This window comes from Mustela lutreola, chromosome 1 (genome assembly GCF_030435805.1).
Source record: "Mustela lutreola isolate mMusLut2 chromosome 1, mMusLut2.pri, whole genome shotgun sequence".
In the NCBI taxonomy this organism is placed as follows: Eukaryota; Metazoa; Chordata; class Mammalia; order Carnivora; family Mustelidae; genus Mustela; species Mustela lutreola.
In genome coordinates, this window is record NC_081290.1 from 187,911,601 (window position 1) to 188,199,958 (window position 288,358).

A 288,358-nucleotide genomic window follows, 5' to 3' on the forward strand; every position below is an offset into this window, starting at 1 on the left:
AGATGCCTCCCTTGCTCCCCAGAGCCCCGGCTCCGCCTCCTGCTGAAGTTCCCATCGGACTCCGGCGTTGGCTTCCTTCAGCATCCGTGTCCCAGGCCCGACCTCTGAGAATAGGTAAGTTAACCTAGTCCATCGAGTCTAAGACATCAATTCTAAAATGTGCCATCCCATTATGTATCGCGAAGAAAGAAAAGCACGCTGCCAGATACACTAGGGTACGCCGTCCACGGTGAGAGCCATTCTGACTTCAGAGCCGTTCCCGTATGAGCAAATGTAGAACTGATGAAATACAAGACTTCATCCACTGGCCCCAGCTCTGATTCCTGGCCATGCACTTGATGTTCCTCACTTGCTTCTCTGGGGCTGCCAGACCTCAGGCCTCTGGTCTCCTCTTACTCTGCAGTGCCTGACTCTGCTCACAAAAGGATAACAGTCCTGTTCCCAATCCATCAGTCATCTCCCATGCTAAAGAGCTGGTCCACGGAGAGCCATGGAAGCAGAGGCAACAGGAGAGACCTTCGCCCGAGCCCCCATTATAGCACCCTTCGCCCTACCAAGGTGAGCAAATAGGCCTCACCCCATTGTGGCACGAAGGGGCTAAATGCCGAGTGCTGGGCCGCATGCGGGGGGCACAAGGTCGACTAAGACCTGCTCCCCGGCCTCAAGCATCTTGTCTCAGGCTAGACAACCACCAACTGTAACATGTGTAAAATGACTCTACAAAGGGCATATGTGATCTAAGTGGGAGGGTGTTCCTAACTAAGTTGGAGGTTGGGTTGAAAGTCACAGGAGGCTTCATGGAGGAAGAGACAAGGAGCCAGGTCTAGAAGAATGCAAAGGAAATTAATAAGCCAAGAACAGGGGAAAGGTATTCCAGGCAGAAGGAAAAGTGAACCAAGAACCTGAATATAAAAGGTCAAAGCATATTTAGGAGCTGCTGTGGTCCCAGGTAGGCTGTTGTGAAGGTAGGTGTGGGGATGGGGAAGCAGAGGTGGCAAGGGATAAAATGGAACCTGGCTGTGACAATCCTAAATTTAAATGGAAAGCTAAAGAGTTTAGCTCTTTAGCAATGGACCATTGCTAGCTAAAGACTTAGCAACAGGGAGTCATGGAAGGTGTCGGAGCAGGAGTGTGGCATGCCTTCTGTGCGTGCTTGCAGCATACTTGTTGGCTGAGGACTTCTGCTGAGTGAGCAGAGCTCAGTGATCTTCTGACCCCTGGTCCTTGCCCACTATCATGTTGTTTTGTAGGCTCTGCCCCTGCCACTGCCTCTGGCAGGGCTGAAATTCCAAGAATGGCATAAACGGCCAACTCAGAGGGCTTGGTTTGGAGGAAATCCTTAGAAGCATTTACTGAGATCATTAGCCCTGACCCGGGTTGTAGTAGCAGAATCTACTCCCTGCGGCTCATGGGGTTGAAACAGAGAAAAATCTCGTCGGGACCATTTGGGAAGAGCCAGGGTCTCCTGAGCTGAGAGAGGGTTTGCGGAGAGAAAATCAACCATAAGCTCCTGGTCACCAAATGTCACATCAATCAGTCCTCTAAGGGGCAAAGGCATTGGCTTGAAGGGCTGAGGTATGTGCGGAGAGCTGATTCTATCCATAATCTTAAATGATGATTCTTGGGCATCATGAGAAAAGCCAGTGATCCCTTCGAAGAGTGAAATTTGCTGAAAGGACAGCCAGAAGTGCTGTAATGAGTACAACCATTAATTTTATCAGACGCTGCAGGAATAGTCGCCATGGTGATTCCGGCTTTCCCTCCAGGGTTGGGCTGCTCCAAGTGACCAAAGAAGGGACCCCAATCTAAGGTGTCCTGTGATTTAGAGATAATGTCAGTGAGATGGGATTTCAGAGTCTTTTCTTTAGGGTGCTGGTAACAACTTTGCCTCCTTCCATGTGTGCTTACGCCATGCTCCCTCTGGGCTGTCATTTTCAGCCAGCAAGTGAGGGCTAGGAAAATACATGCCCCGGAGGTTGTTATGAATAAGGTTTGGAATTAATATACCCATCGCTTCCGTTCATACTGCGTGTTCAGAATTCAGTCACATGACCCATGTTCATGCAAGGGGTGATGGGAATGTGGTCCCTGTCTGCAAAGGGACTAGCCCTGGACAGCTCTACACTGTGCAAGGTAAATATGAATGTTTGGTGGGCTGCGAGCCATCCGTTTCCCCTGTTTGCTTTTGCCTGATGCAAATGAGGGAAAGAGCACTGGACTAGAGTCCAAGAGTAAATGTATGATCGACAACAACTCCCTTTTCCTCCTGGAGCATCAGTGTTTTCATCCCTAACGTGGAGGGTTGGACTTTAAAGCTTCCGGGGGCTTGAACACTGAAGTTGAGGCTGTCCTATGAGAAAGGCTCAGTTAGCCAAGCCAATGGAAAGTTCCACCCAGTGAGCCACCCTCCTGGGCGTGGAGTCACACTGCTTTGGAAAAATTGTACCAGGTCACAGTCTCACTCTCAGCCTGACATCACACAAATGGGACCCCAGAGAGGCTGGAAATTGAATGGTCCCCACAGGAGAGGAAACATTAAAGGTTACATGATTTGAGCCTGCACGGGGGTCCAAGCGACATTTCCTTGAGTGGAAAGACGCAGGCTCCTGGTCGAGTGACCGAGGAAGCAGACGGCACCAGAAGCTGGGCTGCCCCCAGGGACCACGAGGACTGAGCAGAAGGGCTCATGCTGCCCGAGTCACAAAGGTGAGCACGCTGCCCGCAGGTGGGAAATGCCAGAGCACTCCATAAGTACACGCATGTGACCACAAACACATACAGCATTTACACGGACAGACACCAAGGTCAGGTGCAGACCAGAAATGCCCAAATATGGATGTGCACATAAAGGGATACACACAGCTGGTATACACCTGCCCAGGCAAACAAGAGGAGACTTTTACACACGTAGCTACCCACGAGTGAGTATACACACTCAGACACACGCAGACATGCAGAACCCGGGGTAGATTCATAATTAGGTGTGTGTAAATGCATACAGAAGCTCATTGGCACGCATAAGCATTCACGTGCATATCCCCATAGCTTCCCGCAGATGGAAACACACCCAGGGACACTAACGCCACTGCCCATAGGTGCCTAGCACCACGGGTACATACACAGACACACACAGAGTCCACACACAGAAAGAGCTCACCGTTCAGCTTCTAACCACACAGCCACACACACATAGGAGGCTAGGAGTTTGTCTCTGACCCTGGTCAGGTATGTTGACTCTGAGCAAGTCACTGCCTCTCTTCAGGCTTTAGAAACCTCATCGGTTTCTAAAGGTTAGATTGGGGGGGGGGGGGTGCATGGGGAGATCTCTAGATGTCAGTTCCAAACGGGCTCCAGACTCTTCTAATTCTATCAGAAGGCATGGCCCCTGTCCACGGGGTGCCTCCAGCCTACTGAGAAGTAGGTAAGCACAGCCCAGCGATGCCAGAGAGGCACGGAGAGCTCCCAGGGTGTGCGTCACTAGGGAGCGCATCTGTACAGAGTTAGGGTTTGAGGAGATCAAGTTAAACGGTGGCACCAGAGCTTCCTTTAGAGGTGACTTGGCTTCCTCTATTGACAACTCAGAAGTGAAGCCGGAGGCATCCAGCCCTTCCAGGGGCCCTGCTCACGCAGCCTGCAGAGGGCGGGCTTTAAGGGGCCTCAGGAAGGAGAGGGTGTGGTGACAGGGCTTTTTCCCAGGACGTGGGACAACTGGGAATAGGCAAACCTGTCCAAAAGTCCTCTGGAAGGCTGGAAGGCTGAAAGCCGGCACCAGGACACCCAGACCTGCAGTGAGCTGGAAGAAACGACCATAGGGACAGGCCGGATGCCAGCCACTCAGCAGCGCTCAGCCCACAGCAGCCCTCTGGCTTAAGTAGCTCCATAAAGTGGCCTCTGAGCAGACCCGTATACTCTGTCTTCTACTGTCAAATGACTCAGGACAACGCTGGCCAGCATCCAGGAGGTGCATGCCCACGTGGAAAGACCTGAGTGTGTGTGTGTCCCCATGTGAGTGTATGTGTTCGTTGGGCGTCTGTGCACGTGTCCAATGATGAAAACGTCACATGAGGAACCATTCACAAGTATGTCCTCAGCCGACTGATCCTGCTTCTGTAATGCAGAACTGAATATGTACATCGTCTGTGTGTAAAAGTATTTGTGTGTTTTCACCCATTCACCCCATTCACTGGTACCCCCGAGGTATCCATCCTCGAGGGAAAACCATTTCTTGTGTTCCCGCTCTGACTCATACACTGGGAAGTTCTGTCCGCCAGGGAAGAGTGGGGAAAAAACTCTGTTCTGTTCCTCACCTGCCTCCCTTCCCTGACCCATTTGTCTCCTTACTTAATGGAAGACAGGGAGAAGGCAGGGGCACGGAGCCTGCATGGCCCAGGCTGGTCAGAACATCCTCATCTGGCCTCCTTGGAGCCTCTGCTCAGAAGAGCAGGCTGGCCTGCAGGTCTCTGGGCTCATGGCTGGGGACTCAGCAGCCTCCATGCAGGAGAGAAGGGGAAGAAGCCCTGGTGGGCCTCGTTTCTTCAAACCAACTCTGCTGGCAATAAAGCTAGTATTTCATTATATGTTGCTAATACGTGGCTGATTACGCACACCCACCCCCAGTTTCAGAAATGTGGAAATACGTGTCTTTAAAAACAGATGAAATACAGGAAAATTTTGGTCACTGTCTACCTTTTGTGTGTGTTCCACCTGACTCAGAAACTGGTGGGAAGAGGGGTGCAATTAATTATCACCACCAAATCTCTATATGTTTGCCCGTCTCTGCACACGTGGGTATCCGTGTACACACAACCACGATAGCTGGACTGGGGAGCCTGCCCATCTGGGGCTCCCCGCTGCGTCTGCTGCTCACTGAGGACCTGCACTTACCCGTGTGAATCACCGAGGATAGAACACCTGCACGGAGAGGTATTTTGGGGTGGAGATGAGTGATTTCGGGGGTTCCTGCATTTGTTGGAATCGTCCTGATTCCCAGGACCACCAGCTATACACCAGGAGGCACATGAGGACCACAGCCTGTCTTTCTCGTTTCTTCACTCTCCTTGCTCTGGCTTCTCCCTCTCCAGGAGGAGGTCACCCAGAGGCACCCCGCGCTTGCGGAGACAGGCCCCGCCTCGCCTGTCTGGGAACAACAGGCTCAAAGCAATCTAGCAATTAGTAATAATCGTGTCTCTCTGACAAGCCATTATTTCAGCAGGACAAAGAAGGAGCTCAGGGGGTTACAAGGGCCAGGAATAAGAAGGGTGGGGGGACTGCTCCCTCACTCCTCCGGATCGGGCAGGGGTTTGGGGCTCCTTACAGGAGAGAAGACTCCATGCTGTAAGGGCATCTGGTCTCCTCCTCAACACCCCCCACATCTACCTCCTCTGCTGTACCCTATCTCTCCCTAGCCCCTGAGAGCCAGGCAGCTTTCATTTCTAGCCTTACTACTGGAATGGAACGGATCAGGCACAAAGGAACTCAGAGCAGCCCATGGCGCAGGGCAGGGATACAGGAATGGCTGACAGGAAGACATAGGTTGGCCAGTCCCCTGCCCTTGGTCTCAGCAAGACACACGTTTTACAGAACTGAGCAGGTGTGGAGCTGCCTTAGAGAGCGAGCTCCTGCAGGACATGCCTTGGCGTCCAGCCCAGCCCTGGATCTCACCGAGGTTTCCTGAAGATTCCTAATCCCTCCGGGATTCATGGAGGTGGCTTGAGCACAAGGCATGTTGACAAAGGGACGCAAAGGTCCAGAAGATAGGGTACCTTCTCTGGAGGAGCTCAAAGCAAGCAGGAAGGACAGGAAATCTCCACAAATGACTCCAATACAGAGCACCATGGAAAAGCGTCATGGAGAGAGAAGCCAACAAGTGTCATGGAGGATGAGAAGCCACTTGCCTAGGAAAATCCAGAAATGCTTCGGGGAGAGAGAACGTGCAAGCTGAATCATTCAGAATGGAGGAATACAGGAATCCGAAAGGAGAAGAGGGGTACTAAGGTGTTTGGGGACATTATGCAATTGAAGGAAGAGAAGGAGAGGGTAGGAGATTTCAATGACATCAATAAAAACTCCCTGTCCACTTCCAGCATCTTCTCCTTGGCCCAGACACAGCCACTCTGCTCATTACTGACGAAGCCCATGCCTCTTTACCTCTCCAGCCTCCAGTCTTCCCGGAATCACTAAAACACAGAGGTGATCCGATCTGCCCTCCACAACAGACAGCCATTACGATATGGAAGGAGACAGGTCTTTGGTCCTGGCCCAAATGCAGGGCAGGTTAAGAATCGATGAGAAGATAGTAAAAGGAAAGGAAAAAATTAATACTTTGCATCTGGATAATACAGCTTTTCAGAGTACTGTTATACACATTATGTCATGTTGGCAAAAAAGGCAGCATCGACCGCATTGCAAAGACAATACCCAGACTCGGGGAGGGCGGGGGTGGGGGGAACTGGTCAGCCAAGATTCCACAGCCAGCCCAGGCTCTATCTGCGGCCACGCCACGACGCCTGGAAGGGCATGTGGGCACCCACTTTGAGCCCACTCCAGAGGAAGCCGGTGAAAGCTCCGAGGATTCATCACTCTCTATGGTGTACCAGTTACACAGAAAAATGGGAGGGGGGCAGATGTCCGGCAAAGCCCATGGCCAGACTTCCCTGTCAGCAGTCCCTTCAGGAACTGCCAAGCATGTGACCCTGGCACAGTGTCAAGCCGTGTGCCCACCCGGGACACAGCAACCCTACAGATGCTCCTCAAAAACTGGCAGGTGAGCCCAGGGGCCCCCAGAGTGAATCTGAGGCTCCCATGGTCTGGCCCAACCCCATCTTCTCCCGCCCATTCCTGACAATGTCTTTCCTTCTGCAGCACCAGACTGCCCACCATTCATCCACCAAATTCACCTGCACTCCCTGCCTCTGAACAGGGCACTTGGCCCAGCCCACCAGTGGTGGGTGACTAGTGCTTGTCTCCTTCTCCCCCCAGTGGGCTATGATAATCACAGGGCAGCCCACCTTTATCTCTCTATCCCCCCACTACTTGACACACTCACATGCACACACACACACACACACACAGTAGGCACTCAGTTCATATTTATTGCATGTTATGTCATTAGAAGTTTACAGCAACTCTCATCAGTGCTGTTGCTGAGCCCTACCCAGTGGGCTAGGAGGGTCCAGGGGGAAAGCTGGCTGCTGGGACGTGTTCCTGAGCCGCACACAGTCCTAGCTATCTGGGTACAGTGGAGCATGGTTGGAGACATGTGCCGCAGCCTGCTGGGCATGGAGAGTGGGGCAGGAATGACCCACCTGGGAAACCCCCATTAGCACCTCCTCTCTGAATCAGGCCTGCCCAGGGAAAGAAAGACCCAAAGGACCATTCAGATCCCCCAGAAATGTCAACACTCCCTGAAAGAGGTCTTGACTGGCCCCGAAATCTCCAGGCTGCCTGTACTTGTGATAAGCACAATAAATAAAACAATGAGGCCCATTTGAAGGCACTTGTGAGATAGTAAGGCTTTGAGAACTTGACTTTGATGAGTTTGAAAGGCAGGGAAAAGAAAGAATGAGTTTCCTCCTGGGCCCAGGTTTGTTTACCCTGCTTCTCAGGAGCCCAAGCCTACCAGCTTGAAGGTTTCAAATGCCCCTGTGTGTTCCTTCCAGGCTACTCTAGGCCAGAAGGCACCTATTTTCCCTGGGCCAAATCCCATGTCAACACAGTAAAGGCACAGCCACACTGGCTCCCTGGAGGGTCTCTGCTGGGACAGTGAATGGAGGAAGGGAGAGTCCAGGGCTGAGTCCTCCCTTTTGGGGTAACTCTAGGCAAAGAGAGAATCACAATATAGAAGTGGCTGTGAGATCCATACCCTGGACTTCCTCAAGGCATCCCCTCTGTGGGGGCTAAGAACAGAGTCCTGGACCAGGGGTCTGGAGTCCAGAACTTGGACCCAGTTTTGGCCCTCACTTGTCTGGCACTAAGCTTCTTCCTCTTACGGGGAGGAAAATTTTTTTCTCTACCCTTCTAGGTTCTTTCGGCTGCTCTATTAATTAAATTGACATAAAACAGATTAACAGGAGAAAAACAAATTTAATTTCCTACATACAAGAGCCTCACATAGACAGGAGAGTTTCAAAGACAGTCAGGCAGTTGAGGCTTATACGCTATCTTAAGCGAAGCAGGAGAGGGTAAGGTGTGGGCTTCAAGGAGGAGGAAGACAGTTCATAGGAGGATGAAAAAAGCAAATGTTTGGTAAACAAGAGCTCTTCACTGGAGCAGAGACAACAGGACAGGACAGGACTTTGCACAAACAGGCCTACAGCACCCTAGCTCCCCACACCTGGCCCAGAGTCTTTGTAGTTGTCTCTGCTCACGGCCTCTTCCTGCAGCACAGCTTCCATCTAAATGCTTAGATGCAGTTACGGAGGAAGTGAAAAGCTCTTTCTGAGTCTTTTGGGCCTTGATTGTCTTCAGCTCAAAATAAGCCACCTGCCTAAGAGGCACATTTTGAAGAGGCTAGTTCCAAACCACTTCACTCTCATTGAGTCTTATCCTCAAAAAAAGTAATCTCTGAGGTGCCTCTGGACCCTGCCTTGATTGACCCCATCCTTCTCTAAGCAGGTTGCTCTGCTCTGGGTTCCTTCTTGCCCCCTGTTCTCTCCTTTCCACTCCAAGCCCAGGTCAGCTGGACCCCATCCTGCAAGCCTCCTGCTTCCTTTCACCTGTCAGCACATCCCCACCCAAGACTACCCATCCAGCCGGAAACCTCACTGTGGTACCCTTTGGGCATTTCCTGTCATTACAGGAACTTGGAACTTGCTGTTTGGGGGCCACAGTCTATATACCTATGTGTGCTGCCAGGTTAATGATAACAGAGACTTTGGGGGACACGGCTGGCTCAGCTGGCTGAGCGTCTGATTCGCGATTTTGTTGCAGGTCATGACTTCAGGGTTGTGAGGTTGAGCCCCACCTTGGGCTTCGTGCTCAGCAGAATCTCTGCTCGAGATTCTCTCCCTCCCTCTCCCTCTGCCCCTCCCCCTTCTAAAATAAATAAATCTTTAAAAAAATAATAACAGAGACTCGTATTTCTTTAGTCCTCACCCCATGTCAAGCATTTTACATGCCCTCCTACTTGACATGACCCCTTCTAGAGATGAGAGAAAACTGGAGCTTAAGAAGCTTAAGTAATCTGCCCTCCCGTTGCCTTCCCAAAGGGCCTTGGCACCTGCTTCATCCTCACAACAGGACTGCCAGGTCAGCAGCCCGATGTCCCCATTTTAGCAAAAAGGAAATGGAGCCTGAGACAGGTGAATGACTTGCTAAGATCACAGCCGATAAGAATCAGAACTGGGGCTTGGGTCGTGCTCCCCAGTTACCCTGCCTTCTGATGCCTTCTCCCAAGGCTTCCAGGCCCAGTGGCCTTCTGTCAAGCTCCCCTGGGGTCACACTCCTGGTGGAAAAACAAAAAAACAAAACAAAACGGCAAGGGCTGGGGGCGGCCTGTACCATAGGGGAGCCACCCTAATAAGGCAGCACACTGCCGCATCCCTTCCAGGACAGCTATGCTCCCTCTCCCCACCTGCCGCCCACCACCTTTGCCACAGCAAGACAGTCAGCCCACCCCACCCCCCTCTGGGCCATTCCACACAGTGCAGCTAGATACTAATTGGCTCTGAGAAGTGATTACTTCAAAGAAGTTCCCATTGGACCAAGATTTCTCAGAAAAAAACAAACAGCAAGCACTCAGTCTCCCCTCTGCCTGGAGAGCTGATGTGCCCCCCCGATGGCTCTTCCGCCTGCTTCTAGGCGGCGCTGCTGAGACTGACCGGACGTAGGAGCATCGGCCTCAGCTCAGCCTTGGCTTCCTCCTCTCCCACCCTGGCCCTCTGGGTTCCACTTTTCTCTGCTCTGACCCCACCCAGGAGCAGAGGCATTTGAGCTGAAAGGTACAGAGCAACATGAGCAGAAGGTCAGCCTCCCGCCACACACATGTCCCCCCCACGCCCTCCCTGCCTTCTAAAAATAAGGAGCCTCTGGCCTTGCCTGTCTGTAGTGGTGAACTCAGGCAGAGAGGGAATTCAAGGAGCCTAGCAAGTTTAAGTCAGAGGTCCGTGATTGCCAGCGCGGGCACCTGGCCCACAGTGAATTTTTACAACTACATGAAATAGTATCCGACAGTTAAAACTCAGAGCTCTCATTAAAACTCAGATGACGGGCTTCTTCTGATAAACTCAGGAGCTCTGGTAACAGGGGCGCACGTTCTTTCCTTTTGTTCATTCTTCCTTCGGTGGTGGGGCTGGTCCCCCTTCCCAGCGCCAGGAACAGCGAGGGGATCGGCGCAGTCCAAAGTCACGGCTCTTGAGAAGAATCTCTTTCCTCAGGGGGTCTGCTCTGGTCCCCCCCAGTCTCCACCCTTCCCTAGACCACTTCTCCAGTATGATCCCTGCCTGACCACCGAGCCAGGACCTCCTCCACCAGCCCCGCCGTCAGAAAGGGCAGAAAGCGGAAGCACGCGGGGCAGATGCTAACCACCCTCTAAACCGTGGTGGGTGTAAGTGGTCGTCGGAATGTTGGTACTTCATCCTTTGTTAATTGAAACACAAGCATGAAAGTGAGGAGAGTTCCTTGCGAGTGGAAATCCAGAAAGGTTAAAGTGGGAGAAGGGGAGAAAAACAAGCAAGGGCTGTGCTCGAGTGGCTGGGGGAGTATTGAGAGGGAGGGAAGAGCGAGAGCGAGCACTGTGACTCTGCCCCGCTGTGAGAGGTCCGGAGAGACAGAGATGGAGTGGAGGGGGGTTTAAAATTCTGCGGTACGTTAGGAATGAATGTCTCTTTGGCATTTTTCAAACAGCTTCATAAAAGATTAAAATTATTTTTCAATGCTTTTTGGACATCCATCTTCTGCTTCTTTTGAATGTGACGCCGAGGGGTGGGTGTGGGGAGAGAAGGTCAGTAAAATGCCGGCAGAGCCGAGATAGCGGGGTGCAGGGCTGCGCCTTTCTCCTGAGGGGAGCATCTCCCCTGCACCGGGAGTCCGGCAAAGGCCCCCAGGGAGAAACCCGCCAACCCAAGGGGCGGATGAGTCGATGCGGGGCCAGCACAAGGACAAGGTAGTGAGAGAAGAAAAGGTGAGAACATTCCAGACAGTGGGAATCCGCTCAGGAAGGCTTGAAGGACAGACCCCAAGCTGTGGGCGCTGTTCTGGGTGGTCAGGTCAGGACAGTCAGACCTTGTTGTAGAGATGTCAGGAGAGAGGAGCCTGATGGGGTGGCCAGGACCCTGCCAGGCCTTCTGAGCTACATGGCAGCTCGTGGACCACGTGCAGTGGGCAACCAGGAGCCACTGAAGCTGTAATCAGGACAGTCATGAAGCTGTAATCAGGACAGTCATGTGGTCACTTGGTGTTTTAACATATTTCTCTGGGGGCATCTGGGCAGCTCAGTAGGTTGAGCATCCGACTCCCGGTTTCAGCACAGGTTGTGATCTCAGGGACGCGAGATGGAGCCCTGCATCAGGCTCCGTGTTCAGCAGGGAATCTGCTTCAGAGTCTCTCTCCCTCTCCCTCTGCCCACCCCCTGCTCTCTCTCGCAAATAAATCCATCTTTAATAAAATAAAATATTTGTGTGTTCTGTGGGAAATGGGCTAGAGTGAGGTGAGACAGAAGTAGGCAGACTAGGAGGCTATGGGAATATAGCAGGCAAGAGACAGCTGTGGCTTGGGCTGGGCTGCTGGCAAGGGGAACAGGAAGCAGATCTTGATTCCAATGACGGGGAAGAGAGGGAGAACGGAGTGACCACGTAAATCAGCACCGTGTCCCCAGCACCTGGCATCCCTCCTGAAATTCGGTACAAATGTAATAGACAAAAGACCTAGCAATTAAGCAAATATTGACACATAAACATCAGCTTGCTTAAACCTCATCCTTCCATTGCTTCCAATGTATAAAAACAGTGGTCACCAATTTCTACTCTTCTCCACCAAATGTCCACTCTCGGCCAGGCAATAGCATTAGATTGTTCATATACACCAGCTCTGCACTAGCTCTAGGCATCGCAAAAGTCCTGCATTTAGGCGTTTTTATTTCTGTTTTGCAGGTCAGGAGAACTTCACCTGGGAAGTAGGAAACAAAGCTAAATTCCCACCCAGGTGTATTCCTTCTACACCACACAAACTCTCAGAGTGACCCCTTCTGTACTGAGTTGTCCCAATGCTGGGCTCCCCACCTTGAGTGTCTCCAATTTTGTATAGCAGATGAAAGGAAACAGCTACCGGCAAAACAAAAGGTTGGAAAACATGAGCCCAAAGTTCCTGAACCTTTCATCCTGATATATCCCATTAGTCATCTTCATCATCCCCAATAAACACTTAATGAGCATCAAAGGAGAAGTGGATACATTCTCTGTCTTAGAGGAACTTGTGGTCCAGTGGGGCGTAAAAGTGATTGCAAGGTGCCCTAGGGTTTTGCAGGAACGCAAGCAGATACTCAGAGCGCTGCCCATGCAGGGCACATCTAGGGAGACCAGAATGGGAGTCTGTGAGGGACAGCAGCAGAGGAGTACGGAAAGGATGGATAAGCCCCTGAATTAGGACCGTTGAAATGGGGTCCAGGAGAAGGCACAGAAGTTAAAGATGTTTCAGTGATAGGAGAGACAGGATGGCGATCACTTGGTTGTGAAAATCAATGGGCCCACCTGGAGGTCCTGGAGATCCTGGGCATTTCCAACAGAGCAGCTGCCCAGCGGACCCCGCCCCCAGCCCCGCCTCAGTGTGGCTGCCTAGACATGTCCTTGCTCTCAGGGCCAATGCCTCAGAGCAGGCCAGGGGGGATGAAGGAGGGACTAATCCCTGCCCCAGCTTCCTCTCGCACACAGCTCCTGCTCCTTTGGCTGTTCCCCTTACCTGTCGAAATTCACAAATCTGATCAACTCACTTGCCCTGAAACCAAATAACTCCGTCTTCGGCTAAATAGAGAAGAGGAGATTGAGGATTTGAAGAGACACTTATTTATCTCTTTACCAGACAGTCTAATGAATAATTTCATGTTTGCAAAAGCTCATTTTGAAATTTGAAGACAAGAGATATATTGCCAAGGCGGCTCTAATACTGCGACATTAATTTTGCACTGAAAGATTTACTCAAAAATTAGATTTTACAATTTTAATGCCTCCATTCTTTTCTTTAAATAAGCTGTGAAATGCAGTTAATTAGACTTAAACCCTGGAAGCTTAGACGTTTGAGCTTTGGTGTAAGCTACAAAAGAAAGCAAGCTTTTTCACTTGCAAATTAAATCTAAATTCATTACACGCCTAAACCTATACCACTTGCAGAAATCCTAGTGGGCTGAGGAAGGGTCTTCTTAAGGCTCCAGATGTCTCCCTACAGAATCCTGGCTGCAGGAAATGAAAGGAGAGACAGACGGGAGGTAGAAAAGACAGGGCATCTCACTAAGCTGTCTCTGGCAATGTTAGTGTATTCTTTGGAACATCAGCCTCGAGAATTGCTCCTTGGGGAAAAGAAGGTTCCGCGCTCAAAAAAAATTAGGGAGATGCCACATATCACGCTCCCTTCTTGGAAAGTCATACGGTTCAAAGAAGTAAAACAAACAAAGCAAACAAACAAAAACTGTTTCACTTTGTCTCATCCAGATTTTGCAAACATGTTGGACAGTGAAGCCATTTTTGTCAAAACACCTAATATTCAAGTCTATCCACTGCTGCACGGAACACAGACTGCTCTGCGCTCCAGCAGCTCCGTGAGGACCCCTTTCTCCTCCTTAGACATGGCCTCGGAGACCCAGCCCAAGCCTTCTGTTCTTGCCCACATTGATCTCTTCCGAGAGAGCCGGGAAACAATCACACACACAGCTGGCTAGGAAATTCAACACTGAATTCACAACAGGCGGAGCTTGGGGCCCATGGTAGATACAGTACAAGTACTCAGCCAAGTGATCGTGTCTGTCGGACACTGCTTAACACATCAGAGAAACAAACAATGGAAAGGTGTGAGGAAGCGCAGGGACCTCTTAGCCCAACCTTCCACCTAATGCCAGAATGCCTTCCTCCAAACCTGGGCTGGATTCATCCAACGCTTGAGCCTTTCTCAGGACAGGGGACTCAGCTGCTTCCCGGAGTCTCTCCCTTGTCCCTGGACAGAACTGACTTCCTTTGTGGATATAAAACCGCGTCCCGGTGAGAACCCTCCCTGGCCAACTTATCCAGGACCCTGCCAGGTGGGCTCCAAATGAGCTGGGCTAGAGGCTCTACTCCCAGTAACTCCCAGTCCTTCCCCGTCCCTAACTTCCACTTCTGAGTCAAAGACCCTCTTCCGAAGAACTGGCTTGTGCCTGATCCCGAGGCCACGACGTCCTCTGCCTTCTGGGGACCACTGAGAATCTCATGAATCGTGGGTCTTCTTCCCCGAATTGTCCGGTATGAGAAGTTTCACAGATGCCTTGAAGTCGGTCCACTGGCCCTATCTAGGACTCCCCAGTAGAGGTATCTGGGTCTGACAGCTGGAGTTGGCTGAGCCCAGCTAGTACCGAGAGACTGCAGGGAGTTTTCCAAATGTCCACTTCCGTCTTCTGTTCCTTACTATTCAGAGACTTTCTGTCCCCGCTTACTATTCTGTTGGGAACAGAGTTCAACTTTGGAGAGTAGCAATTAAAAATGGGAACAATCAGGGGCACCTGGGTGGCTCAGTGGGTTAAAGCCTCTGCCTTCGGCTCAGGTCATGATCTCAGGGTCCTGGGATCGAGCCCCACATCGGGCTCTCTGCTCAGTAGGGAGCCTGCTTCCTCCTTTCTCTCTACCTGTCTCTCTGCCTGCTTGTGATCTCTCTCTGTCAAATAAATAAATAAAATCGTTAAAAAAATAATAATAAATAAATAAAAATGGGAACAATCATAAACTCCACCTTATTTTTGCAGTTTACAGAATGGTGGCGTCACTTTATATACTTTGCCTTTCAGTAGAGCCCAGGGATAGAAGTTCTCTTTTGCTTTCAACTAAGGAAACAATAAGCTCAAAAAGACTGAGTTATACACCCAGGCACAGAGCCGAGAGGTGCCTTGGGTCCTAGGTCAGGATTCTTACCCCATGTCATGTTGCCTCCAAAGCATAAGCCCTAAACCCCACATTGTCACATGGGACTCCTAGGCCTCAGCATCACAGAGGGAAGAAGAGGCTATTTATTCTTTGCAGAACAGGTGAAAAGACGAACAGATTATTTTGTATATGACGAGATTAAAAAGAATGCTTTGGATTTTAAAATGCCGGGTTCGATACTGTTACTGAGCTTAGAGCTATGAATTCTGAGCAAGAGACTTGACCCTGGGGATTGGCAGCAGAGCTGGGGTCGCATGGTGTGGGGAGGAGGGCCTGCGATGACTCACACAGAGCACTCGGGCCCGGGTTCACACTCAGCAGGTACTAGACTCCAGTGGAATGTGGGCCAGGGAAGTCTTGATGGGAGAGTTAAGATTTCACCCAGGGTCGAGGAGCACTGGTAGATATGGGAGTGTGGAAGACGGAGCGAGGTCCATGGAACAGTGTTCAGGCAGGGCACTGGGACACGCACTGTGCGGGGCAGGGTAGTTACATACAAGCTCCAGTCCGGAGCCAACTGGATGCCGTGTGGCTCCAGGGAAGGGAGGCGGATGGGACTCTGGAACTTGGACTCCTCCCTGAGGCCAGCGAGAGTCACTGAAGGCTTTGGGCTAGACAGATAAAGGGGGCTGGTTAGTCAGCTGACTAAGACCAGCAGCAGAGAGAGGCCAAGGAGTGGGTTAAGTGACAGGTGGTGGCAGTGGCCCCAGTGACAGACATGAAAGAGTCTCTTTGGTCTCGTGCGAGTTTGTCAAAGTATCCTACCTTGTCCTCGGGGTCCAGGCCCACCTCCCGTGCTCACCTGGAGGGCCCAGGGAGATGACTGGGCCTCCGGGCAGGGGCCCCCTCCCAGGATCTGCATTCCGCTAGCCTGACTGGGAACACAGTTCTACTCTGTGTCTGGGACAGTTGTTAACCGGTGCCTTCCTGGGGACAGGGCCCCTGGCCCAGCGACCCAGCCAACCCTGCTCTAACTCATCATGTAGAGAAGAGTCACAGGTGTGTTCAGTCTGTCACCCACTGCAAGGGAGGTACTGTGCTGAGTGCTGGGGAGGGGGCACAAGCGGGCATGAGTTCACAGCCTTCGGGAAACTTGCAGTGCAGTACAGCAGGCAAGCCGTATGCAAGAAGGACAACGATACAAGGTCAAAATGAATCAAAGAGCTTTTTAGAACAGTTTTGGATAAACAGTTGTGATTGTTTCCCCAAAAAAAGATGACCTGCTAAGCCATCATAGATCTCCATGTATTTGGCTAACATGGCCATTCCCATCAGAGCTTTCTGCCCCCATCTGTGAAGGAACGGCTGCCATGGAAGCGGTCAGCGTCCCTTCCTGGCCTGGCTCGACGCCTGCCGCTTCCATCTCTCCGCGTGCTGCAGATTCCGGCTCTGGCTCTTCTTAAGTTCGAGGTCCTGGCTGCTACCCCACCTGGCCACTGAAGCGTATCTCCCCCTCTTGGGTCTGCAAATACACCCACGGGGGACTGGGGTGGGGAGAACCTTTCAAGGAACACAAAAGAAAAATACCAAGGACTATAAAAAGAAACATGTTTGCAGAGTGCTTGTTTCTGATTGCCAATTGAACATTTAGCAAAATATTGACTTGGTGGGTACAGCTGGGAAGCGCCCCCTCACCAGGCCCCAGCCTCTTCTTGCCATTTCCCCTTTTCTTGCCTGAATGGTTAAGAGATGTTCCCATTTCTCTCCAAGCAGATGAGGACTGGCCCTGCCCCTGGGTCTTATCTCTGAACTGGGGTCCCTCATGACCCACCCCACCCCCGCACTGGGCCAGAGCTGCTACTCTAACCCCCTGGTTGTGCTCCTCGTGGCCCATTTTGATTGGGATGCTGCCTCTGCCCTGCCCCAGCCTGGGTCTCCCTGTACTGAGCCAGCAGATCTTCTCTGGCTCCCACTCCAGACCCTCCTGTCTGAGCCTGAAATGGCCCTCTCACCCAGCCTCCCCCTTCACCCATTAGCAAGTAGCAGTTAACACCCATTCTGTTCCCAGGGAAGCCCGGCCTTGGCACCCTCGTTCATCCCTGTCTCCCACTCATCAGCCTGCAGGCGGTCTTCAGAGCGGACACCATCTTGCCGCCATATCATGCTGTCACCTTCTTCCATGGATCAGAAACAGACACCATGGCTTTGTTTGTCCTCTCCTTCTGTGCTCCACTCTCCAGGGTCCTCGGGCGGGCAGCCTTGAGCAGCAAGTGGACGACGGTAAGAACACTCTAAGCACAGTCCCTGCCTCAAGCCTTCTCCTCCCTGGTCCGTGTTCCAAGGTGCAGGTAGAGAAAGAGCTTTCCCCAGCACACATCTGTGCCGCTCCCAGCTCCAGCACCATACTGACTCCCACTGTCCTCGCCTAAGACCCACTTCCTTGGCACAGCGGACAGTGACCTGCACATTTCAGTCGTCACCTGCCTTCCCAGCCTCATCCCTGGCACCCAGCGTTTGGGGCTGGGGATTATATACGTGCCCTGCTCTTTGCCCATCCCTCTGCCCCCTGCCTAGCCCAGCCCTTACACCTGCAGAGTGCCTACTCAACCTCCAACCCAAACTCTACCTCCACTGGGGGCCCTCCTTGACTTCCCGGGACGTCCAGAGGCAGCCGCTTTCCTCTCTGCAGACCCCATGGTGCTGCAGTTGGACCTGCATTACAAGATGCTGCCACTTCCAGAACTCTGTGTATGGCCTGTCTCCCCAAGACATAAATTATGACCCAGAGCTCAGACTCTGAGTCTAACAGAGCAGAGATCAAATTCCAGCTCCAACATTTACTAGCTGGGTGGCCTTATGCAAGAGCAGACCTGAGTCTCGGTGTCTTCCTGTATAACATGGGGGCCGTGACCATCAGACCTGCCCTAGAAGGGTCCCTGTGAGGACTGAAGAAGTCAGAGCTAGAAGTCACGTTGTCTGGTATACAGTAAGGAGCCACTCAGTGTGGATTCAGTCTACTGTATACACTGAGTCTCTGAGTGCTTACTGCAGAGGAACAGCGGCTACAGGGCTGTAGCATTTACCAGCCATACTTGTTATGACCCACTTCATGCCCTAACAACTACCTGAAGGTGGTATTTTGGTTCCCCCCCATTTTCCAGATGAGGAAACAGAGGCAACGAGCCCAACTCACTTGCCTAAGTCTCCACAACGGGTCGGTGGCAGAATCAGACCCAGGAAGTCGGGCTCCAGAGCCTTCGCCCCTAAAGACGACACCTCACTGGCCCCTTAGATACTCACTAAACATTTATTTAAAGAAGAAAGAAAGAAGAGGGGGGAGAGGAAAGAAAGGGAGAGAGAGAGAGGAAGGAAGGAAGCATGGAAGGTTGGAGGGAGGGTGGGAGAGAACCACTCAATCCGCTCAGCTTTCTGTCCTTCGAGTCCAGCACGGACCCAGCACATACTGAGTTACCGTCAAAGGCTGGTGACTGATGAGGAGGCAAGCGGCAAGGGCACGGAACAAGGCCTCTACCTGAGCTCAGTTCTGCCCTTCTTCACGTGCCCGGAGGAGGCTCGGCGCAGGAATCGCTGTGGGAGGGGGCTTGCTCTCCACCATAAACCAGTACAGTAACTAGAGTAGACTTGCCCCCCCACCTAGAAAGGGGAGGAAGGCCCCTCATGGGCTCAGGCAGTCACAGCCTCTGGTCTACCCAGTACGACCCCCCCTGACGCCGGCCCCGCTGTCTGCAGAGAGAGAGGGAAAGAGCGAGCCCAGCCAGGGAGGGATAGAGAGAGCATTTGACTCATTAGGTGCATATTTGATTCTGACGTTTGAACCTGACGGAATCTGAGTAGGGCTAGAGTAATGAATTAATCCCAGAGAAGAAGACAGGTCCGCAGCTCCTCGGCTATTAGCAGCCCGCTGAGAAGGGGAGCCCTGCTGAGCTGACATGTGCCACAGAGTTTGCCCCCCACCCCCTGGCGCCTGTTGGAACCTCCAGGGTCTGGCCCAGCCAACCTCAGAAAGACCAGCACGTGACAGGTGTTCAACACGCGTTGGCCAATTAAGGAACTGACTGAAGAGCGCCATTCTCTCTAAGTTCACTGGGGCGAGGACCACGCGTCCTATGACTTTGTGCCCCAGTGAGCAATCCGCCTATCTCCCAGGGGTCGTCCCCTCTAGCCCCTGCCTCTGGGCAGCCTATTTTCCTTTTCCATAGTCACAGATCAGAGCATCTCTTATTGAAAATCACAAAGGAAAAGTGGTCATGAGTTCCCCCAGATTTATTTTCTTTCATTCATTCATTTATTCCTGATTCCCCTTTGGAGAGAGGCAACCGAAACCCAAACCAGGAACAGGGTCCAGTGGATACCAACCAGTCAGGCCTCCCTGGACTTCAAAGATGGAGCATCCGTGCACAGCTTTACCAGGCACCCGGACTCAGGCACCGGGATTCAACATTCAACTTGATCAGCTCAAAGCCTGGATGCAGAGCTCAGCTTCCTTCCCTCCCTTCCTCTGATCCACACATACACTCTCCCCAAATCCACCGCTCTCCCTCCCAACCTCCCTGGCTTCCCACACTCTTAGTGACACCAGACCGAGGTGGTCACAGGATGGAACTGGCACAAATCTTCTTCAGAAGAGAAAGGACAAAAGAGAGGAAGAGACAGGAAGAGAGACATCCCCGTACCCCCCTGGCTCTCTTCTCCCAGCCGGGCTGTCTCTAACCCCAGGCCACAGAATTCATCGCTCACTCTGATTCAGTGGGACAGTTATTTTATATTATTAAAATAAGAGATTATCATCACCACCGATCTCCATCTTCTTTCCAATCTCATCTGAAAAGCAGGCATTGCCTCCTGCTCCCGGACCCCTAATTCTTTCTGCCTCGGCTGTTAAATCATTTAACCTGGCAAAGTGTCGGGATATGCATTTTACATGAGAGACACGAGGCAGGATAAATCTCGGCTGACTGCAGAGGCTGAGAAGAAATATCTGAGTTGCGGCCAAGGGTCAAAGGAGCCCTGGATGGGGTGCAGAGCCAGGAGGGCGGGGTCTCCTCCCTCTCCCTGCCTGCTTAGGGACAAGAGAGCCAAAGCCTGATAAGCCTTTGCAGAGACCCAGTTGAAACCCAAAACATATCAGTGATGGGGTCCAGGGGATGCCATGCAGCCAGGCGTTCCCTGGACTGCTGAAATGGGGCATTGTCGTGCATGGCCTTAGCAGGCACTGGGACTCAGAGGAGACCCAGCTCTCAACAGAACTCAGCAACACGGGAGCTGTCTCAGAGTGCCTGGGCTATAAGGAGCCCCACGCACGACAGCCTCGATTTACAAATGAGGAAACCAGAACCCAGAGAGGGGTGGGGACTTAGCCAAGGCACAAAATACTAGCAAAACCCAGGACTTGCATCCAGGGTTTTGAGCTTAGTGATCCTGGCGCCTGGTCCAGTGCCTGGTTCTGACCCTGGCCATTTCTGTGCAGTCAACTCTTTGTGATATATAAATGACAACTCTAGTGATTCGGGAGCTGGGTGGGAACACGGGGAAGGTTCATTCGCTCATGAATTCACCTTAGCAATTTATATTAAGGGACTGCCAACTGGTAACCCTGGGTTGGGTGCAGGGGATGCAAATGGGGACCAGACACATCGGGGCCACCAAGGAGTGCCTCGTTAAATAACCCCAGTAGGGCTAGAAGCTAAAAACAATGCCAGGCCTGTGCTCTTGGTTGACAGGATAATTTTCCAAATGCTTCACCAGTTAAATGGAGATTTTTTGCAAACCACTGTGTGAGAGTCCCCTAAATGCTTCAGTGCCCCAGAGTTCAAGATTGCTCATTCCTTGCTTGACCTCGAAAGAGGAAGCAATGGTCCCCAGGGCACTTGGCGTGTGGACGGCAGGCCCAGGGCTCAAACCCGGGAGTCCCATTTCAGCTCTGACGTCAGGCTCCTAAAACAGGGTAGGGGAGCAAGGCTGCCAGAGCTGCTAGCAAAGACAAATACATGAGGCTGGGTGAAATTCGAATTTCAGATAAACAGTGAATAAAAAAATGTTGTAATATAAGTGTGTCCCAAATATTGCAGGAGACACATACTTAGACTAAAAAATCAAAACCATTTCATTGCCTGCAATTCAAGTTCAACTGGGCATCCTGTATTTTACCTGGCAATCCTGTGGGGACAAGAGGGAGAAGCACTTGGAAGTTGGGTACGGAGTGAGAGATGCCTGGACTCGGGAGCCCAACGTTCCAGGAGCCCATAGAGTGTCCCATCTGTCCCCAGGGAGGCTGGGCCCTTCTTCTAGGGCAGCCCCTCCCAGCCCCACAGCAACTTGAATGGCCTCTCGCAGCTGTGCTAACGAGAACACTCTTCCCCAAACAACAGATTAATTGATTTAAAACTTTTAATGCCAGATGCTTGGTGGAGGCATTTTAATAATCCTCGAGTCAGAATTAATCATGTCTCCTGATCTTTAAGGAGGGCAGTTATTAAATCCTGCAGAGGCAGGGGATGGGAATGAGGGGAGGCTGTTTTTCCTGGGTCCTTTTCCTGCTGTGCTCTAATGATGAGCCCTGGGGCTCCCAGTGGGGTACAGGTAGGAAGCAGAGGCAAGATGTGGTCTGGAACAGCCCCTGAGGGCTCTTGGTTTAGCTCAGCCCTGTAAGGTGAGGTGAGCCGTAAGCTCACCTTACAGCCAAAGGCCGAGGTGGGGTGCAACCATTGGTCCCCACCCCAGCCAGGACAGAGTTAACTACAGAACCAAAGACACTTTACTCAGCCCCAGGACATCCCTGGGTGTGAGACCCCCGTTGCTGAATTCCTTTCACTCACCCGGCCCCCAGCCCCTTTCTACTTCCGAGGAATATTAGAAGAATCCATTTCCTTGAATCGGGGCTAAAGACAAGGAAGACATGTCTCCCCTAGTGAAGCCAGGGGCCCCTCCACACCTCCCCGCTGCACACCGTCTTCCTGCCGCATCCACCTCTTCCCAGCGTGCCCTGCCCAGCCCCTTCTCCCTGCCTCTCACCTCTCACTCCACCCAGGGGCACTCTGTCCTCTCCCTTCCTTGATCCAGAAGTCTCCGAATCCCTCCCCGCGTGTCTCCAAACCTGCATCCTCCACCCTCTCTTTGACTCGTCCTGTCCCCCGTTCTCTGCCCCAATTTCCTCTCAGTCCAGCCTCCTACACGTGCATCGCACCGAACACGTCACCAACACACGTTCCAATCTTTACAACCTTCCTGTTGTTGGAGACATAGTTGATGATGATTATCCTTGGCTTACAGAGGGGCAAGCTGAGGTTTAGTTACGTTCGTGGCTTGTCCAAGGCCACACAACCGCCTGGTGCCAGCCTTGAGCCCCCTCCACTCAGATGGCTTCCTGGTCCCATGTGTGCTCTTGGTTTCAGAGTTCTTAAAGGAGTCGTAGTCAGTGGGAGCTGATTTTACATGAACGATCCCAAGTGCCTGCCCTATTCATGGTTCATAGAGGATCGGGTCCACACTATGCCCTCCTATACAGGGCCGTGTACCAGGGCACCTGGAAATACCCGTTAAGTAACAATGGAAAGCTCATGGCTGGGACAAACTTATTTGTGCCCCTGCCTCCCACTGATGGAGCTGGGCAATTCCACTCATCCTGAGAGGCATCCTATTGAGGACGGCGTCTCTCCCTCCTCGCCCTAGAAACCCTCACATACCCCTCAGCATTGTCATGGAGACAGAAAGCTCTGAGCAGGTAGGGGCTTGCCACTGGTCTCCACCACATAGAAGTCCAGCCCCAAAGCAAAGCAATCCTAGGTCGGCCTCAGGGATGCCACATTCTGCCCCTATTAATGCTGAACACCCTTGGGCTCCCCTGGTCCCCTGATGCCCCACTGTCAAAGCTAAATCGATACTCCCTTTTTTCTCTGCAAGAACATCTCAGTAATCCTAATTGGTCACTATGGCAACCCCAGCTGCAGCTCCTCGTGGCCTCGATGAAGAGACAGAAGGATGAGAGGGGGCGCGATGGAGGTTAAGCCTACTTATTGTATAATGCTCTGCCTTTGATATCACCTAGATCCACATGCTAAGTACCTGGAAAGAAACAAAATCCCGTGTAAATTAGAATGATACCATCCAATCCCTTGCTTATACCCTCGCTAGTAGCAGCCGATAAGGCCATTGTCTGCGGCCGCTGGGCCTGACCTCCCCTGCCTGGCAGCTGATGGGTTTTCAGGGGTGGGTCACATTCATCAGGGAGGATGGGCTGCGGCCGTGATTCCCACCAGCCACTGTCTGCGGCACCTCCCACCCCACCCCGGCCCGGCCCGGAGGGGGCCCAAGGGAAGAGGAGAAGCAGCAGAACTACAGCAACGAGCCCTGCCACGTGTTCCCTCCCTTGACAGAATCGTGGGGCTGCCATTCCATTTCCTTGGCAGATGGGTCACTCCCCACTTGGTTGGGGTTCCCTGATAGGCCCAGTCTTGCAGTGAGCTCAGTGGTGATGTCTCCCCATGTCTCTCTCTTTCTCTCTCATACACACACACACACATATCCACACGCACACACACTGCCTGCAAATGTATCCTGCCATCCACCTACCCTCAGAAAAAACCTCTACTCCTTTCGCTTGTCAAGGCTTCATACCCTCTTCCCTACATGGGCCAAGCCCTCACACTGTGAACTCCACGACCCCTCCGACGCTATGTGGGGGCTGGCTCTGCAGCTGCCACCCGCATTCACCAGTGGCCTCACGGTCCCCCGCCTCTGCCCCCATCTTGTATTCTCGGAGCCAGACTCCTTTCCCATCGCAGGAGAGAAGGGCTCAGGCTTTCTCTCCCAACTCATTGCCCTGCCTCTGCTTTACCCGCCCCATGTGAAACTTCCGTCCGGTTTTCCACTTGTTGCCACACAGGACCTCTGGTTTCATCTTCTACCATGGCTCAGGCCAGAGTCTGATCAGCCCCTTTATAAAGAGGATTCGGGACAGCCTCCTTTCTCACTCCTGCTGCCTCGGGTCTATTTGAGCAGAGCTTTTGATCCTGCCCTGTGGCCTTCAGAGAGACCCCTCTGCTGAGAACCCCTCCTTATTTCTTATGGCCCATGTGGGTCCTCTCTCCTTGGGAAAAGGAGGGACCGAGGACATTGGGTTTTTCTTAGTATTGAACAGCATGTGAGAAAGCCATGTCCATTTTGGCTCTTTTTGTCTGGCCCTTTCATAACTTCTCCTTTAGCACACCAGTGGTCAACCATCCATTTCTAACCTCTGGTCAACACCTAAGGCTTCCTCTGCCCCCTGTCTGTTCACTCTCGCCGCCATCTGCCTTATAATGATGCAGGAGCACTTTATCATGTAGCAGGTACTGTTAGGGATAGAGAAAACCAGAGAAGAGTTCCCATTTTCTAATCCAAAAAGGATTAGTGAGCACACATCTGTCCACGTCTAGTCTGTAGGAGATAAAACTTTCCTCTTGGTCGTGTCTGGGAACAGAGAGGCAGAACAGCTGCGGTGTGGTGGGAGGAAATTAAACTCGGCATCGGACAGATTTTGTTATAGACCCTGGGACAAATTACCCAACATCCCTGAGCCTCAGCCTCACAAAGATCATAATGCCTGGCTTGGAAGGATGAACGGGACCTAGGCTAGAAGAAGCCTTGTAAATGATGTAATGTGGCACAGATGTATAGAACGGTCATTGCCATAACAGTGACATGGGTCCTGAGTACTCTTGGCCTTAGGTGGGTGATCTTCCCATTTCTCCCCTCACAGGACCTGTTCTGGGAGAGGAGGCAGCCCAGGTCCCTATCAGACCGTGACCCTATGCATTCTTGCCTTCTCCCCCAAGTGGTCCAGTGTTGGTGACTTGTGGCAGGAGAATTTAGACATAGAGGCATTTCTGCCACTGCTTGCCCCAAGGGAATACATTGTAAGGGACACCCTCTTAACCCAAGATGTGGTAATTGTCTTTTCACCCCTGAGGTCCAAACCTATCTTCCTGGAAACATGTTCCCATATTCCTACTAGGTAATTTTTGATCAGGAATATAGGTATAGGCACACTTCAGATACATCTGTTGAGCCCCAACACCTCCTGTGACATAGATAAAACAAGCACTGTGCTCATCTTCATTACACCAAGGAGGAAACTGAGGCAAGAGAGGCAAAGTGAATTTTCTGAGGCCCTGGAGCTCGTGAGTTGCAGATCTGAGATTTTTAATCCCCCAACCCCCAAAACCCCTGCTCTCTTCCTCCGTGTTGCAGCTGCCTGCCTCCTGAAAGCTGCTCCCCGTGGCCCACTCATCTGCTTATTCTGGCAGGGTAAACACTTGAAGAAGGCCCTTTGCTCAGAGGGCATGTTAAGTGGAATATCAGGTCAGGGTTCATCTGCATTTTTGGCGACAGAAGGCTGCAGAGATAATAGGAGCCCCTCGGTGTTCGGTGGGGCTGGGTGGGAGCGAGCCGATGTCTGAAGGAGATTACAAGCGGTCATGGTTATTGCTTGTCATGCTCCCATCAGCAGACGCCTTTTTCAATTGACTAGTTGCTTGTATTTCCAGAATAGGGAATGCCAGATGTATTTACTGCACTGAAAGAGAGTGCTGAAGGCCCTTGGAAAGGTACCCAGCTGTCGGGAGGCAGTGGAAGCCAGGGTAGGTTAGCCCCTGGTGGCCTAGTAATCAGAATTCCTGGGGCGCCAAGGACAAACAGACAAAGCAGCCAGCATGGAACAAATGCATGGAGACTTGGAAGTGCTCGCTAAGTTGCTTGTTTGGAATTCAAAATCCACTTTCCTGTGTAAATAATGTTATGAGGACGAACATTTATTAAGCCCTGCTATGTGCTAGATGGGATCGAGGCATTCCACCTGCATTTTTTTTCTTTCATTACATCCTCACCTCATTAGAATCTTACAAGGTGGGAGTGGTAGACACTGGCTGGTGGTTCACCAAATCAGTAACCCTTTCCTCTTGGGCTCTTAGTTAGTCATCCCTCAGCTTTCCTCATATTAGCTGCAGCCGTGGGACAATGCAACGTAGATGGGTATCATGTACACCACCTCCTAGTCTGGCCCGTAAAAATGCCTCCTGTTCCATCTTCCGTGCTTCTCTCCACCTTCATGTCTGTCTGCCTGATGCACAGGATCCCACGGAATGCTCCCAGGCTCTAGGGAATTACATCCACTAAATGAAAGGATCTGGGGTTCCTAAATGACTACAGAGAGCCAAACCCCATTACTGACATGAGTGAGAAATAAAACCTCATTGTGTTAGGCCACTGAGATTTAGTGACTTCTGTTGAAGTCCTCTTCCCGAAGTCTTGAAGACTTCTGTTTGAAACTCATCGATGCTAACTAATTCAGTAAGTGTCAGTACCTAGCAATATCCCCCATTTATAAAGGAGGAAATGGAGCTTCAGAGAGATAACACGACATGCCCAAGATGACAAAGCAGGAACACCATGAATTTGAGAGTCAAGTTCAGGTGTGTCAGACTCTAAAACCAATAATTTTGCAAGTTGTCTATCACAGTTCATGACCAGGTTACTAGACAAACCACAAAAATTATTTTACCAACAAAAAGCCAATGTATTTTTCAACTACCATCAGCCATTACCTGTAGTAGTTTCTGCAGGACAATTAAGTTTGACAATTAAGTTTCAACACTTGACTCTGAAAACACATCCGATCACTACCACATCACCTCCAAGTTCTGGAACACACGTCCTGGCCTGAGTAAAAGAGATGCTTCTCCAATGGTTTCTCCCTATTAAGATAAAAGAGCTGTTGTCCCAGGGGAATGGGAGGTGGGACCAACATTCAAACTGCCCCCGTGTAGCCTGTGTTGCCCTTGCTAGGTCACATTGCTGGTAAGCTGGGACTTTGCTTGTGACCTAGGACAAGCAGGTCATTTCTGGCTCTTGGTACATGCCTGTATTGATCCTAGCAGCATGGATTCTGGAACCATATTTTCTAATCCTGAAATTTAGCTGCATGGTCCAACCAGCTGAGGTACATTTATGGTGACATGGGGAAGGAATATTTATAATTTTAAGTGACCTGGAAACCCTGAGAACTCTGATTGCTGCAGACAGAGAAAAACTCATGCTTCTTTTCTGAATGGGTCTTAGCCAGAGGAAACAAAACAACTCTTCAGTATATTCTGAGTGTGTGATGTATGTACACTGATATACCATCCATAGGAGGGAGGGAGGCAGAGGAGGCACTATGCCTGCCCTCCAAAGGACAATAAGCTGATTAGAGAGATGAAGCTGAAGCACAAGGGACAAAACCCTAGAAATTCTCCACTACCACAGCCAAGAAAAAACTCTCCACCAGTTCATTTTAATATGCAGGTGTTCGTATGTGGAACACAGACCTCACCGTCCCCTTCACCTCCTCTTTAAGCTCTCAAATAAATCCAGCTGCACATAATCAATGGTGTGGGACTTACTGAACATTTGGTAGGAAAGATGAAGATTTACTTCACACACCCCTTTGAAAATTCTTCTAACATTCTCTTAGTTCTCTCTCTTGACCCCAAACTGCTCTCTTCCTTGTCCCCACTTGGAACCCCTCCATTCTGACTACCTCTATACTTTATTGCTCCTTAATCCAACTCTCTCACTGCTGCTTTATTTCACAAAAGAACCTGACCCTTTCCCAGATCCTGTCATCAAACTTACATTTCAAGGTGTCTCCCCAACCCACCCAACACATATACACTATGAGGTCTTTAGCAAAAAAGTGTCCCCTGGTTACTAGACCCCATTCTAGGAGGAGGGGTGGGTATGTTACAAATAGCTCACTGAAAAACACTTCTGATATTCTGCTTGTGCGATTTCATCCCACAGAATCTTACCCAGGGCTCTGCCTGCCAATAAGTCTGCTGTCCGTGGTGCTGACCTGGGAAGCTCTACAGCTGGTCATCATCTTCCTGCTCACCATTCAGGCGGGGAATTGGATCACCTTGCTGTCTGCTCCAAACCTCACTCTATCACCTCTAAAATAGGGTTATTAACAGTAATTACCACATGAAAAGCATTTAGCATCAAACCCAGCACAAAGAGCTCAATAAACAGTAATATGTATTGTTATTATGCTATTATTCCACAGCCCCCAGGAACTGTCCCACATCTCCTAGTTATTCACTGCCACTTCCCAGACACATTCTTCCCTCTAAAGTCCATAGCTAAATGGTATTTGCACAAATGACACCCCTCTGGTCTCTCTTCCAACACTTTGCTTTAGAGTGAATACAGCTTTTCAAGGGTCTTTTGTTTTAACAAAACAGAAGTTAACAAAAAACTAACTGGTTTCACTGGTTGAAATATGAGTGGAGTTAAATCTAGAATACTTCAGCTATGGTTTAGTTCTCTTGTTGATTCATCTCTTGGATTCTCATTGGAGACTATGACTCACTCAATTTTATTTATTTATTTGTTTATTTATTTATTTACTTATTGGTTTTTGAAAGCCTATGGTCCCAAGATTCCCTGTGTTTGTCTCTCCCATAGTACATCTCATACTCTATTGAAACTGTCTCTTTACAAAGACTGTATTGTACACCTTTGTATCCTCAACAGCTTGCAGAATGCCAGGTGCATTGTTTGGGCCTGAATGAATAAGTACATTAATAAACAAATGAACAAATGGAATGTGGTGGGTTACTTTTTTTGCCCCAATCTTTGACCCCTCTCAGTATCTACATACCCTTTTCCATGTGTTTTGCAATTCTTCCCACTGAAGGAGTGAAGTATATTTTCCAGTCCTCCTTTGACTTTGGGTTTACATATGTGGGTTTCTTTGGGCATATAATGAGGCAGAAGTAATAGTGGAACAGTTCTAAGCCTAAGTCTTAGGAGGCTTTACACCTCTCACTTCATTATAAAAAGAATATGCCCGGGATAGCCTATGGTACCAGGAGGAGAATAAGAGCCACGTGCACCAGAGCTACCAAAGCTGCCACAAACTCCAGGAGCTGTCCCAGCTACCCAGAGATCTGAAGATCTGAAGTGAAACCATCCAGCCAAGGCTATTCTAGATGGGCCATATCTCAGCTGACCTACATAAGCATGACTGATAATAAGTGACCACTGTGTTAAGACACTAAGTCTGGGGTTGATTTGTTGCACAGCATTATTTGGGCAATAGCAAACCCGTATTTAGAAGAAAACATAGTATTTTTTTTTTTTAATCTGAAGATCATGGTTTATGAAGTTCAGCATCTCACTTTCTCTGAGTCTTAGCGCCTATAAAGTTTGGATAACAATTTCTGAACAACCTGGTTCATAACAATCGTGGTTAGTTTCAAATGATGTAAGGGTAGAGCAGCATGGCAGCGAATTAGCCAGCAGCACAGAGATAAAGGAGCGTTATTATTAGGAACTGGTATTCGTAAGTCTCTACAACATCTTGGTACATTGATAGTCTGCATCCTGGACCCTGTATACTTAACTAAAATGGGACACCAGACCGCTATGGAGGATCACTTGGGCTATATGGATGAAACTACTTCTCTTCCAAGAGGGAACTTGATACTGCCTCTTTTATGTTCAACCAAAAATTCAGCTGAATTCCTGGATTTTGGAAATAAAAAGCTTCCACTCCACCCTACCTAGTGCTTAAAGCACTTTATAACACCCTCATCCAGAGTCTTCCAGCCTCCACTTAAACCCTCAGTCAAAGGAACGTCAGTTGCAAAGCAGCCTATTTTAACTTCGGACAGTTCAGATTGTAAGAAAGCTCTTCCTTATCTTCCCTAAATCCCAGACTAGGTCAATGTCCCTATTTATAAGCTTTTCATAACACTCTATGCCTTCAGAGTATATACTACAGACTATAATTTCAAAGTTATTTGTGTCATAATTTGTTCAATGTCTGTCTCCCACACCTCACTATAAACTTCATAAAGGCAGAGACTGCATGTTTTTCATTCACTGTTATATCTTCAATACCCAGCATGATAACCGCAAATTAATAGGCATTCAATAAATATTCACTAGACAGATGAACAAGCTGTTTTTCATTTTATTTGGCAATCTTTTATGTAGGCCTCACTTAACAAAGATGAACTCACTTAGTAACAAATGAATGAGTGGATGAACAAACAGAGACTAGTATCTCTCTTCCTGAACTTCCTCCCTCCCAAATGGTATCAGTTCTATCTTTTGGGGGTCCAACAGAACAAGTCTCCTCCTTGTATCATTCCCTCACATTCCAGAGTAGTTGAAAGCTAAACCCTAGGAGGTTTCTAAGTAGAAGAGGTAAGGGACTGAGAGTGAAAAATTTATAACTCATATAACAAATATCTGTTGAGCATATAATACATGCCAAAAATATTCATGGTTTTAAATACAGCACCAAGAGGTACAGCACTAAGTAGAAAAGACCAAAAAGAAAAAAAAAAAATCCCTTCCCTCATAGAGTTTATGCTCTAATGGGAAGAGAGAGATAACAAACAGAAAAATAAAACATACAGCATACCAGATGGCAAAAAGTGCAACAGAAAAAAATAAAGCAGGGAAGAATAAAGAACACAAGAGAAGATGGCTATTGAATGAGGTGGTCAGGCAAGGCCTTTCGGAGAAGCTATTTGCACAAAGATCTGAAACTGGTAAAATACTTGCAGTAAGAAGGCTCCAGGCAGAGGGGAATGGCAAGGAGGGAAGGTCCTCTGTTGGGAGTATGCCTGGCCGTGCGTGAACAAGGTATAGAGGCCAGTATACCTAAATCAGAGTGAGCAAGGGAGACAACAGTAGGAGACAAAGGCAGAGGGGTCACAGGGAACCTTGCAGCCATTGTTAGGGTCTTGGTTCGCACTCTGGGTAAAATAAAAAAGCAGAGTGTTGAGATATGACCTGACCTTCCTGGCTGGTTAGGCTGCATCTAGATTACAGACCAGCAAGGGCAGAAGCAGATCAGTTAGAGAGATATGACGCTAATGTGGTCACATGATGACAGTTTGGACCAAGGTGGGGTTCATTCTTCTCTGTATCCCAGCACCTAGCACCTAGGGGACCTGAATAAATACTGGATGAGTGAACACTTGCATAGACGAGAAACAGAACATGCTCAGGCTTTAAAATCAAAACAACTGGATTTGGAGTGAGAATTCCACAGTTAACTCTCGCCTATGTCCCTGGAATTGGTTTTCCCCAAAATCCTATCTCCACTCTAAGGATGAGAATTAAAGCCATTAATGCACATGTATGAGTGGCTGGTTCAAGACACAAAAGACCACATCTTGTAAGATTCCATTTATCTGAAATGTCCATAACAGGCAAACCCATGGAGAAAGAAAATAGGTTGGTGGTTGCCAGGGACTAGGAGGAAGGGGATCCTGTACAGAAAAAGGACATTGGGTAAAACACTAAGGAAATCTGAGTAAAGTATGGCCTTTGGTTAATAACAATGTATCGGTATTGGTCCAGTAACTGTGACAAGTAACTAATGTAGAAGATTAATAAGAAGAGAAACTGGATGTGAGGTATAAGAGCACTCTCTGTACTACTTCACAAATTTGATAAAACTAAAGCTATCTAAAAGAAAAAGCATATTTTTAAAAAGTAGTGGCCATTCAGGCTTAGGCAATGGAAGAGTCTCACTGATTTATCAACCAGGAAGCACGGGATGCCCCCTCCCACCTGCAGATCTGGGCCTACCCTGGGGAGGTGGTCTGCCTTGGCTATTCTTCCATAATCCATTCTTAGAGCTGTTCCTTTCTATGTGTGCCCTGGGCAGTAAACCAATTGTTTAAAATAATAATAAGGTAAGAAAAGCTTGATACAAAAAATATTTCTCAATGACTTTAACTAACGTCCTCAGGGCTTCTGCGTGGGTAATCTGGACCCCTTCCGTGTACAGGCAAATGTGATTACAGCAGGGCCTGTATTGGCTGGTCTCTGAGCTCTCACCCCACCACCCCCACCCCAGGCTGTGGCCTGCCCTAACCACATTAGCAGCACTAGAACCATCCATCAGACTAACAGGGGCCTGGGATCGGGCCTGGGATCGGGCCTGGCCCTCTTGGGAGCCGTCAGGGGACATCTGGCTCCGACTTCTCACAGCCTCAAGATCAAGGATGGGGCTGAGGAACTGACCTGCCTGTCTTGTCCCTTTCTCCTGATGGCCTCAGTCCCCCCCACCCCACCACTGTATCCTCAGAACTGCTTGGTGGGGGCTGGGGAGGCTCCTTGCTTCCCACGGACAGACCAAACCTGGCTGGGGTGAGAGGCCATGCTTCGGGCCACCATCTGCCTCTCGCCCCAATTCAGCAGGTTCCCTCTCTTCTGCCCCCGCCTGTGAACTCTCCCAGCCTCCCCAGCCCAAGCCTGTCAAAAATAGAAGTCGCTGGCAGCAGGAGCAGGAGCATACGAGGGGCAGGGGGTCTTGTTTACCTAAGACCGTGCTAGTTGCTGCAAAGGTCAAGGCCCATCTGCCAGGCAGTGGGTGCCAGGAAACCAGCTGCCTTTATGGCACAGGCACCGAACATTACTGAGGGGCAGGTGGACAGACCAAGTAACTGCCCCCTGGGTGGCCACACACACACACACACACACACACACGGGTCCAGAATCGACTGAGTAGGCCATGAGTTACTCATTGGCTGGATAACTCACAGCAAACGTTGAATCCTGTGTTGGTGTCCCCTGTCATTTACCATGCCCCAAACCACCATCCTGTTCCCCAAGCAAGCACAGAGAACCCATCTTGACAGTAGAGGAAATTCAACATAATGAAGAAGCTTAATCAGCTATTGTGGGGCAGGGGGGGTTGGGGGATAAGCAACAATTCTATGACCGATTTTAAATTTGAACAGAAACAATTTGGAAGCACTTAGGCTGTGGGGATTAACTTCAGTCACTTGAGAGTTGCTTTCCAGAAACCAGCACTTCCCACCTTCCCACCTTGCAGCTCAGCCCCCTTCCCTCTGCTGTCCCTGTGGCAAGTCAGCTGAGATGGGTGATGTTGGGGAAGAGTGACACTTCGAGGCCTGGAGCATCCTGAGGGCAGACGAGGACCTCTCCCAGCCTCCGAGCCTCCATCTGAGAAATGGAGTCGACCCAGGCTTGACCCTAAGACCAAGAATCTCTGGCCCTGGGGAACTTAGAAATGAATTGTTAATGTGCATCCCCCATAGGGCCCCACTTCCCAGGACCTCATGGGTGGGCTCAGGGAAGCCAGGAAGCAGAGTGCTGTCCCAGCAGGAACCGTCCCCTTCTTCAGGGTGCTTTCCACCTACAGGTAGGCAGGGCTGAAAAGCACATGGTCCAGAAAAACAGGCCCCGTGTTGACAGCAAAGGCAGGAGCTCCCTGACAGGACAGGACACACAGATGCAGCTGGCTGCTCTGGGGAAATCCTTAAAGGTGGACCAGGAGTTCTCAGGGATGCACTCCTATATGGGAGTGCATTCTAGGAACCACAGAGCACCCATCCCCAAATGCCTAGAAACAACCACAATGGTGCACTCACACATGAGAGTGCATTCTAGGAACCACGGAGCACGGGAACCCAACAAGCCACTTTCCTCCTCTGCATCTGTCTCTAACCTGTAAGTTGTCAGACTAGTTCCCTCAGCTTCACCCTTCATTTGCACCAAAATCACTGGCAAAGCATTTTAAAAGTATGTTTGCCCAAGCAAGCCCAGAGATCTGGAGGTAATCGTGGTAAGAGAAACACTAGTAGTTTGTTTTGGTTTTTTTGTTTGTTTGTTTGTTTGTTTTTTAACTCACCAGGTCATTCTAAAGTCTAGCCAGGCCTGAAGAAACACTAGTGCCCTTTAGCTTGTGCTGAACCAACCAAAGAACTGAGTAAAATACAGATTCCTGGGCCTTGCCTCGATAATTTATTATGCAGTAGGTGGGGGGGGGCCTGAGATCTTGCATTTCTAACATGTTCCCAGGTGATGCTGATACTGCCCTTCTGAGGACTACACTTTGAAAACCACAGTCCTGAACCAACACCACTCAAAGCAGGGGCCCTTGAGAGAGAGGAAGGACATGACCTTGCTTGTTGGAAATGCACATCAGGGTGCCTAAGTACACACTTTAAGATAATATGCCTCCGTGTGATGATAAAAGGATGGGGATCATGTGGATGATGTGAATGGAGTTGCTGAGGGTACAGGAGTGAGCCTGAGTGGGAGAGGGGATGTGCTCGCCGCAGTCAACACTGCATTGGTGCTGGATACAAAGGGACGAGAGGAGGGAGTCAAGCCCAACCACTGTTGCCTCTCAGAGATCGCTTCTCCCTCTTTCTACACTATCATGAAAGACACCTCACGCTCCCACTCCCTATTTTCCTTAAGTGGTAGATTTGCATAAATCACAGCCTCAGCACCCCCTAACCTACCAAGTCCAAGTTCTATAAGTGGAAGAGAATGTGTGGTTTCAATGGCTGCCTGGAGGCCCCAGGGCAGCTCCGAGCTCACCAATGACCCTGGGTGGGTAGTCTAGACTGGCGCTGTCGCCATCAGCATGGATAGGCTGGGCGGTATGCTTCCTTGGCCTGGTTTCCAGCCACGACACCTCTCCAAACCCTGAGCTGCACAGATGCTACGAGACATTAAGAAGAAAGGAGGTAAAACAGGCTGGCTGGGAGGGCCCTGGCCTAGGAGGTGAGAGGCCTCCTGCTGCCTTGGGCTTCAAGTTCAATTTACTGTGACCTTGGCCCAGCCACCTACTCTCTCTAGGTCTTAATTCCTCCATCTGTGAAACAGAAAAAGAAATCCTTGCTGGTTCCCTGAGGTTGGGGTAGCAAGTTACCTCACATCCACGAGCTTAGAACCAGTGAATGTAGGCTACACGTCATTTGGACAGTCCTCAAGTCCCATCCTTAGCATCTTCCGTCTTGGGAACAAAGCTTAGCCACGTGACTGATTTTGACCTGATATAACATAAGCATCAAAGTGAGACTTGGGGCTTGTTCCAAACGTGATTCCATTACTTACCCCGCTACTCAGTTCCCATCCTGGGAACTGCCAGAAGAATGTGTTACACGTTACTTTAAATAACTTCATTGGTGGCAAATCTTCATCCTAGGAAGGTGGATTTGCTTGTTGGAAACAGCCCAAAGCTATCCAGAGCCAAGCACGGTGAACAGAGTGGGAGATTAAAGCTGGGAAATACCATTTAGTCTAAAACAAGGTGTAACTATAATTAAATCGATCCGGGGGTTGGTCAGGATGGCCTCTAACGTCCCAACCAGCTCCAACACACTATGATTTTCTGGTATAAATAGAAAATGGATTCTGAAGGCAAAGGAAAAACATTCCGCAGGTGTTCCGAACGAAGTAACTTCAAAGGAATCTGTGTAAAATCACTCTGTCCAAGATGACCACTTTGAAAGGTAGTTCTCCTTTAGATACACACCTTATTTCATAGATTCAGAGACACGCTTTTATTTTCACATTTTATCTCTGAAACCAGGACACAGATGACAATGGGAGGATTGTAGTTGAAATGGTAGCACATTTTCTTTGTCAGTGGTATATAATATAAGGGTGCATCTTTCTGTCAATGGTTTCTTAGATTCTGTGATATAGGTAAACCCAAACTGTTTTGATTTTACCTTTCAGGATAAGTTCCCTTAGAATTTCACTTCTTAAATTTTTTTTTTCCACTTCTAAGATTAGTCTTGATTCTCAAATTTGGCAACATACCCCTAGACCAATTAAATCAGAATCTTTGGGAATAGGATTCAGGCATCATTAGTTTTTAAAGCTCTCCTGGCAGAAGGCCTATGACACCTTAAGAGAACCACAGCTGTCTTGGAAACTTAGGAATTTTGGCTTGTGGGAAAGCCAACACCATGGCTGGTGGGTCAGAGAAATGGAAAAGTCTAAGGCATAAATCATAGTGATCACCTAGATTAAACCATGCCTGAAGTCTCCCATCACCTCTGGACTTCACAGATTTGTAAGCAATCATTTTTTCTATATTGTTTGAGCTGGTTCAACTTGAGTTTTTTGTCACTTGCACCACACATAAAATGAGACACTAGTGGTGGTGTGTTGTATGCGATTGACTGAGCCGAGGAAGCAAAGGGGTGGTCAGTGAAGGTGCCTCCCTCCTGGGCTGGGAGGTTGGTAATCCTTGCTCTTGGGTAGCGAAACCACTGATTAAACTATGACCTTTTTAAAAAAGACTCAAACCATATATTCCCAAAGATTTCTGTATCCCAGAATTTATTCACAGGAATTCAAGATGTCAGAGAGTGAAGACTACTACTAGTCCACCGGCAAATAGCTTTGGGAGAAGATAACAGGGTTGCTAAGAGCGGCCCTTTTTAGCTTGTGGTCTGCAACATACATTCCCCAGGGTCTGGCAATTAATAATTCTGCCTTACAGAGTCCAAAAAGCCACATTCTCTACTTCAAGCTCAATTTCCTGCAAGTGGAGGTAGGAAGTAAGAAATCCAGCAAAAGACAGATTAGGACCACAGGAGAAGACTATCCCCCAGGTGTCTCTCAAGTACACCTGTTATGTATTGTCTGTCTGAGAACAGGACTCATCACTCCCCTGGCTCAAACGAAGCTGTAGGCCAGAACACTTAGAGGGTCTTCCTCAACACAGTCTGAGGTTTCCAACTGACCCAAAGTATAGCTACAGAAGAGTAGAGCATTGAGGCCAGGGCTGGTTGCCTGGGGACAGAAATGGGCAGACCCTGTTCTAGCCTCAAAGGCAAATTCTCTAGGCTTGCCTAGTAGACCATGGCCTAAAGCAAATAGATGCATGGGCTACAGGGTCTCTTAGGATTAAGTTTAGTTACCTGTACAGAAGACTGCCTGCCTATACTGGCTTCACGAAAATATGTTTTTAGTTATTAAAGATGTATCCCAGGCACTGAGCAGATATTTGAGCAGATATTTGACATATGGTGACTACATGGGTGATTGAATCCAGCCCAAACACTACTGACGGCATGCAGAATTTTGAGTGCAAAATAAACCAAAGGGATAGTTGGTGAGAGTAGAGGCCCTCCATCTCAGTTGGGAAAGAGGAAACCAGCATGAGGTATTTGAGTCTTAACCGCTTAGGCCTGAGGTACCTCATGCTCGTCTCCTAGATGGAGCTCTGCTGGGCTAGGCGACAAACACAGTGGCTGGGCTTCACAGCATCTTCCCTGGAGATTTACAGGGAACACCAGAATAGAGTCCCATTCCCTGGGAACCTTTCATGTGTTGGGTGAGGGACAAGATGGATACATCCAAAAGTGTTCTCTGTGGGTGACAGACACAGGAACCAGGGAGATGATGCATCAAATTTAATGGAAATCCAAAGGACCCAGAGCAGCCAAATCAATTTTGAAAAGAGGAACAAAGTTGGAGGAGTCACACTTACAGTTTCAAAACTCACATGACTACTAATAAAGACAGTGTGGAACCCAGACATAAAGATAGGCATATAGGGGCGCCTGGGAGGCTCGGTTGGTTAAGTAACTGCCTTCAGCTCGGGTCCTGATCCCGGAGTCCCGGGATGGAGTCCCACATTAAGCTCCCGGCTCCGCAGGGAGTCTGTTTCTCCCTCTGACCCTCTCCCCTTTCGTGCTGTTTCTCTCTCTCTCTCAAATAAATAAGTAAATAAGATCCTAAAACAAAACAAAAAAATAGGCATATATATCTGTGGGATAGAACTGAGTCCAAAAATAAACCTCTATACTTACAGTCGATTGTTTTTGGCAATGGTCCCAAGACAATTCAATGGGGAAAAGAAGAGTCTCTTTGACAAATGGTGTTGGGACAAATGGATATCCGGGTGTAAACGAGTGAGTCTGTACCCTTAAATCACACCCTAACACAAAAATTAAGTCAAAATCAATCACAGATTAAAGGTAAGAAATGAAACTATAAAACTTCTGGAAGAAACCATAGAAGTAAATCTGTGTGACCTTGAGTTAAGCTGGGATTTCCTAAATAGGACACCAAAAGCATGAATAATAAGAGAAATAAACGAGACTTCACCAAAATTAAAAACCCTTTTTTTTCAAACACCAAGAAAATAAAAAGATAAGCCACAGGTTGGAAGAAAATATGCAAATACATTTACAAATCATGTATCTATCAAGGGGCCTGTGTCCCTACCTGGCAGGCAGAATTATGACCCCACTCCCACCCCAAAGACATCTTTGTCCTAATTGCTACAACCTGTGTATGTATTACCTTATACAGCAAAGGGAACTCTGCAGATGTGATTAAGGTTAAGGACCTTGAGATGGGGAGATTATCCTGAATTATGCAGATGACTTCAATCTAATCACAAGAATTCCTTAAAAGAAGTACTCTCTGAGAGTACTTCTAGGTTGCAGTCAGAAAAAGATGAGACAATGAAAAGGGGTCAAAGGCACAACCCATTTCTGGTTCTAAAGATAGAGGACAGATTTCTTCAATTCAAGAAATCCAGATAACCTCTAAAGGTGGAAAAAGTAAGGAAACAGATTCTCCCCTAGAGTCGGCCAACCCTTTGATTTTAGCTCAATGAAACCTGTGTCAAACTTCTGACCTACAGAAGAATAAAACGATACATTTGAGGTAATTTGTTATAGCAGCAGTGTAAAACTAATACACCGAATATACAAAGAATTATTCCCTCTCAGTAGTAAGACAAATAATGCAATATAAAAATGCACAAAAGATCAGCATTTCACCAAAGCAGACGGAGGAATGGTGGATAAGTATAAACATGTTCAACATCATTAGCAATTAGGGAATTGCAAATTAATACCACAATGACATACCACTTTATACCAACTAAGATGTCTATAATCAAAAAGACACACTGGAACAAGTTTCAGTGAGGATATGGAGAAACTAGAAAGTCCATGGGCAGCTGATACAAATGTATAATGATGGAAAATAGCCTGGCACTTTCTTAAAATGTTTTACACAGAGTATATAAATACATGACCAGGTCATTCCACTCCTACGTATCTACCCAGGAGAAATGAAAGCATATGTCTACACAAAGACTTGCATGTGAATATTTATAGCAGCATTATTCTTAACCGCCAGAACGTAGGAATAACTCAAGTGTTCATCCACTTGTGCGTGGGTAAACAAAATAAATGAGGATAATCATAAATCATAAGGAACAAAGTATGGGATACATGTTACAATATGGATAAAGCTCAAAAATACTCTGCTAAAGTCAAAGAAGCCAGTCACAAAGGATTGCACATGGTGGGATCCTACCTAAATGAAAGGTCCAGAATGACGCGAATCCCTAACAGCAGAAAGTAGATCCGTGCCGGCTCAGAGCCAGGAGCAGGGGAAGTGGGAGGAGGTTGGCTGCCAGGACAGGGCTACTTTTATGAGGTAACATAAATGTTCTAAAGTCAGATTGGAATGTAGCAGTGCCTCCCTGTAAATATACTAAAAATCATTGAATTGTACACTCAGAATGAGTGAATTTTATAGTATGTGAATTATACCCGATAAAGCTTAGGAGTTGGGGACGAAGGAGTAGAACTCTGTCAACCCCGACCGGCAGGGAGGCTGTGCTTTGAGAAGTCACATCCACGGAGGCCTGGCTGGGCTCCTCCTCAGATAGATTAAATACAGACTTGGATTTCATTTCAGTAGTCCATCACAAGATTAGCCAGGGCTCCCCAGAGTAAAGAATCTCTTCTGGAGAGCGCCTGCTGACGGAGGTAAGACTGGGAAGTGGATTTGGCAAGAAGGCAGGTAGGCTGTAGACCCCACAACTTCCAACCAGAAAACACGGCAAAAGCGAACGTATTTGAAGGATGACGGACACCTTATACAAAAATCCATGCCTACCCAGAAGACCCTCAGCTCCCATTTATCCCTGCCTGCAGCCTGTCCCATGAGTACAAGGAGGAGGACCCAGGGCTGGTGCCTGGCCTGGTTCTTCAAGGGTTAGGCCCTCAGACCAGTCACGGTCCCGGTGGAAAGAACAGCATCATGCAAACAGGCAGGGAACTCACGCGGGAACTGGCCTGTTTGAAAAGCAAGGACCGGGGCTGCCTGTCGTCTGAGTGCGTGGAGCTCATCCTGATCTATCCTCACACCTGAGAGAGAGAGAAGGGGCCTCCTAACAAGCGTCTTGATATATACACGTCTACAATCTGCTTATGAGATTATCAAGCAAGAAAGACGCCCCCAGGGAATGCATATGCTTTTCTCCTAGAGAAAACTGTGAGTAAACAGCCGGAATTTATCTGGAGGGAGATAATAGAAGCACTTTTTTAAAATGTGGAAAAAACAATATTTTTCCCCAGAGTATGCAAGCCCTTCCAGGTTTAGATCACGTTGCTTATTAATGGGCCTCCTGGCTAGATTCATTCTGGGTCCATGGGACAAGAAAGGAAGTGCCTCTGCCTGGTCAGTGGTTTTTAATACAAGCCAAGTGGAGGAGGGAGAGAAGAGGAACACCAGCCACCCCACACCGGCCTCCACGTTGCCCAGCGTCAAAGCTTCTCGAAGGCTGGCCCAAGGGTGTCCACTGCTAGAGGTCTCAAGGGCACCGGAGATTTCTGGAAGAAGGTGGCTTCCAAATCTGTCTGCTGGGATCTCTTATGCCATCGTCATGTTGGTGAAAGACACTGGCCTCTTTGCTTGCATAAATGTAAATACTAAATGCATTTACTGACCTATTTGAGAACTGTCTTTGCTGGCTGAAACTGATAGTCGAGGAATACGGACACCTCTGCAAACCAAGAAGCCCTGGGGCTGGAGGTGCAAGGGAAGGGGCAGGTGCCAGCATTGATCAAATACTTTCAAATGCCAAGCTCTTTCCTTTTGGTTTTTTTTTTTTTTTTCATTCTTATTTAAAAAATAAAAAAATAAAAACAAAATCCCCAAGGTAGGCATTTCCATTTACACATGGAGAAACTGAGACTTAGAAACTTGACATGGCATGTCTGACCTGGTCTGTAAGTGGGAGTGCGGGACTTGAACCCCAGGTCTGTCTGACTGCAAATCCGTAGCTGGTCCTGAAGGCTGGTCATGGATGCTAATAGACTAACATCTCCCTTGGGGCCAGGCCTAGGCTGTGGTGGACTCATTACCTGGAGCCTTGGGTAAAGCACAGGGCTGCCCCAGAAGCAAGAATACCTCCCATGTCACTAACACAGCAGTCACAGCAATCCTGGTACCTCTGATCCCTGTTTAGAAATCCCTTTGATCGCTTCCTCCCTTCTTCCAATATGGGAGTCCCCCACCTCAACGCACTCAAAGGGCCCCTTCCCCTGGAGAGGCACGGGAAGAATTACATTTTCTCTTAGCACCCAGTTCACCTATAAATATTATCTTTCCACGAAACAAAGCTTATCCATACTCTGTGTGATGTGCTTTACTGTTTTGCTATTTTAGTCTATTTTTGTTAATGCTGGTCACAGTCCATTAATTAATTTGATTGCACTCCCCTAAGGGGTCACGACCCACAATTTGGAAGACCCCATTCTGGATACTTTCTAATGACCACCCCAGCTGCGACGCTTGATGAATCTTTACCCAGCCTCCTCCGCCTCCAGAGGGGATCCTTCTGAGCTGGTAAGCTCCCGTCTGCCGCTGCTTCTCTAACCCCTCAAATGGTTCTCCCAGCAACCAGTTTCACTTGTGTGCATGTCTCTTTCGTGAACCGCTACGGGGAAATGACTCTCTCAAAGTCATACACTAGTAGCTGGAACAAGGACTTTAACCCAAACAACAAGACCACATGTCCAGAATCTTCCATGCCACCATCTGCCTCCAGAGACAGGGACCCTGCAGCCAGCAGCGCCCAGGCCTCCCAGGCAAAAGTCCTCCACCTCACCTGCCTCCAGGCTGTCGGCCTCCTCAGAAAAGCAGAGCTGTTCTTGTCCGTGTGCATCCAGCATTCCTCACTTCCGCGTGGCCTCTCGGCACATGCTCCCAAGCCTATCTCTGACATTTGTTTGGGGACACCTGGGTCATGCATGTGCTTGGGGATGGGGGGCAGCAGAGTCAGGCCATTTTGATCTGTCTTATCCCATAGGCCTGGTTCGGAATTCTTAGTCCCGTGGAAGCAGACATTCTACCTTGTGTGGGCTTTAAGTAGTCAGACTGAGTGTGCATCATTAAAGTTATGTCTCTCTTCTGGTCCTGTAAGTGGACCTCTGCCTCTTGCAGTCAAAGACCCCCCTCACCCCCCAGATATGTGATGGGGTAGTCATGAGTCTGATGGATGCATGAGCCAGGGATGCTAGACAGAGAAGAGAGGGTCTATGGTCTCCTGGCTATGACTACACAGGACCCACCATGGGCAGTGCCACTCAGAACTTCTATGGTGGACCAGGGGCTCTCGCCCCAGAGAGACATCTATACGCAAAGTTCTGTCTTGAGATTTCTAATGGATATTAACTATTGTGTATGAGCATAGGTAGAAAGAACAGATGGAGAATGATCGCTAGATGACAGCTGATGGGTGTTAAATAATAGATTGTAGCTGGTAGATGGTAGGTAACTACAGATCGCAGAGAATGAAAAGTAGCTGATAGATTGTAACACAGTGGATAAGAGATAGTAGCTGATAGTAGATCACAGATAACAAATGGAAGATACTGGATAATGGTTGAAGATTATAGAAGCTGATAGTGGATAATAGTGGATAGTTGATAAGAGTAGCTAATAATGGATAATAGGAGCTAGGTGATAATAGTAGCTAATGGTGGCTAATAGTAGGTAAGTGATAATAGTTGCTAATAGAGGGCAGTGCTAATAGCAGATAATAGTGGCTGACAGCTCACAGGTAGATCACAGCGGATAGCTCATAGGCAGTGGCCTGGCAGACTCTAAATGCCGACCATCCTCTGGTTCCATCTATTATTCTAAATGGCTTTAGAACTCACCGGGCACCCTTGCACACGCCTGTCCTGGAGTGTCTGTAAGCGGCCCCAGGGTGGGGGTGGCTGGAACAAGGGATACTCAGCCCAGTAGCCACAACTTCCAGTATAAGTTCCATCATTAACTAGCTTTGGGATCTTGCTGACCCCTACGATTCCTCATCTCTAAGGTGGGAGATGGGGCATACTCCCTGCTCTAGCCACTGCAGAAGGCCTGAGGATAAATGGTAGAGGTAAGCATGCTCAGTGCAATAAGGAAGTTAGATGGTTAGCAAAGCTGGCAAAGGCTCAGCCGCAGAAGGCTGACCGCTGATCCCCAGGTTGTGGACAAAAGGATAACTGTGTTTTCGGTCCTCACAGTCGGCAGGCTGTGTGCCCAGGGGAAGGGACAGCACTTAGCTGACAGGCGAGCCCGAGTGCCGGAACGCCCTCTGCTGGGCTGGCACGAATGCTCACATTCTGAGCTTTCTCCTCTAACACCGTCCAAAGGTTTCTGTTGCTTTGCTGATGGCTTCCTCCATTGTGCTTTGCTTGCTCTCCAAACAAGCCGAGCTCATTCCTGTTGGACTTTCACTCGATGCTTCCTCTTCTTAAAAGGTTCTTCCTTCATATCCACGCTCCGGAGCTGTGTGCATGGCCCTCTCTCAACCATCATCCCTCGGAGAAGCCTGCCCCACTTGGAGTCACTCATCATCACATCATCTTGTTTTATTTCCTTTGTGGTGCTTGATCCCCACCGCAAATTAAAACCCATCATCTTCTTCATTGACTCAAGTTGTGCCGTGTCCCAACCCTACTCTAACAGACCCTCCATGAAGTCAGGGCTCTTGCTGTCTCTCCGGTGAACGCTCCCCAGCACCCAGAACCGTTCCTGACATAGAAATGTATCACTCTTTGTTGAATAAGTCCATGAACCAAGAAAAGGCCCTCAAGACTGCAACAAGATGCCAGCTTTGAAGCCAGACAGCCTGGGATTCTGAGGCATCTGCACTCAAACTGGCAATGAGCTGCCGGACGAGGTACCTAACCTCTCCTATTATTTTTAGTTTAAGACCCACCTCCATCCTTCCTCATGACTCCTGTAAGATTCACCGACGGTTCCCTTGCTTACTTGCCTTTATGAAATCATATGCCCCCTTCCTTTTCTTTGAGACACTCTTCACTAGTGAGCATTCTCCCCATTGCAAATAGTCATCATAAAATCATCCCGTATTGCCCAGTGCACGCTGACTTCCACAATATTTTTCTCCTTGTAGAGTTAATACGAGGATTCAATGAACTAACATGTGTGAAAGTTGTATTGGGCGGCGCTTTCAATGTAATTTTTTCCCAGTGGGATCTGAATGATCTCCAGTGATTCTCTGCATTGAGGGAGGGTTATTGGTCTACTCACAGTTCCGAGAGAAATTAACCACAAAATGTGGTTACTCACATTAACTCACAGTAACTCAGGACTCCAACCCCCATTACCTCTGCTCCCACAAAACCAAGAACAAAGTGCATACCCTGTTATGTGTGTGTGTATGTATCTCTATGCATATATATATTTATACACACACACACACATACATACATACATATAAACACACATAGATACATGGACACATTTCCAAATATATATTTTTGAATGTACACCCATAATATGCATTAATATGCAAATATAATGCACAGCACATATTATGATATTAATGAATATTATATTTCTATTATAATATTAGAAACCATTTTGGTGTCAGCTGTGTATTACGGGAGAAGCACTATGTACTAGCTGTTATTATTCCCATTTTTCAGATCTTAGAGAAGGAAAGGGATTTATCTAGGGTCCCACAGCTAATTAGTGACAAAGCTGGGACCTGAACCCGGGTCGAGCTGATCCCAAAGTTCATGCAATTTTTCCTCTACACTTTTGTCTTGCTAAATATTATTCATTAATATGTATCTTAAGTGCCTGCTCTGGCCTTGTCATAAAGAGAATATAAAAGATGGTTTATACAAGTGTTGCCCTGCGAAAGCCCCCAATATGCTTTTGAGGCAAGACTGAGACCCTGGGAACCACAAGGAGAATACATAAGTCAGGCTTAGCAAGTCAAGGCTCCAAGGAGAGGTTCAGAAAAGAGCAAGATCAATGTGCTTAGGAGGCTAGAAGTTCACTGCTTTCTGTGTGTGCTCAATAAATAGACTAAATGAATAAATGATTTCAATTAATGTTTCAGGGGGACAGGGGGGGTTAAATTGGTCTTTAATTATGAACTCACCCCAGCATCTCTGGTCCTTCCATTGCCATATAGATGAGAGTGAGAGATGAGAGTCATTTGAAGTCCAGTGGACTTCTCCTCTGTGTATTTTCCACCTGCCACCACTCCTAGGGAGGCTGGATTTGCCTTTCTGGGGAAAAGATACTCAGCCAAGAACCCAACCCTTTCGCAGGTGGCACTGTTCCTTCCAGCTCTCCATGTGACTGTCTTCTAAGAGCCTCCCCCATTCTGCTAAGGATGTTTAAGTTATGGAAATTAAGGAGCAGGAATATTCCTCAATTCCCTGCATGGCACGATGGCCATTAACCAATTAATGGCTGGGCAGATGCCAGGCAGCAGGGTAATTATTAGATGGTAATTGCCATATCATTACAAGGTAAATATAGGGTCGGACTGTCATCCACCCCAAAGAGGGCAACTGGGAATTCATTTTATTCTTATTAAGCATAATTATTCCCCCGGTCTCTGGGAACCTGTGATTTCCAATATAATTATATTGTGTTTGCCAACTCCCATCCACGAGGGATGGGGCTCAAAAGCAGACAATGAGGGGCAGCTTGGGAGGTATGGGGCAGGAGCTTGGAACTCAGAGTGGTGTCAGGGTTTAGAAGCTAAATCAGCTGGGCATCTCTGAAGGCAAAGGGGCCAAGAGAAAGAAAAAAGAGAGAAGAGTTTCATCGATATTTAATAGAATTTTCTTCTTTGAATGTCCAAAAAACCACAAATTATACAGGTCTTCATTACCCCAGATCTCCCACAGACGGTATCATTCACTCATCCACCAAGTGCCTAGCACTGGAGATAGAAGGAAAATAGAACAGGGAACCTGCTCTTGTGGGCCAAGTGGTGGCAGGCAGCACACTTTACAGGGTTGGAAACTGAGATTCCCCAATTGGCTACATTTGCCCAGCTCCCTCCAAGGAATAGAATTAACAATCCAAAAAAGCAGAAGGTCATCTACAATGCCAAAAGGTACAGACCGAGAACTTTTGATGCTTGACAGGAGCTGTGCAGGTGTGACAATTGAGACATAAAGTTGACAAAGAACCATAAGTGCCGCTGGGTGAGATGATAGAGAGCCATGTTCCCAGCTATGGAAGACGGGAGGCTCTGACCTGGTGCCATCTGTGAGATCCGGAGACAGCACTTTTCATGCTAATGTGCAATCCTACCATATATCACCTTTAAAGAGAACTTGACTGTAATAAACATTTACACCAAAACTATTTCCTATAAATCAAGCAACAAATCCTTGGCCTATCTGAGACACATTTTGTGTCTGGGAGTCTTGCTATTAAAGCAAGTGTTGTAATTTGCTTCAGAAATGTTTTGCCAAAAGGTTAAAATATACATATTTGTAGCTCGTCAATCTCATGGGTTGGTGGGAAAGCCTGTTGGGTTTTTTTTCTTTAGAATTCAAGCCTTCTTTCGATTTCCTAACTGTAGTTGGCTGCCAGGTATGAGATCGACTCTAGGGCACTGGATTTAGAGAGGCGGGTTGCTGGCTGAGGCTGAAAAGAAGGCAGAGGGGTTAATGACCTCCAAGACTTTTGATTACCTACCAGTGATATTAAATAAAAGTAATTACAACAAAAAATATTACAATGGTAGGTACGTTAATAAACCTACTACAAGCTAGGCACAGAGGTAGCATGAGGGATAAAGGGAACAGGAGGGACAGGGGTCCTACCTTCATGGAATTCATAGTTGAGTGATTCCAAGAACCTTTACATGTAATCTTTGCCACCTGCTAGAATTATCCTCATTTTATTGATGACGTTATGGGAACTTCTCCACTTCCCACAGTTTGAAGTGGGCAAGAGAAGGCTGCTTACAGTGTTCTTTCTACCACCTCCAATCACTCTCAGCGTACAAGGAAGCACACAGGAGCCTCCCCCTTCCCCCCCAACATCTGCCATTTAGCTTTCCATGATTTGTCACCTGTGGTCAACCACACTCCGGAAGCAGATGAGCCTCCTTCAGACACATTTCATCAGAAGGGTACGGATACCGAACGCTGCATCATGATGCGTACGTCATTCCCCTCTCTTCACCTTATCACATAGGCATTTTATCACCCCATATCATCACAAGAGTAGGGAGGGTGAGTACACTACCATAAGAGGAGAGAGAGACCACATTCACAGTATATTGTTATCATTGTCCTACTTTATTATTAGTTATTATTAATCTCTTACTGTGCCTAATTTACATTAAACTTTATCATAGGTATATACATATAGGGAAAATCATAGCGTATATAGGGTCTGGTACTATTCAGGGAGTCCTAGAACATATCCCCCATGGTTAAGGGGGACCCCTGTACCTAGTTCTCACAACACTAAAAAAAAAAATCTTCCCCCTCAAGCCCCAGCTGGCCCTGCATGTATGATATGTTGTCTACAGTCTACTGGGCCTGCCAATAATTGCTCTTCAATTGTGTTTATTATCTTTGTGGCACAGAGTTACCGTAGCAGTAAAATTTATACTCAACGATACAGTACTCCTATGATTTTCAACTAAATGGAATTACTATTTTTGTTTGTTTTAAAGCCAGAGCAATAAAATAGGCTCCTAACAATACTCTTGCAGTTTTTTATGTCTTTAAAATTTACTGGAAGCGACAACTATAATAACAGAATGTCTGTAAACATACAAATGGCCTTCTCAGGGAAAGGGGGGCTTTGGTTTCCATCATGGTGGGCCCACAGAGTGACAGATGGAAGCGTGGGAAGAAAAGGTTTGAGAATCACTGTAGCCCTGGAGTCCAGGGATGTCTGAGTCATATGAATCCAATCCTAGATGTATGATGACCTAAAGAACAAAGAGCCATCCCTCTTCCCTGCCAAGAACATCCAAGAAGGTGACTGGTAAGCAGAAAGGAAGTTGAAACACAATTGGCTGTACCAGGAGTTCTGGCTACTCCTCACCGTGTTCCTCCTATGGGAAGGTGGATATGAACAATATGGGCCATGCCTCCCTAGCCTAAAGTGTGAAGGTCAACTGAAGGACAAAGGCAGACAAAAGAAGAAACAGAGTGAACAAGATGGTAGACCAAATCTGGAACCCTTTCTGAGATTAAGACCACTTGAAATATGAGGGGTTTCAGAAGATGTCCTCCTTCTCAATCTATGGCTTTAAAATTTGCCTGGTTTGCTCACCATTTCATTGGGTTAAGACATAACTTCAGAAGGGCCATGCGAAATCACAAGTGTGTTACCACTGGTATAACATATGCACCTTCTGGTAGGGGTCAGTTTCTCAATCTAGTGATCTCCAAGAGGAACGCTCTTCTGGAAGAAGACTCTAGAGAAAGAAAGTAGGAGGGGTTTGGAGAGCAACATAACCTAGAAAACATTTCAGAGCCTAGAGGAGGGCAGGCTTGGCTCAGCTACCAAAAGGAGGATGGAGAAAGCCTGGGCAAGAGGACGAGAAGAGAAAGGGGCATGGGTTCAAGAAGGTGGTGGAGGGAGGGAAAGGGAAAACTCCCTCACCCAAGACAGAGCTTCTAAATGCAAAAGTGAGAGAGAAAGTGGGGGCAGTAATACAGGAGTAAGGGGGCGACAGTGCACCTGGGCACTTGATGGGACCATCAAAAGCCAGACTCCAGAGAGATGCCCAAAGGAAAAAGAATGCTTTGAAGGGGTATTTTTTTCAAGAGCCTAGAAGGGCATGGGAACTGAGTGGCCCAAAGTTCAAGGCATGAGGAACAAGTTGGCCAGCCTATTAATGTGGTCATCTGAGCCACACTAGATTAAGTGACCACATTGAGATGATGGAACTCGCCAACCAGTACACATTCTACACCCAGGATTTCCTTATACAGGCCTGGCAGACCTAGCTCATTTCCTAGCAGGAAATGAGACAAAATATTCATGTGAGGTGGTAGAAGTCACCCAGAGGGATCTTTGGCCCAGTACAGACATGGGGGTCAGAGGAAGTAGCTCGGAGAGACTGGGGACTTGCTCTCTGGTCTCCCTGCCTGCCTTCTCTGGCAGGTACCCATCCCCGGTCCACTCTAGCTACCCAGAGCTTGCCCATATTATCTTCATCCCCACCCCCATCCTGGTCCTGAAATTAGCCAATCCTCTCTGTTTCACCAGCAACATCCAAGTCTGACTGCTCTTCCTCACCACCGGGTTTCAGATGGCAGGGAAGAGGCTGGGCCCGATGCCTATCTGAGGGCTCTCAGGAGCCAGAAGCATACGGCCATCTCCTCTGACCCCATCATCGGGGGACATCAAGTTTGATCAAGCTAAGCCTAACATTGGAAGAGTGAGAGGGCTAGCTTGGGAGCCATTGGATAGGCTGCTGCAGAGGGAAGAGGCAGACATAGCAGAAGGAGATTTAGTGCCTGCTCTGCTGCGGGCTTCTACAGAAAAGCAGGTGACGCTGAAGCAAGTTGGGGCTCTGGGGTCACATGCCTAAGTACACCCAGGCGTACACATTGGCATCTGCTCCTGAACTGATTCATGTGCATAACAGCCAGCTCTCTGCAGAGCCATGTGGAAGATAGTTCACGGCCCTCCCCCACCATTCGGCACATTTCCAGGGCTCTCTCCACATGTCCGAGTGCCCACGAGACTTGCCTACTTGCATTCTCTGCCTCTTCAAACCCTAACTCTTCTTTTATTTTTTTTTTTAAGATTTTTATTTATTTATTTATTTTTAATTTGACTGAGACCACAAGTAGGCAGAGAGACAGGCAGGGAGAGGAGGAAGCAGGCTCCTGTCTGAGCAGAGTGCCTTATGCGGGGCTCGATCCCAGGACCCTGGGATCATGACCTGGACTGAAAGCAGATACTTTAACCCACTGAGCCATCCAGGTGCCCCCACCTACCTCTTCTTTTAAAGCCTACTCCAAGTTCCCCACCCCTCATGACCTCCAGCCCAGCAGGAGCAGCCCTCTCCTGACCTTAAGAACTCATGGTGCCCATCTCCAGATGTGGCTTTTGTCATGGGCTCCCGTCTAGAAGGCCGGCTTACTTTTTAGGTCCTATGATCACAAAGGGAATGTAAGCTCCTTGACCCCATCATACACTGCTCCAGCATACCCTAGAGGCCCCCATAAGTACATGCTCAATAAAGAACTTCATGAATCTGTATCAATGAAAACAGTGATCTTTTACAGGTTCTCACAGAGAAGGAACTGATAACTGTTTGGGCTCTGGCTCTTTTTTGCTAGATGAGTTCAACGTACTTAGCTTTTCTGAGCCTCCATTTCCTTGTGGGTGCAATGAAAAAACTGACAAGCAAATAAATAAAACAAACCAGACTCTTAAATACAGAGAACCAACTGGTGATTGATGGAAGGGAGGAAAGTGGGGGGACAGATGAAATAGGTGAAGGGGATTAAGAGGTATAAACCTCCAGTTATAAAATAAATAAGTCACGGGGATGAAAAGTACAGTATAGGGGATAGTCAATAATGTTGTAATAGTTTTGAATGGTGACAGAGGGTAACTACACTCACCATGGTGAGCACTTCATAATGTATATAATTGACAAATCACAATGTTGTGCACCTGAAACTAATATAATATTATATGTCAACTATACTTCAATCAAAACTACAATAAATAAATAATTGAGCCCTACCTCATGCTTTGAGGTCAATGAAATTATATGTGTTCAGCCTTTAAAACCATAATGGACGTGTAATTGATCTTCAAACAGGGCTAGCCTGGTCCCACCCACCCCATAAATTTGTTTAGTGCTTTTAATTTAACAAGACTCTTTCCTTACAGAAGCCTTATGTGAGGTATAGTCTATTAGTGCACCTGTTTTACAGGTGAAGAAACTGAGGTCTGGGGAGTTGATGTAAGTCTAACCCAAGATGACACCACTAGTAAATACCAGACACCGCCTTCCAGTGGGGTCCAGCTGACTTCAAAGTCCAGGCTGCCCGGTGGGGATCCCGCAGCAAGGCAGTACCTAGAGATGGTGCCTGGTAGGATGCACTCGGGTTGGTGTGCAGTGAGAGAATGAAGAAAGAAAGGCAGACAGAGGTTCAGGGGATGTGGTGATACTCCAGCTGGGGGCTAGCAGCTTTCTTCCACTGAGCCCCCACCCATGGCAGTAAGAGTAGAGGGCCCACAGGACCCAGGTGTGACAGCATCCTGCATGGGTGGTTTTCCCTCACTCAGGATGCTAAGGAATTCAGGGTGCAGCCAGTCACCATGGCGATAGTGATGGAGAAGCATCAAGCAATGAGCTCTTTTGGGCCCAGCCCTTCTGCTAGAGAGACAGAAACAAGATTCTCCAGGCACGCCTTAGTTCCCCAGCTTTGAACCACCACTCCCTGCCCCAGAGATTAAGCCCTCCTTAGAGTGGAGCTATCACAAGGCTATCAGGAGGGGAGAAATGAATGAGGGAAATTCAGGGCAACCAAGAGAGTTCCCACTGCCCCCATGTCTTCCCCACCATTATAAATGCTTCTTGCAGATACTGACTGTAAAGTTTCAAGGAAGTGAGGGAGGGGGCAAGGCATGGGTTGGTGGACACCAGCTTGAGTCAAGCATTGTGCTACATCTTGGAAGTCTGTGGTCTCCTTTGGTGATTGGTATTGATATCTCTATTTGATGGTCAAGAAACTGAGTCTCAGAAGCTGAGCACACCCCAGTGCTTAGCTCAGCCCGACTTTGAGCCCAGACTCATTGGACTCAAAATCTGTCCTGGAAGGGGTAACCTGTCCACATTTTACCATCTAACCCTTTGGGGAATGGAGCTACGACTGCTGGTTGGGAGGAAAGCTAGGAAACAGGACATGTGTTGAAGCAGGGTCAGTTCACAGGTGGAAGGTAGGGCACTGCTTGGGGCAAAGCATCAGAGCCAAAGTTCAACCATGATCTAGCCTGGCCTTCTCCTGCCCTCTGGCGTCTAGTCCTCCCCCAAGGTCTCCTTCTCACACCCCTTCTCTTGGGAACATGACAGGATAAAGGAGGAAGGTGAGGCAGCTCTACACCCCAGCACCAACATGGAGAGGATGGCTGCATGGACGGGGGGAAGAAGGGGAAGCAAGCAGAGACCAACCCCCTACCCGCCTGCAGACTTATTGCTAAAAAATCAGGGAAATAATTCAGGGATGGAGAGGATTTATTAAATTGGGTAAGTCCTGGCTACAGCCTTCCTTTTAGCCTTCAAGTGGTGTGTGTACTTTTTTTCATTAAGGCTGCACAATAAAATAATTGCATAATTAGTGAGGAATTTGTTACCTTTCAGGGAAGAGTCTTTAACCCCCCTGAAGAACACCTCCCCTCCCCAAGCTCTGTCCCTGTGAGCGCTGAGCTCACAGAGTGGTGAGAAAGGTGGCTTCCTTTCCCTTGGACAACTCCTGGTGGTGAGAAATGAAGGTCACTCCCCACCCCCACCCTACCTCTGAACGTGCCTAACTACCTGGCTTGGGCCAGCAGGGTCTCCTGCGGGTAATTCTGCCCACCATCCTTCTAGACTCCCGCCATTGCCCCCACCAGTGTTTCCCAAATGTCTGCTTCTCTGGCTCCTCAGAATCTTGATAAAAATCTTGGTAGACTCCTGGGCTCCGTTCCTATATAATCTGGGGAGGAATGGAATTGCAGGCTCCTGTATTTAGCGTTACCTGGAGATTGTTATTTCTACTAAAGTTTGAGCACCACTGTCCGTTCCTAACCTTGTGCAGTGGGACGGAGTGTCGGGAAGAGGATTTGGTGCTGATGGAGGAGAGCCCAGGAAGGGCAGTGGGGTCCCCTCATTCTCTCCAGGACATGAACAGGTAGGGAGACCCTTATTCATAACAAGCCTGGCCGCTGTCCCTTCTCCCACCTGTATTTCCCGTCTGTATAATGGGGGATTGTGCCAGAGCATAGAGGGTCCCTTCCAGCTGACCGTCTTTGATTCAATGGCCTGTTAGCAACCACCAGCTTCTCGGCTGTCATCTTCTACTCTGATCTATTATCCCTCCCAGGTCCAGGCAGAAGTGACCCTATGATTTTGACAAGAGAAGAGACGACTCTGGACAGGTTAATCCTGGAGAGGACTCTCCTCTTCAGACTCCACAACTAACAGGTTCGGTCCTTAGTCAAAAGCAAACATCCCCGGGAGGAATAAGCAGCACCCGGCTTCTTCAGTTGACGCAGCTGGTTTCACAAGAGGAGGATGGAAAGAAACACTGAGTACTGCTTGGAGATGAAAGAGGCGAGAGGACAGAGAAACAGAGTGACGTCCGTGCTGTGGGGTCCGGAGTCCCGAGCACCAGTCCCAACTCTGCAGGTCGAAGCGCGTGAGGACAGCATTGAACATGGCCTGAGCCTGGGACCCTGGCAAACTGGAGAGCTGAAGACAACCCCCTTCTTTGGTGTTCCGGAAAAGAGCTTTTGACAAAAACCCCCCTTCCCCCATAAGACTTCGAAGAGACCTAGAGATGCCGGCCCCCTTGTTTCCCTGTGACAAGGCCAGACACAGACCCTCAGCATTTCCTTCCTTTGCCTCATAGATGATTAGCCGAACTGCTGGCCTCGAGCTCAACTATTCTCCCGTCTACTGTCCCATCACATCACCTTTTGCCCCACTGTCCCACACCTGTGTCTTCTAGCTTGTAGACTCCTGTCTGTGAAAGAAAACCCCTGCTGGCCCCATTCACTGGCCACTTGCAGTTCTTAGGGTCAGGCCATTCTCCCTCTCCCATGCAGTGCAGGGGTCCCCCGCTATCCAAGAGTAGAGCGTTCCCATGAATCCTTGTGTGCGCCGAAATGGTACAAACTGAAGAAGCAAATTAATATGAATTTATATGGAAAAATTTTTGAGCATTCCCCAGACCCAAAAAATAACCTCTCTTAGGCTTTTCGAATACCTTAGGACATATCTTGCTAAGAGATACACAAAATAAATCGAGATAATGCTCACAGACATTCAGAGCCCCACCCCCCACCCTCAGGGGGATGTGGAGATGCAGAGCACATCTCCCGAGAAGGAGCTGGGGAGGGAGGGACCCTTCTCCCCACTCGGGGTGCGGCTGCCTCCATAATGGCTCGCCGTCAAACCAACGCTGAATGATACTCCTGCTTTTTGCCTTTTTGTCATGCAAGCAAAAATCCTCTCTGGGTGCTTGTGGTTGGAGAAAACAGGTACTAAAGTGGGTCTTCCGTAAACGCGATGTGGCCCAAGTCAAACTTCCGGAAAGGAGGAGCACCTGTAGTCCCTTTCCCTGCCTGCAAAGAATCCTTCCCAATGCAATCTCTCCTTCCTCTGCAAGGAATTGTTTCTTATTCAACAATGACCACGGGCAAGTCATTTTACTAGACTTTCCACAACTGTCGAGTAAGAAAAATATACCATAAAGTTGTAAAATGCAAGACAGCATACAGAAAAGCACTTCATACGCGTAAGAGAACCCAGGTCTAAAGGGCCCCACCCTCAGGTCCCCGCAAAGAGTCAGGCCGGCGCCCACCCTGCTTTGCGCTCCTGCCCTGCTCGGTGGCACCCAAGCTACCGAGAGCCAGTTCAGCTATACGGTCTCAATCCAGAAAGCCACCGCTCCTTCCCCAGGCGCATCCATCCCTCATTCATCACTGTCACAGCCCACAGAGGGCTTTTATTTAACAACCAATTTATTTCCAATTTAACTAATCTGGGGATGGGCATCTCTCTCGCAGGCAAACCGGCGACGCCTGGGTTGTAAATAGACTCACGGACGAGTGTGCTAGATGATATAAACTCTCATCCCAGCGGCATCAGAAGAGGGGGGGAGGAGGAGGGCCAGGTCAAGAGATGGCACAGGGATGAAATATGCAAGCCCCCAAGGCAAACCACCCCTGCCACCCTCTTTCCCCGCCCCTGCACTCCGGGCTGCTTAGAATTATTTATTTATTTGCCTCACTGACTCCTGGCTCACCTTGAGCCCCGACAAAGGCTTCATAAACAAAGTCTGAGCTGCTACAGACTCAGTGGGAGCTCAGTGGGAGCACACGAGGTGTCCAGGAGGCAGCCATCAGCCTGACCCCAGGCCAGGCTCCCCTGACCCGCGCCCTGCTGCAGCCACGCTGCTCGCACTTGGGAGGGACCATGGCCCCGGATGAGAGGGATCTTGTTCCTGGAGAGGAATAGCTCATCAGTAGTCTACGTGGCCTTGGCTGCTCAGGGAATACATATTGATCGCTGGAGATACCCGAGAGCAGAAGGGCTTTGTTTACAAGGCTGACAGGGCTGGGGTGAGGACCAAGGCTTCCCCTGGCCTAGGTGGGCTGAGGTGGATTGGGAACAGACCCGGAGGCTGCCTTGGTGGGTCCCTTCCCCAGCCCTCCCCCTTGCCTTAGATTTCTCAGGCTCTGTCCAGATCCCCCATAATCTCATCCAGGGGAAGGGGGACCTAGACAGGGGAAGAGGCGTTGCCTGAGGAAATGAGGTTTTAGAGAGAGCGATCACATCCTGGCTGGGGGATTTGGGCTGAGTCACCGGACCTCCCGGCTCAGTGCCCTTCCCTGAAATGAAGACCTTGAACCAGATCAGATGATTTCTGAGATGTCTCCCCGCTCCGACCACTTACTGGTGGAGGCACGGAGAAGGCCACTGGGCTGCCGCGGGAGATTTATCCTTGCCCCGGCAGCACAGGGAGGCCTGCCAGCAGGACTTTAAATTACACCTCCCAAACTCTGCTGCACTCGGCACTTTCTCGGGTTACCTCGCAGGGCAGAGCAAGTTTATGTTAAACAAACAGCACTTGGTTATTAGGAGCAGTATTTATGGTGGTTGTGCGACTTAGGGAATGAGGATGGATTCCCTCCCAGGCCCCGGCTCCAGGGAGGACTGTCCCTGCTGAGCAGCTCTGTCCGTGCCCAGGACAGGAGGCACCCCACCCCAGATCGATCGCTCCCTGATTTCTTGTCTCTGCAACAGCCATGATTCCATGCCTAGATCATGCTCCCAGTGTCTGGGGGATACCAGCTCTCGGGCCTGCTGATTCCATTTAAAAGGATGATGTATGTGGCAACAATTTTTCACTGGATCTCCAACTCAATCCTAAACCAGTTAGAAGAGGGTGTGTTTATTGAGAGAGCCAGGGGCATCCCTTTCAGAGCGGACTTCGGGATGCTGGTTAAACGTTAAAGACATGGGTGGGACTCTGTCTCTCACGAGCAGGGAGAGTCCAGGGACGACAGGCCCCTCCTGGCAGAGCCGGCATTCTCTGAGGAGGAAGCAGAGGACAGAAAAAAGACAGACGCAGCAAAGCCCCTCCCCCTCCCCTTCCCCACATCCCAACGCTACGTGGCTGGATTCCTCTAGTGGCCAGAAATATTTAATCGAATACTTTTGTTTGGATCTTGCCTCCTTGGTAACCTGAAGATGTTACCATGGCAATCCCTGAGTAATACATCTCGATTATTTATGGTCTTGAAAATAGGGTGGGGAACCACTCCAGGCCCCACAGAAACAGCAGGAAGGTAGAGGCCCACTTCCTCCTCTCACTGTTCCCAGCGGGCCCCGGAAGAAAGGGAGAAAGAAGACGCCAGCTTGGTTGGCTGGGAAGAGCTCAAAGCCATTTGGCATAGAAAATCTCCCCTCCCCATGATGCCCCTCGGAGCTTTCCTGTTCCCCAGCGCTTCCATTCTGAGGTCTCCTTGGGGCTCCCAGATCCTGCCCCACTCCCCAGGGAACAGGCCAAGGATGGCTAGGGGCAGTCAAGAGTATCTAGGGACCTAGGCCCCCAGTTCTAGAGTGAGCTGGGCTGGAATCCCACTTAAGCCGGGATTACTACATCTGTGACCTCAGCCACATGACCTGGCCTTCCAAAGCTTCCATATCCTCCAGTGTCAAACGAGGATAAGAACGGGTCTTCTCTCAGAGCTATTATGAGGGCTAAGTGAAAGAATGCGTAGAAAGCTGTTGGTATGGGACTTGGGACGTAACAGGTATTCAACAAATCATAACCATTCTAAGGAAATTACATTATCAACCATCCTAGCATATCCTTGCTTACGGAGAGAAGTCAGGATTATCAAGATGGCAGAAAGGGACAGGAAGATAGACCGGGGGAGAGGTGAGGTGGGGGAGGGCAACTGTCTTCTCTTGCCCAGTCCTCTTAAGTCAGAGGAGCAGCAGGAACCCCAGCATTGAAATCAAACCTGGACCCCCTCAGTCCAATTCACTCGCACACCATCACCCTGCTCCTAACTGGCCAAATCCCCTTCCCAGCCCTAGTGAGCCCTGTACTGGGTCAAATAGTGCTCCCCCGACCCCAGATTCATGCCCACTTCTTGAGTACAGTTTTATTTGGAAATAGGGTCTTTGCAGATTACAATGTGGTCCTACTGGGCGCAATAGAGTAGACCCGCCTTAATCCAGTCACTTGTGTCCTTATCGTTAGAGAGAAATTTAGACACAGACATGCAAGGAAAATGCTACATGCCCAGAGGCAGAGGTTGGAGGGATGTGGCCACAAACCCAGGAACAGGGATTGCTGGCATCCTCCAGGAGCTAGGACACAGGCATTATACAGATCCTCCCTCAGAGCCTCCGGAAGGAGCCAACCCTCCTAAAACCTAGATTTCAGACTTCTGGCCTCCAGAACTATGAGTGAATAAATGTCTGTTGTTTTCAGCTACCCAGCTGGGGCTTATTTATTACAGCAGCCCTGGGAGACTCATAGAAGCCCTCAGACACTGGCTGACTTTGCAGCTAACAGGTGTCCCCTCAACCATCAAGAACAGCTCTGTCTCACCTCAGTTGACATGACTGGGTGTGCTGGAAAGAGAACAGAGCTGGGTCTCTCACTAGCTTGAGTGAATCGCTTACCCTCTCTGAGACACATCTGCAAGACAAGGACACTAATGCCTGTCCAGTCCGCTTCACGGGCTTCTTGAGAGATCTGGACTGGATCCAGTCCGTGAGCTATCTTATCACCTTTAAAGCAGGCCATTCAAGCAGCCGATAGTGTTTATGTTCACTGTGAAGACACAGAAGGAAAATTTTTCCCCCTTTCCCTCATGCCTACATGTCAGGGCGCCCTCCCCACCACAGTTAAGAACAGATAGAGGACATCTCCCATCAAAACTGGGCCCCTGGCTCATGGACTTTTGCCCCCACTATACCATTGGCATTCCTGAAATGGCCCTTTCCAATGGCCCCGGACAACCACCGCCCAGTACACAGACACGATGGTCAAGTATAACCTCAGGTGAGAACCACCACCAAGGTGACCCCTGGAACCCTGGCTCCCCGGGCTGCTTAGACGGCAACAAAGCAGGGGAGCCAGGCAACAGTTGACAAGTGTCTCTACAAGGCCCTTCTCCCCTGCCTTTCCTGATACTGACACCTGCCCAGAGCCAGAGGGGTTCTTCCTTCATTCTGGGCTGGTCCCAGGCCCTCCTGCTCTCAGCCGCAGGGTCCGTGACTCAACCTGGCTTCCCGGCCATCGGGGGCCATCCTTTCTGCCTCTGCTGGCCCGGCCCTTATTATGAGGAATTTTGAGTATGTAGCAGCGCCTGGCACATACTAGGTGTGAGATGTATTTTGAACGAATGAATGACACTTAGGGGCTCATGATACTAGAACCATGGATTCGTGGGATAAGAAACAGAACTCAGACTACCTACAGTCAGGATGGAGAGAGTGTCCCTTCTCGCTTACGTATGCTAATACTTCTGTATGCTGATAGTGATGTGAGACCGGAAAGGTGAACGTTTTAGACTAAGACTATGCTCTCTTAGAGAAGAAGGTGGTGGTGCTCATGTGTGTGTACATGAGTGTGTGATGTGCATACGTGTACATGTACGCACATGTGTGTGTGCACCGGGAAAGGACTGGAGGGGCATCACACTGTTCACTCTGCATCCCCTTCAGTGAAGGAAAGGTACCAGAATAGGTCACAGAGATGCAAGGGCCTGAGAAGAGCAGATAAGAAGGGTCTGGAGGATCTAGACCAGTGGCCCCAGTCTGTGGCCCTCAGACTCCTACAGGTTCCCACAGGTAGTAATGGGGGATCAGGAGCTATTTTTAATATTTCTGTATGCCTAGCAGAAACGACACTCTTACCAAAGATAAGGCCGCACAGACTGCTAACTGAGACATCATTTCTTTGCTGTTGGCTGGAATTATATCAACTCAGTGTGATAACACTGCTAATCTCATGCTGATCTGAACCCCTGATTGGCAGTCAGACATGGCTTTGATTAATAAAAAATGGGAAAACAAATTATTACTTGATAAATGCAGTTTGTTTGCTAGACAAAAATCTTTAAAAATACAGGGTGCTGGGGCAGAGGGAGAGAGAGATTCGGTGACTGTCGAGAACTCGGACTCGGGACTCCGACACTCAGATTCAAATCCTGGCTCCACAATTTCAGTGACTAGTACCTGTCTCTTAACTCCTTAAGCCTCGGTTTCTTTATCCACAAAATGGGACTCATAGTAGTATCCATCTCATAGAGTTCTCACGAGGATCAGATGAGACCCTGCAGACGAGTACTCAGCTTGCTGTTGGACACGTGGAAGCATATATCACATGCCAGCTCTTATCATCATAATTGCTATCACTGCTCTCAGGACGAGTGGGAGGATGAACGACATGGGAAGCTCTAGGCCAGCTCATTCCTGAGGTTCAAGATACACCCATCAGCACTGCCCTTAACAATGAGAACTAGAGGTCCTTGACCCTCCGCCCGTTAAGTCAGAACTCACCCAAGAGGTAGCAAGTCTCGGGCGTGAGGAGGTAAAGAAGAAGACACATACCCCATTGACCTGCTCCCCACTGCCAGACTCCCCGGCTGGTCCCGTGAGGAAGGAGGGATTCCAGGCCAGGTGCATGGATGTTAGATTTAGTGTGTTATTTTCTATGGCTGCATAACAAGTTGCCACAAATTTATCGGCTTAAAACAACATTCATGTACTGTCTCTCTGCCTGTGGTCAGAAGTCTGGGCACAAGCAGCTCCATTCTCCAGTCTGGTCCCACAAAGCCAACATCAAGGTGGAGGACGGCGTGGTCCCTCACCTGGAGGCTCTGGGGAAAATTCTACTTCAGGCTGTTGGCCAGATGCACTTGCTGCGGCTGTAGGACTGAGGTCCCGTTCCTTCCCTTGCCGACAGTCAGCTGCGGACCGCCGACTACAGGCTGCCCACGTGCCTCTCTCTCCCTGTGGGCGGCTCTGCACACTGGCCCAACTCACTCCATTCTTCCCCGCTTCTCAATGGAAAAACTGCTTTTAAAGGACTCCTTTGATTCGATTAGCCCACCCCAGTAATCTCCCTATCTCAAGGTCAGCTGTGTTAGAACATAATCACAGGAGTAATGTCAGGCTCACAAGGAAGGGGGAGGGTCACTGAGGTCATTCTTCGAAGTCTGCCTACCACAAGGAGGATGTTAGGGGGCAGGTGGCTTAGAATAAGGCAAGGAGGGCTCTGTAGGGCCCTGTCTGCCCTCTGGGGAATTGCGGATTTCGTGTAGTTCAAGGGGACATAGCCATCATGAAGGAATATTGCTAACCCAGGTCAATACCCACCATCCTCAGTGTCCCCCAGGGAGACCGGGGAACAGGCCTGATCTGGATGTATGTCACCCAGAACTGCGTGCCCTGGAAGGCTGATGTTCGTTTGCCTCCTGGCTGTACTCCCTTTCCCTGATTTTCCCATTCCTCCATCCCGGCGCAAACGAAGCCACCGTGTCAGCGCCCCTTCCCATCTGCAGGAGGACAGCCTTTCGTTCATCAGCTACTTCCTCTCCTCTGCTAGCTTCTGCTCAAAACCTCACGACTCCTCTGCGGACATGGCCCAAGCTCTGGGACTTAGGTGTCCTCTCCTGTCTCCTGGGCCGTGGAGTAAGCCTCACGTTAACCTTTCATGGTTCCAAGACCCCCGTCCCGTGACAGTCGATAATTGCTCTAGGGCCTCTGTTCCAAGGGCACACTTCCCTCCCACCTGCCACCCGTGTGCCAAGCCACATCTCGCACGCCCCCGGACCAGCCCCTTCAGGTGGGCCTTCCACTCCGGAGCCTTCTGGAACACATTTCTGCCTCCCCACCTTCCCCCCAGGCTGGGTGCCCTCTGCATCATCAGCATCAAGCTACAAAGCTCTCAGGCATCTCTGCGCCCTGCAGGTCTACCTCCCTGCTTCCCCGTCTCTAACACCCAGGCAGGGACAAGGCATGATCAGCGGCCCCCGGTCATGGCTATGTACAGGGTCACCTGTGGAACTGGTAGAAACACGGATTTCTGGGTTCCACTCTGGGAGGAGTGATTTAAAGCTCTGCGCTGGTTCCAGGCTCTGTATTCTTAGGGTGCCCCACAGGCCATTCTGGGTGGCCAGCCCAGTGGGGGAGCCCTGGCCCTCCCGGATCTAACATCCCCCAGGCCACAAATAAGCCAGACAGTTCGCAGCCCCCTCTCTCTCTGAGGCCCCTCAGCTGGACACAAACACCTCTTGAGGAAGAGGCCGGGAGGGGGCATCCCACTCCCAGGCTCTCTGGAGCATTTGAAGTCATTGCCAATGTCTGCTCTGTCTCCGCAACAAGCCTGCTGAGCGTAAGGGCATCCTCCTCACGCTCTGGGATAAAGCAAAGTGTCCTTTCTGTCATGCAGCCTCAGTGGGGAGGGCCAGGGGACCCTCCGCTCGGGCCTGGCCCCTTCCCGCTCCTGAGGGTTGCTGGGAAGCGGCTCCCAGCCAAGGTGCTCTGAGCAGCCGATTGTCTCGTTTGCCTGGCTATTATGGAGAAATCCGACACACAGGCAATCAAACCCCTTAGCTCACCTGCCAGAGGAAGAGAGCGAGCGACAAGTGTAATAGTGGGGAGAGAACAGATACTCCATGTCACTCAGCTCACATTATCCCCCATAATGAGCTCTGCCCGACAGCTGCTCACAGGGCTCACACAGGTACCGCAGTGCGGGAGCCCAGAGGAGGCGTCCCGACTGCTGCAAGTCTGGGACCGTGCCAGCCTCCCTCCCGGCCCCGGCCTCCCTCCCTCCCCGCCCCAACCTCTCTCTTGCTAAACAGACCCAGAAACCAAGCCAGCCCTGAAGTGGGAGGTCTGGCTCCCTTCGGACATGGACAGAGTTACAAGAGGCTTATGTCCTCACAGCCGTGGAAACTGAGGCAATGGGCCAGTCAAGTAGCAGCTGTAAAGGACCTGACTTGACCCCTGTGTGAGAGAGAGGCTGAGCTTTGCCGTCCTGTTAGGGAGGTAAAGCATCTGATGAACACTGCACACTTTAGGATGGCCAGATGGTCAGGGAGGGCCAAGACCTGGGTGGAGGCCATCGGGAGGAAAGGGGAGCTACACCAGACTCCAGAGGAGGCACGGGACCCCGCTGCACATAGTAGGTGGCATCAGAAGTATGGCAGGGGAGTCACTCTCAAAGGGACAGCTGGTGCCCACTCTGGCTTGGGGAGGGCCAGCGGGGTCACTGACATCTTCCTCTTCCATGAGCTCCCTGCCCATCTCAAGGGAGGCAAGGTCAGGGCTGGGTGGGAGCAGGGCCGACAATCGAGACTTGGAATCAGGTCTCTAAGTTCTTAGAGATGGGAAGGTTTCCTAAAGCCAGCCAAGCAGGTGGGGTCAGGAGAGGTGGGCCCCAGCCCAGTGGCCTTCCAACCAGCGGCGTAGTTTTGGGTGAGCCCCCCCACCCCACCCCAGAGCCCCATCTCTTACCAGCTGCCATTTCCAAGGCCCTGGGTGTTGGGCTGCTCTTTGAATTGGGAGGGGAAGGAACAAGGTTCCAGCCTTGTTTTCTCTAGGGCTAGGTTCTAGGCCCAGTCAGGGCTAAGGGAGGAGGCAGGGGAGACAGGGGAAGTTTCCTTCTTGCGGCAGTATAGTAGTACAATGCCGAGTGGCCCAGCAGCTAGGAGAGAGCTTTGTGTCCCCTGGAGGAGCCACTAACTCCCTAGCCCTCACGCAGGATTTCCCCAGGAGCCCGCAGGTAGCAAAATAAAACAAAACTATCAATTCTTTAATTGTATTCTTTTCCTTCCCCAGAGCACAGTAAACCCATTCTCAGTTAACTCTTGGGCCTGCTGTCCCCCTCCCACTCTCTGCTGAGGGAGGCCGCCTGAGAGGTGCAGACAGGTTCGAGAACGCTCTGGAGAGCCCACAGCCCAGGAAGGGTCGGGAGCCTAGAGGGGAAGAGAGGTCCACCCCTCTGCACGGAGGCTGCAGATGTGTCTGCCGTCTAACCTACCTCCCCAAGCTCATGGTTGGGCTCCTCAGGCTAGGCTGGGCCCAATGACTCTGAGCCCCAGTACGCAGGTTCGGACCAGCTGGGCACTGCAAGATGCAGAAAGGGGAGGGAGAGGGAAAGAAACAACCTGCGGAGAGAAAGGAGCAGGGCCGAGGAAGAAATCTCAGTGGTTCCTGAGCATGAAATGAGTTGGTGTTTAAATGAGATGCAAATAACATGCAAATGAGCCTCTAGTACTTTTGAAAAGAAGCACCAGCGTTTTGGCTAAGAGAATAGCTATTAATCTCTCTGCAGCCAGAGACATCCAGAGTGACCTCTTCTCCCTGACTCTGTGGCTCTGCCGGGACCCTGCCCCACTAGGGCCATCCAGGAATCACCTGCCCTGTGTCCCATGCTGCCCAGGGAGCATCTGCCAACCACTTCTCTTTCTTTGTTCCTCATAAGCCAAAGGGGTAAGGGGCGAGAGCACAGCCCCAGATCTAGAACTCACAGCACCACATAAGTCGAGTGAAGGGACAGTCCTGGGTATCATTCCTTCCCCATTTCACATGTGAAAGGCTCTGACCAAGGCCTGCAGTTCTGTGCTGTGGCCTGCCTCTCTGACCTACCCCAGGTCACCATCTCACCCTGACCTTCCCGCTCTTCTGTCCTGTGAGCCCTTCGCAGGCCTGTGAGATGTACCACTGCACCCAGGAAAGAGGGCCGGACAGCATCCAAGGGAAACATCACCTGGGTCTTGTGTCTGGAACTTTGTCCTGATTCCTGTCCACACTCTGGGACCCAGAGGCAAGGGGCTGACACAAGGGCAGCCCTCCCCCCAAGACTCCACACAGTACTTAAGTTTCTCAGATCTCCACGCCCCCACACACCCGCCCGCCCCCATCAACAACGCCTTCTGCTTTCCCCATTCTTCTCCAACGCAGACCCTGCCCAGATGTTCCTGAAGATTCGTCCTCACAGTCCTTCCCCAGGACCCTCTGGGGGCTGCAGCCAGAGTCTGGGAAAGCCAAAAGAGTAATGCGATCACATTGCAGAGCAGAGAGAAAAAGGCAGAGAAGAGTGTCTGTCCCTCGGGGCAAACAGAATCAGCCTTTCCCAGAGCTCTCAGGGACTTGAGATGCCAGAAGAGACCTCCAGAGGGCAAAGGGGAGGTGGCTGAGCCCACAGAAGACCAGAGGCAGTCTGGGAGAGAAGGCAAGCGCAGGAAGGAGACATGGTGCCACTTGATGGAAGAAATCAGCACAGTCTACAGCCTGTTCCGCTGGCGGGGCTCCCAGGCCATGAATTGTCAGGTGTCCAGAGAAAGAGTTACCCCCCCCATTCATGTTCCTCAACCCTTGGCAGGCTCTGGAGCCCACCTTCCCACCCTCAGTTATCCTGCCCAGCCCTCCTATGCAGCCTGTGCCAACCCCAGGATGCAGGCGTTCTCCCCATCCCCCCAGAGTGAGCACAGGCCAGAGACAAGGCTGGGCATAAGGAAGCATCGGGTCCCGACACTCATGTACTCAGAAACGCTGACAGGGACCCCGTTAGCGCAGGGCTGAGCCCCTGGTGTGCTTAGTAAAAGCCCGATAAATGAGTATGAGCATTGATTGGCTAATTAATTATTGCTGAAGACCTTCCAGCCAGTAAATTCTTACCACCTCCCCAGGCCCTATAGTCACCTGCACAGAGCCACTCTGCAAACCCATCCTGGCCCCCCGGGCAGCCTCTAATTCTAGATCCATGGCAATGGGGGAAAGGCGTCCAGGCTCTAATGCTGGGCACATTTTCCACACCCTACAGGGCCCTAACAAATAATGAGCCTCAATCCTGACCTCTAAGCAGGCTCTAAGAACACGGGCTTCCGATGCTGCCTTCCCCATTGTCCAGGCATCTGATTCTGTGGCCAGGGTCTCACCTACTCCTTTAATGTCTCCCCTTGGGACAGAGGGGGGTCCTACGAAATACAAATGACAAGCTGCAAACTCCGTCCTTCTCATCTTCAGACTCAGATAGAGAACCTGGACCCCAGAGGGCAAGGCCAATGGCGGGGTCTTCTGACTAAAGACACCAGCCCTCCAGCAGAGGGAGGTGATTCTCCCCACCCCAAGGAAGGCCAGGCCGAGGGGAGAAGGTGGGGCTTTGGGGAAGATGAAAGGGATAATCGCTGGAATTTTCCATGTGCTCCTATCCCCCCGAGCTTCACTTTGCTTCTGCTCAGCCTCATCAGACTTCTGTCAGTGTGGAGAAGAACAGAAGCCTCTTTGTGGGCAGTCACTGGCCCAGGGTCACCAGAGATTGTTAGCATCCAAACCGGGGATCTTTCAAGAGTGAAAGGGAGCGCTATTAATAATGCACCAGCACAGCAGGTGCGAACCTGAACTGTCCTGAGAAAAGGGGGGACGATGGTCATCCCAACCACGGCTCTTCTGGGCCCCGTTCTCTCGCAGATCATCTGTGAATTATCTGAGAGTCAACAGTAGTGACTGCCGTGGCCTCAGCTGGTGGCATCACCCACAGGGGTGTGGAGATCAGCCAGTGACATGAGACTGGGGACCCTGCTTAGCAAGACAGATGCTGGGGAGGCGGAAGAGAGAGAACTCGGCCACTGTCTACCACACAGTTTACATTTTCCATTCATTAATTTGGCAGATATTTCCAAGGCTACAGTGTGCCCAGCAGAAGAACCCTGGGTACTGGACAAGTGTTGGCAGTTAACACGGACACTGACCCTGTCCTCATGGAACCTAGAGACCACTGTAAATATTGAACATCAGTTATAAGATCAAATCATATCTAAACAAGGGAACTCTGGTGCCATGGGAACGGTCAGGAAACACAAAGCCATGCCTTGTCTAAGGGAGGCCTGACTGGTTTTATTTTTATCTCAAGTCGGTTCAGTATGGAAGATCAGCACTTGATAGGTATGTGACTTTAAGCAATTTATTTGACCTCTCTGAGCCTCGATGTCCTCATGTGGAAAAGGAGAATGATACCTACTTCACAGAGTTCACCTGAAAATAAATTAGATGATAAATGTATGTAATGCTTTGCACAGCACCTAGCACAAGGTAGGTACTCAATAGATACTACTTTCCTATTATTTCCAAACCTATTTACTCCCAATGCCTTGACTCCTGCCAGATATTCTCTCCTTCCTATTGTCTTCATGACAGACTCCTATTCATCCTTCAATGGCCGCCCTCGCAGCATGAGAGCAAGAATAAAGTAGTAAAGAGTACAAGCTTTTGATCTAGGGTTCCCGAGTTTGAATTCTGATTCTGCCAATTGCCATGCGATATGAGGCAGAGCACTTGACCTCTCTGTACCTCAGTTTCCTCCTCTGTTTCAGGGGACTATCATGAGAATAAAATGTGTCAAAAAGAATAATGCATTTAGACCCATGTCTCCAAAATACGAGGTACTCTGTGAATTTTTAAAAAATAAAACAGCCAAGTCAGTTATCATTTCCTCCAGCTCGAAAAAGCTAAAATGTTGCTGAATTAAGCTGACCTTGTGCGCTTTTAGCTATAAATGACCCTAGCCATGGGCTCCCCTCCACACGGTCCCGGGGTAGAGTGGGGTCAGTAGACAGACTGTGAACCAGGGCAGGAGCTGACCTGCGGACCCAGGATTCTGAATCTAACCCAAACCCCAGGCCTAACTACCCTTCACTCTCCACTTACCTATCTGGGGAGCTTAAAAAATCAGACAGATTCTCCTCCTCTCAAAGGGGCTTAAGCACTGTCCTTACGGAGACAGCTTTTCAAGGTCCTTGCAAACCCAGAATCTGATGGCTCCTCCCAGCAGCCTTCCTCCCCTGAAGACAGCCACCAAGGCCCAGACTCCAGCTTCAAGATTTCACGACGTGTTCAGTTCACTTGCAGTCCCCCCTGCTGCCCATGGCCGCCCTCCATCCCCCAGGGCCCGGAAGCATCCTTGGAGCAACACCGCCGTCAGAAGAGCCCATCTAGCCCAGGGTTGACATTTCAGCAGCCCAAGACCCGGAGATAAAAGTGGTCACTGAACAAAATTCAGTTCCCCCTCCCTCGCCTTTCTGGAGGCTCGATAGGCATCAGTGTGGGGGCCAAGATGGTCCTCTCCACCCTGCTGCAGCCGTGATTCCTGCTTTTTGGGGAGGAAACCTTCACAATTGATGATTACAAAGAAGCAGTTTATCACCTGTGCTTTTATGATTGCAGCAACTAAGGGGAAAAAAGATGTCCTTTCAGATAAGCATTTGAAGGAGGGGGAGAAAGATTTTCAAAGCCTCCTTTGTTCTCCTCAAGAGCCCTGCCATGGAGTTCTGGCAGGTAGCCCGGGAGAAAGGAGAATTTTAAAAAACACCATTGGAGCCGGCTTCCAAGATACTGCACCATCCCTGTCATTAATTAGGGCTGTTACTTAACAAGGGGTATGGACCATTGTCTCATCCAGCCTGCTCTTCCTAATTGAACGTGGACTTGTGATGAATTCTCTGGAAAAGGGTTCCGTGCAAGGAGGTCGCCACCTCGGCCCCCTGGCACTCAAGCCAGCTCCAGTGGGGCTGGCGTGGGCCTCTAGGGCACGGTGCTGGCAGGGAGATAAGGGAAGGACCTTTCTGAAGCCCCTCGGTGCAGGCCGGGAGCACAGGCCTGGAACGCAGGGACGGGCAGGCTGCCAGCCTGTGCTGGGAACTCAGCCTGAGAGCTGGGGAGAAGATGGGAGGTGGCGTCCATGCCCCCAACGACCTCAGCCCTGCCCAGCAAAGCCCCCTGCCCAGGTTATGAAGACGAACCTCATCAGGGCACAGAGAGCTGTTGGGACCCCAATCCACAAAGGGGTGGGCTGAGCTGCCACAGACTCAGTACATATTGTGTTCAAGAAGCCTGTATATGGGGCTGCCTGGGTGGCTCAGTGGGTTAAGCCTCTGCCTTAAGCTCAGGTCATGATCTCAGGGTCCTGGGATCGAGTCCCACATCGGGCTCTCTGTTAGGCAGGGAGCCTGCTTCCTCCTCTCTCTCTTTCTCTTTCTCTCTCTGCCTGCCTTTCTGCCTACTTGTAATCTCTCTTTGTCAAATAAATAAAATCTTAAAAAAAAAAAAAAAAGCCTGTATACAGTCAGTCACAGCCTCGCCCCTGCCAACAACCAAAAATTGGCCATTTTCCTTCACAAACTAAAACTCTGATCCTCCACGGTATTCAACAGAGACAGCCCTTGGGGATAAAGAAGGCAGGATCTCACGGTGCCCCAGATTACAGAGACCTTTGGCAATGACAAAGTCGTGGTATTCAGGATGCTCCCCACTTTATCTTGTGACCCCAAGTGGAGGCATGAACGTTTTCGTTGCTCTCTACAGGATAGCTGAGATCAAGCTGGAATGCTTAAGTAAAACTTTATCAAAAGCTCCAGAGAAACAAAGGGGAGAAAATACAGACAAATACAAAACCCAATCACCTAGTTCAAGAGCCACGTCTGGTTCAGGTTCAGTTTGAAGCCTTCCTAAGGTTGTTCACCACCAGAATGGATTCCTGGCTTGGCCCCTTGCCAGAGGCTGTCTTTCTCTTGCTCATCTAGGATCCTGGAGGTCCATATCCAAGTTAAGGATATGGTTTACCCTCCAACCTACCTAGGACTTGCCTTGTGAGTTCTGTCCCAGAAGCTATCTGTTGCCTGGATAATTCAAGCAGGGACCGTTCAGCAACTTCCTCCAGGAGGGAGCACTTCTACCCACCAGGCCTTGCAGGAATGCAGCCTCATGGTCTCACACAGGGGCAAGAAACACATATATTTAAAAGCAAAGAGCTAAAACTCAGCCTGCAGCATAGGCTTCTTGACCATTATCACTCCTGTTCTCTATGGCAATAATTCCCGCCCTGCTTGGCTGGAGTCCTAAAGCACCTGGCTGGCTCGTGCCCACTCCCCGCCCGGTGCAGGGGTCTGGAGGCCTTTCCCCAGAACTCATATTCGCTGGCACAGTCCCCACACTAACCGGATGAACCACCCGTACCTGCAACCCCTACCTGATTTCCCGTCCTAACAGCTCCTGAGCCCACCCTGCGGCCGCACCCCACCCCAGCTCAGCCTGGCTGTTGACATCAAAACCTGAATAAAACCTGTGGTCACCCTAAGTCTTCTTGGAACCTACAAAAGGAGTATCTAGTGGCCTTCACCAGCAGCTAGCCATACTTCAGAGTGAGTGATAACCAGACAGAAAGCTCTACATTCTCTCGAATTTTCCTCAGAAAGAACATCCTTTACATCTCTACAAAAGAAGAGGAGGCCCCCAAGAGATCTGGAAGCAAATAGAGCCAGTCTACATGAAGCAAGGGTGAGGTTTTGTTTGATACCCTGAGGAGGGAAGAGAAAAGAAGGGGAAAAGAGAAAGAGCTGGCAAGATCACCAAGGACTGTGCCCCACCCACAACGCTGAACCCCTTCTTCAAATCTCACCTCCCCTAATCTTCAACAAGGCTGCAAAACTCCACGAATTCTGGAAGGGACTAGAGAGTATATGGAACCCAGTGATGGAAAAGATATAGACAAGCCTGGGGATGGACGACACAGGAAAAAATAAGTGAAAGAGCTCAAGAAATCACAGGTTCATGTTACAGCATACAGAATTTAGATTGCAGTCGAGTTTAATAGATCTCTAAATATCAAGAGGTCTCTCTCATACCTTACTGTATAATCAGTGCAGCCACCATTTTCCTGAGCACCTACTATGTGGCAAATTTTGCAAATTTTTTTCAATCTTAATAACCCTATGAGGTAAGTGTTATACCCATCTTAGTGATAAGGAGACCAAAGTTCAGAGTGGCTAACTTCCCCACAATCACACAACTCTTGCATGGCTGAGCCAGGATGGTTCCCCAGGCCAATGGAATCCCAAAGCCATGCTCTCCTCTATGATACAGTAGACTCTGGAAATCTCCTGCTTCCCTTCCCCCATTCATCTTGGTCTCCTCCCATTCTCCTTCCATCTGCACCTGACAGCCCAGTACGGACGGAGCCATAGTGAGATCAACTGTGTGAGACCACCGTCAGTCAGTCACTCAACAAACATTTCACAAAATCTTACCATTTGCCAGAAACTGTGCCGGAAGTTGTAGATTCGAACAGAAGCACATCACAGACAATGGCCAAGAGTTGGGTACCCTGGCAAACATGCCTCCACAGAGCTACGGAATGGCAGGGAGCCCGCGTTCTGTCCTGGGGCAAGCGGCAGAGAACAGGGCACTGGAAATGCAGGGGGCCTCTTTGGCCAAAATGAACCACACAGTCTCCTGATGCCAAACAGGCAAGCCCAGAGCCTCCCCAGGGAATGACTTTTTCCCCCACTTTTCCCCTTTGCCAACTAGGAGAGAACCAGGCTCAACCCCACATGGAAGGAAAGGAAAGAAGCAGCGAACATTTTCAGAGTGTCTCCTATGTGCCCGGCACCCCCTAGGGCTTACAGCTGCATTTTGCTGAAGGAGCCGCAGACGGGTTCAGTCACTTGACCTGGGTCATTCCCTTGGGAAATGCAGAGCTGGGGTTCGAGCCAGTCCTGCTTACCCCAAAGCCCATGAATGATCCTTCCTCCACACCATGCCTCAGTGCCCCAGGCAGAAGCTGCTGGACGTCCACCCAGATGGACTGGCTGGTGAAAATGTGGCCCAGCAGGTAGCACGTGCAACAAAGGGACGGTGCCAAGGCCACCGCTGCCAGGACCCTTCCTAAGCCAAGGAGAGGAGATGATGAAGCGTATGCGGGTTTGGGGTGCATGCCCGTCCGTGCTCTCCAGCCTCCTCCTCAGAAGACCATCTCCCCAGGCTCGCCCTCATCCCCCTTTGACCACCCTCATCCCCACCTCCCTTCCCAGCCAGGAAGTCTGAGCACCAGCCTCGGGAAAATGTCAGCCAGGCCTGGCCAAGCATATGCCTGTGTCATTGGCACCCGCAGGGAGCTCCAACAGTCAGAAGGTGGAGGGACCCAGTGCCAGGGGCGGGGCAGATGGCCTCATCCCTGCTCTGAGAACCCTCAGGCCTACTCTTGGCTACGTCTCTGAAACAAGGGCTGCCCATGAGCCCTCAGCCCCCACGCTCATGGCAACCCACCCGGCCTGCAGAGCCATGCCAGCCCACGATCTGGCGGAGACACCACCACAGCTCCGGCCCCCCTGCCACCTGCCTGTTGTCACTCTTCAGTGAGCATCGTCCGCCTTCCACAGGGCTGCGCTCCCAGGCTCCAGGCTCCAATCTGCTCTCTGGGAGGCTGACAGAGGACAGGCAGGGCTGGGGGAGGCCTCCCTTCTTCACTCCCACCAGCTCCTTGCCCAGGGCCTGGATGTTGGAACAAGTGCTAGGAACCCAGATGGCGATTGCTGCCATCTAATTATGCGTGCATACTATATTAGCCAAAAGCATTTGACTATCTCCTGCGGTCTCGGGCAGATCAAACGGAGAGGCACACAGGTTCGAGGATTACTCCGGCAGGGTAATGGCTGACAAGACTGCCTGCTGCCACTCAGGCGGCCACTGGCCGGCTGTCCTCCCCCAACAGAGCCTTTACTCCTCACCTGGAGAAAGAGGAGGAGCTGGGAGCTCAGGCCATCTGGGCCTGACACAGGCTGGACTCCTCCACGGCTCCTGGCTGTTGGCCTTTCTCTGATCCCATCCTACTAGACACCCCATGGAAGACCTTGCTCCTCACCAGGGCAGAAAAACAGAGAATGTGTGTTTTCCAAGAACAGCATCTATGTGCTCATGGCGCATCTCATTTTCTTCTAAGTCTACCATCTCTGTCTTGCCAGGTGATAACCCTTGATCTAGAATCAGTCTTTAACCCACGCAGCACTCATTTGCACTTAACGGTAAACGATCTGTGCCTTTGCCCAGCCAGCTTTCCTGAAGGTCAGATATCCTGTTGGGCTCAGTTTTCTTCCTGAAACCTAAGCTGCTTAACTACATGCTTTGCACGCATTAGGTGCTCAAGGCGTGGTTACTAAGCTCAGGTTCACAACTCTGGTCAGCTCTTCCCTGGTCACCTACTAGATGACAGGTTCTGTGCTGGACAATGGGATTCACACTTGAACCAAGCACCATCCCCACCCCACAGAACTCTACATCCAACCCGCTAGCGTGTCACTGTGAATGCCTGGACTGAGGAAGAAGAACCTCAGGAAAGGAAAGGCCAGGCGGGAGCAGAAGACAGAAGACATCAGGACCTCCCAGGATGTCAGCATTTACTCTGCAGACAAGGTTCTTGGTACCCATTGTGCAAAAGGCAGGGAACTCACAGAAGAGTCTCTAATCCCAAGTGACGTGCAGAAGTCGAAGGATGCAGAAGTATATGTCAAAGGTAACTTTGCTTCCTGTAGTCGTCACTTAAGAACCAAGAGAACGGCATGGAGGAAGCCCATGGACCTCGGGAGGCAGGAGGCCTCCTGGGCAGTTAGGATGCAGCAAAGCAGCGTGAGACCCTGAGAGCAGGATAGGGAAGACAGGAAGGGACTGGGAGCCAGCACCTACCTGCCTCTGGGCTGGCGAGGTGCTCCAGAAACTGATGCCGCCAAGGACAACGGCTTCTGAGGCTCCGTCTGGTGGACAACCAGGTACTATGGGACATAGCTGTCTCCGGTCTCGGTCCAGGGTGAGTTCCAAGAAGATGTAGAGGGCATGATCCTTGGAAGGCTCACATTTAAGGGCTGGGATTCAACGGAATCCTGGAACAGGGATCGATGGGCATCCAGGACGGGACACACAAGCCCATGGTCAGAACACGAATTCAGGTGCATGACCAAAGTTGTCAGAAATGGTGCGTGGCATTGGGGTGGGGCCAGCAGAGACGAGGCAGGGGTCCTCACCCGGGGCCTTTTGGACCAGCGCTCCTTGCTCACTGGTTTACTACAGCTCTAGGTGCGGGACGTGGCTCATCTTTGCGTGAAGGACCCACAGGCCGGCTATGGGCAGGACCTGCTAGAGGCTGGGTCCAGGCAAGGCCTTCCCAGAGCAGGTGGGACTTCAGCGAGAGCTAATGGAGAAAAAGAGAGGGCAGAGCATCATTAGAGTGAGAAAAGATACGTAGGTGAGGTTTTTACGGCACGCTTCTGGTCCAGTCAGCAAAAAAAATGGGTTCCACTGGAATAGAATATTTAGAATGAAGAGTAGTGCTAATCACCTTTGGGAATACAAATTAGGGCTAGATCATAAGGAGAGATATTAGGAATTGTTCTGGAGGAACTCTAGAACCAACAAAAGGATATATATAAGGTGGAGGTGGAGGAAAGCATATGGAGAAAGTGGCCTCTTGGGGTCTCACATCCTCTACAGAAAATCTAAGGAGAGAGCAGGAAACCTCTCATTGTGGCTGCTGACCGGATGGAGATTTCTAGGCAGGAAAGGAAGAGATTGATCCAGGCTATGATTGTGTGTGTGTGTGTGTGTGTGTGTGTGTGTGTGTGTGTGTGAGAGAGTGTGTGTGTGTGTGCGCGTGCGCACGTGCGCGTGTAGGACACTGTGCTGGGGAAGCAGAATCATGCTTACATTGTGCTCTCTGGGGCCACCACACACCTGGCTCTGGGTCCGGGATTAGCCATAGGATAAAGACAAGGCAACACCAACCACCAGTTCCCATTTTCCGTTCCAAGAGCCTTCTCTTTCCCTCCTCTTCTTTTCTCCTGGTTTCTACAGAGGATGCATTCCCTGCTTCTCCCCGCTCCCCCCGCGGCGTGACTGCCTTCCAGCCACAGGCAAACGAGTGTGTCAGACTGTAGATCACCGTGGAAGGGCTGTCACCTCGTGGGTAATGAAGAGAGAAAATGCATCAGGGGTGTTTAGGGGAGATGACAGGTGATCACAGAGGCCTCCTCCTTGTCCAGATGTATTTTGCCAACTGATCACTCAGCAGACCGGTGAAGGAGCTCAGTCAAGCCCCCTGGGCGCTCGGGAGGGATGGGGGCTCTTTTGATCCCAGACGTGCTTAACTCTGGCCTGAGCCACACTCCTGCTGCTCCCCTGGTAGCGCGGAACGAGGAGGGGACAGGGTCCCTTTGAAGATCATCCCAAGACTGGGCAGAGCTTTCTCTCCCTGTAGAAAAATTAGAGCGGCAAGCTGTGATTGCTTGGAAATCATATCCCCCCGAGAGCAGAGCTCCTGCTCTGGCCTCCAGCCAGGGGGACTGTGGCTTTCCACACAGCCACACTCATCCAAGACTCCTCCAGCCCACAGAGAAAACAGAGCCCTGCGACCTTGAAGAGTCACCAACTCTGAACTTCAGCCTCATTATCTGCAAATCAGAGGTAAGTCTCTACTTTGCTAAAACTAAGATGCCACGGACTCTAAGACCCACCATTCTCTTCTTTATCACTAAGAGAAAGTAAACACTGTGAATTAAACCATGACAGGCCACCAACTGTAAGACCCACCCTGATGTCAGAGATGAGGAGATGAGAAGAAATATTGATACAAAAATCTGTGAAACGCGATCGTTCTGCAGGAGGCTCTGAAGACGATCAAGCTCTGGCAAGCATTCAGCGGCTTCACGAACTAAGAAACACAGGAACAGGAGTGGCGTGCGGCATCCGAAGCTGATTCTGGGAATGGTCTCAACTGATTTAGAAAGTGAGCTTCAGGATGGGAGGCATCCTGGTCTGTCTCCTTTGGCACAGTGGCCCTGGGTGTGGGAGACTGCTCGGCCCATCATAGGCTCCCAGGAAATATTTCTGAATACAGAAATGATGAGTGATCCATGACGTTCCAAAACATGACAGTTTCACACCATGACAGGTCCATGTGTGCAGCCAGGCCAGGGGGTGGTGTTGAGTCTGGGGTCGGAGGCCATGGCTACTCCCCTTTCCGACACCATGGGGGTGTATGAGGTGAGAATCCAAGCAGACTAAGCAGGGGTCAGGCTGCCTGAGACCAGCAGGGTGCCCCCTTTCACAGCCTGGCTCAATTTTCATCCAACGCGGCTGGCAGGCTAGACCCGGGAACAAGAGAGAATTACCCCGACTCCTGAACAACACAGACATCAGAAGCATTTATGGGGCAACAACTGCATGAGTCAAGGTCCATCAAAGCTGGTCCCTTGTGGGCCTCTCTCCTGGGCTTGTCAGTGGCTCCCTGCTCCCTGCATCTTCACATGGAGATGTGTGTGTGTTCTCTGTGTGCCTTTGTGTCCTTCGTGTCCCCATCTCCTCTTCTTAAAGGGACACCCATCATATTAGACTAAGGCCCATCCTAGGGATCTCATTTTACCTTTGTTACCTCTTTAAAGGCCCTATCTCCAAATACATTCATATTCTGAGACACTGGAGTTAGGGCTTCATTGTAGGGATTTGAGAGCTCGTAACTCAGCTTATAACAGTCCGTTCAATAAACAACTCATAACTACCTACTGCATACCAGGCACCGTGCCAAGTGACGGGGACACATAATCAAATAAGATCGCCCTCAAGACGATCACAATCTAGTGTGGAAAAGAGACAGAGAAACAGATAACTGTTCTTTTTTGTGGAAGTGTAATGAGATATGTATCAACCCAGGAGGAATGCCAAGAAGGGCCACCTCTCCTAACCTGCGGGGTCAGAGATAGTCAGGAAAGGCTTCCTGGAGGAGGTGACACCCTAGTTGACTATGAAGGATCACATAAGCCAAACAGAGGCTGGGGCAAGGGGGAAAAGAGGGTAGTCCTGAGAGAAGAAACAAGACCCCAAGTGTGTTGAAGGACAGCCATGTGGCAGAGCAGAGACTGGGGTGAGACACCATGCTTGGTGTCCTACAATTGCCCATTGGTGCAGCTGCGAGTGATGCCTCCTTAAATTCCATGCCCTGGGGACTTGTCTCACCCCTGATCCAGCCCTGAAGAACCACAGCTGGTTCAGTGTTCTTGGACCAACAGATCCAAAGCAGGGGCTAGTGAGCAACAAGGCAAGAGGGAGCTGTGGGTGGGACCTACAGGACGGTGTGCAGAGAAGGGAGATTGGCCTCCGTCCTGCATCGGGGGTGGAGGGATCCAGGATGGACTTCAGCTGTGTGCCCCTAACTCCTACCCTCTCACACTAGGTGGGCACACACATCATGAGTGACAGTGAAGCTTACACACAAAGCACAACACCCAGGGCCTGATTAGTAGCTGTCACTGTTATTCTTCTGTCCAGAATGGTTCTGGACCCTTGGAGAAGGGTCGGTAAAAGGACCACGTCAGGTTGTTACAAGAATTAACTGAAAGAGCCTGCCCAATGTGCTCAGTATCGTGCTTGGAACATACTAGGTGTTCAAAAACCTGTTTCTTCTGGGTCCTGTTTGGACATTCTGCCATTTGGTACATCTACTTGTGTGCTAACCTCTCTTGTTCTTTATGGAGCAAGGGCTGTGATTTATGTCCATTTAACAGAGGCAGGATGGACTTGGGGCAATAAAATGGATTTTAGAGTCAAACAGAAAGACCTAGATTCAAATCCAGGCCCACCACTTACCCACCAGCTCTGTGACCTTGGACCAACTTTCATTTTGTTAAACCTCCATTTCCTCATCTAAAAATACTCACTTCTAAAAATACTCAGGTGGAAGTGCCTGGCTCCCGAGACACGTTTGGCAATATTTGTTGAGTGTGTAAAGGAAGAGGGAAGAGAGAAGATGCCTGCCTTGGCTTCCCTCCCTAGTGCCCACACTAAGATCTGGTCACCCTTGACTTTTCTGCTCTCTTACCTCCTCCCCTAATGAATCACCATACTCTGGTCCTGCCATCTCCTTCTTAGTCTAGAATCTGCCCACTTATCTTTCTCCCTACTGCCTTGCTCTGAACCTCTTCATCCAGGCCACATTTCTAGGCTGACTTCCCCCAAGGGCTACGTTCTGTAGTCATCTTCTGTACGGATGCTGTCGGCCATCACCCCACGTATCAGCCTCTCTTCCACATGGTGCAAAGCTAAGTGGATGCATCAAAGTTGGTCATGCCACGTTCATTCTCCTTGTTGGTGGTTCATTTGGGAAAGCCCAGGGAACCCAAACCTGGCCAAAGAAGAGTAAGGAAATCTGCTGGAGGGCTTCAGGGAAATTTTTCCTTGCTGATAAAGAAAGACACACAGGAAGAGACACAGCCCCTCTCTTTCTGCGGGAAGGTGTCCTACCTGTGTGGGAGGCATCACTCATGGGATGGATCATGGCCAACAGGCCAAGGACCACAGAGCAGAAAGATAGGAAGACCCTGGGTTATGGCACTGTGCAGCTGCCCAGTTAGACACGCACTGCCACCATGCTTCTCACCATATGAGATAAGTGGCTCTTATTGCCTAGCTAGTTTCATCTGGCTCCCAAGGACTGGCAGCATCTTGACTGATAAAGCTTCCTACCCCTAGTGTCAAGTCTCAAATCCTTCTCGCCCACACACTAGAAGATCTGGTGGCAAGTCCAGCCATGTCACCCTTTCTGTGGCTTCTCCTTGGCATCAGTTTCCAATTTCTTGGCATGGCCTTTGACGCCCTTCCCGATCCAGCCTCTGCCTTCTCTACAACCCTATATCTTTTCACTTCCCTCCTTCCTGAGCCCTCTTGACCTCTCTAACCCCGCCATTGCTACAGTCTACTCTCAACCAACTGGGCAACCATTTCACCTTCCCGTGTTCAACTTCCTCATCTGTAAAGTGGAACTATTCACGGTATCCACACCACACAACTGCCATGCAAACGAAATGAGTTCATGCATGTAAAGAACTGATGCCCAGATTAATGTGTAAAGTGCTTCGTAAATATTGCCATGTCATTTCCCCAAATGTGCCTTTTTTAGGCTTCCTGTTTCTTTCTATTGGCCAGAGGCAGAAAACAAAGCCCTGGAAGATGGCAGAGTCACAGGATAGGAGGAGCCTGAGACTCTGAACCACCACACGGGCATGGGAACTATTACCTGTGCCAGCAATAAATCCTGGTATGTATTTGTTTGTTAGAGCAGCCAGCTCTCCCCAACGAATAGTGACTCCCCTACGCCATGCCCGCAGCTACCCTGTGATAAACCCTGCTCTCCAGACCAGCAGGCCATGTTGTCATGGTCAGTTTACATTTTCCTGCCATCCTAACTAGAAGCAGAAGTGAGTCAACTGACCTTTGATTAGTTATAGGTTGGATTGTGTGCCCCCCTGCCCTGAAAAATATGTCAAAGTCCTAACCCCCAGTACTTTAGAATGTGACCTTATTTGAAATGAGGGTCATTGGCTGATGTGATTGGTTAAGATGAAGTCATATAGGAGAACAGTGGGTCCCTAATCCAGTATGAATTCCAGCCTTACGAGGAGAGGAGAAAGAGATGGACCCAAGCACGCACAGAGGGAAGACAATGCAAGGACAGAGACACCCAGGGCCAAGGCCATGTGACAATGGAGGCAGAAACTAGAAAGAGGCAGCTATAGGCCAAGGACACCCAGGGTGACCGGCCACCGCAGGAAGCTGGAAGAGGCGAGGGAGGATTCCATCCAGAGTCTCAGAGGGAGTGTGGCCCTGCGACACCCTGATTTTGGACTTCTAGACTCCAAAAATGCAAGAAAATAAACCTCTGTCCTCTTAAGCCACCTGGTGGTATGGTACTTTGTTTCAGCAGCCCTAAGGAACTCATACAAGTGCCAGCCCTTACAACAGGGTCAGAATCAGAGCTGGAACTTCATCAGTCAGTGTGGGTAGAACGGAGGAAGGAAGGAGGGAAGAGACAGGAGGAAGGAGAATAAGAAAGAAGATGAAAGTGACTTTTCCTTCTGTTTGATCTCCTTCTAGACAGTTACCAGGCATTTTTTTTAAGGCTCTGGGTATGGAAAGAGATTTCTTCCAGAGAATATTATAAATGTGGGCTTAAAGCAGCCTCCTGGAAGAAGTAAGGGAAGCTGAGGAAAACAGCTTCTTCAGATCACCGATTGACAAAATAATACGAGGTTATAAAGCTGCAGTATCCCTATGGCCTCATAAGCTTGGAGAGAGAATGAAACACATTTTGAAAAAAAAAAGCGATGAGAGGCAGCACTGCGTAATTTCTCTTATGTGTCTTCTGGGCACCAGTAGCCTATAATGAGACAGTGCATCTGGTGTGGGAGCTGTCTCGGTGGGGGAAAGTAAAGAGCAGGGTGTCATTCCCAGGCTATAGCTCTGGACCTTCCCAGAGTTGTGCAGACCCTGGGGTGGGGCTGGGCGGTGTCAAAGAGCTGAGAGTGGCACTGAGTGCCCCCCAGGAGGACATCTGTGGGGCAGGGCTAAGGCAGAGGACAGATGGCGGGCTTGCTGGCCTGCCACCCTCCAGGGGAAGAACCAAACCCCTGTCCCAGCATCGGTGGTGTGATGATCTGCTCCTGGGAGAGATGGGGATTGAGGTTTCCTATTGCCTCTATAGCAAATCACCACAAATTAGGGGCTTAACACACAATTTATCATCTTACAGTTCTGGAGGTCAGCTCAGAAAGGGTTTCATGGGGCTAAAATCAAGATGTAAGCAGAGCTGCATTCCTTCTGGAAGTTCTAGAGGAGAATCCATTCCCTGGCCTTTCGAAGCTTCGAGAAGCTGTACAGTTTCCTTGTCTCCTCTGTCTTCAAAGCAAGCAACATTGGGCTGAGTTCTCATCTGTCGGCTCTCTGGGTCTCCCTCTCCTACCTCCTTCCTCCACCTTTAAGGGTCTTTGCGATTACATTGGGTCCATTTGAATAATCTGAAGTAGTCCCCCTATTTTAAGGTCAGATGATTAGCAGCCTTAATTCCATATGCAATGTTAATTCCCCTTTGCCACATAAAGTAACATGCGACAGTTTCCAAGGGTTAGAAAGTAGATATCTTTGGTGGTGGCTGGACATTATTCTTTTTTGTCTCTGATCCCCAAAGATACAGGTCCATCCTACAAGCAAAATACAAATGCTTTCACCCTACTTCTGGTACCACAATCGATACCAGTCAGTGTTCAGCCGGAGAAGCAGAATCAGCAGGAGGAATATATTAAGTGATAAATTTCAAGGAACCTGCTTACGTGGTCATGGGGGCCCACAAGGCAAGTCTGGAGTCTATGGGGTGGGTTGGGACCCTCGGGTATGGACTGAAGCTACAAAATCTCCTCTTTTCTCAGGGAAGTTTCAACCCTGCCTTCCAGATCTTTCAGCAGGATCAAACCTACCCAGATGATCCAGTATAACGTTCCCTGTTTAAAGGCAACTGACTGTGGATGTTAATCACATCCTCAATGTATTCTCACAGCAACACCAAGGTGAGTGTTCAGTGGAGTGAGTGGCGACTGTAGTCAGACCACACTGATGTTACACAGAGACCATCGCACAGATAAGGTGGCTCACTAAGGACCCAGTCATTTGCCACAGCCCATGTATATGTCCGAATAGATGACAATTTCTTAGGATGGTCCTCTCCGTGGAGCTACATGGGTCTAAGGAGACCACGAAGCCGATTCTGTTACTCTGCTCCACTGTTCTCGGAGATTAGCAGCTCCTTAAGAATAAAGGCTAGGATTTCACATGCATATGTACATGTATATCTAGCAGCACCTAACCTAGTGTTCCTTGTATAGGAGAGACATACTCAGGAAATGATGGTTGGAAGAATTTTGTCTTTGTTGAGTAAATATTCTCTCCTGTTCCTAAACTACCAACCCCTTTGGGCAGCTCCCAACTTGATGGCATTTCCAGCTACTTATTCAAATGTTGGTACAAACTTGCATCCTATCACATATGGCCAGGTGGCATTGGGGGATGATGAGAAATCATCCTAGAGGTGGGAGTGGGGTGGAACGCTTGAGTGGATTAGAGAAAGAGGCCATGGCACCTCTTTGTAGAGATATTTGTAAACAAAAGAGAGCCCAGTCTGCCTGGATCAGGGTGAACATTGACTGGTTTAGAGACAAGTATCCTCAGAAGGGCTCGACAGCCTGAGAGATCTTTTATTCCTAAGCGTTCCAGATCTTCGGGAGCTCGACAATGCCCTTGATGCCAAGGACAAAGAGAAGAGTCTAACAAGCCAAGCCTTCGAGAACATTTACCCTAACTCTGGAACTGCGGACGGATCTGGAACTAGAGGCCAGGTCTTGTGATTCTGATGCACTTTTTAATTTTCACTGTGCTGTTGTGCCAACCTCAGGGATGTCACACACTCAGAACTCAGTCTAAGCATCCAGAAGAATCGGACATATTTCTCCAAAGTTCAAATGATACATTCACTGATGGGAAATCAAAAATGACTTAGAAGCATCTGTAACATCTGCCCATTAAGTGAGCATGCATTCTAAATAAAAATAGTTGCAACTTTAGAAAGGTTCCCTGTCCTTTCTCTTCAACCAAATTACCTCTCTGGGGCCTGGGTGGCTCAGTTGGTTAAGCCTCTGCCTTCAGCCCAGGTCAGGATCCCAGGGTCCTGGAATCAAGCCCAGCATCAGGCTCCTTGCTCAGCGGGGATTCTGCTGCTCCCCCTGCTCTCTCTCACTCACTCTCTCTGAAATAAATAAATAAAATCTTTAAACCAAACTATCTCCCTGAAGTCCATCGAATATGGGAGTTCTGGAACCCTGCTGTCTTCACAGGATCACTGGATACTTGTGATTCACTGGCTTGAGCAATCTCATGAAAACCAAGCCCAGGTGAAAGTGTTTCATGTGCACGTAACTGGGTCACTACCTAAAAATAATTCATGGGATGTATCATAATTTCTTTTTGTTTCCCACCATCCCTTTAATAATGTATTCAATGGGGGAAGTTTTCCCTTTGTCTGGAGCTATAATCCTGCCCTTGGGCATGTTGCATAGACTGATGGCTATGATGGGCGGAATTCTCAGATGACCTCCCAGACTGCCACCCCTGGTGCGAACATCCTGTACCCCTCCCACTGAGGGTGGGCAGGACCTGTAAATACACTGACATAGTCAATCCCTTGAGGACCTACACTACATGAGACTCCTTCCTAGCAGACTGGAGGGAGATTCTCCTACTAGGAGCTGAGGGCCCTGGGCTGACAGCAAGCAAGAACACAGGGGCCTCAGTCCAACAACCACAAGCAACTGAATTCTGTCAGTAACTTGCAAGAGGTTCCCAAGCTTTGGATAAGAACACAGCCCAGCAGATACCTTAATTTCAATGCCTTGTAAGGCGTGGAGCAGAGAGCCCAGCCAAGAGCAAAGGCTGACTCCTAATCTATGGAAACGGAGATAATAAATGGGTATTGTTTCAAGCCACTGAGTTTGTGGTAATGTGTTAGACCGCAGTAGGCAATTACAACTAGCCCTTGAACAACATGGATTTGAACTGCACGGGTCCACTTAAATGCAGATTTTTCTTCAATCAATGTAGTGCAGTACTGCCAATGTATTTTCTTTTCCTTATGATTTTTTAAAAGATTTTATTTAGTTATTTAGCAGAGAGAGAGAGAGAGAGAGATCACAAGTAGGCAGAGAGGCAGGCAGAGAGAGAGAGAGGGAAGCAGGCCCCATACCCTGAGCAGAGAGCCTGATGTGGGGCTCGATCCCAGGACCCTGAGATCATGACCTGAGCTAAAGGAAGAGGCTTAACTGAATGAGCCACCCAGGCGCCTCTCTTCCTTATGATTTTCTTAATACCATTTTCTTTCCCCTAGCTGACTTTATTCCGAGAATACAATATAGAATAGGTAGGATGAAGGAGTGTGGAGGCCCAGAAAAACTAAGGCCATCCCACCTCAGGTTTAGCCTTAGCATAAGTACAGCCATCTTAGCTCTGGCAGCCATCTCAGACCCCTGTGCCCAAGGGCAGAACTTTCCCCTACTTTACTTTAGTTCTAAGAAGCCCCACCCTGCTTTAGTCCCAGAGGACCCCCCCCCCCCCGCTTTAGTAAACAGGAAGCCCCACCCTGCTTTGGTTCCAGAAACCCCCACCCTGCTTTATTTTTATTTTTATTTTTTTTAAAGATTTCATTCACCTATTTGACAGAGAGAAATCACAAGTAGACGGAGAGGCAGGCAGAGAGAAAGAGAGGGAAGCAGGCTCCCTGCCGAGCAGAAAGCCCGCTGCGGGACTTGATCCCAGGACCCTAAGATCATGACCTGAGCTGAAGGCAGCGGCTTAACCCACTGAGCCACCCAGGCGCCCCCCCACTCTGCTTTAGTAAAGGAATCCCCACCCTGCTTTAGTAACAGGAACCCATAAATACCCCTGCCTTAACTAAGCTCAGGGTCCAAGTCCCTACTCCGCTGTGTTGGGTATACTTGGGCCCAAGCTTAAGCTTGCCAAATAAACCCTCGTGTGACTGCATCAGTGCTTGGCTCCTCGGTGACACGAAAACTCAGGCACAACAGAGAGTTGGAAGGCAGGCAGGCAGGGACAAGGGACCACCCACCCTCAGAGGAAACCACCCTTAAAAAGGGTTTTACCTCACCCTGGAGGGAGACCTCCACCCTTTCCCTTGTGACAAAAACCTGAGCCCACAACAGATGCAGGGAGAGTCAATCAGATTACAACAGCCCACCCACAAGCCCATTAACCCCCCCCCCCCCATTAGAAAATCTGGTGGCAACCCTCTCAGGTTCCCTACCTCCTTGGGCCGTTTGTACTGCACTCAATAACCCTAGCTTTGCTGCCCACCACTCTGTCTGGTCTAACTCTTCCTTCTTCAAAGTAGCATAACCAAGAAGCGCAGGCACCATGAGGGAAAAATCCTGTAACATCTATAGCATACAAGAACATGTGTGAGTGGACTATGTTACTGGTGAGGCTTCCAGGCAACAGTCGTTAAGTTGTGAGGGAGCCCAAAGTTCTATGAGGATTTTCCAGGATGCAGGAAATGAGCGCTCCAACCCCCACACTGTTCAAGGTCAACTGCAGTGAAAGGGCTTCCGAGCTTTCTGGCTATGAAAGCACAGAGGGAAATAGTATTTATAGAGGGCAGTGAGATAAATGGGGAAAGCCACCCGTCGGCCACTCCCAGAGTGGAGGGCATTGGTGTCTAGTCCCGCCTGTCAGGAAGCTCTGTATACAGAAGGTCCCATCAGTACTTGGACTTGTAAACACAATCCCCTTTCAGAAATCTGAGTGTTTGGGGCACCTGGGCGGCTCAGCGGGTTAAAGCCTCTGCCTTTGGCTCAGGTCATGATCTTAGGATCCTGGGATCGAGCCCTGCATCCGGCTCTTTGCTCGGCTGGGAGCCTGCTTCCACCTCTTTCTCTGCCTACTTGTGATCTCTGTCTCTGTCAAAGAAAGAAAGAAAGAAAGAAAGAAAGAAAGAAAGAAAGAAAGAAAGAAAGAAAAGAAAAGAAAACAGTGTTTAGCAGCACCCACAACTCTCGATTTGGTGTCAAGTCTCCTCCCTGCCCCTCCATAGGACCCTGAGGCCTCTGCAATGCTTGAGCTGGGAGGGGGAGCAAGCTTCTCACTCCCAGACCTGCAAGGGCCACCCCCCCCCCCCCCAATCAGCCACAGGTGACTCTGCATCATTCTCATCCCAATCAAAGCCTCTCTCCCAGGCCACCAGCCCCCGCAGCCACCACACCTCCAAGCCCTGCGTGGGGGTGCCCAGCCCACGCTGGAATGTAAGGATTCTGAGGCAGGGGCCCCGCCAGGCCTACACAGCTTCAATGTCTGTTCCAACACCACTTAGGTGTGTGGTCCTGGGGACGCAAGGCTACACGCTCGGTGGTCAGGCAATCACCCCAGTCTGGCCTCAGGCCCATCTGGCCTCCTGCCAAGCCTGCCGCCTGGGCCCAGCCAGGACCGAGTGCTAAGGCCCTTGCCGAGGGACCCAGCCCTTTAAACTTGATAATCAAGTTATTTCCAACTCTCCCTCCTCCACTCCACCTCAGCCCCCGTTGAAATCTTATCTCTTTTTGGGCTGAAAAGGAGACTGTTATTCTCCACAGTCTGGTTCACGATATAAAATCTGTGCTCTGAGCCCTCTGGCTTTGGCTTTTGATATTTAAAGCCAAGCTTTAGAAATTCAAAAATACCCTTTTTTCTCTCAAGCACCTTGCCCTTAGAATTGAAATCCGTGGCTCTCAATACCATTGCCTCTACAATAGATTTACAAAAGGCTACTTAAGAGCTCAAAAGCCAGGAAAGGGACTCTTTGTTCTCTCCGTACGGTCCCTACCCTCAGGGCAAGGCAGTCCAAAACCCGCCGGCACACCTCACAGGGTAGAGTTGGCAGTGAGAGGGTTAAAGCAAGAGCAAGAGCCCCGAGTGTAACAAAATGTGTCTGCAAGGCATTTATAAAATGCTGAGGTATTTCCCCAAGGCATCGCTAGGTGTGGTTCTCAGGGCTCATTCCAGCAAAAGTACTAATAAAGACGAACAATAAATATTATAAATATTGACACAAGCAAGTTGACTGGGAAGTTTGAACTGTCATTTAGGAGCATTTGCGAATTTAAACTTTCTGATACTAATCTGGGAGCTGCTACAATATGCAACTTTAAATGAGTGCTTACTTTGTAGCTGGAAGAGTACATAAAAATATAAGAATCCACACATAGCTGGACAGCTAATTTTTGATAAGGTACAAAGACAAGCCAGTGAATAAATTAGGATCTTTAGAAGAAAGATCACTGCGACAATTAGACATTCATTTTTAAAAATGTTAAATTTTATCCATGTGTCCTACCATGCACAAAATTTAACTCAAAATGAATCATAATCATAATCCTAAACATAAAACCTGAAACCATAAAACTTCTAGGAGAAAACATAAATCTTTGGGACCTTAGGTTAGGACTTTTTATCAAAATAAGAAATCAAAACAGTAGCATCAAAAACATGATCCATAAAAAAAATTGATAAATTGAAATTTATCACAACAAAATTTCTGCTCTTTGGAACACACTGTTGAACAAAAGACACCCCCCAGACAGGGAGAAAATCTTGGAATATATTTGAAAAATACATGGAGCCAGGATAAATAGAAAGATTTTAAGATTCAATAATAAAACAAACCACACAATTGTTTTAAAGGAGCAAAAGATCTGAAGACATGAATAGATGCTCAACATCCTTACTCATTACGAAGTGCAAATTAAAACCACCGCGAGAATCATGTCATATCTGGTAGAAAGATCTACATGAAAAGTCTGGCCACATGAAGTGTGGGTAAGGAGCTCTTATCCAGTGCTGGTGGGAATGTCGAATGAATGGTACCACCACTCTGGAAAACAGCACCGCAATTTCTTGAAAAGTTAAATACTCACATAATCCTATGGCCTAGCCATTCCTCCCTTAGGTATTTGCCTAGGAGAAATGCAAGCCTATATCCTTACAAAGACTTTTACACAAATGTTCCTAGCACTTTATTTGTAAGAGCCCCGAAGTGGATACAATCCAAAGGTTCAACACCTGGGGAACAGAACAGGCATAGAGAGTGGTCACCGATACAATGGAATTCTACTCAGTAACAGAAAGGAATGAATTATCCATCCAGCTGACACTATGAATGAATCTCGTGCTGAGTGATAACGCTAGATAAAAAGGAACACATGCGATATGATTCCATATATATGAAATTATCGAAATGCAAACTGATCTGTAGTAACAGAAAGCAGATCTGTGAGTGCCTGTGGGGAGATCATGCCAGAAGGGAGGTGGGCACTGAGCGGTGGGAAGGTTGGATTACCAAAGGGCATGAGGTAATTCTGGGGGTGATGATGTGTTTATCATTTTAACTACAGTGATGATTTCACAGGTATGTAGATACATGGAAGTTTAACACATTGTTCATTTTAAATATGTGTGGTATGTTACATGTCAATTACACCTCAATAAAGCTGTGAAAAAAGCATGTTTATAAAAACAACGTGTGTTTCTGGCTCTGTCACAGGAAGACACTTCGAGCACAATCCATATATACCTTTCAAAACCTGGGCTTAGTCACATAGATCTCCATACAACTCCACATAGATCTCTCAGATCCCCTGGTTGGTCTCATTAAATAAATGCTGTGTGTAAAATGAACAGTTTTAAATTTGGGCTTACAAGAAAATATATAACTCATCTTTTAAATGACAGTATCTTTCCAATAACTATTAAAATCTGAGTTCTGCGGCAGGTACATCAGTAGACGAGGTGTAGCCCCTCATACCAGGCTTTCAGTGATCTGAAGTCTGAGTGGGTGAGAGGGGAAGGGGAGGTTTGGGCTAGCGGTGGCGGGGGGTGGGGGGGATGAGGGTGTGGGGTTGGGGGTGGTGGTTGGTGAGGATGAGTATTTTCACCTGAACGCACACAGCCCCAAGTCACGGGGCCAGAGGAGGCGAGAGCAAGAAAGACTGAGAAGTGGCAGGATGGGGAGAAGGGGGGAAGGCAAGAACCGGGTGCTGAGCCCCACAGAGCTGGTAGGACTAACCCTAATAGCGACATTATACTGCACGCTGTCTGTGTGTTATCTCAGTTCATTCTTAAAACCCTATGAAGTGGGTACTACAGTGAAACTCCTTAAAAACATGGAAAACAGGTGTCTGGGAGAAAACTTCAGTAGCTTGCCTCAGGTTAGAAACCACAAGAGCCCTAGGAATTTCCAGCTATAAGCAGTTTGCTCTTGCTGCCATAACTGACTATCATGGATTTAGTGGCTTAAAACAACAGAGATTTAACCTTTAATAGTTCTAAAGGTCAGAATCCTGAAATGAGTCCTGCGGAGCTAAAATCAAGATGTTGGCAGGGCTGTGTTCCTTCTGGAAGCTCCAGGGGAGAATCTGTCTCTTTCTGCTTTAAGTTTCTGGAAACTGCCTGCATTCCTTGGCTTGTGGCTGCTTCCCTCTCCAGCTCCCTTTGATTCTCCTGCCTCCCTCTTACGAAGACCCTTGTGATAACACTGAGCCCAGCTAGATAACCCAGGGTAATCTCCCCGTCTTAAAGCCTTGGTTTGATCACAGTTGCGAAGTCTTTTTTACCACGGATGGTAACATTCACAGTTCCTGGGGATCTTCTTTGGGGAGCCATGGTTCTGCCTACCACAGGCCCCTGGCTCTTATGACTCCTTCAGTCACGATGGGAGGCCTTTGCTGATCAGTCCCCAGCCACCCCTCCACAGCCTTTCCCCACATTCCTTCCCATAGCTGACACAGCCGCCAAAACTCACAAGCTTCCGTGTGCCGGCGAGGCTGCCCACCTCCTCCTCACCTTCCTCCAGGTGACTGCCCTCTGCTGCAACTCCTCCCTCCTCCCCTCATCAAAACCTACTGAAATCCCAGCCATCCTCCAAGTGCTGGCTCAAATGCCAGCTCCCTGGGAAACCTCTCTGAATCTCCAGCTGAGGCTCCTCCCTGCTCCCCACCGCCGGCATGGCATTTGAGTTTCACATTCAGCTTTATACGGGGTGGCATGTGTAAGCTCCTTAGGCAAAAATCATACCGCATTTACCTGTGGAACTCCACAGCCCACACCACAGAGCCCCACATACAGGGGCTTAGCGGGTGTTTATTCAACACCTGAGTAGGTCACTCGTTACACACATTCGAGGACTCAGGCAAAGCATCCTCTGCCTCTCAGCCCCAGAAGGCGCTGGTCCCTTCCAAGGTCCCTGGAGCCCGGGGCCTGCTGTACCTCATGGCAAACACTGCAGCCCTGCCCCAGACCTATGCCCACAGCCAACCGAGCTCAGCAAGTTTGCTCAGAGCTGCTCTAACTTGGAGCTTGGGCTGTAATGAACAGGTGGCATAAATAAGGGAAGGGAAGGAGAATTCAAGGCAGAAAGCAGGTGAGGAGGCATTCAAGGTTGATGGGCTCTCGTCCCTGCATCCACAGGGCTGGGACAAAGCGGGGCAAGGATGTTCAGTTTGGGAATGTGTGGTCTCTGACGGATGCAGACTCCTGGGTCAGCCCTTTCCTGCCATTTGGGGTCTGGGACATGGCTTCGTAGCTGGCACCACCAGCCCCCAGGAACAAGCATCTGGACACTCACCCAAAACAATTCTTAAAACACCACACTGCTACAGGCTTCAAGGTCCATACGCTGAAATCCTAACCCTCCCCGGGATGGTTTTAGAAGACCGGGCCTTTGGGAGGTGCTCAGGCCAAGGGGACAGAGCCTTCATGAATGGGACTGGTGCCTTTGGAAAAAGAAGCCCCAGACAGCTCCCTCTCGCCTTCTGCCAAGTGAGGACCACAGCTATCCACGAACCAGGCACCAAACCAGCCAGCACCTTGATCTTGGACTTCCTAGCCTCCATAACTGTGAGAAATAAGTGTTTGTTGTGTCAATTCACCCAGTCTGTGGTCTCTTTGTGATAGCCTCCCTAGCAAATTATAACCACACAGAGCTAACATCTTTATTTTACTTTACCAACTGAACCCAGGGCTCAAGGAAGGGAAGGCCATTCATTAGTGATAACGACCACCGAGTTCATCAAGCGTTTATTGACACATTGGTGAATGGCACCGAGTTAAACACTGGCTCACCGACTCCCAATCACTGCACACACAGGTGCACACAAGCGTGTGTGTGTGTGTGTGTGTGTGTGTGTGTGTGTGTTGAACCCCCATGGGGTTGGAAATAAGGTCCTCAGTATTCTTCAAGGCAAACCTTGGTTTCCATGTCTTGTTGATTCAATACATTACTTTGCTTATCTACCTACTCTGCGGATGAAGGGGTTTGAGGCCAGAGATTTATCCCTTAAATTAAACAATAAAGAAATGGATCTTAAACAAAAATACTTCAAGAGTTCCTCCATAGAATGTGTAAGTCCTGGGAGCCAAGGAGTGGGGAAGAATTCTGGCCAAGTGACTGGCACTGCCTGAGCATTGATGCTTTCTGTCCCCAGCATGGAGTAGGGAAGAGAAATGGATAAGGAAGAGGAAAAAGAAAATCTGTCCCTCTTAGATAACTGTCCACCTCCTCGTTAGTCAGATTTCTCTCAAGTAGTTTAGAATCATGTAAATTTCCACCCCAGTCACTCTCTACCTAATGGAACTTTAGGAATACATGCTAATGGCAAACAAAGGTGGGTTTGGGCATCTCGGGCATTTGGGACTGGACAGAGCCCGCATCTTTCTCTTGAGATATCAGACAGTAGCCACTGCCCAGCGCATCCACAGAACTGTTCACACTAAATAGCAGACCGCATGGATTGGCGGGTGACGTACTGGCAAATCAAGGGGGCGCCATTCCTGTGGCAGTCACACAGAGTGGTCTGTTCATTATGACAGTTTTCCAGCAGATGGCAGTGACGCGTCTTGAGGAAGGAGCCTTTATTTTATAATTTGTACATAGCACCGTCTAAGCTGAGGCCATGCCACAATACCTAGTGGCTGGTTCACCTACTCAACCTTGGGTGCTTCTCTTTAGAGAAATGGTACAGGGAATACAAAAACAGAAGGCCAGGCTATCCCAACCTGTGTCTCTGTGACATATCCATTGTGGCCTTGATTTGAGATAGAGAAGTGGTCTGGACGGACAGAGGCAAAGCGACCAGCAGACATCTAACCTCCACCCTGGTTTCTGACCACACGCTGGTGTGAAAGAAAGAGTGGGGAATGAATGTCCTTCTCACCGCTCTGTCCCCACAGCCCAGGATAGTGCTGCACACAGAAAGGTGCACCTACAAGTTAGTTGAGGGGAGGACGGATGGTTGGATGGATGGATGGATGGATGGATGGATGGGTTCATCAGACACCTGCGCAATGCACGGGTGCGCTCTCCTGTCACTTGGTTCATTTGCCCCAGCTGGTCTTCAGAGAGAGCTAGCAAAAGCAGTGCCCATGGACTTCACTGAAGGAAGGCAGAAGCCTCCAGAATGAATTCACTTAAATGGTCTCTCACCAGGAAGCAGCCCCTAGAGAGTCCCCTTTCTGGGGGAGCAAACCTCTTCCTTAATCACCACGTGCTCCTGCCCACTGTTACCACTAGCTCAGTGCAGCTGTCGGTCCCACCTCTCAGCAAAGCCCATTTACCTAACCTTTACCTTGCAAATGCAAGTCTAAAATGCAATCACTGGCTTCCTCCTCAGCTCGTTAATTTTTAACAGGCCTTCCCTGAACCAGACTGGGAACCACCGCCCTGGCTAGCTGGGTGTGGTCCTGCCTCTTCCAACATTTCTGCTGCTCCATACCTGCACCCGAAAGCTACAGGTTAAGCAGAAGTACCAATCAAGCAATAGTCTGGGCTAGGACTAAAATACCTCTGCAGGGGATTATCAAGGGCAGACTGGCCTTGGACCAATCAGCTGGCGAGGCTTAGGGAGAAAGGCTTGGGGGAGCCCCACGTCAGGTCTCAGGTGCAGAGGGCTCCATCCTGCTCAGTGTGACATAATGCTGGCCCACATAGTGAGCCCACTGCTGGAGGCAGGTCTGCAGCCCAGGAGCCACCTGGGCTTCGTGGATAGTCTGGCTTCCAGAGGTCCTCCACAGACACGCAGTGAGCTGAATGGCTCCAGGCAAAGTTGCTAGGGGGGAACTAATGCCTTCTTTTGTCCTGAACCAGCCCACTATTCCTTCAGGAAGTATGGGGCACCTACCATACATCGGGCAACTTGCTGGGTGCAGAATGTGCCAAAGAACAAACAGGCATTGCCCCTGCCTCGTGGAGTCTGTGGTCAAGTGGGAACAGAAACCAGAAGTTAAGTGCACCACCCGGTGCCAGATCAGGGGCACCCAACCCGATCCAAAGGGCTCCTGGAGGAAGTAGCAATTAACCCAGGACTTGAGGAACAGAGGACTTAGCAGGCAGGGCCAAGGCACCTAGCCAGAGCAAGCATCCTGCATTCTAACCCATCAAAATGCCGATTGGCTGGGTCTGTGAGGCAGAGAGTGGCCAGAGAGGAGGGTGGGGGAGCCAGATCCCCAAGAGCCTTCTTTGCCAGCCAGGCCTGGAGCCCGCACTTCCTGGGGGTGGGGGTGGGGGGGTCAACAGGGAGCATCAACAGGCTTTGGGGATATTTGAGGCCAAAGCAAGTTAGGGATGAGGGCACTGGCAAGGCAGGGACAGTAAGGAATCCCGGTGGCCTGGAAACCATTTCTGAGCATTTATGGAAAATTCTATCATATTCCTTCCTTCTGTGAGAGATGCACTTGGGTAAGAAAAGAAGGTAAATCATCGTCCCTCATGTTCCATACTTCAGAAAGGATTTTTGTGCTCATCTCCTCGTGAGATTCCATAAGAAGATGGCAAGTAAGATCATGTTACAGATGAGGAAACCGAGACCCGTAAACCTTGGCATCTAAAACTGTGTATTAAATAAGGCTGCACAGAGAGCTTCCTATTTGCCTAACAAGGTTGTAACATAGATTATGAATGACCTTGGGTGGGCAAGTGGCTGGGCGTTCACCCCCATGTAGTGACAGCACAGGCCCGAGTGTCTCTGTGCCCTATTTCCACCTCGGCATAGAAGGAGCAAATGGCCATGCCAGGAGTGGACCCCCAAGGTTCTGAGAGCTGGCCCAGTGCCCTTGGCATGGCAGCCAGAGCAAAAGAGACCTCAGAAGTCTCTGCTTGGAGTCTGGGGGAATCCAGCAGAACCCCTACAACATACAAAACACCGGGATCCGATCTGAATAGATGCGGGGACATCCCATGCCAAGCCATCAGCACCACATGGACGGCTGGGAATCCAACCCCTGCCCTAACATCCTCTCCCTTTGCCCTCCCTGCCTCCCAAACCAGAGTCCTCTGGCATCCTGAGGAGGCTGGGGCTTCCTCACCAGCTTCTGGAAACTTGGCCTGTCCTGTTTGTAGACACCCTGTTCCCCCCATTGCACCAAGGGCAGGAGCCAGCGCTCTTGGGCATGCTGCTTAAGTAAGAAAATAAAAAATCCCACTCGAACAGCCGCGGCAAACACCCTTCTGTCCGAGGGCCTTTCTGCCCTTCTCCCAGTTCCTGGGTATCCTCTCTACTAGAAATGCTTTTCGGGACAAGGGGAAAGAGGTGGGGGAAGGGAGGGTGGAGATGGACATTATTCTTCAGAGGGTCTTTGTTGCTGTAATTTCCATCTTTCTCCTGGGGCTGAGAGCCCCCGCAGAGCTGGGAGGGCTGCTCAGTGCCATGGAGACAATTGTGATATCAAAGGGAGAGGATTATGGCTCCAGTGGGGAGGGAGGAGGAGGAGCACCAGTCCAGTCGGAGAGCTGGAGACAGCCAAGAGAAGATGACAAGTCACTTAGGCCCCGGGTTGAGAGCCTGGTGGCAGACTCTGAGATGCAGAGACAGGTCTTGTCAGTTCTGAAGGACCGTCAGTGTCATAGGAAATGACACTCTCTTTAACAAGGAGCTGTCCCCCTGAAGGGGGAGAGGCTGGAGAGCCGCAGCTGGTGGCAGTGGCCAGGCAAGGGGCAGGGGTGGGATCACACACATGGCAGAAGGCTGTCCTTCTCTGCTAAGGAAGAAAGAAGAGACCCACCATAAATGCCAGAATGAGGCCCACGGGACCGGAGTATTCTGGAGTCAGATGATTTGGACAGACAGGTAGGGGCTCAAGAAGCAATTGCTGGAGAGGACAGTCACTCCCAGGGCCACTCGTTGACCAGGATGCATCAGGCGCCCACCTTGGGCCCAGCACCATGCTAGGCAAAACTGCAGGGCGCAGCAAAATAGGGGCCATGGCCCTGCCTTCAGGATTGACCGCAAATACGGAGATAAATGGCCCGTCCGTGCCTGACTTCTCTGTGCTCACAAGGAAGGGGTGGGCAGGACGTGGCTATGCTGGAAGGCACTCCACAGGGGACGTGACAGCAGGGAAGAAGACCAGGGGGCCAGGTGATTCCATGGAAACCATCTGTTTAAATTTTCTGGGTCTCAGTGTCCTCATCTGTACAATGGAGCACCTTGCACTCCGGGCCCTCTGGGGTGCCGCACCAAGGGCACTCTCCCCAGGTTGGAACCAGGGTCTATCTAGCTTCTCATTGTCTTGCAGGGAACAGTCACTGGTATTCCTATCTCTCAGAATACAACTAACGTGGGCCATGATTTATTACCAAGCGAAAGGAAAAAGCAAGCCATGTCGGTATCTTTGAGGCAGCTGGTGACATCTTCCCAGAGGCCCCCTACCGCTATCCCACCCCACCACACCCAAAATAAATCGGGGAGACACATTTTCCAGGCTCTCCCCTGACATGTTAATGGATATCAGATGGGAGCATCCGCATAGCAAATAGGAATCTAATCTATCCCCTCGTTCAGCCAAATGGAAACAGCAGGATATCCATGGCTGAGCCTCTAGCTTCTGGCGGGGGACTCGTAAGAGGAAAATGGAAACAGATTACAGTCAGTCTGATATCCAAATAACAAATAGGTATCCCGGAGAGAAATTTGTTTTATTGATGTTTGGGAAGAGATCCACTGATTTCCTTGTCTGTTCTGCCTTGCCACTTTAATTGAGGAAGGTGCTAGTTAAAAGCCAAAGGAAAAAGAAAATGAAAGAAGGTACTTAATGTCTGGCAGGCATCTGTTCCCCTGTACCCAGAGGCACGTGCGCGCTCACACCCGCACGGCTCTCTGGAATAAATGCTCCCAACCACCCAAAGTGTCAGTTGGAACCGGCCACTGATTGGGCACAGTTCACTCTCCCAGGGGCTGGCAGGTGTTCTGGGCTTGAAGGCAGATGGATTTCGAGGGAAGGATCAGGCCCTGGGCCTGGGGCCAGGGGGCGGGGCCTGGGGATGTGGATTCCCCCCGGGAGTTGCTGAGGCTGGCCTGGGATTCAGGCAGAGAACGGGGTGGCCTCCTGGAGGCCAGGGAGGACTGGTGGGATCTGAACGACCCTCCCAGAATCTCAGCTCTGGACCTCCGAAAACGGGAAGGGAAAGTGAAGCCAAATAGCACGAGAGGAAGGCAATTGGCTCAAAGGAAAGAAGCAACGGTGTAAGAAAGACCAAGAGCAGGTAAAGCCTTAGCCCCACGCCAGGCCCCGATGTCTCATTAGCATCCGGGCCACAGTCTGCCTCTGAAGATGCCAGGGAGGAGGGGAGATATTTGTAATACTATAACTATAGTTTATAGGCTTTGGTTTATCTTTATGACAGACCCAGTAAATAATTTACTGGTCAGTAAAAGATCAAAGACATTGCAAGAGCTTCAGCCTGGAACATCGTAACGTCTACTGTTTCTACGGACGCTCTACCAGCCATGCAAATTTATTACTTGATGGGCTAAGTTTATGGCCCTGTGCCCTGGTCCCCAAAAGGTAAAATTTTCAAGAAAACAATAAACAAACACCGGGACCGACAGACATAGGAATGGACGTAATTTACAACAGAGCTGGGGTAGCAATGCGGCTGACCCCACGGGGTTAGTCCTTGTAATTTGTGGGAAGATGCCCCGACACAGTCCCACTCGGACCCCTTCCCTACCCCCAAAGAATCTCGGAGGGGATGTGCATACTTCTAAAAGCCAACAAAAGCATGTGATTGACCTTCTGAGAAATCATTGCAGAGAAACTGAAGATCTGAGTGAACGGCCCTAAATTCAGTTAAGGTGACACAGGTATTTTACCAGGAGGACTGTCTGTGCTGTCCTTAAGGTCTGGGAATCCCTGTCAGCGGGGAAGGCTGTAATAATAGGAGAAGGTAGCTAGGCTTGGGTCCTAGAAAAGGAAGCCCAAAGAAGGCCCTGCCCGTTCTCTTCCTGCCCAGCTCCATCCTTGTGTTCAGGCTGTGAGTTCCAGGTCTGTATCCTCCCACTACCCCCCAACCCTGCTAAATACAAAACAGCTCCTGTTTGGCTATCACGGGCCTCAGGATGTGCGCACTGGGGTAGAGGCCCTGGGAGCCAGCCTCGAATTGTTTGGACAGGGAATCGCCAGGTCCCGGGTGAGGGGAGGGCCCGAGCACAGCCCTCTGAAGCACAAGCTCAGGGCAAGGGCTTTATTCCCTAGGTCTGCAATGGTAGTAACCTGAGGAACAAGTGCTGTTAGGGTCCTTCCTGCTCTGGCTAAAAGGGAGAGACACAGACCCACCCGGATGTTTCAGGTTCTAAAGAACAGGTTGCAGAAATGATGAGGAGTCGTTGGTTCATTGGGCCTCACTCTTCACGGGCTTCCACGAGACCCCCAATCCACATTTCTTTGGGCTGTTGGGTCATTTCTGTATTTTCTGGAACAAGGAGAAGCTCCAAAGAGCGGAAGAGAAATCTCTGTCCACTGCCAGGAACAGCCCCTTTTAAATGACTGCCCTGCAATTCTGCTTTCTCGGTCTCCTAATGACTTGGTGTGCATCAGCTCCCCTTGAGCCCAGTGGCCTCAGAGTACCCTGTCGCCCTACCCTTTTGTGTCCCTGTTGCCCTACCCATTTCACAGGGCCACCACTGGCCTTTGGGGCAGGAAGAGTCTTTGTTGTAGGGGACCGTCCTGCTCGTTGCAGAGTAGTTAGGATCCACGGTGCTGACACCCTGAGGGAGACCCAGAAACTGTCCTTGTCATGGACATAACCAACGATCCCACAGTTCCGAGCCCTGCCTTTCCAATGTGCAGCACATCCTTCCCCATTGGAACCACTGCTCCAACTGCTACGCGGGAAGGAAAACATGGAGCCAGACACAAAGGATCGGCCAACTGGGAGACCAGGACTTGGGGATGGACTGATACCACAGATCAGCAGAAATGGGGACAGATAAATGCTCAGGGAGGGGGCAGCCCAGACAATTTGCGACCAACCTCACATACGCTTGCAGATTGATACAATCGGCAAATTGCCATTTTATTTTCTTTGATGGAAGAGAGAGGCGAAGACTCGCTTGAACCCGGCTGCCACCTTGAAAGAGACGATCAGCCATTGCCCTGTCTCCCAAGGCTCCCCCTAGAATCCCTTTGGGATGTGGAAGCCTGATGAGATTAAACAAACAGAGCTGTCTTTGTCCTTCTACTCAATCCCAGCCCGCCCTTCTCCCACCTCATAGGCTGTCCTATCCCTAATGGAAGCCAACTGCTGATGAATTGGTGGCAGGTTGCTTTGCTGTCTTCCTAAGTGGCTCACCCCACCCCCGCCTTAGGGTAGGAGGCAGCTGCTGGCAGGGTCAGCAAGAATGTCAGACTGTCAATGAGCAGGCCAGCCGCTCTGTTCATTAGATCAACTCAATGCAGTACCTCGGGCCCGGACAGCAGCTGGGGCTGGGATGAGTCAGAATGGAGGGTCTCCAGGCCTACACTCCCCCCCACCCCTGCCTGGCAGCTCTCTGCCCATTTCCCCTGACTTCTCAGTACCCAGCTTCAGGAGAGTCCTGTTCAAGGGGAGGGCTGAGGCGGGAGCACCTCAGGGTCCCAGACAGGAGTCCTCTTTCCTTCCACCATAGGGAGGGGACAGAGGACTGCAGAAGAAGGTCCAACTCTGGGGCGCCTGGGTGGCTCAGTGGGTTAAGCCTCAGCCTTCAGCTCAGGTCATGATCTCGGGGTCCTGGGATCGAGCCCCATATCGGGCTCTCTGCTCAGCAGGGAGCCTGCTTCCCCCCCCTCTCTCTCTCCGCCTGCCTCTCTGTCTGACTGTAATCTCTGTCTGTCAAATAAATCTTTAAAAAAAAAAAAAAAAGAAGGTCCAACTCTACCTGGCTTTGCCAGCTTTGTCTTCCTACAGCATGAACCCAGCACGGTCCTCGTACTACAGGCCCTATCCCTGCATCCCTGCACACATCCGAGCCACGCACTTGGCCGAGTGGCCCACGGGCCCAGAATTCCCAAAAGGATCCTGAGGGGACAACCCATGGGGCATGTGGCATGTGACCAACACCCTTGCTATTTGGGTCCTTTCCCTCATTGTCATCTAAAATAAAGGAAGAAGGCCCTTGCTTCTGTGGGGACCATGGGAGACCAGATCTGCTTCCATAGCTTGTCTCTGTTCTCCTCTGCTCTGCAACAAACCACTTGTGACATTGGGCACCTGCTCCTGAGACTGAAGCCAAGTACATCACAGACCTTCTGGAACCGTCAGGTGTGGACCAATACCAGTATACGGCACGGACACTGATAATCACTCTCCTTGCCATGGACTGAGCACCCACCAGCAGGCCTTAGTCTCTGCACCAAGCTCTTCCTCTATTATCTCACTTGATCCTAACAGCAATCCTGCCAGTTAGGTGTTACGATTATCCCACATTTTTAAAAAACAAGGTAACTGAGGCTCAGAGAGGCTAAGTAACTTGCCAAGGGTCTCCTCTGTGTGATGCTCTAGCCCCTGGCACATGGTACCTAGAACAGAGACTTCATAAAAAAAAAACTTGCCAAGTGAAAGAAAACTTGCCAAGTGAAAACTTGCTCAACTTTGTCTTCAGTGATGGAACTTTCTAACCCCACCCTGCAGCCAAACCCAGTCAGCCAACCTATTTTGTTTATCCAGTAAATACTTATTGAGCACTAACTCAATTTTGTTCACTGCTGTGAGGGGGTACAAAGAAGCAGCCACTGGAAAAGTTAATGGAAACATTCAACTAATAAAAAGTTAGCAACATTTAGTGTTAACTTGAATTAATTTCAAGGTTATCTGTTTCCCCTTTTAGCTAATTAAACGCTAGTGAAATGGTGCATAACTAGTTGACTACAGAGTAATGTAGCAAAAAGAACACGGGATTCGTTCGAAGTCAGGGGTCCTGGGTTCCAAAACCTCACCAGTTCCTCAGCACAGGAAAATGGGCAAGACACTTGACCTCTCTGAGCCTCTGCCTTTGTTGCCAATGTGAGTCTGAGTGTCGCTCAGCACCATCAAGGGTGGTCACAGCCATTTGGAGAGAAAACGCACAGCAGCAAGATTTATAAATCTTAAAGCTCCAGAAACACGGGAGGGAGATGGTATTCTCTCTCTCTCTCTTTTTAAGATTGAAAATTAGTCCGTTGACAGTGTTTAAATTTTTTTGAAAGCAATAATGGGCAATTTGTCCATAAGCTCATAAATTTGCTTGAAACTTTCCCTGAAAACAATTTGTTCTTTCCATATAATGTGCAGAGTGACAATATAACAATGTTGCTAGACTACCATGTCAAGGATTTTTTAATTTGGTGATAGCAGAGAAGGGAAACCATAATTAAATAAGGCAGGGCACTGACATGGCTTAGTGCCAGTTACCTGGTCATTGGGTTTACCTCTCCTTTTCCACAGCATTCGCACAGGGGGTGCTGTATAGAACTGGGGCGCCTTTCTTTCAGTCCAGCAGGATTACAGTTTTCCCCAAAGGCAAGGGTGGTGTCTCTGTGACCTTTTCACCGTGGTTCAGCACCCCACCGGAAGGAAAAGTTGTGTTTATTGCCTAGACCTCAATTATAAAGGAAGCTTGAATGAGGGTCAATGTTCAACAGGAAATGCTAAAAATTTCACGTTTAGATTTTTTTTTTAAGATTTTATTTATTTATTTGACAGAGAGAGATCCCAGGTAGGCTGAGAGAGAGAGGAGGAAGCAGGCTCCCCGCGGAGCAGAGAGCCCGATGCGGGGCTCCATCCCAGGACCCTGGGATCATGACCTTAGCCGAAGGCAGAGGCTTTAACCCATTGGGCCACCCAGGCGCCCCTCACGTTTAGATTTGAGTTCAGGTTGAGTGATCCTTTGGGAGAAAGAAGCAAAGAAAGAAGGCTGATGTCTTTGGGGTGAGGTGGTTTTGGCAGGTGAGCTGAGCCATCATCATTGGCCATTGTGATGCCAACAGATGATACTCAACGAGTGTACTTCCTTTGTCCAATGCTATGCTCAGCTCGTCTAAATCTCTCCACAAGAAGAAGCACAATGAGGAGTCCTGCTTTACAGATGAGGAAGCAAAGGCCCAACAAGGTCATGAAACTTGACCCCAGCCTCCACCACCCTGTCTTCACAAAACAAAACCCACAGCTGAGCTCTGCACGGACTCTTAAGCCCCAGGTTCCTGACTACTGTGTCACCTGCCTCGGGACACAGCAAGCAGAGGGAAAGTCATCTTACTCTCTGTTCAAAATGAGATCATTCTCCAACTTTCCACACAGGAGAGAGCCAGAAAGAACAATGATTTTTTTTTTTTTTCATTCATGTAAGTCCACATTTGTGCCGAGAATGACGGAGCTGGGCAGCACTTGGCCTCTGGCCAGTGTGGCTGTCTTTCCAGTGACAGGGACTGATCCAAGTTGGAACATTGCTGACTTAATTTAGCAAACCTACAAGGGTACTAGAGACAAGGTGGGAGCCACCGCTGATGTGCAGTCGAGTGAGAGGCGTTTCTTGGTTGGGAATGTCTACCCCTCCCAGTCATGAACAGAGTGCAACATGGGATTGAATGCAGGAGAAATTACTTGGCCTGTTACCAAGTATTTTTAATAGCAAAATCCTTCAATTTCTCTCCCTTGGCTTGACCTAACCACAGGAGGAGATGGACGCCTGGCAAGCCATGAATCTTGCTCAGAAAGCTACTCTCTCCAGCTGTGAATGGAGCCGCGTGAATCAGGAGCCTGGTCCGGTGACTGGCAGTCATGGGCATGTGTGTACATGTGCGGACACACACACCCCCCCACAGTCCTATCAGCACTAGGGCCCCGTGGCATTCATGGTTCCTCACTGACCCAGTCTCTGGGGGACTTATAGCCTTAAATTCTCAAACAAGGTTTTCAGAAGGAGAAAAAAAAAAAAAAAAAACTATTCCTCCTGGAGGATGTTGAATGAATGAATGAATATTTATCATTTGTAAACTCCAAAAAAAATCTAGTTCTCAAAACATTTCAAGTCTCTAGCACACTTTTAAGCAACTTCAGGTTAAGTCATTTTAAATTGTTACACTTAAATGCGGACCCTTATTTAACTACAATGATGTCATAGACAAGACATGAACCATTTAGCCTGATAGTAACTGGTTTATTCATACCCTCCCACTTGTGAAATATTCCCTCTGCCCACAAGGAGGTTGGGCCTAGTAGGAACGATTAGACATGTACATAAATAATCTGAGTTCAAGGTACCAGGCAATCAGAGCCATGTGTATAGTGTTAAAAAGGAAAGGGAGCATTTGTTTCTTGGTTGGCAATCAGAGGAGACTTCCTGGAGGAGTCTCCTGTAGAGGAAGTTGAAGAACAAGCAGGACTTTACTAGGTAGATTTGGAGGGAACAGCGGGAAAAGGAGAAAGACTCAGAATTGGGTTAATGGGATGAAAAGTGGGCCAGTTTAACTTAAGCATGAAGTTTATGTAGGGTGATGAGTGGGAGCTAGAATTGGGAATGTAAATTGGGACCAGATTATGCTGAGTTTTGAATGCCAAGGTAAGGCTTCTGGGGTTTATTTGGGACACAATGGGGAGCCGTTGAAGGTTATTGAGCAGGGAAGACAAATGATCAAATTAGTTTGTTCCCAGTCCCTGTTTTCTGAGATCATATGAACCTTTCTGGCAGATACTACGTACAGCCCTAGACGGAAGCCAAACTCCTCTCTGAGGCAGCGGCTAACCTGGCGTTGCTTCCTGGCTGCTCTCCATGCCCAGAAAGCTCTTGAACAAGTCCCCTTTCTGGGCATGCAGCCTGGGTCAGCTTCCCTGATCTCCTCTCTCTACCTCCTGCTTTATGGAACGCACTCCATTTCTTAAATGAGGCTCCAGATTCTTCCGTAGCCATGATTCAATAATGGCAATCCTTTCTCTATTCCCAGAAAAATAAGTTAATTGATGATTGCCTTAATTATAAATTTTTCAACTACAAATTTATTTTTAAATGTTGGCCCCTGCTACAGCTTGCCTTTAATAGAATCTTGTATGCAATGCTCCTGGATTTCGTACAAAATTATACTTTTAATTAGCCTGGGCTTTGAAGTTGGACCCGTCGGGATTAGAATACTTGGTCTACCACATACTAACTCTGTGACCTTCAACAAATCAACTGCCATTTCTGGGCCTCAATACACTCATCTGCAAAATGTGGGCAATTATGTCTTCCCCACCTGGGTGTTGGAAGAACTAAATGAAATTAAACACATGTGGAGTGCCTAGCCAAGTGGCAGCACTTTGAAGGACTCAACAAGTACCCTATCTTCCATTCCCTCTCTCACCTCTTCCCTTTCCCCTGCCCTTGGGGGTGAGAAGTGTGCTTTATACCAAGGCTGGACGTATGAGCCTTTTGCGATGTTCTATGGAGAGGGAGGCAGTGCTGGAGCGTGAACTGGAGGTGCAGGACAGAACCGGATTCAAAGTCTGGCAGTTCTCCCCAGCACTGTGACTTGGGTGAAGACCTGATTCCCTCCAGGCTTCAGCCTCCTCGATGAACAATACCACCTGCCACACGCAATCACTGTGACGATCCCCTGAACGGACCCGGGCAGTACTCCTTGGCACCAGGTCTCTTGCTTAGCAGGGCGCAACACATGCTAGCTTCGGAAGCTTCCAGCAGTCAACCTCCACAAGTTTGAGGACCACTGGGCTCAGACCTGTCTCCTCTCCAACCCACCTTCTTCATTCCCCTTTCTTGTCTTTTTGTTAAGATTTTCCATCCTCTGGCATGCACCTGTGTTCCTATGATAGGTGAGCAGATTCAATGAGCACATGCAGGGAGGGCACTCACCGCTCCAGGCTGAGTTACCCCCGCTGCCTGAGGTGCACCAAGCATCTTTGTCCTGACCACAGCCAATTTCATCGGCTCTGCCATCACAGCCTCTTCCGGGGCATCTTGGGGCTCTCTCCAAATTCACACTCAAAAGCCCACAGCAGGACTGGTCCTCTTCTCTGCAACAACAAAACCCAGGGACCTTGTAAAGCACAACCAGGGAGAGGGGCTCATTGCCTAGAGGAAACCAGAGGGGTCAGCAGCCAGGACAGAGGAAAGCCAGGCCCATGGACCCAGCAAAGGGAGCTGAGTGGATGATTTCCTTCCCACTCTTTGTCCATTTTGCTTAAATCAAAGCTCATAGCCATCCCTCTCCCTTAATCAAAGAAATTGTGATTTCTGCTAACTTGCCCTATAGACATTAACTCTCTACCAAGCATGGCCAGATCCCGCAGAAGTCAGTGCCCCGTGAGACAGAGGGGTTCCAAGTAGCACCCCTCCATGCATCCGGGAGAAGTAGCTATTTGTCCTCTGTCCCCTGCCAGCCCAGGAGAGCTCGGGACTTTGGCCTCAGAAACTCAGCCTCCAAGAAGGGAATTATCTTGTCTTCCTAAAAACCAGAGAAATGCCCTTGCTGAGGGAAGGATCAAAATATGAAAATAATCCACATTCATAGCCATGCTGTCTAAGGGTCCTCTGTTGTCCGGGCCGGTCTTTGGATGCAAGAAGACCACTACAGCCTCAGGAAGGTGAATGGGCGGCCCCTGAAGATGACCGAGCTGTGCTCCAGCAACAGAAGCAGCCCAGATTTATGCAGGCCACCAGTACATCTCTGAAGTCCTGGTGATCTGTTATCAGAAGTACATGGATGAGGCTTCTAAGAAGGAGACCAAAGACATCCTCATCCAGTACAAGCAGCCCTGCTGTAGCTGATCCCCTACCCTGAAATCCAAAAAACTTGCTGGTCTAGGTGCCAAGGCTCACTACCAGAAATCCTACCAATAAGCCCATCAGGGGGATCAGAGTTCATCTTTATAATAAACATTTTGGGGGGCACCTGGGTGGCTCAGTTGGTGAAGCACCTGTCTTTGGCTCAGCTCATGACCCCAGGATCCTGGGATCGAGTCCTGTGTCAGCCTCTCTGCTCAGCAGAGAGCCTATTTCTCCTTTTCCTCCCAGCTCGTGCTCTCTGTCACTATCTCTGTCTGTCTGTCTGTCTCTCTCGCTCACTCAAATAAATAAATAAATCTTTAAAAAACATAAAAAGTGTATATATAATAAACAATTGTCACAGGACTAATAAAGGTTGAAAATAATCACTTCCTGTTTTTTTTTTATATTTTTATTTTCCAACTTTTTTTATTTTTATTTTATTTTTTTTGAAAAGGCTACATACTATATGATTCTTTTTTTATTTTTTTTTAAGATTTTATTTATTTATTTGACAGACAGAGATCACAAGTCGGCAGAGAGGCAGGCAGAGAGAGAGAGGAAGGGAAGCAGGCTCCCTGCTGAGCAGAGAGCCAGATGCGGGGCTCAATCCCAGAACCCTGGGATCATGACCTGAGCCGAAGGCAGAGGCTTTAACCCACTGAGCCACCCAGGCGCCCCTGATTCTTTTTTTTAATTAATTAATTTATTTTCAGCATAACAGTATTCATTATTTTTTCACCACACCCAGTGCTCCATGTCATCCATGCCCTCTATAATACCCACCACCTGGTACCCCAACCTCCCACCCCCCCGCCACTTCAAACCCTTCAGATTGTTTTTCAGAGTCCATAGTCTCTCATGATTCACCTCCCCTTCCAATTTCCCCCAACTCCCTTCTCTTCTCTAACTCCCCATGTCCTCCATGCTTTTTGTTATGCTCCAGAAATAAGTGAAACCATATGATAATTGACTCTTTCTGCTTGACTTATTTCACTCAGCATAATCTCTTCGAGTCCCGTCCATGTTGCTACAAAAGTTGGGTATTCATCCTTTCTGATGGAGGCATCATACTCCATAGTGTATATGCAGTAACCTCTTCGATATCAGCCACCGCAACTTCTTTCAAGATATGTCTCCAAAGGCAAAGGAAACAAAAGCGAAAATAAACTTTTGGGACTTCATCAAAATCAAAAGCTTCTGCACAGCAAAGGAAACAGACAAAAAAACAAAGAGGCAACCCACAGAATGGGAGAAGATATTTGCAAATGACAGTACAGACAAAAGGTTGATATCCAGGATCTATAATGAACTCCTCAAACTCAACACACACACAAAAGAGGCAATCATATAAAAAAATGGGCAGAAGATATAAACAGACACTTCTCCAATGAAGACATACAAATGGCTATCAGACATATGAAAAAAATGTTCATCATCACTAGCCCTCAGGGAGATTCAAATTAAAACCACGCTGAGATATCACCTTACACCAGTTAGAATGGCCAAAACTAACAAGACAGGAAACAACATGTGTTGGAGAGAATGTGGAGAAAGGGAAACCCTCTTACACTCTTGGTGGGAATTCAAGTTGGTGCAGCCTCTTTGGAGAACAGTGTGGAGATTCCTCAAGAAATTAAAAATAGAGCTTCCCTATGACCCTGCAATTGCACTCCTGGGTATTTACCCCAAAGATACAGATGTCGTGAAAAGAAGGGCCATCTGTACCCCAACGTTTATAGCAGCAATGGCCACGGTCGCCAAATTATGGAAAGAACCAAGATGCCCGTCAATGGACGAATGGATAAGGAAAATATGGTCCTGTTTTGTTTTCTTGTTCTTTACCACTCAGTGACCCCTCGCCTCTTGGAGTTAGAAAAAAAAAGTCCTCTGGCTTTTCATTTCGCTGTGAGGAAATGAGGTCGGAGTATCTGTGAGACTTGCCCAAGGTTATGGGAACTGCGTCTGGCTGAAGGGTCCCTCCACAGCGACCCAGAAGCAGACACAGCCGCTGCTCTGGAAGCAGACACTGGAGCAGAAGTTGACACTGAGTCAACCCACTTCTCAGTGAGGTTGATACTCAGCAGTCATTGTGTGCCAGACACCGTGCCAGCTGCTTACATGTGTATTATTTTATGAGATTGTCTTGTTCCGTGCCAGACTTGTCCCAGCACTGGTCAACAGTAGTTGCTCCATAATGAGGGGTTTCTTCTTTGTCCTCGGAGCTGGGGATGGAGTAGTGAGAGTCGATTTAGAGTCAAGCTGGGTTTGAACCTCATCCCTGCCATTTGTCAGCTTTTTGGCCTTTACGTCCCTAAGCCTCAATTGTCCTATCTCTAAAATGGAGGTGATAACTAATGGTAAGTTGTAAAGTCAGCCAATGATAGCAGTTCCTGTCACTGAACATCTCCTCATCGTTGAATCAACTCCCTAGGCTGATCACCTCAGAAGTTAAGATACATAAATATGCAACCACAAAGCAAAGCAGAGTAGAGACCAGAGGTGGGTTATGCGGTTCCAGAGGGTGACTTTATGTCTGAGAATGACGGGAAGGCTTCCTGGAGCAGGTATCATTGTAGGTGAGTCTGTGTGGGTTGAGGCGGAAGCAGTGATTCTGAGAAAAGAGCAAAGGTAAGGATGAGGATATGAGAGAATACAGCAAGTGCTCAGGTCCAAGAGCATAGGGATCTAGAATTTGGGGAAGACTGGAAGTTTAGGGGAGTGAAGATAAATCTGGAAAAACAAGTAGGGGTCAATTTGTGATGGCCAAAGATTGCAGATCTTATTCTGCTGACAGTGCGGAGTCAGAAAAACATTTTAAACAGGGTAATGGTATGAAAGAGCTGAGACTTACAATGATTAATTAGGCCAAGTGTCCAGCATTATTTGGAAGGCAGAAGCTTCCAAAGAAGAAAGGAGAAGCTATTGCTTTGATTTGATCAACCACAGCTACAATTCATCAATGAAGGCCTGATGTAGGGAGTAACATGTGGAGGGAAAGATAAAAATGAATATAAGATAAAGATCAGAGGTAAAAGAGAGAGGACTGAGCCACAGACTGGATGTAGAAATGAGGCAGAGGCAGGGCAGGAGGAAGGCGAGGAATGGAGTGTCATGAACCTACGTGGGAAAGTAGCAACAGTTGAACAGACGCACAGAGAAAGGAAGACCAGGAGTCTACCTCGGAAGGAGGGCTCAGGAGACCTGGTAATGTAGAAAGAGCTGCAGAAAGAGAGAAGATGCAGGAGAGAGGGTAACCAGGAGAGTAAGATCCCGTGTGAGGCCAGAAGCCCTCCTGGGACCCTTGGTCAGGACAAGAGCATGGAGTGGAAAAACAAAGGAAGACACAGAAGAACTTTAAGCTGGGGAGAAGGAAAAGCAAATTTATTCATGGATATTCCCATTCCTTCCATAAACATCCACTGAGCGCCTACTATTGCCAGTCAGGAAGCCAACCCTTCTGAGCCTGCATTAGACTTCCCAGCAACTTAGAGGCAAGGGAAGCTCTAAGGGAAGGGGTTCAGTGTCCTTGGGAACTTATTAAGAATGCCAGTTCCTTGCCCCAACCCCTAAAGATACCAGTTCAGGATCACTCTCCACGTGGCTTTTTGGGAGATGATAGTTGGAGAGGCTTAATTAAAAGCTCGTGAGAGTTTTGGGGTCATAGTTGAGGCCCCAGATGTTAGCAGAGCTAGGCTGCACTTAACAGCCTGAGTGTGTGGGAAGCAGTGTGTGGGGCTTCCCATCACTGGCATGCATGGAGGGAAGAACAGGGGAGCAGAGGTGGGGACTGTAGGCATCACTAAGGGAGCTAAGGGAGTGTTGCAAATGGCCCAACTCTAATCTTCATGAGGCCCAGCACACCCCCATTTCTGACCTCATCTTCCACTTTTCCCAACCCCTGAGAAACCTTCCAGGAGTTCCAGGGAACTAGACACCTAGGCTTCTAGGTTTCCTTCAGCTCTGATATTTAATTATAATTACATTTAACACATCTAACAATCAGATCCATTCAAAGGAGACAGTCCTCTTGATAATGCCTAATGTTTGTGATGAATGTCACAGTTGTCAGCGATTTCATGCATGTTACCATACATTATATTCTACCAGCATTTCTCCAAGTATGATCCATAGACCACCAGCTTCAACACCACCTGGAGCATGTTAGAAATGCAAATGCGGAGGTCTCAGCCCAGACCTATTATATCAATCACCTGCAGAGCCAGGGCCCTGGAGGCTGAACTTTTTTTTTTTTTTTTAAGATTTTATTTATTTATTTATTTATTTGACAGAGATCACAAGTCTGTGAGAGGCAGGCAGAGAGAGAGGAGGAAGCAGGCTCCCTGCAGAGCAGAGAGCCCAATGCGGGGCTCAATCCCAGAACCCTGGGACCATGACCTGAGCCGAAGGCAGCAGCTTAATCCACTGAGCCACCCAGGCGCCCCTGGAGGCTGAACTTTTAATGCGCTCCGGGGTAACTCTAACTTGGCAACTGGACATATGGTAAAAAAAGAAAAAAATTGAATCTTTGTCCCTAGTTTACTGCACAGAGCTTCAAAACCCCTTGGAATTTCCAGGTAGGAGTGTCTTTTGTTGAAGAAACCTCTTACACCATTGGTAGGAATGCAAGTTGGTGCAGTCACTTTGGAAAGCAGTGTGGAGATTCCTCAAGAAATTAAAAATAGAGCTACCCTATGACCCTGCAATTGCACTACTGGGTATTTACCCCAAAGATACAGATGTAGTGAAAAGAAGGGCCATCTGTACCCCAATGTTCATAGTAGCAATGGCCACGGTCACCAAACTGTGGAAAGAACCAAAGTGACCTTGAATGGACGAATGGATAAAGAAGATAAGGTCCATATATACAATGGAGTATTACTCAGCCATCAGAAATGATGAATACCCAAAGTCTGTATCAACATGGATGGGACTGGAGGAGATTATGCTGAGTGAAATAAGTCAAGCAGAGAAAGTCAATTATCATATGGTTTCACTTACTTGTGGAGCATAAGGAATAACACAGAGGACATTAGGAGAAGGCAAGGAAAAGTGAATTGGGGAAATTCAGAAGGGGAGATGAACCATGAGAGACTGTGGGCTCTGAGAAACAAACAGGGTTTTAGAGGAGAGGAGGGTGGAGGTTTGGGTGAGCCTGGTGATGGGTATTAAGGAGGGCACGGATTGCATGGAGCAATGGGTGTGGTGCATAAATAATGAATCTTGGAACACTGAAAAAATAAAACAAAATTTTTTTTAAAAAAATTTTTTAAAGGGGGAGTGTCTTTTGTTATTCATAATGAGCTCCTTTTGACCATACCTGAGTTTATGCTAATAGTGGGCCCTTATGGCCAAGCCAGCAGGGCCAAGAACAGGACTTTCAGCCCCACCCCACAACCTCTGAGGAGGGCAGAGGGACCGGAGATTGAATTCCATTGCACGACTGTCGCTTTGGTCAACCACGCCTACATACTGAAACTCATCATACCTCCAGGTACCGAAGCTCAGGGGACGTTCCCGGTTGGTAAACATACTGATATGCTGGGAGGGGGATTTGACCTGATTTTATAAGGAGAGGGTATGGAAGGTCTGTGCCACCCCACACCCTGAGACCATTTGGCTGTTCCTGAGTTGTATCCTTTAGAATGAAACTGTAATTGTAAGCATAGTGCTTTCAGTGAGTTCTAAAAATTATCAAAACTGACAGCACGTTTCTGGGAACCCCTGGATTTGCAGCCAGGTCAGACAGAAGTGCAGATTGGACAGGGACCTCATTTGTGGCAGGCATCTAGGGTTAGGGCAGTCTTGATGGAGACATAAGCCTTCACATCGGGATCGGATGGGAATTCTGCGTAGTGTCAAAATTAAATCAAATTGCAGGAAACTCCACTGGTGTCAGAGAACTGGTGTCAGAACAAAGGAACCATAGTCTTCCATAAGCCAAACCGTAATCCTGCAAGTTACATATCAGTATCTTCATGCTACAGAAGGGCCAGCCCCAGATCATGCCTCTTCCCTTCAGGCCTTCCCTCCTGACCTCAGTTGCCTCACAGTCTACCATGCCCCCAAGATGGTGGTAAAATCACAAAGCTTAAGGGCTGGACCCCGCCTTGTGGTGATGGGGGTGGGGGTTGGGGGGCAGTTACCTCCTCAACCCATGAAGGCCAACGGCCAGGGAGGTAATGAGAAAGAGCTCCGGCCTTCAGACCTCTCAAAGTTTAAATTACACCTTTCTGAACGTGCGTGTCTTGTGTAATCCTCAAAGATTTGTACTTGTGACAGCCTAGGAGAATTACAGGTGACTTGAAAGCAATTTAATGATAATAAAAATAAAATAAAAACAGTAAACAGCACTGCTGCTCCCTCTAATTTCCCAGCATCTTTATCATAGAAATGCCGCCATTCTTCTTCCCACAGACGATTAATGAATCTGCAATGGCCACAACAGGAGGCCGTGCTGCCCTCACTCATTCTTTCTGCTGCGGCTCCCAGCTCCAGGCCAGGGCTTCCCCAGGCCCCTCCAGACTTCAGGAGCAGCCCTCAGAGGGCCCGGGCCCTCCTCCAGATGCCAGGCTTTCCTCCTCTGCCCCTCCCCTGGGTGGCCCAGAGCTGTCTTCTGCAGCCAGGTTTGTGCCAGCGCCCTGCTGATCTGAGCAGCCACAAATTGACCTTCTCTCCAGGTGTCTCCTTGCCTCCCTCCTGGCATTAATATGCTCCTTAAAGAGCTGCAAGCTCAACAAGTCTCTGTTATGCAGGTTAATTCCGAGCGCAGCCAAGCTGTGATCAAATGACCTTTACCCACTTCCCTGCTAATTTTGATGGGCAGCTCCATTTTCCTTCTCCCTCCCGGTCCCCCCTTGCTCTAAATTGGAAATCTATCAATTTTCTAGGTAAATGGAAAATAAAGACACCCAAGCACAAGCAACACACTCGCCTGCATACACACTCACACTCACACTAATACTAACATACCGTTGTTGAGGCAGAGGCTGGACCAGACCTGGTATTTTTTTTTTTTTAATTCTTAATTTCCAGTTCCACACAGGAACTGGATCCTGAGCTGATGCCAATAGAAAGCAAAGGTGTTGAAAGAGAATGAATCCCTTGTCCACAATTGTAGTCCTTGCTTCAACAGTGGGAGACTAGCAGTAACAATGGGGGTAATAATAACAAACACTAATGTTTGTCAAGTGCTTACTACTTACCAGTCACTTCCCAAGGATGAGCTCATTTAATTTTCTCAACACTTCTATGAAATGAGAATTATTACCCCCGGTTTATAGAAAAAGAAATTGAGGCTACAAGACATTATGTCAAATGTTGAAGGACACACATACAGAGTCAGAGTGAGCATTTGAACCCGGATGGTCTGATTCCAAAGTCAAGCTCTTGTTTTGCTCCCAGCAGCATGACCAGGGACCTATCACATAATCATGTAAAGCCTCAGTTTCTCCACCTGCACCATGAGGATAATCAGATTGACCTCCTCAGGCTCCAGGAGGATACATTCAGCAGTGACCATCCTCTGAAAGATGCAAATCATGGTCGGTGTGCCATTATTATAATGATGATTGATTCAATTAATTAATTCCTTGTACAGATATTTCCTGATCACCAGTATGTGCCAGTCCTGTTCTAGGCCCAGGGATACAGCAGTGATCAAAACAGATAAATACCCTGTCTCCCAGGAGGCATTCAAGTGGGGAAAATTGACCAAAACAAGTAAAATACATAATGAATCAGATGAGGCTTAGTGCTAGAGAGGAAATCAAGTTGGGGGAGGGGGGTCTAAGGAGTGAGGGTGGGAGGGCTGCATTTTTACATAAGTTGGTCAGGAAGACCTCACAAGAGCGAGTGATATTTGGACAAAGGTTAAAGGGAATGGGGGAAGTCAGGCAAGAGTCATTGGAGAAGGACCATTCCAAGCAGTGGGAACAGCAAAAGGAAAGCCCCTAAGGCTGAACCAGCAAAGAGACCAGAATGGATGGGCAGAGAGAGGGAGGAGAAAGAAGCAAGAGGTGAGTCTGAAGAGGTAAAGCCGGTGGTGGGCCATGGAAGGCCTCATAGGCCACTGCCTCTGACTCTACATGTGGCGGGCGGGGGCGGGCGGGTGTTGCATGGGTGCCTAGAAGAGTTTGAGCAGAGCAGTGATATAATCTAACATATTTAAAGCGTCACTGTAGCAGGGCAGGAGCAGAAGCAGGGAGACCAGCAGTTAGGAGGCTGGTGCCACTAACCTAGATGACAGAAGATGGTGGCTTGAACCAGGAGGGAGAGTGGAGGTGAAGAGAGGGATTTGGATTCTGAATATATCTGAAAGTAGAACCAACCAGATATGCTTATGGATCTGGAGGTCAGTGGGGAAGAAAGCGACAAGTCACTGATGACTCCGTTTCTGACCTCAGCCGATGAAGGAATGGAGACCACTTACCCAAATGGAATAGAGTAGGACATGTGGATATTATGGGCTGAACCACAAGAGATCTGTTGAAGTCCTAATTCCTAATACCTGAGAATGTGGCTTTATTTGGAAATAGGGTCTTTGCAGAGGTAGTCAAGTTAAGATCAGGTCATCAGGGTGGGCTCTGGCAAGACTGGTGTCCTCACATACATGGAAAATTTGGACACAGATTCACATGCACACACAGGTTGGGAGTTGGAGAGAAGCTGGAAGTTACACTGCCCCAAGCCAAGGAACTATCAAAAGCAAGGACATGGACCAGATCCTTCTCTGATTCCTCAGAGGTAGCAGCACACTGACAACACCTTGATTCAGATCCTAGCCCCCGGACTGCAAGACAATACACTTCTGTTGCTTAACCCACTCAGTTAGTGGTACTTTGTTACGGCCAGTATGGAGGGCAGGGTCGGCAGTTCCTTTTCAGACATCCCATCCATGTGGAGATGAGGAGGAAGCAGCTAGGTAGGAGTCTGGGGCTGAGGGGTGAGGACTAAACTGGACACATTCATTTGAAAGTCATCTTCTTTGCTGAGAACTTACAGCTAGGGCACTGGCTGCCATCAAGTAGGGCAGATAGAGGAGAGGTACGAGGGCTGAGCTCTGGAACATTCCACCACTATGAGGACAGGGAGTTAAAAAGGAGTTGATGAGTAGAGGAGAACCAGGAGAAGTGGTGTCCTGAAAGGCAAACGAAAGAAATGTTTGGGGAAGGAAGAAGTCGTCAGCTGTCAAATGTCGGTAATGAGCCAAGTCTGATGAACACAAAGATTTGACCATTGGATATAGCAACTCAAAGCTCATTTGCGACCTTGACAAGGGCAGTTTCAGAGGGGGAGCACAGCCTAACTGGAGTCAGTTGAAGAGAAAACTGGAGGAGAGAAATTGGAGGCACAGGCATAGACAATTCTTTGGTGAGATTTGCTCAAGGGAGACAAGGGGTCAAGACAACTTTTTTCAAGGTGAGAGAGGTAACAGCATGCTCTATGCTGAGAAAATGATGCAGCAGAGAGTGGGATATGGATGAGACAGGCGACAGCAAGAATTGCAGGTGACACACTTAGAAATCTGGTGGGGGTGGGATTGCATACTTGATCAGGAGCATGGGTGATACACCCAGAACAGGAGAGACAGGATGACAGGCAGGAGCATGGATGGGCTGATGTGGTGGTGGTGGCATAGGAGGCAAAGTCAGCAGCTAAGAGCAAAGAGGGGAAAGGGATGACACAGGCATGGGGGACAGTGGTAGAGTGAGAGGTGGGAAGATATAGTGGGATAGTCCACAGCACAAGGGGCCACCTGAGGTCTGGCTCCTAAATGTGGAGTAACATCAATCACATGAGATTGTGTTTTTTTTCTCCCACCATGTTTGGCTGCCCACGTGGAAGCTCAAACTTCATCAGAGCTGGGGCTTTGCTCTTCAAATGCAAAGAGAGAAGAAGCAAAGGAGCTGAGGGCATGCCAAAGCAGTAATTTAAGGAATTTAGGCTGGATGGTGATAAAAGGGAGGGCCTGCGAAGGGCAGCAATCCCCAAAGGGTATCTGGATCAAGGAACTGTATGTTCCAATGGGGGGTGGATTGTTAGAGTCGAGAGTACTAGCACTTAAGAATAAAAGTGGGGGTCAGAGAATAAAAGTGGAGGCTCCTTAAATGCATATATTGGAGGGGTGGCAATGGCTGACAATGACAAGGTGAAGGGTATGGCCAAGGGAGTGGGTGGCTGGCACAGGGTGGAAAACAAGAACATTGGAGGAGGAGGTCAAGGACTGAGAATCCAAGGTCCTGAAAGACTCATAGGTATTGAACCCAGCAGGCATTTTCAGACAGGTGGTATTGGAGATAAACAGTGAGCCAGGAGCTAAAATCTAGAAGAAACGAGAGCAAGCCACCAAGAGTCATTAGGAAACCACAACTCCTGATATGATTCCCCACACTCTGCGTTCTGACAGAAGAGATCGAGAATAGGGTGAAAGCAACCATGAGAAGCAAGGAAGGGTCCTAGGTCTCCAGAAAATGGTGTCCTTAGGGTAGAATTTTAGAGTAGGGACTTTCAAAAAAGAAATTAAGAAAAGCTGTTTTGCTGATGACTGACCATGAATCCCAGAGGGCAGGAGCTTAGAAGGAAGGAGACATTAAGGCAGAAGAGGAGGCATGCAGAGCCCAGTGGAGGGCTGGGCTCCATTAGGGGTGGGGATGGGGTGGGAGGGACTTCTCCATGACTGACTTAAGTGAGGATGAAAGTGTTCAGAGCCATGAAGTCAGGACAGATGCCTAACCTCACTGTGGGTGGTCTCCTATGAAAACACCCCTTTCATTTGCCTTCAGCGAATGCTGGAAGCTTCTGCTACTGCCACCCTCAAAAAAGCCAACAACTCCACCATCGCATCAGTCCGCAAACAAAGTCTCCTTGGCCAGGCCGCCTTCCTTATCTGTCTGCTCTCTAAGCCCAAGTCTGTGGACAAGTCTGATTTGTGCGAACTCACCTATGAGCCAGGCCTCACCAACAAGGGAGGCTGACTGTGCAAGTCTTATGGCCTCTACCCTAGGAAGAATTATCCAAAATCTGTGTGAACTGCCCAAATCTAAGGAGGGTGTTCAAAGATTCTGGCAAGCCCAAAATGTCAAATATTGATTAGATAACAGGGAAAAGAGTCATTTTTATTATTATTTTGTCTAAGTTTTACAAGAAAGAGATGGGGAGCCACTGTGCAGCCACTCTGTGCAGCACTTCTCAGATGAGGTCTCTAACCTTCCAGCTGCAGTTGAAAACACTATTTCTATTGATTAGCGCCAAGGACTCAATAAGGCACGTGCATGTTCTCAGGTAGGACTTTAGGTCTGAGCCTTCCCAGATAAGATCAGACCCGTTTAGAGCTCACTCCACAGCAAAGCACACTCTTGACTCTGGAAAGACAAGATGATAGAGGTTTCTATTTACTCAGCAGCCCCTGTGTGCCAGATACTATAATCTTCACTCGGCATGCATGATCTCCTTTAATCCTCAAGGCGACTCTGTGAGGAAGGTAGTGGGATTACCATATTAGAGATAAGGAAATGGAATTTTAAAGAAAATATTAGTAAGTTCCTTATGACACCCACCACCCCCCACTGCCTCCGTTACCTCCAGCAGCTACAAGCTCCCCATACATGGATGTGCAGGTTGTGCACTGCACAACTCCATGAGGCATAATTGTACCCATTGTGGATGACACTACCTGGAGCTGCGCAGCACACAGCCTATGTGCTCAGATGTAGCCTCTGCTCCCTTGGTTCCCAAATCCGTTTCCTCACAACTATATTAGAGAGTCCAGTCATCAAAATCTTTTACGTAAGAGCTCCTTAAGGTCAGGGAAGATCTCTTCTGTGTGTCCACAGAGAGCAGCACAAAGCCGGGCACATGGCAGGTGCACAGTAAATGGCTGCAAGATTAAAGGCTATGAAAGATGAACATGAATGTGCTCGTCAGCTCCTGAATTGCTGGATCTACAGAGGCACCACTTGAAGCCTGAAATAGGTAGTTTAAAACAAATGAAAGGAAGAGCTACTGCTTGCACAGCTGGTTGTCAGCTTATAAAACTCATTAACCCCAGAGGTGATACAGGCGGCAAATACTAATGGACTCTAGGTGTGTCTAGGAAAGTTCAAGGTTTCTACAACCATAGCGTACTATTAAGGAGAGTAGCCAAGAAAGGGGCCACAGACTTTGTTTGAACACCCACTGTATTCCTTGCCCTGGGCTAGACTGAGCACCTTATCTTAGGGATGCCTCCAAGTCTGTTTCCTTCTATGTTAAAAATTATTACCATCTACCTACTGGGGTAGCTAAGGCCCTTAGCACCAGCCTGGCACAGTGTTAATACTCAGCGTAAGTTAACTATTATCCCCAGAAGTAACAATAACATATGGAATCGTGCTGACCTTTCACTAGCAGGAAAAAGTCTTCACAAAACCTGCATCTCATACCAAGAAACTGGGTTCAATTATCCTCTTATATGGACAGTTCACTGATCAAGACTTTAAAAAACCTAACCTTTAGCCTTTGGGATTGCACATAAATAGAAGAGCAATTTGATGATTTTCATCCCTTGTGATGTTCAGCCAGAGTGATCTCGAACTAAAGCAGCAACAGAATGTGAATGTGCTTCGAGCATCCCCCAGCTCCTGTCACTTCTACCAAGAGCTTTCAGGGAACCAACACTGTGTCAGGCACCAAATGAAATGGTCACATAAAACTTCTGCCTTCCTACATGAGCTTTCTGTGCAGAGAGCTTTGTGTGCCGCTTTCTGTGGCTATTGTGGTACCCAGACGACATGAAAGCAGATTAGTATCATTGGAAGCCACATTGCAAAGAAAACCATCTCAAATTTTCCAGCTTAGTCATGCTTCCTTTCCTACAAGCCTGCATGTAGCCCCTTGGCAGTCAGCCCTGCTGGACTATGCACCCCTTGAAGGCAATGATCACTCAGCTCTGTGTCATTTCTTCTCTGGATCCATAAGCCCATCCACAAGCTCCTTGCTCAGTGGGGAGCCTGCTTCTCCCTCTGCCTGCTCTGCCTGCTGTTCCCCCTGCTTGTGGCCTCTCTCTCTATCAAATAACTAAACAAAATCTTAAAAAAAAAAAAAAAAGTGTTATTAGGTTCCAAAATGAGCTCTGCCATTATTTCGTCATGTGGTCTTGAAAAAGTTACTTGATCTCTCTAAGGTTCAGTTTCTTTAACTGTAACATGGGACTAATGCTAACACCTACCATGTAAGTTTGTTGTCACTATTAAGTAAGCAAATACAGAAAGCACTTACGCATCAACACACATTCATTGAGTTCATACTACGCACCAGACCACCCAGTCTAATTGCTGGGACTACCTCATTAAGCAAAACAGATAAAAATCTCTGCCTTCACAGAGCTTCTATTCTTAACTGGGGAAGCAGGCAAAACATAATAAATTAGAGAATTCTCTAGCATGTGAGAGGGTGAGAGTTTTTGAGGGCAGGGTAGAGCAGAGTAAGGCGATGGGGAAAGGTTTGCAGTTTAAGTTGAAATGGTCAGGGTGATCCTCACAGAGATGGGAGCAGTTGAGCAATGACTCAACGTAAGGGAGTGAGCCAGGGGGCCATCTAGGGAGAGCATTTCAGGCCCAGGAAACAGCTGATGGAAAGGCCTCGAGGTGGGAGTGTGCCTGGTACATCCCATGTGGTTGGAGCAACAGGTGAGAGGGCAGACTAGCAAGAGATGAGTCCAAGGGGGAATGGGAGGTCAGATCCCATAGGACCTGATGGACACAGTATGGCTGTGGCTTTTTTCTTGTTTTCTTTAGTGAAATGGGGATCCTTTCTGAGCAGCAGAGGGACAAGGTCTGATTTACCCTCTGAGGGGGTCACTTTGACTATTGTGTGGAGGCCCTGCCGCCGGATTGGGGCACAATTCTAGCAGTTATGAATGCTCAGCAGAAACAGCTACCTTCTTGGGGGTCTTAGCAAAGCTGTTTGGTTTCCTAATTACTTATACCATCTGTTTTCATCAACTGCAGCAAAGGGCTCTGCAGAGTCGAGTAGAAGGAGCTGGAAGCTGGCACTGCAACTCTGCATGACTCGCTGTCAAGGTGCTCTGCAGAGCCAAGGGGGAGTGGGCATGTGTGTGGATGCGTGGTTGACCCCCATGAGGGGGACCCTCTGAAGCTGCTCCTTGCCTTGCCCATCTGCTAAGGGACGCTGTCCCTCTCGCTGTCAGACGGCCTCTTCTGGGCCACAGGGGTGAGCATACTCTCCCCTGTCGGCCATGAGGACGTTTACAGAACTCTTATAAATACAGGCCTGATCTCTTCTCGTCCTTCTCTTCCTCTTCCTCCATCCATGCCCCCTTTTTCTCCTTCATCCACTTCCTCCCCCTTATCATCGTTTGTTCTGCCTATGACCATGCTGGGCACTTAACGTGTGTCACCTAACTTCATTTCCAGTCACTGTATGAGATGGGGACTAGGCTCTCCCCGTTGAACCCAGGGAGAAACTGAGGCCCAAAGAGGACAAAGTCACTTGTCTGAGCTCCCATGGCTCGCCCAGGGCAGAGCAGGACTAGGACCCCAAAGAGGGCAGCTTCAGAGCCTGAACTCAGAGCCATTATGCTGCTTGCCTGCCCACCCCGGCTGTTTCTCGGGAGGACCTCATTCTTTCAGTCTACCCGAAATGCAGTTAACATGGCCCTCAGTCTGCAGAGAAGGAGAAATAGCAAGGTTCAGTGGAAAGGATACCCAGACCTTTACCGGGCAGGTCTGGCTTCCCACGGGCCGTGGATGTGCACAAGGCCAGACTGTGTCCTGATAGTCATCTGGGGGTGAGCATGTGCACATAGAGAGACAAAAAGAAGGGAGATTAGGAATGGGTGCAAATTGGGCTCTGGCCATGGACAAGGCTTATCTTATCTTGGGAGGAGGGTCCTGGAGGGGGTTGAGAGCACCCAGAACCAAAGCCTCACTCTGCCTTTCACCAGCTGGGAGACCTCTACCTCTTCACACCCATTTTCTCTTCTGTAAAATGAAGGGGAATGTAGTGCCCAGCTCACAGGCTTGATAACAAATGTGCTAAGCAGATCAAATGTGCTAAGGAATAGGGGCAAGCAAGATGGTGGAAGAAGAGTAGGGGATCTAAATTTCATCTTGTCCCAGGAGTTCAACTAGATAGCTATCAAACCATTCTGAACACCTACAAACTCAACAGGAGATTGGAGAGAAGAATAGCAGCTATTCTATGAATGGGAAAGCGACCACTTTCCAGAAGGGAGGACATGCAGAGAAGTGAATCAGAGGCGATATAGGGGAAGATATACGGCGGGGAGGAGGGAGCCTCCATTAGCTGGCTACTGACAAGTAATAGAGCAGGAGAGCACAAAATCAGGACTCTGAGGAATCTGCTCCACTGAAGGACATCATGCCAGTGGCTAAGCAGGGGGTGGAACCCTGACTGGGACAGTATGGTCTCAGAAAGACTGGGGGTGCCTGAGTGCAGCAGAGCTCCCATGTATCAGATCAGGGAAGCTGGCTGCAAAGATGGTGCTGAGGAATGGGCTCTGAGCTTGGTATTGCCATAAACCATGATCCAAGGCACAGTCGGGCCACTGCTCTTTGAGTAGGGACCCAACAAGCAGCAGATCTGGGAGCCTCACTTTCCTCAAGGAGGAGCTGCGTGGGAGGGTGCAGAAGGAATCTGCTGGGTTTGGAAACTGTAAACGGGGCGAAGCACCAGAGTCAGAAATGCTCAGTCACAGGCTTGGTGAGCTCAGAGTGTGGCCACAGACCTGGGAGACAGGAGGGATCGATTGCTTTTTTTCTGAGGGCACACTGAGGAGCGGGGCCCTGAGCTCTCGGTTCCTCCAGGTTGGAGACTGGGAGGCCACCGTTTTCATTCCTGTCCTCCAGAGCTCTACAAAAAGTGGAAAGTGTTCAGGGAACAAAAGCTCCCAAGAGGAAACGAAGCGGATTACTTAACCTTGTCCCAGGCAAGGGCGGTGCAATTCTGCCTCAGGCAAAGACATTTGAGAATAACTGCAACAGGGCCCTGTCTCGGAAGATCCAACCAAGACCAAGTTTACCAATCAATGAGAAATGCAGAACTCCAGTACTGGGGGAATATAGCACAAAGAATTCATGGCTTTTTTTCCATGGATTCTTTAGTCTTTCAGAGTTAACTTTTTAAATTTTCTTGATTTTATCTTTTCTACTTTTTAAAAAATTTTCCTCTTTCCTATTTTAACCAACATCTTATCTTACAATTCCTTTTTTAATATCTTTAAAAATTTTTCATCTTTACAGTCATATTCCATCCCTTCAACATATTTACCCTTATTTTTGTATATATATGTTTTTCTTTCTTTAAAATTTTGGGAGGCAGTTTCCTCTAACAGACCAAAATACACCCAAAATCTAATGTGTGGCTCTGTTCTATTCACCAGTCTGATCATATGTTTTTTCTTTTTTCTTTTCTTTTTTTTTTTTTTTTAAGATTTTATTTATTTACTTGAGAGAGAGACAGTGAGAGAGAGCATGAACGAGGAGAAGGTCAGAGAGAGAAGCAGACTCCCCATGGAGCTGGGAGTCCGATGCGGGACTCGATCCCGGGACTCCAGGATCATGACCTGAGCCGAAGGCAGTCGTCCAACCAACTGAGCCACCCAGGCGTCCCTCTTTTCTTTTTTTTTTTTAACTTTCTTTCCCCCTACTTTCAGGTCTCTTCTGATTTCTTTAGTGCATATTTTTCTGGGATCATTATTACCCCTTTAGCATTTTATTCTCTCATTCACCCATTCTTCTCTACACAAAATGACAAAACAGAAAAACTCACCTCAAAAAGTGAACAAGAGGCAGTACCAACAGCCAGAAATCTAATTAATACAGACATTCATAAGTTGTCAGAACTAGAGTTCAGAATGATGATTATAAAGATGCTAGCTGGGCTTGAAAAAAAGCATAGAAGATACTATAGAACCCCTTTCTGGAGAAATAAGAGAACTACTATCTAACCAAGGCAAAATCAAAAAGGCTATTAATGAGGTATAATAATAAATGGAGGCTCTTACTGCTAGGATAAATGAAGCAGAAGAGAGAATTAGTGATATAGAAAACCAAATGATGGAGAATAAACAAGCTCAGAAAAAGAGAGATGAACAACTACTAGATCACAACGGGGGAATTTGAGAGATAAGTGATATCATAAAACAAAAAAATATTAGAATAATTGGGATCCCAAAAGAAGAAAAGGGGGAGGGGGGACAGAAGGTATATTGGAGAAAATTATAGCAGAGAACTTATCTAATTTGGGGAAGGAAACACACATCAAAATCCAGGAGGCAATAGAGAATACCCCCAAAATCAATAATAGGTCAAAACCCTGTCATCTACTAGTAAAACTTACAAGTCTCAGGGACAAAGAGAAAATCCTGAAAGTAGCTCAGGACAAGAGGTCTGTAATATACAACAGTAGAAATATTAGATTGGCAGCAGACTATCCACAGAGACCTGACAGGCCAGAAAGGACTGGCATGATATATGCAGAGCACTAAATGCGAAAAATATGCAGCCAAGAATACTATATCCAGCTAGGCTGTCATTGAAAATAGAAGGAGAGATAAAAAGCTCCTAGGACAAACAAAAACTAAGAGAATTTGCAAACACCGAACCAGCCCTACAGGAAATATTAAAAAGGCTCCTCTAAGCAAAGAGAGCCTAAAAGTAACATAGATCAGAAAGGAACAAAGACAATATACAGTAACAGTCACTTTACAGGCAATACAATGGCACTAAATTCATATCTTTCAATAGTTACCCTGACTATTGACTGTAAATGGGCTAAATGCCCCAATCAAAAGACACAGGGTATCAGAATGGACTAAAAAAAAAAAGACCCATCAATATGCTGTCTGCAAGAAACTCATTTTAGACCCAAAGACACCTCCATATTTAAAGTGAGAGGGTGGAAAACCATTTACCATGTTAATGGACATCAAAAGAAAACTGGGGTGGCAATCCTTATATCAGATAAATTAGATTTTAAGCCAAAGACTATAGTAAGAGAGGAGGAAGGTCCAACAATAAGATCTAACAATTTTAAATATCTGTGCCCCTAACATGGGAGCAGCCAATTATATAAGCCAATTAATAACAAAATCAAAGAAACACATGGACAATAATACAATAATAGCAGGGGACTTTAACACCCCCTCCTCGCTGAAATGGACAGATTATCTTAGCAAAAGAACCACAAGGAAATAAAGTCTTTAAATGACACACTGGACCAGATGGGCATCACAGATGTATTCAGAACATTACATCCCAAAGCAACAGAATACACATTCTTCTCTAGTACACACAAAACATTGTCCAGAATAGACCACATTCTGGATCACAAATCAGGTCTCAACCAGTACCAAAAGACTGGGATCATTCCCTGCATATTTTCAGACCACAGTGCTTTGAAACTAGAACTCAACCACAACAGGAAAGTTGGAAAGAACTCAAATTCATGGAGACTAAAGAACATCCTACTAAAGAATGAGTGGGTCAACCAGAAAATTAAATAAGAGTTTAAAAAATTGATGGAAACAAATGAAAATGAAAACACAACTGTTCAGAATCTTTGGGATGCAGCAAAGGTGGTCCTAAGAGGAAAGTATACAGCAATACAAAACTTTCTCAAGAAATAGGAAAGGTCTCAAGTACACAACCTAACCCTACACCTTAAGGAGCTGGAGAAAGAACAGCAAAGGAAGCCTAAACCCAGCAGGAGAGGATAAATAATAAAGATCAGAGCAGAAATCAATGAAATAGAAACAAAAGAACAATAGAACAGACCAAAACAAAAGCAGGAGCTTCTTCTTTGAAAGAATTAATAAGACTGATAAAACCCTGGCCAGACTCATCAAAAACTAAAAAGAAAGGACCCAAATGAATAAAATCATGAATGAAAGAGGAGAGATCACAACCAACACCAAAGAAATAGAAACAGTTATAACAACATATTATGAACAATTATATGCCAGCAAATCAGACAACCTGGAAGAAATGGAAGCATTCCTGGAGAGTATAAACTACCAAAACTGAACCTGGAAGAAACAGAAAACCTGAACAGATCCATAATCAGTAAGGAGATTGAAGCAGTCATCAAAAATCTCCCAACAAACAAGGGCCCAGGGCCAGATGGCTTCCCAAAGGAATTCTATCAAGCATTTAAAGAAGAATTAATACCTATTCTCCTGAAAATGTTCAGAAAAATAGAAATGGAAGAAAAACTTCCAAACTCATTTTATGAGGCCAGCATTACCTTGATCTCAAAACCAGACAAAGACCCCATCAAAAAGGAGAATTACACTAAGCATGATATGCTCTAGTTCCATCCATGTTGTCGCAATGGCAAAATTTCATTTCTTTTGATGGCTGCATAGTATTCCATTGTGTATATATACCACATCTTCTTTATCCATTCATCTGTTGAAGGACATTTAGGTTCTTTCCATAGTTTGCCTATTGTGGACATTGCTGCAAGTGGAGAAAGACAACTATCATATGATCTCCCTGATATGAGGAAGTGGTGATGCAACATGGGGGCTTAAGTGGGTAGGAGAAGAATCAATGAAACAAGATGGGATTGGGAGGGAGACAAACCATAAGTGACTCTTAATCTCACAAAACAAACTGAGGGTTCCTGGAGGGAGGGGGGTTGCGAGAAGGGGGGTGGCGTTATGGACATTGGGGAGGGTATGTGCTTTGGTGAGTGCTGTGAAGTGTGTGAACCCAGCGATTCACAGACCTGTACCCCTGGGGAGAAAAATATGTGTTTATAAAAAATAAAAAATTTTTAAAAAAAGGAGAATTACAGACCAATATCCCTGATGAACATGGATGCAAAAATTCTCACCAAAATACTAGCCAATAGGATCCAATAGTACATTAAGAGAATTATTTACCATGACCACATGGGATTTATTCCTGGGTTTCAAGGTTGGTTCAACATCTGCAAATCAATCAATGTGATACAATACAATAATAAAAGAAAGAACAAGAACCATATGATACTCTCAATAGATGCAGAAAAAGCATTTGACAAAGTACAGCATCCTTTCTTGATAAAAACTCTTCACAGTGAGGGATAGAGGGTACATACCTCAAAATCACAAAAGCCATCTATGAAAATCCCACAGCAAATATCATTCTTAATGTGGGAAAACTGAGAGCTTTTCCCCTAAGGTAAGGAACACTGCAGGGATGTCCATTATCACCACTGCTGTTCACCATACTACTAGATGTCCTAGCCTCAGCAATCAGACAACAAAAAGAAATAAAAGGCATCTGAATTGGCAAAGAAGTCAAACTCTCACTGTTTGCAGATGATATGTTACTTTATGTGGAAAACCCAAAAGACTCCACTCCAAAACTGCTAGAACTCATACAAGAAATCAGTAAAGTGTCAGGATATAAAATCAATACACAAAAATCAGTTGCATTCCTATACACCAACAATAAGACAAAAGAGAAAATAAGGAGTCAATTCCATTTACAATTACACCCCAAACCATAAGATACCTAGGAATAAATTTAACCGAGGCAAAGAATTTGTACTCAGAAAATTATAGGATACTCATGAAAGAAATTGAGGAAGACAGGGCACCTGGATGGCTCAGTGGGTTAAAGCCTCAGCCTTTGGCTCAGATCATGATCCTGGGGTCCTGGGATTGAGCCCTGCATTGGGCTTTCTGCTTGGCAGGAGACTGCTTCCCAGTCTCCTACTGCCTGCCTCTCTGCCTACTTGTGATCTCTGTCTGTCAAATAAATAAAATCTTTAAAAAAAAGAAAAGAAAGAAATTGAGGAAGACACAAAAAAATGGAAAAATGTTCCATGCTCATGGATTGGAAGAACAAATATTGTGAAAATGTCTATGCTACCTAGAGCAATCTATACATTTAATGTAATCCTTATCAAAATACCATCAACTTTTTTCAAAGAAATGGAACAAATAATCCTAAAATTTGTATAGAACTAGAAAAGACCTCGACTAGCCAGAGGAATGTTGAAAAAGAAAACCAAAGCTGGTGGCATCACAATTCCAGACTTCAAGCTCTATTACAAAGCTATAATCATCAAGACAGTATGACTGACATGAAAACAGACACATAGATCTGTGGAACAGAATAGAGAGCCCAGAAATGGACCCTCAACTCTATGGTTAACTCATCTTCAACAAAGCAGGAAAGACTGTCCAATGGAAAAAAGACAGTCTCTTCAACAAGTGTTGTTGTAAAAATAGGACAACCACCTGCAGAAGAATGAAACTGGACCATTTCCTTACACATAAAAATAGACTCAAAGTGGGTTAAATATCTCAATGTGAGACAGGAATCCATCAAAATCCTTGAGGAGAACACAAGCAGCAACCTCTTCCTCCTCGGTCGCAGCAATGTCTTCCTAGAAACATCGCCAAAGGCAAGGGAAGCAAGGGCAAAGATGAGCCATTGGGACTTTATCAAAATAAAAATCTTTTGCACAGCAAAGGAAATGGTCTACAAAACCAAAAGACAACCAAGAGAATGGGAGAAGATATTTGCAAATGTCTTATCAGATAAAAGGCTAGTATCCAAAATCCATAAAGAACTTATCAAACTCAACATCCAGTGAACAAACAAACCAATCAAGAAATGGGCAGAAGACATGAACAGACATTTCTGCAAAGAAGACATCCAAATGGCCAACAGACACATGAAAAAATGCTCAACGTCACTCAGCACCAGGGAAATACAAATCAAAACCACAGTGAGATACCACCTCACACCAGTCAGAATGGCAAAAATTAACAAGTCAGGAAACAACAGATGTTGGCCAGGATGCAGAGAAAGGGGAACCCTCCTATACTGTTGGTGGGAATCCAAGCTGACGCAGCCACTCTGGAAAACAGTATGGAGATTTCTCAAAAAGTTGCAAACAGAGCTACCCTACAACCCAGCAATCACATTACAGGGTATTTACCCTGAAGATACAAATGTAGTGATCCGAAGGGGCACGTGTACCGCAATGTTTATAGCAGCAATGTCCACAATAGCCAAACTGTGGAAAGAGCCTTGATGTCCATCAACAGATGAACGGATAAAGAAGATGTGATATATATATATATATATATATATATATATATATATATATATACCATAGAATACTATGCAGCCACCAAAAAACCCAAAATCTTGCCATTTGCAATGATGTGGATGGAACTAGAGGGTATTACACTAAGTGAAATAAGTCTGTCAGAGAAAGACAATTATAAGATCTCACTAATAAGAGGATTTGAGAAACAAGACAGAGGATCATAGGGGAAGGGAGGGAAAAATGAAACAAGACAAAATCAGAGAGGGAGACAAACTGTAAGAGACTCTTAATCTCAGGAAACAAACTGAGGGTTGCTGGAGGAGAGGGGGCTGGGAGGGATGGGGTGGCGGGGTGATGGACATTGGAGAGGGTATGTGCTACGGTGAGTGCTGTGAATTGTGTAAGACTGATGAATCATAGACCTGTACCCCTGAAACAAATAATACATTATATGTTAATTTTTTATTTAAAAATAAAGAAATAATAAAAATTATATCCTAGCAAAACCAAAAAAATGTGCTAAGGCACAATGACATAGGAAAACCTCTGAACACTGCAAATGACAAGATACGCAGAGACGTGGCTCACTTCTGATACTTGGCCCAGATGACATCCTCTACACACCAAAGTCTTTTAAAGAGAGTTTGAGCTGTGGGTCAAAGGGAAAGTTTACCTTGGAAGCCTGGTCCCCACCTTTGGAATTAAAAGGCTTGGACCCAGGGGGAGGGGTGCATATCCAGGACTGCCCACATACCAGGCTGAAGGTCTGCAAACATGGCTCCCTGCGGGCAGCCCAGGCCTCTGTCCGCATGTGAGCTCCTTAAGGGAAGGTCTTCCTGTTGTTCTGGAATGGCACTGGGGATGACTCACTCTCCCCCAACAAGGTCTGTCTAAGGTAGAGGAGGCATCTACTGAGGGGCCAGCACGGCTGGGTCTGCCCCAGGGCCCGGCTGCTACAAAGCTTCCTGCAGTAACGTATTCTGGTAGATTCTGCTTTTCTTCACACCGAGCATGGAGGGAGATGGTAAACTAAGCAGCCCTTTCAGCGTTACCTCACTGCACAAAGGAGGGCAACTACTGTCTGAAAGCCAGGGCTGTGTTTCTGGAGATCACTGCTGGCTCCCCCAGTTCCCAGCACAGTGCGTCGCTGTCTCCAGAAGGAAGGAATAAAGAAATAACAAGAAAGGAGGGAAAATTGAGCTTTTTAAAAAATAATACCTATGGTTTTCCCCTGACCAAACAAATCTGCCAATGCCACAGGGCAGGGACACTGGTTTCCTGGTCAACAGAGGAATATGGGACCCACCTGGGGGGAGGGAAGCAGCCACTATCCTCCTCCTCCAGGATGACTCATCTTCCCCTCACAGCCGGTACCTCAGCCCAGCCTTCAGGCAGTTCCCTCCTCCCCAGGCGCTTCTCCAGAAACCCACCACTGTCAAGTATAAATAAAGCAAACCACATTACTGCATGCGTCTCCATCTGTTAATTAACAAATAAATCAGCCCCGTCTCACCAATTAAGGAAGGATATCTGGGACCACAAAACGTGACTGACTCCTCTCAGTGAAAATGAAAGGTGTTTGTCACAGGCCTTGAGGTGATGGGAGCTGCCCGCCTGTTGCACCAGCCCCCGCCTGCATCTCACAGCCATGATTCTCTGCCGGCCAGGGGCTTCAGGGAAGCCGGGGAGCAGACATGGTGGGGAGCCACCCCTCCACGGGGCTCTCTGGACGGCACCTGCAACTAAGCCCCAGCGGTGCGTCCAAGGTGCTGAGGGCTCCAGCCCGCCCTCCCAGCATCCCTGCGCCGCGTCTTACATGAGGACCAGACCCGAGGCCGGCCCATGAGGCAATGTGGCATTTCTCTTCTCACCCCATCTTCACTGAAATACAATCAACAAATTCAAATTATAGCTATTTAAGGTGTATGACTTGATGTTTTGATATACATATACGTCGTGAAAAGCAGAATTTCTTAAACTGAAGTCTGAGGACCACCAGCCTCAGAATCCCGGGGAGCGTGTAGAAGTATAGATCTTCAGACCCCCGCCAATCCCACCGGGTCAGAAGCTCTGGGAGTGGGACCAGAACGAGCACTTTAGCTGGGTCCCTAGGAGGGTCTCAGGGTTTGCCCAGCCCTGTACAAAACCCTCCCTTTCCTCTGCTTGGGGACTGAGACGTTCAGTCATTCACAGGGACAAAAGAAAAGGGGAAGCTTCTGGCAATTGGAACAGGATCACAGGAGGTCAATGGTGGAGGGACCCTGGTTGCACCCTCACTGCACAGGCAAGGGGACCGAGGCCCAGAGGAGGGGTTGGTCTGTTCCCCTCAGCAAAAAGACATGTGGAAGTTCGAGCCCCTGATGCCTCAGAATGCGGCATTATTCGAAAATCAAGTTTTTACAGAGACAACCATGTTGAAGTGGGGGCATGAGAGAGAACAGGTGTCCTTATGAAAAGGAGACATGTGGGCACAGAAACAGACAGGCACAGAGGGAGGCCGGAAGAGACACAGAGAGAAAGTCATGGGAAGACGGCAGCTCTGTTGTCACATGCCAAGGAAATGTCTGGAGGTACCAGGAGCTGGACGAAGCAAGGAAGGATCTTCTCCTAGGGTTTTAGAGGGGGCATGGATGTTGATTTGAGACTTCTAGGCTCCAGCACCGTGAGACAATAAATTTCTCTTGTACTAAGCCATCCAGTTCATGGTACTTCATTATAGCAGCTTAAGCTGATCCTTCTAGTCCAGAAAGGGAACTTGAGTTGCCCGCAGTCATTCCCCCACATGCCACACACTGCCGCATAGTGTCCTCACCCTCCGTCCTTACAAGGCATGACCCCAAGCCCTTTGGAAATGCATTTTCTCACAGGCAGAGAACAGAGGGGCAGAGTCGTTCAACATGACAAGGACCCCTGGGGGCTCACCCAACAGCAACACCTGTAGAGCCATCCTCCCCCTCACCTCCAGATAGATCCTTTCCCTCTGAGGCCAGGCCACTGGTAAGTTCTCCAACCCCTTGATGCCTCCCTGAACCCCTCCGCAGTATGCAGGTTACCCCATAGCCCTTATGAAACGGTCTTGCAAGCCCCTGGTCTACCAGGCCTGGATGGGGCAGGAGGGGAGGCCACTACCAGGATGGACAATTGCACATGGTTTAAGAATTCTGCATTAAGGAGCAAAACAAAATTCTTAGAGCTCTTATCCCTGTATTGTGTGGTGGCTCATGGGACTTGGACGCAGGATTTCTGAGCTCTTAAGGAAGACACCACCAGACAGAAGGCTAGAAGCACTTTACGATCCTCTCCAAGCCCAGGCCCTGAGAGCAAGAGAAGCTGGTGTCCAGGAGCAGGAGGGCTCCGCAGCCAGCTCTGAGCGAGCAGGACCTCCCCCATCCTGCCATCGGGGCCTCAAAGGTCCCAACAGGAGGAAACCTGTCATGCCCGAGAGTAACACATCCACAAGGAGAGTCATTCATGATGAGAAAGGAGAGAGAGAGAGAAAGAGGGAGAGCATGTAATCAAATTAATTCTAATGACATTGATAAGGAGATTTGGAAGCACAGCCAATGACTCCATTAAAATAATGACTTTGGGTCTCTTCTGTCATCACCTGGGGTCTTTTCCCCTCCCTTGCCACTGTATCTCAAGAGTGCTGGCAATGACCACTGGGCAGGGAGACAGGCAGGACCGCAGGGATGGAGACTGACGCCACAGAGGAGCATACCCTCTTTCTACCCACTGGCTCCTGGGCAACAGCAGTCAGGCCTCTTGGTTGGCAGCTACAGGGAGGGAAATAAATCACTTCATGACTATGTGATCAGGAGACACGGGTGAAGGAGTCTGGCCTGGAGCCTCCCCCATCCCCTTCTTTCAGCCAGAGGCGCCATGACACCCTCCCATTACAGGGAGGCTCTGGCAACTCCATCTGCATGGATCATGATGTCTGGGGTGTCCCCTGGAGTTGTGCAGAGTGACAGCTCTGGCAGACACCCACACATCCATGTGGGCAGCTTCATAAGCGACTCAGGATGATAGAAAGATGTCCCGTAGAATTTCTGGAATTTCCCGAGATCCCCCAGAATGACACCCACATTCCCTTTTGTGTTGGCTTATCTTTAACTGTTTTTATTGAAATGAAATTCATATAAAGTAGACAATACCTTCACAGTGTTAGGCAACCACCATCTCTATCCAACGTATTTTCATCACCCCCAAAGGAAACCCCATACCTCTGCTCCCTTCTCCCAACCCCTGACAATCACCAATCTGCTCTGTCTCTACAGACGTACCTCTTCCGGACACTTCATATAAATATATAATTCAGAACCTCTATGCCTGCCTCTTCCAGCTAGCGTCGTGTTTTTGAGGTTTATCACATGGCAGGAGGTATCGAGAGTCCATCCCTCACTGTGGCTGAATAACATTCCACTGTATGAATATGCCCCAGTTTGTTTACCCATTTGCGGATTGATAGACATTTGGGCTAAATCTACATTTCTGATTGGACCCCGAGTCTCAAAGCCACCTTCCCCAAGAATGAGTGCACCAGCCCTTGCTTCCCAGCTCTGTTCTGCCTCTACTTCCAATCCAAGGAGAACTCTCTCCCTATCTCCTGCTCAGGCTGTCTTTAGTTGAAAAAGATAAAGACACCTTCCCCCGAGTCCTCACTCTGGGCCTCTAGGAAAGAGGAGAAGATGCAAGCTGTCTGCAGTCTGGTCTCAACCTTGCAATCCCAAACTCTCAATCAAAGAGAATTTGTTTTGGTTTGGTTTGGTTTAAAGATTTTATTTATTTATTTGAGAGAGAGAGGGAAAGTAAGAGGTAGAAACAGGCTGAGCAGAGAGGCCAATGAGGGGCTTGATCCCAGAACCCCGAGATCATGATGTGAGCCAAAGGCAGCTGCTTACTTAACGGACTGAGCCACCCAGGCTCCCCTCAGTCAAGGAAAACTGGGACAAAGTTATTTAGGTGGAACTGCTACTATGTCACCTGGGCAGACAGACAAGTGCATTCCGATCCTCCCAACTGCCAGAGAGGGTTGACTGGCCACTGAGCCTGGCATGTTCCAGAAGGCCATGCTATTGGCCAGGATTTGGTTTCATCTAATGGGCCCTCACTGACCACCTTCTCTAAGCTGGGCACCATGATAAGCCCAGGAATACGTAAAGATCAATGAGACATGGCTTTTGGAGCTCTTGGTCTGGAAAAAGAAAGTACAGGAATAGCAGTAAAATGGGGGAAGACAGAACCTGAGTCATACAGTGGTCCAGGAGCCCAGGGGAGGGGAGCTGTCTCCTGGCAGACCCGGGAAGGGAAGGTTTCTCAGAAGATGTGACCTCAGGGGGCGCCTGGATGGCTCAGTCGGTTAAGTTTCCGACTCCTGATTTTGGCTCAGGTCATGATCTCAGGGTCATGAGATCAAGCTCCACATCTTTGGGCACCGTGCTCATCAGGGAGTCTGCTTGAGATTCTCTCTCTTGCAAATAAATAAAATAAATCTTAAAAAAGAAGACGTGACATCAGGACTGAAGGAGGCTGAGTTGTGTTTGATCAGGGGAAGAGCTTCCTGAGTAGACTTCAAAAGCAAAAGCATGAGAAGGCTCTGGTTTGTGCGGGGAGCACTTCCCCCACTGTGGCCATGAAGGGGATGCTGTGGACAGGCAACGGAGGACTGGCTGGAGAGGCAGCAAACAAGGGCAAGAGCCACCAGACTGTGGAGGGCCTGGGGCATCAATGTAAGTCATCTATCCTAAAATATCTGCAGGTTTGTGGCCTGAGGAGGTAGGATCAGAAGGGGCAAGGGCTGGAGGCGGGGGGGTGGGTGGGTAGGAGGCTACAGTGGTGGCATTGCCCAGCCGTGAGCAGCTGACTCAGCAGCCCCTGCAGTGCTCTCTGCAAGACAGGCTGAGGGCAACCACCTTGCTGAAAGGTGGCAAGCAGGCCCTGTAATTAACATGGTAATTTATGCAAGATGAAGAAAACCAGTGGGGGGTGCTTATGGAGACTGGGAGGTTGGAGCCCTTCACCCAGCCCCTCCACCTGGTCTCTCTGCCCTGCCCCTCCGCCCTGCCCCCACCTAGCATTACACTTTCTGAATTTGGGAAGTTTGGGAAAAGGAAGAAACCGCTTCAGGAAAGGATGTCAGAAGAGGATGAATGGGATCGTTCACCTTGCAAGTCCAAGCCAGGAAATCATCAAAGCGTGGTTTCCCACAGAGCCCAGATGTGTAAGTGGCTCCTGTCCTGCTTGACATACTCTTTGCCATTCTGAGCCTGAGGAGAACCTCCCAAGTCGAAACCCAGCTCAGAGCAGAAGGCGTCCGCAGCCACCGGCTGGAACCGCCCGGGGCCCTCCGGCTCTTGCGGCCGCCTGCCCTGGCTCTTCCCAGATCCGCGGAGCGACTGGACTGCGCAGGCAGGGTCCGGCCAAGCCTCCACCTCCTCCCTGTGCTGCCACTTGTCAGAGCCGCAAGAGAGACTCCAGCCTCATCCCCAGCCTGAAAGCCCATTCGGGGCGCTGGAAGATGAATTATGTTTCATTTATATCAAAGAAGCAATCTCGGAGCCCATTTGTGATCAAATTTGCTGTCAGAGAAACTTTGCTTTATCTCATTACATCTGATATCTCTTGGCTTCTTGTCCTTGAGACTATTAAAGTTTAATGTCAAATTCAAGATGAAATGAAATCTTTGCTGTATCATCTCATCAGGACCTGAGCATTCCCCTTTCCATCTAAAATTTTCTGACAACTAATTACAATGGGGGGTGGGGGGAGGGAAAGAGAAAGACCTACTTCCCTTCCATTTGCTGAAAATGCCATCATTTGAGGGGGTTGCCAATGAGCACAGTGGCCCCGCGATGGTGCAGAGCAAGGAGAGGTTCTTGTCACCCTTCAGCTCCTGTCATCCCTTCACCCCGAACCCAACATCCCTGGGATCAGTGACATCTGTTTCCATCCCTGTTCTTACAAGGCCTTCCTGCCCAGGGCACATGGTGACAGAGAAGGCACACTGGACCAGGAGGCAGGTGGGCACTGGATTCCAGGCTCTGCCAGCTGCGTGACCATGGGCAAGTACACACATGGTTTCCTCTGCTGTAACACAAGAGATTTGGACCAGAACCACGTCACTCCACTCAGGCAAGAGGATAGCTGAACAGCTGTGCGTGAACAACAGGGGTTGGGGACTGTGGCAAACGGAAGCGTCTAAGAAATTAAACAAACACCAGAACATCATGTCTGCAGGCCTCATTTATCATGACATCTCTGAGATAAGTTGATTTCCTGGGCTTATGATCGCCTCTAAAGAAGAAAAATGCCCACAGAAAACAGGCTTTACACTGGGAATATGCTTTCCCTGGAATAGAGTTGGTACCTTGATTAATAACACTGATTGAAACCCACCTATATAATACAGAACTCATCGAAGACCCAGGGACACACAGCTCAGAATCCCTAAAAAGCAATGTACTTTTAAAAAAAAAGCAGGGGGAGGTTTAAGACAAAAGCAATATATTACAAATGTGTGAAGACATTCATTTATTCAAGAAATATCTACTAAGCATCTCCGATGTGTGCTTCCACTGTTCCAGGTACTAGGGATTCTGCAGTTAATAAGAAAGACAACAATTCTTGAACCTGTGGAGCGTACACACTGTGGGAGGAGGGCACACAATAAATGTGATAAAGAAGGAATTCGTTCATTTAAACAAATCTCCAAATTCTTAAAGTAGATGGGGCCGAGGCATGATGTGGATGCTAGGGTGTTAAGATAGCTCAGACCCCTGACTAGCTATGTCCATAAAACAGGCACCATCATGGTACCTACCTCTTTTTGGGAAGTGAATGGGTCTGTGTGAAATGCCTGGCACATGGGAAGTCGCCGTTATCTATAGGCACAATCAGCTGGGAAAGCATTCTGGAGAAGCTGAGCTCTGACTGGCAGGTCCTAGTGTCGCAGGCCTGGAGGACAGCAGCCGGCTTTAGTGAAGCAGAGCCCACAGCTCAGAAGAAGGTCCCAACTGTCTTCCAAATAGCTCCTCCACCAGAAGAAATTAGGAATTACTTGATGCACTTGGCCGAGCTAGGATCCTGCCTTTTTTTTTTTTTTTAAGATTTTATTTATTTATTTATTTATTTATTTATTTATTTGAGAGAGAGAGCATGAACCGGGGAGAGGGCAGGGAACCCAGACATGGGGCTCAATCCTGGACCGTGAGGTCGTGACCTGATCCAAAGAGGGCAGGGAACCCAAACATGGGGCTCAATCCTGGACCCTGAGGTCGTGACCTGATCCAAAGAGGGTAGGGAGCCCAGACATGGGGTTCAATCCTGGACCCTGAGGTCGTGACCTGATCCAAAGAGGGCAGGGAGCCCAGACATGGGGCTCAATCCTGGACCCTGAGGTCGTGACCTGATCCAAAGGTAGACACTTAACCCACTGAGCCACCCAGACACCTCAGATCCTGCTTCTTAATAAATGATTTCTTGGTCTTCTTCACTTGCCCTTCCCTCTGCCTAACCATATTCAGGGGAACTTCTTCTTGGGCTCTTGCCGGTATCATTTCTACGGCAACGAAATGCCAGGAACTTCTACAGTTTTCTCCAGAAGAATCAGAGCATCATAAAGCCAGTCTGTCATTTCAGTCTTTGGAAGTGTGAAGGCAGCGATTTATTCCTTAGCCCTTCTATTCTCGGGGTTGGGGGGGGGGGCAGATAGTCATCTAAACTGTTGGTAGGTACTTTCTTTACGATCAGAGTATCTGGATGCCAGAGCCAACACTCAACTTTATCAATAGCCCCATTAAGTAGATACCACCACGACCCATCCCTTCAGATGAGTAAACTACCAGAAACTTCAGATGACTGCCCAAGGTGGCTGGTCGGTGCATTCAAAGCCAAGATCTAACCACATACAGTATTGACTCATTGTTTGCTGAATGACATATTCCTGTCCAAGGTGTGACGTAAGCCAGAGAGACCTTGTCCTCTAAACAAACATTTCAGATTTCATGCATCCAAGTTAACGCTGTCCCTTGTAGGGTAGGACCTGGGAGGCTCTGCATTTGTCCCAGGGCTGCCGGCACTCACCGTTGTTTGCTTTTGTGTGTGTGTTGTTTTGGTTTAAGTTTTGCTTTTTTGCAGTTTTATACTCTTTGCTTTCATTGTTGTGAATCTGCTCCAAGACAGTAAACCTTTAATGTTTTGAGGGTAGATTCGATTTCTGGAAAAAGACCAAACTTGTTTGGAGCCAAATCTTGCCAATAAGGTAGACAAGTAGTTTATATTAAATTTTAAAAAAAGAAAAAACAACTATGTGCCTGGGGCTCAATAAATATTTGTTGACTAGCAATGACAACAAAATGAAAATTAAATACAAGTTGTTTGATTCTAAAGAAAAGAGACTAGTTTTATTCTTTGGCTCATAAACCTTCTCTGAAAGTAATTCCAGAAAAGAAATTCCAAAGCATTTTGAACAGCGGTGGAGTCGTTGGAACAGGACCAGCATATCAAGGGGGGTTCGGCTTGGAGGACGACCTATGGTTACAGAAGCCCTAGATTTCAAATCAACATTTAAGGAGTCCCACGTACATGCGGACAAGTTCTAAACATTGCGTGTAACTAAATAAGAACAAAATTCTCAAAGAGCTTCCAATCCTTTGGGGGAGGGAAGCAGGAAAGATGCCTATAGAAAAGCAATAAATACCCATGATACAAAGCAGACCATAAGACACTCCAGAAGGACTGGGGGAGGTATCTAAGGGAGGCAGGGAGACTTCTGGCTGGAGGGTCGGGAAGAGGCTTTGCGGGGGAGGCAGCACTGAGCTGGGCCTTAAAGCAGTGCTTCCAGATCTTTTCATGACATGGCACACCCAGAAGATGGCTGGCTCACTAGGACAAAGGGACAATGGTCCCCATGGATGGGAGCGCTGGCCAAGAGGGCTTCCTGTGGCTCCAGCCACATCCGGTGGCCCTCCGCACTAAGGAGAATGAATTCCTCACAACACATGCGTTAAGAAGACCTGTCTTACAGAAGGAACAGAACTTCCAAGTGGGCAGGGAGAAAAGGCATTTGCAAGCTCACAGGCACTGGACAGAGAGGAATTAAGTGTTTGCTGTGTCCTGACCACAGGCTAACGTCCTGTTGGCAGGAGGGCATGAACTCAAGGGGCAATTAAGGGAGTTGAGACCCTGGAAGCAGCTTGAGGCCAGTGGACTGGGGGCCTGGACTGCCATGTTAGGGACTCTGGAAGTGATTCCACAAACCACTGGAGAGCCGAGTAGCCTTTTGGGGGGCCGAGAGGGAATGGGAAGAAACCCTCACACTGCTATGGCTTCCTTAAAAACAGCCATTAAGAATACACTTTAAACAAACAGACAAATCCCCAGAGCTAGGATTCAGGCCTTTCTCCCGCTTGGAGCTTAGCAGGGTGCCCCGCTTAGAGAAAAAGACCCAGCTGATTCAGAAAAGAGATGAAAACCCCCAATCCCCAGTTTTCTGTTATTTTTTTTTTAATCCTGTGAGGCTAACAAAGTAAACACACGTGTCTCCTCAGAAGCTCAGGTTCCCCCAGAACTAAGAGCAGGCAGACTCCTTCATGTGTTTTTTATCTGTCCCCTTAGTAGTTTGAGTCATCGTGGCTGTGGTCTGAGTAAAGGAGACTTACAACCCCGCAAACCAGGGCCCTGTGGTGTGGTACCAGCCAGCCCTCCGGCTGGGGCACAGTACTCCGGACATGGCTGCCAGCGTTGCTATGGAAATTTAATTCCCCACCAGAAGCAAATCCCATTCTAAGGGCCAGGAATGGCCATGTTAGGTCAAGAACGAAACATGAACTAGGGGAAAAGATTGCTTTTCAAGAGAACCAGACAATTAATTTCGCAGAGGAACCACCCTACAAAGAGAAAACTGCAGATACCTCATGTAAGCGATCCTTATTCTGTTCGAGGGCAAATTTTAAGAGTGCCTACAAGGGACATGGTGCCTGGGAGAAGTGTACGCGGGTATGCGGTGGCCGGAGGGATGGAGGTGACAGGTCAGGAGAAACTTCCCTGGCAGAAGAGTTGTAAGACACTGATCTGTGTTCCTGAGGAGAGTAGTGAATCCGCTTCTCAAGAGGAATTCCGAAGAAGGGTAAGACTAGGTACACGTCCTAAGTGGTTTGGGTTAATGCCTTCCAAACCTTTTGAGTCAAAAAGTTCTGGAAGAGTCCAAAACCCCATTTCCATAACTCAAGGTCTCTCCCTTCCCCTGATGTCACTATCTACACGTGAGGTAAAAGTGTGAGTATGTGTGAACTGAGCCACACAAAGCAGCTGCTTAAACAGGCGCATGTGGAAACCCCAGTCCTGTCTGGGCACTGTCTTCTTCCTCTCTCCTCTCTCCATCGCCCTCCAGCCCACAGTCCAGAGTTTATGGAAGGAAGGGATGATTCAGTGTGCAGACATTAGCTGGGCCACCGTGATGTTCCAGGCACCGTGTTTGATGCTATGGGGAAAACAAAGAGGTGAAGATTTTACCCCCTGCCTTCAAAGATCTTGTCTGGAAAGAAGCTCGAACGCAACCACATAAAAATGGTAACAGGTCAACTTAGGGGGTTTCTGTAGAAAATGCAAGACTGTGAGAAGCTCTTTCTTTGCTCAGCTGGCCAGGGAAGGCAGAGAGAAAATCTCTTCTCCTTTTTCTAACTATGGTTAAAAAAAAAAAAAAAAAAAGGCAAAACAAACCAAAAACACGTAACATAACATATTTTAAGTGTACAACTCAGTTAAGTACATTTATACTGTTGTGCGACACACTTCCTTTAAAACTCTTCATCCTGAACACAAACCTTATATCCATTAAGCCACAGCTCCCCAACTCCCTCTCCCCCCAGCCCCTGGTAACCAGGATTCTACTTCTGTCTCTGGGAATCTGACCGCTTTAGACACCTTACAAAAGTGGAATCACACAGTACTTGTCTTTTAGTGACTGGCTTATCTCACTTTGCAACATATCCTCAAGGTTCATCCGAACTACAGCATGTATCAGAATGCCCTTCCTTTTTCAGGCTGAATAATATTCTCTTGTGTGTAATCCCTCATTTCATTTACCGTTTCATCTGTCAACTGACATTCGGGTTCCTTCCCTCTTGGATACTGTGGATAATGGTGCTGGGAACATAGGCATGCAAATAGCTCTTTGAGATCCAGCTTTTAGTTCTGTTGGAGGTGGACCCAGAAGTGAGATTGCCGGACTGCATGGTAGTTCTAGTCTATTCTATTTATTTATTTATTTACTTTGGCACCACCGTGCTGTTTTCCATAGCGGCTGTGCCTATTTTACAATCCCGCTAAAAGTGCATGACCGCTTCAATTTTTCCAAATCCTCCTGGACACGTGTCACTTTGTTTTTTTAACAGTGGCCTTCCTAGTGGATGTGACATCTCCTTGTCGTTTTCATTTGCATTTCTTCAATAATTAGTGATGTTGAGCATCTTTTCATGTGTCGGTTGGCCATCTGGATATCCTCTATTCAAGTAGTCTGCCCATTTTTTAATCAGGTTATTTCGGGCTTTTTTGTTACTGTTCAAGCAAGAGCATCCTGAGTGGAGTTGGGAAGAGAAGAATTGTCTGGGCGTAGAGAGGAGGCAGGCTTTTGTCACGTCTGAATCACGTTGACCCAGGCGGAATGCTTTAAGGAAGGTGAGGACATGCTGTGTGGGGATCAGACAGGCAACAGGTGTGGGCCGGGTCTCCAAACCGAGATCTTGAAGCACCATGTCCAGCATCCGGAGAGCCTGAGGCAACAGACACACACCTACCCTTCCCCCAGCACCCACCTTAGCTAAAGTACAGCTCTGCAGTTGACTGGAACTGGCTTCTTTGTTACTGTTTCTTCTCTTGGAGGAGAGGGCTCTCCCTCCCTCCAAGTGCCTGACATTTCTAGTATTATCCTGAGCTTCTAAGTAACCAGCACCTCTGCCCTCTCCAGGAGCAGCTGGCATAATCCTGAGATGCCTGGGGAGGGACCCTGAAGGACAGCCTGCCCCGCCTCTCCAGCTACCCCTCCCGCCTGTGGACTGTATGGTCCTCCACCTTCACTGGAAGCAGGAGAGAGCCCCATCTGTCAGTGCTGAGAGCCCCTCGGAGAGTGTGCTCTCTCACGCTTCCCGGACCAAACACCTGGCTACAATTTTTGCCTAGTGTTTGTTGCGTGGGGAAATGCTCCCCACATGCTGTTATAAACTAGGAGACAAAAAAAGTGTTACTGCATGAGACTCCTATTAAAAGACAGAGATAAAGAGTCAGAAAGAAAGAAAAGGACAGCGAGGTGATACACCTCAAATATTAATAGTGGTGGCTTCTGGGTAGTAGAATATGGATGAATTTTTTTCTTTGTGCTTTTCTGTATTTTCCAAATTTTTGACCATGAATATGTATTACTTTTGTAATCAGAGAAAGGACAGCACATGGTAATTTTAAAAAGCCTTTGTTGGGCTTCATGCCCACTTGGGCTTGGTGCTCTTACAGATTCCACACAGAAAATGGTTGTCTTTGCCCTTGGAGCTCCTCCTCCCAACTACACCTGTTGGACCTCCCAAAGGGGCTAAAGACGTTCCCACTCACACCAGACCCATCAGGGCAGAGAAGCCATGGTGGGGTGGATGGTGCAGGATGCAATGTCCATAAACGGAAGTGGGTGTTCCCTGGGAACAGGGGTCAGTCACCTTCAACTCTTCTCGGATCAACCCAGAACACCCTTCGCCTTCCTGAAGGAAGGGGCGGTGGCGGGGCTCTTTTAGAAACTTGGAGATAGCATCAGTATGTAGGGAGCCAGGGAAGGCCTCTTCGGGGTGTACAGGGGTGCCACCCACCCCCACCCCACAAGGCCTGGCTCCCCACAGTTCAGCCTTCCCTCCCTCACTAGAGAAATCACCACATTTTCAGGGGTGAACTGTCTCTCCATCTAGATGGGCTTGCTAAGGGAGCCGGAATGAGTTCAGCAAGATGGAGGGGAGACTGAAAGACAGTATCTTGATTTGAATCAGTGGTACCAAAGCATGGCTGGTCTCTGGATTCTAGTATCAACCATTTCCCTTCCTCTCGCAGGAGGGGAAGCATCATGGGTCCTAAAGATAGCCCTGTGAGAGAAAGGGGTCCTGAAGGCACCACCAAACAGGGGTACAGATAAAGTCCTCCCTCTGAACTGCCCCTTGGAAGATAAGGCTGGGCTGCTGCCTGTGTTATGCATGGGAGATGAAAGTCCTAACGATGTTCCTTGCATTTACACAAGACTTCTTCATCTCCAGAGCTTTTATGCAACCCATCCTGTTAGACACTAGGGGAAACTGAGGCTTATAGGAAAAAGCGGCATGCCCAAGGTCATGGAGTGGTACAGCTAGGACTGCAAACCTAGAGCTCTGGATTCAGAATCAGGATTGTCTCCCCCAGTAACTGCTGAGTCATTTACACAAGTCCACATACCTTTCTGAGCTCCCCAGGGTGGAGGGGGGCGCAGAGAGAGGCTCTACCAGGGAGAAGGGTTGCCCATGTCCTGGGACCAGCTGTCTGGGAGTCCAGGCTCTCCCTCAGCACTCCCCGCTGTGGGCTGACTCCTAGCACTCCCCTATCCCCTGCAATGTTTCCAATCTTATCATGTCTGGCTTGAAAACATCCATGCCCTGCAAGCCAAACGATACCATTTCTGAGGGGGAAATCTCTGACGGGGTTCCTGTGTGTCTCAAGCCAGAGAACCCAACTATACAGCCAGGTACCACCGGCCTTGGAGAGCCTCAGTTTACACAAGATGCTTTTGTTAAAATTAGAATACAGCGCCCCCTCTTGGCAGATGAATTACAACACAAGACCTCTGGTGCCCAAGTAACCCCCAGGGATTTTAGTTCTTGCTCAACCCCAGGGGTGGGGATCCACTGTGCAAGGCATGCTACGGGCCTCATCCCCAAAGATCTAAAAGGCATCCTCCTTCTCCTCAACCCCACTTCCCAGGCACGCCCCCTGCCACACACACAATTTTCTTTCAAGCTCCCTCCACTTGGTGGTCGGAGAGGGTCCCCACCCCGCACCGCACCCCTGTCCGTGGTCTGGACTGGATTTCTAACTCCCTATGTAGAGCTGATGAGGTCTCATTCCCAGGAGGAGCCAAGCATTTTCCTCGTCCTCTGCCCACCCCCTCAACCCCCCTTAGAGAGCTCCTTTATGCTCTATTTTTAGTTTTCTTGATTGCAAGCGAGAAGTCGGAATCAGAGTATGCCAGGAAACTGCCGCGGTAACCAACCCCGAAAAATGGACAGCAACTGGGGAGGGAGGCGGGGCTCAGAGTGGTGGAGAGGTGGCCTCCGAGTCTCAAACTCGCCGGGGTTGGGAAGGAGGGCGGCGGGTGTGTCAGGCACCCCTGCTCTAGACCGGCTTGGAAAGGTAGCTTCCGTCAAGCCACAGAGCTAGAGGGACCCCTAGAGGCCGCCCAGCCCAGCCCCCTCCTTTCCGGAGATGTGGAGAGTCCCACAGCGAGGGGAGCGGGGCAGGGCAGGGCCGCCAGAAGTAGCCTGATTCCTGCGGCCTCCTCCTCTGGCCCGTTGCAAGGAGATCCCACCGCTTAGCCGGGAGACGTTTCCGTCTGAGACGCAGCCTCGAAGCCGGTGCCGTCTGCGTACCAGCGCGGGCGGGAGAACCAGGCAGGCCTCCCACGGGCCGCCCAGGCCCGCCCCGGGGCCAGAGTCAGGCCCGCAGCCCTCCGCCACCCTTACGCCGGCCTCTGCCCGCTTTGGGTCGCGGGCAGGAGTCGGCGGGGCCCTCCGCCCGCGCCAGATGCGCCCCCGCCTCGTGGGGCACAGGCGGGAAAGACGCGGGCCCGGGAACGCTTCCCCCCGACGGGCCGCCGCACTCCCTAAATGAATGAACTGGCAGCTCCAGAACGGCGGCGCAATTGGCAGTTATTGCTGGCAGTTTATCAGTATTAACTGATTAGGCCCGGGATGATGGATCCCCTGTCTCACGGAGCCCGCTGCCCCGAGCACCGCGCTCCACCCTCCGCCGCCCCCGGGCAGCCCCGCGCGGCCCGCGCCCCGGAGAACCCTGCCTGGCACCTGCCTCCCTCCCGCCCCAGCCCCTGGCTCCCCGCTCCCCCGCTCCCGACACTCCCCTCCCCCGCAAAGAGACATTTAAATAAATAAAACAAAATTCAAATGAGGACACTAAATCTCCCCGGCGTTTAATTGATGATCATTATGCTTGGGAACCTAAACTCTTTTAATTTCACTGCGGTGCAGGGAGATGAATTATAGAATTACAGTCGCCAATTATCAATCACGCCTTTGCTCTGAGTCTCTTGGCTGCCCAGCCGGCTAGCCCTCCCTCCCGTAGGCCAGGGGTTGAAGAGGCGGGGTAACAGCATTGCAAACCTGAGCTCAGCCTGGACACCCGGCGAACTGTGGGTTTTGGGGTGCCCCCTTGTCTCGCTCTCTCTCTCTGCTAGCACCCCGTTTCTAGCACACCACCTTTTCTACTTAAAAAAAAAAAAAACGAAAGAAAGAAAGAAAGAAAAGAAAGGAAAACAGCAGAGAAAAGAAAACCTTTTTCATTTTGAGCTTGGCATCTAATTCATTTTGTTCAGGGTGAGATGTGCTTGTACCTTCAGTCCCCACACTGGGCAGGATTCCAACAGCAACTTTTGCCCCAGCCCAGGCAGCTGCTGTCAGGCCCACCCCCCCGGGGAGGTAGCCCAGAGCTCGGGGAGAATTTAAGGGCCAGGGAGGCAGGCTCTGGAGTAATGGGCCAGTGCCGGCTGCTGGAGCCCTAAGGCTTCCACCACCAGGGAATGATCCCACTGCCCTCTCCTTCCAGTCCTCCTTCACAGTGAAAATAATGATAATAATTTGAATAATAATTTCCACCAAAGCTGTGAATGATTTGCATTTGTATAGAGCTCTGCAATTTACAAAGTGCTTTCATGTGCATTATCTCATTTGATCCTCCCAATAATCCTGAGAGAGGTCGCTAGAGCAGGTAGTTCTGTTATTCAAACGTTTATTCATTCATTCAACTAACATTTATTGAGTTTCTACTTTGTGCCAGGCCCTGGAGATACAAAGACAAGAAAAAAAAAGAGGCCTCCTATCTCAAGGAATTCACAGACTCCTGGGGAGACCTACTAAGTGAACAGAAAATTATTAAGTCCTGGGTGGACAGGTGTCTCCCCCCAACTCTCCTCAGCCTCCCCCCAACCCCCCACTCCCACCCCCTGCACAGGGAGGAAGGAGATGCAGCTGAGGGACGGGGCCAGGGTAGGCCCCACACCTGCTGCACTAGGATCCAAGTATGTGCTTCCCCACAACCACAACCACACACACACACACACACACCCCTTATTATAGTGTTATCACTGTCTTTATCTGGTCCATTTTTTAAGGACCCATATAGATCTATTTCCAGCCTTGAGCCCCCAAAATTATCATTAGTAAACAATTGTGGATCAGGAGAAACAAGTGTGGGAACCTCTGACAGCAAATCTCCCAAAGCCAAGTGTACTATCAGCACATAAAAAAAGATGTGAGCTGTGAATAGAGCCGGATCCTGGTCCTCACTGGCCCCCCTGACACCTGGGCCTCCTTCCTGTGAGGCGCTGCTGGTCAACATCTCTGACTGGCTGGTTGGTTGTAATACTCTGTTTTACTCCAGAAAGGATTTGAGGTAGACCAAGACAACACATTCTCTCCCACAGGGGTGACGGCAGTGAGCGTGGCTGGCCTAAAGTCACTGATAAATTCATCAGACAGTCCCATCCCTAGGTTCGGTTTTCAGACGGAGGTCTAGCATTCACCATCTGACTCTGATGCATGGCTTCTTAATCATCCAGGCCCCCTGACTGCAGGGGCGGTTGGAGTGGAATTAGCCTTGGTCGGTTGGCTTAGCTCAGCCCCCCAAAAGCAGGTAGGTCCTTGGATTCCTGTGCCAGTGACTGAGGTGAGGGAACACAGAGCACAGGGATACTGGTGAAACAGAGTCTTTGCCTCTTTACAGAGCTAAATATCTCTAAGAGGAGGTCCTGAAGGGATCGCGGCCTGGGTCAGAGCCCACTGGTCTGCCTGGCCAAAGCCAGGACAACTCTATCCTGTCACCAGCTGGCTTCCCTGGGCTCTGGGCCACTGGCCTCCAGCCACGGGCCAGGCACCCAGCCATGCCAGGGAGCCAAGCAGCGCTGGCATGGGGAGCTCTGTAACATTGTCCTAGGCATTGGAAGGCTGAGATGAAACAGGACACTCTAGAGAAATTATGTCTCCATCCTGAAGTGGAGAGGGCATCCCAACCTCTCCCTGGTCCTGAGGACTTTCTTCTTCCAAACATCCCACCCCGTCCCACAGGCAAGGAAAGGGAGAGGGTACATTTCCATTCGGCAGCCTCCTGCGCTGCCATGCCCATCACACACCATTTTGTGCCAGAGCTTAACTAAACGTCCTCTTCTAGCTCTGCAAGCTTTGCCTCTTGAGCTCCGTCTCCAGCATTCCCTCTCCTCTGCCTTACAAATACCTCTTCAGCCTTCAAACCTCAACTACCACCTCCTCTGGGAAGCCTTCATGACTACCCCCCCATCACCACCAAACCAGAGTTCACCTCCCCCTCTCCAGGCCCCCTCCTCGCACACTGGAGGGCCGTTCATCTGCCCATCACGCCGCCCCTCCTCTGTGCTCTGAGCACCCTCCAGGTAAGGGTTGCTTTTGTCATTACTGTGTTCTTGTGCCTTGTCCACAGTAGGGCAACAACTAAGAAGGACAGAATCATATTTGAGCCCTGTCCTAAGGCTCCCAACTCATCCTACCTTGCCTGGACCTCCTCACTTTCAGCACTGGAAGTCCTGCATCCTGGGGAACCTCGTAGTTGCTGGTGAGGGGGCCAATTCGTGACCCCACTCTGTGCCTCCTCCCTGGGACCTGAGAGTTGCAGTTTTCCAACATCGTGACACCTGTCTTCCAGGCTGGGTTTTCCAAGTCCATGAGGTCTGCAGGGAAGGGTCAAACAGAGCCCACCCATGCGGCTTCTGGTCATCGTTTCAACGTACAGATCTAAGCATTCAGAGTTCCAGAATGGATTCACAGGACTTGGACTTTTTCGAACTGGACCAGAGATCATCTGGGATGAGGAAACCACGGCCTGGAGAACTGGAATGGCCCACCAGAGAGGGCCCTGGGGAGTTGAGAGACACCATCAGGGACTGAAGTGACACCAGACTGGGCATCCTAGACCTTCTAGTCCCAGCTCCAGCGGCACATGGGCTGCCCTGCTGAGCCTGCACCTTTCCCTCTAAGAAGCAGAACATGCCAGGCAGCCAGTTCCAACGGGCCTCCCAGCCAGGCGGTGGAGGCAGGCTCACACCTCCTGAGTCCTGAGCTCTGGGGCACAAGCTCTGCAGTCACCATTTGATTTAATTCTCCTGACAAGCCTCTACCAGTTTACAGATGAGAAAACTGAAGGCTGGAGAAGTCCAAGAATTTTCCCGAGTTCCCCCCACCACATGGTAGACGGTGGTGCTGGGTTTCAAACCAGCATTCTCTGGCTTCAGAGCCCAGCCCCCTTACACTCGCTCACTAGGCCACAGAGCTCTGTGGGCCAGGCTCCTCCAGCTCCTGTGCTCTCCTTGGCTCTCATGGCAGCAGATGTCAGGTGTGGCCCCACTGCTGGACCAGGTGCTCAGTGCCAGGGACAGGAGGCCCACCCTGAGGCAGCAGACAGGGCACAGCAGAGCACTAGGAGCCACACTCCTCTGAAGCCCTGATCTCAGGGCCAGAACAAAGGGAGGTGGCTGTTAACAGTTAAAGCTGTCTTTGTTCAACAGGACGCGGTGAGAAATATCGCTAGGGAGAAAAACAGAGGAGAAAGAGGCAGAGGAGGAACGGAGCAGCAGCCTTCCCAGACGATCGGAAGGCAGCCAGGAAGGGTCTGAAGCTCAAGGTGTCTGGGAGGGAAGCCTCCTGGTGCCCGCTGACTTCCTCTACCTGAAGCCCCTCCTCTTCGGGAATTAGCCTCAGGCCACTCCTCCTCCCCCACCCACCCACTCAGGAGAAGCAGGGACCCGCCCTCCTCTTCAGGGCCAACTCCGCAAACAGCTCCAGAGGCACATTTGCTTAGGGCTGGGCCCTCAGAATGGCCCCTCCGTAGCTCCTGTCTGACTGTGCTCCCCAGCACAGTCAGAGGCTTACCGGACCACAGAACAATCGCTGCCTGAACCCCAGCCCTGCCCCTCCCCACAGCAGCCTGGTGGGCCCACAGTTTGACTTCACCTGCTTCCATGAATACGGGGCGGGGACCCCGAGGACAGAGGAGCCTACTGAGGGATGGGCGACCTGCGGGGCTCCTCTCTCCTTATGAGCCAGCTTCAAAGGGGACAGATGAGCTCCTTAACCCCAGGAACCACCAGCAGGGCCCCACCCCCACCGTCTTGCCCCACCCCCCACTCCTCCCAACCTGTCTTCCTGGCCCAGACCCTACATCTTCCTTGTAGCCTCAAATCGCCGCGTTTCTGAAATGTAAAGTGCAGTTTCTCTTCTAATTACAAAAATAACAGCTGACAAACACGTGCCCAAGGCCCCCTCTTTTCCTCCTGAGCTAACAGCCCCATTAGGACAGATCCTGTTATCTTCTGTGCCCTCTCCATATATTTTATGGAACAGCCTCAAAAGTGCTCTGCGGCTCATTCTCCCTCCCCCCTCTCTCTTTTTCAAGGCGATGGCTTTGTGAAAGCTGAGGGGAAAAATAAAGCCTTTTACTAAAATGTCACTCTGGGAAAAGGGGGGGAAATTTTCTAATAGGCCATCGAAGGCTTGCCTTTTTTTTTTTTTTAAGTGTGATAAATTTGGCCTGTCTTAAAAAGACAGCTCAGTGTTGCTTATCAACCGTGATTTGACCAGATAGCCGTTTCAAAAAAAAAAACAGACACTGGTCTTTTTATAATAAATGAAAGCAATAAAACCAAGAGCTGGGCCAGAACTATAATTAAGAATCAGGAGCTGAAAACAGTGGGTGTGTTCACGGAGGGCAGCGTCCAGTCTCTGCGCAGGCAGAGGGGGCCAGACCTGCGGGGAACACACCCCACTGGAAGGGGAGGATGACTCCTCCTGCTCCAGGTCAGGCTGGTGCCCCCCCACGTTTGTACCCTCCCCTTCTTTTTCTCTCCCATTTTGGGAAACTTCCTTCCCTGGACAGATGGGCCTGAGTGTAGAGAGGAGGGGACCAGGGAGGGGCTCATCACCCACCCCCAAAGCCAAATCAAATGTCTATTTGAAATTCAGCCAGAAATCCCCCTCCTTGCTCTGTCTGTGCACAATAAACATCCCAGACTCGGCCGCTCCTAAAGAGCTGTCTGTTTAACACAATCTCCATCTCAAGCGGCTGTTTTGCATTTCCTTTTGGCTTTATTAAAACTGATTTTCTATTTGCACTATAAAAACTGATCTGATTAAATTTCCATTTTTCCCCAAAGAAAAGACTCTCTTCTCTCTCCCTCTCTCTCTGCTTTTTCTCTCCCCTCTGTCTCTACTTGCCTTCCTGTCTTTTCTCCCTCCCACTCTCCCTCTCCACTCCTTTTTTTCTTTTCCCAAACAAGTAATTCTTGATTATTCTCCTTCATCCCTCTCTTATCCCCCCAACTGGGTCCCCATCGCAGTTGCCATGGGGACAGCCATGAATGGCGCTCCAGGGGAAGGGAGCAGGGGGGAGCTCCCCCTGGGGCTCTGGAGACAGGAGACTGGGGAGGCCTTCTTTGGGTGGGGGGCTCATCTGCGAAACTTCAGCCACCCCGCGCCTACCCCTTATGAGGCGCCTCATACTCAGGGAGGCCCACACGGCTAGCTGGTATCCGGGCTGTGTACCAGCTCCATGTGCCATGATTCTAACACAGACTAGGTTGAGGGTTCGAGCCTCCCATTGGCCGACCAGCTCCTTCACTGTGTTCAGTCTCCAGCCTAAACTTCAGCTGACTAAGCCAGTGAGTGACTAGGCCACTGGAGGGTGTGCCAAGGAGAGGAGAGAGTACGCAAACCCACCTGCCCTCCATGAATAAAAGACAGCACTTTTCTTTTTGCATTTTTACTTCTCTCTCCTGCTTGACAATAGAGAACCCATGGCTTTGGCACCTCTGTATAATGACAGTGACAGTTGTCACTCATTAAACCCTCACTATGGTATGCACTGGGTCCTAGCTGGTCACACACAATCTTTGTCATTCCTACACCCACCCCCTGAGGGAGATGTCAGCTCAGAGAGCCTCAGGAAGTGGCGAATGCGAAGGGGCAAACCCAGGCGTGCCACCTGAGAACCTGTGTTTTCAATACGCCAGGACACCGCCTCCTGAAAAGAAAGGACCCTTGCGAAAGACAAACCCAAAGTGCCTAGGGGTTTGGCAGAGGAGAGCTTGGCAAGCAGCATCTCTGACAAGAGGGCAGGCAAACGAAGTAGCTGACCTCCGCCCTTCTAAGGGCCACCCCCCCCACCTCTCCCACCCCCTTCACGGTCCCCTGGTGCCCTGGGACTCCCCTGCCTTCCTGCACTTCATACTCCAGCCCAGCCTTGCTCCCACATCTCCTCCCCACGGCACAACTGAGGCAGACAGGCATTTAAACAAAGACTTTTCTTAAGATTCAGGGAAAACAAAAATTTAATAATGACAGCAAATGTAAGTGACAAGTACCACCTGATTTCCTACTGTACCTCAGCACCTGTGTAGGTACTCTCATTAGTCAACTGTTGGATGAATGAATGAGTGAGTGAGTCAGTGAGTGAATGATTTGCTCATTAGACAAAACCAAAAGAGGCAGGGACTAAGTTCCCTACATGGCTGGCTATCCACTTGGGGCTGGATTCAAGACTACAAGGCCACCACGGGGCCTACCAAGGCAAGTCAAATGGTGGCTCTTGACTAGCACCCAAGGAAAGGCCTCACCTGTCAGATGAGACCCCATTTCCCCGCTCTCAGAGGTGGCTTTCCTCATGAGTGCAGTATCTTCCCCACACATTAACTGTACTGTGCAGGTAAGAAGAGATCATACCCATTTGTAACAGTTAAGGCATGGTTACCCCCCTCTCTGGATCTGAGCCAAGAGATTCGGGTGCCCCCCAAGGCCCTTCATGCCAGGCTCAGCTCCCATCCCCCACCCTGGCTCACTGTGGCCTCCAGCATCCGGGGTTCTCTCTGTCAACCACCCTGGGCAAACTACAGGGATGACTGGCAGAAGCCCCACCCTGCCATCCAGCGGAAGAGGTGAGATGTACCTTAAAGAACCAGGGTACAGGTAGCTGGTATGGGCCAGGCCACAGAGAAGAGCCACAGCTGTCGGAGGAAAGAGCTGGGCACACTCAGCAGGAGAGAGACTGCCCATTGGGAGGGAGGGAGAAGGCTTCATGGAAGATGAGGCCTGCGAATCCCTGATCTTGAAGAATAGTTACCACCTTGACATGCAGAAACACAGAGAAGGCTCCTGCAAGAGGAGGGGCTGCCTGAGAGGTGCTGCTAGAAAGCATGGGAACTGTGCACCATCCCGTCTTGCCAAGAGCAGAGTATGCTATGCATAAGGGGCTCTGGGAAAGAAAGTCAAAGGTGGGCTGGGGCCAGAATATGGAGGGCTTGGCTGCCCCAGGGCAAGGGGAGCCCCTGAACTCCCAGAGCTTTCCTCTTTCATCCCCACCTGTCCAGATCTTCCTCATCCTTCAGCGTGCAGCTCAAGGCCACTTCCTCCAGGAAGCCTGTGCCAATCTCTCCAGAAGAGCTCTCTCTTCAGCTGAGGTCATCTGTCCGTACAGGGACTTGCACTCACTTGACACTGAAGCCTTCCTACATCCCAGCCTTGCCGGACTCTCGGGCACCGGGGTGCAGTGCCTGTGTCCACTTGGTGATGAAGGCATGCTCACCCTCAGAGGCCTGCCCAGCCATTCCCTTCCCCAGGAAGCCTTCTTGGCCCCGCAGCTCTGTCCCAGCAGTTTCTCACACTTCCTGCCTCCCTTGGCCCTTTCTGCACGGATCCTTGTTCATGCATCTTTCTCCTCCACCAGAGCATGTGCTCCTTGAGGGCAGGGACTATTTCTTTTCTCTCCGCATTCATTGCAACCAGCACAGTGCCTGGCATATCTGGGGTCTTCAATAATTATCTGTTCACTGAATGAACCCCTGAATGAACAGATGGCTCTCCTGTGAATATCTTGCTGATTGTTTTGGTTTGCTGCTGAAGTCCCTGTGGATACATTGTTCCTCCAGTTTGCAAGTTCCTTAAGGGCTGGGACTCCATCCTCAAACCCTCAGTGTTTAGAACCATGCCATGCTTAGACAAAGTGCTTCCCACATTTGGGGCAAAAAAAAAAAAAAAAAGAAAGAAAAAGAAAAAAAAAAGTCCGGATCATGTGTTTTGAACTAAAATCTGTGCTTGAAGTCTCTGGAAGCTTCCCAAGACAAGTTAAGCATGGTTTCTCTGTCCATGAACAAGGCAGCCCACTCAGAGGCCTGGGGCAAAGAGAAACCATGGGAACCTATGAAGGCAGGGAGCTGTGGCTGCTTGGTTCACTCCTTCACCCTGCCCATGGCAGATAATAGTTTCTCAATGCACACTTGCTGTAAGAAATATTACCATGCACGGAAAGATGCCTTAAAAACTATAAACACCATACAAAGGTTTCTTTTGATAACTCCTTGTATATAAGAAACTAAAGTGAGAAGAATGCTCTAGAAGAAGAAGGAGGAAGAGGAGGAGGAGGAGGGGGAAGAAGAGGAGGAAGAGAGGAAGAAGATGAGGAAGAAGAAGAAGAAGGCAGTGGCCGCTAGGGGTCACAGGGGGAAGCAGTGGCTTGTGAGAGAAGATACGGAAAGTGGTTTTAGACATTTTATGGTGACAGCAAGACATTTAAGGAGAGATGTCCTACAGGCTGCTGGATTTATGACACTAGAGTTCTGGTAAGAGGTCAAGGCTGGAAATGAAAATCTGAGTGTCTTGGAAAAAGAGAGGATAGCTGCAAAATGAGCTCATGCAGGAAGTAAATCTAGCAGCAGGAAAAGGCAGCATCAGGAGTGGCCTTGGGGGCCAGCCCCACAGATGGGGAGGAAGTGGCACCATGGAGACAGAGAAGGCATAAGCAGGGAGATGCAAAGCAACCAGAGGACAGTAATAGATAAAAGATGAGAAAGATGAGTAATCTCTGACTCACCTTTGGAGATTTGGGCCTCTTTTCTGACAGTTTTCGTCTCTGCCTTTTCTCAGGGGCAATGCAATCACGTCCTGCTCCAAATTCTGGCTTGGTCCTGGCTTCCTGTTGGGCAGTCTGCTTCTCCCACCACACACCCACTCAACTTCCCCTCTTTCCCTCTCTACAATCAGACCATCAGTGCGACCACATAGTATCATGGGCCCCTACCAAATCATAGATTTAAAAAAAGAAAAAAAGAGGTTTCACAGAGCATCACATCCTTTGCTCTCACACCACCGATGAGGCCCAGAGAGGGAACACAACCCGCGTGAAGTCACACAGCCAGGGAGTGGAGAGCAGGACTAGCTCCCAGTCTAGTGTTCCTGGATTTCTAGCACAGTGCCTGCTGCAGAGAAAGCAGAAACCCTGAGGGAGAACATAACCTGCCCAAGACTCACAGCTGGGCCAGGCTGGGACCAGGATCCAGAGACTGGATTTCCTGTCCACACTCTTCCCGCTCCGCTGGCTGGACAAGAACAAGCTGCCTGCTGCTTTCCCATCTTCTGGCCAGCCTCTGTGCCCAGACTGCTCCCTAGAGCAAGCAAGCACAACCTCGCAAGTTGAGACTACAGGGCAAATACGGAGGCTCGAGCCCTCACTGCTCCCTGCCTCTGAATAGTCCCCTCTGCTCAGTCCCCTCTGCTCTGCTTCCCTGAAGACAAGTTGCCTTTAAGGGCAAGGTACTGTTGCTCCCTGAGCAGCGACTGTTAACCTCCCTTCATCCACACCTAAAATCTGGGCCATTCCAAAGACACAATTACACAGCCTTTACCATCCCGGCACCCAGAGCGGCTGGCTGCTCAGAAACCCCTGGCCCTCCTTGTCCTGAAGCTGCCAATTTCCTCATCAGTATTTTATTTGTCTGTTTTGCTCATTTTTAAGCTGGTGGCAATTGCTATTTAAATTGTTTTGTAAAGTGTCTTTGCATTTACAATGCCGGCTGTCAGCAGCCCCACAATAGGAAATGAGATTTGGCATCAAAGGCAAAGACGCTACTAAAATACATTTTAATAAATATGTAAATCAATTAATCAATCACCCATCCAGGGAAGGAGCTTTAGGAACAAAGACAGGCTGGCTGAGAGAGTGGAGTTCGGGAGATTGTGGGGGTCCAAGGTGATAGGCGATGTTCAGTGTTTGATAAATCCAGAAGTTATAGGCACACAAGGTCTTGGGGCACTGACCTGGCCTCCGACCCCCCCCAACTTTGCGTAAACAGGCCTTGCACAGTCTTGCAAGGGTCTTGCACAGTAACCCCACCTGAGAAAGGGCACAGGGCCCCATCAAGGTTCAAGAATCAGCTCTGTGCTGAGAAACCAGCCCTCTGGCTGAATCTCCCAGCCCTGTCAACACCTTCCCCATTGATACTGTTTCCTAGAGAAGCCAAAGATTAGAAAGTTCCTGCAAGGTTTGTGTGTGTAAACTGGACATACCTGAAGGAATAGGATCAGGAAGCATAATAAAGAAGTGACCAGCTATTCTCTCCTTTCCTGACAAGGCACCTAAAGGAGAGGTGCGTAAGCTGTATCAGGAGGTGCTAGTCCTTGCGGAGAGGAAAGGTTGCTGTCCGCCAGGAGAGGGTGCTGACCAGGGGAAGGAAATAGGACTCAACCAACGGTACTGAAGGGACAGAGAAGAGGACTTCCAGTCAACCCAAACACAGGCTGCCACGGACAAGGGGCTGGGCGCATCGTCACAGACCCTCAGCTATGAGGGATGTCGTTCTGGCCAGTAGAATCTGAGCTTCAGTGGGCACACGTCCCCAAGCCTCGGCAGATGCTGAGATGCTATAGACACTCCAGCCCATGCTGTACGGTTTGCTAAAGAGGGACCTCACAGTCATGGGGAGGGGCTATAGGGAGGTACACCCTCACACACCTTCAACATGACCTTGGGCAAGTCACTTGTCCCCTCTGGGCTTCTGCCTACGCATCTAGACAATGCAAGCGTTGAGCAAAAGGATCTCTGAACTCAAAAACTCTCTGACCTAACTTCCCCCATCATTGTGGAGGAGGAACCAGAACCTCCCATTACAGCTGCCAGAGCTTTGTGGCCATCAGTAAAGCCTGGCCTGACCCTGCCAGGGAAGAGACTGACGATGTGAAGTCTGAAGACTAGGGAAGACCTGTCTGAAGGGCTGAAACTTGCCCCCCAAACTCAAGTAACCAGGCCATGGGAGGAAACCGAAGAACCGGACTCAGCTCACCCCTTCCTCTGCACTCGCTCCCCGCCCCACCCCCACTGCCTCCTCTGGAATAGGTAAGCCCTCTGATTGAAGACCTGTCTGGCTCCCAAATTACCTCGTTTTTTAAATTGATGCCACCTGGACCAGAGGGCAAACGTTCCCATTAGGGCTGAGCGTGTGCACACATGCCCACCCTGGGTGCCCAGGCATGTATGCAAATGGCATACACGTGGGTGGGGTTTCAGGGCGCACACATAAACACATGACTTCAGGCATATCTGCGTACACTGCTGTGCCTGTACCTGTGCGGACCTCTGTGGCTCAGTGCGTGTATATATCTATTACGTGTGTGTGTGTGTTTCCACAGGTCTGTGTGTGTGTGACTGGTGCCTCGGTAACCATGCTTTCACACATCCCTGTGGCCAGGAAAGGCTGCATGCTCGGCGGGGACCAGTGGACATTTCCATAGCCAGAGATCTTGCTTACCTTGCTCTCTTCTCTGGGAGAGTCCATTTCACAGCATTGCCCAAAACAGCTCCAGGCAGGCGGCCCCAATCTGAGCCTGCTTCTTCCCAACCCCACTGAGGCAAAGGCTGGGATGAGGCAGTGTTGAGCACAGAGCTGTGGGGATCATTTGGCCATGAGCCAGGCTCTCTGCTCAATTGCACTGACCTGCTACATGTGACCAAGTACAAGAATGGGGAGAGTGGTTGTCCAAGGAATCCCTCTAGCCTTTCTAGAAAGATCCAGGGGTCACTCTACAAGCCACCAGACAGTGTGTCTCTGAAATGCATCACACCTCCAAGACACGACTCAGGCTGAGCCCCTCTGCCTCAGCAGGACCCTCCAGCTTCAGTTGGTTTGACATCTACTCAGCCTTAAAGACCAAGCTTCCAGGAACCCCTCTCTCACCCATCTAGGCTCATTTTCAGTGCTCCCATAAACCCAGCATGGCTATGCCATGACACTGTGTTGTACTTCTTATCATTTGCTTACCGCTCTCCTTTCCCTGCTGGACTATAAAGCCCCCGCGGCCAGGCACTGCGTCCTAGGCATCATGGAAATGCAGATAGGAATGCCCACTGAATGACCCGATGGCTCTCTCTAGATTGCCGTGCAATGAGCTGGATGAGGTCAGGGGCTCCTCTTGGTTTCCAGAAGCTATAATGGCAGGCAGTTGGCATGTCCAGCTCTGGTGTGCATTCCCTCAAGCAGTTGGCACCATGCTTACATTGTTTTGCAAAGTTGCTCTCATGTTCTCCCTATAAAACAGTAGACTAATAGCAGTCTACTGCTACTGCAGCACTCCTTTTCTGAAGCCCAGCCCTTAGGGCATCCAGCATGCTCAGTCCAAGCATGTAGGCAGCATGTTTTGTTACTCTGGTGCTTTGACATCCGATTATTATTGCCTGGCTAACACTGGAGGTACTGCCCCGCCCAGCACTAGCTAATTCCTAGAAATAGCAAACACCTAGAATGCACCTGTCATATGCAAACAAACCAATCCAGAGCCCATACGGCAACTGGCTCCTTTATGGGACCCTCTTCCACTCCGGGTCACTAGCTCTCTATCCTAATCACTGCAGGGCCAGGTACCAAGCAACTAGGAACAACCCTGATGCCCTAGAGGCAACTGAAATTATTCAAACTAGCTAATGCCAAGCCTGCTCACCCTACCTCATCCATTCCTTCCCTCGAAAACCACTCAGAAGGCCAAACTGCTCCCACCCGAGGACTCCCTGACTGTCCAGCTAACTGGTCACCCCACAGTGCCAAATATGCTGTCCCCCTGGCTCCCCATGGCTCCACCATCCCCACCCTGAAGGTGACACTATTTCTGGGGGGACTTCTGAAATGCCAACTTTATTAAGATTGATTTGGCCTGCCTGCCATTCTGACAGGTCCAAAAGCAAACACGGCAGGGCCATGGGGGAGATTTGGTCATAATTACCATCTTTAATTACTGCTAAAACATCAATTGCTCTTGTTCAATTAGCAGTGCGGTTTCAGGCATGGCAAACTTTGCAACACAAAATAAGCTGAAAATTGATTTCTGAACACTTAATGCAGATCTGAAATTGCTAACCTGATAAGGTTGTCATAGAAGAGACAACGTGGCCAAGGAGGAACTTTGCGGGGCTGTAATTGCCTTGGTAGGAAGATTAATAAGTTGTATACTTACATCTTGTTCATCAAGTAGGAGGCACTCTTCGGGGGAGCCAGAGCGGTGGGTGGGTGTGAGGCGTGAAGGCAGAGGGAGGGTGTTAACAAGGACAACGGCAATTAGGCAGGAGAGAGCAGCAGCCTGCACCCAATGGTCCGTGAACGTGGACATGGCCTTCTGGGATAGCACGCGGGAGGGGCCGTCTGCCTGGGATGGCTGCCAGGGAGAGCCGACCTCCGCAAAGCAGGCAGGTACCGGGGAAAGCTGGTGGGGAGAGTGTGCCCGGGGTCCCAGCCACCTCTCCAAGCCCTGGAAAAGGACCCTCAAGGCCAAACACCCCTAAGAGCTCAGGTAGCTGATGAACGAGCTCTCTACGTTCAGGCCTCCTGCCAAGGAAGAGAGTCCGACGTGACGGACCAGAGGAACCGCAGCTGGGCTGGGGATGTGGAACCCCTGCCCCCACTGCTTTCATCATCTCCCCTTTGGATGCCAGGGTCTTCCTGCCATGGGGCTGAGTGCATTTCTTGGTGCGTCTCACATAATGGTGAACAAGGAGCATTCAGCTACCAGGTGCCCCACAGACTGCGCAATTGCAGCTGCTATTATCATTATTATTATTATTATTATTACTCCTCTGGACCTGTGGTGGCGGTAAGGGCACAGGTCAAAAACCTGAACAGTCTTGGGAAAAGCTCCCCCGTGCCCTCTGAACCCTGTCACTGAAACGGAGGAAAGCGAAGAAAATATTCCCACTGCTGCTTATGAAACTAACATCTACGGAGCCTTTGTATGTGCCTGGGACTGGACAAAGCACCAGAGAGATCGATGGGTCAGTGGATCCATAGATGGGGGGGGGGGGGGGGGTGGATGCACGGACGGTTGATGGATGTGGGTCAAGAGAGCAGGCTGGCAGGGAGGTTAACTGTTAAAGAGAGGTTATTGCATTTAACCCTCTCAATACCACTCGTGGCTGGGTGCTACTCTCCCTATTTGATGGATGAGAAAAACAGGACTTAGCAAGATTAAGGAACTTACCCTACTAAGTGGCAGAGCAGAGATTCGAGCCCATACTCTCTGAGGTAAGAGACAACACTCTCAGCTCTACTCTCTGCCCTGGAAGCATCCTTTAAACCCATTCGGTGCTTTCCTAAACTGTGCTGGGTCCCGTGACAGACAGGACTAGGACCCAGAAACATCCTTGCCCATGTCACTCTATCTGTAGAAATGGACACAGACGTCCATCCAGCCGGCTGTGCTGTGAACGGCCCACAGACCCCCTGCCTCATGTCCTGAGCAGCAAACTGCACACTCAGAGCCGACACCCCTGCTAATGCCGGGCTGGGCCAGAGCCAGGCTATAGCCAGGTCCCTCTATTTCCTTAGAGCATAGGCCCATGACCCCTATAGATCTAAATTTCAACTCAATTCAACAAATGTTTAATGAAGACCTCTTTCCCAGCCTCAGCCCAGAGATCAAGAGAAGAGTAAGACTTTCCAACCATGCACTCCCTCGAAGAGGGAAAGGAAAAGAGGGAGGACCGTATGTGTGTGAGTCGTGCAGAACAGATGAACGAGGTACTGAGTGCAGAGGAAAGGGAACCAGCTGGGAAAGGCTGCCCAGGGGAGGTTAATATCTGAATCGGCTGTACAGCTGGTTGGGAGTGAGCTGAGCAGACACGAAAGCCACAGGGCCCTCCAAGGGGAAACATAGTGGTGTAAAGGGGCCTGGTCTGTTGGAACAACTAGAATCTGTCTGATGTCTCTGGCCTTGATGCCTGAGGTTGGGGTTGGGGTACGAGGGAGAGATGAGGCTGGAGAGGAGGGACCAGATGACGAAACAACTACAGGCCACGCTAGACTTTATTTTGTAGGTGCAAGGGGTCAGCATAGCATCCCAGAAACCTCCCTCTGGTCAGAGGGGAAAGAGGGTGTATGAGTTTCCCAGGGATTCCATAACAAAGAAGCACAGCCTGTGGGGCTTAAACAACAAAGACTTGTGTCGTGGAGGTGAGAAGGCCAAGATCAAGGTGCAGCCGGGGTTGGTTTCTTCCGAGGCCTCCCTCCTCATTTTGTCTCCCTGTGTCCTCACCTGATCTTCCCTCCGTGCTGTCTGTGTCCTAATCTCCTCTTCTCTTAAAGACACTAGTCTTATAGCATTAGGGTCCACCATATGATCTGATGTTAATGTCAGCCCCATCCCTTTAAAGACCTTATCTCCAGATAAGGGCACATTCTGAAGCAATGGTGGTTAAGACCTCAACGTATGAATTTGTCCTTAACAGAGAGAGACAAGAGGCAACCAGAGCAGAGAAAAGAAACCACTGGGAGCTTGTTGCTGCAATCCGGGCAAGAAGGGGTGAGGCCTGACTCACCCCCAGAGCAAGGGGCTGCTTGGAGGAAAGTGGAGTAGAGAGAAAATAAACAGGTTGTGCGGGCTCCTGGATGGAAGAGTTCCCTTACAGTTGCAGATGCTCATAGGGCCAGAGGCTGGGCCACCAGCTCCAGAGAAATCTCTCTAAAATGTTTGTTTTCAGGGTGTCTGGGTAGCGTGTCTGACTCTTGATTTTAGCTCAGGTCACAATCTCAGGGTGGTGAAATCAAGCCCTGTGTCGGGTTCTGCACTCAGCACAGAGTCTGCTTAAGATTCTTTCTCTTGCCCCCTCCCTCTGGCCCTCCCTCCATCTCAAAAAAAATTTAAAAATAAAATATTTATTTTCAGGACTCCTTAGGACAGTATGGCATGCAAATCTACAGTGAACCCACACACCGTGCAAAGCGGTGATACCGAGAAAACATCACACACTCGTTAGAGAGTGGTCTAGCATACTGGACAGGAGCCCAGACCAAAAGTCAGGAGGCCTGGGTTCTGGGACCCTGAAGAAAGTCACATCTTTCAGGGCCTCAGTTTCCTCCTCTGTAAAAGGAGAGGGTTCGACTAGAGTGTCTATAAGTTACCCTTCCATCCCCTACACCCTATAAGCTTACGACTGCATAAGGAGCAGAGTGGGAGTAGGAGCAGCGGGAAGAAAGAGAGCCAGAAGGAGACTGCGGTGAAGGGGGAGAGAAGGAGCAAGTCCTCCATTCATCACACTAACTACTCTCCAGGGACGGTCTTAATAGGCACAGATCCAAAGGCCAAGCCAGCCTTGGCCTGGCATGACTGTTTCTAATAGTCACTGAAGAGAAAATATTAATTATAATAAGTGAACACTGGTACAACAAACCAACTAGCCGATTTACCTGAACTCCTCCAACGCTGATGACCCTAAAAGTACTCCCTGATTCTCCCCCTGACCCCCGGCACCACGTCTCCCTCTTGCTCCAGGTCTCCATCCCACTTCCTGGCTTCCGTCAGTGGTGCCATCTTTGACTGCTCTCTGTCTTGCCCACATTACCAAAAAGCACCTGAGTTTTGTGGCTCTGTCTTAGCAGAGGCTCTTGCCTCCATCCCTCTTCTTTCTTCCCTTCCAATACGTCCCCCATCTTGAAAATTTCCAGCTTCATGACTGTTGTGGTTTGTTCTTCGCAGTTCCCCAGACGTGTACCCTCAGGTTGACGGGCAACAGCCTCCAAACTGGGTCCTTCTTCTAGACTCCCCTCCTTCGGTGCTTCCTGCATTTCCTCAGCCCCAAGCCCCAGCCCTCCTAGGCCCTGCCCAGGTGTTAACTCAACAGAATGCCATGCAGGTCCTGAGCCAGTGAGAGCTGCTGCTCTCTGGGGGAGATCCCGGAACAGGGAGGGGAGGGAGGAGGGTGGAGGACCAAGTGCAACCGCCACCCTCCCTGCGTAGTCAGTCTCACCTTGTACTGTTCCATCCAGGCTTGGTTTGGGGGCTTCACCCCAAACCCCACAGACTCAGTCCTAACCTCAAGTCACTGCCTGGATTAAGGCTGCCCATACAAACCCTTGTGCCCATACTCCCCTGGTAAGGAGACAGTCTAAGACCATATAGACTTGGCTGTGTTGTTAAGAGCCTCAACCACAGCTACCTGACCAGTGAAAGGAACTGATTCAAGGTTTCATTAAGAGGTTCTATCCAAATAAGGACAATGGTGACTCGCTGGGCCAATCAAATTGTTTCAGAAGTTTGAGTTGGAAACTATGGGGAGAGCATCAGTCAATTGGTAGCAAATGTAAAAACTGAAAAGACACATAGAAATAGGCATTGAGGTGGGGTGCCTGGGTGGCTCAGTGGGTTAAGCCTCTACCTTCGGCTCAGGTCATGATCTCAGGGTCCTGGGATCGAGCCCTGCGTCAGGGGTCTCTGCTCAGCAGGGAGCCTTTCCCCCACCCCCACCCCCAGCTGCCTCTCTGCTCACTTGTGATCTCTGTCAAATAAATAAATAAAATTTTTTAAAAAAAGAAATAGGCATTGAGGTATAGGGTTATTAGTGTGTCTCAAATAAGCAGTAAACAGAAGCTATAAGCTAAACAGACCACCAAAATAAAGAATGTATGGAAGTTCTGGTTACTGTTCTAAAAGGAAAATACTTCTCTTAAAAATCACCGAAAACCAACAAGGAGAATAAAAACAAACTCTGTCTTTGACAAAGCTAGCAAAGACCTATAGACTCAGACACAACACATAACTGGGATACAGAAACACGCTAACAGAAAACAGCTCTGGCACAGAGCTTGGGTAAAACTAGCCAAATACACACTCCAAGGAAAGTGCCATTCTCCAGAGTAAAAAAAAAAAAAAAAAAAGAAATCACACTCTCTTGTTAAGAATAATAAGGACAAGTATATGGTGGGTTGGACATTGGGAACTTTCTTGAACTTATTTTGACATGAAGCAGAAAAAGCAAAGGTGGGACCAATGATGAATCAGGCAGAAAAGTCATATTTGCAGAAAGCAGTCTCTTAGTAATGGAGGAGAAAGTAATGGGACTCCACCTTATGAGTGTATCTGCAGTTGTCAGTTGGCTAGACAGAAGTAAAGCTTAAAAGATCTTACACTCAGGGCACCTGGGTGGCTCAGTGGGTTAAAGCCTCTGCCTTCGGCTCAGGTCACGATCCCGGGGTCCTGGGATCGAGCCCCGTATCAGGCTCTCTGCTCAGCGGGGAGCCTGCTTCCTCCTCTCTCTCTCTCTCTGCCTGCCTCTCCTCCTACTTCTGATCTCTCTCGGTCAAATAAATAAATAAATAATCTAAAAAAAAAAAAAATGGATGTGCAGATTCACCCAGGAAGCCTATTACCAATACAGATGACTAAATAACACCCCTGGAAATTCTGATCTGACAGGTCTAAGGTGGTAACTAGAAACAGAAGTGAGCAAGGGCTTCTGATGCAGCCACCCAGAGAACTGCCCCTGAGAACTGCTAAACAAGACCAGTGGCTTTAAAAAAAAAAAAAAAAAAAAAAAAAAAAAAAAAAAAAAAGATCTTACACTCATGTCCCTATAGGAAAGTGCTGAGCCTAGAACATGACCATGCTCTCCCCCACCCCACTCAAGAACCTCATGTCAACAGCTGGTCCAGGAAAAAGTCACCTCATTAAAAAGTGAATTAATAACCAAAAAGAAACTACCATAGAATTTATGTAATAAAGGTATTATAACAAAAAAGGAGAGAATAGAGGAAAAAATAAGTAGTAGACAAAAACCCTCACCAGAGAAATGAACAAACATATTGTGCTAGAAATTTTTAAAATTCAAGGAAGCAACTACTTCTACAAACCAAGAGAACAACGAAGAGATACAAATGTTTAGGGGCAAAAATTTTGCAAGGCAAGCAAAAGATATAAGTCAAAAGATGGCAGAGCTCAGAAAATAAGTAGGGAAAAAAATGTAAAACCAACCACAGAGCCTGCTGAAAGCATAGAAGCCCCATGGACGACAAAATTGGAGAAAGTGAGAAAAATCAGAAATTATTAAAAGGTTAGAAAACCAAGATCATAGAAAAATGGTTGGTCTGAAAGGTAGACAAACATATATGTAACTCATATCCCCATGAAGAGAACAGGTATTTAAAGATATTTTACAAGAATTTTTTTTTTAAATACGAGAGCAAATCTACCAATTAGAAAGGAAAATACCAGCAAAGAATGATCAAATCTAGTAAATATTCTGGACTACAAAGACAAATACTCCTTTGGAACATTCAGCCCAAAAGATCAAGTTGCTTTTAAGGGGGAGGTAAAACAATCAGGGTAACCGCAGACATCGCCACAACTCTATTCAAACAAAGAAATAACGATGTGACTGAAGATACCATTTCCAGGCAAGCTTTCAATCAAGTGTAAAGGCAACATTTATGAACATGCAAGACCATGAGATGATCAATCTCATGAGCTTGAGGAATCTACAAGAGGGTAATCTCAAGGCAATCAAAAGATGAATGGAAGAAAGCGAAGCTATAGAACTACAGTGACACAAGATCCATGGTAGCAGAGACGAAGACCAATACCAAAGCAACGTAGTAATAATGCTTCTAGAACCAAAGGCAAAGGCTTTTGTTGTTGTTGTTGTTTTAAAGATTTTATTTATTTATTTGACAGAGAGGGAGAAAGACAGTGAGAGAGAGCAAATGAGCAGGAGGAGTGGGAGAGGGAGAGGAGGGCCCCCCACTCTGCAGGGAGCCCGATGCAGGGCTCGATCCCAGGGTTCTGGGATCATGATCTGAGGCGAAGGCAGATGCTTAACGACTGAGCCACCCAGATACCCCAAACGTGAAGGTTTTAAATTTTGATAACATAAAAAGTTTACAACCAACAAAACTTGGCTCAGGAAAGGAAGAGAAGGTAGAAAACTGTGTACGTATGGTAATAACATTTTGTTTCTAACTGGCTGTCAAAGATATCATTTAAGGGTAATAAAGTAAGTAGTAGCCATGCATGAGTATTTAAAGGTATAAAAGGGAAACGTTCAGAAAAACAGTAATAAATGATCAACTAAAGAGTTGGGGGAGGTAGCATTTAGTAGAAATACAGCAATTTTGTCATTTTAAAGAAAAGAGTCAATAGATACTAGGGAACACACACACAGACAACATACAAAATGTAACCACTTGGGGGAAAATGAAAGCCTCTCAAATTATTAGAAGAAACATACACATAAAAAACAAGCAAATAAAACAGAATGTGGAGTAAGGGATTGAAAAAATAAATGCACCAGCAATAAAACCAGAAAGTATAACATAAAACATGATTTAAAAGGAAAAAACAAAAAACAAAAAACAAGAGCAAACATGTCTGTCATATTAATTTATGTGAATGGTATCACTTTACCTACTAAAATATTTTTTTAAGATTTTATTTATTTATTTGCCACAGAGAGAGATCACAAGTAGGCAGAGCAACAGGTAGAGAGAGGGGGAAGCAGGCTCCCGGCTGAGCAGAGAGCCCGATGCCGGGCTTGATCCCAAGACCCTGAGATCATGACCTGAGCCGAAGGCAGAGGCTTAACCCACTGAGCCACCCAGGCAACCCCCCACTAAAATATTTTTACTCTCAGACTGGATCACAAAATAAGGTCCAAATTTCTTATGTCTCTTAAAACACGAGTACCTGGAGAGGTAGAAAACAAAGGAATGGGTAAAGATAGAGCAGGTGAGCACCAACAGAGAGAAAGGAAGGAGCACAATTTTAAGATGCGGTAAGATTTAAGCTGAGGGCTGCGAGTAGGACTCAGAGGGATATTAAACTAGAAGGAAGAAAACGTTCTAATGATAGAGATCACCATCCCCAGTGATGATCAAACAGTTGGGAATATTCGTATTTCAAACATCATCACATCAACATTCTCTAAGTAAAACTACAGGACACATAAGATGAACTAGAAGCATTTTATTAGTCAGAGATAACACTTGGCCACCCAGCCCATGCCAGAGGAAGTGAACACAAAATAATTCAGGATGCAGAGGAGCAAATCATCAAATTCAGAAAGGGATCCTGGGGGTATGTGGGTGGCTCGGTGGGTTAAAGCCTCTGCCTTTGGCTCAGGTCATGATCCCAGAGTCCTGGGATTGAGCCTCGCAATGGGCTCTCTGCTCAGTGAGGAGCCTGCTTCCTCCTCTCTCTCTGCCTGCCTCTCTGCCTACTTGTGATCTCTGGCTGTCAAATAAATAAATAAAACCTTTAAAATAAAAAAAAAAAAAAAGCGAGGGGGATCCTGGTATCCTGAAAATAATTCCTTCAAAACCCTGAAAACAAAATTTTAAAAAATTAAACACCTTAGTCTACAAATACCACCACAATCCGTTCTCCAAAACAAAACCAAACAAAACGGAAACTGTGTGCTAGGATGATAATGAAATAAAATCAGAATTTTTAAATAAAATTCTGACTACTCTGAAATGTTTACTCCTTCTCTTAAAGAGCATTTGGGACAAAGGGGAAGTCAAAGCTGAAATTGGAAAGTACCTTTAAATAATCCCAATGGAAGTGTTATGTCGGAACTGTGCTAGAAGGATGTTCACAGGTAAAAATGAAGATAAGTTAATTAACCATGCAACTCGAGAAGTGAGGAAACAGACAAAAAACTCGAGCTGTGCAAAGCAGAAAGAAGACATTAGTTATGTGAAAGCAGAATACAATGAATGAAATTAAAGAACTGTAGAATTAATATATATATATCTCTAAGAGGCAATTCTATTAAAAAAAAAAAAAAGCTCATAAAAGAGATAAACCATTAGCTAACATTATCAAGCCAAAGGGAGAAAACAGAAATACCCAAAATAAATAATTATAATGGGAAAATAACCATAGAAACTGATAAAATTTAAAACATAACATGACACTATTTTGCTCATCATTATGCAAAATAATTTGAGAATGTGGAAAAAAGGATAAGTATACAGGAAAATATAAATTGTTAAAACTAAACGCGGAGAAGTGCGATACTCGAACAGATTAATTGCTGTGCAAAACCACAGATAATTGTCAAAGGTGACCCCCCCACACAAAGAGCACCATGCCCAAGGACTGTCACAGAAGAATTGTAACTAACTTTACAAAAGGGATCATTCTGATGCTCTGTAAACTCCTTTGGCACATACAAATGAATACAATTTTTTTTTAAATAGTAGAACACTGACATCAAAATCTGACAAAAAGCACAAAAGGAAACTATACCCCATTGTCACTTATGAATATCATAACAACAAAGAAATGATACAAAATAGCAAGAAACAAAATATATATGTGAACAACCATCAGTTAGAAAACAGAGCAGAAGGAAAAATTTCATCTGTAATAGCAACAGAAGATCAGATACACAAAATTAAACCAGGAAATGTAGAAGATCGAGAAGAAAAAAAAAAAACAAAAACAGAAAACATCATAAGGCTCCATCAGAAGACTTGCAGATGAAGATTTAACATCGAAAATAAGAAAACTCTCTTTACATTAATGCACAGATTCAGTATGATCCTGCTCCCCCCCCCCCATATCAACAGAGTAGGGATTTTTTTTTTTTTTTAAGTTTTGTTTCTTTGTTTTTGTTTGCTTGGGCTTTGGAGGGCAGAACTGAAAAGATGATTCTGAAATAAATAATGACTCTGAGAAATAAATGAGAATTGCTAGCAAAAATATTTTTTGAGGAGTAATGGTGGTAGAAGCAGGATTAGCCTTATCAGATATTGAAACAAATTATAAGGCAACGAGGCCATAATAATTAAAACACCATAGTATGTGGCATGAACAGATGGACAGATTAATGGAACAGAAGAAACTCAAAGGCATCCTTTCAAAAGGGAGGAAGAAGGAATTTTTAAAAAAATAAGTGGCATTTAGCCAACTGGGTAGCCATTGGAGAGAAAATAAAAAAGAAAAATTGTACTCCTTTTTCCCCCTAATTTTTAAGTAGTCTCTACACTCAATGTGGTGCCCAAACTCACAACCCTGAGATCAGGAGTCACGTGCTCCACAGACTGAGCCCGCCATGCGCCTCTGAAGCTGGATTCTTAATCTCACATCTTAGATCAAAATCAACTCAAGAAGAATCACATATTTACATTTTTACAAAATAAAAGCATAAAATCCTAGGGACAAAAATGGGAGACTCTTACAAGTATGATCTTAGAGTAGGATAGATCTTTTTAAATATGACCCAAAATCCAGAGCCCATTCGCTAAGATGATTCACTTAACCATATAAAAATCAAATTCACTGATTTTGGGGGTTGGTGAGGTGGGAAATGGCAAAACAAAGCCAATAAATAAATGATAAGCTGGAAAACAAACTGTGAAAATCATATTACAAATGGTTAATTTGCTGAAAGGAGAAAGAATGTCTTATAAATCACTGAGAAATGGACAAATGCTCCTAAAACGGAACAGCTCCTAAACACAAGAAAGAATGCTTGCTCCTACCTGTGACAGGAGAACTGTTAACATGATGACACCATTTCCCCCCAAAAGATGGCCAGGGGTTAAAAAGTTCAATACCCCTTTGTAAGAAAGGGTATAAAGACTCGCAAAGTTGGCTTCAGGTGTTCTTGGTTTTTGCTGGTAGAAGTGTAATTTCATAACCCTTGGATAAGGTTGCTCCTAGCTGGGTCTTTGACCCTAGGCAAGTCTCAATTGTGCTCTCTTAGAATTACTTTCAGAATGAAAAGGAACGGCATATGCAAACTGGCTCGGCACTCGGCACAGTAACAACGATATACCTCACAGCTGAGTCACATAACACCCTCTGCCCTTGTGGACTCAAAGGGAATATTCTAGCCATAGCTAAGTTTGTTCAAAGGCTCTGCTCTTTGGGGAAGGGGTCCTCCTCCCAGAGCTAGGGGAGGGAACTGTTATGATGCCCAGCTGTGCCTGAGAAGGGTAGAGTCCCGGCCCCCAATGCTGGGAGCCCAGGATGTGCCTCCAGAGCAAGACTCAGCCCAAGCTGGCCAGCTAGTGGGGTACGGAAGAACAGCACAGACGCTTGGGCCTGAGAGCCACGGGCAATGGGCGTGTACAAAAAATCAGGGGCAGCCTAGCCCTCAGACTGCATTTTGAGGTTGCCGAAGCCCTCTGACTGGCCCAGATCCCCAACTGCTCGGTTCCAGCCCCACCACCAGCCTCACACACCAGGGGTTGACCGAACTCTCTGGCTTCCTCCCAAATGGGGGAATGCAGGGAAGCTTGGTTGGGTGTCATAACAACCAGCTGCGAGAGGCCCGCCTCCCCGTGGACCTCCGGACCATTGAGTACACACTCAGGTCTTCTTGGAGGTAGGAAAGCTGGTGTCTACTTGAATTAAGAGTCTGCTGGTCCCAGAAAAAGGAGGTGTGTACTCAGAATCCCTTCCAGCCTGGGCTTGAAACACAGCATCTCTGTAAGCAGGTTGCTTCCCTTCTGTGGGCCCCAGCTACCTCCCCAGAAAATGAAGAAGTAGGACGAGCAACCTCTGTGACACCTTCCCGCTCTGACACTGTGTGGCTCTAGGATCTCTCCTGAGAGCCAGCCTGGAGACCAGACTGCTCTTTCTGGTAAGTTCCTCAGGGAAGGGGAAGTGTTGGAGGCTGCATTCTGAGAATGCAGGCCTGGTTAGGGGGGTGGCCCTCTTCCTCTGCAAGCATTCCTGTCTAGGAGGGGCGCTTCATTCAGTCTTCACAGGGTATTATATGGAAATTTTGGCACCATGACACAAGTGCCAGTCTCTCAGTAGAAATGGCAAAGCAGATGTTCAAAACCAGTTAGAAGGCTCTGCGATCTGCAGAGAGGATGCAGAAGACAGAGAACGTGAGAATGGAGAGATGAATCTGCATGGTAGTTTTATTTGGGGAGAACTGCTATAAAAGTGTCCCCATCCTTCCCCAGGCAGGAGCCATGAAGAGAGTGTGCCCCCCGAAGGGGACTTCCAAAGATCTCTCCAAAAGCTTGATAAGAGTCCCTTGTACCGGGGCACCTGGGTGGCTCAGTTGGTTAAGCGACTGCCTTCAGCTCAGGTCATGATCCCGGAGTCCCGGGATCGAGTCCCACATGGGGCTCCATCTCCACGGGGAGTCTGCTTCACCCTCTGACCTTCTACCCTCTCATGCTCTCTCTCTCTGTCTCTCTCTCAAATAAATAAACAGAATCTTTAAAAAAAAAGAATCCCTTGTACCATGAGGATCCCAAGGGTCTAGCGTCTAGCTTTGCCCAGGATTTGTCAGGAACAGAAGATGCTTCTGCATTTCCTTAGACCAGAAGTGGGAAGGAGAGAGCCATCCGCAAGCCACCTTGTATCCTACACAAGACAGGCACCCGGGAGAACAGGGGGACTCCCACAAAGAGTGAGCACCCACTGGATGAAAAGGGGGAGTTCCGGCGAGGGGTGGCAGCTTGAGGATGGCCCACAGAAGCGAGCTGCCGTCAGACAGGAGCCTCTGAGAAACCTACAAGAGAAGAGTCAGCTTCAAACACCTGCTAGGTCTAGAGTGCATGGAGCCATTGTGTCTGTAGGGTCTCATCAGAAAAAACAGAACTGCTTTGAGGGAGACGAAACTGGGACTTATCACAGGAATTAGCTTTCCACACTGGTGTTGGCTGGCAAAGGGGTCTATGGAAGGCGGTTGCCTCTGTCTGACGCTGGGCCTGACATCACCACAGACCGTGAAGCAAAGGAGAGCGGGCAGACTGCAGCCTGCATCTGCCTCTCGGTGCCTCCAACCTCGACAGGTGGCAGAAGGAGCGGGAGCCCCTGGCCCAGGACTCAGAGCAGCTGAAGAGGGAGACCCAGCAGGAGCAGCAGCCTGGCCCCTTGGAGCTGAGCCAGGAGACTGTCAGCAACACGTCTGAGCTACAGCGGCACCTGGTTCCCAGCACTGACCTTTGTAGACTAAGGGCTGCTGCTTGCCTTCTGCCTTTGAAACCTCACCTGGATTTTTCTTGTGCTCAATCCTAATCCAGAGTCACTCAGAGAAGGGAATTCTGGGACCCTTCATTCGAGCTGAGCTACGTTGACATAGCACAAAACCACTACAGCCTCCTTCTGGCGGCATCATTCAAGTGAGAATGTCCCCTCCCCCACCCCACCCCGCCTTCCCGTACTCCCACACCCGAGGGGTCAGGAAGGGCAGCCGGCAACTGGCGCAAAGCAAACTCTAGGAAAACTTCAGCTGAACGCATTTTCGACTCCACGGCAGGCAGCTGAACCCATGTCCTTCAATATTCAGCTAGAAATCAGGTGCTGTCACAGCACCAACCGAAAATATAAAGTATTTTGGAATTTAATCTACCTGAAAATTCAAAGGGCCTTTACAAAGACAGGTTATACACTATTAAGGGATAAAACAGGTGATCTGAATAAGTAGAGAAAATTATCCCCAAATTAATTCACAAACTCAATACAATTCTGAGCCAAATTCTGGCATGCTTACTAAAAATGAGTTTTTAGTTCATTATGAGAGAATCTGAGTATCTTTTCCCTATAGCACTTATTTGCTTACTTCATTTCCTCTTTACGGAATTGTCTTGCTTTTATGATTCTCTTCCTTCTTAGGGGTGTTCCTGGGTTTGCCTGATCGGATGAATACTTTACTAAGGTTAGAAACAGAAATCGGGTATTTATTCTAGCTTTCTGTGACTTCACTTTTATAGTTAACTTCCTATTTTTTAAAACTGAGATCTAATTGACATACAACATTACATTAGTTTCAGGTGAACAACATAATGATTTCATATACGTATGTATTACAAAATGATCGCCTGTTGACATCCATCGCTATATGTAGTGCCAAAATTTTTTTTTCTTGTATTGAGAACTTTTAAGATGTACTCTCCTAGCAACTTTCAAATGTGCAATACAGTGGTATTAACTACACTTGCCATGCTATACTTATTTTATAACTGAGAGTTTATACCTTTTGACCACTGTCACCCTTTGTCCCCCTTTCCACAGTTAACTTCTTTATCCATACAAAATGTATCTTCTGACAATATAAACTATGTATCCGAATGTCTGTCTGTCTTCTTCTTCCCACCCCTACCCACCATCTAATTTCTCCCAGCATCTTTTGTTTGTAACAAAGTGGCTAATTTTGTAATATCTTGAATTATATCAATCTTATTATTATTATTACTATCTTGAATTGCATCAGAATTCCTCTTGGGGGGAAAAACAGTCACTGTTTAGAAGGTCCCCTTGATAAATGTGGGATAAAAGGTGAGCCCTCCGAAAGCCGAGGGTCAGTGACCCCCAAAACTTCGGATAAGGGGGAAAGCTACTCTGAATGAGACTCGGGAGAAATTTTGGTGATTCACATACAAGGGAAGTGAGAGAAAATGAAAAACAAGAGAAGATAGTGAAACGACGAACCAGAAACGTGGCAACAGGACGGCATGAGGCAGGTCAGTGAAGCACGTGGATGAGGGAACAACATTTGTACTTGAGAAGCTGATGCTTGTTGGGGAAACTCAATCTCCGTGCATTTCAGCAATTGAAACCCTCCCTCTTTTGTCACCATCCTACTGAAAATACCTTGTTTTAGTGAATTTTTCCAGCTGGAATTCCCTAGAAGATTGACAAAGTCTAAAATGGAAGCACAAAGAGCTATGTAGTTTTTTTTAAAGGAAGTACAAAGAGGAGGGACATGCCTTATCAGCTACTGGAACTAGTCCAACCCACGGTAATTGTTTTAGTCAGAATAGGCTGGATTTTGCTGTGGAAACAATAACCTCCCAGTGTGATCATTGAAACAGCCCAGGTGTGTTCCTCACTCACGTTACATGACCATCGAAGGTTGCCCGGAGGCTCTGCTCCATGTCACCCAGGCTGACAGCATAGTACCTGGCCAGAGCATCGCAGGTTGTCACGGCAGGGGGGAGGGAACACGGGGGATTCCACACTGGCTCTGAAAGCTTCCTTCCAGAAGTGACATGTGTCACTTCTGCTCATATTCCATTGTCCAAATTAACTCATAGAGCCACAGCGAACTCCAAGTGGACAGGGAAATGCAATCTTACCATTTTCCTGAAAGAGAGGAGAGCTACCCTATTTTCAAACAGTACTAATGATGACAACAACCATTTTTTGAAAAGAAGACTGGAGGGAGTACTGACACAAGAACTAACAGAGAAATGAATAAAACAGAATTGAGAACAAACAACAAAACATTTGTGTGTATTTATATATGCACATATATATTATGTATTTGTGTGTCTATCTGATCAGGCATATGACACAGGGGAAATCTTAAAGACTGGGGGAAAAGGTGATTTGTTTAGTGGGTAGTGTTGGGAAGACTGGCTTACCATACAGGTGAAAAACACGTTTAAATCTCTCCTTCTGCTGTATAAAAACCTAAACTCCCCATGATTAGGGCCCTAAATGTGACCTGCAAATCTATTGGAGAGTATATGAAAAAATATCTTTGTGACCTTGGTGTGGGAAGATTTCTTTAATAAGACCCCAAAAGGCTCAAACCATCAGGCAAAAAAAGAAATGATGCATTTGGCTAGAATAAAATTGAAGCTTTCTGTTCACTGACAGAATAGAATGCCGGAGAGAGTTAGCAGGCAGGTGACCAGTCGGGAGAAGGTGTTACAACAACTGAAAGAGAGAGCTGCCTATATGCAGCAAATAGCATAGACGTGAACACCTTTGAATCAACAAGGAGAAAACAAAAAAACAGAAACAACCGAGAAAGGGAAAGAAATATGACGGGCAACTCACACAAGGTGAAATCTGCAAAGTCGCTTGCTGTAACAGGTGCACCGTGAGGTGCACGGTAACCAGAGAAACTCAAGAACCAGAGGAGCACCCCCATAAGTCCCATCCACCTGGGGACAGTTAGAAAGCCAGATGACACCAAGTGCAGGAAAAACACCGGCCACCGGTACTGGTGGTGGCGGAGTCTGCAGAGAGAGCCGACCTCAGGACCCACGTGCCAGTTCTGAGTGGACATGAACACGGCCACCACGCCCTCACCTGGGTGTGCGCTGCACACAAACTCCCACAGAGACCGACAAGGGGGCATGCTTGAAATTGTCCATCACGGCAAGGAACTGAGGCAGCCTGGTGTTGGTCACTAGGACCTTAAAGCCCCCTTCGGTGGGTGCGTAGGTGAAATAGCCTGTACGAGTGGGAAGCCATGAAATGGATGGAGATAGAGCAGCATGAACAAACATGGGAAACGGCGTGAAAGAAGTAAGGAAGAGACCAAACCGTATCAGGTTTGAGATACCGTAGAGCGAGGGAACTAAGTATGGGGCTGAGATGGAAAGAAATAATAAAGCAAAACAAAACAGGGGCCTCTCACAGCTGAACGGTGACAGTTACCCCGCAGTGCGGAACAGGATTAACTCAGTCCTGTGTTTCGGATGCCCAATAAATGGAAGGAAAAAGAAAGCAACCAATTGGAATCACTGCACTGCCGGACAGTGGTACTTGCCCTCCTATTCCATGGGTCAGAACGGCTTCTCACACTTTCACCTGCAGATCCCTGGGCTCAGCTCCCAGAGATTCGGGTTCAGTAGGGCTGATGTGGAGCCCCGAGGATTTGCGTCCCTAGCCAGTTCCTGAGTGATGCTGATGCTATTGTCCAAGGAATCATACGTTGAGGAGCAAGGAGCTAGACAACAGTCAGAAAACCATACTTCCTGCCAGGGAGACTGGAAAGGCTAGTCAAGCTCTACCCCAGAAGGGAGAGGGAAGAGGTCTAGTAAACAGTTGGCCAGTGTCTGCCCCTGGTCACACCCTCACTTCCGGTGCCTGTAAGTCTCCATCACTAGCTCCTTCCACACACCCATGTTGGGCTTCCCTGCTACATTGCAAACTCCGTGAGGCCAAGGGTCATGCCTCCCTGAGTCCCCTTCCCCCACCCCCCGAGCCTCGCTCAATGCCTGGCACATAGCAGAGACTCAATAAACACTTGCAGCTACTAGGCTGGACACTTAAAGTTTTCGAGCACCAAAAAACAGCTGGTTGGAGTCAGGGTAGGAATTTCACCAGCAACTGGGAAAGAGTGGCTCAGAGTGGGAGTGAAGTAATTGTCAGGGGAGGCAGGTGTAGACCAGGGAGGCTGGAATGGAAAGGAAGTGTCCGGTGGGTCTCCGCCCATTGCCAACTGCCCGATCAACCCAGAGTCTCTTTCATCCACTACCCCCTACACCTCCCTCCTCCCTTCCCCCATACCCTCTCCTCCAGCGACAGTCAGAGGGGACAGCAAGGGCAAGAGCAACTGGGACTCCAGGGACCAGCCCGAAGTTGCGGGGAGCTGGAGCGGGGGCAGGAATCCAGTCCTACAAGATCAGGGTGGGTTATCCAGATTCGGGCGAACCACAGGTTGGCTGGCTGCAAGCCATGTGCTCCCTGAAACCGAAAGGGTCAGGGCAAGATCATCTCTGGGGATGGAGGAGAGTCTCTGTTTGTCTCTGTGGCTCTTTCCCCTCGTGCTGCTTCCTGAGCCCTGCCCTCTGTGCTCCCGCTTGGAGAACAGTCACTAAAGCCACAGCCTGTTCTGTGGCCAAGTCAACACATCTGTTTTCCTCTCAGTCCCCATACCGGCGGGGAGATATATGAACCCTTCCAAGAAGCAATTAAATACTGAGATTCTAGAAGGTTGTTTACACCTTCACATGACTTATTTTGTTCCCCTTCCCTGGTGTTTTTTCCCCCAAGGGGACTGGGGTAAATAAGTGATTTTAATGGTGATCTGTCATGCCACCTTACGCATCTGCAGGGAAGATTACAAGACGGTCTTCCTAGGTGACCTGGTCAGCGGGCTGTGGCCGTAGGAGGGCGCCTCTCCCATCTGTCCAACTCAGTGTGACTTTCCCCCACCTGTATGAAACCCAAACTCTCCCAGTTTGGGTTGAGAGCTAGGTACAGAGAAGATGCACCCCTAGAACATGGCTCCAATTTTCTAGTTGTTACCTGGGAATCAGGCAATAGGAGAGACATCCTCTATTAAGCCTGAGGCGCAGGGGAAGTACTGTCTAGACCCGGGGAGGGAGCGGGTCTGTGGGCCACCAGCCGGGCCATCCCTGAGGCGGCAGGCTCCCACAGCCCCCAGGCTGAGATTGTTGGGAGAGCCCAGCCAGGGAGCCCTGTTCCCAACCCCAGACTGACCTCTCCTGGCCAGACCCTGCAAAGCAGTTTGCAGAGAGAAAGGGTGAGGAGTCACCCGTGCGCTCCACATTTTCTCACCACCTTCTCCCAAAAGAGAGGGAAGAAAGGGGACAAAGAGAAAACCAGGAGCAGTAAGTTGGCCCTCCCACCCTCCAGCCCCCCGCCTCCCCCAGACTCCAGCTGTCGGCCTAAAATCACAAAGCTTTTTCGCTCAAAACCCCGAGAAAAAAAAAAAAAAGAGAGAGGAAAGCGAAGGGAAGAGAAGAAGCAGCAGTGAATTTCAAAAGGAGGGCTAATTTGTGCAGTGCCGGACAGCTGCATTTGCATAATGAAATGTGCAGAGGATGTTTGGCTCATGTATTTTTTAGAAGGTTTAACTTTAATTTTATTTAGCCTAAGAAGGGCATGTCACTCAAACTCCGCTGGTCATTTATAAAAATATTTCAATTGTGTTTCCAAGGAGCTGTCTTTCTGGCCTAAGTGGCTGGTGCCGGAGGTTGTGAATGCTAATGCAGAGGTCGGAGATCGATGGGGAGGGAGAGCACGAGAGAAAAAACTGGGAGGGGCAGAGACACCAAGAAAGAGACACCGAAGATGCAGAGAAGAAAGGACAGTCAGGAAGACAAAGAAAGAGAGTGTGGAGTGGGACGAGGCCCACCGAACTCAAAAGAAGCAGGTCAGGTAAACATCCACCAGGTGTCGGGATGGGTGATCCCGGTGGACCACACCTTGCTGGTGCAGGTCGGCCCCTCTCTCCCAGCCCGTAGCATTCAGGTTTGTTTTGAGTATTGCTATTCTAATCTCCAAAAAAAAATACCACTTCCAAGAAGGGCACTCTCGGACCAAGCTGTCTGCATTCTACCCCTGGGTCGTGCACTGGAGGCATTTTCTCCCATCTGTAATTCTGCACTGTAACGAAGGAGCTCGATGGTGGGCTGTTTGCATCAGCGATGGGCAAGGGAGGGCTGAGCTGAGCAAAGCTGTGTACATTTCTTTCCTCTCGCCATTATGGCAACAATTACCCTTCAACTCCCCTCGCTAGTTTCCACACAAACACCTCAGCCTCCTAAATAAAGTGCTCTCAGACTTTCCCAGCACGGGGAGGACAGCCACAACAGTACACAGAAGAGATGAGGGGCCGGGAGGTAGAGGAAAATGTATCTATAGGATATCTTCCTTCCTCTCCCACTGGCCTCAGAGTGCTTCAGAGAGACCCTAGACTCTCAAGCCAATCTCTGATTCACTGATGTGAAAACTAAGAGCCAGGGAAGGGAGGAAATCCATCCAAAGGCAGCCAACCCTCAGGTTAGAGCTCTCGAGGCCACACCTCACTGCTTCCCTCCTTCCCTTGCCAACCCAACCCAACCTGGGCTCCCTCTGCCTCCTCTCTGGTCTCGAGAACCAAAAAGGAGATCCCCAGGAACCTGCCTAGGAAACGTCCACCTCTCAGCTCTTTGGTTAAGTCATCTAATCAGAGCACTCGGCTCTCCACTGGATCTGGGGACACAGCAGGGGGACCATGCATTCTGGTCTGACAGCTCAGTGGTCCCTGTCTTGGAGTTCACAGGGGCTGCTCCAGAATGTGGGGCTGGGAGCACACTAGAACCCTCCCTATAGGAAGTACCCAATTCCCTACTGTAGACAAATGATGATTATACACACAGCCAAGGTGGTCTGGGGCTGGAACCGATGCCCAAAGCTCATGGACTTGGTAGAGGGTGTAGGGTAGGGAGGATGGCCCCTATGGTGCATGGGACAGTGGCCTGAGGGGCAGGGGATTTGGAGCTCATCTATTAGGGGTTCGAATCTGCTTGAATTAATCCCTTGAGCAAGTCACCTAACCTCTCTGATTCTCTCTTCATCTGTCTAAAGGGGGAAAGTCGACCTTACCTGTCAGCTTGCCATGAGGCTTTGACTTCATGTATTACATAATGTGTGGCCTGTGGTGGTATGAGGGTTTGAAGGACTTTCTGCCGGGCAATGTGCAAAGCTACCACACCAATCCTGGGCACCTCGGGAGGCAGAAACATAGCCGGGAGAGCACAGCCAGCTCCTGCCCTTGAAGAACGCCTCAAATGCCTCATACGGAACTACTGCTGATGGCCCATGATTGTGTCAGTCCTGGCCGTTAACAAAAGAGCTGGACAAAGAGTAGAGAATCAGAGACTGCAGGAAGCAGAAGAGGTAGAGACAATCTAATGCAATACTAAGGCTTTCAATTCAAAGATAAGAAGTCTCAAGTCCAGAGAGGGACGCGAACAGCCAGCCCCAGGTCACATAGCTGGTCCACGCAGAGCCAAGACCCGAACCCACCTCTCCAGGTCCTGCTTTCCTCTCCTCACCCATGATAAGACTAATTGCTTCTGGTGTGTGAGACTCCCCGCCCATCCCACCCCCAAACCTCCCCACGCACGCACACCACAGACAGGTCCAGAAAGGGCTTGAGTGGGCTTCTGGCTCAGCGGTTCCCCCTATGCAGATGGAGGGGCCGAGACCAGACCGGGGTGGGAGGAGAGCCAGGGGAGGGGCTGGCGCTGCCCACCGCAGGCCCTCAGGAGACGCCTGCATATGGCCAGGCGGGCCTGGCAGCCCATGCACACTAATCCTGCTGTCAGCCAGGCCGGGCGCCGGATTAGGAAATGTCACGTTTCAAAGGAAATTATTTCCATTTTCTCCCCAGGAAAGGAAAAGGCAGAAAGACAAGCAAACTCCCGGGGTTGTGTGTTGGGAGACAGGCCAGCATGTGGACCTGAGACAGGCGCCCCTCCTCCTCCAGGCCCTCGGCAGACGCCCAGAAGTGGCTGCCATCTCGGGGCTGAGCTCATCCCAGCCAAGGACAAATGGATTTTACAGCTTATCAAGGGAGGAAGGGGCGTGTCATGGACTCCTCAAGCATGACCCACCTTTGGTCCCTGCTTTCCCACCCTGAGCTCAGCCAGAGCCCACGGCCTGGGCTGGCTCCCAAACCTCAAGACCCAGGGAATGAAACGATGCATGCTCCCTCCCTAGATTTCTCTCTCTGCTATTACTTTTCTGCTTCTCTAACTTCTCCAGCCTCATCTGAGACAATAATAAACACTTCTCATTCTCACTGCCACTGAAAATTATGGGGCTTCTTAATTACAAAAGTAATGTCACAATATTAGCAATTAATTAATTCTAATCTGGCCCGGAAGAGAGGTCGGGCGCACAATTGCCCCGTACGCCTCTGGAGCCGAGGACCACCCCAGCGGATATTGTGATTGAAATATATTTGTATGGAGTTATTAGATACTATCTGCAATCAATCCATTACCATAAACTTAAGCTTCCACGTTCTTTCATATTAAATGAATTTTCATATCACATTTCCCAATAAGCACTGCCTCAAGTCAACCCTTATTTATCTAATAACGCCATGCAAATATTTTATTATATTTCAATGAAATGTGTCGAAAACTATTACCTTGCGCTGCCTTTGGGGTGGGGAGGGAACAATGCTGAGTGGAGGTGCGGAGACTTCCCTCCTTGTCTGCTCTGTGAGGAGGCGGCTCCCTCCCCTCCCCCGACACCCCCACATCTCCACCCCCACTCTAGGCCCCCAGTCCCTTCTGGGAGGTCGGTCTGCAAGGAAAGGGTTTCCTAGCCCCAGACAAACTGAGGACTTGCAGGGCAAAGGCAAGCCCCCAAGGAGTGACGGGACCCCTCCCCAGTTCCAACAGCCCTCTGTGCTACCCATCAGCCATGGCCCAAGGCCAGTGCTGGACGGTACAGTCACAGTCACATAGAGCCCCTCACTCAGGGGGCCCTGTGCTTTGTTTACGGGCCGGCAGTCACCGTGATGAAATTCTTAATCGTTTTTGAACAAGGGGTTTCACATGTTCAGTTTGCACCAAGGGGTCCCACAAATGCTGCAGCTGGTCCTGTCCAGGATACACTCTAATTCCACAAGCACTGGTTCTGAACTTGACAGACATGCTGCACACTCCGCGGTGTTCTCCTATAATCTAACAGCCACATCTCTGGGATCAAAGAGGCCCTTTCCAGTCCCACCTTTCCTGCCTGTCCAGACGGTCTTCCTGCCACAACAGGCTCGCTCCCAGAGATCTCACCATCATGCAAATGAGGACCCAGAGGCACAGCCAACAAGCAGAGATCCTAGAGCCCAGAGTCGGGATGACTCCCACTGCATTGCTAATGCCTGGGTCACGAGACCGTTCTGGGCCTGGAGACAGGTGGACCTGGTGACCCTCTCAGTGTCCCCCAGGATCCCGTGCCTGCTCCACGGCGGTCTGTCCCTAGCCCCATTTCAGCTAGCAGAGTTCAGGGTGAGCGTGAACCCCTGTCTCCCTGTCCCTACTGTTGACAGTCTTTCTAACTAATCTAGAAAGACTGGCCTCTTGGTGACCAAAGCTCCCAAAACAGCCATTTGTTTTTTGTTTTGTTTTGTTTGCTCTTTAGACTATTAATTTATTTGTTTTAGAGAGTGAGCTAGAGCAGGGAGAGGGGCAGAGGGAGAAACTCTCAGGCAGACTCCATGCTGAGTGGGGAGCCCAAGGCAGGACTCGATCCTATGACTCAGAGACCAAGACTTGAGCTGAAACCAAAAGTCAGGACACTTTATCAACTGAGGCCCCCAGGTACCCCCGCTCTTTGGTTTTTTAGCTTTGTGGTCCCTTCAGCCAGGAAACTGTTTCCCAGGGACTGGAGGGATCACACTTACACTCGCATCTCCTTCCCTGCTCTGGTCTTCAGTTTTACCAACTGTAAAATGGGGGGAAAAAAATTATCTTCAATGAAAATCTCAGAGTTCTGTGGAAATCAGGTGAAACGGTAGAGTTTCTAAAGCCCTATGTGATTTTCTAGTTTTCGAGCAAGTGTGTCTGGGGTAGAATGGGTCCTCCGTGGTCTGTGTGCTTCCCCAGGCTTGTGGTCCCCTGTGTAAGCGTGTCGCACGTCACATCCATGCCCCCCAATAATCCCTTCTCCTCGACATGTTACCAAAACTCCCATCCACTCAGTCAGAAAAGCAAGAGGGGCTCTTGCAAGCGGAACTGACAGGAGGGAGGAGCAAGCAGAGCCACCCCTCCCGGTAAACCCTGACCCCCTCACCCCTGAGGAACTGAGACCTCAGCACTGGGTTTGGCCCCCCAAGCCAGCCAGGGGGGCGCAGAAGTCCAGCCCAGTGGGCACCCAGTGCTCCCTGAGGGCAGGCGTCCTTCCTCCTAGGCCCGCTGCCCTCTGGGCTGCTTATGTGCCTCCTTCTCAGTCCCCACTTGGTCTGAACTTCCACTGCTGCCCTGGGAGGCCATGTCACTGGTGAGGACACTGAGCTCACACCGCCGTCACAGGCAGAGTGGCCATTCTGGATGCGGCAGGCCACCTTCCGTGACTGGGGGCAACACATGCCCCGCCTCTCACTCAAGCACCTGCCTTTTTAAAAGAGCAGGTGCGTGAGACTCCCTGCCCTTCCACAAAGTGAAACCTCAGCTCCACCATCCTGAGACGTCTTAATTCAGTCATCTAGCAAATACTGACCCCACGCCGGTCACAGGCCAGGCATGGTTCCGAGCGTGAAGCACACCAGACGAGGGCCGGGCCTCCAGGAGCTTGCCTGCTGACCCCTGACCACTAGTCCTCCGAGGCTTCTAGAGGCCGCCCTAGGCCAGCTCTAGGCTTGGAGTGGCCACCACTCAGCATCTAATTGCTCAAGTCAGGAACCGGAGAGAGAGGGGCCCGGGCCGGTGGCCTGCCCTCCTCCCAGAGGAGGCACTGTGCCCTCTCAGTGTTTGCCGAGGCCTCCAAACAGTTGACCTAAGATTTGGGGAAAGTCAGAGTCACTGCTCGCAGGAAAGGGGATGCCAGGTAATAGGACAGAGGAAAGGCATCATGATGGAGAAACTCCCCAAAATTCCGTAAGTAGTGTCCTATAGGAAACCACTCACTGGTAAGGTGAGCTTGCATCCCAGCTGTGTGTGTGTGTGTGTGTGTGTGTGTGTGTGTGACAGAGAGAGAGAAAGACCTGTCATTCAATCCTCAGTGCCCTGAAGGCAAAAACACCAGCCTCCCATTTTTTCATACTCTGCCCCCATCCAGCTGCATTTGGGGGACTTCAGGGCTCAGTCCATGGGGGCAGAGACCGCTGGACAACCTGCCTGAGCAGACCACGGTACACAGACCTTCCCCAGCCCCCGCCCCCGCCCCCCACCCCAGGACACAGGCTCCTCCTCCTCTCGGTCTGTTCCCTCCCTCTCCTCCCCCCTCTCTCCAATCATTCATGGTGACAGATTGACAGAAGTGCCCCCACCAGATAAAACTGCCTCTGGGCACAAGTACAAAACATAAAACATTTAGGGAAAACCATCCAAGAACAGTTGGCACCATGAGTAAACTGCTTTAAACACTCAACTCTAAGCAACCAGTTTAAAACTCTGGCACAGCCAAGTCCTGGCATCAGCCCGGCCGGCCTCTCGGGGTCTCCATCCTCAGTGCTCCTGGGGCTCTCCAAATTGTAGCTGCCTTCTCCGGGCCTCCTGTCCCTCCCCTCCCTCCTGAGACTGGCCAGGGACCCCTCATGCCCCATAGAAACATCTACTAGAGGGAGCCAAAGTGGGGGAAAGTCCTTTTTTGGGAATACCCTCTTACCAACTCCCACATACACCCTGCGGACAGTAAACCGGTTTACTGGTCTGAGCAGCCTTACTACTTGCATAGCACATATGACCCACATACTCAGCTGCTTCACACCTTGTACTGGCCCTCTTGGTGGCCCTCAAAGAAGCCCATGTGGTGGGCTTCTAATTCCATCCTTGAGATGCACAAAAGGACCAGAAGCAATAAGCAATAGCCCAGAGCTGGCAGGGGACAGAGCTGGGACAAGTCTTTTTCATGGCCTACCCACCATATCCAGCTGCCCACACTTGAGTACCACTTTAGGCTCCAAGGTGGTTTACCTAGGGCCTGGGCACAGGATCTATGGGAAGAACAGGTATGGCTCCAGGAAGAAGCAGGGCTGGGGAGGGAGTCTGGGGGCCTGCTGGGCTCAGAGTGGTGGCCCCAGCTATCCCACTCCCCAGTGACCTTAAGCCAAGCCCTCCTCCCAAGGGATCCAGATTAGTGTCTGCTCCCCAGTGGGAGGCCTGAATCTGGGCAGGAGCTGGGTTCAGACTGTCCCCTCCTTGCTGTGGTGCCCCCAGGAACTTTGTGTCACCTGAGCTATGAATGGTTCGCAAGCAAAGATGAGGAGACAGGGCATTCCAGGCAGAGGGGACAGCATGGCATGCCTGTGGCTGCAAACATTTCATGGTGGATGCAGCATAGACCGAGATGGGGCAGAGCAAGAGAAACAAGCTTGCAGAAACAAACAGGGGCCAGGCCACACAGAGGCAGGGGAGGCTTTGGTACCTGGGAGCCTGAGAGCAAGGAGAATCTACTAGGGGTTTGGAGCTTCACAGTGGAGTGCTAAGAATTGTCTGGTCTTCACAGAGGCAAGGGGTTGAAGTGGGCAGGACTGGAAACAGGGGCACAGGTTTGGGAGCTAAGGTAGTAACCCAAGCGGGAGGCAGCAAGAACCGAGCGAAGGTAAGTCCTGATGAGACTGCAGAGGTCGATTGGGCAGCATTGTGTGTTTTAGGAGATGGAAAGTGAGAGCACTGAAAGCTGCCCGCAGGGGCTTCTGCTGTGGGCAGCAGGGGGGAGGGTGCCCAAAGTCTAGGGCACTGCCTGGCACACAGCAGGCACGCCGAAAGTGCGTGCTGAATGAAAGGATTCACCAAGGGAGGGATCCAGGAGGGGAGCGTGTTTGTTGGGAGTGAGGATGCTGAGTGACGTCTAGGGGATCAGCAGCAGAGTGGACTCCACAGGGGCTGGGGTGGAGAGAAGGCGCCAGAGTCACCAGCGGATAAACCCCAACCGAAGCCATGGGGTTGGCCTCAAGCCCCCAGACAGCTTGGGAAGTGTCAGGTGAAGGAGGCAGAGAGAAGAACCCTGAGAAATATCAGAATTTAAGGAGACAGAGTTTAGAACTCAGACCACGAAGAAAGAGAACAGAAGAAAACAGCACCACGGGAGGAAAGAGAGCATTTCCAGAAGGCGTGGTCAGCTAGATGGGACGATGGGGACAGGTCAAGCAGAGCACGAGCTAAACCTCCCTGTCGCATTTGGTGACAGGAGTAGGTCACAGGTGACCTCAACAGAGTGATCGGTGAAGTTGATTCCAGTGCTATGAATGCAATAAAAACAGAAAATGATGACAATGTTTCAAAAAGTCTGCCTCTACAAGAAAGAGGAGGAGCAATGACGAGGGATGTGTGGGAAGTCAGAGAAGGGTGCATGTTTGTTCGTGTACGAGAGACGCTGGTGTTCCAGTGGTGCACAGACAGTGGATCCAGACAGGGAGGGGGGCTTGTAAGTTGTAGCAGAGAAAGTTGCTTGCTGATGGTGAGATTAAGTCCTGGCAGGAAACAGAAGAGATGGTCCCCCATTCGCAGGGACAGGAAGGACCCAGGAAAAGCTCATACACAGATATGTGGAGTCAGTGTGGGGGAGGAAGAAGTCTGTTGAAGGCACTGTGGGGGAAGGGCCACTGCCATCTCATGGTGCCAGAGGTGGGATGGATGGGGGTGGGTGGGTGGGTGAAGTATTGAGGAAGTTCAAGGATGGTAAAGGAGGCTGGAGACAGCTTCTTGGAGAAATGGAAAGAGAACTACCTAGGGAACTGGAGAAGGGCTGAGGAGAGTGCCGCTGAAGGCCAGGTGAAAGGCCAGGGGGCTCAGTGCTTTGTGTACACGTGTGTGTGGGTGCACACGCGCATGTGTGTGTGCATGTGTGTGTGTGCGTGCATGCATGGATGTGCATGCTTGTATGTGTGGCCGGAGGCACTCGTCATCCCAGACTGAGAAATGAGCAAAGGAGACTGCTGTATTGATCCAGGGTTTAGAATCTGTCCAGGTCATGAGACACAAGCAATGCAGCAAAGGACAGGAGGATATTGCAAAAGGATGGGCTGAATTGCTTAATTCTATGTGTAAAATTGGCTGGCTGGGTCATGGGGTGCCCAAACATTTGGTTAAAATATTATTCTGGGTGTGCCTGTGAGGGTGTTTTTGGATGAGAGTAACATTTGAATGGGTAGTGTGAGTGTAGCAGATTGCCCTCCCCAGTGAGGGTGGGCCTCATCCAATCAGTTGAAGGCCTGAGTGGAGCATAAAGACTGACCCTCCCAAAAGCAGAGGAAAACTCCTCCTACCTGACAGCCTTCAAGTGGGGCAAGGGTTCATTCCTGCTTTCAGACTAGAACTGAAACATCAACTCTCCCTGGGTCTGGATCCTGTTCGCTTTCAGGTCAGAACTACACCAGTGTCTCTTCCTGGTCTCCAGCTCACTGGCTGTAGGTTTGGGGACTTCTCAGGCTCTGTAACTGCATCACACAATGTCTTATAAATCTCTTACATAAATATAGATACAGACATATAGATATAACTGTCTATTGGTTCCGTCTTTCTGTTCCACTAATACAGTGGATAGATGGTGGACCAGAGAATTTAAACTGGGTGGGAAAGGAAATGAGGACAGGGAAGTGACAGAAATCAAGGGACTCTCAAAGAGGGAAGGGGAAAAAAATCACTTACTCGGAAAGAAGAAATGGCAAGAGAGAGAACTCAGTTAATGGGAAGTTGTGGTCAAAGCACAGAGGCAGGAGTTCCGAGGAGGGGGCGATTCTGGACAGTAAGGTCCGGATGTTACAGTGAGGGGGGCTGCCGAAGGGCGAGCAAAAATAAAGGCCAATGTATATGTGAAGAGAAGTGAGGAAGGAGGGGCCAGGATTTGGGATGAGTCTCCCACACGGGCCCCTGAGTTTCCAGCACCTGGGAAGCCTTGGCATGAGGACAAAAACAGACGTACTTTGCATCCATGTAGGAAGAAGAGTCCCCGATCCTGTGATGAGCCGCGGGGATCTGGGGGCTCTTGCTACTGTGGCAACAGAGGATGGCATGAGCGAGAGCTTTGGTGGGCTACGGCTGGCCGCATCATTACAATATTTCCCTGGCAGTTTGGACTGGCACAGGAGAGAGATAGGAAAGATGCTGAGGAAGTGTGGAGGGAGGAAGACAGACTTTCTAGAAGGACTCAGCCATAGCCTAGACTGGTCAGGACTCAACCCTCACCTACTTAGTAACCAAGAGTCTGGACCAAAGTGTCCTCCAGGCTCCAGAGATTTACAGAGAGGTTGGAAGACCTGTCCTCAGCCTGGGAGTCTGTGGATCCTGAGTGCATCACGAACGTGCTGTGGGAAGGGTCATTTAACTCTCTACATCTCTGACGTCCCTTCACCGTGACATCATTCATTTACTCCTTAATTCATTCTACAAATAATGCACGGACCATGTGATACATTCAAGCACTTCACCGGGGACTGGAACTGGAGACTGACGCAGCTCTCCAGGGGGAGACGGGAGACGGGAATCAATGAGTCCTTGGAAGTCCTGTCGCCAGGCAGGGGTCAAGATGGCCAGGCCCATCCAGGAGAAGGGCCCTCTTCTCTGGTCCCTCCCACTCTGGCTGCTGGGCTGTGTGGCTGTGTGGCTTCCCCCACAGACGGCTCCGTCACTTTGGGAAGGCTTTGAACCTGCACAACCTTGAGCTCCCTGCCTTTCCCAGAGCCCAGAGGAGAAACTCTGCCCAGAAGGAAGTGGCCGGTTGGGGGAGAAGGGGAGTAGAATGACGAAGGTTTGTAAATAACAAGGTTTCGATCTCAGGGACCCGGGCCTGTCTAGCGCTGTTGCTGTGGCCCTCTGGGATGTCCAGCCTGCCCCAGGCCCCGTCTCTTCATCACCCACCCCCCATCCCTCCCTGGTCCCCTGGCTGAGCCCCTTTTCCTGCTCTCCCCGGGCAACTCCAGCTTGGGTCACCCTTGCTGGCATCCATGTCTCTTTCCTCTTCCCCTGTCCCTGACTTCCCCTGCTCCCTCGGTCTCTCTCCATCTGTGCTACCTTCCCTCCCTTCACAGTCTCGAACTCCTGCCTCTCTGTCCTCCCTTTCGTCCCTCTTTCAAATCAAATCAACAAGTATTTATTGAGTCTGACCTCTCTCCCCTCTCTCCCTCTCTCCCCTCCCTGACCCTGCTTCTCCTTGGCCTCTACTCCCACCCACATCTGCTGCCCTGTGGTCGGTCCCACTCAGCCGGGAGCCCCCCCGCGGGAGGCTGTCAGCAGCAGGGCCCGGGGGGATGAGGAGTGAGATATGTCCCTCGCGCACGCTGGAAACCAAGCCAGCGTCCCCGCTCTCCCCCGGCTTCTTCCTGCAGGCAGCCCAGGGAGCGCACATTATTTAGAGAAATTATTTAGCATTCTGCTTCTGTCATTCCTTGCCATGGCGCCGGGCCCTGATATGTGATAAAAATATCAACGTTAAATCGACTCTGACAACTGCTGTTTACTTGCAGTGTCACTAGAGCCTAGAGCCGGGGGCAGAGATGACAGCTCCTGCAGGACCCGAGGCTCCACTGCGAGGCTCCAGCAGCAGTGGGGGCAGCTCGGAAGCCTCTCCAACTCCCCAGACGGGCGGGCCTAGCTGGGAGAAAGACCAGGAAGGACGGCTGGGGAGGGGGGGGCAGGGATGCACGGCTGCCTGCACACCATGCCACAGCCCTCCAACTCCCAGTCCTTCCCATTCTGCCCAAGCTTCCCACCCTGGTGAGGGTTCATTTCATCAGCCGTAGAAAAATGCCAATAAAGAACCAATAGAATCTTTTCAGCAAGCACGGTGCTGCACGAGCGGTCGAGCGCATGATATCTTCTTCAAGTTCCACCTCAGTCCTGGTGGAAGGAAGTTATGACCCTGTATTCCAGATTTTAACACTGAGGCTGGGAGATGTCACGTAGTTTTCCTGAGAGCACACAGGGAACAAGCATGGAGCCTGGGCTAGGACCTGGGTCCATCCGATGCGAGCCCAGGCACTGCAACGTAACGTGCTAGCTGAGGGCATCCGGGTGCAGTGATCGGAATCCAATGTGGGGCACTGACCAAAAGATGACCATCCTCTGAAAGCCGGTGAAAATGGATCCCTCTCCCCAGTGTGTGGCCGCCAAATTGGCGTGAACATATTCAACCTACCTGGATGGAGGTGCGAGCAGAAACTACTCGAGCTGTGTAAAGGATGCCGGACTAGTGTTAGTCCGGACTAGGTTAGACCTTTGTACTTTCCTGGTCTTCCCCTTTGCATCACTCCCAGGGCTAAGCAAGGATCCACAGACAACTGGAAGAGAGAGGGAGCATAGAACTTCAGGGAGTGAGGGGGCAGAACACCAAGGACAGCAGGAGGAAGGAAGCACAGAATCAGAGCTGGAACCCAAGACAGAGAGCGCTCTGTCTTCACAGGACACTCACATGACCAACATCACTCTCAGGGGTCTCTCTTCTTGGGAAGAGAAGCCATGTCCCCTCCTCCTTTTGAACTAGCAAAAGGCGAAGCACATAACGGACCACACAGATGTGTGCTGGTTGGGTTCTCTCTATTAAGGGCACAGAGTGGAAGGTGGTAACAGCCGCTGTAGGCACCTCAAGGATGATGGTCCTGAGTAAGGTCTCACCTGGTCCTTGTGAAAAGGACTTAGGGGCTCCAGGCTGCATAGACTCAGCATGGTGAAGGGGTCACCAGCCAAGCTAGCAGGTGTGGGTTGCTTTCATGGAGGCAAAGGGTCCAAAATGAAGGAGGTGATAGTCTCATCTGTCTCTGCAGGGAAAGCCCTCCCTGGGACCTGGGTTCAGTGGTGAGTGCTTTAGAGAGATTTAGAGCAGGGTGACCAGGATGCAGATGGGCTTCAAATGATGGTAGAGAGATATTGAAGGAATTGGCTGTCTTTAGCCTATAGAAGACTTGCAAGGACATAGGATCCGATATTTAAAGAGTTGTTAAGAGAATGAACTTGACCATTAGGCCCATTAAGTGTGGAATCCATTCTGTTGTTGGGGAAAGGAATGGGTGAGGTTGCCCAAAGCCGTAGGTGACCAGCAATGGCACTCTGACCACCCACATGGCAGCCCCATGGCGGAGGAGAATTCACAAAAAGGGCTGATGGAAGGACACTGGAGAAGCTCTGTCATAGCAGTAGTGAGCTTCCTGTCTCTGGGGATATGCAAGGAAAGACTGGCCGAGGGCTTGGGGGAGAAAGGGTGCGGCAGAAAGGGCCTGAATATTAGAAAATAAGTCCATGCCTTTCAGCTCAGAGCATCCTGGTTTCTAGGCCTCCAGCAGGACCAGAGGGGAGAGGAACAATTATTCCACGCACATGCCTGGGCCCAGAGCAGGGTTCGTCCAAGTCGTCCTCCTCTTCTCGAAGAGTGGAGGATTTCGACACTAGCCAGCCCCTCACCACGACGACCTGTGTCAGTCACTCGCCATGCTGTGGGAGACCCAGGTGACCCTGGGGTACGACTACCCCATTAGCCTTCCACCCCTGTGTGGGATAAGGCCTCCAGATGGACGAATGAAAATCACCCAAATTGAGTTCAATTGAGCAGAAGAAAGGAGGATGGATCCCATTAATTATCCCCAGGCTGACCTCATGCATCATCCCAAACACAGAGCAGGGCCACTTCCAACAGACAATAGCAATTAGTGGTGTGGAACTTGGATGTTGTCAAAATAAAGATCCATGCTCTGCTCACAGAGCGTGAGATGACAAGATGGCCCCAGGTTGGCCCAGCAAGACTGTCTCTGCACGTCTGGAGGGAGGGCATGGACTGCAAAGCCGGACAGAGCCAGGCTTCTCTGCTCACTGGCTGTATGACCTTGAACCCGTGACATGGCTTCTCTGAGCCTCTAGCTCCTCAGCCATGAAACAGGTTGAAAGGAGCCCACTTGATCGGCTTATTGAGAGGATTTCATGAGCTACCATGTGGCATTGCCATGGACACTCTCTGCGACCTTGGGAAAGTCATTGCTTTCATAAGGCCCGAGTCTCACTCCATAAAATGAGGGCATCTGTCCATAGATGGCTAAGGATCTTCAAGTTCTGAAGTCTTGCCCTCGATGATTTATAAACTTTCAGCCAAGTCTGGAGTGGGCCAAAAAAGCCACCAGTCCCTGCAACGTGAGGCCTGTCTCCCTCCCTCAAGTCTGAACTCACTCTCTTAGAGTAAGGGTCTCCAGCTTGCCTCCCCTTCCAACCCCTCCCCGTAAGCAAACCCAGACACAACTCTCCAGACATCCATCAATGTCGTAAGATCTAGAAGTCACTAACTTTTGATTTATGAAGAACTTTGTTGTCCCCTGCCAGGTGCCCTCTACCTCTGCCCTGCGCAAAAGACAGCCCAATCCTTGGAAGATAAAAAGCTACTAATTTTTTCCCTCTCCACTCCAGTATTGATTAGGAGAGTACACGGCTATTGGTGTTTTATCGACAGGCAGCTATCTCTCTTGCCTGGGGTAGATGGCTTTTAATAAGATAGAGAGAAAGAGAAAAACTCTGCTGGGTCATAGACTCAGAGGCAGGGAAGCCCAGGTTGGGGGTGGGTTGGGCAGCTGGACGATCTGGGTTATAGTTCTGCATTTCTGGGACAGGTTCTCAAGGGCCACAGCTGCCCATCTCCAGCCTAGCCCAGCCAGAATGTGAGCGGAGGCCAGGGGATCGACACATCTCCCCAAGATGGGCACTCTCAGCTGACCCCAGACCCCGAGCATTGGACATCACCAATTCCCTCCCCCAATCCTAACGCCCCCTTCTCCCCACTGCGTGTGACCCAGCTCCTACAGCTGTGGTCTCCCCTTGGACCCTGACCTGGCCCACTCCTCTGTCCAGACCAGTTAGGGAGCCTGTCCTCAGCTCTAAGCTGCTTCGAGGACTCAGGGACACAGGGGGCCACAGACTATATGGGACACCCTGGGGAACACAAGTACCTAACAAGTCACCGGGCAGACATCACAGAGTCAAGGATCTCTCCTCTGCTTCCCTTCTCCAACCCAACTATGTCCCTCGACCTACCCATTCCTTCTCTTTTCAGGAAATCTTGTGAACCCAATCTACACTGTAGGCACAGTGCTAGATACTGAATTATAAAAATAAATCAGACACAGTTCCTGCCCCAAGGAACTTACAGTTGGTGGGAGTCAGAACTCTGTGGCATACAGAACTAGGGACACAGAGTCCCAAAGGTGCTATGGGAAGGGCCATCAGAGGACACAGTGGGCACTGCCACCTCCTTCTGAGAACTGGACACCAGATGGGGTGTCCCTTATCCAATCCATCAACACATCTGGAGACAGATTTTCTCTGCTAGGGGCTGTTTGGATTTGGACCTCTGTGGAAGTTAGAGAATGACCCAGATGATAGATCTGAGCCCCCACACAGCTCTAACCCTAGGAGTCCCAGCCCAGTGCACCAAGCCTCCCAAAGCGCTTCACCTTGCCCTTGACTTTCTTTCCTCTGAGCCGTAGGTATGGTAACCTGTAGCTTCACCATTTCTCCCCCGGGGTCCCTGGCTTGGAGAAGGAGGCAGGGAGCAGGGTCCCAAGGAATATCCCACGGCTCCCTCCGGGACTGCCTCCCTCCAACTGCCAGATAGGGCAGGTGTCAGCTCAGGAGTCCAAAAATCACCAATTCCCCTCCCCCCACCTGAGGATGAGATTTGTTCCAGAGCCTCCCTCCTGGAATGTACTCCATCAAGGAAGGGGCCTGTTTGAGGGATCACTGCGGCTCAGAGAGGAATTTATAGGATTAATCTTTAATACTCGCCAGCATCAGTAATTTGCTTATTAAAAGAAGAAATAATGAAATAACAAGCTGATTCCATACCACTGGGTGAGGTTCCCTCCTTCCAAACACAAATGTTCCTACACACACACACACACACACACCAGCTGTTCTAGAAAAACCTGTGGCAGCAGCAAGGAGCACCAGCACCCTTGATCTCAAAGAACAAAGGTGGGGTTGGTGGGGATAAGAGAAGGGGAGGATGCTTCTTTAGGCTTCAAAGACAACGGTTTACAACCGATGGACAAAACCAAATTAAGCAATTCTAGAGCCCCAAAATAGAGTTTGGGAAGGACAGAATCTCCCAGTGCTACTGACAATAAATATTAAATAAGTTAAAAGCCACCCAAAATGATAAAAAATTGAACTGAATTGAATGTTGTCATATAGATCGATTTGGATATAACAGGAGTGTAAGCTGTACTCCAAAGACTTGAAAACCTACAATGCACCATTAAGAGACCTCACTTCTGGCAGAAAAGGTTTAAATAAAGAAAGGTCACTCTCACACTCCACAAATATTTACTAGGAAGCTACTGTGTCAGACACTGAGACATAGACATGAGCAGGAGACCACCGCTGCCCTCACCTTGCTCATAGGCTAGACAGAGAAGCAGACATGGAAGAAGAAGATAGTGGATTTGGTAGACGAGTACGATGGGCTAGCCCAGGAGAAGGCAGAGCGCCAGGAAAGGAGAGAGGAGGGAACGTGCCTCTGCCAGGAGGAATCAGAGAAGCGTTAATAGACTGGGTGAGCACCAAGATGGGTCCTAAAGGGAGCTACCTCCGAACAGAGAAGGGATAAAGGCATTCTAGGCAGAGGGAACAGCATATGCAAAGGTACAGGGGTGTGAGCAAGCACGTCCCATTCGAAGAGCAGCAGACGGCTCCCCAGACTGGAGCACAGCGTGTGAGGGGCACCGACAGCAGTGAAGCCTAGAAAGGTAAGCTGGGGCATCATCACGAAGGACTCTGAATGCCAGGCTAGAAGGTTTCAATGTTATCCAACAGTAAGTGCTAAGCCAGCAAGGCTTTGAACAATGTGGTGAGTTAATTGTGTTTTAGGAAGCTGTATGGGGAGAACAAAACTTGCTGCTCCAAAGACTGTGGGGGCTCTGGAGGCAGTGAGATCCAGGAAATCCTTGGAGAGCAGCATCCGTCCACCAGGGAAAGGTAGGACCAGAGGCCCTCCTCCAAAGAGGAGTGCTTACCAGACAAGCCTCATAAGGAAATGGGTCACAATTTCAGGGGTCCCTGCAGGAAACCACCCCCTCCATTTTCATCAGTGGTATGCATCAGGTAGGGCTGGTGGGCAAGTAGACCCTCAGTGGGGAGGGGTTCAAGGTCTTGGAATAGCTCAGCTGCTGCAGAAGCTGGCCCTCACCCCTGGATAGAGGAGACCTCCACAGGAGCTCCTGCAAATATCCAAATCAGTTTTGTCTTGAGACAAGTTCGGTCATCAAAGGCCTCAAGAAGCTCATGAGACACTGTACAGGGAGAGAGGTCCTCAACCTTTGCAAATAAAATTCATGTTACACACTGATATACCTTGGTCTCAAGAATCCAGGCAATTTCCAGGGAGGGTGCAGTGAAGAGGCTAGTAAATTTTCTTCCCAAAATCTGGGACCAAATCGTCAAATACGGAGCAACCATTCGGGCTCCGAAAATCAGCCAAAGGCAGAACAAGCCACTGAGAAGACTTTGCTCATGAAAAACAACCTTGAGTAAGAAAAGGGGGCATCGCCCCTGGGATTGCCGCATCCCCGCCCCCAGCTGTGGTTCTTCCAGGGCACGGCTGACCACTAAAAACAAGAACCTTCATGCGGGAGAGGCCTGAGTGGGAACAGAAGGCCGGGAACCGACGTGGGGCTGTTGGCAGTTGAGGAAGCAATGTGCCAGGCCCAGAGCTCTGCGAGATGGAGGGGCAGTCCCAGTGGGATGATCAAGAGAGCAGCAAATCAGCCAGAAACCGAACGGGGAGCGCCCACAACCGAGAGAGCCGCGGAGCGCTGTGGGCCCACCGTGACTGGCCTCCTTTGGGTCTTCTTTTATGTGAGTCAGAAGACCTGGATGTTTCGGCTTTCTGAGGCCCAGTTTCCTCCCTCCTTAAATTGGGAGAAATCGTATCTGCCTCACCAGAGTGGTGGTAGAGTGAGGATAAAGATAGAATAAGGATAAATATTAATAACCCTAATCATTATTTTTTTAAAATGTATTTATTTTAGAGAAAGCATGAGGAAGAGAGGCAGAGGGAGAGAGAATGTCGAGCAGACTGAGCACAGAGCCTGATGCGGGGCGGAGGTCACCACCTGAACGGTGTCACTCACACCCCAAGAACTCTAATTATTAATAACTAATACCAATAATAATGTTTAGCATTGATAATATTATCGGTAAATATCATTTATATTATAAATAACGCAGCAAAGGTGGAAGGAGCCGGGAGAGCTGGGCAGGGCAGTGGGGAGAAGGAGCAGGGGAGCTCAGGGCTCCGAGGACTGCAGGACTGCGAGGGCTCCCATTGTGGGACACGTCGGGGGAGGGGGAGAGGCTAGAGGAAGGTATGACTGGAGAATCCAGGGCGGGGGTCCTATGAGGTTTGCTGTCCCGACTGCTGGGCACACAGCAGTGAGTCCTCAGGCCTAGCCTGTCGCATGAAAGCCCCAAATTAAATAACTGCAACTCCCCTTTTATTTCCTCTCTGACAGCAACTTATTGCGAAGGCTGCTGCTTCTGACATTCTAATATTCAGAGTCACATCCTGTGGGATAAACCCATCGCTGTTGTCTGAGCCAATGATTTGTGCCAGGAGAGGAGGGAGCTGGAAGGGGCAGGGAGAGGCGGGGCCTGGGGCTGCTGTCAGCAAAGGGGGAGAGGGATGAGCGCTCTGGTTCTGCTGGACCGGCCCTGGCCCCTGTCCAACAGGCGTCTGACCCTAGAGCGGGTGGGGTTGCCTGGTCATCCCTCCCCTATCCACCTGGACATTTGAGAAATGCTTTGAGCACCCACCACAGGCCGCCTGTGGCCGGCACTGGAAGGTCCCAGGCCCCATCCCTTCAGGAAGGTCACACCCACACTCCAGTCTGGGCCGGCAGCCCACAGTGTGGCCCGGCACTTCAGAGAGACACAACTCTGGGTTCTCGGTCTCCCCCCCTGCAGCTTCCCAGCGCCGTAGCTATAAGAAATGTATCCTGTAAGTCAGAATAACCACAGGGTCTACCTCTTAGTGTCATGCAGAAGATTAAACGAGAGAACACAACAGAAGCCCTAACCACCCCCTCTGCCTGGCACAGAGCAACTAAGGCTCCCGGCTGCGGTGAAACTCACGGTGTAGAACAAGATACGGCTAAGAGAGGGGCCAACGGAGTGCTGCGGCGATGCTGGGGAACGCTTGCACCCAAACCATAACATCCCGGTCAGTTGGGAGCTCCCCGTGATCCCCACAGCCCTCCCGTGGCTTCAGACACCTGTGGGGCCCTCCAGGCAGCTCGCCCTGTGGTGGGATGCATCATGGAGGTTTCTGTCCAGTCCAGCCAAGCTCCAGACAACCGAGCACATGCAGGACGGAAGTTGAGCACGCTCAGGCGGGTGGGTCACTTCCAGGGGACGGGGTGAAGCCAGGGCGGTCCGAAGCTGGAGTGTAAGGGAGCAGACTCCGTGGGATGGGAGACCAAGGGAGGACCGGTGAGAAGGCCCACCTTGCAGTCTGGGGAGGGCAGGGGGTAGGGGGCATCGCAGCTGGCAGCCTGGGGCTGATCTTGGGGGGTTGGTGGGGCAACAGAGAGATGCTGGATCCATTAAAGGACACGCGACACAGAAACTTGAGGGGATAGGTGGGGTGAGGGGCAGGGGGATGGGGCCAAGCCTAGAGTCCAGGGAAAGAGGTAGCAGAGGAACCTGGAGACAGACCTCGCGCTCCAAGTGAGGGCTTGGGGAATGCGTGAATGGAACACAGATTTGGGTCAGGCCCTCCCAGTTAGCCTTGAAAGGGGAAAAAAGAGTCTCCGCAGACCTGAAAGGAAGAACAAAAACAAGGAAGAGAAGAAGCTCTGAGAATGCCCAGAAGAGCCAGCAAGCGCTGCTCTGGCCTCTAAAATGCAGGGAGTGTGTAATCTAATAAACACGGCAACAAAGCGTTTGTCACCAAGCTAATTTTATTAGAACAGATCTCAAATGGCTAATTTCCTTTTACTAATGAGCAAATTAGTTGAATCTCTGATCTGCTTTTAAGGCACTTATACTAATAAAACATGAACGACAGTGAAATTTGTTGTGAGGTGTAGTGACACGTGCACTTGGGTTGGAGGGAACCTCCAGGCCGGGAGGCTTTGTTCTAATGGGGCCTGGTCACTGTCTGGTCCATGCAGGCCAGCTCGGAGCCCAGCCCGACCCCAGGGAGGCCGGGGATCAGGTGGTCTGCTCCCCGCCTGCCCCACCTCCTGGCCTTGGTGTGTCGTATGTACAGAGAAGGTTCTAAGACAGTTTGGCCCTCTGGTGATCCAGGCTGGCTCCCACCAAAGCTGAAACCCTTTCTGCTGAACCATCTTTCCCAGGGCCGATGTTGGGGCTCCTGACTCCAGCTCTTCAAGTCAGTTTTGCAGAAGCGAGGGGAATGGGAAGAACAAGGGCCAACTTCTTCCCGAGGCAGAGGGGCTTTGGCTGGGCTCTGACTAGGACCAATGTTTGCAGCCAGCAGCCAGGGCAGGTCTGGGAGGGCAGAGCTCAGAGGAGGAGCTGGGGGAGAGGAAGGGCCCCTGGTAATCAGAGCCCAGGGATGCTGCCTCCTGCCTAAAGGATGGGCTGAGAGTGTGGGTAGAGGGCATCTGCTCTGAGCTGAGAGGAGGGTCTGCCACGGGCTTTGGAGCAATTCTGGCTGTTGGCAGAGGGAGAAAGCCTGGGGAAAATGGTCCTGTAGCAAGACCAGGGACAAGGGCTATCAGGTGGGTCCCACGCACTTGAAAAGTACAGGACATTCACCTATTTCAACTTGGCTTTGCACGGAAGGGGGAGAAATTCCTATGAATGCGATCCAGGACCAAGAAGACCCTGGCCCAACCCATGCCCTAGCAGTTACTTTTTGCCAACGGGGCTTAAGAGACCTGGGGGGCTGGGGCAATGGGCAGCAGCTGTCTAGCTGCCCCAATAGGGAGCCTGACTGAAAGACCCCCGAAAATGCCAACGAAAGGACGAAAACTTCCTCCAGTTCCAAGCCCAGCTCAGCCACACACATTCGGATCCCAGCTCACCAGTGAGTTATTGGGGGCATAATTCAAGCCCAGTTACTCAGTCTCTCTGTCCCTCAGTTATTTGTCTTGAAAAGGGAGACATTCATGCTTCCATATTTGAACTAGCATGTGGGCTCAGTGAGGAAAGGAGCCAGGCAAGTGGCAAGACTCCAACCAAGGAGCGTCCCTTTGTGTCTGCAGGCCGAGTTGTGGAAACTGCAGCCCTTCTTGGCCATGCAGAAAGTACAAGGATGGTATTGAGTTGGCAGAGATAACGAGGGGCAGGGGACTCCCAGGTCACAGCCTTGGACGTCTACGCAACTGAACTGCTGAATGAAACAGGCTGCCTCAAGAGAAGGGGGGGGTCTCATTGCTGAGCCATCAAGTCTTTGGTGGCCCTGAGGAGCCTTGACCCCTGCTGGGGACACCCTTGCAAGTTGCCCTTGTCCAGAATCTGCCAGGAGTCACATGTACCACAGGTGCTCTCCTGCTTAATCTGGCCCTCCTCTAAATGCCCCCTCAAAGTCTCCCGTCCTATAATCTTCATCTACGGGGGAGGCAGCTTTGATCCCCACATATAGTCTAAACCTCTGCAAAGTCCTCAAGTAGCCTTCCTGAGTAGGAGGTTTGAGGCCGGGAGAGAACAGACCCTGATCCAGGAGTTCCGATGTGGGACAGGCCCAAGGTTTGCAACACAATCCATGGACACTTCCCTCTGCGGGTCCACAGCTCTGCTCTGCAGGGGAAGCCATAGCCATGGCCCTCATCGGGGCCCCCGGCATCTCTCCCCGTGCCCAGTTATTCCCACCTGTCCGCGCCCCTCCTTCTGCCCGCACCGTCCCCAGGGCCACCGCTCTGATGTGCTGCGGCTCATTCATTATTCAGACATTTCCTCAGTTCAGAGGCCCGGGGGCCGGAGGGTAGGCAGTCTGCATGCTCTTGCCTCTCCCGGGCTGTATTGAGAATGCAGATGCGCCAGGCTGGGGTTCAGGATGTGGCCAAAACGCAGCCCTAGGTCTGGGGGCATCCTCGGGCTTTATGCTCTAGGCCTGCATCCTTTCATGGGGAGCCCTGAGGGCCAGGGCTTTCACCCCCACCCTGGGGAGCCACAGTGGAAAGCAGGTGGAATCTGACCCAGGGGCAGGCTCTTTACAAGCGGCAAGTGATGAGACCTGACTATTCCAGAGCAGCACTAGAGTCACCTGACCATGAGCTTGGGAGCCAAAGGCAGCACAAAAGCCTGGGCAAGCCCCTGGGCAGAGGGACAGAGAGCCCCCCTGAGGAGGGGCCAAGACACCCGCCAAAACGAAAGCCAGCGGGGGTGCCCTGACCCCTGCTTTGGCTGTGCGGGAGGTGGGCTAGGAGGGCAGAGGTCTCTCTCACCTGGATCATGGGTCCTGTGATGTGCATCCAAAAGCTGTCATTGCTCTGCTCCTCCCGTCTCGGGCTTCTGGCTGCACAGTCCTCTTTTCTGAAGTTTCCCTCCCAGGGTGGGCCGATCAGCAACTTAGCCTTCAGTTACTTGAATAAAAACAAGGGCTGAAAGAAGAGAGAGAGAGAGATAGGGTCACATTGCCTGGTCCTAAATATGTCTTTTCCCTTTGCCTATCCTGGATCCACCTCCAGCACAGCTTAGATCCACGACTCTCCCTCCTCCCCCAGCATCAAAACTGGAATCTTCTGTATACATCTGTACTTCCCTGAGTCTAGTATTGGATCCCTAGGCTGGCCAAAGGAGAGGGAGTCAGCGTTGCTCCTCACTGGCAGGAGAGTGTTAACGGGGACCCGCCCCCACCCCTCACTGCCCTAAACAGAGATTGAAGATGGGCACACCCAGCAGGGACGGTTTCCTCTTTTCTGTCTCTATGCCTGGCTCTGCAGAATCAGCCTGGAGCACATGGTGAAGGCGGTCTTGGTCATTTCCCTCCACAAAGCCCCATTTTGGAGACAACCAAAGGGGACCTCAAAGAAGAAGTCTCTCTATGAGGCCACTGAAGGCAGAGAGGGAGGGAAAACAAGAAGCCAGGGAGAACTGCCCTTCTGGGGCTCTAAAGAGTAGGCTTCTTCATAGAAATCTGAGGATCCTGTTGAGCACCCAGAAAGTGAGGCTGGCCAGGGAGCAGACAAGCTCTCGAAAGTGTGGCTTGTTCATTGCCTTCTACAGCCACATTGCTTTTTGAAACCCAGCCCCCAGGCCTGCATTCCTTCCCTGTACCCCCCGCAATAGCTCCTGGGGAGGGGACCAGCCTGAGCACGGAGGACGGCACGAGAGTTTCAGACTCTGGCCAGAAGCCAGCCCGCCCAAGGCTTTGTGCAGGACCTAGAGATCTGGAGTCTTCCATGAAGCAGGTGTGGGACACCCTCAACTGGGTCTCCCAACGCCTCCGGCCTCCGAGCTCCGGGCATCTGAAGTTTAATAAAGGGCTTTATCCAGAAGTAATATGATTAGTGCAGTCCAGTGTAGCCCCAGGTCCCACCTGAAGCTGTAACTACCCTCACTCACATTGTTCCTTGCCAGGAACTCCCTCCTTCTACCTGTACCCCTCTTCTCCTTCTCAAATACTCCTTGTCTTTAAGAACAGACTCAAGCACCACATGGTCCCACGCGACTCTTCCTTCTGCTCCAACTCCTGGTCCATCTCTTTCCATCAGCCCAAAACATGTACTTGGCACTTGGCCATATACAACTTGGCAATTCATTCATTTTTCCTCCGATGTTTCTCTCATTTTTCATATATATCTTTCATATATGCCTTGTCTCCCCAGCTAGGCTTACAGAGGAGAGTCGCATCTTTATCTCCTCTGCGCTTTCCCTGGGCACACCCTACACTCCTTCACATGGCCACATCTCTAGTTCAGGCATACCCCCCCCGCCCCCACCCCCACCCCCCCACCCCACCCCCCACCCCCCACCCCCGCCAACCCCAGCAATCACGTGATTACTGCTCAGCAACATCCTGTGCAACACAGCTAAGTTAATCTTTCTAAAGCACCACTCTGATCATGACATTTGCAGCTCAAAAACCCCCAAGGCTGCCTGCTGACAATTCAATGCAGCCCAGACTCCTCTACTTGGCATTGGAGAGCCTCCATGACCCAGCTCAAGCCCCACCAAGGCTGCCTCCGTCATCCCTCTTCTACATATCCTCCATGCTTTAGTTAAACCTGATACATTAGCAGTTCCCAAGTACACTAGGATTTCTTGCCTTGGTCCCCTGCCCGGGCCACTGTGGCCACCTAGAACACCCTTTCCTCCCACCGCCATTTGTTCAGTTCCTACCCATTACTCAGGGTCCTTCTCAAATGCAAACTGCCCCTACGCAGGTCCACACCAAGGGGACGCTGCTCCCACCTCCTAACCCAGGCAGCACTCGGTGTTCAATCAGAGTCTGCTTACGGTGTTCAGTCAGGGTCTGCTTCTCATCACAGAGCGCCCTGAGCTCTCATTTATCCTCCTGCACCATTATCCTCACTCATGAGACAAGGACCACCCTGAATCTCCACAACCCAGTGAGAGGAAGTCACCAAGACTTTCCTGCGGTCTCACATCTTCCAATCTTTTCTTAAAGAGAACCCAGGAATCTAGGTAAGGATGTAGCTACTATGAAAACACACCAGCACCAGATGCAGGATGAATGTCCTGTGGGCTATAGTCAATGGGAGGGGTGCTTTTCGGTTGCTGGCTCCAAAACCCAACCCAAGCAAGGACCTCAAAGCAGACCAGCAATTGCCCATAGGAGAAAGGTCACCCATCTAGATTTTAAGCCCTCTGGGGATCCTGTTCTTGGGACTCCAGGTTTGGGGGAGATGTGGCATTCACGGTCCTGTCTACCAACATCCTTTATATGCGAGAACTAAGGGACTCCAAGAGAAGGGGGTGCAGAAGATACCCCGGTGCCCAGTGGACTACTCAGAGCCATATGTTCTAAGTGAAAATTTCCTAAGCCTAGGAGGCCAGTGTACAGCAGGACCCACAAGACACTTACTAAACCTCCGCCTTCCTCCTGCCAAGTGTTAGTTACCCGTCCATATCATTCATGTCCCACCCGCCACACACACACACACAATCAACGTGATGTGGGCAGACCACCCTACCTGAAATGAGCTAGATGACCATAAAGAAAACATGGAACAGTCAAGAACACCAAACCGGGAGTGCAAAGGCCTGGACAAGGGAGAGCCACTCTGCCAAAGCCTAGCTTCTTGGTCTAGAGCGTACACAACATTAATAGTATGGAGGACAGTACTGACCGCAGGCTCCCTGCAAAGCACTCTACACGTTCATCATCTCACCTGCCAACAGTGGACGGGCCCTGCCCAGGCACTGGAACCTCTGAACTATAGCCCCTGTTATGCACTAACAGCACCTTCTCAGCCCAGGCTCCCTTACCTTACAATGCCAGGCGCTGACTTCAGCCACTGTGGTCTCTTCCTGCCCTCCCATCCTGGGTACCCCTGACTGCCTGAAGTCTCAGGCTGCCTCAGGAGTGGTTTGAGAATCACAGGAAGGACCGTGGAGGTGCAGAATGGCCTGGGGAACATAAAGAATGACCATGGGAGCTCTAACAGGAGGAAATGGAAAAGATTTGCCTCGGCTCAGCCTCCGGTGAGACATTGCAGAGCCCTGGTTGGCTGGGCCAGCCTTCTCCTAAGGGCCTGGGGCCACCTGCATGCTCTCTGATCATAGCTGGCTTGTAGCTGTTTCTGTGTGGGTTGGAAACGGTGGGCTTTTTGTAGTTTGGAGTTTAAGATATTCAGACCCCTCCCTCTACTCTTTTCCTTATTAAACTTTCCCTTGCTCCACTTATGTAATATCCAAAAATCAATCGCTTATTTTACTGTCTGTTTAGAAATGAAAGTGGGACTTAGTGGGGGAGCCTGCAAGCCAGGAGGCAGCCCCAGGCTGAGCCAGAGGCACTAGGAGGGAAAAGGCCCAGGCAGCTGGCTTCTAAGTTCAGCTGTAAAGGAGCTGAGTGTTTGGGGTCTCCAAGGGCCTCGGGGCTAGAAAAGACACCAGAGCTGAACTCTCAGTTGACGAGGCCACTCCCTCCCTTCCTCTGCTCTCCTTCACCCCAAACAGGGCCTGGAGCACCAAGCCCTCTTGAGGCCACAGCTCAACCAATGGCACAGGGCGAGATCATCCAGTTCCAGCAGTAGCTCCAACTTCCGTGCAGACAGCTCACACAGTCCTGAAATAGTCCCATGGTGCCTGGCTTCCAAAAAGCCTCTGTGGCTAGGTATGGTCAGGTCTAGAGATCCAAGAGGGGAGGCCCTTAGAAAATTCCCCAAAGCAGCAAATAAAAACATCCTGGACATAGTAAAAAGATCAGCGGTTGGCAGCAGTTGGGAGGGAGAGAGGGAGGAATGAATGGGGGAGCATAGGAGATGTTCAGGGCAGTGAAATCACGGTGTGATACTGGAATGACAGGTACATGACACTATACATTTGTCAAAACCCATAGGATATACAAAGCCGGGAGGGAACCCTACTGTGAACCATGAACTTTCATCAATAATAATGTATCAATATTATCTCCTCCACTCTAACCAACGTGCCATACTTAGGCAAGACGGTAATAATGTAACTGTGAGGGGGAGGGCGGAGGGGATACATGGGAACGCTCTGTGTTTTCAATTCAGTCTTTCTGTAAGTCTAAAACTGCTCTAAAAAATTAAGTCTATTAATCAAAAAATAACAGCCAAGCTGCAATCAACCCAAAGCAGGTGAATATGGGGCACGCATACCATGGAAGCCTGCGCAGCAACCACAGTAATGAGTGACTGACAAGACGCATAGCACAAGAGCACACACACACACACACACACACACACACAGAGTCCTCAGTTCAAGCTATGGAAACACTGACTTGCTGTATGACCTCAGGCAATCACTGCAATGTTTGGGCCCCAGGGTGGCCCCATGTGGACCTTCTCTCCCAAGCCCCTCTCACTGCCTCACTCTTGTCTAAAACAGCAAGGAGAGGGGCGCCGACGTGGCTCTGTCAGTCATTAAGTATCTGCCTTCCGCTCAGCTTGTGATCCCAGGGTCCTGGGATCAAGCTCCCTGCTCAGCGGGAAGCCTGCTTCTTCCTCTCCCACTAGCCTTGCTTCTCCCTCTCCCACTCCCCCTGCTTGTGTTCCCTCTCTCACTGTGTCTCTCTCTGTCAAATAAATAAATAAAATCTTAATAAAATAAAATAAAACAGCAAGGATGAGATGAAGCTAAATTTGATCCCTCTTTTGTCCCTAAGAAGGAATAGGTCTCCCCAGCCCCTAGCTGCTTGGCAGCCCTATGGCTCCCCCCTCCCTGCCAAGCATGTAGGGTTTCTCCTCTGGTGGGAATGAGCCAGGGCCCAGCTCTGTGGGACCATGAGCGCATGCACCAACAGCAGCAGCCACCTTCCCTGTCCCGCAAGGCTCCAGCCTCTCTGGAGCTCCTCAACTTCCCCTCCTGTCCTGGCTCTCCTTCTGCTCTCCTGACTTATCCATACATCACCAAGAATGCAATACCCTTAAAAAAAAAAAAAAAAAAAAAAAAAAAAAAAAACACCATTTTGCTCTGAACTAACAGAGTCAGGCCTCATTGTTCCCAATATCACCAAGCAATTTCTGAGCTAGGGGAGTGCTGAATTGGAGCAGGAAGACGGGCAATTGGTCAGGGTCAGCTGACATGGTGGGGAGTGGGGGTTGAGAGCTCTAGGGAGGTGGGATAAAGGGCTCAGCTGCGAATCAGTAAAGAAGGATGCTGGGTCTCCAGAGGTGCAAGCAGAAATGACATCCTAATATTTCTATCTCTTCTCTTCTGATCTAACTCACCATGCTCAACCATGTAACTTCTGGAATGTACCTTCTTTTTTTGTTTGTTTGTTTGTTTTTGTTTTTTTTTTTAAAGATTTTTATTTATTTATTTGACAGAGAGAGATCACAAGCAGGCAGAGAAGCAGGCAGAGAGAGAGGAGGAAGCAGGCTCCCTGCTGAGCGGAGAGCCCGATATGGGGCTTAATCCCAGGACCCTGGGATCATGACCTGAGCTGAAGGCAGAGGCTTTAACCCACTGAGCCATCCAGGCGCCCCTGGAATGTACCTTCTTTACCAACTGACAAAATCGCTTTTAAATAATGCCAACCTGCCTAATAGCTCCACCCTCATTCAACAGCAAAAATTCCAGCCAAAGAGAGTTTGAGTTCTGGAGATCCAGAACCCAGAAAACATCGTCCCGTCTCTACCTGCCTGAGGAGCGGCCGACTGTCCTCTAAGGAAGGGTCCCCAGGACCCTCCTCCAGGAAGACCCCTAGGGGAAGACCCCTCCAGGAAGACCGTCTGAGAGAATGATTTGTCCCCTGAGCTGCACCATGAGCTTTGGCTCTGACACAAAGCTAGCCCCTCTTGCATTCACTTAGCTCCTAGACACGTGATACAAAGACAGCACTAACATTTCAGTTCTGCAAGTTAACGACCTACTGCTCTTATAAATCATATTTGTGAAAAAGGGGCCATATTTATTTAGTTCTCTATTTTCCAGTCCTGCCTGCTATTCCAGGCAACTCGTCATAGGGCCCTCCCCCATGGGGAGTGAACAGAAAACTCTGGTGGCTGTACAGTTCCAGAAACAGAATTGTTGGTTGACTGACACCAGTTAGCCAAAGGGATATCAAAAGACTCTGAAGAGAAAGAAATGCATTTCCACAGTCCCAGAACAGAGCTGTCCAGGAGAACTCTCTGTGATGGTGTGGTCGTTCCGTGTCTGAGCCATCCAGTACCTAGCCACTGAACATACAGGGCCACTGAGCACTTGAACTATGGCCAGTATGACCGAGAAACTGAATTTGACATTTTTATTAATTTTAAAGAGTCACGATGGCTGATGGATACCCAACTGGACAGTATGGTTCTAGATAGGGGCATCTCTGGAGATGGGGCTCATAGCGACACGAACGTGGTAGTTCCCATGGAGAGTGTGGGGCCACAGCACAGTGCAGCAATAAAAAGCATGCACTCTGGGGCAACACTGTCTTGGGTTCAAATCCCATCTCATGCTAGTAGCTAGTTATTTAACTCTCTGCACTTCTGCTCCTCATCTGAATAACAAGAATAACGGCCGGAGGATGGCTACGAGGGTCAAATGAGTTCGTACGTTGAAGCAGTTTCTCCTGTATCGCGAATATTCGGTAAGTATTGTTGCTATGACAGGCACGCAGTAGGCATTAAAAAGGGGCTGTTGAATTTGAATGTGCGTCTACAAAAGAATATTCAGTAATATTTATTGGACACTCACCAAATGTCAAGCACTGTGCTAAGAACCTGACAATAACCCTGAGAGCAAAGTGTGATTATCAACATGTTAAAGGTGAGAAACTGAAGCTCACAGAGAGAAGTGCCCAGCTTCCGGATGACACTGTGTTTGATTCCAGAATCTCTGCCCAGTCTGTTTCCTTGTCTACACAATGAGCATGAGAATAGTATCTGTAGCCAAGTTTGGCAAGAAGAGAAATAAGATAATGCATATGGCCAGTGCTTTATATAACACGATGGTTTCCAACTGGGGACGATTTGCCCACCAGGAATGTCGAACATCTGGCAATGTCTGGAGACATTTGGGTTGTCGCAACTGGGAGAGAGGGTTTGCTACTAGTATCTAGCGGGTAGAGATCAGGGGTGATGCTAAATACTGCACAGACCACAGGAAACCCCCCACCACAAAGAATTATCTGGCCCCAAATGTCAAGAGTGCTGAGGCTGAGGAATGCTGGGCTAGCCCCTCACAGAGTGTGTTCGACATGTGCTCGCAATGAGAGAGAGAAGGGAACTGAATCCACAAATTTCAAAAGGTACAGCTTTTGTGCAAAGCCCAGGACAGTGGTGCCATAGCAGGGCAGGAGGCTCCGGGAAAGTATTTATCACATCACAGAGAGCTTCCACTTGCCACACGAAAGAACAGTGTGTCCGGCACTGTGGGAAAGATGCTTGAGAAACAGAGTGCCCGCTCTCTAGACACTTGTGATGAAACTGCACCAGTGTGAGGAAAGGAAAGAGGGTGGAGGAGGCTGGGAGCTGAACTGCTCAAGACGACCAGGAGGGGGTAGGGTGTGGGGAGGCAGTGAAACCCCTCTATCCCACCCCATCATTTCACAGCTGAGACGTGCAGAGGGCAGCAGAAGGGCCCAGAGCCAGAGGCAATGTGGACAAAAGGCATGGAGTTCCTGCAGAGGCCGATCACTCCCTGCATCCCAGCTTTCCTACAAACCAAGCATGAATGATACAACTTATTGCTTTGTTGGACTACAGATCGCCCAATCTCCAACCGAACACCATCATCAATGTCACCACCGTTTTCTGGGCACTCACTAGGTGCTACGCGTGGCAAAGCGAAATGTCATTTAGTCTCGTGACAACCCCATTTTACAGGTAAGGTAACCAAGTCTACTCTGTCCACTGATTCTAGAGCTACAGCCCTCATTCACCATGTGGGTTCTCCTGGTATCAGACAGGAACCCGAATAATGGATAAAATGGGCCCAAGTCACATTCTACCCCTCCACTTGACTGCCCTTGCCATGCCCTGACACACTGCAGAAATCGGAAAGGTCTCCCAGGTCCCAGGACAGCACCAGGCATCCAGGGTTGAGATGGGAGGGGTGCTTCCTTGAGTCCCATGGGTGAAAGCCATAGTCCCAACTTCCTCTGCCTGCACACAGGCCCTGTGCTTGTCACCTAGAACCCGATTAGGGGGCGGGAGACAGCACACGGCTGAAGAAGTGTGGGACTCAACTGGACCTTATGGGTCTTTGGGGCTCACACCTCATGTGCTTAGCAATCAGGAGATGGGGAGACAGAACAGAGAGGGCTTTGTCAACTCCATGCGCTCATGGTGGAACTTGAGGGAAGGGGAGGAATCCTCCGGACAGACTTGGAGAGAGAAGCGAGGAAAAGGCATTCCCAGCAGAGGGACTTGTGTGAACAAAGACAGTAGCGAGCAAGGTAGCTGAAGTGGGGGAAGGATGCCTGACTTGGTCAGAGCAGGGGGACAAGATGGGTCCTCCTTGGGAGGGAAACATACAAAGAGGGGCGAGGCAATGGGCGTCCAAGAGCATCCTCTAGATGGGGGTAGATTAGTGTTCGCAATGCTTCAAAAGGGATTTGCAAGGGAATTATTTATGGTGGTAACAAGCAAGCACTCATTTAGCTTATATCCCACATTATACAAACACGGCATTGAGCTTTGCAAGAGAAGGCCCTAATGCCACTCTAAATTAAATTCATCAGTGTCTTAATTAAGATCTATATTTAGTTCTTAATTAAAGGGGAGAGAAAAATCCACGATGTTGCATGGCAGAGATGTGAAATGGAGATAAATCCTCTTTCTGCCAGGATACTGGGCATCTGCCCACCCACTCTTAAGACTCCGCCCCCTACCAGGACAGGCAATCTTTTAATTTCCCCCCTTCTTTCTTTCCTTCCTCCCTGTTTCATTCATTTCTTCTTTAATTTATTCTACATCTATTTCTTGAGCCCCTATGTGCCCAGCACCAAACTTTGATTCTGGGGCTCAGTAGGAAATAAAATAGAGATAGTCCCTGCCCGCAAGGGGTTTACACTCCCCACAAGAACACCAATGGACACACTCATGTCTCAGCTCTGAGACCCTCTGGGTCTCCACTGTTCTTCAGGTGTTTCCAGCAGGAAGAATCCTGGTGTCCAGACACTCTGGAGGATGCCACAGCTGATGGCATTCATCCTACCAGCCAGAGAGAGCCTTGAAGTGTAGCCATACAGGTCCTTCAGCTTCCCCACGCTTGCCATGCTGAGCAAGCTCCCACAGGAGCCCGTGGCAGGGCAGACCCTCAGGACCCCTGTTCCCCTCTCCCATCCCCTCAAGCAAAGGATGAAGACAGGCTGTCAAGAGGATGAGGAAGGGATCTGTGAGTTTTCCTTCAACCTCAAGATTCCAGGCTTCCCTGACCCCTACTAGGGCACTGTCCCCTGGGAGTGGCTTCACGGAACAGGGTTTTTGAAGGAAGATCACAGAACACAGAATATCACAAAGACCTTTGCTCCCCAACAGTCTGAGTTCCTGGAGGGGTCAAGTGACTTGGTCAAGTAAACAGAACTGGCCAAGTACAGGAGCTAAAATACACATCCATCTGGGGCAAAGGATTGTATCCAAGAGGACACAAACATCAGTATAACAGAGTTCCTGCCCTCAGCACCACTGGTGGGGAGGAAGGGGGAGACAGTGCAAATGAGGGGGGGGGGGTCCGGATGGATAATCAGTGAACTCTAACCCTGCTGCACACCCTCATCCTCCAGAAAATGCTTTTTCCTCCAGGGCCCCCAGGGTCCCTCCCAGATTTGCTCAGAGCAAAGTCTGAGGGGCGGGAAGGAGTGCTATCCAAATGATGGTGGTGACAGCACAAGGGCCGCTCAGCCACAACAGAGGTGGCCCTAGCTCAGGAAATAATGGGAAGCAAAAGGCAAGATGCATTTGGGCTGAGAGTTCAAGACCCCAGTCTGTTAGGGAACGGAATGGACAGAAGGGCATCTCGGAATACACTGTACAAAGGTACAGACTCAAGAACACAGAGTGAGTTCTGGACACAGGCCTTGAACGCAGGCATCCGACTCCCCCGCTCAGCCTTGGGGCAGCCTCCAGAGAATCTTCAGGGCTGCAGGCGTCCCCACCAGCGAGCCCGTAGCGACCTGCACCTCCCGCCAAAAAAATGGATGGATAAGCACCCCGCTTCACAGCACAGTCCTGGGGTGGGCCAGGGTGGCGGTTTATGTTACAACTGGCGACCGGATGCCCAAGCAGAGGCACCAAATCCTGGAGACCCGGCGGGCGCAGCAGTCGGAGAAGCGGCAGGGGCGAGCGCCGAGCGGGCCAGGAAAGTTAACTTGGCGCAATCCACGCATCAAAGCGGTGCAGCTGCGACTCGCAGAGCACGCACAGCTTTCTTCTCGCTGCTCTCTTCTCCCCGATTAATCAGCGGCTACAGCGCGGCGCTTTGATCCCCGAAATCAAACCCTTCGTCTGATGGGTGACTTGATGTTATGCTAATCCGAGCTGATTGAGCTGAGATAATTACACTTCATCCAGGTTTCCTGGGAGTTCCGAATAAATATTGATGCACATCTGTCCCCCGCTCAGGTGTAGCGGGGAGCTTTGAGCTGGCAACAGTTTCGGCCGGCCGGGGACGCGCGCGCGCACTGCCGCCAGCCGCCCGCCTTCTCCAGCCACCGCCTGCTTTTACCACTGCGCCCCGAAGCGCGGAGCCCCGCGGGATGCCCAGATGCTCCAGGCGCCTGGAGAGGTGGCGAAAGCCTGGAGCTTTGAGGTTTGAGTCTCAGTGCCCCGCTATCGGCTGTGTGGTCTTTGACAAGTCACTTAACCTCTCTGAGCCCCAAAGCCTACAATTTTTTCTAGTTTGCCGCAGAGATGAAATGAGATGTGTGAGAAGAGGCTGAACTGGGCGGAGTCGCACTCACCCGGAGACCTGGGGCTGGGAGGGGGAGGTGCTAGGAGGAGGCGCCCCAACCCGCACATCCTCCTCGCTTACACTTGGCGAGCTAACACTCGTGCGCCGGGAGGCGCGCTCCAGACGCTATAGAAATGAATAATAAAGCAAGCAAGCTTTTCGGTGGCGCCGCTCCTCCCCGCGGGCTAATTAGGTCGTGTTTGTAAAGCACTTCGAAGACAAAACGCGCCCCAAGTGTTAATTATCATTAGCCCCGTCCCAACACGCTTCCTGAACGTCGCGGGCAGCCCAGAGCATCCCCTTGCCAGCCTGCTTGGCAGTGGCCGGGCGGGGCTCAGAGAGCTGGCTCCCAGCCTGTCCTCCCACCCCTCCTGGCTCTCCATCGCTTTTCCCAGGCCCTCTGCAGTTTGGGATGCGAGGACAGAGACTGGAAGGAGGCAGAGCGGGGTACAAGACACAACTACCTGTAGGTGTATCCATTCCCAGGAAGGCATCACTGAGGAGGAGCCCTAAGGTTGAAGATGTGTAGGAGCTGGCAGAGGAAATGGGTCGAGGTGGTCTCCTAGTAAGGTCTCCTAGCCTTTGCATGGACTCAAGCAATCTGTCTTCCTCGGCCTTACAGGATTTATCTCTGGCTGCCTCCAGAACACCCCCCCCCACCCCCCAACCAGAGAGCCTGGTGCTCAATCCCGACCTCCTCTAAGGCCAGGCCAGGGCTGACAAGCAGAGAGGTACAAACCGAACTCAAGTGGGTTCTGGATGTACCAAGAGGAAATTCTGGCAGAACCTGGTCTTGAGTTAGACTGCACTGAAGTCCTAAACCCAGACTGAATATGATACAGTCCCTTCTCCCACCTTTACGGGATAATGATTACAAGGATGAGACCGGTGAAGGGTCTCCATGTATCACACAGCCAGGAGGAAGCGGAGCCAAACTCCAGCTTCCAGACTTCTCTAGTGCTCAGCTTCTTCTAGACTGTTCCCCTTAGAATAACCACAGCAACACTTAGAAAGATAATAATGAATGACGTGCAGAGTTCATTACCATTTACAACAGGCTGAAACATACATTGGATTATCTCAGTCAGTCCTAAGGAGACACAGAGGCTCAGAGGGGTCAGGGGATTCAGTCTGGGTCACAGCTTACCTGGGCAGTGGGCACCCTGAGGCAGAGCCCAGGGGTACGCTCTCTGGGTCCTGTGCAGTAGCTTTCAGCTCACCTTCCCAGTGCGTCTAGACTCATTTCTCCAAAGGCACGCAACTGCTGCCTGCTCTGCTTCTCATGTCACTTTCCTAAAATTTAGCACTTTTCTGTCAACAAGCATTTTTGCCAAGAGATGTTTTCTGTTAACTTCAGAAGTTAGGCTGAGCCCCTAGACCCCTTCCACAGAAGCATGAAGAGGCGAGCCTCTTGTATGGGTGGGGGTTAGGGTGGCAGAGAGGAAAATCCTCTGAGAAGACTTTACACTCCACAAAGCAGAGGTTAGGCTACACCTATTGTTTTCTCCTCCATCACTCCTACCACTCCTACCACAGTGGCTGCTAGCACTGGTCGAATTCTGAGCAGGGGTGAAACAGAAGGAAGGAGGGGCAAGGAGAATTCATGCCCTTTCCTGATACTTGGGCCCTCCAACATTTATGTGCAGGGGGAGGGAATCGCCTGGGAGGCCCTTACAGGGCAGTCTCCCCACTCCAACCTGAGGGTCTGATGCAGAAGTTAACTTCGAGCCCCTGGAATGTTCTTTAAAATACTCATTCCATGGCCTCCCCATCCCCAGTCATTCCTACAGCCACTCTCAGAACCCCAGGCCAACAGGAGCTGAGCATCGCACAGAGTGCCCCAGAGGTCAGCCATGTGGGAGTGCCGAGCAGGGTAGACACTCAAACAGAAAACAGTGGGGCCAGGAAAGCAGAGCCAACTGGGCGAGGCCTTGTTGGGGGTTGGGGGATGGCGGGAAGACTTCGGCCTCCTCTACAGGAGGGTCTTGGGTTTCAGAAGCAGGGTGCTGAGGTGGAGGGGGTGGCTAGGGGAGGTTAGGGACAGCCTGAGGGCAAAACTAACATAGGCTTCCTCTGAGGACTTCTGCGGGGAGGAGCAGCATTTGGTTTGCCAGACCCTGGAGACCTGCCACTGGTCACTAGGTCAGTTGGCGGGGAGGTAGGCTGCCTATCAGGAGATTCGGATTGAAGGGGGCAGTGCAAGGGGGACAGGGGAGGGAAGCTGCCTTATCCATCAGTCCCAAGAGGCTCAGGGCCCAGGGCCCATTAAGGAAACCAAGGAAACGTTTCAATTTCTTTGAAATCAGAAGAAAACAAATGAGCTTGCAGATGGAATAAACCATTTCAACACATAATATCAACTTATTTGGCTTTATACCCATGCAGTTCTAAAATAGACTTACTTACCTACTTATTTTTCAGAGAGGAAGAGACCCACGGAAGGGAAAGTGCCCTGGGGGTCACAAGTGAGCGTGCAGAGGGGGGTAGGTAAGGGCTGTGGGTGGCGTGAAGAGCAGCTGTCTTGGAGCCTCAAGTGCAGGGGTGGTGTGACCTCCGAGATGCCAACCGTGGGCCCGGCCCATCACTGGCAATGCCCAGGGCTTGCTGGAAAGAGGTTGCCTTTGACTGGGCCCTAAAGCTGTGCTATCACTATGATGGACACTCGGGCAGTGCTCCCTAAAAAGATCTTAGCCCTGCTGGGGATCCGTGGGATGGGCTCAAAATGGGAAAGAGAATGCAAGAGGACTGGGTTCAGCAGTGGGACGACCCAGCCTCCTGTGCCTTTGGAGAGAAATAAATGAGTGTAAATGAGGTCCAGGTGAGCACGTTTATCTTACAGTCAGGATCTGGGCATGCTTTGATCCCGAGCTGGGCATTCTTCACTGTGATCCAGAAGTGAAGAGGAAGATGAGGAGAAAGAGAGGAAGTGCCCCACTGACCAGGGCTTTCTCTCTTCCTCTTGCCCTAACTACCCCCATCGTAATGCCCTGCAAGGTCCCAAACTCTGTGTGCGGTGAGCCAGTGACCCCACCTGGAGTCAGAGGCCACATTCGCTAATCCATAAATGAAAGCGCCCAGAGAAAACAGGCTAATCAAATTATACATTCCTGAGAACCATTTATAAGCCAGGTACATTCTTTAATCTTAATTAGAAATCTGAGCAGCTCCCACAGTCTCTGTAATCAACATTTAAACAGCGCTGACCCCCATGGTGCTAACCTTGAGAGCCATACACGGATGGGTGAGAACGGAGCTGGGGGCTGCCTTCTCACTGGGGAAGGGGTGTTCATGGGGTTGCAGGCAAGGTTGAGTCATTAGGCTACCCTCTCGACGCCCCATGTCCTGACCTCCCCAAGGACACACATACACAGAGCCTTAATCTATCCAATCTGCCCTCCAACCACCCCCACCTTGAACCAGGACCAGGTTTAGGACTTGCATCCCACACCTGTCTATTTTAACACCCTTTTAGCTAGCCCGTTCTCTGTGCTACAAGCCTGGGACCTTTCTACAAGGCATGCGTGACAATGTTGATTCCTATAGAACGCCTTTCAGTTTCCTTAAAGCCTTTAAAATACAATTCAACACACCTTGTCCCCACTCCCAATGCCTTAAGCTTTGCGCCACAGCCCTACTACCTCTATCCCACTCCCTGAGAATGCCACTCTACCATAAGGATTATTTTGGACTGAAGGCAATTTCTAAAAACCAGACACAGGATAAACTTTTTGGTCTCCTCTCTACCAGGAAGGGCAGGGTGATTGTTATTCACTGGGAACAGCACTGGACTCTCATCTGCCCGGAGGTGGCACCAGAGTAATCTACATAACAAAGCTTGCTAAAACCACCCTTATATTCCTTCAGTTTCCCCCATGTATTTACCTTCTTACAGTTAGCCACCATTAAGAGCCTAAACCCCTCCTCCTTTGTCTTGTCACTTCTCTACAAATGTACTGTTCTTTGTTCAGATGCTATAGAAGCCCAAGTTCTAACCACCTCTTCGAGTTACTCATCACTGGGTCCTCCCGTGTATATGTAAGACATATGTGTTAATAAAATCTGTTTGCCTCCTGTTTCTGTCTATCTCCTTTTGTCAGTCTAATTTTCAAGGCCTCAGGCAATGAACTCAAGATGGAGAGAGAGGAAAAGAGATTTTTGTCCCCTTCCCTACGATACCGAACTACTATCATCCCCTGCATACACACAGCACTTTAATCTTATGCACTTTTGTACATACTGTATAACCTGCCAGGAATGTTTTCCTTTGGCTTTAACAATCGAGTCAGCTCCTATTTAACCTTCAAAACCTTACAAAGAAAACGCATGTCCACACAAAGGCTTGTACAGGAAGTTTCACAGCAGCATGATTCATCATAATACCCCAAAACTAGAAGGAGTTCAAATGGGTCGGAGAGATCTGTGGCTGAGCCAACGGTCTCTAAAATCCAGACCCCCCAAATAATATTATCTTAAGGAAAGGTGGTGCCCAGGTGAGTGAGATCAGCCTGAGTCAAGGACACAAAAGTGTACAGAGGAGGGCTGGTTTGAGCAAACCTTGTGTGTGGTGCAAAAGTTCCTTTGGACACAGAGATCCTTGGGCAGTGTTTACAGTTGTGGTATAACAATGGCTGAGCATCTGAGTTCTTAAGGTCTGAAGGCCAAGTTTGGGGTCCCACTACAGTCTGACAGGGGCTTTGGGATTGGAAAAATCACCCTTGAGATAGGACATCCTAAGGAGTATGGCCAAATGAGCCCAGGTTTCAATCATGCACTTATTCAATCCACCTGTGAACTGGTATTCCAAGGCACAGTGCAAAGAGCCAGGGATGGAGCTAAGACTGCTTATGAGACTGTCTCAGCCTGGAATATGATACGACCTCACAGAAGTCCTAAAAGTGCTACTGGAACTGGGCTGCATGTCACAAAAATCCTTATTCCAGCTCACTTAAATAATAAGGAAAGGGTATTATTTTATGTAGCAGAAAGCCAAGGGCTAAGGCAGGATCCAGAGCTGGCTTATGTAAGAGCTCAATGACATGACCAGGAGCCCTGCTTCTTCCTGCCCCTCCTCTGTGCTCTCTCTGGTTTCGGCTTCCTCTTCAGTCTGGTGACAGGAGCAGCTGAAACAGTTGAAGCCATCCCTTCCAGACCTGATAGTGGGCAGCACACAAGAAATTCTCTTCCTGACTTTCTTCTAGAGGAAGACTATTTCCAGAAGCTTCTTTGTCTACTTCTTTTCATGTGTTTTATTGGTCCAAATGTAGGGTACATTCCCAGATCCTGAACCAGTCACTGGCAGGAGGACAAGGTTTATTTAAGACCACTTAGACTTACCGCTGAGGCCTGAGAGTCAAGGGAAATCAACTTCCCCTAAAGCCACTGGCCGTGTGGGGGAGTGGTGAGTGCCCAGATAAAATCAGGATCTGTCATGAATTTTCATGGATGAACTACCAACAATGTCTACAGTATGATGCCCAAGGAAAGAGCAGGCACCCCAGAGGTGGTGACCTTTCTAGAGGAGGTGACCTATGAGCAGGGTCTTTCACAATGGGCAGGAGTTATCAGTGAGAGAAGAGGCAGAAGGTTATTCCAGACACTGGGCTTGGCATTTGCAAAAGCACAGCAAGATATTCAAAGGCCAAGGAGATGCCTGGCTGGACTGGAACATTGGGGCCATGCAGGACAAGACATCTCAATCCAAAACTGGCTGGAAAGAGGGGCAGGATAACACAGAGAAGGCTCTCATATGCTGTGTAAGGAGCTTGAGCTTTACCATGGGAACCAGAGGATGACTCAGAAGGCGATGTGAGAATGCCCCAGTCTGGCTGGGAGAGAGCATCGCTCTCAAACTAATCCCTTGTCCCCACCTTCCAATGACACACCTAAGAGCTGCTGTCAGTCCTCATCCTCTTTAACTTCTGAGTGGCGTTTCTTATTTTGGGCAACCTGCTTCTGCTTAAGTTCAATTCTAGGTGGCCACCCCGTACACTATGCAAAGCACCCCCCTCCTCGATTTCAGGGGCACCCGTCAGCTGCCTTCTGGGGCCCCCACCCCTCTGGGCATTTCCTACCTCTTCTGCCTCCCCCAGAGCCCCACTTGGGAGTGTCCTCACTGGCTGTGTCTCTAGCCGTGCTCTTTCACCACACGCTTTCTCCTGCTGTCCTCGTTCTATGTCTGCACCCTGGCTAACCCCTTCTTACTCCCAGCTTCTGGGAGTGCTGGAATGCTGTCCACATCTACCCTGCAACTGAATTTGAAACCCTGGTGTTTCTTGTGACACCTTACTCTTCCTTGCTCCTCCCACTGAATCCATAGCCACCTTTCCAGATCCCTACAATTCTGATATTTGCCACACCTTGGCATACACTTTGGGGCCTCCACCCACCACGAGTCCAGTAAAGTTCAAAGTCCTCAACTCAGCATCTGAGGCCGTCCGGGACCTGCCTCCGTCCTCTCCTTCCAGCTCATTTGCTAGTGTTCTTCTCTGGGCCAGTTTGCCATGCCACTTTCTCCCCACACCATGCTCTGACCCCCAGCCTAACTTGTGCATCCTCTGCTGCCTGGCTCCACTAGTAGCGCCCTCCACAGGAACAGAAAGAACCACCAGCCTACTGCAGGGAAGGCGGGGTTGGCAAGCCCAGCTTGGATCTACATCCACAGCCGGGCTCCTCATAGTTTTGCTCAGAAACTGAACTTTGCACTTGGAACTGCAGGTCTTCTCCCTACAGGGTAGACATCACTCCAGCGAGGAGGAGAAGAAGGCAGGCACCTTGCAGACAGGGCAGTCCTGGCAGGAGAGAGAGAGAGGAAGGGTGCCCAGGCCACTCTGGTGCGGGCCCCTCTTCCCATCTCGCCAACTCCTTTGGAGAGAGGAAGCAATTGAAAGCACAGAGGGCAGAGCAGAAGCAATTCTAGAGACTGCTGCGGGAGAGCTGCAGATCCATAGAGGGGGACACGGCAGAATGCTGAGGGAGGGAGAAGCCATTCCTCCCACGCCGCCATATGCTCGTTCCAGGGCAGTGAGCCAGAGCTGCAAGACTCGGCAGTCTGCATGGCTCTGGGTCCATGAACAGCTCCCCTGTGGGGGCAGCGCCATCACCTACATGCACGTGTGGCCACCCTGGGCCGCCTCTGAAGATTCCAGCTATGACTCAGATCTTGCCCTTCATTCTAGCACTCCTCTCCAGTTTCCAGAAGAAGGTGGTTAGGACCAGTGATTCCAGAGCTGGCTGATTCCAATATCCAGTCCCTTGTCAGCAGCCAAGACCCGGGGAGGTCTGGCCTGCATGATGGTACCTGCCATTCCAGCCGGCTGTGCTAGCCTGGGGTTAAGGGCCAGGAGCTGGCAGGAGAGCTGTGGCTCATTCTTTCCAGCTCTCAACGAGCAACGGTAAGTAGCACAAGGCGGTGTGCCAAGGAGGGTGGTAGAAAGGAGATCACTCCTGCCAGCACCTCCTCTCCCCTCATTAGAATCTGGTCAAAGACACCCACTAACCTGGAGATTCCAGCCAGCAGGAGCGCTGGCCCTCTGCAGCCCCAGTTTCATGCCGATCCCAGAGATGAGAGTGAGAGAGGGAGGCAGGCTGGGGCCCGAACAAAGGGCTGAGCGGGACAGGCCCTGTGGGTTGGCCTCTCACTCCTCACTCCTTCCTGAGGGGACTCTGAATGGCCCTACTGACCAGGTGCTGGGGGTCCTCTGCTGGAGGGTACTCAAGCCAGCGGCCCTACCAGGGGCCTCTGTGTCCTGGGAGAGAGGACGCAATGCCAAGGCTGGCTTCCTTAGGGCCAGCTCAGGCATCTTCCTCAATCCTTTGTGCCCAGTTCCTTGGTCCTGAGTCCGAGACCATCTCCATCCGGCTCTGAGACCCTCCCAGTACGGTTTTCTCGCAGTGTCTGTTGATGGGCGTTGCCCGCTGCCTCTCCAGGGCCATTGCCGGAGAAGACTGCTATGATGTCAGTTGGGGAGGGGAACAGAGTGTATGAGAGCTACCTGTCTACCGGGGGACCAAAGCTAAATACAGATGCTTGGGTTGTGTTTCTTGGTATGCTGACAGGCTCCCAGCACTGCACGGCTTTTCTTCATAGCGTTTCCTATTCTACTACCCCAACTGTTTCTCCCCTTTGGCGGAGGCAGCTGTTACCAGCTTCATTCTACAGATCAGGAACTGAAGGCTCCGAGAAGTGAAGTCACTCTTGCGGTTCATGACCAGGCTAGGATGAGAGAGGGAGTGGCCTGACTCCCAACCCCATGCCTTACTTCATCTTTTCTCAGGAGTACTCCAATGAGGGAAGAGTTGTGGGCACTAACACCCTGCCCAGGAAGGTGTTCCTCCAGGAGCATCTCACTCTAAGCCCAACATAGCACCCCAATTCCAACTCAAGGAGCTGCCTGACAAAATCCTTCCACCAAAAATCTATCCTGGTCAGAAGACACAAATCTGGCTCTCTTTGCGGACTACCATCAATGGCAGACCTTATTCTTTTCCTTCCTCACCCATGGGAGCAGTCACTATGTCTTCTAAAAACCCCTAGCCAGCTTTAAAGAACCTGCTTAAATATCACCTCTTTTGGGAAGTCCTCCCTGACTTCCAGCACCCTTCTCTCTGCTGCCACAGCCCTGGACCCAGGCTTTGCAGTATTTTTCACAGGTCAGCCTTCTCTACCAGACTAGGAGTTCATCAGATAAGATATGGCCTTGGTCATCCTGATGTCCCATTCAAGACAGGCCAGAAATGATCCTCCCCCAAACCAGGCTCAGGCTGGGAGGCCTGGCATGCTTCCTGGAGCCCTGGCCCTGGATCTGCTGTTGCATCTCCCCAGAGAGCTCAGGATCTGGAAGGTTCCCAGCAGGGAGGATGAGTAGGCCTCCAGCCATGTTATAGTCCTTGTCCATAACTAACTACCCTTTCCCAAACCAGAAATGCCCAAGCTGAGCCTGTTGGATCTCAAGGTTAAAGGACAGCATGGGGAGGACAGACAATACCCCAGGACTGCCAGACCTCCATCACAGGTTAGGCAATTGGTCAGTTCAAGAAGGAGGTAGAGGGCTCTGGTGGGCAGCACATGGTGACAAGTTACCATCTGGTGCACGGTCAGAGGTCCGCAGAGAATCAGCTTTTGCCTGTATGTCTACCCAGAGGGATCAGGGACCAAGCCCCCAGGTGAGGTTGAGGGCAGTCTCTGTTTCTAGGTGGGGACAGGGACTTCCTACTGGCCGAATGAGCTGTGCATAGAAGACGCTCCACCCAGGCATGTTGAATGAATGAATGAGAAATGAATGAAGCTCCCACCGCCCCCTGAGTGGCAGGCTGAGCAGGGCCTCTGTGGGGTCGCGGCACCCAGGGAAAGGAAATCTAACCCTGGGCCTGCACGGAGGGTGCCTCCCGCCAGTGCAGAGAGCGAGAGCATCACGGCGGCTTATTGGGAAATCAATAAGGAGGCGGGCCCTGTCTGGGCAGGCCGACACGCTGTATACAGGCCTTCTGCAAACACAATCATCTCCTCAGTTATTAATGGGCCCGCTCGCTGCCTCTTCATTAGTGCTCAAATATCAACAGAAAACCGTTTACTTACCATGGGCTCCTGCTCGCGCCGAGCAAATTTGGACAGGGCTAGTCAAACAGGGAGCTTGTTGTTGGGCTAATGACAGAGCCCAGTGTAAAGTTTAGCAGCAGCCGAAGCAGGCAGAGAGGGCAGCAGCCTGCACCTGCCCCGGGGGGCGGCCCAGTGAGAGCTGGCTGGGGGAGGGGAGCCGCGTCCCGGAGAAGGGGCTGCCCTGAGCCCAGACCCCATGGCCACAGTCCCACATGCAAGTCCTGCTCACATGTGAGCATCTCACACTATCAGATCTTTACACTGGGCCTGGGCACGAGGTCTGGCAGGAATTGCCAGGCAGGGTAGAGTAGCGGCAGAGGACCTGTGTGCACAGCAAGACAGGGCACTGGTTCAAAGCCCAGCACTGGCTAACAGCATGGCTAGGCACAAGTTATTTGGCATAAGCCTTGGTTTCCTCATCTGTAAGATGGGAAATAAAACAGTGCTTCCCTCAGAGAGACACCACGAAGATTAAATGAGATAGTGCACAATACAGTGTTTAAGCCCTTTCGTTGATGAGAAACCGAGGCTTGGATGAATTGGAGACTCTCACCCAAAGTTGTGTGCTTAGGAAGTGGCAGAGTCAGACTGGACCTCTGGCTTCCAACTTCAGGTTCAGGGTGGTGCCCCTCGAGGCCTCCCCAGGGCTCTCTGCTGCCTGTGTACACCCACAAGCCCAGCCTGCTCCAAGACTGGCATCCTGCTGCAGGGGGCCCGCTCCTATCTTCCCCAGGATGGCCCCTCCCCGGCCCTCTGCCACTTGTTCTTTGCTCTCTGCGTCTCTGGGGGGATGCACACTGACACTGGGTATCTCTGGGGCTCAATTCTTCCTTCCTCACCCAGCCCTGGTCTCCCCAAAAGCAGTGTCTCTTCCTGGGGTCTCCCCTGAACAATCCATCTGGGCCATAGTAAGGAGGAGCTTGGTAAGCTTCCTTGGTGGCCAGAGTTTGAGTCCCTCTGCCCAGTGACTCAAGCTTGGGGAAGGACCCCCCCGCCCCCAGTCCTTGGCTCCCCGGGAGTCTGTATAGTCAGCTGGTTACTGCCTTCCCCGGGGCATCGGAGGCTCTCAAGCTGAGCCCAGGAGTTATAAGAAAGGATCTGGTGGTCGTCAGATCAGAGGGATCCGGGGTGTGGGGGGTGGGTCAGAGAACAGAAGACACATTCATGGTACCTGCACCTTTCACCGTCCTGCCAGTCCTCCTACCCTGTGCCCTAGGATGTCTAGCTACAAGCTTTGTCTCCAAGCAGTTTGGGTTTATTGTGGGGTGCACCGGCGAATATACCAGAGTGGTCGGAGCGAGGCTGTGCATACCAAAGGGTCCCAGGAGCGGTGACAAAGCCTCAGGGACAGGGTTCTGCCTGGAGAGTCAAGGATAACTTCACAGCGCATGAATTCTGGAGCACTGGCTAGAGGGTTGAGAAAGAGTTTACATCAAGGAAGAAAGAAAGGGCTTTCCAGGCCACGCAGACAGGAGGTATGAGGCTGGGGAGGTGCGCTGGGACCAGATCTTGATGACTTTGTGTCCCACAATAGGGCACTCAGGTGGTAATCCACGGGTGTGGAAAGCTAACAGCATTCACTCAGGCTGTCTGTGAATGCTTTCCCTGACAGGGAACTCACTCCTTCATGTGCTAATCTGGTCTGTGGCGTAATGCCTCCAACAGCTCTTCTAAGACCTCCGTCAGCTCCTGGGGCAACGCAAGGCAACCAGTCGGTTCATCACTCATTTTACAAAGCCTTCCCTGAGTGCCTCCTGGGAATACGTTCCGGAAAGCCATCCCTGCTCTCAGGGAGCTGCATTCTGGAGAGGGTGGAGGACACTATCATATAAACAAGCACAGAACAAGATAAGTTCCTGCAGAGATAAGCCTGCAAAGGAAAGGAATCTGTACTGAAATGGAGCATACCTCTAGGACCGCCAAAGGAGGTATGTTGGCTGAATTGGTAACAAAAGGTCTATCTGAAGAGGAGAAATTTGAACTTGAGAGGAAAGCAAGGGAGGAAAGGCTTGGGGCTTGACAGCTGGCCCCGCGGTGCGACCCCTCACCAAGATGGGAGGACTGTGGGTAGGTGGGCGACGAGCCAGAAGGGTCAGCTGCCACCCACCCCTCAGACAGACCACAGGACAACCCTTCAGGAGCTATGTGGTCACACACACACGCCCAGGCTCCAGTAAGGGCTGGCTTGCCCCTGTGGGCACGTGTGGACACACACACACACAAACACACACACACACACACTGGCTCCCATGCACACCTTCCACCACTGTCCTCGGTGAGCACGCTGAGGGCCTCTCCCCACGGGGACGAAGGCACGTGAGGGACCTGCTACCCTCACAGACACAACAGTTGGGAGGCCCAGAACACAGTTTGCCTCCTTCCATGCCCTCACTCACACTGGTCCTTCCTGTGTCACTAGTTCATCTGCTTTTTTAACCTCCGCTAATCTGTACGTCCACCCCAGGGTGACTGGATTGGCTTTTCCCCCAGAGGGAAAGAAATTCTGACTCCTGAGTCATTTGAATCTGTGGCACTGAAAGGTCTCCTGACCAGAAGGAACAAGAAAATGTCACTGGCTGGTGGGAACAATTTTAATGCAAAATGCCACCTTCCGATGATTGCTCCTTTTGCTGCAGCTGCCAAGAAAAAGACACTTATCTCTTTCCCAGGGGCCAGACTCTGATCAAACAGTTTTGTACTTCCTTCTGCACCCCTTTCCCCCAGAACTAGGCATTTCGGGACAATTCTGGGCTCCTCCCAGTGCCAGCACTGGACTTCTTCTGGCAAAAGGCAAAAGGGGCCTGGGTAAGCACCCCCCAGATGACCCTTCTCGGGGCCACTGTCCCCCTCCACCTTCCAATGGAGACAAGGGGCTCCTGTTCCATCCACTCTAAACAGGGCCCTGGGACAAGGAACCTTCCAGTGGCTCCCCCCCACCCCCGCGACACTCCCCTTTGCACAGGAGGCCCCTCTTCGCTCATCTCTCCTGCCTGGATTCCAAGTGCACGTCGCGGGCAAGGCTCAAGCCCACCTTGCTCACATACCACTGTGTGCTCCGAATCTAGCACAGACCTGGCCCATGGCGGGTACCCCACAATACCTATAGAATAGGTGAATAACAGAATGAAGGAAGAAAGGAAACAAGCTCTTCGTATGGAGAGCAAAGAAGACCATTTCTGCTACTTCCCCCACTGGTTTGGGCCATGTCTCAGGAACAGGCTTCAGCACCACACTCACACGCTAGGCCTGCCTCTCCCACCCCACAGACACCATCCAGCCCAGGGCTCAGGGCCTCCTCATCCTCCTCGTTCTGGAGCTCTCCACCCGGAATGCCCTTCTGCGCCCTTGGAAATCCTGCCTCTCCTTCCATCCCCTTCTAAAGATACCTGCCAGGATGGGCAAAAGTGTAAAATGCCTCCCAAATTCCTCTCCCAACAAGTCAATCAAACACTAAACTAGGTGTGGCTGTGATCAATCTTGCAGACATATTTAAAGTCCCAAATCGTTGACTTTAAGGCACAGAGATGATTCGGGGGGGCTGACCTAATCACTGTGCACTTTCACAGCAGAGTTTCTCCTGCTGGTCACAGAAGAGAAGTCAGAGAGGCTGGAACCAAGAGGCTACGACATGCTGCTGCTGGCTTGAAGGTGGAGGGGACTGTGTGGACAGTACTTGAAAGCAGCCTGGGGGTAGGGGTAAGAGTGACCGGCAGCCAACAGCCAGCAAGACAATGGGACCTCGGTCCTACCACTGTCAACAGCCTGAATGAGCTCAGAAGTGATTTTTCCCCAGCTTCTCCATATGAGAATACCTTGAGTCAGCCTTGTGGCTACTCCGAGCCCCGCCAGACTTCTGACCTGGTACTTCTGGTACTGGGAAGTCAGAAAAACGGGTCCCCAACCTGCTGAGAACAAATATCTACGCAGCCCCTCTGCTTCTGGCTAGGTTGGCGCAGCCCCAGTGAGCTGCTGGCCCCTGCTTTGTGTGGACACTGGGGAGGAGACCAGGACCTGTGTGGGCCACACAGTGGCCAGGAGGCTAGAAAGACCCGGAAATGGGACAGAACCTCTGGGTCCCAGGAGGTCAGCTTGGGTCACCGCAGGCCTTCTCCTGGCCAGACTTCTGACCTACAGTACTGGGAAGTCAGATCTAGGTGTTGTAGTGGTTTTGTTGTTTTCTTCCTCATGATTTTCTTTTTCTTTTCTTCTTCTTATTTTTTTTTTTAAATGGTGGCTAAATGCATATAACATAAAATTTACCATCTTTTTCATGTCCAGATCAGTGGCGTCAAATACCTGTGGATTGCCGTACTAACGATCTCCAGAACAGGTTTTATCTTGCAAAACAGAATCTCGGTCCCCATCAAACACTACTTCTCACCACCCCTGTTCTCTCCCTACAGTCCCCAGCAACATGTGTCTGCGAGTTCAGAGGTGTTGTTTGAAAGTATTCAGTTTGTGCAGCACCTGGGTAGCTCAGTCGGTTAAGCATCTACCTTCGGCTCAGGTCATGATCTTAGGGTCCTGGGATCAAGCCCCATATGGGGCTCCCTGCTCAGCAGGGAGTCTGCTTCTCCCTCTCCCTCTGCCCCTCCATCCACTGCTCAACCCTTTCTCAAATGAATAAAATCTTTAAAAAAATAGATGAATAAAAAAATAAACTACTCGGTTTGTGTAATTTCTTGTGTCCTGAGAAGAGCGCCCCCTGTCTAAGTCCTTTGCTCCCGCCCCTATGGTGATGCACACTGTCCTTCTTCCAGCTTCCTTAGTGTGCTCTCTGGAAGCCCAGACCCTGGTCAGGGCAGCTTTAGTGCTCCCGTCTGCATGGACAAGCACAACTTGGGAGCCCCTTAGCCTGTTATCATAACAGCTAATAAAAATGACATCACCACATACCCCCTGGTCAAGCATCGACTGTGTCATAAGCACTTACATACGCCTCACCAAGAACAAAACAAAAACAAAAACACCAAGACGGTGGTATTCATAAAGAAAATAAAATAACAACCCGCTAATTTACAGCATGCCAGATACCATGCGAAGACTCTTGTGTATTTCCTCATTCAAACCTCACTGCCTTCTGAGGTCAAGATTCTTATTAGCCCATTTCAGAGAGGATGAGAAAGACTCAGAGAGATTAAAAGTAAAGACTTGCCCAGGCTGACACAGCTAAAAAATGGCACAACCCCGAGGCTGATGACCATGAAGTTACGCGTGTTGGCACCTAGCGGGCAGGCTGTGTGGACCGGCCTTGTGGAGTTTGATCAGAGACCCTCAAGGCTGGAGGAGACTGGGCAGAACTGGTCAGGATGCCAGGAGAACACTGCAGGGCAAATTCAGGGTCAGATGCTGGAACTGGGCCCAGTGGCTTCAAACCATGGGGGACAAAGATGGAGGGAAACTGAGGGAGGGTCATGCAACCCCAGGCTTCTCCTTCAGTTACTGCAACTCTGCATTTCACTATTTTATATGTTGGAGTCCCAGATAACGTTCCAAAACGGAGTTCCACTGCTGAAAACATAGTCTGAAAACCACGAAGCTCTTCCAAACCTTTTTGCTATAAAGATGGTATAGTCACTATAAAAGCTCAGAGAGGTGAAGTCACTTCCTTCAGCTCACACAGCTTTTTTGTGGTCCAACCAAGACTAGATCACAGGTCTTCTCTCAGATCTTCTTTGGGTCACTGGGAAGACTGAATAGTAGACAACCAAACTCCTAAATTACCTGGGTTTCTGTTGGGCTTGAAGCTGACCTTAGCCAAAAAGACTTCCAGGCACAAAAAGACCCCACACAAAGAATGAGCACTGTCCTGGGAGTCAGCTCCAGGTATGCGGGTCTCAACTCTGTCTCTACCTATGTGTCTGACCTAAGGCAACTGGTTTTTCTTCCCCAGGCCTCAGTTTCCCCACCTGAACAGTGAGGGTTTGGGCTGGGTGCCTGTGTATTTTTTCCCAGCATCGATGCGATGTGAGTTTGTGCTGCTGGGATGACGGGAAGGCTGGCAAGGAAGAAGCCCAGCCGGAGAGCAGTGACGCAGCAATGCTTTCCAGCTCTCTCCGCGGGCACCCCACCCCCACAACACATGATGAGAAGCATTAAAATACAAAGCAGCTTCAGACAGGGGAGCAAAGCGGAGGTGCTGAAACCCAGGCACAAGGTGTCAGCACCAGAGGAAGTAATTTAATAAGGGCCCGCTTGGAAATTATATCACCCCAAATAATATAATAAACCCTAATTTACTCACATTTATCTCTCAGAGTTTTTTGGGGAAAGCATAATCTTGCCTGCTCTACAGTGATGGATTAGCGCAATGGAAACTCCACTGGGAAATAAAAAAAATACATCTTGTAGTTTTTGACGCGTTATTATTCAGTGTTATCTCGCATGCCTCATTCCAGGCCCATTACTCATGTTCAGTTTTTCCCTTCCGTTATGTGTCCCCTCCCCTTCTTAAAAATTGGGGCTAGAGGCAGGGCTGTGGGCTCATGGCTCCGCTCGGCCACTCCCCTGAGCCTGCCCAGTGTGAGGGTTTCCAGGGTTGGGCAGGGGGTGGTAGGAGAGAGGTGGTCCTCCAGGAAGCCTCTCCAGGGGAGGATGGGCATTGTTGGTGGTCTGGGGGTGGGGGGGCGGGGGGGCGCTGCCTCCTCTCAGTCCCTTCTTCCAGCCTGAAATCAACATCATACCCACAGCTCTGCGGGAACCCCCTGGCCCCCGAAGTCAGAAGGAATGCTGGAGCTCCCTTCTCTCCGGCTGACCACCTGGGCTGGCCGTGAAATGCTTATGTCAGAGCTCACTGAGGGACTTGGGATAGGGAACTATCTGGGGCAGGAGAGGGGGCTTTATTGGAAGAGCATAGGGCCATCTCTGGGAACCAAAGGATAGGGAAGCGCACTCAGCCAGCCAGACCTCACACTGAAGTGGAGAGTAAAGAACCAGGAATGATTTCTGTGTTTCCTCTCTCTCTCCCTCCCCCTCTCTCTCTCCCTCCTCCTCCCCCTGTCCCCCTCCCCCTGTCTCCCTCCCCCTCCCCCTCCCTCCCCCTCCCTCCCTCTCTCTCTCCATCCCTCTCTCTGCCTCTATGAATCTGCTCTTGCCTTACTTCCTAGAGACTGGCTTTCCGTGTATGTGATTGAAACTGGGCTTCCCAGTTGCCCATCACCTCCCACATCCAGCCTCCCGCTGACCATGTCTCAACTCTCCATTTGCAGGACAGAGTCCCCGAAGGGCCAGGCACCAGCAGACCCAGGCTGGTCTGGAGCAAGGGCAGCGGACGGCAGGGATGGCCCGGGCTTTTTAGCGGGCCGCTCTCCCAGAAGGGAGGCTCTCGAGGAGGTGACTGCTGTGACTTAAACTTCCAAGGTTCGGTGGGCTTGTGTGTAAAATGGGGATGGCCCCAGGAAATGAGGTCCTGGAAGAGAAGGGCTTTGTAAAGGGTATCATGTGCAGTTGGCCCCCTCCCCCAACTCTCCCCGATTACCCGGCAAGGCCCCTCCTCCCCCCTCCCAGAAGAAACAAGGGGCCTTCTCCGCCCTAAGCAAGGCCAGTCTCTGGTGGAAGCAACGGGAACTACCTGTGTGGTTGGTGCTCCTCTTCCAGCCACGGGAAGGCCGCCCTCTGCAAACCTGCTCTCTTCAGGAGAAGGAAGGGAAAGGGGAAGGCCCACGGCACCCTGGGAGATGCCATGCATAATTGCTAATAAGCAGGCGTGACTGAGTCTTAACAATAATTAAAGTTACCAACTGAGAACTTGTCCATTTCGGGGTCTAATGGTTTTTCAGCACATTAAACATTAAAGGGGTAATCACCTCACATGCACCGGTGCCCACACAGCAGCCCTGTGTCATGCCTGCTGACAGTAGGAAACTGCAGGCAGGAGCCCCAAGCAGAACCTGGGGCAGTGGGGTGGGGGGGTCTCTTCTCCTCCCCTGGGATTCCAGACACAAAACCCCAGCAGACAGCTCCCGCAAGGCCCGGTCACCGCCGGCAGGAGCTGGCCTGGGCCTGGGCAGAATACCTCCACAGACTGCAGGGCCCGAGGTCAAAAAGAAATCAGGCTCCCCGGTCAGGAAAGCCGTTCCAAAGTCCTCTTGCCACCTCTCCTGCCCTGACTCTACTCCAGGGAGGGGCACTCCACTGCCCCTCACCGCAACCTGCCTGGTGGACCTCATCCCTCACGGAATTGGACAGATCCCGGACATTCCCAGAAACAGGACCCTCTGTAATTCTGTGCACCATGTTAGGCTCTTCATATGTTCCCTCTTATTTCCTACAATCTGTGGGGCCGATTCTGTTATTCCCATTTTGAAGTCAAGGAAATGTTGGCTCAGAGAAGCTGATGAGTTTGCGCAAGATCACACAGCTCTGAGAGGAGGTATCGATAGTCAAACCCAAGTATACCTTCCCCAGTGCCTCTGCTCTTTAGAGAAACCCTCCCCAGTGCACTGGCCTGACTCCTGTTGGCCTGACTGTCCACATGCCCTGACAAGTTCTGGGCCACAGGAATGGGGCTGGGACAACGGACTTCATCAGAGGTGCAGTAACGTGGCTCTTGACCTGGAACTGGGAGACCAGGGCTCCTCGGGTCCCTCGGGCAAGTTGTTTAACCCAGCTCATGCTTCAGTTTCCTCAACTAAGAAATGGAAGACTATTATCTACTGCACAGGATTTTTAGGAGCCATCAAAAGAGTTCCTAGGCAAGGCTTAGCGAGCTGGAAGTCACCATGGTCATCATCGCCATTTTGGCCTTCGACACTGCCCTGTGATGACTGGCAATGGTACAAGTGGGGATAAAAGTGAGCGTGGGGCCTTCATAGGTTTCTGTGCACACCAGTGACATGTATGCCCACCTGTCTCCCTCTCACTCCTCGTGTCTCCATGCATGCGTGTGTCTTTGTGTGACCCTTCCCATCTACAGATTTCTCAGGAATGGGGAATTAACTGACCAAGATTTCCATTCCATCCTGACTCTGCCGGAACTCCACAGGTTCCGGCAGAGGCCAAATAATGGTGCCGTGTTCAGTGAGCCCTCCCCAACTACTCCCAACCCTCCGCTGTTCCCCAACCATCACAGGGCCCCTTACTCTGGCACCCCCTCAGCCCACTCTCCCTGGGCAGTGGCCTTACTCCAGACCTTACGATTTCCTCTCCAAGGTGCACCTGACCTGAGGTACCTCTCCTAGCAGCTAATATATTTGCATTTGATGGGGTCTTTCAAGCTTTCTCTCAAAGGTAGTATGTCTTTGGGAAGATGGGGACAAAATGGCCTACAGCCTCTCAGGAAGACACTTATGATTCCCCTTAGCTTGAGCAGACCTACCTCCACACACAACACAGACCAGCACAGAGGTCTGTGAGCTCAGGTTCACTGGAATGCCAAATGACATCATCTTTGCAATAACAGGGCCCACCCCGGAGGTCCCTAGGTTTTGGAAAGATACTTATTGGCCAAGGCCTGCATCCCACCCCCTGATCTTAGTCCTGGACCTTGACCAGCCCTGGGAGCCTGAACAAGGTGCTGATGTTTTCCTTGGTTGCCCCTTCGGGAAAGAGGACCTGGGAACACAGAGCCTTCTCAGACAGTGGGTGGAAGAGGGACAGACACAATCGGTCTTTCCTCAGCCAAGCATCAGTATTTCCCTCTGTGCAGCGGTGGCAAGAATGACTCACGGCAGAATTAGAAGTGACAGCAGATGGAAGCGCATGGCAGACACCCCTTTCTGCTGGAGGATAACTGACCCACACCACCACCCTAGGAACAGATCTCAACTCTCTATAGCAGCAACGCCACCTCCTGCATGAAGCTTTTCTGGCACCTGTCCCAACGTCAGGAAACTAATCAATAGTGTCCCCCAGGATTCCCACAGTGCAGCGCGCATGCCTCCCTCCCGCACTAACTCACCGGCTGCGGTGTGTTTACCCATGAGCTTGTGTGCTCCTCTGCGCCCCGCTGAACCACAGGCCCTCGAGGGTGGGGCTATGCCTTATTCCTGGGCATGCCCAGGCTGCCTGGCGCACAGATGGGGCATGAATACAGGAGTCCAGTTCCCCAGAGTCAGTGTCCTTTGTGTGGAACTGCCCACCTACCCCCGCCCCCACTGCCCCACTCACCTTGCAGTAAGGGTGGCCACCTTCCCATGCTCTGCCTGTCCCCTCTATCTTGGACCTCTCCTAACGCCCGCAGCCCTCAGACTTCCCAGGTCAGACTGCACCGAACCCTGGCAGGGAAGGTCAGGCATCAGCCACATCCCCGCCACCCCCTCCCCCAGCATCAGGGTGCCTAGGCTTATGCAGACCCCCTCTGCCTCCGCTGCTCCCGGCCACTGACATGGCCTCTACTGCCCTAGAGCGCCCTTCACCTGCCCACCCCAGGCCTGGACAGTCTCAGCTCTCCCTCAGGCTCTGGTCTCATCCCTTCCTCTCCCACTTCCCCCCTCCTGTTCCTACTTTTTACACAAAATCCCAGACTTGTCCCTAATGCAGAAATGGAATTATCTATAAGATTTTGAAAGGACAAATGTGCGGGGAGCCAAAGGCACCAAGCTCTCCTCTCTCCTTCCCTTTGATAAATTCCTTGCCTGATCCAGCAGTCTTCCAATTAGGTGGATTAATCTATAACAGAGAGCTCTGGGGGAGGAGGGAGGAGCTGCTTACAGAAGGCAGTAAGTTCTGTGGGAAAGAGCCCGTCTGTTCACAGGAGGGTGCCCCTCCCCCAGAGGCCGGACTGCTCCTTCAGCGTCAGGCCACGTGTGCCCCTTACTCATTGCAATAAGCTCCCCATCCTCTTCACCCTGTTTGCTCGTAACAGGACACTATCAAGTCTCTAGGGCTCTCCCTGTTTTATCCATAATAAAATTGAAGCTTAGAGAGAGGTCTCCCAAAGCTCCTGGGTATTCAGGATGCTCCCCATTGTACCTGCCCTTCCAGGCTCCCAGCTGCCCCATCATACAGGCCACAATGGTCCCCAAAAAGCTGGGAGAGCAGCGAGCTCCGCAGCAGACCCATCCTTGGACACGCATAAGAGCATGAGACTTGAGACAACAAGACATCCTTTCTGGCGCAGCTGACTACAGCAAGGCCGGAGATGCCACGGGAAGGGCATCCTTAGTTTACCAGACTCTGGGAGAAGGGGACTGTCCCAGCTGGCTGAAGGACAGAGTACGAGCCGCAAGGTACAGCAAGCAATCTGGGTATGCGTGAGGCTTTGCAGTGTCTGGCGAGACTTCCTGCACAGAAGCTGGTCCCCTGGGAGCAGATGGCTGCGGCAGATGAGAGCCCTGCGTCCTGCCCTTGTGCCGAGCCCACGCTCCATGCTCTAGCCCTGGCTTCCTCGGGCAGTAAGGAGCAGCCCAGCAGGACTGGCTCCACATCTCCTCCCCCAATGCCCCAGGAATGAGGCTGGAGTGGCTCAGAAAAGGCAACGCTTGCTCAGCGCCGCTCCACCCAGGTCCATGGTGGGCTGCCGCAGCGACCCCTCAGCAGCTCCCAGACCCAGCTCAGAGGGAGGGAGGCTCTGCCTCCAGAGCGCCCCTTCCACCCTCTCAGGCTCCTGTGTCCCTGAGGAACACGCATGAAAGGATGCCCCGGGGCCCCGTTCTAGAGGGAGGAGTTGCAGAATCACACATGCGCCCCAAGTCAGGTCCTACTGGGAACCTGGCACCTTCTAGTCAGAAGGCTCTCAGGGTCAAACTGAAAAGAATCTGGCAGAGCATCCTGATGAACCCCCTCCTGTTACAGATGTAGAAACTGAGGCTCTGAGTAGGGGAGTGACTTGCCCAGGGTTGAACAGTGAAACCATTGAAGATCCGGGAGTAAGACCAGGTCTCCCAGCATCCGGTCCTGGACCCGCCCCACAACATCTTACAGTAGGTCAAGTCGCTGAGTTCTGGAGGAGATGACTCAGCCAGAGGCCTGGGAGAGATTCTGCAAGATCGAGAAATCTTCCAGATGTGCGCGTTATTTGGTTGAGAACTTTTCAGTGTGACTCAGTTGACTGAGCATCTGACTCTTGCTGTCGGCTCAGGTCAGCGTCTTGGCTCTGGGAGCGAACCCCGCGTCGGGCTCTGCGCTCAGCGTGGTGTCTGCTGGAGATTCTCTTGCACCCCCTCCCTCTGCCCCTCCTCCCCCTGCTCTTTCTCTATAATAAATAAATAAATCTTTAGAAATTTTTTAAAAATACTTTCCAAAATTGCAAGGGCACTTTGTACTTAAATGTATCATTAATTGTTGAGCGTCTGCTGTGTGCAGGGTGCTAGAGCAGGTACCACGGGAAACGGAAGAGGAAAAGCACCGTCTGGTCCTCAAGAGGCTTGCTCTCCACACACTCACTGCCGTTCCACTGTGCATATTCAGTGGTCAACACGGGTGAGACCCATGGCTTCTGGAAACTTCTGGAAACCTGCATTCCAGTAGATAACTCCAGCTTATTAAGCATTTACTACATGCTAGAAACTCCACTAAGTACTCTACCTGTCTTATCCTGTATCATCTTCACAAGAGGTATATGAATGCTGGTTTACAGATAAGGAAACTGAGGTCCAAAAGAGTTAAGAATCGTGCCCATGTTCAGGTACCACTTAGCAGAGCTGGGATTTGAACCCTGGCCATTTAATTTCAACGGCTATAGTTTTATTTGCTGTTACCACATTGTGTTAGTGTGAAAAAGTTCCAAAGGATATACATCCTCCCAAACAGGGCCATGCAAGCCACCTGCCCCAGAAGCTGTCGGTGTGCACACTCGTGAGTCCCCGGGGCCCTGATATACAGAGTTGTGCCATCACTGTAATTTATAGGCCTATCATATTCAAATTTGGATTCAACCCTTGGTGGCCCCACTACACTTTATCCTGGTAATGATTTATTGGTTTAATTGAGACTTCACTTAGGTAGAACTCATTGCCTCAAGCGCTAGGGGTTCCAAAAGCCCCCATCCGAGGCCAAGATTGGCCCAAGCCAGCTCCCTCTCCCCTGGCTCCTCTGACTACAGCCACAGAGTGATAGAAAGCTGCAAGCAGTCCCCCAAGGGAAAGACTATTCTCCCTGAAAGACAAATGGCCTTGTTTCCCATGGAGAAGGCCCTGATGCTCAGTGGCCCTTGGGGGGGTGAGTGAGAGCAGCACCCAGATAGGTCAGCGCTGTCAGGAGAGAAGGCAGGGGCAGCAAGCTCGTAGGGGGCCCAGCTGGGGAGAGGTGAGCCCTGTCACTGCCAGGGAGCGAGCCTGTGACAGCAGTTTAGCAGATCTAATGAACAGCCCAGCTTCCCCATGTCAACCCTGACATCTCTGTTTCCCCAGGCGGCGGCACCCGTCCGTCGGCAGGCCCAGGACCTACTCCAGGCCATCACCCTCCCTGGCAGCCAGTGCCAAAGAATTGGCTAAGTGACTGTGAAAGGAAGAGCTGAGAAGAGCAAGGGCACGAGTTGAGCCGCTGCAGGAAGGAGCTTCTGCACGGTTGCACAGGCCCTGGCCACAACAGAGGTCAGAGAGGGGGACCGGGGGTCACCTTGAGAAGCCAACAATTACCAAGGACCTACTGTGTGGGAGCCCTGCCAGGCCATTTGGGGGAATTTGGAAATGAACGAGATGCAATCGGTCCTACAAGGCCTTCAGTCTGGTAAAAAGCTGAGACGGCAACAATATCAGGCAGACCTTGAGAGTGGCAAACAAGTTACTAGGCGAGTGCAGAGGACAGACCCATCACTCCCAACTCAGAGGCCGGGAAAGGGCTTTATGGAAGAAGCAACTTGGAGGTGAGTCTTGAATGATGGGTGGGGTTCTGATAGGCAGGAGAACCACGGGAGCCAAAGAAGACAGGCCGAAAAGCATGGGGATTCCAGGAAATCAGCTTGACTGAATCCCAGGACACTGGAGGTAGAACCAAACAGCTAAGTGGACACCCAGAGACGGAAGGTCTTTTATGCCAGGGGAAGGAATTTGTGTTTTATTTAAAAGATAATAGGGATCTATTAAAAGTCGTTGATTTGGGTAATGATATGGTCAAAATTGGGAATGGCCAGGAGACCATCAGCGTTATACTGGTGAGAAAGCCCACCAGGCTTTTCTACTCTCCAGGCAAGGAGCAGAAAGAGGATAAGTGAGGGTTAAGTGTGACCGAATAGAACAGAAACCCAGGATAAAGGGACTGTACCCAAAAGAGGTCTGAAGAGGAGGCCAGTTCAGGGTCAAGATGGGTGGTCCAGATATGTCGTGGACCTTGGCTCCCCCTCTTCCTACTCTAACATCCTAGCAAATGACTTCCATCCTCAAGGTCACTTCAGGGACCAAAATAGCTCCTGGAGTTTCTGTCCTCATTTCTACGTTTTAGGCAACAGAAGGAAGGAAGGAGGAGAAAGCAAAAAGCTCCCACTGAGTCAGCTCCCTTAAGGACACGATTTCTCCTACAGCGTTTCCTCTTACATCTCCTTGACCGGATTTAGGCAGACAGCCAGTAGTAACTGAGAAGGAGGGTGGGAAATGGAATCTTCTGGGTGGATCCACTGCGCCCTGAATACATTCAGGATTTGTCACTAGGGAGAAGGGGGGATGGCTATTGGAGGACAATGAGCAGCCTCTGACCCGGGGAATGGGCAAAGCCTCTGAGCTGTGAGCATAAGGGCCAGGGAGGGTACCGAGTCCAGGGGCAAAAACAGGGGCATCCAAAGAAAGAGGAGGTTTGGGAGTGCAGATGACCCCTGGTTCTCATCTTCAGATGACATCCTGCTGGGGTCCCTGCCTCGCTAGCAGCCAGAGACTCCCACCAGCCTCCCCACCTTTCCAGGGGTCAAGCCCTGGAGACAAGCCTCAGCTGCAGAGGGCGAGTGGAGATGGGGGGCTGGGAAGGAAGCCAGAATCACTTGGCAGGGCGGTGGCGGGAACAGCCGGAAGTCTGACACCACTTGTCCAGAGCTACCTGGCCACAGAAGGAAACCAGGCAAATGGGACTCTGAAGCCAGAGTCATGAGTAGAAGCGAATACAGGGCATGAATTGGGAGGCTAGCTCCAGAAAGCTTTCTCTAGATGGACTGCAACATGGGGTGTTCCTCGGCCTAATGAGGAGCCCACAGAGCAGCAGAATAAATTCCCCTGCCCCACGATATCAGGAAGACTTCCCAGGGCTTGGCTTCTGGTCTCCCCCACAGCTCACATGCCGCCCCTGTGGGGAGAGCTGGAGGCAGCAGAAGGACAGGTCGGGGTGGCTGTTGGCCGACTCTTCTCCCCTCCTTCACTCCAGCAAAGGAGGGGGGCGAAGACCACAGGTTGAACACCTTCCGGCAAGAGTGGGTTCTCTGTGTACAAATGAGTGTGATGAACATCCCCCGTTCCTCAGCTCTCTTTGGGGTCAGCTATTTCTTTTTTCCAAATGTGCTCTCCTTTTACAATATTTTGGTTCACCCCGGCAGTTTGCATTACAACACAAATCTCTGGGTTTTCCGAAATGTCTAACATGGGGATGGGAAATGATTTCACTTCACCAGCCGGTGCCAGCAAATTGTTAGTGGCCCTCTAGAATTCTGTGTTGAGAAGGATTCTGAGGACTCCTCTTGACTCAGTGGGAAAAAGGAGCTATTATCAATTCTGATGTCTGCCATGGGAAGGCAGGGAAGGGGAAGTGGAACACACGCCAGCTGATTGCCATTCCTGGTTTAGTACTTTATCTCTCATATTTAATACGTGTTTATTAAATCAAGGCCTGAGCTCCAGGGGGTCATTCAAAAGGAGTGTCATCCTTTCGCTCTGTAAGTCCCTCCCCTGGCCTGGGTCTGGAATGATCACAAGCTCTTCTGTCTTAAAACTCAGGCAGGTGTCTAGGCAGGGTGAGCTCTAGAAGGATTTACTGGACTATACATGCAGATTTATTGTAGGCAGCTCACATTTGTCTCTCTGGGAGATTTTCTTCCTGCAACCAAAGCTCTGATCCCTTGGCCCAGAATTCCGTGCAGTCTGGAGAACACCTAAGGCCAGACAGGGTGAGTATGGAATGGAGTAATGGAGTAACTCTCTGCTCCCTGAACTCTAAATAGAATCAGACAGCTCTCAGGACCCCAAATCTTGAAGGCTCATGAAAACAAACAAACAAAACAATAAAAACAACAAAACCTAGGGTAGGCCAATTCCTATGCCCAGATGCAGCCTGACTATTAAAAGAGGTCCCCAGTTCTTCCCCAATCCTCCCCTAACAGATACTAGGGCCTCTCAGCCCGGAGGGTGCCGCTCTTCAGCTTGGCGGAGCCTCGGTGCTCCCCCACCCCCCACCTCTGCCCTAGCCAAGAGCACAGCCTCACCCTCCACTGGGCAGGCTGGCACGCTCCTTGTTAACTCTCCTGAGCCCTCCGACGTTAGCCAGCTAACGAGAACGGATCTGACAGAGCAGGATTACCCACTCGGAGGGAGCCGAGTGATTGTGTTTACTCCCAAACCTGGCCCTATTTAGTGGTCTGTGTGCATCATTAATCTTCTTCCACAATCCGTTCCCCATCTGCTCCCACTTTTTAATGAACTGCCACTTGTCGCACTCAATAAAATCAGCACTTTGCGAGAATTTCAGCAAGGATGGACGGACGAAGGAAGGCAAGAGGCAGCCTGAACAGGCGATGGGGGAGAATGAGGGAAAAACCAGAAGGGGGGGTCGGGGGCGTGCTGGGCAAGGAGGTGGCGATAGAGATGTCCCTGCGGGGTTGGGAACAGTGTCCGATCTGCATGGGCAAATGAATTACAGCATGTCTGCCGTTCTGGGCAGCCTTGCCCCCAAGCAAGGTACTAATAACCACATCAGACCAGGGCGCCGGCAATTCCTACACTGCGCCATGTCAGGCTGGGTTTGATCCGAGCCAGCCTGCTTTACACAATTATTTTCCTGGTCATAAATGGTGCAGAGGCCTGGGGATGGAGTTTTCCAGACTCAGCTGCCAGCTCTGGGGATTCATCTGATACCAGGCTATTACCTCCTGATTACTTGACTTGGCACTCAAGCCACCCCGAGCTGCAAATCAACAGCAGGAAGGGCGCGTGGGGAAGCTGAGGCTTCGGCTCACACTTTTCAATCACATGGCATACCAAAGGTGGCATGAGTGCTCTGGGGCTCCCGAGATGGGGAGATGGGGTGGAGGAGGGTGAAGATGGGGGTCCCTGCCCTACTTGGGGACCTCGAGGCTAGAGAGGTCCCAATAGAGGCATCTAGTCGAAGGCTCAAGACAAAAACTGAGAGATAAAATGGTGAAGGGACTTGCCCCGGGTCACTGTCTGTTTCCATTCTAGCTGCTATAACCAACTTCCGTGACTCAGTGGCTGGTGTTGTTTTCTCAGAGTTCCAAGGCTGGGAAGTCCAAGATCAAGGAGCTTGCAGCCTCGGCATCTGGTGAGAGCCTGCTCCCAGTTCCGCACAAGGCAGACGGGGACGGGAGATCCTTGGGATCCCTTTTTTTTAATAAGAACACTACTCCCATTCATGAGGCTCCACCGTCATGACCTAATGGCCTCCCAAAGGCCCGGCCCTCTAGTACCATGGCACCGGAGGTAAGAATTCAACATAAGGGGCATTTACAATTCTGGGGGGACACAAATGTTCAGTGTGTGGCAGTCACGCAGTGGCTGGCAGCATGTGGACCATTGGGTAGGGCTGGAGCTCAGGGCAGACTCCGTCTCTCCCCGTGGGTGAGGGCTGGGAGTTAGGCATTGTCTTCCTGGGGCCCCTCTTCTCCAGACCAGAAACCCTGAATCCCTCTGCCTGTACGCTCTGCCCCATCTGGTTTCTGGACAGATACAGACCAAGTCAGGGAGGTACTGAGATCTAGAAGCAGCCTCAGACTCACAGGCCTGGGGAGTCTAAGGAGCCAGAGCTCTGGGCCTTCACGTGACCACCAAGGCAATGCCTCCCCTGCTCTCTCAGTCTGGGCCAAGGAGATTGTCTTAGGGTTTGGTCATTCAGTCAGTAGGTCTGTGAACTCCTGTCATAATACAAACAGGCCACATATACGCCCTGCTTACCATTCAAGAGCCATGAGCTTAGAGTTCAAGGAGGTTCCCCTCCCAGTCCATCAGTTCCCCACCAGGACTCTGGCCAGCACCTCCCTGAGGAATAGGAGTCTGCTCCTGGGGAGCCTTACCCCAGCACGATTCTGTGCCCACCGCTATCCCTAGACCGTCGGCTCTATCAGGCAGGGCCTTAGTCATGTCTGTCCTAGTCATGACAGCATCCCCAGCATCCACAACAGTGCCCGCAAGGTGCTCAATATATTGAATAAGCACATGAGTGAAGGGATGGGGGAAATGAAGGTCTAGACCACCTCATTTTGCATGTCACCTGTCTTTAAGGCCTTGCAGGCTCCTTCCCACCCTTCTCTTCCCTTGGTCTAAGACTGTCTCCATGACCCTCTCAATTCTGACTGCTGAGTGGAGTTGAGCAGGAGCCTCGTGGGTCCAGCCCGGAAACCACCACCATCCATCTCCTGAACCCAGCCTCCCTCAACCACTTTCTCCCTTGCCTCACCCACCAGTGGCTCCCCAAGTCCCCCTCACACAGGGCTGAGTCACCAAGCACATGAAGGAAGGATGATCCTGCCTGGCCAACTTTAAAGCAATCCTGTTCCTCCTTTGGCTGCCCCCCTTCCATTTGAGCCCTCTGGGCTCAGAAACAGAATATCCTACCCCCAGATTTTGCTCACACCTATGAAAGGAAATCGCACTCACGGTAAAGAATTATTTAAAAACCAAAACTGAGAGGGGATGGAAAGGAAAGTCAGAGTGCAAACTTTCCATTTGCAGAAAGATAGTGAATAATCAGGGACCAATGGCTCCCTTCTCCAAGCCCAACCCTGAGAACATTACAGAAGAGGGAGAAAGAAATGCAGGTAGGAATATAAAGCAGAGGACATGAGATGACTAGAGGAAAAGCCTACATTTCCTTAGGAAAGAGACCTCTGTTCACATTGTCATGACCCTGGGGCAGAAAATGGTAACATAAGCCAAGGGTGGGTGCCCACAGAGTTACAACCAGGTGGAGCTTGAGGGCCCCCAACCACACACATGCATACACACATACCCTATTAAAAACTAGGATTAAAACTCAAGGCAGGTTCCCTGTAGGATAGGTTCTCTCCAGGTCAGGGCAGTAGGGGAAGGGGAGAGTGATGGTCCATGGGCAATGGCTGAACCCTGGCTGTACCACCAAGGTAGCACACTGATGTACACTTACCCATCCTCCTGCCCCCTACCCACCACACTGGCCTAGAGGGATGTAGCTGGGGCCCAGGGTTCATCTGTATGAGTCAGTACTGACTCGGTATGTGCAGCAGTCAAGATGGCCTATGCCTCTGGAGAATAAGGGTTCACAGAGGAAAGTAATGAAATATCTGAGAAGCACAACACTTGTTAAAAAAAAAAAAAAAAAAAAAAAAAAAAGATAAGAAACTACCACAGACAAAAATGGAATTAAAAGACTAGACAGAACAAGAATTTAAAATATCTTTATGATAATGATTCTCTAAGAGATAGGAGAGAGGACTGGTGGCATGAAGTGGGAACATACCATTATAAAGAAGAGGCAGCTGGAATTTCCAGGATGAAAAGTATCCTAATTGAAATAAGAAAGTCAGGAAGTGGGTTGAGTAGCAGCATGGATTCGGCTAAGGAACAAACAGGTGAGCTGGAAGATCAAACTGATGCCGGATAGCATCATAAGGGATAAAGAGTCATAAAATAGAAAAAGGAAAAGTTAAGCAATATGATGCATAGAAGTAGAAAATCAGTATATATTTAACAGGTGTTGTTTAAGGAGAGAACAATGAGCAAAGGGAGGAAATATGTCAATGAATTGAGATTGGATTGAGAATGGATTGAGAATTTCTCAAAATTTAAAAAAAAAAAAAAAGCCAAAAGATCTCCTATTGAAAAGGCTCATATAGTGCCAAACAGGATGGATTTGGAAAGAATAAAAACAGCATCGAGACACATTATAGAGTAAGTCAAAAGCAAAAGCAAAGAGTAAAATTTTAAAACCTTCCTAAAATGAAAAAGCAGATAAACTGCATATGAACAAGAGTCAACATCAGACTTCTCAACTGTGATCCTGAATACAAAAAATGCAATACAACAACATTTTCAGTGTTGCAAGGGGGAAAAGAAAAAAACCTTTAAACCTAGAATGTTACATCAAGTGACCTATGTTTAAATATAAGATCAAAATAAAGGATAGTAACAGGCAAGTGAGACCTCAGAACATTCTCTTTGGAAAACTCAGAGGAAGTACCCTGGCAAGAAGAAAAATAAATTAAGGAATGGGCTGGGAGATATATGGATAAATAAGAAAAAAAGCAAGAAACGAAAACAAGAATACATCCACAACAATCAAGAACTAAAATTTTAAACGAACCTAACATGGTGGAACAAGGGAAGAATCATCCTGAGAGGGAGGGGCACACATTCAGGGGAAGAGAAAAATATTGATATACTTCAGAACTTAAGGGGGGAAATACCATCAGAGCTCTCAGTAGGATAAGCACCAAAAAAGCTAAAAAATGGAGTGAATGACTTGACTAGTCAGCTTTTACATGGTTATGCTACAGTAACAAGCAAGCCCATCTCAGCGGCAACAGGAGCTTATTTCTCTTTCAGGTGTTGGCTGCAGGCCAGCTACTGCAGGTGTGTTCATTCCCTCATCCAAGGCCCCAGCAAAAGGCGCAGGTCTTATCTCAGCCTCATGGCAGAAAGAAAAGCACAACAGAGAAACGACATGATGGTACAAAAAGCCCCTGCTCAGAAACCATGAGTAGATCTTTCTGACTCATAGTCTATCTGTCAAGCAAATCTCATGTCAAGCCTGATACCAACAAGGTAGGTAAGTATCATCAACTCACAGGGAAATGCTGCAACTCACATCACAGAAGACAGGAATGTATAATCCTCTTGTGTGGAGGATGGGGAGATCTTTAAAACCAGGAAAAGAAAATTCACTCTAATTAATGAAAGGCATAAAAAGAGAGGGGGGTATAGAAAAGTATGTAATACAGGACATAATACAGCATAAAGGACTACTCAAATAAAAATTATAATAATGACAGTTGACTGAATTGTCTTAAAAAAGCAAAACTCAGTAATATATTTTCTATAAGGGATATATTTAAAAACAAAATCCAGCTTTCCAGTCTGGATAAGACAGTAGAGACCCATTTCCCTGTTCCTCCCCCACTAAGTATAACTCTAAACCCTGGAAATAATGCCACAAACAACCAAAGGAAAACTCTAAAATGCTGTGAGTAAATAAACCAGTTTGTGGCCCTAACACCAAAAAACAAGAAGCAAGGCATCTTATGTCCCCTATTTAACCAAAGAAGGCAGTTATGCCCACCATTTCCTTAACTTTGACCTAGCAAAAGAAGGCAGTCCAGTAGGCTCAATTTTACCCCCAAATCAAACAAGAGTTCCTTTGACAACATCAGGTAAGCCCAACACCACTGGCAAGGGCAACTGATGGAGAAACACATCAACAATATGCAGCCAGGGAGAGTATTATCCTTCCCTGCTGGCCTCAGACCCCTTCACCATGTAGAGACATCCTGCATACAGCCTGAGGAAACCCCTTCTGCCCACTCAGGAGCATGAACACAGACCAGTGAGATCCCAGGCAGCACCAGATATGCCAAGCAGACCAAAATAATACCAGAAAGGCTCTGAAGACCTTACTGTCACTGGAACAACTACCCACAAATGTAAAACAGGAACTATGCTACACATAAACAGAGTGACCCCCTGCCAAAATAAAAAAGTTTAAACAGGATCCTGAGTCTCATAAAAGAAAATATAAAATGTCCAGGAAACAATTTAAAAACTACCTGCCATATCAAGAATCAAGAAAAGTCACAATTCAAATAAGAAAAGGCAGGCAACTCTACCAGCACTAAGATGAATCAGTGGTTGGAATTATCTGACAAGAGAACTCTTTTTAAAAGAAGCTATCATAAAAATGCGTCAACAATCAATTACATACTCTGTTGAAATTAATGAAAAAAATGGAAAATTTTAACAAAGATTGATGTCATTAAAAAAAAAAAGAACCAACGGGTATTATAGAATTTAAAAATACAGTAACAGAATTTTTAAACATCTCACTGGATCTGCTCAGTAGTAAAGTAGAGATGACAGAAGATAAAATCAGTGAACATGAAGATGGATAAATTGATTTCACCCAATATGAAAGACAGAGAGAAAATCGTTTTTAAAAAATGAACATAGCCTCAGGAATCTGGGGGATAAGATCAAAATATCTAACATTCGCATCCTCAGAGTCCCAGAATGAAAGGAGGAAGAGAGTGGAACTTAAAAGATATTCAAAGTGAGAGCTAAAAATTCTTCAAATGTGGCCAAAGATACAACCCCATGGACTCAAGAAGTGGAGGAGACCCCACATGGAATAAACTCAAAGAAGTCCATGCCAAGAAATATCAAAATTAAGCTACTGAAAACCAAATACAAATTTAAAATCTTGAAAGCAGTCAGAGAGAAACAAAGCACTACCCATAGGGGACCATCAATTCAAATGACAGCAGATTTCTCATCTGAAACTATGGGGGCCAGAAGGATGTGACGTGACCTTTTCCAAGAGCTAAAGAAATGACTTCTCAACTGTAAATCCTATACCCAGTGGAAATTTCCTTCAGGAGTGAAAGGAAAATGAAAATATTCTCAGACAAAGAAGAACAAAAAGACCCCAGACCTGCACTTAGAGACTAACTAAAGAAGTCTCCAAACAGGAAGGAAATGATAAAAGGAAGCATTTTAGAGCATCAGTAAGGAAGGAAGAACAACAGAAATAACAGAAATATTGGTACTTGCAAAAGAGCATTCTTTTCCTTATAAGTTTTATAAATCATATTTGATGATTGAAACAAAAATTGTAACATCATCTGATACTCAGGCTTCTGAAATTTGAAGAATTTATCCAAACATTTAAAAACAATTAACACTTTTCTTTTTTTTTTTTAAGACTTTATTTATTTATTTGACAGAGAGAAATCAGAAGTAGGCAGAGAGCCAGGCAGAGAGAAAGGGGGAAGCAGGCTTCCGTTGAGTGGAGAGCCCAATGTGGGGCTCGATTCCAAGACCCTGAGATCATGACCTGAGCCGAAGACAGAGGCTTAAACCACTGAGCCACCCAGGTGCCCCAACAATTAACACTTTTATATAAAGTGTCTTCCAACCCACTTTATGAGGTCAGTATAACCCTGATAAGAAAGTCAGATGAAGACAGTACAAAGGGGGGGGGGGGACTACAGACTAGTGTCTCTCATAAATTTAGATGAAAAAGTCCTCAATAAAATGGCAAGCTGAAGCCAACAATATCTGAAAAGAATCACACATGATGATGGAATGGCATTAATTCCAGGCTGGTTCAACATTCAAAAAGTTATGTAGTTCACCATATCAATAAGCTAAAGAAGAAAAATCATTTTATCATATCAATTGGTACAAAAGAGCATTTGACAAAATCCAACACCTCTTTATTTTTTTTTTAAAATCTCAGCAAGTTATAAATAGAGGGCAATTACCACAATTTGATACTGAGCATCTAAAAAGAACCTTCAGACAACATCACACTTAATGGATAATGACTGAGCACTTTCTCCTAAGAGAAGGAATGAGACAAAGATGTCCACTACCATCACCCTTATTGAACACAGTACTGCATGATCTAACCACTGCAATTAGGCAAGAGAAAGAAACAAAAAACATACAGATTGAAAGGAAATAATTAAAACTGCTGCTTTTATTTACAGATGACATGATTGTCTATGTAGACAATCCCAAGGAATCCACAAAAGATTCCTAGAACTAATGAGTTCAGCAAGATTGCAGGATAAAAGATAAAATATATAAAATCTATCACCTTTCTATGTACTAACAATGAGAACACAGAAACAGAAATTTAAAAGCACAATATTACTTACAATCCCTCTCCCCAAAATGAAATATTTAAGGTACAAACTTAACAAAATGTGTTCAAGATCCGCATTCTGAGATGTACAAGATGATGAAGAAATAAATGAAAGAACACCCAAAGAACTGGAGATACATACCACGATCACAGATTGGAAGATTTAATATAGTAAAAAGGTCAGCTCCCCCCAAAATACATGTACGGAAAGAGAGAGAGAGATGATGAGAAATTTGCTCACATGATAATGGAGGCTGAGAAGCCTCACGATCTTCAGTTGGCAAGCTAGAAACTCAACAGTGTAGTTCCAGCCTGAGTGTAAGTCCAAAGACAGGAGAAGACTGATGTCCCAGCTTGACAGAAGTCAGGCAGAGAGAGAGCAAATGCTCGCTTACTCGGTCTACTGTTCTCTTCAGGGTTGATGGATTGGATGAGGTCAACTCACATTGGATGAGGGCGATCTGCTTCATTCAGTCTGAGGATTTACATGTTAACCTCATCTGAAACACCCACAAACTCATACCTATACACCCAGAAAACATTTAACCAAGTATCTGGGTACCCTGTGACCCAGTCAAGTTGACACATAAAATTAGCCATCACAGTAGACAAGCTTTTTCTAAAATTTAGATGGAAATGCTCAGACACTTAAACAGCTAAAACAATTTTGACAGAGGCAAAGAAAGTGGGAAAAATCACTCTACTTGATATTAAAGCTTACTATATAGTAGTCAAGACAATATGATATTAGCAGAGGGATAAAAACATAGATCAATAGAATAAAAGAGACAACCCTGAAATAGACCTGCACAAATATGTTCAACTGATTTTTGACAAAAGTACAAAAGCAATTCAATGGAAGAACAGCTTTCTCACCCAATGACTCTGGAATAACCAGACAGCCATAAACAAAACCTTGACTTCAACCTCACCCAAAAATTAGCCCCAATGAATCATGAAATTTTTAAAAAGATTTTATTTATTTATTTGAGAAAGGGAGAGTGAACACAGCGGGAGAATGACAGGGAGAAGCAGGCTATCCGCTGAGCAGGGAGTCCAATGCAGGGCTCAATCCCAGGACCCTGAGATCATGCCTGAGCTGAAGGCAGACACCTAACCAACTGAGCCACCCAAGAGTCCCTGAATCATGAATTTAAGTGTAGAGTATAAAATTATAAAACTTCTTAATAAAAAATAAAAGTAGGAGAAGTCTTCTGGTTCTGAGTCTAAGTAAAGAAGTCTTAAGAAGTCTCATACTTCCTATCAGAAGCTCAGTCCAAAAAAGGAAAATTTGATAAATTAGACTTCATAAATATTTAAAACTTTCCTCTGCAAAAGACCATGTGAAGATTATGAAAAGACAAACTACACCCTGGGAAAAATATTTGCAAACACTATATCCAACAAATGACTAGCACCTAGAAGATGTAAATAACTCTCAAAACAGTAAAAATATATGTGAAGGGGAATATATTTATGTAGACAATTAGAACACATGTAAATGACAGGAGCAAACATTGCATCGAGGATAAACAGATTGTAAGCACATGAAAAGATACTCAACATCATTAGCTGTCCCAGAAATACAAATTAAAACCACAATGAGAGATCACTATACACCTCTCATGGTGACTAAAACAACAACAACAAATGCTGGTGAAGATGTGGAAAAACTGGGTCACTCATCCATTGCTGGTAAGAATGTGAAGTGGTACAGCCCCTCTGGAAAATAGGTTCTTATAAAACTAAAATATGCAATTACCATAGAACCCAGCAATTCTACTCTTGGGCATTTATCCCAGAGAAATAAAAACTTATGTTCACACGCACACATATAAACTGTGCATAAATGTCCTTAGCAGCTTTGTTTATAGCAGCAAACACTGGAATTGGTTTCAGATGTCCTTCCAGAGATGAATGGTTAAACAAACCGCAGTCCGTACATACACGGAATGTGCCCCAGCAGCAAAAAAGAAGGAACTGTCGATACGGGCAACAACTTGACTAGATCTCCAAGGAATTATGCCGAGTGGCAAAAAAAAAAAAAAAAAAAAAGTGAATCCCAAAATGTGACCTACTATCTGAGTCCACTTATATAACGTGTTTTCAATGGCAGAGTAGTGGTTGCCAGAGATAGGGCTGGTGGCAGAGGGAGGATGGAAATGGAGATGGGTAACAGACGGGCAACAAGGATTCTTGTGCTAATGGGACTGTTCTGACTGTGGTGGTGGGTACACAAACCTACACTCAAACCATAAAAAACTAAGTGTATGCACACAAAAAACTGTGTGTGCACACACACATTCACACATATACACACAGAAACAAGTACAAGCAAAAGTGAGCAAATCCGAATAAGAAATAATATCGGTGGATTGTATCAATGTCAATATCTCGGTTGTAATATCATATTATAGTTCTACAAAATGTCACCATCAGCAGAAACTGGTTAAAGTGTATGAGGGACCCCTCCATATGATTTCTTATAATGCATGTGAACTACGATCTTCTCAATGAAATGTTCAATTGAAAAAAAAAAATCTACAGAAGAGTAGAAAAATAAAGAGATGGTATGGCAGAGATAGGTAATTATCAATTATATACATTTTTTCCCTTCTTCTATTTAATATAACACAATTTTCAGCTGGGCACATGGTTTCCTATAATAAACATATTTCTCAACCTCCCCTGCAGCTAGTAATGTTCTGCGATGAAGTTCTAACCATGCAATGTAAGTGTGATGCTATATTCAATTTACACATAGTATTCTTCAAGAAAGGAAGGGTGTCCTTCTCCTTCTTCTTTCCTCCTTATTAATCATGAGAACCAGAGATATAACCTATGCATTGTGGAAGAGTAAGTACAAGAACCCTGCGTCCTTAAGGAATTTATTGGGGGACCATAACACCTGTCATCTGCCAGTGTTGAATTAAGAAGAAGTAAGTTTCATATTTAAGCAGTACCAACCCTAGGCTTCTTCTAGGCTTTGATAAAATAAACTTTTATCTTGTCCAAGACATGGATATCTTTGGTTTTCTTTGACTACAGCTGAATCTGAACTTAACTAATTAATACAAATAGAAAAGATATTCCATGGAAAAATAAACCACAGTTTTATATTTAGGTCAATAGAATTCCAGGCCAAAAAGAAAACAAGAGACAAAGAAGGAAGTTATAAAACTGTTAAAAAAGAAATCAGGAAGATACAAGGATCACAAATATATGTCCATTAATAACAGAGCTTCAAAAAAATAATATAGCTTCAAAATCTTAAAAGCAACAGCTGACATACTAGAGGGGAATAGAAAAACATCTACAAAAAACTATAGTTAAGGAATTTAACATACTCCTCTCAGAAACTAGCAGATCAGGGGTGCCTGGGTGGCTCAGCGGGTTAAGCGTCTGCCCTCGGCTCAGGTCGTGATCCCAGGGTCCTGGGATTGAGCCCGGCATCGGGCTCTCTGCTCAGCAGGAAGCCTGCTTCCCTCTCTCTCTCTCTGCCTGCTGCTCTGCTTACTTGTGCGCGCGGGCGCTCTCTCTCTCTCTCTCTCTCTCTCTCTCTGTGTCAAATAAATAAAATCTTAAAAAAAAAAAAAAAGACCAGAGCACAACAGACCAGAAGACAAAAATAAGCTAATAGATTTGAACAGTACAGTTGATAACCTTGAACAGAGGTACAGTAAAGAACTTTACACCCCAAACATGAAGACCGTGCACTATTATTTAGCTCACCCAGAACATTAAGAAAGTCAGCCACAAAGGTCTATCTAGGCTACAAAGGATGATGATTGAATCGTTTCCAAAGACTGCAAGAAACATAAGAATCAATAGCAAAAAGACAGGTACTTATTAATCCCAAAGGTATAGAGACTGAAAACCAAGTTACTTAATAACACTTGTGTTAAAGAGGAAATCATAGGGGAAATTACAAAATACTTAGAACTGAATGACAATAAAAACACTACATGTCAAAATTTGTGGGACACAACTACAGCAAGACTTAAGGAAAATTAATGGCTTTAACTATATTTACCAGAAAACAACAAAGATGGAAAAAAATGAGCTAAGTATTTGACTCAGGAATTTGGGGGAGGAAAAGATTATGGAATAAACCCCCAAAAAGAAAATAATAAAAGAGGAAAGGGGTAGAAATCAGTAAAATCAAAATAGAAATGCATTAAATTAAAATACCACTCTATTGGAACTTCCTAATGAATTAATTGATATAGTTATTGATTATTAATGCCAACTAAAACCAATAAAGAAGAATCGACCAGACATTGCCATTATGTAAGAAGATAACCCACTTACAAGACTGTCATGTAAAAAATGTATATCTACATCAATATAGACAGGTAGATGTTGATATAGTTGTAGATAAAGATGTAGATATAGTGTGAATTTGATCAACACTCTAGATTCAACTGCAAATCTGCCGGAAATGCCATGAAAATTCAATTGTCTAATTTCAATGAAAGTTCAATAGAATTCTAGTGGATTTTTTAAAGAAAGTTAACCAATTGATTCCAAAATTAATATATAGAAAAACAAAGGTTCAAAATCCACAAACAACTCAATCAATGTTTTAAAAAGAATTAATTAAAATGATTTGCTATATCAAATATTATGACATAGTACATAGTTATACAATTTTATGAAGCTTGGCTCTAACTCAAGAACAGAGATATAAATGAACAGAAGAAAGAACAAGTAACTAGACCTCTGTGTATACATAGGAACTCGACATAGGATAAAGACAGCACCACAAATAAGTGGGAAAGATTGGTTGGTGGTTCACCAAAAGAATCTTTCCCTCAATGGTGAGTTCCAGGGATATTAAAGACCTGAATTTGATAGATAGAATAACAGATCTAATAGAATAAATATGAATAAAACTCTCCTTGTGATCTTTGGCAGAGATAGAACTTCATAAACAAAACCCAAACAGCAAACCCATTAGGCAAAGTCTGATAAATTTGCTGCACCCAAATTAAAGATTTCTCTTGTCATTTGCAATAACATGAATGGACCTCAAAAGCATTATGAGAAATGAAGTAAGTCAAAGACAAATACCATATGATCTCACTTATATGTGGATTCTTTTTTTAATTTAATTTTATTTATTTATTTTACAGAGAGAGAGAGAGAGATCTCAAGTAGGCAGAGAGGCAGGCAGAGAGAGAGGAGGAAGCAGGCTCCTAGCTGAGCAAAGAGCCCGACACGGGGCTCGATCCCAGGACCCTGAGATCATGACCTGAGCTGAAGGCAGAGGCTTAACCCACTGAGCCAGCCAGGTGACCCTTATATGTGGATTCTAACCTAACAACAAATGCCCAGATACAAAGAAGAAGTTGGTCATAAAATCAGTCATAAATAAGTCATGGGGACGTCATGTGCCTAGTGACCTACTTATCACTACTGTAGTGCATACTCAAAAGTTGTTAAGAAAGTATATCTTACAAGTTCTTATCACAAGAAAAAAAATATTTTTGTAACTATGTAAGGTGACAGATATTAACTAGACTTATTGTGGAGATCATTTTGCTGTTTATACAAATAATCGAATCTTTATGTTATATCCCTGGAACTTACATGATGTTACATGCATTTTACTAACCTCAGTTTTTAAAAAATAAAATCAAATATTAATAAAGAAATAAATTTTATGTGACAATGCATAAAAATTAAAGATTTCTATTAATTGAAAGGATGCAGTTCTACTGGGTAACTTAAAACAACAGAAATTTACTGTCTCAGAGTTCTAGAGGCGAAAAGGCTCAAGTCAAGGTGTCAGCAGGACATTCTCCCTCTGGAATGTGTAGGGAAGAATCCTCCTTTGCTTCTTCTGGCTTCTGATGTTGGCCAACAACCTTTAGCCTAACTTGGCTTGTAGGTGGATCACTCTAATGTCTGCTTCTACCATCAAATGACCATCTTCTCCCTGCATGTCTCTGCCTTCCTCTTCTTAAAAGAACATCAGTCATATTGGATTAGGGCCCCCTCTAAAGACTCCATTTTAAACTTAATTACATCTGCAAAGACCCAATTTCTTTTTTTAAAAAAACATTTTATTTATTTATTTGGCAGAGAGATCACAAGTAGGCAGAGAGAGAGAGAGAGAAAGAGGAGGAGGAAGCAGGTTCCCCCCAAGCAGAGAGCCCGACATGGGGCTCGATTCCCAGGACCCTGAGATCATGACCTGAGCTGAAGGCAAAGGCTAACCCACTGAGCCACCCAGGTGCCCCAAAGACCAAATTTCCAAGTCAGGTTCCATTCACAGGGCCAAGGGTTAGGACTTCAACAGATCTTCTTGGAGAACACATTCACCCCCATTGCAGTCTGCCCTCTGGTTTCCCTGAAATTTACATCCTGCCCATATGCAAATACATTCACCCCATCCCAACATTCACAGAAGTCTTAACTCAGTCCAGCAACAATTCTAAGTCTAAAAATCTCAGCTAAATACAATCAACTCGCAAGTTCCAAACCCAATCATCTAAATCTATACAACAGGTATAAGTGAGACTCTGGGTATAATCTATTCTAGGGCAAAATTCCTCTTCATCACATGTCTTCTGCAGACGTGTGAAACTAGAAAACAAGTTATCTTCTTCCAAAAACAGCAATGGGCAGCCCTAGAACAGACATTCTTATTCTAAAAGGGAGAGATTCAAAGGAATAAAAGGGCCACCATTCCCAAGCAAGTAAGAAACCCAAAATTCCTATGAATTTCAAGGCCTGAGAATGACCCTCTGTGACTTCATGCATTGTCCCCTGGGCTTACAGTGGCAGCCCCTGCCTTTCTGGCCTCTGCTGCTGCGGCTGTAGGTCTCCCCCAGAGCCATTCACCTGTTTCCTTATGGGTAACACACATTTGTAGCTGAGTATCTCTATCAGCTAGCGTCCTGCCTGCAGAATCCCAGAAGTCTGCTGGCCTTCCTTTGGTTTTTGTCCAGTCTCTGTCCCTTTTGGTCCAAACTAGCCATGCTTCTGATGGTGTAACATTCTCACAAACCTTGTGTCTCCTGTGTGCGTCACAGGGATCTCTGCCACGAGACATGAATGTTACCCACAGATGCTTTTTGGATGACCCCACCTCCATCCCTGGCTTCTGCTCAGATGGACTGATGGATCCATTTGTCACCTGATCTCCGCAAAATGTTGTCAAGCCACACTCTCGGGTCTTTCTCAATGATGAATTTCCTAATTGTAGCATCTACGTAAGCCAAGAACATTCCAAACCATCAACCACTGGCTCATTTACATTTAACAATGTCTTCCTCAAGTCATCTCTTTGCTCTTGGACTTCACTATGAGCAGTAAAGGGAAAAGAGGCTATAGCTTCCACAATTTGCTTAGAAAATCTCCCCAGCAGGGTGCCTGGGTGGCTCCGTGGGTTAAGCCTCTGTCTTCAGCCTAGGTCATGATCTCAGGTCCTGGGATCGAGTCCCACATTGGGCTCTCTACTCAGCGGGGAACCTGCTTCCCCCTCTCTCTCACTGCCTGCACCTCTGCCTACTTGTGATCTCTCTCTCTCTGTCAAATAAACAAATAAAATCTTTAAAAAAGAAAAAAGAAAATCTCCCTAGCTAAATATCCTGGTCAAATTCTGCATTTCATCTAACAGTAGAGCATAAATCCGCCAAGTTCTCTGCCACTTTATAGTAAAAACTGCCTTTGCTCCCATTTCCAGGAACATGTTCCTCATTTCCTCCTGAGGCCTCCCCAGCAGCACCATGTTCTAGTGCATTCTGTTCACGATAGAAGCTTCCTCAACTGTGCTCCTCACTTCCCTGCCAGCACTCCCTAGAATCACCTTTCACATCCATATTTCTGGTCAATGACATCCTCAATGCAGGTTTGGCTTTCGCTATAATAAGCTTCAAAATTCTCCCAGCCTCAGTGCATGACTCAATCCCAAAGCCATTTCCACATTTTGGGGTATTTGTTACAGCAGCACACCACTCTCCCGTGCCAAAATCCACATGACTTTCCTGGGGCGGTCATGATATAGTTCCACAAACTGGGGAATTTATTCTGTCGCTGTTCTGGAGGCTGGAAGCCTCAAGTCAGGGTGTCAGCAGTGCCATGCTCTCCCTCTGAAGGGTCTAGGAAGGAATTCTCCCTGGCCTCTTCCAGTTTCTGAGTGCTCCAGGCACTCCTTGGCTATGGAAGCAGAACTCCAATCTTTTCTTCTGTCTGTAAATGGCCTTCTTTATGTCTTCTCCAGTCACTGGATTTATAGCGTAGACCAAATCCAGGATTATTCCATCCTGAGGTCCTTAACTAATTACGTCTGCAGAGGCCTTATTTCCGAACAAGGTCACATTCTGAGGTTCCTAGTAGACAAGCATTCTTGAAAGACACTATTCAATGGACTAAAGGTGCTATGGACAAAATTAACATACAAATGACAACTGATAGAAAATATTTTAAAGTCTAAAATCATTAAAGATTACTATCTATCACGTGCCCCAAAACTGCAAATCAATAAAATAAAATCCTATAGAAGAACACACAAAGGATATGAATAGGTGATTCATAGAAGCAGAAACCCAAACGAATAAAATGTTTATAAAGAGCTATTCAGCCTCATTTCTGAGCATATGAGAAATCCAAATTAAAACAAGGAAATTCTACTTTATGCCCATATTACTGACGTGAAAAATTAAGTTAGGTAATACCAAATGCTGGCAAGACTATAGAGAAAGTGGGAACCCTACATAATCTATATTGATTTCTTATCCGGCTCAGAGTGAAGCCAAAAGGGGCTGCATTTCCTGGTCCAACTACTTCCCTGACCTCGTCTCCAACCGTCATCTGCTCCCATCCAGCAGCCTCCATGCTGTGCCTCTAACAGACCGAGCACACTTAGACCCCAGGGCCTTGGCACTTGTTTCTTCGGCCTGGAGAGTGTTTACCACACTCAACTAGAATAGCTAGGTCCCTCATTTTTTTTTTTTGAAGTCTTTGTTAAATTTCATCTTTTGGGGGAGACCCCCTTGACCACTCTCGTAACACAGGATAGAGTTGCCCCCCACTTTTTCTTGCTTTTTCTCCTCCACAGTGACACCTCTTTGGTATCTTTTATACTTTGCTGGTTTGTCTATCTATTAGCTATGTCTCTCTACTAGAATATACACTCAGTTTTGCTCACTGCTGCATCCCGTCCACCCAGACTAAAACAGTACCTGGCATATTAAGTGCTCAATAAACATGTGGCATGAACAGTGAACTCCTACTATTTGCCGAATGACTACTGTGTATTGAGTGCTTTCATTGAATTATCTCATTTAATCCTTACAACAACTCAGAGTGTTAGCTGTTATCACTTCCGTTTTACCTACTTGCAGACTGAGGCTTAGAGGGTTAGCCAGCCAATGGGAGATCACGCAGCTAGCAAACAACTGAGCTGGGGCTTGAGGCTGGCCCGGCTGATGTTAAAACCCATGTTCTTAAGTGCTTCGCTGTAGGTCCTGTCAATCACTCCCAGAGTTCATAAATCTCAGGTGGCAGCCACAAATATGCGTGGCTCAGATATCCTACTGCAAGGACTGCAGATTCCTCCAGATCCAAAACCACATGAGTGCTGAGGTCACACTTCCCCCAGCTGTTTCCAGTCAGTGACTAAGCATGGCTGGTACTGGTGTGGCCTTCTCCCAATGGTAACTCCGGCTGGAGACGCTCCCTCAGCCTGGCCATTGCCTTCTCAGACCCCTGCGGGCTCTCAGATTCCTCCTATCCAGTCCCCTGCCGTTCCCCCTTTTCTTTCACAGAGTCGAACAGAGATGGAAGTCTGAAGCCTCTCCCTTCCTACTCCTGCTTCCTCGCCTTTTTCCTGCACAGCATTTCCCCCAATAAAGCTTTTGCACCTCTAATCCCATGTTGGCTTCTGCTTCTTCAAGGTCCTATTCTAACATACTCCCAGTGACAACCAAAAGTTGGCCAGCCCAGCACCTATGCACACATCCTGCGACCCAGCAATTGCACTCATACATAACACACTCAACAGAAATGCACACATGCTGTCACCAAAAGACATGAGCACTAGTGCACCTAGCAACGCTGTTTATAACAGCTCAAGACTGGAAACCGTGCAAATACCCTATCAAACAGGCAGACAGGTAAAGAAAGCACGGTCTGGTCACACCATAGAATGTCATACAGCAAGGAGGACAAACAGTGTACAATCCTCCCCACATGGAGGAAGCTTACAAATACAAGATGTCACGAGACCATGAGGCTGCATTGATGTAAAGTCCGAAACCAAGCACAGCTAATTTATGGTGTCAGAAGTCAGGATAGCGGTTGCCCTTGTGCGGAGGAGTGGAGACTGGCTGGAGCACAACAGGGATTTCTGGGGTGCTGGTGATGTTCTGTTTCTTGACCTGGATAGCAATTATGAGGTCTTGGTTGACTTTTTGAGAATTCACTACATGTGATATGTACATTTTTTCTGTGTTACACCACCACAACCACAACAGCAGCAATATATATATATACACACACACACAATATGTGTGTGTGTATATGTATACACATGTATACATACATATGTATACATGTATATGTATACATATGTACACATGTATACATACATATGTATACATGTATCTATATAGATAGAAAAGCAGACCACTACTGAACAACACCAACCAGAAAGGTAAAATCACAGGCCAGCTGCTAAGCTCCAACCCTGTTCCCTGTTCCTATCAGGGCTCCACCATCCCACTGTCTCTGTCCCACAAATACTCCCTCTCCCTTACTGTCGCACAAATACTCCCTCTCCCTTACCCTCGTGACCAGTCTGCCACTATGTCCTGCTGGTTCTTCCATTACAGTGTCTGCCAGTTTCGATCAGTTTCTTGCGTGCCTGCTGTCACAGCTCTACTTGATGACTGGACTTGGCAAAAGTTAGCTGCTAACTAGTCTCCCAGCCAAGGCAGGGATGAGGGTGAGGCCAGCGAGCACCTGGGGGCAAAATTTGAGAAGGCGTCATTCTCAGGGGCTTGCAAGCATGGAGCTGACAGCTGAAGGTGACAATTCTTTAAATTCTGCATCCAGGTGCCTATCTTGGTTCACATCAGTCCCTGCTCCATGATGCTGGGTTACTCTTCCAGCTTTCATCATGTCCCTCACCTGCACGAGGACTGACTATTGTCCCCTCTGTCCCCTCTGGACTGACCAAATTAAGGATGGCCCTGGGAAGGTCCTATCATCTCCCTTAGCCTCAGTTTTGTTTTGTTTTGTTTTGTTTTTCTTTTTTATGTGTACAGCGAGGGGACTGGGCCCAGGGATGGCAAATCGATTTACTTTGAACACCAGCTCCAATCAGTTGTCACAGCTAGCTGTCCTGAGCGGTGGGTTGAGAAAGCTACTGAGGACAAGTTCAGATTCATTAGAGAAACGTGCTATGATCAGTTACTATTCCTCGCCCTGGCTGAGAAAGAGGGCAGCCTCAATACACATACCTGGTATTTGTCTTAAGTAACTAAAGCCAGATTCTTTATCCTGGCCTTCTAGACCCTCCAAATTCAGTCTTATTCTATAGAACGGTCCTGTTCCCCAGGAAATCAAGTCTGAACCATTCAGCCGGTTTCAAAAAAAGTAAGTAGGAGTGAAATGGGACGGTGCCACGGCGCTGGGAGCGGCCCCATCACTCTCAGGGCTGCTCAGGCAGAGCCCCCTTGGAGGGAGTCAGTCCGTGGGCGCCCCCTGGGCTCAGCTCCATTTCCAGAACCCAATTCCAGAAGACTGTTGTTCTGAACTCCCTACAGAGGACTGATTTATGTTCTGGCTAAGTGAAGAGGAACCCAAAATATTGTGCCCATTTGTCCGCGCTGTGGATGGTTAGACGGATCATCTCCAGCGCGCGGACTCGCCTGGTGCTTGCGGCTCCTCCGGAACCGGCTGGAGGCAGCTGACCGCGGCCAAAGCCCAGCCGGCGAGCCCACAGCTGTGCCCCAGAAACGTCACCCCGGGACTCGCCCACGGGGCTTTCTGAAACCAGGGCTCACTCGCACGCACGCACGTGCGTAAGCACGCAGGAGCCCAGGGACGCAAGACTGGGAAATGTACCCAGGCCTATATTTCTTTTTTCACCCCTTTCCCAGCATCTTTCCACCCAAAACGGTGCTGGCTGAGCTCAGCCTGAGCTGGCACATCCGGGACTCTCCAATGGGGGCGAACCCAGCCCCGCTGCAGCCCTCGTGTCCCCTGGACGTGCACCCAGGTGCGGCTCCCCGGAAGGCAGGTACCTATAAATGTAATACAGTGAGATCTGGGCTCTGCTTGGGCCAAAGTGCCAGGAGACAGAGTAGAGGCCGTCAATTCTCCACAGTGTTTACAGTGTTCACGTTCTCAGGGGAGGTGACTGGGGTGGTTCTTAAAAGACAAGGGCTGGCCTAGCACAGCGGGAAGAGGAGGGGACGCTTGCTCCAAAGGCTGTATGACGGAACTCGGCTTCGTATCGAGCATGTACTGGAGCCTGAATCCCGAGGGAGCCAACCCGTGTGCCATTTTGCAGACCCTGACGTCGTTTTGCAGGCTTGGGGCAGGGTGCGGGGCGGCGATCTTTACTCCGCCTTCACCAACCAGGTGGCATTTCCAGGAGCTCCCTAGGGAAAGTCAGACCCTCTCTTGAGGACATTCTTAACACCCCTTGCCCAGGGTGGACCCACTTAGGGAAAATCACGGTAGGTGAAAGGAAGGTAAAAAGGTCCTGGTAGAAGAGAATAAGCTGATCATTGCTGTGTTCCTTTCCCGCGGACATGCCCAGCGAGTGCTTCTGCATCGTCTGTTTCCTGCAGAGCTCATCATCCCCCATCGGCTCATGGGCCCGCTCCTGTCTTCACTCCTTGGTGAAGCCCAGGGAAGGCAAGCATGATGACATGAACAATGGGGAGTAACCTCCTGAGACTGTGAGACTGGGCACACCCCATGCTCGACTCATCCCCCTCCCAATGAGCCAATCAAATAACCTGATTCTGGATTCAGTGAGGTTCCTTAGGAAAACCTGGACACTCTGTGGAGGCGATGTGTGAGCGCAAAAGGCAAGAGGGATAGACCGGGCTGAAGGAGGGGGAGAGGCATAAAGTGCCTTTTCTCTCCCCATCCAAGAATTCTACCCACAAACTCTTCACCCCCAATGCATACCTACAGGCACCCTTCAAAGCCCCCCTCCTCCATGGAGCCCTCCTTGACAGCTCCAGTAAGAAGTGCCTGAAGTACTACCAAGTTGAGGGCCACAACATCTAGACTATTGTCTTAGGAAGCAGGACCATGCAAAGGAATTGCCAAGGGCTTTGGAAGGCTACATCTGATTTCCAATTTGATTTCCAAAGATTTTCCAATTATTCTGCCTCAACTAGGTGGGTGACCTCAGGCGAGGCACACGCTCATCCTTTATGAGCACAATTTTCTCTTCTACTAAGTGAGAAGTGATCACAGTACCTACCTCCTGATGCTGAGAGGTTTAAATAAGATGTTTGCAAAGCCCCAGAACTTACTAGATGCTTGAAAAATGTATTTTTCTTGCAACATGCTTCATTTTCAAGAGCACACCTCATCTAGGTTGTCCGCTCCAGGAGGGAAGTTTAGCACAATGAGCACCATGTCCAGCATGTGGACAGCTCCCTTAGAAAAAGGGAGGGAAAGGAGGCCGGGAGGCAGAACCCTGCGAAGGGCGCTTCGCCCTTCCCCCCATCCAGGAAGCTGGGTTACATCCTTCTCATCTAGTTGTAAAGCGCCTGTGTTCATTATTTTAACAGTTATTCGTGATCAAACGATTTGGTGTTAATGTGGATCTAATGTATAAATCCATACGGGTCCCACAGTCATTTAGCATTAATTAAATGAGGCCATTATAAGGCTGGGATTCCACTGGGTTTATTGTGCTGAACAATTAAAGACAGGAGCCACTTGGCCACTCTGCTTTCCCTGTGCTCTTGCCTTTTCCCTTGTCCCTCCAGAGGGCACAGTTGGAGCAGGAGTGCAGCCTCCCTGGGTGCAAAGCTGTGCATACAGGAGGACCCTGGCTGGGGGTGCAGAGAAATGATGGACAGGTGGGGAGTTCAGAGACGGTCCAGTCTTGCCCATGAGAAGTTGACGTTTCATTAAAAAATAAATAACTAAAAATAAGGGCTACATGGCAGAGCACTGGCCTGGGAATCAGAAGAACGAGCTTTTAGTCATGCTCTGCTGCTGCTGGATGGCTATGCTACCTTAGGCAACACATTGGCCCTCTCTGTTCTTTATCAGTTCACTACGTTCTATCTGGCCAAGCCAAGATCATTGCCTCTGCCTGGAATGTATCCCTTCCGTTCTCCCATGGAGGCTTCATTCCATCTTTCTTTCCCCTCCAAGAGGTCTCCTGACCACCCACTTCCGACCACTATGTCTTCTCTGCTTTATTTTCTTCATGAGACTTCAGCAGCATCTAAATTATCTCTGAATTTGCACTCACCTGTCCATTTGTGGATTATCTCTGTCTCTTCCTAGTTTAAGGTCCACAACCAACGACTTCATGTGCCTTTTCATCACTTTAACACCGATTTCCACAACAGTACCTGTTCTGTCTATGCCACGTGTTCCTGGCACATGGGAGGGGCTCAAAAAATAATCTGTCCATTGAAGGAAAAACTGGGTCATTACCGACCTTGACATCTGTACCCAGAAAGTAAGGGTGGTGTGGGGCGCAGATAGAGCTGTGTGTTAGAAGGGCCGCTGGGATGAGCCCTGAGTGGGGCAGAGCAAAGCCAGCCTGGAGAAGAGGGAAGGATGGATGTCATCTTGAGCAGAAGTTAGGAGCCACAATGGCGGAGAGCTCCAAGTCTCAGCAGCTGCTACCCCTTCGGGCTTCCAGCCAAGACCATTTGGTGAGACTATATTAATAACTGCAATACAAGAATCCCTTACGGGCTGGAACAGTTTCCCTTCCAGAGCCCCACCATGCATAGCTCTTCCCATTATTCCCTGCCATCCCCTTGATACAGGGCCGGGGCGGGGGAGCGGGGATCTCTCATGCTGTTTACACTTACAGAATTAATAACACTAATTGTGAATTTGAATACCACTTTCCAGTTTCCAGAACATACTTTCTTATATAAGAATGCCGGTATCTAGCCTACCCCCATTTTGCAGAGGAGAAGACTCAGAGAGGTAAAGTGACTTGCCCAAAGGCACTCACGGACTAGGTAGCCTGGAACACTCAAACACAAAACTCAAAATTTTTCCACAACCCAATGGCCCATTTTGCAGATAAGGAAACTGAGGCAAAGAGTACATGACTAGATCATGACACACTTGAGGGGGAGGCGATAAGTTACTCAAAGTGGGGAGGCATAATGGGCACAGGGAGAAGAGGACAGTCTCCCTTCCAGACCTGAGCATGGAGATGGAGATCCTCCCGAGTGAACTATTTTCATTAAGCTAGTTGAGGGAGAGAGAGTCAGAGAAACATGGTATTACGGAATCCTAGGACTGCAAGCGGAAAAAGATGACGGGGATATCTTCTGTTCCTTTAACGTTTAAATTAAGACTGATAGAGGTCTCAGTTCCCTATGCTAATGAGCTCTTAGATTTATCACTGTAGTTTCTGAAGCAAAAACACAGTGCCATACACAAAGTGGGCCCATGAATTCGGATGCGGGCCAGCCGCTGTGTGTGGACGTCTCAGATAGATCAGGTGCAGCAAGTCAAACAGCCCTTGCCACTGGGCCACAGAGCTGGGAATTGCCAGAGTGGTGGGCCCTGTGGGTGGTAAATCGGAGAATATAATTCCATCTCAGGGGGGTCCTACTGCTGCCAACTGTTGCCATGTGGGCATGCAGGCCCTGTTACCAATTCTTCCGATTTTTGAAGAAAAGCCAGAAATGTGGCTCTGTTGGAAAGTCTAGAATTTTAAATGTTGGCATTTAAATTTAAAGCACTGTGTGGGCCAAACAAAATATATCTAACAGTAAGCTTCTATCCATTGTCCCTCAGTGTGACACTTGGAGCTCAATGACTCAATTAAGTCTGTTCAAACCCTTCCTTATGGAGATGGGGCAGCTCCAAGAGATAAGCCACGTGCCTGAGGTCACAAACACTTCGGAGCCAGGCTTAGTTAGACCCCGGGCCTCCGGATTTCCAATCTGATTCTCAAACTGTTGAGCCAGGGCTCAGATCAAGAAGAATAACCTGTGCATAAGGGCCCAGTAGGTTTGGAGACACATGGTTTGATGTCCTGAATCCACACATTGCCTCCAGCCACGCCCTGACCCAGGAATCAGGGTCCAGCCTCCTCCCACTTAGGCGTGAAGGTCTGACACACTGGAGACGCACACACGGGCAGCACCCCCTGACCTCCCTCCATCCAGAACTTGAAAAGGGCCCCCCATTCCCTCCCTAGTGCCCCATTTAGAATGCAGCACCGTGGCCCAAGCCAGCTGTCACTTAGGCACTTACAGGCAGAACCGCGGAAAAACCAAACCACTGTTATTACACTTAATAACCAGTTTCCACATCATCAACTCATTGGAGTCTGACAAGCGCTGTTAGGGTGTCAGCTTCCTTGGCCTAACAAGTCAGCACTAGCGGGGGGCACCAGGCAGGGTTGGGCGCTAGCCTCCAGGAGTTATTCCGTCCCCCGCCTGCCCTGTGTAGAGGACACCCACCCAAGGGCAGCCTGAGGCTCAGTGCCGCCCTCCACAACCCCCACTTCACCAATGCGCTCAGAATCTCAGCAGATGCACCAGCAATGCCCAGCAGGGTCTGGAGCAAGGCCAGAACCCCAGAGAAAGGGGTCTGGAACCTGACCGATGGCTGAACAGGAGAAAACAGCCCAGCTTGGGAGAGTGGGGCCAAAGGGTCTGAAGAAACCCAGTCCAGAACTGGGATACCTGGGTTGGGATTCTGGTTCTGCTGTATGACCTTGGGTGAGTTACTTCCAACTTTCTGAGCCCCAGTTTTCCCCCTTGTGTGAGATGATACCTCAAAGGCTTCTTACAAGGATCAGTTGAAATGTATGCAGAATGCCCAGCATGGGCTATTATTGGAGGGAAATCTAGAAAGGCTAGGGGTCCTGACGGGGAGACAGGGACAAGTGTAGGGACATAGGAAATAAGACCACTGGGAAATGCTTCTGAACTGGCCTAGTATACTGGGTAGGGGAGATCTTTCAGAGCTGTGATTAAAATGGCAAGTAATAATAACACCCAAGATAAGAAAACTCAAAGAGGTTAATTACTTGCCAAAGGTAATGGAGGAAGCAAGTGGTGGAATCGGGCTTAGAGACCAGACAGTGAGACTACAATTGACATCTTAGCCAGCCTGGCCCTTCCTCTCTCTCTCTGGTCCCCTCCTAGCTCTGGTATCTGGGCAGAGACGCTGTGAGGGTGGGGGCGCGGGGAAGGCAGGGGGAGGGCCAGGCTAGAGCTATCCAGGGTCTTGAGGTCCTACCCCCAGACTGTTCTCTACCCAAACAGCAACCACCCTGGAGGTGTAGAGAGCATTCAGGAATGGAGGCCAAAGCAAAGGCCTCCAGAATGCAATGATCCTTCTTGTAGCTCTGCGCGGAGGCGGCGTGAATCACACCTTGTATGTGGCCCAGCCAAAGCGACAGTCCCAATCCAGAGGCCTGGAGGGCAATGGACAAACCCCCTTCCCAAACCGAGCACACCAGTGACCGGCTCCTCCAGCTACCCCTCTGCGGCAAGGGACTGAGGCAGTGCGGTGCTGCCATCTTTTGGCCACATGCTGCACTACACACACACACACACACACACACACACACACACACACGCACAGTGGGGCAAACCCAGGCGGAGATGAAGGGGCCCCCAGAGGAGCCACAGCCTGCGTTTCCTGCCCAGCCTGTGCCTGGAAGAATCCACCTCTGTGAGCCCTGGCAGGGCGGTCCCTCATCCGTGGACCTGGTCCAAGACTTCAGTCCACTCCAAGCGACCAGCGAGGGGCCCTCTGCCCTTGGAGAGGTTGGCCCTCCCCAACCCGCTTCCACATGCCTGGTCCAGTGCTGGCACCACAAGGCAGGGACAGGGGAAAGGTGAGTGCGAACCAGTGCACATCCCAGACCAGGGCAGTGGTTCACTGCCAGCTTTGGCCTGAGCCTAGATTCCCAAAGTACCAGGAGCCATTATCCCTGAGAGGAGGGATTGTGGGTTGGACGTTTTTGTCAGTTTGTTTGCCTATTTATTTTGCTGTGTTTATTTCTTTATGCTTAATTGGAATTTTATGTTTTTCTTCGATGACTGAGTAAGACTCAAGAAATAATGTAATATGCTTATGAATTTATCTGAAAGCAAATTCGCTTTGCAGTAAAGACACAATAGTTCTAGAGCAAAAAGGGACCTTTTTCCAAACTCTTCTCTTTCATGGATAAAGAAAATGAGCTCAGAGATAGGTGACTTTCCCAAGATCACACCACTAGTGAGTGGAGAGGTGAACTAGAACATCCCTCTCAACACAGGATTTTTCCCCTTTGGGGAGCAGGACTGGGCTTCCCAGACCCTCCAGCCAGCATAGCATCCTCTATTAGTCACCTGTCCTTCTGTTTACTGTCTGCCTCTCCTATGTCAGCTTCATGGGGCTGGGAACCTCACCTGCATTGTATTCCCAGGGTCTCTTATAGTGCATGGTATGTGGCACACATACACATGTTCAATCAGGGAAGGCTTCCAGAAGGAAGTGAGTTATACACCCATTTTTGAAAAGATAGTGGTAATAAATCAACAAAGAAGACCGGACACATTCCAGGAGTTGGAGACTGGCCTACAACTGGCACCAGGAACTAGGTGTTTCTCAAATACTTGTGGGAGCAGTGAGTGGCATGGATTCCCCCTGCCCCCACCCCCGCCATCCATAGATGTGCCTGAACTATGATTCCTTTGTTCATCCTGGGAATTTGGGACAGAAGCCAGAAAGGGATCCTCTCTGGGACCAGGAAGGACCCACTAAGAACAGAAGCCTCCAGGCAGCCTAGCTGCATCTGATGGGACCCGACTGGGCCTGGTTAGAGCTGACCATGCTGGACAGCATCTGGCCATGTCTGGATGAGTGGACCTGGCTGAGCCAGGCTGAGCTGGCAACATTCCCCTTGCTTCTGCATTTAGCAGCGCCTAGCACCTGTCATCTCAGCCTGGTCCCCCGGGGCTCTAGTCTGGAGACATAGGCGGGGAGGGGATGGGGGAGGAATCCAGAAATGCTGAGGCCGAGAGGAAACATGAGGGCCTCCAAATTTATGCAAGGTCTTGTTTCTAGGGCCCCTTATAATATCACTGTTAGTTTAGGAACATAGAAGGCATTAAGATGTAATGATCATGTTGAAATATAGAAGCCATTTACTGTGTTTCAGTGCAGATATCAAAGTCTGAGAGAGGAAAATGGGAAATTTTCAACAGAGGGAAATGGACATTTCCCAAAGGAAAAATTCTTCTTTTAATTTTCCTGGAAAAGTCCCTAAAAGGTTCTTAGGAAAATTTTTATTTTTCCTAGAATGTTACATAATGCCATTGGGACCAGGAGGTCAGAAGCTGTGTGTAAGCCCCTCCTCAGAAAGGAGACATGCACTAATTGAGCACCTGCTGTGTGCCAGTCTCTGCACTAGGCTCATCGTATGCATGGCCTAGACTGATGAAAATGGAGCAACCTGTAGATCACAGGCAGCCTGTGGCTAGATAGACTCCGCCACCTGACAGCATTTGCCCAAACACATGGGAGACAGGATCCCTCCCTCAGCCTTAGCCTCTGCTTCTGCCAGGCATGTCCCAGTCACAGGGAGGGCCACTGGTCCATTCTTACAACTAACATATATTTGGAAAGCAGAGTGTACCTGCTACCGTGGGGCCTTGCCACTCCCCTCCCTAAACACTTCTTGACCTGCCCTGAACAGAGCTCTGCCCTGCCTTGGGCTGATTTACATTTCAAAGCCCTTCAGCACCAAAAACTAGAGATGGGGTGCCAGTGAGGGCCCCTTTGGAGAACTGGGGCCAGGTTTAATTCTTTATTCTTTCTGGATTCAATAGAAAGTGAGAAAGGGAGAAAAAAGAAAGATGGAGAAATAAAGAGGTAGGAAAAAAGGAGACAGATGAAGAACAGGAGAGAATGTGACAAAGCAGGAGGGAAAGGAAAGGTTACAAGGCAGAGGAAAGAAAGAAAGAGACAAAGGGAGAGAGCCCCAGCGGAAGGACCAGGGAGGAGGGGGAAGGCGCCCTCTCTCAAGGCGCTTCCACCCTCCCTGCAAGAACAGCTAAGAAATGGGAGGCAGGAAGAGGAAGCAGAGACCGGCAAAGTCACCGGGTAACCTTGGAGACAAGAGCAGGGAGATGGGTGTAGGGAGGGGCGTCACAGGAGGGAAAGAGGGAGAGGAGGAGGGTGGGAGCCAGGCTGGAGACCAGCAACAGGTCCAATGTCCCCAGGGAGAGGGGTAAGTTGGGGGGGGCAGGGGCCCAGGCATGTGACTCAGAGGAGCTAGGGGAGGGGGCACAAAAATTTCCAGGAACAAACCTAAAGAGGCCTGAGAAGTCGAATAAAGAGAGAGGTTTGCCTGAGAATCAATTTAGGGAAGAAAGAGCAGGGAGTTTCGAGCAGCGATAACAGGAACCATTGGAGCTGATGCCAGGAGGCAGGAGCTAACCCAGATGGCCCACTGAGTCAAGGGGGGGGGGGGATGTTGGCACTGGGAAGAGGGGCACAAGGACCCTGCTTTCTGACCCTTTCCCTGGAGGGGTAGCCTTGTATGATCCAGCCCCAGCTGGGGACCCAGGGTTCTGAATCCCAGCTGGTGGGCTGGTGAGACCATTGCATTCACTTGTGTCACAAATTCTTGCTGAGCTCCCACTATGTGCAAGGTACCTTGGGGGACAAAGGAGCCATTAGTTAAACTAGGTCTTCAAACCACACATGGGCTAATAGAGAAAATAACATATGTGCACAAATAACAAGATGACAATGACATGGAGGGACTCCTGGATCACTCACGGGCAGCTGGAGGCATCAGAGAAAGCTTCCCCTGGGGCTTATGCTTGAGCCAAGCCCAGAAGGCTGGGAAGGGCTGAAAGAAGGGGAAAGAAAGGCTTGTCTGGTGAACAGTGGCAGGACCCTCAGCAGAAGGCAGGAAAAGCCAGCCTGGTTCCTGGGTCTGCTGCTGACCAGCTGTGTGTTCTTGGGCACGTTACCTAACCTTCCAAAGCCTCTCTTTCCCCACCTGGCAGAACTGTGTAAGAACTGTAGAAAATATCTGGGGCGCCTGGGTGGCTCAGTTGGTGAAGCGTTTGCCTTCAGCCCAGGTCATGATCTCAGAGTCCTGGGATCGAGCCCCACGTCAGGTTCCCTGCTCATTGGGGAGCCTGCTTCTCCCTCTTTCTCTGCCTGCCACTCCCCCTGCTTGTGCTCACTCTCTCTTTCTGTGTCAAATAAGTAAATAAAATCTTTTTAAAATTTGTTTAAAAAAAAAACAAATCTGTGTAGTGTCTGACACAGAGTAGGTGGTCAATAAAGGGTTGCTATTATCGTTGTAAAGAAGGAAATGAAAACATGAAGCTAGAAGCCAAGAAAGTGGGTAGAGATGGGCTGGAAAGGCAGGTTGGGGCTGTGAATGCCAGGAATGAAGACACTAGGTTGACAGAGAGGATGCGGCTGCAGACCCACCTGGCCCTCAGGAGAAGTTGTGAGCAACAGGTGGGGGAGTGTTCCCCAAAGAGCAATGTGTTAAGTCCTAGTTGTGGTAGGTACAGAGCTGGGTGGCTTCTCTTTATGAGTAAAAAAGAGCCGTTGAGAGTGTGGTGATTTTAAAATACGCCCACCATTCCTTCTGACACTCCTACCTTCAAAACATGAAGCTTACTCCCCTTCACTTGAGTGTGGCCAGACGTAGGGTCTCGCTTCTATCAACAACATAAAATGTTGTGGGAGTGACCACATGACTTTTGATCCAAGGCCATAAAAGGCACCGCAGTTTCCCCTTTGCTCTCTCCTGGATCACGCACTCTGAGGGTAGTCCTATTGTGAAGACACTCGAGCAGTTCCTTGAAGCACTAGCTTGTGAGCCACATGAGTGCACCATCTTGGAAGTGGGTCCTCTGGCCACGGTCAAGCCTCCAGATGACGCCGCCCCAGCTAACATCTTAACTGCAGCCTCAGGACAGGCCTTGAGCCGAACCCAGCCAGCTAAGTCACTCCTGAGTTCCTGACCCACAGAGACTGTGTCAAATAATCAATAATAAATAAGGGGCGCCTGGCTGGCTCCACCGGTTAAGCGTCTGACTTCAGCTCTGGTCATGACCTCAGGGTCCCGGGATTGAGCTCTGCATTAGGCTCCCTGCTCAGCAGGGAATCTGCTTCTCCCTCTCACTCTCCCTCTTGCACTCTCTTTCTCTCCCTCTCTCTTATTCTCTCTCAAATAAATAAAATCTTTAAAAAATAAATAAATGAAAAATAAATGAAGTATTGTCTTAAGCTACTAAAGTATGTGGCAATTTGTTATGCAGCAGTGGATAGCTGATACAGGGGCTTGTGGTTGGGTCTAGAGCCCTATAGGTCTTGGTTATAAATGGCTGAGCTCCATAAGTGCCCACCACAGGGAAACTAAGGGGGTGACACAAAGACACCGACAACATCAGCAGGTCTGGCTGCAGATGGAGTTCGGAATGACGCGCAGGCCAAGCTAACTGTGGAGGGCATGGGCAGGTCTGGATTGCCCTGCATTCCTGGGAAGGGCAGCGGAACGGAGTAGGTCCGCATCATCCTGGGCTCTGTCCACATTGATGCAGCTGTGTGTGCCTTGCCTGGGCCAGCAGGTGGGACAGGGTAGAAGTGAGAACAAGGTGATGCTCACCTGACCTAGCCTCGTGCCTCAGTCCACCACTTACTATCTGGTTAATGACCTTGAGTCTCTGCCTCAGTTCCCCATTTGCAAAATGGGAATAGTAGGTCTGTTTTGTGTGGTATCATCCTCACGGTATAGCATAAAGCCATGGCACATGGGAGTCAGATGAAAAATAAATACACAAAACACCAAGCACAAGGTTGAAACTCCATAAACGTCGGAACACCCAGGCCCTGCAGCCAGGAGAGCAGGTCTGGCGGGGGATTTCCCATCTTCCGTCACTTCCTGACACCTACATTGCCTATTTTCTTTAGGGTCTGAATTAATGGGCCAGGGCAGCTTGAAAGGTTGGGAGCGGGGAGGACATTGGTCATTTCTGTCCCATAACTCTCCTTAACTCATTGAGGACTTGTTTACAGAGCACCTGGTGGCCTGGACCTTGTGTCTTTCTCATTCGCTGAGGCTCCTCTGCTCTGCTAAGTCTACAAACCCCAGTCTCCTCATCTGGGAAATGGGGACAAAACACCATCAGGTCCACAACATTGTAGTGAGAGTTATATGAGATCCCAGGGGAGCAGGTCTGGTGGGCTCTCCTTAAATGTTCAGGAGCCCCTAAACATGCTGTCCCCACAGTCTTTCAGCAGAGGCAGCTGTCTGTGGGAAGCAGGTACCCTCCCAGCTCTAAACCTCTGGGAGATGGAGAGCTGCACTATAGCCGGGGTCCGGCGAGCAGCTCCTGGTCACGTCCTCCCCACCTAGTCCTTGAGAGCTGGGCTGAAGTTCCAGCCACAGGGAAGACCAAGCTGCCAAGTGGCCCGAGTCACTACCTTGAACTCTGAGCCCTGTTCTCCCTGTTGTGAGTGCCACCCGGCCAGCCCAGACAGCCCTGGAAAGGACAAGGAGCCAGGCCATGTCTCCAGCAGAGATGGTGCCCTCCAATCAGGAGAGGAGTCTCTCTGCACTTCAGTCTCGACAGCTCCCAAACAAAGCCAGAGAGGCAGGAGGGGTGACAAGAATGGTGAACCCTCTCCTTCCACCAAGCCCAGAGAAGAAAGAGAAGGGGCTGGCATCACCCATATACCTTCTGGGAAGCGTGGAGACAGGATTTGGTAGGACACCTCCTCTGGGATCCGACACAGCCTTCCGACCCTGTGGCCAAGAACACCCCTTGGCCAGCTCCCACCCAGATCCCAAAGGCGGCTTGCTGTAACGAGAAAGGGCTGAGCCCAGGAAGGAGTGATGACTTCGGGCCAAGCATCAGCAGTGGGGAGAAGAGACCCTTCAGGGCCAAGCTGGCATGTGGTTGGTTCTAAGGAAGAGGGACTAAGGTGCAGGCTGTAAGACCCAGAATTCGACTCACATGGGTTTTGACCATCCCCCACCTGCCCATACCCACCTGGGCAGCCTCTGCGACAGTTCCGGGAACCCAGCTTCTCCGCTGCCCTGTCCTACCCTCCCCTGTCCTACCCGCCCCGGAATCAATGCAATCCCCTAAAAGCTCATAACTCGGAGGTAATTATAAGAAGCATCAATTACCCGGCAATGTGGATTTCATGAATTCAATTAATTTGCATGGCGATCGATACAGGCGGGTTCGCTAGGGTCCCCGGGGGAAGTTAGGACATTGTTCTGCACACTATTGATTTTACAATGTAAAACAAAACCTCTCTCCCCGAATTCATAGATGCCCATTCAGCCATATTAACTTTCAGATCATTTATTTTTGTATGTCTTTCAACTCTGTTTGTTGCTATCACACAAATGCAGAGTATTACATTGTAGGGAATAATTGAATCAATACAGTCATGCTACGCCAGTCCTCCCTGACTCAAAGAAGAGATGCTGGTTGGCGAGCTGCCCTTCTTCATATTCTTGTCCTCTGCTGTCCCCAGCCGTCCCCTCACCCCGATGCAAACACTCCCTGTCCTAACCAGGCCACTCCCCTAACCCTGAGTCCCCCACTCCATCAAATTTATCTGCCTGATTCCAGAGAGGCTTGGAACACAGCTGGAGGGATGTGGTTAGACAGCAGGAAGAACTTGTCTGGTGGTAGATGGCAGCTCAAGAAGGTCTGAAGAGAACAGAGGACATCTGCTTCCAAAGGATCTTCAGAACCAAAAAGATCCAGGAACAATAGCTTAAGTCAGAGGTATGGACCCAATAACCTCTCCGTGAGCCTTGTCTTTGCCTCTCAGAGGAAATGCATGTGTATCCTGAGCTGGAGGAATAGTGTTCCTTGTCCTCTTCCAGAAGCAATGAGGTTAAAGAGACAGCATCTCCCAAAAGTTAACCCTCTTCTCTTGGAGAAGGCCAAGTTTCATACGAGGAATGGTCATTAAAAAAGTGAGGGGCTCGCAGACCTTCCTCCTGTTCTCCCCAGATCGGTGCCCTCAGCCCTGCTCTATTCCTGAGGCCCCAACCCCTCCCTACCCAGCCACCCAACCTCCCCAGGACTCCCTGAAAGAGGCCAGGCTCTGCTCTTAGCAACATCCCAGACCACTCCTGGGCACACGTATGCACACAGACACACAGCAGGCTAGGTACAAGGCTGGGGCCCGCCACCCAGCCACATCCCCCAGGAGAGCATGAGCTAGGGTTTCTCTGCTTCCCCCAACCAAGCCCCAACTCAGCAAAACACCCTGGGCACCCCTGTCTGGAGAAGGAGAGAAGGCTTTTTTTTTTATTTGCCTCTGCCCCCCACCCCCTGTCAGGATATTAGACAGCTAAACGCCCGGCGCCTGTTTCCTTCAGATAACCAGTTCCTGACGAGCCCCCTAATTGTCCCCAGAATCTCAGCGCCAGTGTATAGAGTAGGTCATTTAACCAACGGTACACACAACTAAATAAAAATCCATTTTCCAAGAGAAAATTCTATTCTTATCAGAGTTTTGCAAGAGGGTTGCAAGCGGCCCATGTTAATTGAAGCTTTGATGTTTGTAGGAGGAGGCTTCTAATCAACTCCACAAAGGAGGTTGATTCACTGCAGTGGGCCCCTCAGCCGAGGACCGGACTCTGGGGAGCCAGTGATGGGAGGCAGGGGACAAGACCAAGGGCTCAGGCCAGTCGCTGGACGCCATGAGGCCCAGCCACTGGCCCAGGCCTGGAGCCAGACCCAAAGCCATCAGGGAGACAGGCAGTTGGGCCGGGCAGGCATCTGACCCTGGAAGTGAGCAGAGCCCAGGGTCAGACGAGCCTGGGTCAGGAGCCACCTTGTGATTTGCTCAGTGCCTGGCCTTAGGCAAGTCACTTGACATTTCTGAGCCTCAGGTTCTCCCCTGGATGACGAGAACCCTCTTGACCTACCCTGAAAACTCATTTGATGATGACTGAATAAAGACAAAATCCAGGAAAGCAAGCTTCGTGTTTGGAGGACATCCTGTGAGCCGGGCTATACATGTCACTTTAAAACCTGTGTAGGGGGAGCCTGGGTGACTCAGTGGGTTAAGCTGCTCCTTCAGCTCAGGTCGTGATCTCAGGGTCCTGGGATCGAGTCCCGCATTGGGCTCTCTGCTAGACGGGGAGCCTGCTTCCTCCTCTCTCTCTGCCTGCCTCTCTGCCTACTGTGATCTCTCTCTCTGTCAAATAAATAAATAAAATCTTAAAAAAAAAAAAAAAAAAAAACCTGCATGGAACACACTGCTGACAGCTTTCTGTTATGCCTCATCTCCTTTCATCTTCCAGGTGGGGAATCTTATCCCATTTCCCAGGCGAGGAAACGGGGGCTCAGAGCAGCTAAGTATCTTGCCCAAAACCTCACAGTAGAAAGTGGCATCGTTGGGATTCAAACTTCCTGCCTTCGAAGCTAGAAGCCAAGCAGCTTTCTCTTACCTGAGCTGCTTCTCCTAAAATGAAGTGGGAGGGCCATCCAGCCCATCCTCCCTGTCTTCCTGCCTGGGCTCCCCACCCCCCAGGAGTGATTAACATCCGGATACACGCATGCGTCGTTTCCCTTGCTCCTCGCACTGGCCTCCAAAGCAAGCAGGAGGTACCTATGAACAAGAAGACAAGCCTTGCACGAATGTCACACCCAGAAAGAGTCAACTCCGCCTGGACCGTGACAGGCTCTCAAGGACTGGCAGCTCCAGCACCATAATGATTTGACGCGGAGGATTTTATACCTAGCCCACAGGTGCCTTCTACACAAGACCTGCTTAAAAAGGCACAGTTGGCAGCCCTAGTGAATTTGCTTTCCAGGTGCAGAAACCGAGCTCAGTGGCAGTGAGTCCCCGGGCCATACAGCCAATGGTGGGTGGTCTCGGGCTGTCTTTATTACCGGCTTTGGCCCCCAACCCATGACCTGTCCACTGTGCTCCCGGCACCTAGTGCTTTGTTAGGGGCATGGCTGATCAGTGCTGACATGCGAGGGAGGGAGAAGAAACCCAAACATGGGGCTGCCTCAGTGTTGTGAACTCAGTTGTGTGCCCTCCTCCCCAAATTCATATGTGGGAAGCCCTACCTACCCCACCCCCAATGGGGAGGTGGGACCTTCGGGAGGTGACTAGGTTCAGATGGGGTCATGATGAAGGGACCTCTGTGATGGGAGCAATGACATATAAGAAGAGATGCCGGATCCATGGGGACACGGAGCTCAGGCTTCCAGCCTCCAGAACGGTCAGGAATAAATATCCACTGTTTAAGCTGTCCCCCCTGATCTGTGGTATCTTGTTATGTGCCCCCCCTGCCCTCCGAGCAGACTGAGCCAGGGGGCCATCAGTAATAGCACAACTCACGTGCTCTGGAGGGGACACCGTGTCCTCAGCACCTGTGAGGGGTATGGATGGTGTGAAGACAGTCCTCACCCTCATGGACCTTGGAGGGGAGGCTGGAGACCAGCCATTGGACAGCTACAGACCTACAGAGATGGTAGTCGCAGGGAAGAGACAGGGTGGGAGACGAGGGACCGGTGGCCTGGGTGGGGAGGGGGGCTCACGTGGGGAGTATCTTCAGGGAAGAAAGAATGAGGACAGCGGTTGAATTTGCCAGGCCAGATCAAGCTAGCAAGAATTCATGTTCATTTCTGCAGCACCATTTCCTGCCAGCTCTGCGCCAGGCGCTGGGGCTCGGAGATGAGGGCGCACTGATGACAGGCTCCACACTGGGGAGCCGTATTTAAGTAAGGGGGCCAGAGCTTCCACAGAGGTCTGCCTCAGCCCTCGAGAAGAGGAGGCAGCTTCTCAGGTCCCACTTCAAGGATACTTAGGGTTAGGAGTGTGCTAGGCAAGGAATTGAGAGATGAGTGGTTTCCTGGGAGCCCTGCTTCTACATCTGACCTCAGTTTATAACTTCACCTGTTGGGATGAACCAACAAGGAGGAAACCAGGGTCCAGAGAGCTCCGGCGACTTGCTCAAAATCACAGGACTTGCTGGGGGCTGAAATGGGACCCAAAGCCAGGTCTCTGGGTCCTGAGTCCAGTGTTTTCCCACCACACCAAGGCCCTTAGGTAGGGGATGCAAAATACAAAGTAGCTAGCTAAATAAAATCCAGAGTTAACACCAGGTGCCTGGAAATGGGTGCCAGGCGGAGCCCACGTGACTGACAAGCAGACCGTGTCAAGGTGAGCTGAGTGATTCCTACAAGGGTAGTAACGTCTGGCTTCGGCCTTCCTGGGAGCTGGTGGGGTCTGCTGAAAGATGATGGTGAGACTCAAGGGACCACTTGCACGGAGTCAAGGCCAAGGTGGGTGGGATGCATCAGGCGCCACGAGCCTCCTTCCTTGCCGAACAAGTGCAGCGGACTCCATCTGCCTTGACAGCAGTGGGGTTTTTGCAGGCCGAGAGTGAAAGACTGGTGAGCATTTAGTAAAACCCTTATAAAACTAGGAGAAGGCTCCTCACCTGAGTCTTCTGGTTATGAAATCAACTCCCGGGGAAGGTTGGGTGACTCAAGTCTCCTAACTGGTCCCTGTTCTTCCCACTCTCTGCCCTGCATTTTGTTCTCTGCTCTGAATTCAGAACGATCACTCTAAGGTGATCTTAGGCAACATTCTAACCATGTCCCTCCCCTGCTGGAAACCCATCGATGCTTTCTCACTGTCCTGGGGATAAAATCTGCAGGCTTTGCAGACAGATAAGTCCCTTCCTGAAAGCCTTTCCAGGAACCTCCAGCCTTGCATATCCTAAGCTCCTCCTGGACCACTGGCATGCACCAAGCCCCATCCTGTGCCTGCTGTCCCCTTCCCCTGTAACACGCTTCTCCACCACACACCCATCCCAGGTGTGGTAGATTGCACTTGTGGCCACCATTCTGAAGGTGGAGGTCATTATTCCACTAAAGAGGTAGAAGACCTTTCCCTGCCTCTTGACCTTGGGTTCGGACAGAGCAGTGGTTTTGGTCCATGGAACTTCAGTGGGAAGGTCATAAGTAAAGATTTGAAAAGTGCCTCCGTGCTCATGCTTTACCTGTCACTGTGAGAGACCATGCCTGTTGGCTCTGGGACAAGGAGAGAAGATTCACGGGGCAGAGCAGACTAATTAGGCCCAGACTCCATCAGCTGACCCTGGACACCAAGAGGAAAAAGCCCAGGCAAGCCCAACCATGACCAGCCAGTCCTCAGTCAACTCATAGAAACATGTACTAAGTTAAGTAGTGATTGTTACATGCCCTGCAATATTATAGTATGTTATGGGGATAGCTGATGTATATATCACTTTAGCCTGGGTCATTTCTAGCCCTTCCTTGGGCCTCAGCAGAGGTCGGGTCATTTCTTCTCAGGAGTCGGACCTGAGTCCCACCACCAGGTCCACAGTTCTGGGTGAGGTCTTCCCTCACGAGACTCCCCTAGCACCCCACATCCTGGCAGCACACGGCACACCCTGGGCTCTAACTTCTCTTGCATTCTCCTGTCTCCCACACAGGACTCTTTTGGGCATAGATTGCATGTTATTCACACCTTGTGACAGAGAGGGATTGAATGACCATTTATTAGAAGAAAAAATGTGAAGCTGACCTTTTCCAAGGAGTAGAAGCCAGGAGGACCCCTCACTTTGCCACCCAAGCCCACCGCCACCATGGAAAATGCCCAGAGCAGGAAGGAGACTTAGGTGAGCTCCCCACACCGTCTGACGGCCACACTCGCACACACACGTGTGAATCCTCGAACCCCACACGTTCCCACCCGTCTGCTTGCTGGGTGACGAAACGCTTTTTGAACCACTTTGCTCCATCTTTCTGCAATATCCTCCAGCAAATCAAGCATCCCCTTCTTGGGATGTTTTCAATCTGTTTTATGTTGATTTTAATTAAAGAATCCGAAACTGAACAAACAGTTCCTAGCAGGTGGCCATACAAGTGTGAAATAAGCAAACTGTTTTATCTGCCACAAACTCTGCTAGTAAATTTCTTCAAATTAATCCCAGCCTCCGAGAGTCTGCTGATTCCAAGGAGAAAACTAAGCAATCCCGGCCTCCAAATATTTGCCTTTGTTACAGCTCCTGGAGCCAATGACGGGCGTTGTCCGCCTTCGCCCCGCCCTCATTTGCTTTGTCTCCCAGGCCCATCACTGGCGCTCCTTTGGCCCGACCCATGTGCCCAGGACAAGGCTCATGTGCCCACACCACCACGCACAGGTCAGAAGCTCCGGGGAGAGCCCCCAGCCCTTTCTCTTCCAAGCACCACCACCAACCACTCTCCCCTCCCTCTGCCAATGCTCCTCCCCCCTGAGCTTGGTCCCTCTCACCAAAGTTCGCCCATTCCCAGGGAAGAACAGACTCGGGGGCGCAAGACGAGCCTTGCTTTCCTCCCCGTGGTATAGTCCAGAAACGAAAGGAGCCCCGGGAGGACGATACCCGCTAGTCCCAGCACGGGACACTCAAGACAAAGCAAGTATCTTTCCCACGCCTGATGGAAGTACCTTTGCACAGGCTTTCTGGAGACCAGTTTGTCTACGCCTAACCAATGCGTTAGAATTTTTCTTACTCTTGGATCCAAAAATTCCACATGTAGGACTTTATCCAAAAAAATAGTCATTAACGCATAGTAGTAAACGTTTATCTCAGAGCTGTTTCTAACAGCAAACACTGGGAACGAGTCACTGCTCAACAGTGAGTGACTGGTGAACTAAGCCATACAAAATATTGCAAAGTAATACATAATACATAGAAAATAGTCTTTTGATGTTAGTGGAAAAAGCAAGTTATAAGGCCATGTGCCCAGCATGAATTCATTCCTTTTATTTTTTTAGATATGTATGTAATATATCCGTATGTGGTGTATATACATACTGTGTGTACATTATTCAAGGTGTGTCACACATGCGGGTACGCACACAGAAGAAGAAAAGGCTTTAGTTTTTATAAACTAAAAACAATAGTTGTCTACGTCTTGATAACATAAGTGCTAGCTCTCTATTGTTTCATTTTTTATAATCAGTATTTTGTCAGTTTTCTAGTTTTGAGAACCCTGGCTGGGGAACCTGGAAACTCGGTTAGGACCAGCGTGGGGACACCAACGCGAGCTTAGTATTATGCCGTCTTGGGGCCTAACTTCAAGCCGGCTCTGGAGTCATTCACATCTGGCTGTGTAGATTTCCAGATCCGCATACAACAGGGAAGAGAAAGCGGGCACCCTGAGTCCACCCTCTAGGGTGTGTCCTGCCCTGCCCCTGGAAAGGATACATCACCTGCTCGCCATGATCCCACCAGCCACAGAGCTAGACCCTCCACGCTGAAGAGGCAGCCTCTAGATGCGGGGCGCTATCCTATCATAATGTACCGCAAGGGCACAGAGCTAGAGGAATGACCTGCATTTCGGCCCCACTGGACCCGTAGGGCCATCCCGAGAGGACAGTGATATTTCTCACCGTCCCCAGAAGGATGGAACATGAGCTCAAGTACAAAGTCCCGGGCCCTTTGGCTGCCCGCCAGGGGTCCGCCAGGCACCACCCCTCTCCAGGCTGGCCAGTCCCCTCTCCCTCCCACCCCCCCCTCTGATCCATTCCCCAGGGGCTACACTGCTCCCCTCCACCTCCTCCAGGGCCAGCACCGCTCTCAAGCATGGCAGCGGGCCCGCAAGAGGAAAACAAAACCTCTGCACATGTTAAGGTGACACTACCTGTGCAGATAAGCGCCTAAAACTCATTGATTGAACACAATAAAAGTTTATCTCTGGCTCACAGGACAGCCCAGGGGGGGCGTGGGCTGCGCTCGGTCATTCATAAACAGAGCTTCCTCCCACCTGCGGCTCCACCCTCCTCTAGGACCCCCGAGTCCTCTCCATGCTATGGTAAAGGGAGGAAGGGGGCAAGGACTGCACAAGGGAGGGTCTCAAGGGCCAAGGCGAAGTGCTCGGCACCTCTGCTCCTAAGTCATTAGCCCGGGAAGGAAAGGAGCCCCGTGTAACTGGAGGGGAGGCTGGTGGCCCAGCGTGTGTGCCCCCGGGTGGGGGGTTGCTGAGGACGGGGGAGCCACAGCAGGCTCTGCCCCGTCTCTGTCCCCACGTTCTCAGTGACTCTCTTGGGGGCATCCCAGCAGCACAGGCTCACACCCCAGTGCTGTAGGGAGTTTCACGAGAAGCGGCTCCTTCTCACCATCCTGTTCCCCCCCCCCCCCCCGCAACCCCCGGGACCAGATACACATCCTGGTGGAAGAGAGTAGCCAAGGAAACAGAGTCCTCCTTGGAAAAAAAGGGGGCCCTCAGGACCTTGTTGAGGATCAAACAGAACGTACCCCTCAGTCTCTCACCATCCAAATACTTAGAAATCCTAGAGGTCTCCAAGAGCGCAAATCTGCCAGAAACAATGACTTTGTTGCCATCTTTCTCACTTAGTCCTCCCATAGTGTTTGGCTCCAGTGGTTCCTTCTAAAACTCTCTCTTGGCCGCATGACCTGCGCTCCACAGGTTGTCTTTCTTCTTCTCTGACTTCACCTCTGCCTGCTGCCGGGACAGGACTCCACTCCAGGACTCCGTTCCTTACTTCTCAAATGACAGTGCTCCCGGGCAGCAACTTCCACGCCCTCCTCCTCCCTGCTCCCTCCCTGCACCCCACCTCAGACACTGCCTTTCACCAGACCCATGTTTCTGGCCAGACTTCTCTCCTAACGTCTGGACCTGCATTTCTCACTGCCTCCTGGCCACATGGGCCCACGTGCTCTGACTCGTCATGTCCAAAGCTGGGCTCCCTGTCAGTCTTCCTGAAGGCTTCCATCCTCCCTCTCCTGGGTGATGAACCCACCATCCGCGCTGGTACCGAGGGAGAATCCTGCACGTCCGCCAAGCTGCCAGCAGTCTGGCTCCACAGCCGGGTGGTAACGGCCCTGCCGTGTCTTGCTCCTGGTGTTTCTGGGCACTGTTTTCTTCAGAACCTCCAACTCTACCCTCTAGACCCCCCCCCCAAGAGACTCCTGCCTGGTCTCCCTCCTGCCAGTCTTCCTCCTCCAACCCATCCTCCTCAAAGAAGCCAAAGGGGTCTCTAAAAACAATTTAACATACCGTGGCTTCCCAACACACAAGGTGTGGAGCCCTGGGGGCAAGACCGGACTCCTTACTCCTGCAGGAAATTTCCGCTACCATCTGGACCTCCTCTGCCCTCTCCACCCCCACTCCCGTCCATCTGCTCCTCCCAGCCTCTATGGGCAACCTCTGCCACCGCCTCCCCTGCCCACCACACCCAACGCCTTCTGAGGCCCAAGCCCCATGCCTGCACTCACACACCCTTGGATGTCTATGTGTGAATGTCTCCTTTCTGCCTGGAAAATTCCATACATCTTCTCTGAGTAGGATCGCCCCCACACACACCCTAATAAAACAAGTGCAAGTGCTCCCACGCCTGGGGTTCCCTAGTCATTTTTCTACCTTGCCTCTCTCTCACCATGTTGTTATGCTCCTTTGTTTCTGGTCTAGCTCCCGGGGTGGGGGTGGGGGGGGGCGCCTGAGGGCCAAGCCTGAGGGCTGGCACTTGGAAGGGCACGTGAGGTTTCTGGAAGGAACTAAGTCCTCCCCATCTCCTCCTCAGGCCGGAGTGTGACTGGGAGACACGCATGTACAGGAAGGTGCTGGAAGGCTAGGTGCCCTCCCAGACCCTCTTCCGCAGTGGGACCTGGAGGAACCCGGCCAAAAGCCCTCTCTGCTCTGCTGCCGAAGCCGCCTCGGCCGTAACCTTGAAGGCACAAAGCCATGAAGGACCCTCTGGGCAGCAGTGGGCCCTGCATGCTGATGAGGGAGCCGAGGGGGCAGCAGGGGCAGGCAGCCTACACCGCCTTCCTTCTCCTGGGAGGAGACAGTGAGAAGGGGATGGCAACAAACAAAAGAAATCCTTCCCCTTCATCTCCGTATCGGATCCGTGCCCTCTCTCAGAACCGCTTATCAGCATCTTGCAATGATCGCCGCGCCACCAGCTTGCGGGAATATCACTCCTGTGTGTGGCGGCAGCCTGAACTCGGAAGCCAGACTCACAGCCCACCACCGGGGTTGCCAGGCTGCCTTCCCAGGGCTACAGGAACTGCCCCTTTCCTGACCTGGGGCTCAGGGGTCCACCAGCATGAACCCACAAGAGCCGCCCAGAGCCTCACCCTCCTCCACACTCACACTGGGTCCCAGCTATGGGCCCCTCCCCACACAGGCAAAGGCAACAAGTACAGAGACAGATACGCACCCACCGTGGAGGAAACACCACCACCTGTAGCCTCGCCCCCACCATCTAGTCAAGAAGCACAGACTGGGCACTCGCCACCCTTCTGGCACAGAGCTACATCCCCCGGAGACAGAGTGCAGCCCTAAGCAGGTCAGCAAGAACCACAGGGGAAGAAACTGGGGAGGGGGGCAGAAGGCCAGCCTGGGTACCCCGGTGTCATTTCCTAAGATATGTGAGGAGGTCATTAAGGGGAGAGGAGGTGGGCGTGCTCTGGAAACTGGAACACAGCAGGGACTCCCCATCACCGGGAGCACCCTGCTTCTCAAAAGCAGGGCTGGGTGGGATGCCCTCTAGCCCGGGATGCCCAGCCTTTGAACCCAAGCAAGTGGCCTAAGCTCTGTATATTTACCATTTCTGCTGTGGCCTTCCCACCGTCATTTCAGACACAGCAGTCCAACTCGTCATCCAGAATCTGGTCCTATTGCTTTCTGTGTAGCGGCTTCCTATCATGGTCTGGACAAAGTCAGACGCCTTTTGCGCAATCTACAAGTTCCTATGCAACCTGGCCACAGCCCACCTCTTAGCCCTCCTGACACTACAATAGAAATTCATATTCACGTGTCCCCCTCCGTGAAGGCTGGCTCACTGTGGGCCAGGACTCCCCCCACCACATCCACGATGCAGGAGCAACACCAGCCACGTGGCAGACGCAAGATGCACGTTTCCTGACCAAGGACCCACATGCTCGCAGTCCAGGTCTGGCTTATACTTGGCTCGGGGGTTCATAATCAGAGACCTGTGGATCACTAGGATGGTCCATGAAAGGGTTTCTGGAAGTCCTTGAACTCCTGGAAATTCAATGTGAAACAAGTCCATATACATATACACACTTTTCTGAGGAGAGGAGCTGTGCCTGCCCTCAGATAGATAGGAGGGTTAGAATCCAAGGAGCTCGAATGAGAAGGAAGGGGACACCCAGGAACGCTCTGTGTGTGGCCCCTGCCCCCAGATGTGAGGGTCAAGTGCAGCCCACGGACATCTGTGAGGCACCTGCATTTTGCACTCAAGGGCAAGCACACATAGGTTCAAGACTTGAGTTCAAAGGTCTTCCCAGGCAGGGGAGCAGAGCAGACCCCTGGGGAAGAGTGGACAACAGTCCTTGAGTGCAGATTCTCAATCTTCCTAGCGTTGAGGACGGGGAAGATTGAGAGACTAGGGCAGCTGAAGCAGTGGGGGGGGGGGGGGGGGAGTCCCAGAGAATGGGAGGGAAGCCAGATGGTCTTCTCTGTAGCCTGACCAGTGCAAATATTTTCCAAGGCCATCAGCACAGCGGAAGGACCTCACCAGCCTCACACAGTACTGCAGCACAGTAAAGAGCAGAAAGTCCACAGACTTGGACCCATTGCCTGGCTCTGCCATTCACTGCCTGTGTTACCCCAGGCAAGGGACTTAATCTCCGAGTCACAGTTTTCTCATACATAATAGGGAGGTAAAATAGATCCCTCTTTAGAGGGTTGTTTTGAAATTAAATATAATTATATTTGTAAACTAGCCAGTGTCTGGCATGAGGAAGAACCAAAATAAATACAGAGAAAGTTCAGTCCAGAGGTGTTGTATGTGAAGACCCCTGGGCTCTGTTCGCACTCTCTCCCATCCACCATTAGGGCCACCTTCTCATCTGTGCACGTCACACCAGATGAAACAACCAGTCACGCCCAAGTAGTCTAGAGAAATCTATACAGAAAGTCTGGCAGAGGTGCAGGGTGTGAAAGCTTGGTACACCAGGGACTCCTGAGGTGTGGTAAGGTGCCTAGGTTGGGTTCCTGCTCTCTCTCTTAACTTATTTAGAGCCCGCAAGAGTCACACCCCAGCCCAGCTCAAGGATCAGAGTTAGGAGAGCAAGAAGAGGTTTGAGGACTTTCATTTGCTAAGTATCTATTATGCATTGAACTCAAGGGAAATATGATTACCTCCCTTTTTTAGATAAAGAAACTGAGAATCAGAATGATTAAAAAGAGACTTGGACATTGTACTAGGCAATATAATATCCCCCAAACCCAAGACGTCCACATGCTAATCTCAGAATCTGCCCATATATTACTTTACATGGCAAAAGCAACTTTACACATTTGATTAAGTTAAGGACCTTAAGATGGGGAGGTCATTCTGTATTATTTGGGTCATCACAAGAATCTTTAAAAGTAGAATTGGCAAGCAGAAGAGGTCATAGTGATGAGAAGGATTCAATTTTCCTTTGCTGCTGTTGAAAGTGGAAGAAGGGGCCACAAGCCAAGGAACATGGGTGGCCTCTAGAAGCTTAAATATGCAAAGCAACAGGTCTTATCCAGATGCTACAGAAAGGATGCAGCCCTGAGGAGCCTTTGATCTTATTTAGCACAATGAGACTTGTGTCAGATTTCTGACCTACAGAATGGTAAGATAATAAATTTGTGTTATGTGGGCTGCTAAATTGGTTGTAATTTGTTATAGCAGCTACAGAAAACTTATACAGTCACATGGTTTATAGGGGAGTCACAATTCAAACCCAAGTTGGTATGGGTATATTTTGAAAATTGAGTTAACAAGAATTGCTGATGAGGTATGTGGTGTGAGAAGAAGAGAGGAATTGAGAAAGACTTCAGGGTTTTTCTTGGGAGCTGCTATTTGCTGAAGTGGAAAGACTGTGAGATGAGCAGGTTTGGGGGAGAAAATTAGAAGTTGATGTTTGGACACATCACATTAGCAATGCCTATTAGTTATCCAAGTCGAGATGTTGAGTAAGCAATTGGATATGGAAATCTAGAGCTCAAAGGAGAGGTTCAGCCTAAGAGTAAAAATAAATGTTGGAGTCACTGTCACGAAGAAGGTTTTTAAGCCAGGAAATTGAATGAAACCACCAAGAATGATAGAGAAGAGAAGACCAAGGACTGAGCCCTAGGGTTTGGAGAGACGAGGAAGAAAGAGCAAGAAGATAAGAAGAGGCATCCAGAGTTCCAGAAGCGGTTCACCTAAGCCTTAAACCCCTCTTGGCAGCTAGCACAATGTTCACAACATTTTGGAAGCTGAATAGCTAAGAGAGACAAGACAAGTGATGACCGAGTTAGTGGACACAGGAATGTTGAATCCCTAACTAGCAATAGGAAAAGCTGAGAATCAACCCAATGTACACGCAAAACGCCACAAAAGCCTCAGGTACCAAAAGCACCAGATATCTCTGGAGGTAGGGCAGGGTGGGAAGGATCTAAAATAAGAAAAATTAGATAAAAGCTGTCTTGAGAAGCACCTAGCCTGATCAGGGAAATACAAATCAAAACCACAATGAGATATCACCTCACACCAGTCAGAATGGCTAAAATCAACAAGTCAGGAAATGACAGATGCTGGCGAGGATGCAGAGAAAGGGGAACCCTCCTACACTGTTGGTGGGAATGTAAGCTGGTGCAGCCACTCTGGAAAACAGCATGGAGATGTGGTATATATACACAATGGAATACTATGCAGCCATCAAAAGAAATGAAATCTTGCCATTTGCGACAACATGGATGGAACTAGAGCGTATCATGCTTAGCGAAATAAGTCAAGCAGAGAAAGACAACTATCATATGATCTCCCTGATATGAGGAAGTGGTGATACAACATGGGGGCTTAAGTGGGTAGGAGAAGAATCAATGAAACAAGATGGGATTGGGAGGGAGACAAACCATAAGTGACTCTTAATCTCACAAAACAAACTGAGGGTTGCTGGGGGGAGGGGGGTTGGGAGAAGGGGCTGGGATTATGGACATTGGGGAGGGTACGCGCTTTGGTGAGTGCTGTGAAGTGTGTAAACCTGGTGATTCACAGACCTGTACCCCTGGGGATAAAAATATATGTTTATAAAAAATTAAAAATTTAAAAAAAAAAAAAAGAAGAAGCACCTAGCCTGAGGCCATGAGCACATTCCCTTAAACTTCTCTGAGACTTGTTTCCTCATCTACAAATCTATAAAATGGGGATGGTTGCCTATCTCACTCTGCTGTTTTAAAAAGGAATTAAATCAAATGAAAAGAACTGTCCACACCCATTGACATCACTTCCTCTTCTACCATTCTCTCTAGAACTCACTTCAACCAGGTTTTTGTCCCCATAGCACCAAGAGACATCTCTCACCCAGGTCACCAATGACTTCTCCAAGTCCAAAGGCTAGTTCTCTGTCTTCATCTTATTCATCAGACACTTTGACAGAAGTAACCACTCACTCTTCTCTGAAACCCCTTCTTTGCTTGCTTCAGGGATGCCACTGTCTCCTGGTTGTCCTTCCTAGGTTACTCCTTCTCACTCTCCTTTCCTGATTTTTCCCTCCCTCATCCATGCTGCTGGGAAACTTCCCTTCCTCCACCTGGCGAGGGCAAAGGACTGGAGGTTTACTCTCTAGAAAGGGTGAAACAGAGGTCTCTGAACTAGATGTCAACCAGCACAATTGAGAGGGTGAGTACCAGATCATAAACAATGGAAATCATAATTGTATAAAACTAAATATGGGATCCCAAGATCATCCACTTGGTTCTAGAAAGTTGGCAACCAGAACCTTATCCTTCAGGCAGGAATTTTGTAGGGACTATATGAAGAATATGATCAGCTGAAGAGAGAGACCTAAGACACTGGCATTGTTCAAAACATATCCTATGGAAGTTGACGAGTGTCACCCTCAAGCTCAAAGTTTGCAATCACCACTTTCATCTGCTACTTGACTCATTAGCTGACAGTCAAGGTTTTTCAGATATTTGAGGGGGGAGCCAAATCAAACAAGAAAAGGTAACTATGAGGAAACAAACTATACAGAGAAAGAAAACTTTTAAAAGAAAAATATCATTAGTATCCTGAGGATAAAAGAAGATACCGTATCCACAAAATAAGAATAGGATAATATAAGAAAAGAATGTTGTACGAACAAAAATGAAATTTTGACATTTTTAATAACAAAAATGAAAAACTCAATAGAAAGGGTAGAAGGTAAATTTAAGGAAATATCCCAGAAAGTAGAACAAAATGAATAGAAAATTGGAGAGAAAAAAAATAAGAAAATTAGAACACCAGTTTAGGAGATTCACATCAAATTACAAGAGATTAAGGAAAAAAAGGAAATCTTCAATAAAATAGCTAATGAAACTTTCCCAAAACCAAAGAGCGTGAATTTCCAGATTGAAAGGGTATACCAATATGCCAAAGCACAACTGATGAAAATAAATTCATGCTAAGACACATCATTGTGAAATGTCAGAACACTAAAACAAAAGATAAAATTCAAAGAGAAAAATAAAGGGGGGAGAGGTCATAATCAATGTATCAGAAATTGGAATGGTCCTAGACTACTCAATAGCAATCCCAAATTCAAGAAGGCAAGGGAGCATTGTGTTTAACATTCTGAAAGGAAACAATTTACAAATTAGAATTCTATATCAGTCAGGATGGGCTTGATTATGCTTTAGTAACAAACAACTCCAAAATCTTGGATGTTAGCTGTGCATCTCAGCTCAGCAGGTACCTCAGTTGTTAGATTCTACACCCATTTCCATTGGAGAAAAGAAGAGAAAAAAAGAGAAAAGAAAATCAGTGAGCAGCTCTTCAAAAAATTCTATCACAAAGTGATAGACATCACTTCTGCTCACATTTTTTTCATCATAGTTACAAGAACTTTCCCAACTTCAAAGAGTTAAAGAAGTCCAAACTTACCCTGTACCCAGAAAGACCCAGATATATATAATCACCAATCCATCCTTTAGTCACTAAAAGTGTGTCTTGGTCTCCTCACCACACAATATATGCATCCTCTCCTCAAAGGCAACAACCCAAAAGTTCCATCTAGTCATAGCAATAAACACAGAGTTTCATATCCCTGGATGATATATCATTGTGTGTCCATTAGATCCAGATGTGGCTCTCCTCTTAATCTGGAGACATATATAGTAAAAATGTGTTTTATGCCCCATGCACTCAATCTACAGTGGTGGAACAGAGATAGGATAACTACAACAGCTGGTCCCTTTCAGAAAGAAAAAGAATGAAAATAGAAGACACTAGTCCATAGCAATTCTGAAATCCTGCTGGGAAGACATTTTGAGAGTCCTATTCTCGAAAAGGGATGTTGCTAGATTAGGCTCTCATTATGTTCCCTAGGAATAGTATGGGAATTAAAAGCAATGGCTTTCAATAGTACAGATAAAATTAATTATATTTTAAAAACTCAATCCAGAAAAAGATAGAAAAGTAGGAATAACAGATATTAAAAACAAAACAAATAGGATAGAGATAGATTTAAAACCAAGCCTGCTGATAATTATATTAAATGCTAATAGTCTATACACCCAAATTAAAAGACAGATCATTAAACTAAATTAAAAAGCAACACCCAACACTTAAAGCATAAAAGCACAGCTAAATTAAAAGAAAACAGATGGAAATAGGTATACCATGTAAACGTTATTCAAAAGAAAGCTGAAGACGGCTCTATTAATACCAAAGTAGTTTCCAGAACAAGGGATATTATCAGAATAAAGAGAGACATTTCATAATGATACAGAGCTGAATTACCCAGAGAACTAACAATCCTAAATATGTGTGCACCGATTAACAGAACCTCAAAATAGATGAAACAGAAACTAATAGATCAATGTAATTCACCATATTAAGAAACTAAAAAAAAAGCAATGTATGATCATCGTAACAAAATTTAACATCTATTTGTAATTTTTATAAACCCTCCATGCATTAGAAATACAAGAAAACTTCCTTAATCCAAAGAAGGGCACCTTAAACCCATGCACCTAACATCATACTTAGTGGTAAAAGACTGAATGATTTCCTCTTAAAGTCAGGAACACAGTAAGGATGTCAACTCTCAGCACTTCTACTCAACATTACACAGGCAGTCCTAGCCAGAGCAGTAAGACAACAAAAAGGAATAAAGGCACTCAGATTTGAAATAAATGATAAAACTGTCTTTATCAACAAGATGATCTCTGTAGAAAAATTCAAAAGAATCTACTAGAACTAACAAATGAGGTTAACAAAGACATGATAGAAGGCCAATGTATTTTTTGAATAATTGTATTTCTACATATTAGCAACAAACAACTAGAAAATGAAAGTGAAAAATAGTATAAAAAATGATCCTCAGAGGGGCGTCTGGGTGGCTCAGTGGGTTAAAGTCTCTCCCTTCAGCTCAAGTCATGATCTCAGGGTCCTGGGATGGAGCCCCGCATAGGGCTCTCTGCTCAACAGGGAGCCTGCTTCCCTTCCTCTCTCTGCCTGCCTCTCTGCCTAGTTGTGATCTCTCTCTTTCTGTCAAATAAATAAATAAAATACTTTTTTAAAAAAACAATCCTCAGGGATAAATTTAACAAAATATGTATAAGACCTAGAGCTCGCTTCGGCAGCACATATACTAAACTTGGAATGATACAGAGAAGATTAGCAAGGCCCCTGCACAAGGATAACACACAAATTCATGAAGCTTCCATATTAAAAAAAAAAAATTATGTGTATAAGACTTAACACGCTGAAAACTGTAACATTGCTGAGAGAATTCATGTGAGCCCAAATAAATAGAAAGATGCAAGGATCAGAATATTCAATACTGCTAAGATGTTAATTATCCCCGAAATGATCTCTAGATTCTCAGTGCATACCTAATCAAAAGGCCAGTAGGATCTTTTAAGAAACCACTTATCTAATTCTAAAGGAAATGCAGAAAATCTGGAATGGAGGGGAGGGGAAAGTTGGGGGTACTTACACTACTTGATTTCAAGACCTACTACAAAGTTACGGTAATCGATCGTTGTCAGTGTGGTATTGGGGTAAGGAAAGATACCTAGATCAGTGGAACAGAAGAGTCAGAGATACACCCAACATACGGGCAACTGATTCTGAAAAAGGTACCGCGGCAATTCAGTGGGAAAACGTAAGTTTTTTCAATGAATTATGCTGGACAGTTGGAGACTAAGGTGGGAAGATGGGGGGAAAGGGCAAGAGGGAGGAAGGAGGGAAAAAATGCAAGAGCAAACAAAGGAAGGAAGGACGGACCTCAACGTATATCTTACGCCATATAAAGAAGTGAATCTGGGACACCTGGGCGGCTCAGTGGGTCAAGCCTCTGCCTTTGGCTCAGGTCATGATCTCAGGGTGCTGGGATCGAGCCCGGCGTCTGGATCCCTGCTCAGCGGGGAGTCTGCTTGTCCCTCTCCCTCTGCTCCTTCCCCTGCTCATGCTCTCTCTCTCTCTCTCAAATAAATAAAATCTTCAAGAAAAAAAAAGTTAATTTGAAATGAATCATAAACCTAAATATAGAACTAAATCTGTAATATTCTAGAAGAACACAGAGGAAAAAATCATTACTACTTTGGGTTAGGGGAATAGTTTGAGACACAAAATCTATATGGTAGAGCTCAAGGCCAACTTTAAGATTTGACCAACACATGTTTTAAGCAAATTAAAGTAAGGGTATCTTTATACAGCTGAGTCCAACTACATTCCGTCCCTCCGTGCTCCTCCTGGAACACCTTCCCTCTTCTCCAATCCAAATCCTTGGTATAACCAACTCTTACTTGTTGTCCTGCCTCAGCTCACTACCACTCACTAGTTCCAGGAAGAATTTCCTGACACTTAAACTGGATCAAGGGCTTCTCCTTTGACTACCTGAACTTGACACTAAGCCCGCTCTATCATAACAGCCTGTAACACCCTCTAGATTGGAAACCTCGTGAGAAACTGGGATGATGTCTGAGTTGCTCATTCTAATTCCCAGTACCTGGCAGAAGGTGGATGGTCAGTGTATTTTACTGGGTGAGCAAATGGGATTACATCTTTTTTTTTGTTTTTTCAAAAAATATTTTGAAGACTTTATTTATTTATCCGACAGACAGAGATCACAAGCAGGCAGAGAGGCAGGCAAAGAGAGAGGGAAGAAGCAGGCTCCCTGCTGAACAGAGAGCCCGATATGGGGCTCGATCCCTGGGAACCTGGGAACCTGGGATCATGACCTGAGCCAAAGGTAGAGGCTTTAACTCACTGAGCCACCCAGGCACTTCTCAATTTTTTTTTGTTGCACTTGATCTTAGCCAAAAAACCAAGAAGTTATTCCATTTTCTTTTTAAAGCTGAATAATATTCCATGTGTGTATATGTCACATTTCAGAAACCCATTCATCTGCTGAAGGACATATGAGTTGCTTCTATGTTTTAACCATTGTAAGCAATGCTGCTATGAACACAGGTACACAAAACATCCCTTCCAAAGACCATAATTTCAAGTCATTTCTATAGTTTGTTACTAGACAAGTTTCTCTGAATGTGTAGAGTACCCAAAACCTTGAGGAGGAGGCAGGAAAAGAAGTCTCTTCCAGACCCTGCTTTCAATTCTTCTGAGTGTATATCCAGAGGTGGAATTGCAGATCATATGGTAAACCTATTTTTTATTTTTTGAGACACTGCTATACTCTTCTGCAGTCAATGGCTATATAGTTTCACATTCCCACCAGCAGTGCACAAGAGTCCCAATTTCTCTGCATCCTTGTCAATATGTTGTTTTCTTTTTCTTTTTGTTTCTCTTTTTTATTTTTTATAGTAGTCATCCTAATGGGTGTGGGGTGGTGTCTCATTGTAGTATTGATACGAATTGCCTTTGATGGTTAGTGCAACTGAGCATCTTTTCAAGGGCTTATTAGTTATTTATGTATCTTCCCTGAAGAAATGTCCATTCTAGTCCTTTACCTAATTTTGAAGCAGGTTCTTCATTGTTGTTGAGGTTTAGGAATTTTCTAGAAAATCTAGATAGTAATCCTTTATCAGATATATGATTGGCAAAAATTTTCTCCCATTCTGTGGGCTGCCTTTTTACTCTGTTGATGGTGTCTTCTGGTGCACAAATTTCTAATTTTCATTACTTCCAATTTTCTATTTTTTCTTTTGTCTCCTGTCACATTCAAGACATTATTGCCAAATCCAGAGTCATGAAAATTTCTCCTATATTTCCTTCGACCAGTTTTATTGTTTTAGGTCTTACACTTGGGTCTGATACATTTTGAGTCAGTCTTGGTAGGCTTTGTGCTCCTAGGACTTTTTTCCATTTCATCTAGGCTATCCATGTTGGTACGCAACTGTTGATAGCACTCTCTGGTAATTCCCACTTTCATTTCTAATTTTAAGAATTTGAATCTCTTTTTTCTCAGTCCACCTAGCTAAAAGTTTGCCAGTTATGTTGACTTTTTCAAAGAACCAACTTTTGGATTCATTGATTTTTTTTCTATTGTTTTTCTCTTCTCTTTCATTTATTTCTGCTCTGATCTTTATTATTTCCTTCCTTCTGCACTGTGGATTTAGTTTGTTCTTTTGCTAGCTCCTTAAGTTGTAAAGTTAGGTTGCTGATTTGAGATATTTCTTTTTTTTTTTAATGTAAGCATTTATAGCTATAAATTTCCCCCTTAGCATTCTTTTTGCTGTATCCTACAAGTTTGGGTGCGTTGCTTTTTTATGCATTCATCTCTAAGTATTTTCTAGTTTCCCTTGTGATTTATTCTTTGATTCACTGGATGTTTAAAACTTTATTTAATTTCCACAATTTCATAAAATTTCCAGTTTTTCACCTGTTATTGATTCTAACTTCATCTCATTGTGGTCAGAGAAGATACTCTGTATAATATCTGTCTTTTAAAATCTTTTTAGGCTTAATTTGTGGTCTAACATATCACATATCCTGGAAAATGTCCCATGTGCACTTGAGAAGAATGTATATACTGTCATCGGGTAGAATACACTGTATTTGTCGGTTAAAGATAGGGGTTCATTTTGTTAAGCCCTCTATTTCCTTAGTTACCTTCTGTCTGATTCTTCTTCTTCTTCTTCTTTTTTAAGATTTTTATTTATTTATTTGACAGACAGAGATTACAAGTAGGCAGAGAGGCAGGCAGAGAGAGAGAGGAGGAAGCAGGTTCCCCGCCGAGCAGAGAGCCCAACACGGAGCTCGATTCCAGGACCCTGAGATCATGACCTGAGCTGAAGGCAGACGCTTTAACCTACTGAACCACCCAGACGCCCCCTGTCTGGCTGTTGTATCTGTTATTGTGAGTAGGGTATTAAGTCTCCAATTCTTCTTGTGTAACTGTCTGTTTCACACTTCAGTTCTGTCGGTTTTCTTCATATATGTTGATGGTCTGTCATTAGGTGAGTAAATGTTTATAATTGTATTTTCTTCCTGTTTTAAAATTTTTGTTAATATACAATGTCCTTGTCTCTTGTACTCTCCTTTGATTTAAAGTCCATTTTGTCTGAAAATAGTATAGCTACTCCTGCTCTCTTTTGGTTATTATTTGCATAGAACATCATTTTCCATCCTTTCATTTTTAAGCTATCTGTGTCTTCAGATGTAAAATGAGTCTCTTATAGACAGAAAGCATATGATTGGATCATGTGTTTTTATCCATTCTGCAAAAGTCTCTGTCTTTAGGTTGGAAAGTTTAATCAACTCATAAAGTGATTATTAATATGGAAAGACTTTCTTCTGTTGCTTTGTTACTTGTTTTCTATATGCTTTATAGCTTTTTTTTTTTTTTTTTTTTTTTTGGTCCTTCATTCCCTGCACTACTGTCTTCTTTTGTGTTTGGTTGATTTTTTGTAATGAAATCTTTAAGTTCCTTTCTTATTTCCTTTTGTGTATATTCTATAGCTATTTTCTTTTTTTTTTTTTTAAGATTTTATTTATTTATTTGTAAGAGAGAGAGAGAGTGAGAGCGAGCACAGGCAGACAGAGTGGAAGGCAGAGTCAGAGAGAGAAGCAGGCTCCCTGCAGAGCAAGGAGCCCAATGTGGGACTCGATCCCAGGACGCTGGGATCATGACCTGAGCCGAAGGCAGCTGCTTAACCAACTGAGCCACCCAGGCGTCCCTATAGCTATTTTCTTTGTGGGTATTCTAGGGATTACATGCAACATCCTAAAGTTATAACACTCTAATTTGAATTTATATGAGCATAACTTCAACAAAACAAAAACTCTCTCCTTTGCATCATCTTCATATCTTGTGTGCCCCAAAATACGAACTCATGATTCTTTAAAATACATTAGTCTCTTAAGTCAGGGAGAAAACAAAAGGTTCACTTACAAGCCATTGTTACAATAATACTAGCTTTTATAACTGCCAATATATGTATATCTATTGAGATTTTCATTTCTTTTTATGGCTTTCAGTTACTGTCTACTGTCCTCTCATTTCACCTTGCAAGACTCCCTTGAGCATTTCTTGTATTGCAGAAATTTGGAAGTCATGCAGTCCCTCAATTTTTGTTAATCTATAATGTCTTAATTTCTTCCTTAATTTTGAAGGATAGTTTTATCAGATACAGGATTCTTGGTTAACAGGTGTTTTTCCTTTAGCACTTTGAACATATCAGCCCTCTGCCTCTGGCCTCCAAAATTTCTGGTGAGAAATCTGCTGATAATTTTATTAAGGATCTGTTGTATGTAGAAATTTGCTTCTTTCTTGTTGCTTTTCAGATTCTTTGTTTTTTGGAAGTTTGCTTATAATGTATCTCCGTGGGGGTCTCTCTGAGTTCATCTTATTTGGAATTCATTGATCTTCTTGGATATTTATATTCATGCCTTTCATCAAATTTGGAAAGTTTTCATCCATCATTTCTTTAAATATTTTCTGTGCCCCTTTCTCTCTCTCCTCTCCCGGGATTCCCACAATACATATGGTGGCGGTCTCCTTGTCCATGTCCCACAGATCTCTTGTTCTACTCTTCTTCAATCTTTTTTTCTTTCTGTTCTTCAGACTCGATCATATCCATTGTACTGTCTTGAAGTTCACTGATTCTCTCTTCTGCCTGTTCATTTGCCTTTCATTCCCTCTGGTGAATTTTTTCATTTTAATTATTATAATTTTCAGCTGCAAAACCATATCATTTGGTTTCCTTTTAGGTTTTTTATCTCTTTATTGATACTTTCGTTTTGTTTATACATCATTTTCTTCACTTGCCCCACATTTCCTTTAGCTCTTTGAGCATCTTTAAGACAATTACTTGAAAGTAGTTGTTTAATATATCTACCATCAGTCTTTTTTAGGGAAACTATTATTTTTCCTTTAAGTTGGCCATACTCTCCTACTTCTTTGTATGCCTTGTGATTTCTTGTTGAATACTGAATATTTGAAACAAATAATGTAGTAAGTCTGGAAATCAGATTCTTGTCCTTCACCAAGTTCACCAGACTTTTGTTATTTTTTGTTTGTTTGTTTGTTCTTGTTTTTGTTTATTGTTGTAGTCTGTCCCTGTGCTGAGGATCAGCCTCAGATGCAAACTTAATGTCTTCTTTGGTCTTTTTTGTGAGTTTCCTTGGTGATGTATGTTCATTTTCTAATTTTCCTTTACATGAAGTTGTCCTCAAGTATCATAATTTTTAATCTCTGTCTCTCAAAAAGGGAAAAAGAAAAAAAAACAAGAATGGAAGGGAAGTATCCTGGCTCTTTAAGTGTCCTAGAAGTCAGTTTAGCCATAGTGGGCAGGGCTTGTAACAAGTAAAGTTGTAACAACCATAATTGCTGCTTCTTGGTCTACACCTCTGTGATCAGAAGCTGCAGAACAGAGATCCCTAATATTTGGACAACAGGGTCCAAAGCCCAGCCCAGCTCCTGCAAGCTGTGTGCAAGTTGCTGCAGCATATGCACACCTGCCTTCCACGGGGCTGAAGACTGGCGGACAGAACAGGGAGCCACTACTGTGTCAAGAGCTGAAACGGACCAAAATTAACCACAGTTTACTTCCCAAGTCTTCTCCTGGAAGTTTCCAGACTTCAGTAGACTCTAGAATTCTGAAGTAGTAACATCACACAGATTCTGCCAGTGCAATGTATTTCTAAGTAGGGACACAGATTCCTGTGCTTCATACTCTGCCATCTTCACAGATTCCTCTCCAC

At 49.0% G+C, this 288,358-nt stretch overlaps 1 long non-coding RNA gene, 1 other non-coding gene and 1 pseudogene across 2 annotated transcripts; 2 read left to right on the forward strand and 1 right to left on the reverse strand.

The window, feature by feature from the left end:
- Positions 1-102,578: 102,578 nt before the first annotated feature.
- On the reverse strand, positions 102,579-223,745 carry LOC131820338 (uncharacterized). The gene is made up of 3 exons (XR_009349592.1): positions 223,680-223,745; positions 195,426-195,581; positions 102,579-102,718 (listed from the first exon to the last, which is right to left on the reverse strand). It is a non-coding gene; the product is annotated as an uncharacterized LOC131820338 (long non-coding RNA).
- A 58,071-nt stretch (positions 223,746-281,816) lies between these two features.
- On the forward strand, positions 281,817-281,923 carry LOC131822877 (U6 spliceosomal RNA). The gene has a single exon (XR_009350360.1). It is a non-coding gene; the product is annotated as a U6 spliceosomal RNA (small nuclear RNA).
- Positions 281,924-283,687: 1,764 nt separating this feature from the next.
- On the forward strand, positions 283,688-283,834 carry LOC131822784 (small nucleolar RNA U3; annotated as a pseudogene).
- The last annotated feature ends 4,524 nt before the right edge of the window (positions 283,835-288,358 follow it).